Consider the following 288,358-nt stretch of genomic DNA (forward strand, 5'->3'; position numbering starts at 1 on the left):
GCAAGGGGATATGTGTGCATTTTTGACAAACAGATTTATTATTAATTTGATTTCATCCTATTTAAAGCAAATCCTATTTATTTCAATCCCACTTCTCCCTCGACCCCCTTTTCCAACTCCGTAGCATTCTGAAATGCTCTGTGTGTTGGCATTATAAATGTCCTGGGCAGTCAGTGTTTATGTTTGTATGTGTGAGCTAGCAAGATGGGCTTTCATGTCTCTGGAGAGGCACCGGATGAAAATGACCAGGATCAGCACATCTGGCAGGGCTGCGGCTTTCCCTCCGTTTAATATGCGCAGGAATCTGCATGGATTGGGTGTAAAAACTGGAATGAATAATTGATGCCGCGTGGTGCCACAAAGCACTTTCTTTCAGCTAATTGGATTTAAAGAGACTGAGGGATGAAATATTATCATTCAGCCTGGCGTGCGCTGAAACGGTCGGTGAGGTAGAATAATAGCCCCCCCATCCCGGATCATTAATCCAGGTTGCCAACTTGTTAGATGCAGTGTTTGATGTTTGAAGGGGTACTGGCATGTTATATTTTAGGATAAATGCAGAACTGCGATGACTCTCACCGTTGACCTCTTTTACATCATGTGGCGTCTAATTTGTTGAAGCGTATGACTAACGCTTTATTCTTCACGATTTGCGTCACACTCCAAAAGGAATTGCGGCTTCTGTTAAGACCCCTACAAGCGATCGTCTAAGAAATAGGAAAGACAACAAAGCTCTCAGATGTAATGCCCGGGAATTAACTTTAAGAAAATCAGCCTGGAGACGACTCTACCCGCTACATCTCTGAAATGACGCAGTTTGTGTTGAGTGCTTTGGCTAAAGCAGTGCAGTCTGGGTAAAATAACGAGACAAACAAAGAGAGGGGTATAAGTGGGTGGAGCTGGATAGTTTCTCTACATGTTGAGAAGATAAACAGGAGAACATACATTCTGAGCTATGTTTGGATGTTAAAATAAAGGAAAGTCCTAGTGAATGGGATAAATACATTTGTTGCCATGTTCTTGTAAAATACTTCTTCAACATACGGGCTGGCAAGAGCATTCCATCTGTTGACTCATAAAACGCAGAGAGAGAAAGAATAATACTGTACAACAGTTCTAAGAGTTTTGACCCAACATGGTGGGTCTCATTCCAATCGCTAGTACAATGATGTGATTCTGTATACTGTATTCACGAATTAGGGCAAGCAAAGGCCCAAATGACTCTGTGGCAAGATTATCAGGTGGCAGATTAAAATGAAGTTTATATTATAACATGACGTTGTGCAACCTGCTTTAAGTGCTAAAAAGTACAGGGTGATTATGAAATGTGCGCTAGTCTTGCATTTTTATTAAGAAAAACAGATACTGTACATATATTATAACATTCAGAAATGAAATGTTATAGAAACTCGCAAAACAGACATATATTAACATACATACATATTAAGGAGGAGGGTTTTGATCTTATAGCAGCTCTAACTTTTGGTAAAACATAATTTTGTAACGTTATAGTATCCTTCTTTCATGCACATTACAAATCGAAGGTCATAAAGTGAATCTCTTTCGAAACAAGACAGAAAATAAGCCTTACACACGTGCTTGTGTTCTGACAACTTGAAAGACACGACCACATCACGGGAATTCCTGACTTGATTACAGTATAGCTATTTCATGTCAATTCGTACAAAAATGTATGATTCTTTTGAAAAAATACTGAAGCCCCTCCCCTAACCACACCCCTAAATCCAATCATCACTGGCGCAAGAGCAAATCATACTTAAACCAGCATATAAGAATAGTCAAATAGATACGAACTCCCGTGAGATTGTGTTGGGCTGACTAATTCTCATTCTTTTGTCTGGGAATTTTGAGGTGGTATACGCTATAGTGTGCATGATTGATTTTGACAATGAAACGCCCTAGAAATGTCTCCCTGGCCAGTGTCAAATACTGAAGGGAACGGATTGAGACATGCTTATTAAATATCTGCCATGAGCTTTAGCTTAATTCTGAGCCTGTTTTATATTTCAGTTGTAAAACTCTAGTAGTTTGCAGGTGGATTGTTGTCGAAAGAGATGTTACAGCTAAATAAAGGGCAGAAGCTACTAAAACAACAGATCACAAGTACAGCTGAAGTTTAATCTGTGTTTGACCTTTTTGAAACATGACTTAATAAAACGGGAAAAGTGGATAAAATAAAGGTGGGGGAAATGTCCATGACTTAAAATGTCGAGGGCCACACATTTCTAGTCACCTCAAGTTACCACAATGTGATTTTCAGGGTAACTATGTGGTGTGTTTAGGAGGATGCATTAGTATGGCTATATTGACCCATCTGTTTTTATTGGATTACAGAGCAGGCAGAAGTTTGTCTAACCAAACAACAATTATGAGCGAAATCATTCTCAGAAAGACCAATAGGCTCTATTCAGTGAAGGTTGTGAGAATCACAAAGGACTGAGAGCTTGTACTGCAGGTGTGGGTTTCTACTTAAATGAGAAAAAATAATATTTTTATATAAATATTTGTGAGTTGTGAGCGTCAGTAGCATTAAAAGTTAATTTAAAAAATAAGACCATAATTACTACCATGATTCGAATACCATTTAAATGTATAGATGGTTTCATCGGACGCACACGGTTATATTAGATATCATATATTAATGTTAATTTATATATATATTTTATTGCATATTAATTGTATTAAATCAAAATTACTCAACAGTTATTGATTCCTTGCGAAGGTCTACCGGAAATTAGGTTTGGGCCACATAGCATTTGTTGATGTTGTTTCCGGTGAAACCATCGAGATTTTAAAGCATTATTGGAATAATGTAATTCACGTAATAAAGGGTTCAATTATTTATTTATTTAACGTCACACTGCTGGGTTTTAAACTAGCCTATGTTCTTTATGCAAAATAAAACGTTACCTTTACATTGTGTTTTTGACCAGATTTAACATTCCACTGTTAAAACAACACACTGGATGAGAATATTTGACAGGTTATTCTCCTTTATAATCATCCAGATTATACCCAAGGAGAGGCCCGAAGTCTTTGAAAATGACAGCTGTCAACAAAACAAATTGTAATTATGGGTTGTTATAGATGTTCTTAGGTGTCCTTTAACTCCTGTCTGACTGAAATCTCTGACCCTTTGAGCATCTGTTTCTCTATGGACTTTTAATATCATTTCACACAGCAGCTGTTACGCTTAAAATCCCAAGACCTTTTCATTGCCTTATTAATGGAATATTATTAATATCCTCTGAACATCCGAGTGTCTCGCATCCCGTTTTATGATATTTATAGTCCTTGGCAGGAACAAGTATCACGCGCAGAAAAAGTGAGTCTGCTCCACTGAGATATACTGTATCACAGGTGTTTGGAGGCCCCGGGGTGATTATTTGTCAGGAGTGAAACACTGGGAGTATTTATCTATCAAAAGGTTCAATTATGTTTCTTCCACTGCGGGCTTGATAGAAAAATGGCCACAATAACCATGAGCTCGAGCTGTTGAAACTTTCTGCCTGTCCTTATCTTTTTATTAGCCATCTGTAAGGCAGGGAGATAAAATACCAGACTCGCAGGCGGTGTTTTTCCTCACACCGGGTTAAAACAAGAGGCATGCTTCATTGATTGAAATATAATTAAAACAAAAGGTGGGGGATCAATTCTGCCTCCATCTGCTTAAGGCAAGTAAGTCCACAGCAAATCAACAGGAGAGAATGCTGCAACGCTTCTTTCAGCTGGATTCCACCTCATTAAATGTGCCATTAGAAATCAGCTTTTTTGCACTTAGACCAATACCACAATTTAATGGGTTTCAGAGCAAATCAAAATAAAAGAAGCTCGTAGGATATCCACACTATATATACTGCGTAAAAAAAAGACAAGAAAGTGAGGCCTGAATGAGCATCCCAAAACAACGACAAAGACATTGAAAATATTTACAAAAGTGAACTTTCCAAACACATTTATTGGGCCGATAACATTAATCAAACACAGTGTATGACCATTGTAAACAATGAAACAAAAAAAGGCATCAGCTCTTCTCCGGAAATTCAAAGTGCGCCAAGCGTAAAATATCAACTTTTTTCATTTATTTTTCCCTCTGATATTATTTTTTTAAATGTTTATTTGTATCTTTACATATTCATTTTTAGCATGAATAATTCTATTTACAAGGCCAAGACACTCATTGTATCACAGACAGTATCACCCTACATTCTTCTCTATGATGGTGTCGGCGGTCTCTCCCCCACAGAAAGATTAAGAATGCAGTGATGCTTTGAGGATGTCGCTGTTTAGGGTTCAATGTCCTGACCCTTTGTTCCAGATTTGTAGCAAGTTGTCCATATGTACAAAGGCTAAAAACATCCAGTTCCATTTGTGGAGAGGCTATGAAATATATGTTGTTTTTTAATTGTTTTCTTCCCAAAAAAGGTATCAAAACATTTGAGTAGTTGTTATAACTGTATGTCACTAGTTGACTGGATGTATGAAATTGGATCTCTTTGCCAACGGTTCAAAGTCTCTCCTGGGGTTACTTTATTCTTTACAACGTCATGACTATCTGGCGGGATATATGTCAGTCTTGACTGCCCCATCAGCATTTCCCATCATTCTTTTTCTTGTGTTTAGTGTTCTTGGGCTGATCCGTATCCTGGCTTTATTTCAGCAGCCACTCATTCACTGTGAAGGGAAAAATAAGATGATTATGATCCTTGGTATGTATGAAACATATTCAGTGCATAAACCCTTGAAGGTAAAATGAACAAAAACATTACAAAATCTTTCATCATTTATTCACCCTCATGTCATTCCTGTACGAATTTCTTCTTCTGAACACAGAAGATATTTTGAAGAATATTGGTAACTGAACAACACTGGCCCCCATTGACCTCCATTGTATGTACACAAAACCACATTTCTCAAAATATCTTCTTTTGTGTCCCACATACGAGTCATACAAGTTTTCAATGAAATGAGGGTGAATACATGTTTTTTTGGGTACCCCTTTAACAGACTGTAGTGGAGTAGGCGGGGCGAGACCGTGGTTCGAGTCCGGTGAGTAATTGTGAATGAGCGCCAGCTGTGCGCACACCGGGCTCGAATCACGTAGGAGATAGGGAGCATATAAAAGGAACGAGCGACCAGAACGTCGAAGAGAGAGGACCGGGCCCGAACATATGTTAAGTTTATGTTTTGTTCGCCGGCGGTCGGCCGTGAGGGGCCGCCGGCTTTAATTATTTATATTAAATGTCTTCCGGTTCCCGACTCCTTCCTTCCTTCCATCTCTGAATCTTATTACACAGACTATTAGCACTAAACTGAAATCTGATTGGCTCAGGAGTGCACCTTTTATGACAGCAAACAGCCCATATGCTGTCTTTCTTTAGTGGAACACAAAAGCAACAAATAGCTCTAGATATACATCAGCAGTTTGTATCTTACGAGCTCCAAAATACCTAAAATACACAGTAAAACCACCATTTACATCCTCGACTGTGCTATAATCCAGTTCTTCTGAAGCAATACGTTAGGCGTGAAAGAAAGAGACCAAAATTGAAATTCTTCCCTGCAGAAATGTGCACCTAGACCACATTCACCTCCAGGGAAAAAAGCCCATTTCTTGCACAAAGCTATTGCGGTACATTGAAAAAAGCAGCGAAATTGTTGAAAACGTAAGGGGGAAAAAACAATGACAGCATTTTTATTTATGCATAAACTATCGCTTTAAATGCAGCGATGAACAATAGTTCATGTTGAAGTTTCAACAGTTTAAGTTTCATCCCCCCAAGCAACATTTTAACATTCAATTAGCATTCAATTAGCCTGCAGACACCTCACTGTGCTGGTTTTTACAAAGCATACATCGCTAGCTCAAGACACATGACCTCAGATGCCTAACTAACGCTTATTAAATGCTTCGTTCTGTTCCTTCACCCCCAAGATATTTATATATTTTAACAAGTTTATTATAATAAAGGAAGGAAATGGTTCGGAATCGCTCATTCACCTCCTGGGACGGAAAATTCAACCTCTTGAGCTAGTTCTGCAACGTGTTCGATCCGTCAGTTCAAGTAAAACCCCATAATGAAATTCTATGATAAGAGCAGGCTAGATAATATGAGTTCTTTTTGTCCATGATCCTGGAGTGCTACGGGGCTAACACAGTTTGCAAACAGGAGAAGCATAAACATATTGTGTGCATCTCAATCTGGTCCTGTCTACGAGAGTAGTAGTAGCCTTGTTCTAAAGGGATTGTCGCGCCATGTCCGGTGTGGACAAATATTAAAATTATAATGGGTTCTAATTCGTTCTATTGTCTCTATTCGCGTCACATCTGGTGTAGACCAGGCATCCTAACTGAATATGGTTTCTTCTTTAGTAATGCAGTTGGAGTTATAATACCACGTGTCATTTTACTTCCAAGCGGTATAAGGGACATTACGGGTGTTGATTTTTTGAAGCACCAAAAAGTGCATCCATCGATCAAAGAACTGCTCGACACGGCTCCGTGGTCTTAACAAAGGTCTTCTGAAGCGAGTCGATGCGCTTGTTTAAGAGAAATATCCATATTGACAATGGTATTATTGTTGATGTCTACCTTCCGTCATCTCTCGATTGTGTGTGAACCAAAGAGCTTAAAAAAGTCTACACCCATTCACTCCCATTCTTCCGCTCTACCATTTTCAGTCAGGATGCCTTAAGGGTGAGTAAAACATGGGGAAATTTTGATTGGCTAGTCAAGTATCCCCTTAAATGTGATTATTGAAAACCTAAACATATATTATCATGTACAGCTGTATTTCAAATAAATATGTGTAATACTTGAATATACTTGAATCTTCAGCTCCCTAATTCTTCCTCAATAACCTCAATGTTCATTGACCGACATAATACATTTATCCATTCTGCCTGGGCATCAATGTTGTCTTCGAGAATTTGAGCTAAATTCAAGTTTAATGCGCTGTCTTCCTCTCTAATTCAGAGCAGGCAGAGTAATGACAGAAACAGAGACTGACCTCGATACTGCAGTTTCTGTGCCCTGTTGTTGGGACAGTCCTTGCCCTGCATGCTGAAATTGATGTTGGTGCGGATGCAGCGGTTGTTCAGTGGCTGCACCGGGCGCACGTTGTCGCTCATGCTCAGGAATATCTGCGAGGGCTGGTTCTGACTCAGCAGCCGCATGGAGTGCATCTGCCGGAATAACACGGAAGGAGCAAAGATTTCAATCCTGTTCTCTGATGACAGGTCAGGCAATTATCACACAGTCAATCCAATCCTAACACACTCATCAAAACCAGTCAAGGGAGCAGATGTTTCCAAAACCTATTTATTACGCGACACCCACCAGCACACCTGTGGATGTTTTTGCTGCGTCAGTTGACACATTTCACTCTATAGAGTAGAGTCTTTATTCATCTACCTGCATCTTTGTGACGTATATGGGTTTGTTCATCAGAATCCAAGTTGCGGTCTCGTAACAGGGTGGGATTGTCATCGATCCTTCATAAGTGATAAAACTCGATGTCTCCGGATACACCTCCTCGATGTTTAGCCCCGAGAGAAGATATGCATCGTCTACACCAAACAAGAGAACGTAATGCATTCAATTATTTTTATCTTGAGAGTCATTTTATAGCAACAGATGTGTTCTTTGAGTAATCACAATAAATCCTTAACCCAACCTCGTACTTTGCAGGCACATTTTTTAAACGTAATAAGTCTTGAAATTACAGCAGCAACAGAACAACTATAAGAGATAAAAGATAATTTTCCAGTTTCTTGGCTCGCAGATGCTCCAACCTTTGTTCTGTTTATGCTTCGCCTTTGATTTGTAGAACGGCCAGTGACAGCTCGTGTTATTTTGACTTCACAATAGTGGTCTGCATTAGATAATGCAACGCTGAATTTATGAAGCGCAGGACATATTGAACTCACCTTCCGCTGACAACAGACCAGTAATGGCTTCCGACTCACGTCAGCCAGAGGAAATAGTTCATTATTCTGTCTCTATTCCATTGATTGCCACTTTATATGAGGCTTGGAAAAATCCTGAATGTTCGCAATTCAACCAGCATCAACGCACAGAACTTTGATGGCTTTGGTGGCATAAATAATTCCTTTTGGCTGTGGGGGAGGGCGATATGTTTGAAAAATACATGCGCTAGCTCCATAGCGCTGAAGTGAGGGCTGCTAGTGCGTTTCCAGAGATTCAACTGGGAACAGAGCGGGAGGCCGTGGAGACACGGTGGGGTGTTCTGACAGCTGTCAAAGCCCACGCTCCTCTGCCCTCCCACAGTAAGACTGTCGAGTCATCCCTGAGCTCCGCCGGCCTGTGTTCATGCACCGCTGAGGCCTCTGGGATATGCACCAACCACCAGGGGTCAGAACGTTTAATCTATTCATCAACACTTTCCTCACCCCTATTAATTCAATTATGAAGGGCCTTCTTACAAAAGTCCCTTTGGTGTGAAAAATGCCACGGAAGATTTCCACTACACTGCATTTCTAGTGTAGGCCATAAAATATTCCAAAACCAAGATGTGGTTCGACTGAAGAAGATGCGTTTTTCTCAACACCTTCGTCTCGCTCTCAAAGAAGTCTCAAGACGAGATTTTGATTTACAAAACAGTATATATAGAACAATGACGAAACATTGTGCAGTGCTTACACAATTAGCAAAAATGTTGTTTGCTTTATGTAAGTGCTGCACTAATAAAGATGACGTAACAATGAGTTTAAATAAAAAACAGGAGTTATTGATTTAGGTTTCATTTTGATGTTTGACATCTCGCTTCATTACATTTTTAAACAAGGCTGAACAAATGAGTGATTAAAACTTGAACCTGCGAGTTAAACCTTCACTTGTGATTCGTTTTAATATTCTGCCACAACTGAAACTAAATGACAACAATTTTACTTCATTTTAAACTATAACAAAAATGTAGTTTACTGCATGCATTAGGAATGTAAAGATTCACTCAGCTCACGATGAGATTTACGATTCTGATCTCGCGATGTTATTTAATCATGATTTTTTTACAGAATGAGTTGAGGAAATTTAAAAATGAACAAATGCCCTTTTATTATTTCTCTAACGCTGCACAATTCTTTGTAAAAGAAAAATATATTTTATGTCAAATAACAAAACTAAATTTCAGTTTTAAAACAAATCAAATAAAAAAATGAGTAATACAAACGTCTCTTCAATATAAACAAACTAAGACTTTGTCTATGCTTTTCCTAATTTTTTTTTTTAAGAAATATCAGCATATCCACGTTTACCAAGTCTGCAGAAAAACAGTGGCCCCTGTTGTTCAAAATATGTACTGCGATTTTTTTTAACGTCTCAACCGACTCCAATCGTCACATATTATAATAGTTTTTTAACCGGTTCACGGTTAAAACAACGCTGTTCCAGAAGAACTTTCTGGTTCAGTTTTTAACACTACTCAAACGTTTCAACAGAACAAAACTAACAGAACATTTATGACCGAGTCAAAATGTTAAACAAATATATTTTTATTAAATATGTACAATTAAAAAATAATATTAAATAAAAATCCATAAAAGTCTTTCTTGACCAGCGTTTACATCGCGCGAAGTAGTCTATTATATACATTTAACTCTTTCACCGCCATTGACGAGTTATCTCGTCATTTTTAAAAAAAACGCTTTCCCGCCAAAGACGAGTTTTTACGGCAATCAGTGTTTCTACTGTTGTACAGCAGGTGGCGCTATTACACACCTTTGGGAAAAAGTACAGAATCCCAGAACGTATATGTTTTAGCGGTTTTTAATGATTGTTCGGAGTGTAATCTGGGCAGAATCTTTGACAAAAAACTTTAATTATCTCATCTGTTTAATCAAAATGATGCATTTTTGAAGAAACCTACCCACATCTACGGAGTGATGAAAAACGAACAAATGAAGATAGAAGAATACGGTTTCTTTTGATTAAAATGTTAAGACTCTGTTCTTTCATTTGACATATTGTTTGTCGATATATTCTTTACAGAAAATATATAGTGAGCCATTAAAGTTAAATTAAATTAAAGTTAAAACATTAAAGAAAATGTTAAAAAACGCTGGCATAGGCTGGCAACTTTTTTTAAAAAGGCTGGCGTCGACTGAGTTAATAGACAAATACAAATGCGCATAGCATATCTTTCAGAAACTTCACCGCACATGTGAATTGGCTGTAGCAACCTTAAATAAACTGTTATTAGCGGTAACTTTATTGCCGTTGATACATGATTTAATTGCTGATTTAAAATAAGGGTCTCGCATTATACTGGTATTGACAGTAACCATGATTTTAATAATTGTAATAATTAATATCACATTTAAATTGAAAGACAAAACAGAGTTCATCAGAGACAGTAATTATTACGGTCAACAATATCATTCGTGTTTTACTTACTCTTATATGTTATTCTTGTAATGGTGTCTCTGTTCAACATTCGATTCAGAAATGAGTTTGAAGTCTCAGATATCTGAAACAGAACAGGTGTCAGGAAGGGTAGAGCGAAGAGAGAAGGACAGTGATAGATAGGAGAGAAGAGAAATGGAGGTGTAGACAGGGGAAAAGAGTTGAGAAAACAGAACAGATTATTACTGACAACTTGATTTCTGAAAGGAAGACAACACGACTGAAGAAATGAAACGGGAGAAACGAAACATCTCTTGAGAAGTGTAAGATATAATTATGTTTTCACAATCAAAGCTTTATTTACCTGGCAAGAATACAATATCTCAACTGAGGTGACGGCATTAAACTTTAACAGATGACTGAGCAGATGCACAAAATACCACAAATGAAACTAGAAAACAATCTATGTGTCGAAAACAGCAGTTTGTTAAACAATCACTTATGACACACTAAGGTAAAAAAGTTGTTCAAAAGTTGTGGCTGCATTTAACAATTTTAGTAAGACAGCGTTGACAGAACCAACAAGGACAAGTTATCAAGTCTAACTATTCTTCAATACTGCTCCTTTCATTGCTAATTTGAAGCACTTTCATTTTCAGCGATTAAAAGAAGTGTGCCTTGGGACTACAACTCAAATGTCTTCTCTTTTGACCTGTTCATCGAGTGAACGGTCTAAAAAGGTCTAAAAGTCTTGCTCGCATCTTTTCAAGACATTCTGCGAAAGAACCAGAGGCAGCAGCAAGCTATTATCTCTCTCTTTCAAGAAATAATTAGGGTCGACTGCACAGCGTGTGAAACGAATGTGGCTATGAAAAAGATTAGTTTTTACTATCCGTCACGATCAATGTTTTTGCCTTACCGGGAACATTTTTGCTTCTGCTAACAATTTATTCTTACACGTAGCTGTTTATGCCACAATGCGAACGTGTGGTTCAAACTCATCCTCCTCCATTTTGTTGCTTCCCCCTAAAATGATGGTGCACATTTTGGTATCCCTTCCATTCATACTATTAGACTCATATTGGAGCCTTTCCTGAACGTGTGACGCCATAAAAGTGAACACAGCGTGTGGTACCTTACCTTGGTACCTTAAGTGCTTCTGCTCTGTCACATCAATGACAGGTGAGGACAAACAGTGAGCCAATGAGAAATGATCCTGAACTCGAACATAAAGAAAGTCTCTTATGAAAAATACCCCAAAAGTCAATTCTTTATCTTTTTGCTGTAAATATCATATACAAATATCATAACCGCTCTTTAACATAGTCAGAACCGCTTGGCCAAAATGATGTAGTCTATGGGGATAAAATAAAATGTCCAACAATGCATGCAACAACGTTAGGAAAAAATACATCACATAATGTAAATATTTGTTCAGATTTGACTTCTTTTTTGAAGCTGCTTTTTTCTGTTTTACATTATAATCCAATCGAGTAAACCGTGTTTAAATAAAAGTCCTGATCGCTTTTTTAAATCCCAGTGGCGTCATCGTTTTCTTCAGCTCAGAGCGTCTTTTGAAGACTGTGGAAAAATTGCCCTAGTCAAGCACCTTTTTCACAGCTAACCAATGACAAGCGAGTAGTTAGTAGCGAGACCTTTTGCTTCCATAACAACATGCGAGGAAGCTGATTGGTCAAGCAGGATAAAGCTCGAAAAAATAAAATGGCGGATGCAACAGCGAAGCATAGTTTTGTTTAAATGTAAGAAACATTTTTTTACTTTCAATAACATTCGATTCCATTTCTTTCTAGCGAGAAGTTAGTATTGTAGTTTTATAATATGTGACTGGTTATTGCAAAGATGCTCTCTGTTTACTATAAAGCTGAGCGGCCTTCGTGCACAAACGCTGCCTCTGAAGTCATTGTCAGCTGCTATTTGTAACCACAACGCTGCAAGCTTTTTTTACTCTAATAAGCGCCATTGTCAACAAAATGTCAGAACCTTATAATTCCAATGTGACGATTTCATTGTTTCTGAGTATATCTGAATATTTCACAAGGGTCTTTATTATTATTGTTATTATAATTATTAACGATTATATTAGGTTTTAATGGCAAAGCCTCATAATTCTGGGTACTGAGTGATGGAGTGAGTGCATGAACTAGGCACAGTCCATATGGTCAGGCAGCAGAGGTGACTGCACCAGGCTCACATCCAGGGCAAAGATGTCTGCGCCTGCCACTGACGTTGAATGGGTTAATTAGCTTAGCTTGAACTCCAGGCCTGAGGGGGGAAATAAGGTAATGGGCTGTAACAGCTCTCCAGACGCGTCTCTTCACAGACATTTAACAAGGAGGAGAAAAGTTCTTTGGTAACCTTGTCCTTCCAGAGTGACAGGGAGTTTGCCAGCGGTCTGTTAATTGCATGGCTGATTGTGTCTGGAGTAGTTATTTATTTATTGAATCTATTGAGATTCTAATCAAGCTATAATTTGTATTCATCACAATAAGGTGATTTAGACATCCGTGTCAATCCGTATTCACCTTCCTGTGCAACAAATGTCCAATAAGACAACCTAAAATACTTTCTGTAATGTCACTATGAATAGGCATGTACTTACCTTCATAAATATTGACACTATCACCAATCCATTTGGACTTTTAGCAGCCTCTGTGTAGTTTGTGTACAGTTCATGGTTGTAATGTATAAGCTGCACCTGTGTGAACAAAATCAAAGGTGATTATTGTATTTTTAGTTCTTGTCAATCAACGTTTGTTTGTTCAAAGCATAAAACATAGATTTCCTGTAATCCAACACAACGGTCATGAATTTGATTTCCGGCAAATGCACATACTCATAAAATGTAAGTGCACTAAGGGATTCCTAAATGTAATTTGTACACCATCACAGAAGACTGTCAGCTTTAATACAGAATTATCAACGACTGTCTTAGCTCTTTTTTGCAGAAATGATGAGTTATTTATGTCGACTCAGTGTCAGCTATGCAGATGTTGTGAAATGAAATCCATACTTGAGGAATTTTGAAATACGAGCATAATTGGGAATAATTACAGATAAATTATAATTTGCTCTGTAATTACAGAAAATCCCGTTTGCGCCTCAAACAAATATGAAAAACCAACACGTCAGTTGAAATGAGTTGGTTTTGTGCCAAGCTAAGAGTCGATTTGGATAACAGCCGAAGTTTTTTGTCATTACAGATGGCTGCAAATCACAATCGCAGGTAAACAGCTGCCGCCTCCTTTGTTTGAAAACGTCGGTCAAACGTAAATGTGAATTCATTGTGAGGCGCTGGTAATCTTCCTCATGTGAACCGAGTCCTTAAGAAAGAGTTTAAAACGCATGAGGGTTTAGTTAGGTGAAAAGGTCTCTTCGCGCGTCTGATAAAAACAAGTGTGGAAACACAAAGATTACATTGTGCTGAGAACAATTGTTATAAAATAACAATGCAAATTTGCATTCAGTACATGTTTTTTAAATATATCTTATCCATCGACTGCATGTTGTAAACAAATGTTTTCAAGTCGACCCCCTTTTAGCCCGCTGTGTGGTTTTCATTTAAAAAAATTAAAAACTGTGTGGCTGATCGTAATTATGAAATATGCAAAAGCAGACTCCGGGAGTGACAGATCGTCTATAAACTTAATCGAGAAATGCGATTACGGCGCGAATGTTAATTTGATCAGATTTTGTGTGAAGCTGGTGTTTTCTCCTAACTTTCTAACCAGCAGTTTTCGGCTGGCTGAAGCTGTACACCTTCCACAGAGATTAGGAGTGCAGAAGATACATTTTGGTAAGCAGTATTAGATGTGAGCTTTCCACTCGAGAGCCGCCAAAATCCATGGATTTAAACCCACGGGTACAGACTGGACAAGGAGCAAACTGCTTTGGGGACAAATCTACAGTATTTGTTTACATCTACATTTCTTTATAACAGAAATAAGTCATTTTTTATCTGTCTGTCCGTCTGTCTACCAATCTAGCTTTCTATCTGCACACGCACGTACGTACACACGCAAACAGACACTTACACACATGTATAGAGTATATGCATATACACAATAAAGCCACAATGGGAAATATGCATCTAAACGCTATAACCGTGCCAATCTGTCAACAATCCATTCTAATGGTAGATGAACCTCAAATGCATTCACAGAATTCATTTAAAATGAAAAATAACCGAAAAAGTACTTATAAGTGTCTGTTTTTCTAAACATTAAAATCATTCCGTTTGTTCCTCACCCAGCGGGGAAACAAATGTGAGAGATGACAGCGAGCGGTCACCTGCAGGTGCCGTTGGTAATAAAACAGACTTAGATCCTTAATGACCTTCTTGTTCTTCAAAAATAAGTTTTTATAGACTTAATGCCTTCTCCAATATACTGCATATCCACAATGGCCTTTCATAACTAACGTTTGGTACTGTGTGTAATTCTGTAGGATGTATGGAATAAAATGCAATATAATATGTATAACTGTCTTAAGTGTATAAAGACATTACATAAGGAAGCGTAATGTTTTGATGGCCTTAGAATGAGCTACTTCCATTTACAAAAGGGTCCCCTTACATGGAATCCACCATGTTGTTTCTACAATAGCCCTAAACGCACAAACCGCTCTACAGAGGGCATTTCGTAAATACGTTATCTTCTTCGGCAAACAAAGTAAAAACATTGCAACATCTTACGTCTGTGTCAGCCGCCGTAGTGCTTCGAAAGTGAGGGGTGCAGTGAGTCCTTGATTGCAATTCACAACCTTACCACGAGATGCCACTAAATTTCATACACCGGACCTTTGAAGTCACTACTAGATTTTATGAAGTTGTTACTTTACTCACCAAGAATGTATTTTTTTTCATAAAGATGAGATAAAGAAACATTTGTTATGTTTTCTCTTTCACTGCAGTGATGACAGCAAATGTGCAAGGGCAATGCATCGTGATTCACATTAATCATACCTGTCTACGATTCTGAAATTGCAAAGGCTTCTTTAAAGGATTTTATGTCTTATGCACAGCTCTTCCATGAACTACGGCTCTTTGATCGATAGGAAATGCTGCTCGATCTAAAATCACTGCGAGATTTAACCGGTTTATAACGTGCATTTGAAAAAGCAACACTTTTCAAACATCATCATTATAAATGTAATATATTATCATAAAAATACGCAAAAAGGTGCGAAGAACAGCGATAAAATATGCCCTTTGGCATTTCCTGGAACTACAGCTTTGTCCCAAAATTTTGGCCCTGTGAAAGGCCGAATGTGTCATAAGAGCGCGACTGAAGGCTGGTAAGGCTGTCCCATTTGGAAGGCTGCTTCAAAGGCAGCCTCAAAATGAGACCTTGTTTCCTTGTTTTAAGGTTCCGTGTCTGTTTTTAAAAGTCAGAAATGTTTCTCATCACCACGTGACAGGAGCAGCAGGTGACGTAACTCGGCTAGACCCTCTTGTTTTGGTTCACTTTGTGGAGTTTGGGGGCTGCAAAGACAGAGACCCCTTTTTTTAAGTCTGCGACCTTAGAAAGTCACAGCCATCGAATTGGGACACAGTTTACATGTGAAAAGTGTACTTCTTCCGTGGGCCTGCGGCGCTTATTCGGAGTTTCTGCGCGAGAGCGCCCTCTTTCATTCAGATGTGGCGGCATTTAACTGTAATTCATTGAGAAACTGTGCAAAGGAATTGTACGGTAAATCGTCACAGCGCTATAATGTCGGGTTCTGGTTGTTTACGAAGATTTCAGATTAGACTTTATCGTAAACTTTCTGTTGCTTTTTCAAGCTTCCTGATAGGTACCATGATGGGTTGATTTATTTTGCCCATTCTACACATTTCTTGTTCCTCAAGTAAATTTTCTTTAAAACACCAGAATCTAAGTATATTAAAAGTGTTAAAAAGAGAAATGTGATCAACACAGTATTCAAGCATTTAAAAAGTACAGAAAGTCTTTTCATTCCCTTAAACAAAGTTAATTTGGACATCCAAGGTTTCAGAAGGACATCAACGATATATTGTTTTCACAAATAAGGGCATCTGAAATGTCCCTTATGAAAACCTGTACCACACTTCTCTTCTATCTCGGTACAAATTTGTTACAAAAAAATTGACGACCGGCAAAGATGCTTATCTTACCATATCCATTGGTTTTGTGTTATTTGTCGACAGAGGAGAGGTGTTAAACAGTAGCAGGAAATGTTTTTCAGGAGGCACGCACACACGCAGACGGATCTGTCAGACCGAGGAGAGGTGTCTCTGCTACAATAGGAGACAGCCTGTGCCTCTGGTGGGCCCTCTGACAAGCTCTTTATTGTGTGATAGCTGGCTTAGACCTACGATGGGCGAAATATGAAGACAGCAAGTCGATAGGAGAAAGAGAGGTGGACGGCGCTAAATGGACAAATGAAAAGCAGTCGCCTGGAACCGCCATCCGATAGCAGATGAATCAGAGCGTGCACTCATAAAGCAAATAAACGAAATGGCCGGGAGTACAAAGAGCCATCTGATTTGATTACGTGAGAGTTAAGCTACCCCGTAAAGGAGTATGTAGCTGGTGTGCGAGAGGGCCGGAGCATACGGCATGACTTCAATGGAAACGTCCAATTGCCCATTACCTAAGTGGAACACAGTCAGAATCTATTTGAAGAGGGGGATGTGGCGTTTTATTATTTTTTCTTTGTGCAATTTAGCCTGTGTGACATCATAAACCAAGGAGAATTTGTTACGGTGAAAGTTGATTTCTGTCTGACTTTTTGACGTGGTACTTTGCTATATTTAGCGTATGGGAAAATGGGATTTTAATGAGGAAATTTACTTGGGCTGTTGAGAAGTGAACAGTGACAGTAATGTGTTATTTTTCTACAATTGATAATTGGAAATTAATGAAAGGGTGAAAGAGGGGGTGATAAAACCAAAATGTGTGGGCTTCTGGACAATTCAACAAATGCATTATTTCAAAGAAACATTATCTATTTAATGTTTATGTATTCGATTGTACATCATTTTTCATAGGTCTAGCACCGTGGTTTAATTTACAACAACTGTTATGCAAAAATAGCGTATTGAAATGTTTTTCAAATGCGCATCATCATCACATAAAATGCATTTCTTATAATAAAACACTTTTAATTGTGGCAATCCAATTAAAAGTCCGAGCAGGAAAGCTGCTATAAAAGAATCCATAGATACATCGATGGACGGATGTATGGATTTTTTGTGCATCGTGATGTACACAAACTACTTAAAAGACTGTGCAATATTTTCAACAGAGCGCTGGCTCAGTCTGTAATAACACTAAACACATCTATTCACCCAATGTGATGAGTGACTTTATTGAGTGGTGCTGAAGCATGTGAGATGGAATGGGAAACATTAAACAGACTAATATCAAATCACAGTGGAAAGATTTTCAATCGTTTGTCCGCTCTTCCAAGATTAACTGAAATGTAGTGCAGTTTTAATGTGCTGTTACATTTTGTTCCTACATTCTTTTATTCAAGGTAACGGGGGAATAAAGAGCTGAAACCACTTCTGCAGGATTTTTAAAGAGACATTGCTCAAGGTAAAAATAAATCTTAAAATAAATCTACTGTATCTTGAAACAAGTACATAAAAATGATGTGTTCAAAATTCAGTAAAAATAACAATAATGGGCTTTCAAATTGATTAATCACAATTAATCTATTCCAAAACAAACGTTTGTGTTTATATAAAATATATATGTGTGTGTGTGTATTGTATTTATTTATATTTATAAATACACAAACATACATATTTAAAAAATGTAATATATATTTATACTCTTTGATTTAAAAACAGTTTTAATCGTTGTGATTAATCGATTTAACAGTACTAGTAACAATATGCCGAGCCGTCGGGTCTGATTTGGCTTGGGATTTCAGGTTTACTTTATTTGATCTTTAATGTTTATGTCTTGTTTAGAAGTTCCAGTGTGTGACTTCTTTTGGGATACTGATGAAAACAGTTGAGCTCTCAAACGATTAAACGCGATTAATCGCATCCAGAATAAAAGTGTGTGTATTGTATTTATTTATATTAAACAATAATTTAAATGATAAATATTTATATATATTTTTATTTTTCTTAAGTATATACATGTATGTGTTTATAAAAACATATTATATGTCTGTGTACTTTGCATATTACTTTAGTAAACACAAACATTTATTCTGGAAACGATTAATTGTGATGAATAGTTTGACAGCCCCAGCAAACAGCATCATTTTCTTTTTAGTGTCAGTGGGTGTTGATGAAACTATACAGCTGCAGAGACACAAATCACAGAAGGGATATTCTGGAAATACTCTGTTTCCCATTCGCTTAAGCATAGTTTTCAATAATAAATAGGTTTTCCAGAAGAAAATACTAACTTGTTCTAAAAATTCAAAATTAAAAGTTTAATTTTGCATAGCATTGCTGTAAAATTTAGTTTGCTAAATTGGGGTTTGTGCGTCACACTTTTTATTTAATATGTATTAAACATGAATGTTTATCAAGGCCATTTATTCTTCCAGTCAAAGCAACTAGCAATTTTATGTCTCAACCACAGATGGCGACGGCGAAGGCAAAGTAAAAATGCAAGCTTTAGGAGAAAATTCTAAGAAACACCTTGCATATTTTAGCACTCATTTCATCATTGGTGTTTCATTTGCAGTTTGTGAATGAGTCCGGCCTCATGGATCAGGGAGAATGAGGCATGAATTAACTCCGAGGTGTTGCAATGCATCTACAGCAAGGCAACTTTCCCCTGGGTGCCATAAGCACGAGTCAAACGTAATCTTCAGAAGAGCTACTTCAGAGGAGCTAGGTGGAGATGTGTTGAATGTTACAGAGACAGACAGCCAAATAAAGCTTAAAAGCTTGCTTGCTTTTGAATGCAAAACAGCCAGCGGTCGGGAGATATTGCGAATGTGTTGGCCGTTTTAAGTTTTAATATTCTTTCTCTCTGTTCTCATTTCAAGGACAGGCACGGTCCCAACCCATTTGGTTCAATTTACATTCTCAGAGCTTTGTAAGCGTGTATGGAAAACAGTTCTTAAAAACACAGACCCAACTGTGACCATCACAAAAAGTTGGATTTCGTTCGAGTTTAAGCACTGGAGAAGTTCCTACATTGACACCACTCTTTTGTATATTTTATTTAATTTTACAAACTCGGATTGGAATTTCTCTAGCTTTCACTAAGACTGGGGTGTTTATTGTCTAACATTATAAATAAAAAATCAATTAAATGACTAAAGTGACTTTCCTTTTTTTGACAAATGGGATCCATACTCAAAAAAAAACTACAGTTCTCCAGACAGTTCACATTAAGGTGTACCAGGCAGCGCAATTATTATATTTTGCTTCAGTTACGATGTTTGCAATGGTTTAAATAATTTACACACATTCTTATCGTGTCTATAATTTAAGGTTAAGGAACAAGGCTTCCAATCATCAAGTACCTAAAACTATAGCGTACAAATACAACCGCATTAAAATAATTTTTGAATAAAACCAAAACAATCTGTCAAGAGAAGTAATGTTTTAAATACAGAGTTGGCCTTCTGGTGCCAGGGTTATGCCTCGGTTTGCCCTGACAGACCGTTGACACTTAAGTTTTATTATTGTTGGATTATCAGATGACTGCCGCAAGGGGGGAAAAGAAATTATAATCATTAATTACTGCGGATTTGCCTGTCAAGCTCATGCTTATTTTGTTGCCACACAAATCGTGGTTCTTATTACCTTCTGAAAGAAATGTCAAGGCTTTTCTGACTGGTGACTTTATCAAGTGATGAAGGCTGCAGTGCCGTGCCAGTTAAAATTATACCCAAAGCGTAATTGAGAAGCATTTTCCAGCCTCTTAGTGGGAGACTACTTAAATTAGAGAATAAGTCGAATAAGTCATTATACATTACTGATACAGTCAGAAATATTTCAGCCAAAATATTTGCCTTTTTCAGCGTGTTCATTGTTCAGAAATTGCAAACAGTTGCTGGCTAGTAGTCTCTTTTTGAATACTTTTTTACTTATAAATCTGATGCAAACCCGATAAATATTTCATGAAATTCATGCTCCTAGGCACAGTTTTAATGTTAACCAATGCATAAAAACACCAAAATGTATTTATTCTACAGCAATACTTTCTATTGCCTGCTAAGCATTGTTTTATGCCTACGGCTACCGGTGACCTCAGAGGCCAGTTTTCTTCACAGTCTCTATAGACGGTGACCTCAAAAAAAAAAAACATCAACCAGCGGCAACTTAAGGCCTCTATGATCTGGTCTGCAGCCCACTCATGATGCAGGACACACAAGTTTCAAAGCTCACCTCCCCAGAGAAGGCCTGGCCGTTGAGCAGATGCTCCGAGCCCTGTCCATCCTCACTGCCAAAATGTAACCTTATCTCCTCAAGGCGGTGGCTGTACGTCACCGGCCCACCAGAGATGTTGACTAGATGCTCTTTATCCAATCGGAGTGATACATGGCGGCCCGTGTTGTACATTGTCCCTCCCACCTTTAGAGGAAATAAAGAGAATGTTTAAGAGTAGAGTAGAAGAGTAGAATATATAAACAGTTTTGCAGAGACTCTGCATGTACATATATACAAATACAAAGATCATTTTACAGAAAAATAGACAGAGGGAGGAAATTAAATGCAATACAATACTACTGTAAAAAAAAGACTTGGCTTGACAAACGCAGAAACAAAACCAGAAGAACTTTGTCCTCGCTGCTTAAGAGCGCAAGAATCTGCCTGGAATCGATTACATCTGAGGCTTTGAAAAGAGAGGACAGAGATACAAGAACCCCGGATAGCAATCATTATCAGTGTATCCGCTTATTTATTTATATTCAGGGTTTGCTCCAAAGTGAGCTATTGATATTCTAAACACGATGTTGGAAATACTTCCATCACTCTTATCTATCTATCTTTCTTTCTGTCTGTCTCGCTTTTTTTCCTTTACGACTATGCCTTCAAAATGATTTTCTCTCTCCAAATTCCCAAAGAAAGAGGCCTGCCCACACATCGTAAATATTTTATGGAACCTCTGAAAAATCAATGATTTGTGTAGGGTAGAGGGACGAAGTGAATAAGAAAGAGAGAATGAAAGAGAGGGAATTGGGAGAAGGGGATGTGAACCCGAGAGGATGGGGTGTGCGGAGATTGTGACCCATTTAAAGGATTAGCAATCTGTAGGGTTACCTAGACTCCTCCAAGAAAAGGGCATAACATTTGAAAACCCAGAAGAGGACATTGAGCAACGATTATTCATGAACTACAGATGGCAAAAGTGAAAGAGACGAGGAAGAAAACGTCATTGTGTGGTTTCACAAAAGAAAAAGCCTATTGATGTCACATGACATTAGAGCCGATGTCAAAAACTGAGATGTTTCTGCTGCTGTCCAACAACAGCACTGGATAGACCTCTGTACCACAAAAGCTCAGTATTTATTCAGCTATAAGTTAATAACATTTGAGCATTCTTCCATTATTGATAGACAGTAGACGATGACCTTCTTTATGCCCCTGTATGTGTATAAACTTCAATATTGTGTGTTCTCTCAGACAGTCTTCCACAAATTATTTCCAGCATAAGACTACACACTATCAGGACCGGCTCCAGATATAAGAGTAAAGGTGGGCGGTGGGGGGTTGACTATGTGTTTATTTTTTTGCCCCAAACTATTTGCTATGAACAAACTACTTACGAAAGAACTGTTTAGCTTTTTGAATTATTCGTATGTCTAATATTGTATAACATTTTTATTTTTACATTCTTATGCATTTATTACACTTTTTTTCATTTTTATTATTTAAATTTTGATCCCACAACAGATCAATTTAGTAACTTTAGATTTGATAAAAACATAAAAAATAGCTATTCATATACAATTTAATCTCACAGCATTAACTTTCTGCTCATTTTAAAGAATTCTATCACAAACTCATCCATGTCTAGTCCATGTGTTATTGTTTTTTCATGACCTAGAAGGACAAGGTTTATTTTCCTCTAATGAAGGATTGTCGGCAGGATGGTGTCAAAATTCTTGCCAGAGTAGAGAATGAGCACCAAGGACAATTGCAGATACGTACAATTTATGAAGACTTGCATAGCATCTTTGTATTCCTGCAAGAGTTTGCAAACAGCAGAGGATTCATCATCAGTTGAAAGCTTTTTAGACAGCATTGGTCTGGAAACAAGAATTTCATTATGGAGTTCATATAGACTAATAAAGTATTGTAATAAAGTTTACAAATAGTTCTCAAAAAGTTCATTTTAACCGTCGTAATAATGCATCGTAATTTAGCACTCCGTTAACCTCAAAGATAGTGAAGTGAATGAAGACTGTCTCGCCAAAAAAAGAGGGAAACGGAAAAGAAAAATATCTGGAGCTGACATGAATATCGCATTCTTTTGTGATTGGCTGTTATGTGGTGTGGACGCAGAGTCCAATAAAGTCCAATCACTGTAATGGATCAGTTTATTCACAGTGATGGCGGATGCTCTTTCTCAACGGCTCTGGTTGGAGGCCGGGTGGCAAAGCTTCTTATAGGGTGGGCAGAGCCAACCCTGGCCCCCCGTGGAGCCGGGCCGCACACATTGCATATGGGCAATTCCAAGCAAATGACAACCCTGAGTTGAATAAAATTAAGTTTTTACCAAAGGTATTCCCCATACTAATTGGTCAGATGTCAATATTTGGTGGTTTAAATACCCATTTGAAGTCTCTCTTAAAGTTTTTAAGGAAGAGTCAGGTAATTGTCACATCCATAACTGTCCATATTCCTCATACATGGGCACATAAAATTTAAATATAGTATTTTATGTTCTATAATAAGTCATCCCTTCTCCATTTGTTCGGTATTACTTCTTCTGGTTTGCACATTTTAATTCACAGCAATCCTACAAAGTACAAGAATGAAAAGTGTGCGTCCATTTTGTCAAATCCGTAACCTATGAATTTTTAATTTAAAATAGAAATCTCATGCATAGACTGATAATTTTCTTATGTCTGAACTCTATAATCAGGGGTATATAAATATAAACAGATGATTCAAAATATAAAATGTAAATGTCACATCCATAACGCTGGAGAAATATATATTTTTTGTTTTAATATGTATACCACTGTTTTCAGATTGAAGCAAAAACCTGGCTGACATTTCATGTCAATAGAAACATTAACATTTAGGTGTTTAGCGCTCTACAACATTGAATTGTGTATATAGTCATAGCTTCCAAGTTCATTACTTCGAGAACATCCATTGAGAGTCTCATAGCTGTGGTCTGTGTATTGCGTCTTCCTGCATTTTCCCGAATGCATTGAGCTGTTTCACTTCCTCGATTCAATTCACAATTCATAATTCGTATTTTTGTGATTCAAAAATCATTTTTGATAATGCTCTGTTGCCCTTTAATTTTCGAATAACACGTCACATGGTTTTCAACGACAGTCGCAAAACACCTCCCAGCCCGACACTTTGGATTCAACTGTAGTCGATCTGCAGCTCTGCCTACATTATTATACAGACAGCTGACAGTAGCAGAAACAGAGGAATCATATAAATAACAAAACACACACGAGAAAGAATAAAAAATAACTACTGAACACAGCCTACAGGCGCTCCAGCTGGGCCGCTCTGTGGTATCGACTACGAGCAATAACTTTGAATCTTCTATCCCAAGCCTGTTACGTAAAGATAACATAAACACGGGTTTAATTTATGGAAATATTGTTTCTGCGAGTATCAAGCTAAGAGCTGAATGTAAGATGTATGTTATTCTCTCTGGTTAGGTAATCATGATTGCAGGGTTTGAAAGCAATATCATGAATGTTATTTTTATGCTCTAGTGAGACCGCAATGAAATAAAGAAATTAGAGATGCGCATGCTTTGTCAAGAGGATTTGCATTATGAGCTTCTGTAAGGCTTTGAAAGTCTCATATCTAGATGAAAAGGATGTAAACCGATTCACCCCACAGTCTCCAATGAGTAACACAGGTCGGACAGTGAAGGAGTTATGTGAGCCTCACAGAACATAATACTCCACACTCATAAGAAAACTAGGTTTTCAGAAACACTCTATAAAGTTTAGAGGAATAATGATACTTAAACAAACATGAAAATCTAATTTGAAATTAAACAAATAACTGTAAATCTGCTACCGGGATTTGACAGTAAAAATGTAACCAATGTTGGGGAAGATAATTTGGTAAATCTACTCATAACTTGTAGTAGTTAAATGGCAGGAAAGTACCTTTAAAGTACACCGCAGTTAGCACGGAAACTATCTAAGTAAAAGAACAAATGTAGATAAACAACGGTTCGGTATAATGAACCTGTCAATGGAACAGAATCACTGCAATGAATCAAACCTTTATATGAGTGTTGCACAGCTCACTGTGCTGAAGCCTGTGTGACAAAGGCAACAAAACAGCTCAGCAGCACAGCTACGTGCTACTATTTTTTATTTACAGTCATGCTGAAGTTGGTCACTTTATTTTTCTTTTGACTAAACAATCTAAACACAAAAAAAATCCACAGCCGCAATCATCTAACCAAGTCCAAATCATGCCAACTGTCATGATAAAATCTGCATGCCTTTTAGTATCTTTTATTACTTTTTGAGTCTATTAGTTTGTCAGCATCTAGCCCAACTGTCTAGCAACCACAGGTTGTACTCCTACTAATCTCAGACTATGCAGTCATTTATATTGTCTACATGGTATTGTTCATCTGTCATTTTTATAAATCCCCTTTTTTAACCATACTTATTAGATGCACTGATATTAGTGTACTAGAAGGGGAGTAACCTTTAGCAATGGACTTGTGTAGTTATAACACTTATGTCTTCCAATGTACTTAGAAAAACTAAATATTCGGCAGCTAGAATGGCAGAATATCATAAAATAACATGTTTAGAGTAAAATTACTTTCCTGTGGCTCAGTGGTTAATACACGGCACTAGCAAAGCCAAGGTCATGGGTTCGATCCCAGGCATAGTCAGAAACAAAAATATAAATAATACAATACAAATTAAATTGCTTAGGATAAAAGCTTTTGCAAAATACATAAATGTAAAATTGCGTGTTTTTATTTCTTGATTTTACATTTTCACAGCATTTCAATTTACATTTATGATTTGGCAGACGAAGCGACTTACATTTCATTATAATGGTGTTGCCTTAGAGTTTCAAAGTAAATGAAAAAGTCTTGAAGTAATCTTTGATGCTTCGTTGTCATTTGAGCCATTTGTTCACGATAGGGTTAAGACATCCTTTTTTCATCTCATAAACATAGAACGCTTACCTCCTATGCTGTCCTTCTGAACTGCTGTGAGGTCGATCAATTCTTTTGTATTCTCACATGTTGACTACTGTGATGGTCTTCTTGCTGGAGTATCAAAAACCTCCCTTAACAAACTTCAACACGTGCAAAATTCGGCTGCTAGGATTCTGTCTGGGGCCAGATCTAGTGATCATATTACTCCTTTCTTAGAGTCCTTGCATCGGCTTTCTATCAGGTACTGTATTGATTTTAAAATCCTTATGTTAACATTTAACATTGTGTTAACATTTAACATTGTGCATGACCTGGCTCCTCAGTATCTGATCTTTTATCACCTTACACACCATGTCACAATCTGCGTTCTTCTCAAAGTGGTCTCTTAGTTTTTCCCGAGACACGGCTTCACTCCATGGGTGATAGAGCTTTCTCTTCTTATGCTCCTAAGCTCTGGAATTTTCTCCCGGCAGACATAAGGGAAGCAAATTCACTAGCAACTTTTAAATCTTTTCTTTAAACATTATATTTTTTACGATAGCTTGATTATTTAAGTTATTTTATATAGTTTATTGTATCATTTTTTATTTACAAGGTGTTCTTATTTGTGTTTTACCTGATGTGATGTTTATTGTAAAGCGATTTGAGAAAGAAACTTACAACCGCTATGTCATTTTTTAAATTATTATTATTATTATTATACTATACATTTTTTTCTCGTATGTGCAATCCCTGGGATCAAACCCATGACCTTGGCGTTGCTAGTGCCATGCTCTTACCACTGAACTAACCACTGAACTACGGGACAGCTCATAGATTCAAAAAATATTTTCTCTTTGACGTCACACAGTCACTAGTTAAGAGCCTGCAACTGCCAATCAGCCAATCACAAAAGAGTGATGAGTCACAAGACATGTAAATTGTCTGGCTCAAAAGCATCTCTGCACAGAATTATGTGCCAGTATGCAAAATCTGTAGCTTTGTGTTTTTTCAAAGAGGTCTATGAGCTGAGGCAGCTGCCTTTGAAATGCTAATAGATAGCTGTCTACTGGTACAGTATGAAAGACCTGCTTGTTTTACACCAACACAAGGTCATTACCTGTACTGGATTGTGCTCTTTACAGATCTTCTGCATGGTTTCAACTGCAAAAAAAAGATTATAATACCGTTCTTTCGCCAGAAATGAATTAGGCTAAAGTCATGTGTCTAAAATAATACGATTTGTGGTTCTTTTATTAAGGGGAGAGGCGTACAAGTCTAACAGACCTCAAAGCTTTGGATTTGCCAGAGTAATAGTATCAAATATGTGGAAGACATGTCTAAACTGTCACCTGCAAAGGAGCCTGTTAGTCAAAGCAGCGGCATAATTTTGTTTGGTAACACCACACTGGAGCCTTTTAAACCAAGTTTAAAATGTCAAGATGAAAGATAACCAAAGGAAAAAGCAGAAAAGCAGGAAATAGCAAGACCTTGTCTGGTATGCAAGTGTCATGAATATGAGGAACTGTTTACTATCGGATCATTTTAATTATGGTAATATTTTTAATGGGCTTCACTTCAAACATGGTTTTAAATTAATCATTGTTAATGATTTGCAGACAAGACAAACAAATGAGCTTTCATGTAGCTCAGTGGTAATAGCATAGCGCAAAAACACCATGCTCATGGGTTCAATCCCAGGGGATTGCATTTACCTTCAAACAAATGTATAGGATAATGCAAAGTAAATCGCTTTGGATAAAAGAGTCATCCAAATGTAAATGTATATTTATCATAACTTGTATACGTGAACAGCAATTTTGCGGCTTATGCTGTAAGACAGTAAAGATGTATTTGGTCTCAGTTATTCCGAGAAAACTAGACGCAAAAACCTGACATCACAGTTTGGCAATTCCAAGAAAAACGCTGTAGTCTATTTTTACAATTAGTTAACCATGACAGTCATAATTGTACTGTAAATTATTTATTTTGAACAGCTTCAATGTATGATGAATGTGTAATACACAGTCACATACATATAGACAAACAAGCTTTTTGCTTTTCAGTCCTCAATTTATGTCCCTCTACGAGATACAGTATATGCCTTTAAATCTAAGTGAACTAAAAGGAGTTTACAGTATTCGCTCATGTTTCGTTACACATAAATGCAATTCTGATTTAATTGGACCATGTGTTGAATTTAGAATCGTTCCAGTTTCTCAAAATTGTCATTAATGCCAATGCTGGAAGTTTTAATTGCTTATACACAACTAAGCGGTAGCTCACACAGTGATCTCTCAGCATGTCTCAACATGCAGCACCATGACACTGAAATAATCCAGTTTACACAATTAAATGCTTCTTAAAAGGATTCACCATTTCTCACATTGTCAATACTATTTCAAATCAGGTGTATCTCATTCGCTCGTTTGATCTTTCTCTATGTTTAACTATTCCAGGATGATTTTGTTTGCAGGTTCTAGTCCCATTAGAATCCTTTCACATGTATTTTTCAACAGTACATGTGTATTTATATGATTATTATTATTGATGGGAACCATAAGAAAGGAGATTATCAGCAGCACCTCACCAAAAGGCATCTTTCACCCAGGATAATGGATGTGATGAAAGTGGGACACACAACTCATGAGATGTCTCTCTGATAATGGTAAGGAAATGTAAGTATGGTATGTATTTCTATAATCATTTATCTATCTATCTAATCACCTACCCGACGAACCCAGTCCTCCTTTCCTCTATTCATATTCTTGACTGCTTTCCCCTGTCATGCGTGAGGTGTGGGAAATGTCCAATTGGGCAGTTCAACTGTTCTGAAATAGTGGGATTACAACACCCAGTCCTATTAAGCGAATCTGAAATTAAGGCTTTAGGATTGTCTTCTAGTTTGTTATTTTACATTTATTACATTGGGCAAAGGCATACGCACAAAATTCCCCACTACCTTTGCATTAATGATGCTTTTGTTGCAGAGCCGGTTCAAAGAGTTTAATAATGAGACCCTTCAGAGGAGAAACAGAAGCATATAAGGGTTGTGAGGGTCTAGTGGCTGTTCTGAAGCTGCTGACTCAATAAATGACTCGAAGCCAGGTGTCCCAGATTCAAGGTTCAGTTTTCCGGACTATCATCATGCCGCTATGAGTCGCCATGGAAATACACAGGAATAGAAAAGTCTACATGCATGCAAACACAAGGACATTACATCCATTACATACAGACGAGGACGATGTGGTGGAGGAGGCAGATGAGATAATGTGGGAGGACTATGATAATGTCTTCTGGAATGATGATGTGCATGACAGGCGGTATATTGTGCAAGGGTACATGTACACTCGATTCCTTCACCCTAGGGTTTTATCCGATACTGTAGGATACATAATAACCCACCAGCATATCTCCGCCAGACATCCATGGAAGACTTCAGCACGGGTGATATCCAAACTGGACCTTTTTAGCACCAATGAGCGCAGACCGGGATAATCAGGAGGACGTCGGGGTTTTATGCGATGTAGGAAAGCAAACCAGCATCTCTAAGACAGACATTCACCTGAATAACGCAAGAAGATTTATATTCAACTCCAGCGAACAGTCCATAAGCTCACTAGAGCCACGGAACTGTGTCAGACAACAAAAGGTTTGATTTTAAATCAGGCTTTATCAAATTCTCTTCATCCTTTTGCCGTGCAGACGTTGGGGCCTTTAATATCAGGCGTGTAAAATTCAGGACGCAATCTCCTCAGACAAATATTTTCAGCAGAATAGGGGCATTTTCTACTCCCGCACGACAATGACCCCGTGGGCATAGCAAAGTCTATAAAGTTGTGATTTATTGAGTCTGGTGTAGAAGAACTTGAGCGGCCTGCACAAAATTTAGATGTAATCTTGGTGAACATCTTTGGGAAGAATTAGAGAACTGACCACGAGCAGGACACCATCACTCAACATCAGTGGCGGACCTCACTAAAGCTCTCGAGTCTGAAACTGAAGTTTTAGAAAATGTCTCCAAGGATTTTCTCAGAGTTCACTCTATTTTAATGCCCACAGGAACTCAATGTTTATTAAGCATGTATTGTTTGTACGTGGGTGTATAGTAGTGTGTATTCTTCTGATTATGTGGGCTCTGTATAGTGCATTTATTATGTAGTGTAACAAGCTTTGTTTGTGGCAGACGGGAGTAATTAGGCACATCACAAGGAACAGCCCTGAGGAAGAAATCTGAAGCTCTTAGATGTCGAGTTTATCTTGATTATGCTGACAAACTAGATTAAGACTTCCGTATTAAGTTCAAATGGAGAAATAAAAGCCTTTAAAGTTGGTTTTGGAACCGTAAACATTTCAGCGGAAAAAATCAAGTGTATCGAGTGAATATCTTAAAACCATGCTGGAAAATCACTGTAAGCTTATATAATGTGTCATGAGAGGTGGGTGGAGGCGTCGTGTAAACCGTCTCAGGGTCTGGTAATGACATTTAAACATGTGCTTGTTTTTGGTGATACAGAACACCATACACTCCAAGATAGAGAGAATCTGTTTCTTCAAAGACTATATTCTTGAAGCAGAGCAGACTGAAGATGAAAGGGAATATGTGGCGATGATTCAATAAAACAGCAGACCACGGGAGTGCTTCTACCATGGTAAAGGAAAGTGTAAATAGTTACAGATATTGGTATTATTAATAACGTGTCAATTTCAGCATTTACTTATACAATTTTAAAATAGAAGATTGTGAGATTAACAATATTTATTGCACTGTGAACTAACACAAACAACTGCATTGGGGCAATTCCATGTAAATGTCAACCTTAAGACGAAAAAAGTTTTTACCAAGAATTTCACCTCCATAACGGTCCATATTCCTCATAAATGGGGAGATTAAAATTAAAATAACATAACAATTTGACATTCTTTGAAGAGCCAGAGAACTAGCATTAATATAGATTAATAAATGCAGAAAATATGTTGCTCATTGTAAGCTAATGTTTTTACAAATTTCTACAAATACAGATGTATTGTAAATTGTTAACATAATATAAATTATAAGTGTACACTTATAACTGTCATGTTTATTTGTTTTGTTTATCATACAGTAAATATTTGTTTTGTTAAAATTGTAGCTTGCTGTTTTGCATTCAAACTAAACTTTTAAACTAAAGATTTCCGTAACGTTTGTACCAAAATAAAGAGTGTAAGAGACATCATATCTGTTCTGACAATGGGACTGACCTAAAACATCCCACACCTCCCGGACAGCGCACTGATAAAGCAACAAAATCTGTGGTCACAGGTGTGTGTTTATCGGCATCCTAACAAGGTCAATCCATAACAGGCAACAACTGTTTTGTCAAAATCATCAATGCGAAGCTAAACGCGAATGCACAATCCAAATTAGTCAAATGAAATACAACTTCAAGAGTTGTGGGAGCATTTATGCACAAGATTAAGAAGCCACCTCTGAAGTCCATCTGTTCCCGCTGGGTGCCTGCCGTGCATACGCCAACACAAGCAACCGGACGCCACCCTGCCGCAGTTGACAAATTAACACTTAAACACACCCTTGGCTCGCTCGCAGTCGGAGAGGGCCGGAGGGGGTGGAGAATTCAATTAAAGAGCAGAGGAGCACGTCGCGAGACTCTGGCAACCCGACGTGAGAATCTTGGCCCTGCCGCTGTCTGCGGAGCAGATTCATTGCTATGCAGGAGCAGGGGTGTGCTGTAAAACCGATGTCTTACCACATATCATGGTGAGCCGGGGAAGGCAGGAACACATTTTCACCGGGACGTTTACAGTTATAAGTTATTGTATGCGGCTGCGAGGGGAGAGCTGGGTGAGATGAGGATGTCGCCCGGAGCTTCCGCTGTTCCTGTAAACCAGCGTTCAGACTCCCCTTGTGAATTTGCTGTCATCCAATGAATAAACAACAAACAGGTAACACTTCAGGGGGCGCATTGAGTAAATAACCAATGCTAAGTGGCTTAGCCAAGCGAGATTTCATGTAGAGATACAGCAGATGCCATTACACAAGCTTATTCATGGGCATACAAAACAGTAGCTCTTCAAAAAGATCTTAGGATGTTAAACGGCCAGGTGTGCCCTGATTTAAAGTATGCTTACATAGCTTTGTTTCTGTAAAACGTCTTTGTGAAAAATCTGAGCGCGTTCTGAAACGCAAAATAATAACAGATGCCTGCAACAGATTCAGAAAGTCTTTATAAGCAAGTCAGAAAATCAGTGTTTATATTCTGCATAAAAAATGCTCAGCATCGTATCCCGCTATGAAATTAGTAACACGGTGGAGACGGTTTCTGCTGTGCCTGTAGACTTTGTCTGCATTTTTTAACATTTGATTTATTTATTTGCCTTGCTGTTCAGATGAGTTCATTCTTCAAGGAACTGCCATTCTTGGCCCGAGGGTTTTTGTGAGGCGGCACTATGTATTGTGGGCTGTTTTGAGTGGGAGAAAGTGGCGGTTCTAGAGGGAATTCAACAGAGGTACACAACATTCCTTTTTGACTCACTACCGTTTTCAATATTTTTCAAGCAACTCGGAGGGCTGAATCATCAGCAAGATTTCAGTTCATTAAAAAAAAATTTGATTAAATGATTGATGGTTAGTAATTACAGTTTATGTAAGTATTAATTTTCAATTATGCATGAGTAACTAAAGACAGCTGAGCTGAAAGAATATGCTTCATCGATTAAAGTCTTTAGCACATCTTTTTCATGCCAAACGTGTACTGTACATGCATTAAAAACTGTGCTTGTGTAATGTTTAATTAAAAAGAAAATCAATAAGAAACTGGTCCATAACAGCTTCCACTCTTCAAAGAAGGCTTTCCATTACATATCGAACATGACTATATGGATTTGCTTATACTGAGACACAAAAGCATTAGAATGAAACAGTGAGAGCATTAGAGAAGATAATGTCCGAACTGCTCCTCTTTTGGTTTTCTGGCATTAAAAAATGTAGGTTGGGTCCCTTGGTCTAATTTAAGGGTGTTACAATATACCAGTACGATTAATAACCGTGATATTAAAAACCATGATTATCGATATTGTAGTAATAACATGATAATACTATAAAATATTCAGAACCCGTTAAAAGTTTTGCCTTAAGAGCCACAGGGGTTACAAACTCTCTCATCCCTACACTCGTATTTTAATTCTGTCAGGACCACAGTCATCATATATTTAAACAATAGCAATATTTAAGGCTGGCCTTGCATGGACAGAGCTGGAGCGGAGCAATACATGTCCCGCCACCTGGGGAACCAGAACAGTTCATGACGCGTCACAGGATCAAATTAAAACAATCCACAGATACAGGCAGACATGGAGGATATGGATTTTAAATAGATTTTGGTGATATTGATAATATGACTTTAGCCACGGTCACACTTGACATTTCCCTTCATTGGCTTGAATTCATACGCATGCGACAGACCAGAAACGCAATTCCGTCCAACGGTATTTCACTGCATGGCAAAGTTCAAGTTTGGTGAACTCTGACCTGCGCATTCGCGTCACTTGAGTGCGTGAGACCATAGAAGATCAAAACATCAAAGCGTGACCTCTCGGTAAAGAAATATAAAAAATGGAAATATCGCACCCGCCCACTTTCCTACCACCATCCGAATGATCTTCGCATGCTCAAATCAAGTCTGACCGCGGCTTTATTTTGGTCAAGATATCCGTGAAGTGATATTATAACAGCGTAGTCAGAGAAAAATCTTAAGAAACAAATCACGGCCAGCTCATTGCGAAAAACAAAACCAAAAAACAGGTCCACTCGAGTTCACCGAACGTGAGTCATTATCTGATTCTTGGATGCTTAAGAGCTGCTTTTAACCAATGCACAAAGCTGCCGGCTAGATGAGGTGGAGATGCATGAGAAGACAGTGAACTCGGGGTCTAACTCTTTGTTGCAAGCGTGTGAGTCACAACCGTCCACATTATCTCCCAGATATAAAGCCTGTTTTAATGGCTAGGATGTGCGGCACTTGTACATTTGTGAATAATATAAGCCACAACCTGGAATGAATAAATGCAAAGGGAGGACGAGGGAAGATTTAATGTCCTAAAAGAGCCAAAACGGTCAATATCCTTTAAACCAAAATGCATATCTGCTGGTTTCATTATTGAAATTAATCACTAAATGTCTAATTGATGGGGTCTAATGGTAGCATTACCTGAGATCAATGGATGATCAATAAAGGGGAATTATGGGTGTAATCATGTTGGTGTGGTGCCCAGGGGTAGTCTGGTTCAATAGATGTTCTCGCGGACATATGATTTGGAATTTGGGCCCGGACTGATAAATGTTACACAGCTCATTCTGACAATGAATCTCCTATTGATCGATATTTTTGCAATGTGCTCCGTCATGGTTGAAAGCAACTGCAGTTATACTAGAAAGAGGAGAAAAACATATTCTTTGTTAGAGCTTATCTTCAATAATAGGTTAAAGTTTAAGAACTACATTTTATTTAGTAGATTTGCATTTCCAGAATAAAAAAAAAACGGTGATTTCAAGGCATCGCAACTATCACAATTCAGTATGCAAATATTTGAACTCCGAATTGTGAATATTTAGCCAAACATTTTCATAGCTATAACACATTTTACGGCTATAGACCACTTCAGAAAACGTAAGCAATGTTGCTCCAACGCTGGTCTAGAATTTTTTTTTTTTAACACCACACAAACATTTAAACAAAATAGAACCAACAGAACATTCATAACCAAATCAAAATGTTATATCTTTCAGAATTTATTAGTTAAGTAAGAGTTTTATGAATAATTTTAATGAATAAAAATGAAACCGAAAGTGATTCTGGACCAGTGTTTACGTCTTACAAAGAGTTTGGTTCCAAAATGAGATCATGTTTAAAATCATGTGTAAATTTTTGTAAATCAAACTGGAGTTGGTGTGTTTTGATTTAAGCCATTACAACAAAATACAGCTTAAACAAAACATAATAAAACATGAAAACATACTAAAAAACATGTTTTTTTAATAAAAACTGAGTTATCTAATTTTGGAAGCAAACTCTTCAAATGTGGGAGATTTTACAAGTACATAGCTCAATTTTCTTCTTAAATAAAATTAAAAGTCTGAACAAGCTGAATTAAATGCAGAACAAATCCCTAAATAGAACATTTGTGTAATATTATTACAGGGCTACACTACACGCATTGTAATAAAAAAGTATAGGAAGATGAATATCTTTACAATATTCTTTTCTCAAGTTCTAGAATGTTCTAAATCATTTTCACACTAACCTCTGAATTCACTTTGAACTCACTTTGAACTAAAATATCACTGCAAGAATCAATCCACCCACAACCACCATCTGCAACGATCCACCGATATATATCCATTGACCACAACATCACTAAACAAGTAAAGACTCGCTCAGTCACATTTATCAATTGGGAAAGAAACCGATAATCTGCACACAGGAGAAAGATGTTGACTCCAGAAACCTGCTTGTATTCCTCTCGATTGTTACCCAAGAATTTTTTTTTGGTGAAAGTGCGTCATTGAATGTCATGCCAGGGGCCCTCTGGGAAATCTTCCCCTCGACTCTTTCTGACATGTTGCTCCTTGGCAATGTTTCATCCCCCCTTTAACTCTCTCATACACAGCACAAAAGCAAGAGCGCTGGCTATCAGGTAGGTATATCAGTTTATGGGCGTCCATTCTTTTCTAGAGCAGGTTAAAGATGAACTATGTGCTTCTCTCTGTATCATGCTCCTGGGAGATAGTGACCTGCTGTTTTAGATGGATAAGCTACGCTTTATTCAATCTGAAATGCCAAGGGTAGAGCGAACCTTTGAACAACTGACTGAACTCGCTCGCCGGCATAGCGATGGGAGTTGGCCTCTGTGGGAGAGCGGGATATTTGAAAGAGGCCGGGAATGTCAAGAAACAGCCTCTTCATTCAAACAAACTGGAAGAAAGAAGTCAGGGTTCGAAGAAAAAAGCGTTAACAGATCTCACTTAATGATTGGCCTTACATTATGAATGATTCCTCTGTGTTCACATAAGGCACATTTCATGAATACACTTTGATGTCCTGTTATTTGTTTTTAAAGCATTTTTTGTGTTGTTGAAAGAACTAGTAGATGTGTTAGATATAGATCTATGTTATATAATGAAATCATAATAGATGACTGCATGATCAGCAGATTTGTATCACCCCCTCCGAAAACGTTAAAATAGAGTTTATTTAAAAGAACGTCACCTTGAGGTTCTATCTGCATTCGTAGTACTTTTTGGATATCGAGCTTCAAAAGGTTTTGCCTTCTACACTCTTCAAAATAAAGGTGCTTAAAAGGTTCCTCAAAGCGATGCCATAGAAGAACCACTTTTCCAAAGGTTCTTAAAGAACCATACCTTTCTTACTTTTTAAAATCTCAAGAACCTTTTTGGTTTTTTTTGAAGAACAGAAAGTAGTTCTGGTAACACTTTCCTTGAAGCATCTATGTATATTGCATTATAAAAGTAAATTTAAAGCATTGTAATGCACCTTTTAATGCATTGTAATGTCTTATAAATAATTATTATAACAGTTAATACATTATACCACTTAGCAATTCATTGTTACACTACACATTTTAAATTGATTATAATTCCAAGGTGATGAAAAGGCAAAAGAACCCCCACATATTTCAGTAAAAGATATAAAAATTGCCATCCTCATATAAAATGAATAGAAAACAAAGTTTGAGCTCCTAGGGTTGATTCAAATCTCAGAGTTAAGCACCTTGCACCGCTGACCATTTGTTTTTCAAGCCCTCTTTTGCACGCTACTCAAAGAAAGGACGATGAATGTGATCAGCCTAAAACATACGTGTCTCCATACGTCTCTGCAAATGTTTCAAGAGCCTAAAAACACAGTCCTGTACGTCTGAGTAGCTCTGATGCCACGTTGGCAGCTTGAAAAGCTGGCGATGGGCCATATTAAATGTACAGGCAGCTTTTGGCTCCTACTCGTAGAGATTTCCTGAGCCCAAGCCAGCTGTTCTTGTCTGCTCCTCGTCTTTTCCAGATGCAGACAGCCATACTGGCTTTCACATGGCTTTCACCAGGGACTCATTGCTGTCAGACACTGTGTATAGAGGGCCTTTGTGCCTGACACTGTTTAAACCCCCATTATAGAAACCAAATGCTCCCGAGATCTGCTCCCACTGTGACAGGAGGGATATTTGTCTCCAATATGGCGGGTTAAATAGTGATCGCCTGAGTTATAGGGCTACTCGGAAAACCCCACAACTTGCCTGATGATTTTGAGCATTTTAACATTCATAACAACAAATTATAAGACACTTGAAGGCATAAGAGAACTTTGGAAATTGCTAAACAAGTTCCATAAAAAAAATCCTAGCCATGTTTTTTGGAGTTCACGAGTTGATTTGGAACTTTAAATTTATTCAGCTTTATGCAGGTTGAAACTTGTATATGACTATTTCTTCCGTAGAACACAAAAGAAGACATTTTGAGAAATGTCATTTTGTGTTCCCACAATAGTTCTCATTGTTGTTTTATTTACCAACGTTCTTCAAAGATGGTTTGATAGACAGAGATAAACAAGCCCGTTTGAATTCACATCATTAGTTTCACCGTGAGGTACACAGATGATGTTACATAAGAAACATGCATCACATTAATAAACAAACTAAAAAACACTACTACCCAATCACTTTACTACATAACATCTTGCACTGCTTGACGCAACTTAGGCTTAAAATGTTTAATAAGACAGCCATAAACGGGACCATTTTCATTTTGAATGTTAAACAATTTTTGGTCTCTTTTGTAATGCTAGATGTTGTAAGAATAGCAAGAGTTAGAAATATAGGGGAAATGTAAGCATATTTCTATCCATGAATCTTAAAGTGATCATTTACTGATCCTCCATCATTTCAAACCTCTACGGATCATGATTTGCTGAAGAAAGAAAGACTTTCACGGTTTAAAATGACGAAAGGGGGAGAAAAGGATGACCATTTTTGTTTTTGTTTGAACTATGCCTTTAACATGTAAAATTACAGTAAGCATTTTTATACTTGATGAACTATATGCCAGGAAAGCATTCACATCACAAAAAAGGCAAAGCGTTTTAGTATCATCGTCAGGCTATTTTCTTGGCAATTGTGAATTTGAAGCAGTATTACTGTAAAACATCAAGATGACAATAGTAATTTTGGTCAGTAGATGAGCATTTATGATGGCAGACTGCTCGCCCCCTGAAGTGCAACCAGACATAACTACTGGAACAGAAGAATTAGCAGTTTTTGTGTTCAGTAGCAGCAGATGAGACTAGAAGACATCATCAGAGACTTCACAGTCGGAGCTGTCGTAAAAACTGAAACAGGAGTCACTGCCAACAATTAGCCCGACTCCGACTGAATTCGATTTTATAGCTTGATAACTTGCACCCACATTGTATTCCAAGCTGTGAGTATTTTTAGCCGGAACTGCAATTTCAGACAAGCCTGAAATTCTTGGCAGGTAGGAGCTCAGACATGCATTGTTTGAGCATACAAGTTTTCCAAAAGTGTGCATTGCTGTACGACAGATTTAGAGTACTTTCATTAGACAAACAATACAATTCAGATGTCAAAATACAGAAAATGTTAGATTCATTTCTTTGGTTCTTTGGTTTTACAGAAGATTCGGCAAGCAGAAGGGAGTTGCTGTTTTCCTGTAAACTCAAGAAGCATGTACAAATTGTACTCTTATTATAGCTTAAGCAGTACAAATTAGTTTTGATTCCACTGAACGGTGAATTATTGAGGATATTTCCATAAAACAAACTATGCTAATTCACTATGAAACCATGGCACCCAAATTCATTTGAGCAGCAATGTAAATCCTTCATTAATGTTATATAACGAAAAAAAATCCAATTCACAGTTTGTAGTAACTGTGTTAGTCAGGTTAGAGGTGCACACCCCAGTCCATGTGTAACACGATTTGCCAGTGGTTAGAAAACATGAGAGAGACTTTTACTTCTAAACAACTTGAAGTGAAAAATATTTTACCTGCATTATTTTCCCTTTCCTCTGCATTATTCTGCTCTTATCAAGTTAAGCATTACATAAGAGGCAGACGTGTTCTTATTATAGGGTTTCATAACAAAAACTTTTTGAAGTGGCATATTATTTTCAGATTCCACTGGCATCTCTGCTATCTGCAGTGCTGGATTCCATAAGATTTTTGCATTGCGGTAATGACTGAGCATTACCGGGGCTAAAGTTTAAGACCGGTGTTCAGTTCTCATATGTATTCTTGACCCTGTGTGCACTGTGATTGATTTTCGATGGAGTAGAAATGCCACAGGGACCTTCCTTTCCAGATGAACAGGAAAAGTGATAATCGTTGATTCTAAAAACGCATTACGTTCCAGCGCATCCTCGATTAATGTCAGGTTCATGTAGGAGTTTTAACACATAGGTGGATGTGGAGGAATAGAACAGGAAATGAAAACATCATCTATAATAAAATAAAAAAAATCTTAATTTGAAATGTAAGCCCTGGAGGTTTGTCAAATCGGCAATGAGTCTTATAAGAACATAATGAATGGAAAATTGGTAACGGAAACAGAGTGGAATTTAAAAAAAAATCCTGGAAGTATTTATATAATATGTGTCATATTTAGTCATTATTTACAAACACATGTAGGGCCTTTATAGGTACAGTTCACCTAAAACTGAAAATTCTGTTATAAATTGGGTCACCTGTGTCTGGTTTTCACTATACTGATAGGTCAGACGTCAATATTTGGTGGTTTAAATAAGTCACTGTTAACATTTTTAAAGCACTTTTGATGTTTTAACGCATTGTTTTTCAATAGTTTGGTAAGTGAACTGTCACCTCCACAACAGATTTGTCACTTCCATAACGGGCCATATTCCTCATAAATAAATAGGCACATGAAAATGAAAACTATTTTTGATCTATGAGGAGCCGTCCCTTATCCATATGTTTTGGATTTCTGCTTTCTGGTTTTTACATTTTAATTCACAAAAAACCAACAAGTATGTTGTCTCTCAGAAACGTATGAATTTTTCTCTTTTTTTAAATATAATACTAATATTATCCGATGCATCATTAGGGGTTTAGTCAAATATAAACAGATGGTTCAGTATATTGGTAATAAAAACATTCTCTGAGCATTTATTTATTTCAGGTTTTGAATGAAAATGTCACTTCCATGGAAGTCGCCCGTTTATCAAACACAAAACAAAAAATGCTGTTTGTGTGTAAAATGCAATTCACACACATTGCTATGATTCAGAATTCAATTCACTGGATTTCAATTGCAACATTAAATTTGATACATTATGATGTACGATCTTACAGTCTGACCCATGTATTCCTATGGCACTTTAAACCTGCTGTGACACTGTAGGCACAGTTCACTTTTCACTATTCACTTCATAACAACATGAGTGACTATTAATGACAGAAGTTCCATATTTTGGTGAACCGTTCCTCTATGATTTCCTCAATAGCTCTTTGTGTTTAAGGAAATAAACATCACAAGACGCTGCAGCACATTAACAGCACCAGCAAATTAATGAAAATGTGCCCTGAATGAAGGGTTGCATAACCAGTAATTGAGTTTGGTTCCATTCAACTAGAGAGGAAATAAGCCAGAAAGAAATGGCATTACAATTACATTGCGGTGTGAAGCAAAGTCACATTAAATCCCTGTTCTAATAAAACGCACAGAAAGATTTGTCACTTCTTTAAGGGCGTCGCAAGCAGGGCCCCAATGTTCTGACATTTCAGCAGCACGCTGGTCAATCTAGTTGCCAGCGCTGACATTGACTGGCGTCGGAAGTTAAATGTAAAGTGGGGTACGGTAACTCGGAGGACTGAGCTCTGAACAAATTAGCATATTCATGCGATGGGAATGAGCGGTCCGTGAGGTGGGCCATGATGATGGAGATGTGTGAACTGGCACAAAGCAGTTCTGCTGGCTTCTAATTAGCTATCTGGTGATTTTAGGTCCTCCATTGCTCTGCTTATCTATACACACTTTATTCTGTCATATAATAAAGCTTTGAAAAAATGTGAAATATGGACATTGGGGGATGCATCATTATGGGATGAGCAGATAGCTTCAATAAATAGAGCAAAATTAAATATTTAAGCTGGGCAACGTTGCACTCTTTTACACTTTTGTTTGTAAAGAGTCAATAATTATTATGCTACCTTTTTCTTAACAACAAAAGAATAGCTTTTTTAACATTCTACATTACAATTGTTACAATTACAACAAATTGACTCCGAAATGCAATGAATGGCTTAATTGCAGCAATGAAACCATCACATAACGTTTTTCGCAAATGGTACACAAATGAGTTAATTGTACATTTTCTTGTTGCATCTTCTCACCGCAAAGGAGCACAAGTAACAGAGTTCACTGGATGTTTCTGATTCCTCGTTCAGATTGGGTAACGATGCTGGCAGACTTCATTGTTGATTGAACTGAAGGGTACTCTGGACTGGGTGAGACATCAGAGCCAACAGAAGCTATTTCAAAACAGCCGAATCAGACAAGGAACTTAATGACACACTGTGACACTGGCAATGATGTGTGCCATGTCAAAAGAGAGTGGAGACACTTAATGCAGTTCTGTGTGAGCGCATTTGGAGGTGTTGGCAGGCAACTATAGAACTGAAATACACCAGTGGACCCACAGAGAATGGATTATAGTAGAAATGTTGCCCTGCCAACATATTCACTGGCCAGTTTGATTTGGTGGATTTGTAATAAAAGTATGTTACATTTAGTTCAATGTTAAGATTTCTAAAGTCTAGACAATTCTATCATCATTTAATCAACATCTTGTCATTTCGAACCTGTATGACTTACTTTCTTTTGCAGAATACAAAAGATATTTTGAAGAATGTTGGTTACCGAACAATGCCGGTACCCATGCCTCGCATTGGTTTTGTGTCTGTACAATAGAAGCGAATGGGTACCGTCATTGTTCAGTTACCAAATTCTTGGTAACACTTTACATTAAGGTTCTATTAGTTAACATAAGTAAATGTATTAGCTAACATTAGACAATGATGAACAATCTTTTTCAGCATTTATTAATCCATGTTAATGTTAGTACATGTCAATGCAGTTATTCATGTTAGTTCATGGTGCATTAACTAATGTTAACAGTGACAACCTTTTATTTTAATAATATATTAGAAAAGGCTGAAATCATCATGAACTACAATAAATAAATGCTGTATTAGTATTGTGAATTGTTAGGTCAATTTAGATAATGCATTAACATGTTAACAAATAGAACCTTACTGTAAAGTGTCGACAAAAACTATCCAAAAGTTCCCAAAAGTAATAAAGTTATGAAATTACCTAAAAAATTTGCAATGAAACAGGCCTTCAATAAGAATGACGTCATACTGTAAAGAGTCATATAGCTCTACGAGAATAAAGCGGTCGCATTATAAGATTACAGTCTAAATGTTTGGAAGAAACAGTCAAAGTAACATCAAAACACGCTTTAGTAAATGCTTACGAATATTTTGCCGCATCAAAACTGAAATATCATTTCTTTGTTGTTGATTCTTACCCTAAAGAATGATTCTACTAACTCTTCCACATGCACTAGGTGCAATAATGAAGCAGCTGGCTCCGTAATCTATTTATTGTGATAATCACGCTTTTCTCATAATTGTATCTTTCAAATATTCTAACTTTGACTTTATTCTCACAATAGGCCTATAAATACTGTACACCTGTGCATTATGTATGGAATATACAATAAGGCCATTTGGTCAAGAAACCTCTTTAATCTAACTGGCCCGGGTGATCCATACTGTAAAGCCATGTGTCCATCTTCAATGCCTCTTGTGAACACTGCAATTTTACACTGAACTGTAGTTTGTGGCATGTATTGTATTAGTCACACCCTTGGTCACATACAAAAAGCAGAAGCTTGAGCGATTCTGGGAAAAAAGTAAAGCGACCTACTTTTCAGATTGCTTGAAGTATGTAACCGATGCAGTTTATGGCTAGTGAAATTCAAGCACAGTCAATTTTAACACTCCAAAAACTTGAGAGTGTGAAAACATTTACATATTTTCTTTCCCCGTCATCAAAACCGCGCAGTGCCAAACTTTCTAAAGAAAACTATATGCGGGGGAGGCTGTTGTTGGGGTCATTAAAAAGTTAAAATGGAACAGATTTCCCAAAACATGCCTATAGTTGGTGGATCCAACTTACAGTCTTAACATATATGATATTTTCACAATGTTTTTTTCTTGCTTGTCTCATTATGTTATATCTATATTTAAAAATGCATGCATCGTCTCACAATTGAGTTATTTATGAAACATTGTGACATAAGTGTCTTCACATGAGTGTCATACCCAAAGCACTGCTATGTGAACACATAAACAGCTCTAAGGCGAGAAGTAAACAAGTAACAGAATCGACTGGGAATAAAGCCACGGTTCCTCGTGCAGTCTGTGGAACAATAAAAATCTCTCTATTTTAAATGGAGCAACAAAGGACCAAGGGTGAATAAGTAAGCCGTAGATATAGTAATTGCGTATGAATTGAAACTTCGAGCACCTGTCTGGATTCAGTTTCTCATTTGCATCTTTGCTTCCCTAAAAGTCCATTGATGAATGTGTGTGGAGAATAACTGAATCAGCAGTGATCATGCCAAGTGTCGACCGCTCCGAGGTAGCTCATGTATATCAGACGTCAACTTTCACTATTACATTTTTGCGATTTTGCTGAATGGCTGAACCTCATGACAGTAATGAGCGTATTTCTGACAATAATCTATCATTGTGATGAAATAGTACACGTAGTCTTCTAAATGCACTTTTAATTGCAGTTTTCCAGGGCTTTGGGCAGAAACCTTATGCCAACGCAGATTATTCAAATGGCCCGGAAGGGGGTGAATAGGCATGTGGCTGCAAGCTGTATGCTTTAACAACAAAACATATTGGAGCAAAGGGCACCTTCTGTTCTATATGTATCTTCTAGATCCTTTAAGGATGTAACATTGTCCCGATGCAAAATCAAACTACTGCGACATCTGAGAAATGGCTGTGTTAAAATACTGCATGATGGAGATTTTACTCTTCTAACCCCCACCCCTTTTGATTTAGATTTTAATTCTGCTTCTGATTCCCTGGAGGTTTCTTATTTTGCTGTGGTGGCAAAAGGATAAAAGAGTTCATACTGTAGCCTGAACTGAGAAAAGGAGAAAAATAGCCTGGAGTGGATCTTGGAGTGGGAATCTCAGGGGCAGCATTTGCTACGGAGTATGAAGGCGCATGATAAGGACATTGAGGGACTAATGAAAACCTGAGTTACTTTAATGCCACCGTGTGTATTTGCCACACATGGATCAGGAGGTCTTCCACTCATTTCAAAGTATAGATACAGGAACACAAGAGTAAAAATGGACACTACGAGAAAGACTTTTTCAATTTCAAAGTCACATTTCTTACAATCTATAACAATCCATTTAACAAAAACAAAGACTACAGAACAGGTTATACAAACCTAATACTGCTAGGACACAATCAAACTCTGCTTTTAGGGGCCTCACAAAGGCATTAATGAGACGAGAAAAAAAAGAACAACCATGACCTTGTACTATTCAACAAGGATATTCACAGAAACCAAACCAATTTTAAACTTTCGATTTAATCTACATCATTTACAGCCAGTATAATGGTGAACAATTTTTTTTTTGTAGTATTTCCTGAAAATTCAAATCGTGATTTATGTGCGTTTGTTGACTAGAGAAAATAGATCATTTCAGTATTTGGGACAAAATATCTCTTCCACAGGGTAAAAGGTTTGATATAAATAAACACAAAACCAAATTTAGAAAGTCCAAACATGTATGGCACGTTTAAACACTTTGAACGAGTTGTATAAAATGTATTACAATTCTATCTATTCTGCCTCAAAGTTGACCAAATTTGCATAAATGTCTGTGGAAAAATGCTAATAACCAGAAAAAATACATTTATAAAGATTTTAGGGGAAAATTCCTTTAACAAATCTCCCAAATAAGTGACACACATTTATTCTAAATTAGCGTCTTGTCTGTAGTCTGGTTGTCGTGTGAATGTGATGTTCTCACTAGCCACCTCCCTTGCCCGAAAAAAGGTTTTTCTCCTTTTCTAGAATTCTATCTTACACCTTCAATAGAAAAGAACATTGTCAGGTAGAGTAGTAGAAATCTCAAAGACAAATGTTCTTGGCCTTCCATCACCTCTTCCTTCTTCATTGATTTTCTACTTTCTAATTTGAACACCTTTCACATTGTTTAGATTCAAGAACAATAAATGTGCCTATTCTTATACATCCTGTGATTCAGACGGCTACACGTATGCCTGAGACTATCCAGCGTTCATATTTGTGTTAACTGCATTCAGATGCTACTTCAGGGCTTTAAGTATGATCCTAAGGCACTGTAAAGAATGGTAGACTATTCAACTTTTTTGTAAATGGCATTATGGCAAAGGAAATTTGTCCTTGGCAACTGATGAAAAAGCATAGCGTAAGGATAAAAAATGATTTCACTTATGATTATGTACCAACTGTGGAAAGAAAACATAAAAAGGCCACCCTGACTACAAGGATAACCAGAGACCTCTCACCTGAATGTTTAGCACCGTCACACTTTAAAAAGACTTGTGGCTATCCAAATTAATCTGATCTGTACTGAAGGGCTTTGCATTTCAAAGTAGAACATAACAGATTTCATTACGCTGGCACAGATGTGTCGCTTTTGTGTAAAAAATATCTGCCAAACAGACCCCCCAATCCCCCCCGATTTGGAGACTGAGCGGAGAGATGACATTTTTTGCTGTCATAATATCTGTGAAATCATGTCGCAGATAGGGCCTGCAGATTGATTTGTTTGTCCATTCTTCCCTCTCTGTCGCCCTGCAGCTGCATACGAATAACAGATGGGATAATTTAGCCTGGAAATTGACAGCCGGTCAGATTTCTGATAACAGGACACGGCCAGTACATTAAAAAACAGGATGAACGCTTCGGGATTGTTTCCAAATAAAATGACCATCCCCTTTGGCTGTACAAGTAAAAATCTCTGCTAGGGCTATATCACAGAAACTCTACAGATAAAATAATACAATATACAAATACAATAAAATAATTAAATGTTTAATTGAATTAAATATCCGAGCCTTGGTTAATCATAAACAGATCAATATTTAGGCACAAAACCTAAATTTGGATGTCTTTATATCTCCTGTTGTGTCCGAAAAAATAACTGTTGAACACAGTTTTAAAATAATAAATAAAAAACTGAGCCTTGGTTAATCATAAGCGGATCAATATTTTGACACAAAGATTTGGAGGTCTAGATATCTCCTGTTGTGCTTCAAAAAAGAACTGCTATGTGACATGTGTTGGAACAACATAAAACTGAGTAAATGAAGAGAAAATATTTTTTGTATAAACTGTTCCTCAAACATCCCATCTGTGCACATAACCCGCAACCTTTACCTGAGCTATGGGGATTGAGAAGAGCAACTCTGAATTTGGCAGATGCTTGCCCGTGCTGTAACTCACTTCTAACAGGAGCACAGCAGCTGCCATTGTCACATGATGTGTTGTGCATGATGACTGTTCTCACTAGTGGCTTTACATTGCCAGAGATGGGCCGCTCCATCAGGCACAGAGATGATAGAAGCTTGTAAAAGCTCTGCAGAAGAATTACTGCAGCTGTCTATAGTTGCCAGATTCGTGATAAGTAGGCGAGAATGTTCTAAAACAAGCAAAACTCCAAATGCATACACCCATGGGCGTAAATCCAGGGGGGGACAGAGGGGACATGTCCCCCTCTATCCGAGGGTTGTTCTCCCCCTCAATCAATTAAATTCGATATTGTCATAAATATATTTATTTTAATCTAATCTAATTGTGTAATTAGTAGAAAATACAAAAGCAAAAATGTTGTTGAACTCCAGTTAGAAGGATATTTTATTCACTTTAAATGAAGTGATTCTCTTTAATGTAGTTGATGCTGATTCATTAATAAATTAGTTGTTTAAAAAATGCTGATTACCGATGTACTTTTTCATGAATCTGCTTTGTTAGCGATTAAAACGTTACTAATCTAGTTAACGTTAGCTTGTTACATAGGACTTCACACACTGCAACTGACACACCGAAGCCGTTTCGCATTCATTGTTATATTTTAAGCGACCTGGCATGATGTGAACATTAACCGCCACAATTAGCCACCGATCCCGCCATTTAGGTCCCGTGTCACACACAGCCGCGAACATACCGGTTACAGTTTTGTGATGTTGGCACTATATCTAGCGTCCACAAAAGGTGCACAGCTTTCATTCAGTGGGAGAGGATCGTTTTCTCAGCATCTATTGTGTGCAGTATGTGCGCGGCGGATAAGCTAAACATTCAGTTTACTGAATCTCGGGCGATTCATCAACGAGTACAACACAGAATGTAAGTTTGTTTGGGTACACAAACATGAACAAAGTTTGTTGGCGGAGATTGGGTACTACAAGGGAAAATAACAACCACTCAATAATGTCGATGTACGGTGACTTTGTCAAACAATGTTGCAGTATAAACCAGGATAACATTTTAAAAGTGTTTAAAAAGTGACTCAATGTCAACATGTAGTATCATGGTTTATTTACTGTCTTCACAACAAAGACAAAACATATATATAAATGGAAAAAAGCTTTATTGTTTTCAGTTCAGTTATAATATGACTGCAAGTCTGCATGATAAACCTATAAACGCAATGCTTATTGTCGCTTAGTGTCGTAGCATGTACAATTTTAACTGTATTATTTGTGTCCCCTTCAAAAGTTGCTCTTGAGAAATTTTATATGTATCGTCCCCCCCTACTGATAAATGAGATTTACGCCCATGCATACACCATACTTTCAATAACAGAAAAACAAGATTAGAGAAATAGCCTAGTCAACGTGAGAACTTCAGCCTTATGAGAACCCAGTGTTGAGAGTATGTTGAGAAGGTTGGAAGGCTTTGCACGTTTCAGACCGTAATCCCCGCCTATGAGTTTCTCCCAGCAAATATCACTTCTGAATTCCAACACAGCTGGTGTTTAGTCTGTCCGGGGCCTATCGCGGTCCCCAGAGGGCCAGAGCCAAAATCCTAAACAAAAGCCTCCCCACTCACTATCTCGGTCTTGTTCTGACGAAAGACAGCCTACTCCTTGTTTTTTCCCAAGTCGATGACATTTACCCCTGTAAAGAGACTATCTGACAAGGACCCCATGTCAAGGACACACTAGGCGAGACTAAAGAGAAAAGTTTATCTACAACTCAGAGATTTTCCTCTTTTTTGTGATGTATTACATAATCTAATGCTACACCGAGTCAGTGGTCAGGGTGGAGACTTATTGGGAAATTGAGCGTGTTGGTCTAATAGCGCTGGGAGGGTTATTCCATCACTCTTAGCCCAGATAGCTGAAAGGCAAAGGACTACTGTCAAGAAACCGAGTGAGGAGCTGACAAACAACCGGTGAAACAACTAATAGGATCTAACCCAGCCTAGATGGTGGAGCAGTTCGTCTGAGCGTGACAGTTAGTGCAGGGCAATGACTATTTTGGCCGGATCCGCAACACTGTCACTAATGAGCTGCTGGCCGTGGTGCTGAAAAGCGCTGACCTACATTGAGTCAAGAAGGCGGCGCTCTCCAAGGTGCTGAACGCTGGCTGGGTAGATGACTGCGTTAACTCAATCATTAATCGGTTTTTAATTACCTGCATCATAGAACTGTACAGTTTCTAATTAATTTCATTCCGAGAGAAATTGTCTTTTTTGCAAGAGACAGGGTTGTTAGCATGGCTCGGGTGCGATGCGCTGCCATTTTGGCTCTAACTTATCTCTTAAATGCTAATACACAGGGACTGACAAGCAAATTAGACAATGGACGCTGGGACCAGAAAAAAAGCTTTCTCGTAGACACAGAAGCAGCTGCTTTGCCTCATTTAAGCTTTCTCTTGAACACGACCTCTCGGTATGTCTGAGTGCTCATCAATGCACTATCAGCATTTATCTACCTGCTGGGTAGCCCATATGTCTGCCTTTAAAGGTAGCTCAATGTGAGGCTCGCTATGATAAAGCAGGGAGAAGAATTAAAGTGAAAAGAAATCTTGGAAAAACAACTTGACGAGTGTGAAGGACTTTCAACTCATCATCCTCCTACATTTTTCAGATACCACCGGGGGAGGAAGTGCAGCTGCCTGTGAGCTCACGCCTGGGAACTTCAAAAAGACACCCAGATGCTTGTGTCTGCTTAGAGAAGGAATTCTGGAGCGGGCCTGTGATGACAGACTATCAGAGGAAATGCGAGACATCCGTACCTGATGTAGGGGCTGAAACATACAAACCTTCAACATAGTCAAATGAATTAGGTTTATCTATTTTCCTCTTAACTGAATTAGTCATTGCACTTTGATCGGGGATTTGATGTATGTGATTTTGGGTGGGGAGGTGATAAGAGATGAAGATAATATTTATTGCAATGCACAAGATGTTATATAAGTGGTCTGCTCCAACATCTAGTGCGTTGTCCTTGTAGTGTAGCCAGTATTATAAAGACAGGATAGGTATGGAATGCCAGGATGCCCAGTGTAAAGCATTTATATATTATAGTATAAATATTATGAATAAATTAAATAAAAGTGCAAATATTTTTTTTTATTTAAACTCATTATACAGCAGTGGAAATATATAAATGTAAATCTATAACAAATTTTCTCTCAGGTCACCTGTATTGAAATGAGGTGTGCCAAACACTTTGTTTCTAAATCAGTAACTCAAAAGGTTTTATGATGCCACCTATGTTGGCAGATAGCTAAGTTTACAAAAATTCTCTTTCAGTATCAGATTTACTGACTCTCAGCATGCACAGCCAGCACTTGACCCCTCATATTAATGACTCTATTACAGCCAGACCGAGAATCCACCATAACCCTGTTGGAAATGCTGATTCCCATATCATTACTGGCTCATTTGATGCCTCAACTTCAGCAGTCAGGCACAGGTTGTTTGCCTCTGGGACCCTCACACACACATTTGCTGAAGGAGGTTCCTCCTTCATCTCTCTTGCTTTATTTCTCCCCGAGCAGCCAGCAGAGGGAGCATGCAGACTAATAACTGAAGGTATGGTGACCTTCATCAGGCCTGTAGGAATAACAAAAACTGAACAACGAACATCAGAAAGGTACACAGAGTAAACAGGCGGGTCATATTTAAAGACTATGTTCTGTGAAACAATAGCAGCCCAGCTCTGAATTGTCATTTCATCGGGTGTCAACTCATCAAATCGACTACACTGGATCTATTCCCACCATGGAAGGTGTTTCTTTTTTTACGCTTCTCCCTTCTGCCATCTGGAGAAGCTGGCTGTTCTCACCAGGATTTGGCTCCTTATCGAAGCTCATGTCTTGCTGCGGCGTGGGAAGGGAGAACAATGAAGGAAAGGTGTGTCAAAGTGTTGCTGGCACCTGTCTTTCTCATGATGGTCACCTATTGTGATGAGGGCTGACAGGAAGGTTGGCAAAGAGAAGCTAAGGTTGACGGGAGCTATTGGGGGGGGGGCTTAGTTTGGCGGAGGCTGGTCGGAGCCCTGCAGAATTTTACATGAAGCTGTCGATACGAAACACCTCTTAGGCTATTTGGTGGCACCTCCTGGGAAACTATCCGTAGAGGATGAGACGGGGGAGGGTTAGGGGAAGAATCGTCTAATACTGGAACTACAGTATATAGATAAAAGTATAGAGACGTCCCCTTCTAAAGAACAGGTTTTCCTACCAAAGTCAATTCTGTGAGCACAAATCGTAATGCTACAGCATGTGATATTCTGGGGAATAGTGTTATTCTAATTCTATGGCAGTTTGGGAAGGAACATTTTCTATTCCAACAAGATAATAATCCTGTGCACAAAGCTAGATTCAAAAATAAATGATTGATTCAATCTGGTGTGGAAGAACTTGAGTGGTCCCAGACCTGAACCCTGCTGAACACCTTTGAGCCAAACACATCGATGACTTGTACACAGGGGTAAAGTAATAAAAAAAAACTGATATGGTTCACCAGGCGCACCAGCAAAAACAACACAAACCAGCAAAGAAATGCAGTGTTATACAGTTCAACATCTTCTGGTAGCTTCTCCAAGCTGTTTCAATCAAGTACAGCTTTGTTCAATAAATCCCTCTAATTAAGTCAGGCCTGAATTAAAAGTCCAAAACTGAGAATATGGAGCACTGAAAAACGGATGCGGTTGGAGTGTTTACGGCCCTCTTTAACAGGCAGTGCATCACGGGTTTAATCCCAGCGCCAGGCTCTAGTCCTGCCTTCAATCGACAGATTTGTGGTGTCTGCCTCCTATTGATTTCTCCCCTCTCTTTATCACTGGGTGTTTACAGTAAGTGAGTTGTGTAGCTCTTTGTGTCTCAAGCTTTGTTGCTCTGCGCTGGACATCTTAAACAGAAGAGCGAAAGAAGGGGGGGTGGCAATATGGCTCGGGTTACGGAACAAGTTAAAGGGAAAATATTTGAGGGAGGAAGGAGTGAACGTTATAAGCAAATTTTAAACTTTTAATGGCTTTTGCACTCGGTCTTAAATGGCACCCAGTTGGCAGCGTTGAGATATGTCTGTTTTAAGGGATTACTGTTATCGGCACTCAGAGGCAATTTGTCTGGAGAAACATCTTTCAGCAGGATAGAAATACACATTGGATGGCTCTGCTTTCCATAACTTTGACAAATGACCTCATTACCTCACCTAGCTATGGATGAAAGTACAGGAACTATAACGTTCATCAAGCTCTGCTACCGAGTCTCACGTCAGGCCGTTTTTAATACCTCAACAGTAACAATAGATGGCGACATGGAGCACTACATATCATCGCTGTCCTTCTGAAACCTTTTTTGTCGAAATTTGCTGTTTTGCAGCTAATGGAAAAAACACTGTACTTTTTAAATGATAAAATACTGTACTTTTTGATACTTTTTATTGGTTAAGTATCTGCTAAACTCATTGATAAACATAAATGGTAACTAATAATAATGACTTAAAATAAAAATCACTAAATATGGAGATACAAGGTTTCAGAAGGACAGTAGCAATATACTTCAGAATTTTATTTGAACGGTAACATATTTGTAGAAATATTCCTTAAAAATGAAATTAGAAAAGAATAATTCACCCCAAAAATATACTTTTTTACAATTTACACATAGGAAAATATTTTAAGTATGTTGGTAACCAAATAACATTTGACCCAATTGACTTCCATTGTATGGACACAGAACCACTCAAATATTTCTCAAAATATCTTCATATGTGTTCTACAAAAGAAATTAACTCATACAGGTTTGGAATGAAATGATGGTGAATAAATGATGAGATTCTGTAATCTTTAATTTTGGGTGAACTATCCCCACAATGATATGATCAGCCATTACTAATCCAGTTGTGAATCCAGCGTGTACAGCTACAGTATATTATATCCTTCAACATACTGTATATACACTGTATAATTCAATTTTTTGATACAATATATTTCATTACCACACAAGTTACACGGTAATGACTAGTGAATGACTAGTGTAGTTCTGTGTAGTTGTTCTGTGTGAGCCTTCTGATAACTAAGAATTTAAGAGTAGATGTCACGTGCTGTTATAGTTTGATAAACTGTTACTGCTGTTATTTCAATAAACATTCATCTTCGGCGAGCTCTTAAAATGGTTTGTCACAGACTAACGTGTGGCAAGTGATGCTGACTCTAAGTGAGACACATGTGTATACACCATCCCCATCAACACATGCATAGGATGACGCTTGAGTTCTGGTAGTTTAATCCAGATTTGTGTTTGCATGTTTGTTAAATGAATTAGCTGTACCCATTTGCAGCAAAGCAGAATTAGTGTAATTACCCTTGAAAATGGACAGATTAAAATTCCAAGACATTTAAAATGTAAATTTTTTCAGAGGCGGTGGCATACCGAACGGTGGGTGGCTAACCATACGAATGGGATTTTTACGGGCACCGTTTCACCTCTAATAGCAAGACATTTTCAAACATTTTCAAAATCCATTCTAGTTTTCACAACCCTCTTCGAACATTTCTTTATGTGGGCTCGTAGACTAATAGGATCCAAAGGGGACCAGAATTGTTCACCAGGCTTTAGCACACATCGAGCACCTCCATTAAAATCATTGTTTTATAATACTCCCATCTACCAGAGGTACAAACAATGCTATTCGTCTTAAACACTTTCAAGAAACCTTTGCTACTCAATCTAACCCTGCAACCTCTTAAGAACGGGATGGGGAGCGTTCATAAATCAAACACGGAATGGTGTTAACTCGGTTCAACCTGTCTTGCACATCAATTCTTCCTCGGTCTCAGGCTCTCCAGGGCCTCTCTAAATATTAGTTTGCTTTGACTCCTTGGTGTCTCCATCAATACTAAAATAATGCTGAGCTGCTTCAATCAGCTGTCACTCGGACAACAACACATTCCTAACAATGCCAGGAGAAGCGCAATAACACAAGGAAAGCAAGCAGACCGGTGAGAGGACGGCAAAAGCACCTCTGCAAAGCAAACACAGTGGAATGAGGTGACTTCACGACATCTCTGACACAACGGTTTCATCATTCGATCCCACGCGCTTCCTTTGATGTGAACGGTTATGTATATCGAAGAATGGAATGCACTAAGCTGCAATATTCTTTCAGTCAATACAGTCGAGCATCAAAGCAAGGCGACCTCACATCCATCAGCTAGCCGTTTGAAGTCAGGAGTCAACACATGAAAAAGCCATTTCAATGCTTGTGCCCATATGTGGAAAGCCAGTCAAATCAGAGCGCGTCCGACGGCCCAAATGGCAATAAACATGACGCTCTTCATTACAAGCTCACAAGCAGGATTCTTATTTCTGTAGCACAATGGCTGGGTTAATAGTCACTACTTCGAGTACACAGCCTTGGACTCGGGACTGCAGATAAAAGCCATGCGTGGGTTCTCTGAGGACGGCTGGGCTGGAGATCCACTCGATTCTCTATGAGGTTTATGAGAGTACTTGCCACATTAATAACTGTCTATTCAGGAAGCACGAGAAAGGCTTTTCACCTTCCAGAGGAGGAGGAATAAGAAAGGACATTGTTTTCTTCACAAATTATTGTGTAGGTACACACAAGTGAGAGGAAATGTATGGGTGATTTTTCAATTAAGGTTACTTTAGTGTCCTCTATATTGATTTATAAAAACATTTTATAGAAACTGTTTGAAAGGTCCAGTGTGTCTTTTTAGAGGTGGTATTGTCAGAAATGCAATATATTATAAATGTCTTCAGAGGTGTATAAAGACGTAACATAATGAAGTGTTATGTTTTGATGGTCTTACAATGAGCTTTTTTATCTAAATGCACCGCAGGTCCCCTTGCATGGAATTCAGCATGTTGTTTCTACATTAGCCCTGAACGGACAAACTGCTCTACAGAACGCATTTCATAAATAAGAAGCGAAAACGTGACGACATCTAAGTCCTCTGTCAGCCGCCGTAGTGTTTTGAAAGGGAGGGGGGAGGCTTTGGTTAGATGTTGCTAAATTTCATACACTGGAATTTTAACGTATAGAATATAATTGCTTTCCAGTTTTTTATTGTGTGTTTTCTTTTTATGAGTGTTTAAATGTGAAGGATGATTTCAGTCCTTAAATATTTTTTTAAAATACAATTTGTGAAATTTTACATGCTATGATTTCCATTATTACCATTATTAACTCATAAATGTATTTATTTTATCTACATTTTGAAACCGTTACAATATTGAGGTTTCAGCGGCAACAACATAAATAAAAGTTACGTGGCCCAAACTTAACTTCCAGTATACCTCTAAAAGTTAACAGGGATTAGATAAAGTAAGGACTTTTATAGAACTAGAACATTTAATATTAATCTTACCAGTGTTACAAAAATACTTCTTGTGTGCATTTTGAGACAAAACAATGGCACTGATGTATATTAAAGGACACATTCCCTGCAATCACATTTTTCAACCTTTAGTTAGTGTGTAATGTTGCTGTGAGAGAATAAACAATATCTTTAATTTGATAAAGCTTAATGTTCCGAGTTTTAAAGAACTACAGAGAACGGCCGGAATCGGACTATAGCCCTCTACTTCCCAGGTACATGATGTCACTATTCCGAGTGCTTTTAATGACCTCCGCCAAAAGGAATACGCCAAAAAGGGGGCGAGGTCTAACTTAGAGAAGAGGAAGAGCCGCTGGAGAAGTGTTTGACTGAGCTTCACGCTAAACTACTTTCACTTACATCACAGTCCTACAGCTGGTAATAAGAATTGAGCTAAACACATTCTAAGATAACCAACGGTCAAATAACAGCTTCCATGACTTTAACATCGGCTGTGAAAGCTGTTCTGTGTAATACACTGATATTGTAAGTGTATGTGTGTGTGCAAACCATACCTCTAAAACACTTCTATGAAATGTCCTTTGAAGTCCTGCTTGGTCAATCTGCTTGTTTTATTATCCAGCTCAGGTCCAATATAAAAAGGGAAAACTAATGCTTCTGTTATTAGTGTTAATTAATAAAACCGGTCTGACACCAATCAGTCCGGAGACATTTCCCTCACCATCGTACCGAAATAGATTGCGATCTCTAACAAAGATTGACGTATACACATGCACTAGCAGACCTCCGTTACAATTCGATCGAACCTCATGTGTTAAGCTGATGAAGTGAAGTTGACTCCATTGTTACTGTTTATTGCTAAAAGCCAAAGCTTATGAATACACGTGCACAAAGTAGGGGACCGGCCAATCAATGATATGGTGTGGGTGGGACATCTTCACACAAACGTTCTAAGCGGGGAACCAATCATGACAGACCTGGTCAGCATTACCAATCAGAGCGTTTCGGAAGGCGGGACTGTATACAGACCGGAAGAAATCCAGTTGTTTTGTGAGAAGAGGGACAGCATTGAACAATAGACTTGAAATATGTTAAATATAAAGTGTTTTTGAACTTAGACACATGAGCATTAAACACCCAAAAAACATAATAAAAGCCTCTAAAACAGCAAAAGACTTGGTCCTTTAAGATTAAGTCCAAGCTGTTTTCAGTTTAGACAGCTCTAACGTTTATTTAATTCCTGTATGGGAAACCGCTCCATAAATAACTTGAACATAAATTTATGCCATGATGTAGCAAAAAAGCTCAACACTGGCCAAAATGATAGATAAACATGTTCCATGACAAACCACCCTGTACTTGCCAAATAGAAAAATAAATAAAAGCGCTATGCTGCAGTTGTCTTCTGTACTTTCTTGCAAATTTAGGGTGCTGAAGCACATGATTTATGTGAGTAAAGTCTGCGTGACTGCTAAGATCACTGGTTTTATGTGCTGTAGTCTCTGCTTTAACAGCTGTCTTGAGGGAATTCACCACAGATAATAAACTTTGCGCCATAGGAATGCTGTTATAGCATGGGTAGGTCATCTATGGCACCAGTTACAACCTTTTCCCCGATTTAATGGACGGGAAGGGTCACAGCACACACATACAGTACAACAGCAGAGCTATTTCTGGAACTCTTCTGGTATGATTGCAACCTATCAGTGGTGTCAACAGATCATTCCGCCAATGAAGGCTCAAAGGTCAAAGCTTTTAGCAGAACAAAAGGGCAATTTACTACCAATTCAATCTCTCTCTCTCTTTCTCGATGCCCGTCTCTCATTCATCTATTCTCAATCTATCATCCTCAGTTTATCTATCCACTGCATGCATGTCAATCAGACTGAGGTGAAAACCTTATAAATGTGTTACAGAAGTTGAGAAATGATTATAAGTGGGGAAAAGGAACAATGGATCACGTATGTAAATTAAAGGCATATTTTGCGAAATATTAAATAAATCTATATGTTATTTACTCACACTCGTGTTGTTTAAAATATTTGCTGCCTTGCTTTTGGGAAACACAAAAAAGAGAAGATAGACAGAAGATTAGGGACTGCCCGACTCAGTCCCCATTCACTTTTACAAGTGCAGAGAAAACAAAATGAAAGCGAATAGTGACTGAGCCTGACAATCCTTAACATTCTGCCTCACTGTAAGCTATAAAAGATGAGTGAATGATCATAACGTTTCCTTTTCATGTGAAATACCCTTTTAAAGATAGCGTTGAAAAGTATAAACATATTTGGATTTTGCTCATTGTTGATTTGTTGACTTCTATTATAAACCGTACCAATTATTAAAAAAACACATTAAAGAAACAGTTCACGCAAAAAAATAAATTAGCCTATATTTAACTCACACTCAAGCCCTGGACATGTAACCTTGGAGCTTTGTGGATTACTTTATGATAGATATATATGTGCTTTTGGGAGTTGGTCACTGGGTCACTATTCACTTGTATTACAAAGCCAGGAACATCCAGGATTTGGATTATTATTACTCCAAATGTCTTCACCAGACGTCTTATACACCCAGGAGGGCATGAGGGCAAAGTACATAATGGCAAAAATGTCATTCCAGGGTGAACTTTTCCTTTAAATTAACATCAAGGCATGTCATTTGCATAGTATACTTCAGGAACAGTATAAAATAATCTGTTATGCAACAATATATTGTGGTTCACTTAATACTATATTTAAGCAAACTTTTATATAAAAGTAATATCGCACTTCCAGTCACGCTATACTGTATATTAGCACTTTAATATTGCTTAATAATTATAATCTAACAAATCACATCAAGAACAACAAAATCATTTAATTACTAGTTCAAGCCGCTTTGAGCAAATGAATAATTTCAAGACGAATTTCAGCACCCTTTACAGCATCAAGAAAATGAAAACTGAAATTATTCCATTTCACTTGTTATTCTGCCAGATATACCTTCTCTCGCATTAACATTTCCATGCTTGGCTTGATCGTTGAACGTGCACTTACTCCAAACTTGGATAAAAGCTATCAAGAAGCAGGGACGCAAGAAGCAGGATGCACTTTGCGTCTCGTATTGCTGTAATTCGTCATGCCACCGTGTTCGCACAAAGAGATCTCAAAAGGTTTGCATTACAGTTCTACGAGAGAACCACTTATAAGCCGAGATTTATAGCAAACAGCAGATTGAAACGCTTCCAGTATCGGCCATCACATCACATACTCTCGTTTCAGAGATTATCTGATGGAACGCGAGTGAGACGCGTAGCTTCACTTAGCAGATAAGAGGAGAAGAAACGCAAATCTATTATTCATATTGCAACCATAGGCAGCCGTTAAAGAATATAAGGACGGACTTCTGGTTTAATTTCTCTCTGTTTGACATCAAGGTCATGGGTACCTGAGGTTACAGGAGATAAAAGTATTCAAGTAATAGTACATGCACGGGCACACACATGGCTCAAGTAGCATGTATTAGAGACTCCATCAGGGGAAGGTGTAAGTGGTATGTTTCTTGGTAATGGGAGATGGCAATTTCATTTAGATGCTGGAGTGTTTATGTCTAAACTTAACCCTGTATTCTTTAGCATGTCAAATCTGATTTGGAATGAGAGAGACATGCAAGTTAACGCTATTACATCGTATATAATGCCTCTATGCGCACAGGAATACAAAGTGGTGAACGACAAAGATAACACAGACAAGATACAATTTTACGCTTTCAAACAAATAGCAACACTAACACAATTTCCCACTGAATAAAACACTCCTAATACAATCTGTCAATTTCAGACACTTTTTAAGAACCTTGTGTAATCCAGGGGCAACAAAAATTTGTGATGCACTGTGATCATTTTGCATATCAAATCATTTCCATATAAATTTGATAAAAAATTATGTCTGCGTATTGAAAAGCAAATGCAGAGCCAAACATCACAGATGCAGGTGAGTCAAGGGATGGGTACCGAAATATTAAATGGTCCCCGTGGCAAAATTATGAAAGACCGGAGCATCGATAAACTCTGCCCTTATCAGGTCTGCTATCGGTCCTCACGATTTTTTTAAATATTTTATTGCTACTAAAAAGTTATCTTGCACATTTTATTGATGTCATGATCATGATGTCTTTGGCGCAAGAATATTCGTTATTCCCAGCAAAGCACACGAGGTGGCACGTCACATCCCTCTCGTGCAGTTTGTGTCTACACAGCGCGCACACAAACGAACAGCCGCACGGAAGAAATATGCTCTCGATTTGTGACTATGGCGGAGAGAACTAAATGTTCAAAAGTGTGGTTACACTTCACCAAAGTTGATGCTAACAGTGACAGTGCTCGTTGCCACAAGTGCAACAAAACCTTTGCTTGTAAGGGTGGAAACACAGTCTGTCAAAGCACGTATCAAAAGTGCATCACGGACAGACAGAGAGATGCACTGTTTTTGACTCCTTAGCCCAATCAAGTTCATCTCTTGATGCCATATCTACATCAGGTATGTATGCTGAATGCTAACAGACGTTACGTGAACTCTGACATTATTTATATAATATATGCTAATGCCATTCACCATATTTAAAACAACTGTAAATTCGATCTAACTGGTTTTTATAACCTTAACACTATGCTAATTCAACATGGGTGAAAGGAAATTACACATTCAATCAATTTTCTATTAACTACTTAATAATAAGCCTATATGTATATCATTTATTATTACAATGAGGACTGAAATAATCCAGTGCAGAATACACAAAATAAACATGCACAAATAACTATTAAAGGGGTCAATGGCGGAAATTCGTGTTTTTCTGTGTCTTTGGTGTGTTTTAAGTTGCCCATGCATGTATTAGACATGTGAAATTGCAAAAATGTAAGTGTCGGAACAAAATATTATTTTTATCTAAAAGCGAATGTGAACCAAGACCTGCCTGAAACGCCCCGTGTAACCACGCCCCCACGAATGTACGTCACTTTGTGCTATGATTTGACTAAGACCGCCAAAATGTATACCCAAGTAAGGTGGGCGGTCTTGTATATATCATTGTAGCGTCGCCGCAGCCTGATGTTTCGAATATGATAAGATGCATTACATTTCTGTGCAGTTTTCGACCAATCAATACGCACTAGTGACCTGGCCAATCATAGCACACCTCGCTTTTCAGAGCGATGAGCTTTGTAAATATCAGCGCGTTTCATAGAGGCTGTGCAAAGAGGAGATACAAACATGCACGGTATGTGGAAAATACAGCGTTTTTTAACCTTAAATCGTATATACACATTGTATTAAATCTAAAGCAAACAATAATATTTGTTTTAAGCTGCATTAAACCAACCCACTCCTTCTGATTCTGCTGGTCCATCCCCGAGAAGACATATATTTACATCAAAAAGTACCGATAAGAATACCGTTACGGTACCGGACCGATAACCAGTATCAATAAGAGTAGTAATACCGTTAAAATCTTAACAATACCCATCCCTAGGTGAGTCTCATGCACCGCGCAAAAAAGCTAACCGACACAGAAGGTACAGTAGTGCCATGATAAGTTTCAGATAAATTCAAACAACATCATGAAAACAATCAAGAAACATTCTGCATCAAATTACACTTCCTCTCAAAATTTTATAATCACCATGATGCTTTTGTAAAAACTGAAACATTGTATCACAGATATAAGAATTGCATTCAAGATATTTATAATGTTACAAATTAATAAAGGCTGTTTTCTTTAAATGTTTTAAGAATCTTTCACTTATATGCGGGTACAAGTTTTGAATTCCATGCTTTCTGCACCACCTCCCACAGATCGTCCGTTAACTGTCAGTTTTAGAGAAAGTTTTAAACCGTCACTGTTGTCAAAACTGGTGTTTAGTGTGTTACTGTTCAATGCAGCTGCCAGTCTACCTGTTATGGGTCTGTTTCTCAAAGTAGAGACTGATGTATTTGTCCTTTTATTGCTGTGATTCACGGTCGTGCATTTTTCTGTCTGTCCTGGTTAGATCCAGTCTGCTCTCTTTTTTTAAGACAGGTCTCCGTACTCGCAATATTGTTTCTATCGTAGCCCTAAACGGACGAACTGCTCTGTAGACCGTGTTTTGTAAATACGTCATCTCCTCCGACAAAGAAGCTGAACTAAAGCACATTATCAACAAAACACAGACATCAGTTTCACTCACCACATGCGGTTCATGTCCAGCTTCTTTTAGCGCTGGGAAGGCTCCATATATCAGTTTTAAACGATCTCAAAATCCAGCGTTATATCCAAGTGGTAAGTCAAACTAAGTCATACGTCTGTGTTTTGTTGGCAATCGGTATTGCATAATGTACAAAACACGAAGAGATTATCGTGATGATGCATTGATTCCTCGTTCTGTAGTCCCATCCCACTCCCCTACTAGTCCCACCACTAGCAGCGCATGTTTTTCCAGAAATAATCGTAAAGCTGTATCTCTCTTTTATAAATTTGATCAAACAAAATACTCTTCAAAGACATAACGTATGCAATACTACTGTATAGGCACTCAAGATTAATATGAGATTGGCAGAAACTGCCTGTGATACGCGATCTTTAAGAATAGAAATATTGGTATGCTTTAAAATACAGAGAAAATTTGCAATTTGAAGCATTCAGCAAAGTCTTTCATGTGCACAAAAGCAAATTGTTCACAGGACTATTATGAGCTATATTTATCATTGTTTCTGAGATATTCTATATAGGGAGACATAGAAAACATTCTGGAAGGGGGGCCCGAGGAGCAGGGTTGGGAACCACTAACCTATTTGGTAAATTATACATTCCAGACAATTCCAGATTGACTTCCTTTCTGAAATCAAATCACAACAAACCTGAAGAATCCCCCTCCAGTTAGGATCTATCAGTTCCAATCATATGTTTTGAGGATTGAAATGTAGCCCAACTAAAGAAATATACTAAGATTACGGTTGTTTCTTTCTTGACACAGCGTACTGCTTTATGTCACAACTAGCTCATAAAAGATCTTCTCAAAGCAAAAGTATTTTTACCAGACATCATCATTATTATTGTCAGTAAGGACAACGTTTGGAGTGGAAGAAGATCAAAGCGTACACTAACAGTGGCCTGTGGCGTGTTCCATGCTGAAGAGGTGAAGGACACTTTCGCTACAAGACCCAGGCTTTGTTCAGTTGCGCTTTGATGCAAACTTCATGTCCTAATTTCACTTGCAACACTCGGTTTCTCGGACCACCGTTGTATTCCTACTCAGTCTGAGTCCAAGCGTGGGCACTGTGCATACGTGCGTGTGTGATATCTTCTATTCGCTCAGCATGTGAAGGACTTTTGTGAGAGCTCCATTCATATTTCCTCTCAAGGCACTCTCTATAAAAGCTGCATGGGAAACAGAACTTCAGCTGAGGCATGAAAACACTTGAACGTTCTCCTGCGGGTTGTGGCACATGCTGCTCATATTGCGTGTGCTTTGCAACGGTGAAATCGATGAAGGGAAGGAGGAGACGCCTCGCAACTGCAGCGTGCATCTCACCTTAACCAATTACAGCCGTGGGAGAAGCAGGAGAGAGATCAGGCATGATACAAATATAGTGATGAGTCGTTTTCATGTCACCTGTGAGCTAGAGGTCTTCTCGGAGGACCCGAGACCCAACCCTGGACCCTAAACATTACATAGAAATTAAATATAAAACAAAACAACATACATAACTACAAACATTGACATGCATTTAAAATAGGGAGCTAAGTAAAGGATAAAATAAATTATAGATTAAAAAGAAAAAGTGTGACATGATCTTTAAAAAACACTACGATCTGAAGGCGTATGGTTACTGTATAGCTTACCGTTTTTATGAGTCTGGTACAACTTTTTCACAAAACTAGTTAAAAAAACTTAAATGGATAACTTGTACTAAGTAACGAAGAAAAGCTATTCAATACACAATCAGAACAGAACACCTTCAATGCCATTTAAAACATATTTTTTAACAAATCATAGACAAAGGGCTACTGTGAGGATGCTAAATAATAATACTTTTTTTTCTCAGTTTAAAGGGATGCTTCAACCAAAAAAGAACATTCTGTCATCATTTACTCATCTTCGAGTTGTTCCAAATCTGTATACATTTCTGGAAACGCTTCAGTATGGGGGCAATTCTCACTTTTAACTAGTTGTTATTAGCATGCATATTATTGGCATATTGGCTGTTTATTAGTACTTATTAAACACATATTCTGCATGACCATATTTCAAATCCCTAATCCTACCCAAAACCTAAACCTAACAACAATTTGTTTTTACATTTATATAGCGCTCTTCTGAGTAATCAAAGCCCTTTACATGGAAGGGGGGAGTCTCCTCAAGCCCCACCGATGTGCAGCACAGACCTAGATGATTTGACGGCAGCCATATTGTGCCAGAACGCCAACCACACACCAGCTTATTTGTGGAGAGGAGACAGAGTTATGAAGCCAATTAGTACATATGGGGATGAAAGGGTGAGCACCCCTTGGTGGCCTCACTAACATCTCTTCCAGCAGCAACCTAGTTTCCACAGCAAGTCTCTCATTCAGGTACTGACCAGGCTCAGCGCTGCTTAGCTCCAGTGGGCAACCAGTCTTGGGCTACAGGGTAAAAAACTAACTTATTAACTATTAATAAGCATCAAATTAAGAGTTTATTGGGGAGAAAAGTTGTGGTTAATTGTTTTTAAATAGCGATAATTGTATTGAAGTGTGATCAAATTTCTTTGTTCTGATGAACATAGAGGAAGATATTTGGAAGAATGCTTATAACCAAACAGATCTTGCCCCACATTGATTCCCATAGTAGGAAAAAGAATTAAGAATGAAGACAGCAAACAGTTCTGGGGCACTTTTGACTACCATTGTATTTTTTCCTACTTTGGCCGTCAATGGGGGGCAATATCTGTCTGGACATTTTTCAACATATCTTTCTCTGTGTTCATCAGAACAAAGACATTTATACAGATTTGGAACAGCTCGAATGTGAGTAAATGATGACAGAATTTAATTTATGGGTAAATTATCCGTATTTCAATCTTCCGTAGTTTTGAATAATATTCAAAAATGAGGACAATTTGAATAAGAAAAAATAAAGAATGAGCTACACATACAGTAAAGGCGACATATGTATACTGAACGTATGTATGCACAGGGAGGGATATGGATTTTTTATAGTAAACAAAACGTGCATAAAAAATAATACATGACTACAATTTTACCTAGAATTAATTTTTGTATAATTATTATAACTTTTCTCCTGGTAATATTTTATAATCATTTTCCTGGGCCTTGAATCTTGTAGCCTTATGCAAGCGTTTACATTTTTTGCGCAGCCTCCTTCTCAAAGCTGAGCTTTAGTTTATACTCAAAGTACACAAATGCAACTTTTTTAATACAACCAAAATAATATATTTTAATAAAAGACATCAATTTCTCAAACTTTTACATCAATTTTGGCCCGTACTGTCTATATCCACAATGCGGAAGAATGCAAAAAAACAGCAATAGCATTGAGGATTGAACAAAGTTGCGATTCTCAATGAACAATGTGTCTCACAATTTCCATATAAGATGCCAATTAGGGAGCGAGAGACAAAGAAAGACAGTGAAAAGTGAGAGAGATAGACAATTGTTAAATAGAGAAAAGAGAATGCCACAGAGAGAAGTGGGATGAGACAAACATTTCTAAGAGGAGAAAAAGAGAAAGACAGGCAGAGTAAAGAGGCCTTTGCTGTCAATTTCTCAGTACAATCGATTCCTGACAGAGAGGCTTGTGGCAAGAAAGGGAATTAATAACCCTCAGCGGAGTCCAAACAGTGCTGGCTCACTGACTCCAGAGAGCTTTCTTCTGACCCTACACAGGGAGATTAGTGAGCTGTGACTAGCATTCCCTGATCCTGAATCAGTTTAAGCACATAGATAATCCAAAGTCTGAGGATTTGAGTCTCCCAACAATGCACAGGGGCCTTACTTGTTTGGGCTCCCAGGCTTCGGTTGCCATCATCTGGGACATTTAGAGGTCGACGGGACAATAAACCGGTATTTTAATGACAACACTAAAAAGCATTCACAACACGTTGTATGCTTTATGTAACATGACATTTTCCCCGTCTATATGGACTTGTGAGGAAAAATTGAGTAATCCGTCATATACTGATGATATAAAATCAGACACTGATCATTACAGGGATAGTTCACTCAAAAATAAAGATATCTGTCATGATTTACTCACCCTCAAGTTGTTACAAACCTGTATAAATTTGTTCTGTTGAAGACAAAGAAAGATATTTCTAAGAATTTTAGCAACTGAGATTTAGGGGGCACCATTGAAAATCATAGTATAAAAAAATATTGTATATTTGTTGTTCTGTTGAAAAAAAAAAAATGTTCTGGCACTTGTGACAACCATTTCAACCATTTCTCAGTTGCTTACATGCTTCCAAATATCTGTGTGCTCAACAGTACAAAGAAATGTACACAGGTTTGGAACATGAGGTTGATTAATTCATCAATATAACTTCTATCAAAAGCCAATAATAACTTTTACATAACAGAAAAGTTTTTTTATTATTTGTTGAAATAAATAATTAACCATCTGCAGAAAAGAAAAACTGCAGCAAAAGTCAAAATGCAAAGACACATGGGAGACTTAAAGATGAAACGCACCAGATTTCCTTACATTTTCAGAAGCATATGGGCGAAACCCATCTACTGTATTTCTGCTCTTTGTCAGATCTGAAAAACTCCTCAGATATTTCAGAGCAGGCAGCCATATGGAGCGAGAGACCGGGGATAAATGGAGCTCGGTCTTAAGTTTGTTTGATGTAACATGATTTGGCAGGCTGAGATGCTGCTTTATGAAGACTGCTGAAACATCCAGCGACTCTCCAAGACATTTGGGCTCCGCCTTTTACGTCTGTACAGCGAAAGAACAGCTGAAATGAAATATTAAAGTATCTACACGGCAGCATGATTTAGACTTTTCATTCATTTTGGGGATGCTGTCACGCCGGATGCAAGTAATATACACTAACAATGAAAAAAGACAACATTTGGGCTTCCTCAGAATGTCCCGCTAGTGCAGCACCTTTGAAAAGATGCCGGAAATACCCAATTGTATTCAGGGAACTTCAATATATCTTAAGTTTTTCCTTTTGATGGAGGTACTGTTTACAGTCTTTAGTTGCTGGAGAAATGTATTTCATTTATTTGTTTTCTTTAACAGTGTACAGGGTTTTAAACCTAGCATAAAAAAACTTGTTCTAGAAATAACAAGTGATGTATCCTTATGTGTTGATCGACCCCGCAGTCTGTTTCTCATTTAAAAAAACTAAAAACTACTAAAATTCACATTAAGTGAAAGCCATTTTATTGTTCAAAACCGAACGGCGGCTATAATCGTTCATAAATTCCCATCTAATCCCCCGCATGAACGTTTGCAACGGCACGAAAATCCTACAACGCAAACTGATGTCTGATTGCTCTTAACCTTGACCCACAAATATTAAATTCTTGATGGCCGACGGTCCACGACTGAGTCACAGTTTCATTGCTTTGTTGTAGAAATGTACTTCCTCCGGCTAAATGAGTCACATTCACTGGAGCGACAAAATAATTACCGTATTCAACGTTGCCGCAGGAGCGGCGGTTGATAAAGAACCTTCCCGAATTGTTCAAGATGTCAAATATGGCAGGTTCAGCAGGGACTGCGCTGCGTCGCACGTATGGTAGATTAGATTAATAGCAATATATCAGAATGAAGAGGCGTTATGATGTGAAGTGGCATCACACGTGTACACATTCTCCTTATATGGTACACGCTTCGCATAGAACATGTAATCTCCAGTGTCTGAAAACAGCGGAGCATGCCAGGAAATTATTTATGTGTGATTTCTCCTCTACAGAGCGCCATCAGGGCAAAATCTAACACCAGCGGAGAGTTTTGCATGCAGGTGGTGTTTGAAAGGGACTGAATATCCCATTTTGGGAAATTCTGGTCATGAATTCTGCTCCAGTGTTTTTGAGGAACGATATATAATAAACGAGAATGTGACAGAAATGACAAAATGTAGTGAAGTGCATCTGCGAAAGCCAGGATTCTGGAAGCTTCCCAACGTAAAAATGGGAAGCAGAGAGAGAGAGAGAGGGAGGGAGGGAGTGACATAATGAGATCGAGAAGAGCAAGGTGGAACGAGAAAGGAGGTGGAAAAAAAAAGAAACAGACCGAGAAAAAGCGAGCGAGAGAGAGAATCATGGTCATGCAGGAAAATGAGGAAGTGCCTCCAAACAGCAGAAACTTTGGGGAAGAATAAATGTCACTGTTCCAAAAAGACTGAAGTCATATTAATCTCTTGGATAGCCTTCAAGCCCACCGCACATTAAAGGAAATAGCCCAGCTAGGCTGCCGACCCATTCAATCTTACCCGCGTTCCTCTGAGAATCTTTTGTAAAGCCAAGGCCCGATGCAATAAAGAGTGATTGAACATCGCTCGAGAAAGCACCCATGGAAGAGCTGGTTTACATTTTAATTATATCAAACAATAAAGCGGGAGAAAATCGGTAGAAGCAGGTAAAGACCGCAATTTAATGCGAGCAGAACCATTTACCTCATCAGAACGCAATGACTTTTTATTGATGTTAAGAGCGCTGCTTTGGAGAAGAGCATTGTATAATTATGCGACGTCAATCTCAGCTGGACCACACCATGGTATTTGAAGTAATTGAAATTATGGAAATTGCTGTTTTATATTCCGTTTTTTTCTGCCGAAGCTATGAGGCTATTTCTTGAGAACTGAGATGATTTCTTTTTTATTTTGTTTCAAAAAAAAATATTTTTATACATGTCATTTGTAAACGTTATGTCTTTCATAAATTTTGGTCTTTATTTATTCATTTTATTTTATGGCCTCTGGGCGCCGTTCGCTTAGTACCTGTGATATATGGAAAGGGCACGCAAGATTCATCTGTCAACCTGACGTGTTGGACAACACTCTAACCCTTCAGCACAGAGCAAATGAAAATAATTGCAGTTCTCTTCTTAGGTCCAGATGCCGTATAAATCTTTTAATCTCCTCTGAAGTGCAGGGCAATAGATAGGCTGAGCTTGAACAATGCAACTTCCTTTCCAAGGATTTTGAATAAGTATGACAAATGAAGAGGTATGCACATTGAGAAATGCAGGGCTGAGGAAAGCGAGGACGTGAAATCCTTAGGTATGAAACAAAAAAAGATGTAAAACTTGACGAAAGTTACCTCCAGTTCTACATTTTTCACTACATTTTATGCTGACGCTAAACAGGCCCTTAGTGGTTTAATTATTTAGACAGACGTGAGGTTAAAAGTCGAGAATCAGGTTGAGACGAAATAATAAAGTGTGACTCGCCTCAACCCAAAACAATCTGTTTGAGTAGGAATATCATTACGCAATGCTCTGATTGGTTGACGGATTGACTGCTGGTGGGAGTCTTGTATGCCCTCTGCCCTTGTATATCTCTAAGACGTTTGAGTCTGACACATTAGCGATAAATCTTTTTCGTGATGCTAAACGGCACCATCCAAACATCACCGAATGGCATACAGAGAACTCTTCAGGGGTGCGGTCTTTCAGGCCTGTTTCCATCCCCCACGGTGCAAAACATCCCCAGCGGTGAGCCTCTAACCCCCAGAGGTAGTGGCGTCAGGCTTCATTCTGACACAAGGCTAACCGCAGCAGGCACGACAGACAAAGGTCACGGTGGATATACAATACAGACTCCCCTCGCTGCATCTCATAGCGGGACACGACATCCGCTGTAATATTCATTAGGGATACGGGGCTTCATGCAGTTGTGGTGTCATGTAAAATATACAGATTAAACCTTCCAGTTGACATAAATCTCTGAAAACTGAGGTAAAACAATCCACCGCTTGAGTGTTCGATGAGATCTGACAATAACTCTGACGGGAAGTTAAGCGAAACAAATATCCAATGATGACATGTGATTGTTGAGATAGAAAAACAGATGCTCGGTTATAGCAGAATAGCACATTATGAGCAAAGGAAGCACTGTGAATATGTGCACAATATATTAGATGGGATTGTCATGTAGTGTTGGATCAGTAGATATGCGGATGTTAAGCATGCGCAGAAATTAGTTATTTACGTAGTAAATTTTTTAAACAAGTTATTTTAAGATTTTTATTATCATAAAAAATGCTTTATACTGTTAAGCACTGTATATAAATATCAATGCTGACCCTCATTCTGTATTTCCGTCAATGGCGAGAAAGCATCTCACAAATGATGGAAAATTCTCATTGGCTGTGATTTTGCAGCAAGACACGTGATGTCACGTCTGGTTAGGACACAGTGTCAGGAAGCAGAGAATGGATATGAAAAGCTTATTTGTTACAGTTATGTAGACGGAGATTGTGTCAGCAGAAACATACCTCACTGAGGAACCGAGGGCCGTTCCGTTGTTCCTCTGTGTACACCTGGTGTTAGACGTAGTAATGGAGTCATTTACCTCAGCTGTCAGTGTGTACAAAATAACTGCCCTCCTTTGGATCCCCCGTGGTACCCCACCTAACAGATAGCATTGTGTTTGTCTTGCAATAAGCCTTTTGAAGTTGCATCCAAACAACTGCGGCACATGATGAATGTCCAGGTTTTTGCCACCTGGAGTTTTTCTCACTCTGTTGCAGTGTCATGTTTCCGCGAGTTTCATAAAAATAATGGTGTAATAGAATAGGAAATATTTTTTTCCTTAATATTATATCTCTGACTTCCAATTATAAAGCTTGTCATTTTTCAAAACTGAACGTGACAAGCATATCTAAACAAAATGGCCCAGCTTTGCTGTTGCTTTTAGCACGGGTAGAGTTTGTTTTGCAGTTCTACGATTACCAGCAGATTTTTCCACACCTGTCTCTCTAAATGTTTCTCTTTGTTGGCTTTTATTTAAAAACGATTTTCTGTCACTTTGCTAATACGAAATAATCCTTGAAAATATCAAGTGCAGGAGCACTTGTCACAAGCGGGCATTGGTTAGGCAATGCAAAGACATTTGAGGTAATCTGCCATAATTTGAAACTGTCCTTTACTTATGTTTTTATATATAAAAGGGGCAAAAGCGTTTGGAAACACGTTTTGTCAGCTTCTCTGAGGCCTTTAAAGGGCTTGACTGCACATCACTGAATTCAGAACACAAAACAGAGGACATCAGCCCAATTGTTAAGTTGACGGGAAGCTTGACGGAGGGGACTGCGTGGCCGGCGAGTCTTCAGTTGCAAGAGGAGCTGTTTGATAAATTGATAGCGCTGTGCATAGCAAGTGAAGCGTAAAGGGCAGAGTATGCCATCTCACGTCAGGTTAATGCTAACATCCCTGTAATCTTCTGCCCGGTGCACCCAGACTCAGCCCCTGGCACATGGCAGTAAAACATAAGTTACGACCTAAATTATACACTATAGTTGTGTCCCAAATGACATACTATACACTCAACCATGTAGTGTATGAATTTTAGAAGAGAAGTATCGTCCAAAATGGAATACTAAACTAAAGCGGAACATATTTTGGTTGAAAAAGTGCATCATCCATGTACTTAAAGAATTTTCAAAATGAACACACTACTCGTACTATTTATACTACAAAATGGCATTTAATAGTGCATAAGTACATCATTTGGGATGCACCTTATATACTGTACACACTATGCTATGTACTCAGCCATCTAGAATATACATTTAAAAAGGTTAGTCAGTTTTTTAAACAAATTCAATGTTCTCCATTTACGGATGCATATCATTTCTATACAGTATAAGCATGACCGACTACCATCATTAATGAAAGTTACAAAGCATTGTCGAATTCTTCGTCTCATTAATGAAATGCATCTGCGTAAAGACGCCACGACAGGCTATAAATAACTGGTATATAAACAGCCCATATAGTTGCACAAACTGTACCCTAGGCAACAGTACTTTAACGCCTTATGCATTTCAGACCATAATTCTTTCCCCATAAACTTTCTTCTTCTCATAAATTGACCTCTTATAAAGATCCTTAAAGGTTGATCTGAATTACTGTGGTCTTAAACTCCCAGCAGTTTATTCCCACGACCTGTCAAAACATCGATCAGCACAGCTGCATTTAATGCGGAAAGCAGACCGGTGCACAGTTAATTGCATTTCGGTTAAAAATCATTTATTCATCATTTAGAAGCCACTTTCAATCCGACGTGGCCAACCAAAGGTGCATAGTTCATACCTGGAGCAACCTGGGGTTATATGCCTCGCTCAGCAGGAGAAGAGGTCAAGCCGAAGTCAGCAGTTCCCTTGATATTTTTTAAGGATATTTCAGCCCTCCCGGGATTTCAACTACTGACCTTTGGATTACCAAACCAAAGCTTTAACCGCTACAATACCGTCGCCCAAAAGACCTGCAACAGAGCGGTCGACATAAAGGAGATTTAAAGAACCCAGCAGAAAAGCGTTTGTGATGGAGCACTGCTTCTTGAGGTTATATAAGTTCCGTGTGCAATAGAATCAATAGATCAGTCATTAGTATTCGTGTATCAAAATATTACACTTCATGTGAAGATATCAGGAAAGGCTCTGTGCTTTAGATATATTAGTTTGAGATGAGATTATTAACAGAAAACCGAATCTCTGCGATTCCTGAAAGACAGTGGAATATGAAGCCTCTGGGGAACACTTAACCGCCTGTTCACCCAGCAGCGTTTCCTTCAGAGAAGTAGTTGATTTTCTTCTTTTAGATTATATCTACGTTCTATTTGAGGCGTGAGGTGGACTTCTAAAACCAAACAGCAAAGCAGTTTCTTTTGTTATCCAGAATATATTGTGCTCTAGTTCCATTTGAAGTTTCTATAGTTTCTGGGTTAAAGAAATTGTCATTATTTGATCACAGTACACGTTTCTGTGTTTCTAAATGTTTTTGTTAGTTATTTATTTAAGTCTTTTATTATTTTAATTTACATTTGTTTTACAAATTATAGTACCAGCTATAAATAACACCTACAAGGCATAAACTTGCATTCATTATTTTAAAGGTACATGTTTGTGAAATTTAGCGAATTACAAACAACAGCTCACTCCTCCACTCACTCCTCCCTTTCAATGCACTATGGATTTCTGTCAATAGATCTTCCTTATTATTACACATTGCACCTTTTTTCAAAAAGACAGTGTGCTGAAGCTATGCATTTTATGAGCATGTACATTTCTTGTGGATCAAACCAATGACCTTAGCAAGCACAAAGGCTTAAAAGCTCCAGCTTTTAAATGCCAACAAAGACTGACAAAGGAAAAATGTACATTTAAAGAGACAGTTCACCTAAAAATAATATTACTTTATTCACCCTCACGTTGTTCAAAACCTATAGTAGACTCTTTCTTCTGTGAAACACAAAAGATGATATTTTGCTAAATGTCTCGGTGGTTTTGTGTCTATACAATTGAAGTCAATGGAAGCCAGTGTAATTTAGTTACCAACAATCTTCAAAATATCTCCTTTGTGTTCTGCAGAATAAAGAAAATCGTACTTATTCAAAGAAAGGTTTGGAATGACTAATGATAAATATTTGTTTATCTCTTCAATCAGGATTTTTTTGTGTTAATATTGTTTATAATGCAAGTAAGAAATGTGCCCATATTATGTGCATCTCATCATTAAACAGTAATACAGAATGTACTTTTCATCTTTGCCGTGTTCCTGGAAAGAAGGCACAGCCCCTCCGTCAGCTCTCTTAGAACATTAATTTGATAACTTGTGATACATTGTTTAACAAACGTCCTAAAGTTCACCTAAAGCAGAGACAATATTCCATTCGAATGGCTCTTTCCAGTGTGCGGTCCATGATAACGATGAGGAAGGCATAATAATCGTTCGATGTGGAACAAGAGGGAGATGATTTATATTCCCCTCTTCATCCATTTGCATTTTATTAAGTAACCGCCTGCCTGTAATGGCCAGACAGAAATTAAGGTACCAAAGATAAGAACTTTAGGTTAAGCATCATTACACCGAGAGAGATGAATTCTTTGATGAAGACGACAGCAGAGAAATCCATGGACGGACCTTCATCAAGGTCTGCATTGATCTTTTGGCACAGATGAACAGGGGATATGCATAAAAGTCTCACACGGTTATGGAACCTGGGAGCGGAGCTGTTTTATCAAACACACGAGTTAAAAGTTTACCTAAACATGTCATGGCAAGCCTGGCTTCAATACAAGGTCACGCATCTCAACTTCTTTTATTTTGACTCTTTAAGGCCGCCTGAATGGTGTCTACTAATTGTTTTTGGAAGATAATGCCCTCTTGATAGTTCTCGAGATCAATACGGCTCACAAACCCCACGCCGGCAAAAATATATGAGCGCCGTAGAGGGCAGAGAGAATGAAAGTGTGGGAAAACCATTAGAACAGGCTCTCCAGGCCTTAATGGCTGGATTTCGTATCCAAATCTCTGTCAGTGGAACGCTCTCTATTCTGCCTTATATCAGACCAAGCGCTGGGGCTGAATCAATAATTTATCCATTGCTTTGAAGTTTCTATTGTTTGAACAGGGAACGGATATTATGTTATAATACTTGTTTTTTGCTTCACATGCAAACGTTGCTCATAGGCAACAGAATGAATTTAAACAAAAGTTGTAAAAGAGAGTGCTTTGATGATTTTAAACGCACTGTCTGATCACACAAAGGATGAATGCGCAACTGGCAAGTTAAGAGACTACTGCAGACATTGATACATTGCTGTTGCGAAAGAATATCGGATAGAAAAGTGACAGGCGTAGAAACTACAGGGAGAGAAGAGAAGTTGGAGAGCCGAGCAGGAGGCTGAGAAGAATGAATGGTACGACTATATTTCCACGTGAGGATATTTCATAACGGATAAAAGGCTCCTCTTCCGTTACGGCTCTTCTTGGATGCTTCGTTCTTAGACATTAAGGTAAGAGAGATGGGCATCTAAAATAGAATTTTAGAGCCTCGGCAAGACATTTCAATCCTTTTTCAGAGACAACATTGTAAATGGATGGGAAAAAATGCAGCAATATTGAAAGATGGAGCACGTTAGCTAGCAATAAGAGAGGGGAAGTGAATACGATGAGATGAATGAAATGAATAACCTTGATGTGACTAAAATACACCCAATGCCATCCTAAAGAACCTCATTGAAACGTTTCATATTTACTTTTAATTAAAAGTGAATGACCGTATAGATAAAGGACAGTGACAACTGCGCAATGCGTCCTGAAACTCATTAAAATAAATCATTTGAATTCCCTCCTTGATCATTTTTGCCCCGTGGTCTGTCAGTATGACACTAAAATAGTAAAAAAAACAGATGTCTTCTTGTGAATTACCTGGCTGATATCATTTACTTACTGCATACAATGAAAATAAAAAGACAGTTCAGGGGGTTATCATAATATCTTCTCAATCACACAGTAAATGTCTCAAAAAAAGTGAACTAAACAAAAACAAACACATTTTTTCATAATTATATGATAAATGAATGATGAATCAACAATAATGAAACATTATTTTGAAAAGTGATATAAGTACGGCATAATGTACATTCAGATGGTTGTTATCGCAGAGTAAACACTCACAGGGTGATCAAGAACCTACACAAAGAGCTTGATTATTATTAAGTACATTTACCTCATAAGTAAATATAAAAATGGCTATGAAATAAATACTGTATTGCAATATTTTATTAGCTCATTTGTAACAAATTCAGACCTTCAGCGAGGAAGCCAGTTTTCTTTTTATTTTAAAGGGATACTCCATCGCAAAATGAAAATTGTCCCATGAATTACTACCAAGGTAGTCCACGTGTTTCTTAATGTGGTAGTCAATGTTGTCCCACATGTCAGTTGCTAACATTTTTCCAAATATCAGAAAAAAGAAATGTACTGATTTGAAACAACTCGAGGGGGAATTAGTGACAATAAATGTTTTGGTTGAATTATCCCTTTAGGGCAAGACACAAAGTACAAACAAGACGAACATACAATTTGGTTTGTTCATTTGTAAAATGTATAGTAAAATTACACAATGTAAAATTAACTTATATTCGTATAAAATTAACATTTTTGCGATATTCATTCATGAAGACTCTGTGTAATTCGTTTTGAGCGGGTCTTATGGGGGAATAACATACCTTACAACATCACAACAAGCCAATTAAAACCAGGTATTCCAGTGTGTATGAAATAATTGAACAATATTTAACAATTCAATGACATACTTTAGTTATTCATCAGTATATTCACATTCCTGTGATTCATCCCAACATCTCGGTTAGCAGTAGCAGTTATCTCACTTTGATTCATTGACGAAAAGTAGCAGTGTGGTCATTTCAAAACATGGTATAAACTATGAATAAATTGCACACTACATAAAACTATAATGATTTTGAAGTAATTTTTGATTTCCCCTATATGTGTAGTTTAAGCTGGCCCTTGATCTTGTTTTACTGTTGAAGTGGTCCGCCACTTGAAAAAAGATAATAATTTCCTTCTTGGATGAACATACTTCGGCTTTTGCACACTCCGATAGAAATAATGCATATTTGTAAGATTCTCATGAATAAAATTGAAAGTGCCACCTGGCAGAAAAGCAGATCATAGAGATGCAGGTTTAATCTTCCATTGAGGTAAAAAGTAGAAATATAACTTCAAACTGTTTGGATGTCTACACTTCCTAATCTAAAAGTTTGTATATTCGAAATCATTCACAGACATCTATTAACAAATAATGCACATTGAAACAAATAATAGAAGTATATACTGTACTGTACAAAGAGAATTCATCTTCTCTTTACATTTAGGGGCTCAACACGTTCTTAACCAATCAGTCTTTCTGACAGCTGGCCAGAGGGTTGTGGCTCATGTGTCAATCACGAGCCATTCTTCAGCAAGCTAATATTCAGAGTAGACATTTCACACCTAGTTCTGTTTTCCCTTGATATCCTCATCGTCTACTTTTGCTCGTGTGATTGGTTTATAATTGACTGTGTGTTTGGTAATACGGTCACAAAAGTGACCATAACCTCAGCAAACCTACAGCCGCATCATTTATATTTTCATTACCAGCGACTGCAGGTGAAGATTGCGCATTAAGGGATCGATAATACTTTGCTTTAAGCCACTAGCCGCACAGCATTGCTACTGATTATATATGCTCAGCCTCAGCAGTATGAAATATTTTGCGATTAAGGAATAGAAGACATTTTTGCATGAAGTTCTGCACTAAATATGATGCCTGCTGTTTTTACCTAAACAAACCAAACCAATCCAATCCTCCAAAAACTGGTTTTATTTTTATCGGGCTTCGAAATCAATGCAGCAGATTTCGACACTAACATGAATATGTTGACATAAACGGTCAATTTTCGCATTAAATATTCACACTTAAACTGCAGTGCTATGTGTTCTGCATTTGTGTTAACATTAATAAATATGTTTTGTGTGTGCTCGGTGATGTATTAAATAGTAATGTGTTCTAAATGTCTCATTAGCATATTTTTGTACATTTTAATTCTTAATATGCAGTTCTGATGAACCACTAACAACCCAGGGTGTACATATCATTTGCGGCAAGTGATTTTTCATTTAAAATATTGGCTCGACGTTATAAAAAACTGCTAATTTATTTCACAGAGAGGCCCAGAGCAAAGCTGGTACAGAGGAAAGCATCCGAACCCAATACACCCCTGCTCCATTGTTTGCTAATTTAGGCATGAGCTTCGCAAAACCATACATCTAGTAAAATTACACACGTATAATTATCGCAGTATGAAGTCACATAACGCACGCATGGTTCTAATATACAGTCATTACCAAAGCAAATACATTTAGCTGTTCTTACCCAACACATGAGAAGCGGAACCCGGTTACTATGCACATAACTGCAGCTTACTTCCCCAATCTGTTATCACTTTAAACTGCAATAGACTGTATGCCACTGGCTTTTTAAAACAACACAATGATCCGTCTTGCTATAATAAGACATTTCACAGGTTTGAAAGCTCTTGTTAAACAAACAGATCAAAGCAACTAAATAAAAATCTAATGAAAATGAATAGGGTCTCTTCAGATGCAAAGATTCTGATGCAAAACTCAGGTGATTCGTCCAATATTTAAATCAGGTTGTTCACTGACCTTATTAAAAGCCAACGTGAGGAAATGCTGGTTTATCCACTGAGTCAGAGCTTAACTCAGCCACCTCCTGTCACTACTGGTTAAGTATGTCATTCACTTCCATTGTCAGTCTGTTGGCAAACATAAACGCGCAAACATATGTTACATTTCCCTGCAGATCACATCTGATGGATAATCCATAGCTGCTACTGCGTCTGTTATAGATCGCCAATGCGCTACCCGAGAAATACAGCACAGATTGAGATCAGCTTGCAGGCCACCGAATGTAAAACTTGCCATTGCGGTTTTGTGTCAATCTGATGATATAAGAAGATGTAAAACAGACAAAAACAATCCATATCAATCAACATCACAAACTGTAATGTTTGTTCAGCTTTAGAAAGGAATACATTTCTCCCATTTATAAGAAATAGTTAACCCGGATATAAAACATTTCTTGCCATTTATTCACCCTCATGCCATACCAGGGTGTTAAATAAAAATCGCAATGGTGGTCAAAGGTGCCCTCAGAACTGCTTGCTTACACTCTAAAAGAAAAATGGTACAACAACGAAAAATGTTTCTTGTCTCCAAATCAAAGGGGAACCACTTTTAGTTCTATATAGTACAATGGTTGCGTTTCCCAAAACCTTTGTATCTTAAGAATATATTGCTACCACTGCCAAGGTATAAGAATGACGTAGCGTTGAGAAGGTTTCGGGAAAAGCAGCCTTTATCTTCAAAACCAGGGTCAAATGGTGCTGAGTAGAACCACAAGAGGTGCAATATAGCATTTTTCAGTAAAAATGGTGCTAAACAGCACCAACAGTGGTTCTTTGATTTGTAAAGAACATTTAAAGGAGTTTAACAGGTTCGGTGTACGGTAATGGTGCTATATAGCATCTTAAGCACCCCAAAGAACTGCTGAAGACTCGTGCAGGGGCTTAACGTACGGTTCTTTAATTGGAAGCAGAGCTATATAGCACCGCAGTCATCCTGCTAAAGAACCACTGAAGCACCAAGATATGGTGCTATACGGCAATTTAAGTAGCTCTCCTGTGATAAAGATCGATATTACCACTTTTAGTGCTATATACTATAGCACCATTTTTTTAAAGTGTACTGTTTCAACCGAACGAAGAAGTATTTTATGACTGAATTTTTTCAATTTGGGTGGAGAACCCCAATAACCCTTAACTCTTCCAACCCTACCATTACGGTTTAACAAACGAATAGAAAATAGTGTTTTTCTAAATCAAAACTGTGAGCTTAAGACAAAAGAAAATGTCAAATCAGATATCAGACTTGCATAAAATGCTAAAATGAGGTTATACTGACAAGATCTATGGCTTGTTAACATACTCCATTAGCAACTGCAATCCCAACGAAGAAGATTTGTCTTCAAAGATACTGAGATAAACTTTATGTTCATTTAGAGTTAATGTATTTCATCAATTACCATGGCAGATATTTGTATTATAAGCTGCCTCCATTTCAGTATGCCGCATCAGAGAGCACCAGACTAGGATTTGGAACAACGAAGAAAGATCTGAATGGAGAACTCATATTTGTAGGGGTTGGCTCTGAACCGCAGACATGAAGGCACACTTGTGGAGGAGTACTCTGGCTTTGATGTGAGAATAGAGGACAGGAAACTACTGCCCACATTTTCTCCCTCCATGACCCATTTTCCTTCGACTCATGCTACAGTGAAATTGCCTGCAACCCCTGGACCCTACGGAACACTCCTATTGCAGATGCAAGCGATCGAATGCAATTTTTTCCTAATCCTATTTTAGCTCCTAGTTTACGATACAGATTTATATACACGCAAAGACGGACACAGCGCGACCGCCGTCTTAGGCCGCGCAAAGGAGGGATTCATGCTCTCGTGATCCAGCTGTAATTAAATCCAAGCAAGATGCCGCGGCGAGACAGCCATAATTGCTGTCTTTGAGATATTCATGCTCAAACCTCTTTGTATACTGTGACAGCTTAGCAGGTTCAGCCAACACAAACTTGAGTCTAATTAATTCGAATCAGTAATTTGCATAACTAAATCAATTCTCAAAATCACGATGCATTTCACCCTCGGCAATAAACATCTGCGTCCTTTGTGGCTTATTAAATTCACCGTGAAAAACATAAGTCGTATTTTTGATCAATGTTGAAGCGATTTTAAGAATTTTCTCATAAATTAAAAAATTAATATGAAACAAACTTTATGTTGATTTTTCCCCAAGTGTGTGCCGAGACAAAACGGCTTGCTAAGGAAATGAAGCAGTCATGCCTGTAAGCCGCATGTTCTGCAGAGTTGCCACGTTAAAGCGGATAAAAATTTGTGTCTAAGAGCAACTTGGCATAACGTCTGTCCTGAAATATAAACCACTAGCAACAAGGGTACAGGAACTATTTAGTGCATGAGTGCAAACATTTGCAAGGAAATGAAAATCACGAACAGCGTAAAAACCCAAAGCATGTTGGTGCCTTGCCAAAATAAAGCAGAGAAGATACTTAAAATGTAATGTGTTTCCCTGCAGATGACTGCAGATGTCATCCTGTGGCTCCATGTTTGAGGTTCCAGCATGGTCTTTGTGTAATTATACAGATTCAGGGCTGTTTTCTCACTGTGGCAGAAGAACTCTCCATCTGGTAATACATGCTTCTTGCATGTTAAATGGTTTCAGTCGCCTTGTCCCGTTGGACCGCTTGCAGTTTAAAAGACATCGCTGTCCTGATTCTTTACTTTCGATTATATTTCAATTATATATAAGAGAATATTATATATGTCTGACAGTTGGTGCTCCAAATCAGATAATGAAAACAGGAACATTTGTCTTGACATAATAGATAAAACCAATAAAAACCTAACAAGCAATTTCTTGTTTTACCTATTTACGTCATAGCAAGTCTACTTGAATGGGGGAAGGCGATATCACTGGCAAAAATTACAATTAAATAGCATATTTCCCATCAATTATTAAACATGAATGAACATTATCATAACTGGTTTGGACATTTCCACGCCTCTCAACATGACGCGGCACAAAACGAACCGTGATTGGTTGCTGTACCTGTTGGTCATATGGCCTCTTGTGCCGGCCTTTCCAAAGAAACCTGCGATAAGTCCCAGACCTTCAGTATGAAGATCTGGCTACACGAGACTAGGCTCTTTACTATCAATTAAGGTTTTACAGTGAACCGGTGCTACGGTTGCATAGCGAAATGCTTCAAAATTCAAAACTGTTTTTTAAACGGTGGTATCATAGTGCTGTAATGTTGCATATGGACATAAGCGTTCATTTGAACACTTTCATCTGTCTTTTTGCAGTGTTTCTCTCCTAAATGAATCCATGTTTTGAACGACTCGGATGAGATAATGATTTAGTGAGTAATTCATCAACACACTTGTTTTGTTTTTGAATGAATCGGTGGTTTTGAACGAGTTTGTTGAATGATTCACTGACACAAAAAAATTGCCGCCACCTACTGGCCGTTTTAGTCACATTTAAAGTAAGTCAAACATTTTTCTTTTTAAGCATTGCTATAAATGCAATTTGTCACACATTGATTGAATTATTTCTAGTGGTGGGCCGTTAACGGCGTTAACGCAGTGAGACTATTATCGCGCGTTAAAAAAATTGTCGCCGTTAATCTATTCTCAAAGTTGTGTTGGGAGCTGGGTCTATACTACGCAAGCTATGATGACTTTCACCTTGATATTTTAGCGTGGATGTATACCAGCTTAACTGCACTGTACGGAGCGAGAACGAGATTTTTCAACTCGCGTGATTCGCGTCATTCGCGGAAGCGGAAGCAGAAGCCGCCTCATCATCTCATAACCAGGGCTTCATTCGCGCGATTCGCGCAGCAAGTAGGTCTATTGGCTCTTTGCATTAACATATAAATCACTCGCGCTTGACGCGCCATTCGCGTTTGGTCTGAACACAACATAACGTTACTGTGAAATTACCGCATCAAACGTGACGTGCTAACATGGATGCAGCTATGAAGCCGCCGGGTTTGCTTCAGGGAATATTAATTTTAAAAAAGCTTCCCAATGGAAACATCGACAAGACTAAGGTTGTTTGCACCTTGTGCAATGCGGAATTGGTTTAAAAAAAACACTTTCTCTCAACAGGTAGTGGTCTAGCTTTAGTTAAAATCAGTAACTTTGTATTGAGATCTAATGTATTATGGCTCCTGTATGACATATCGCTTGTTGCTCCCTCACTCTTTGTAAGTCGCTTTGGATAAAAGCGTCTGCTAAATGACTAAATGTAAATGTACTGTAGGAGCTCTTCCAGTCTCAAGTACCACCTAAACACAAAGAATCCCTTATCTTATGCGGAAGTAAACACAAGTTCATTTTCCATCCATCCATTTTCTACCGCTTATCCGAACTACCTCGGGTCACGGGGAGCCTGCGCCTATCTCAGGAGTCACAAGTTCATTTTATTGAACATAATTTAATTTTCATCACCAATTATCATAGTAGAACAGCTTTCTCAAGCAGTTTGTGATGCATTTTGGAAACAGGAGATGAGCCCCTGGTCTAATGCGCCACCTGGCTTTAGACACCCGTTCTCAAAGACTTACTTTTAGTCATTATTTGGGTAGCACACATTCTGAATGCCTTCGGCAGAATTCAAATGAGCCATTTTAATCTAGATTAATCTAGATTAATCTTGGAATTAATCTAGATTAATCTAGATTAAAAAAATTAATCTATGCCCACCACTAATTATTTCCAATGTTAATTTTAAAATGTTCTTTAGTAGTAAAGTTGCTAAAATTACAAGACACTATTTTTTTTAAATGTTACCACAGTAAATATTATAGAATTCTACAGTATTCGCTAAAACTTATCCAATTACTACAGTTAATACTACAAATATTGTAGTGTGCACAATAATACAGTAAATTTTATATTTAGAACTGTGTATAAAGGAATATTGGTCTACTTTGTGGATTTTAATTATGAAGAGATGACACAGCACCACAATAATGCCACATTGCTACTTTTCTCCAATGCTGTAGACCAGGCAAATCCTTGACATCGTTATTATCCTCAAGCTCTAAAAAGCGAGGTGTGCTATGATTGGCCAGTTAACCAGTGTGTAGTGATTGGTCGACAACTGTAAGCGTGTGACAGAATTGGAACATCAGGTTACAAAGCAATTGGACAGGTTCGCCCACCTTACTTCTGTGTACATTAGGGGGGGTCTTCATACCACAAACTGACTTAGATTAGTGGGGGTGTGGTTACACGAGGCGCAATTTTATGTGTCTAATACATGCATTGGCAACTTATAACACTCCAAAGACACAGTAAAACACTTATTTGCACCATATAAACTGTTAACAATGTTCAAGATGAATGATAACCTGATGCCATCTCATGCTGTCAACTACCCAAGCTAATGAAATCGCAATCACAAGGCTGATTTAGCAAATAATCTAATATTATATTCACGCAATGGAATTAAATCTATGAGTCATTGCTGGTCTATGGCCGTGGCTTCCTCCAATTCAAAGCCCGTAATCTTATGTACTACAACTCTATTATGCTAAATGGCATTTGGCTGATTCGTTATGGTTATTAGGGCCTTCTACAATATCTACACTACCCCAAAGCTAATGAGAGTGAAAGAGAAATATTTTCATGTGACAGATTCTCCGTCTAAGATTCTCCACTTTGCTGATTCGAGACATCAATAAGAGAAGATACTGTCATCTTCCACCCTTATCATTGCGATTAAATTCATTAAAGGCTCTTCAAGTAATTGCGGCTCATCTACAGCAGTGCAAATATTCAATTAATACAGACAATTTAATAGCTGTGATTCCCTCAATCCGAAGTGCATAACCTTGATGCATGTCTGCTCTTGATTAATTGGTTTTCTATTCTGAGGTCATTTAAATTTCCTTTAACTATTCATTAGTCTGTTTATCGCGTTGTGGAAGGGCTGATAATGTAAATCTCTATTTTGACAGAAACTCAAACGCATAGTTTGGTGGTGTGTGACATCAACAGTCTCCTCCATCAAGGACTACAGTACTTTGCTGCATGTGTTGAAATCAGCATACCTGTGTGAAATGAATCATTATAATACCAGAATATCAAAAAAAGAGAAAGAATACAAGATGCAGTCAAAACAAACTGTGACAATTGTGTGTGACTTCACTTTTATGCAGAAACATTGCTGATGATTTACTGTCAGCAATTGTAACAAGCAACAAGCAATGTTATAACAAGTATGCCACTGTGAAGCAGTCCATCAAAAAGGTTTTTATTAGAAATACTCAAAAGTAAATTTAAAGTGAATTGATTTATATTTCAAAGGATGAAATTCTCAGCTTGTTTTTTGTCAAGAGAGCGATGTAAAAATGAACATATTGTACAGTAAAATGAACTTAGTACAGTACAGTAAGTCTTGTTAGTATTATAAGCCCTAAAAATTGCTTTCAGCCAGTATTTATATTTTGCTGTAATTATTCATTCATTGTAATTATCCAGTGAGATTTTTGCATGCACAAGGAGTGTGACATCAACCGGTAAACTCCACAATGAGATCTGGATTATCATCACTGAGTTTATTATTACATGAAGAAAGAGAAAAAAATGACACAGACTAAACACTTGAAGAATTCTTCCCGCAAAGCTACCTGAAGAAATTGGAAAAAAAATGCAAAAGGTGATCAAACCAAAAATTTATTTGATTTAGTAAATAGTAGTTCAATAAATTAGGAAACAATCAGTTTATGAAATAATGTTTTAAAAAATACCCACTTTACAGTGCTTTAAATGTTTCACAGCACTATACGGTTCGTCTGTCTCAGTTTTTTCTCTTTCTTCATGTAATAATAGACAGACTCTATGATGATGGTGAGATAATAGACTGTAAAAAACATGGACGTAGTGTTTGTGATGTCACCAGTAGGTTTGTGAAGAGCAATTCTTAAGCCGAAAGTGGCAGAGGCTGCCGTCGCAATCTTGCAGCACGTCACTCCATGTTAATCGAAAATGGGCAAAAAAGCAGGATGTGGCTAGATCTGAGGTGCCTGGTTGGTGAAACCACATGTCACTCAAGTGTCCATGCCCTTAAATATGCAGAATTTTAAGGCTTAATATAATTTAAACGGATGAGTTATTAAAAAAATGACCCCTCACAGTTGTCATGAAGGGTGAAATTTAACAAATAATTGATTGTACCAGGCTGTAAACATGTTTTTTCAGCTATAAAGCTGGACATGTTAACATGGGCTGAAGGAGATTCTGCTATGTTTTGGAGCCAGCCTCTAGCGGCCAGTCAATGAATAATTTAAAAAACTTGAAGTCACTTCCTTGTTGGTTTCACGAGAGATAACGAAATGTTGCTGCTCGGGTGAGACCAGAACTCTGTTAGTGTAACCTTTATTGGGGGGATGAAACGTTACTCCTTAATGAAAAAATACAACGGAACCCTGCCCAAAACTAAATGTTTTGTATTTACTGCACTGCTGAAAGAAACAATAAAACCAAGCCAGTAATCAAACGGTTTTAATGGTTGAAACTTGTATTAAGTTTTATTGGAAACTATAATGGTGTCCACTGGTGTGTGATGGATTCGGTTGATAGGATGTTAAAAAAAAGGAATTTTGTAATGGTTGTTTTGGACAAGGCGAATGGTTCATAATGGTATTTTTAAGGAAAGCATTCGAATTTCTGTAACAGATTCTATGGGTTTCTTTTGTTTTTTAGCAGGGTGGTTATGCTGGGAATCATATTGGTTTTAATGACGTGATGAGATGATATCTGCCAGATAAATCCTATTGGAATAATACCCAAAACACAATACAAAAAGGAATATGTATTTAATGCTTTTTAATGGAAAAGATTAGATTTTCTTTGATGGTTTCAATTGGGTTTCTATTATTTTTGTTTTTTTAAATAGCTGTATAATCCCTTGTCATGGGGTCCTGCTGAAAAATTACACAACTCCACCTCTATTATTGCCAAATGAAGGACATTAGTTTGAAAAAAAAAACATTCAAAGCATCCCATGCTATCAAATACCTTAACACCATTCAAGAATGGTAGTACAACAAGCAGCTATGAGTTCTGAGTAATGGTTAGGGTTCTCAACATTTTAAAAAGAGACTGTTGATAAAATAACTATGTAGAAATGTTAATGGTAGCTATGGGCTACTTCAAAAACAGCACAATTCAAACTAAACATCATAATAAACTCTCCTTAGCCATTCTGTGTCTTACATAACCAACAACCCAGTGGAATCCATTTCACAGCAGATCATACATAGAACTTTGAGAGCAGAAACACTGTTTGCTCTCCCCGACAGCTTACCACACTGATACTCGCCATGCAGACATCAGATAAGACATCGCTTACCTTTCGTCCGCCAGTGTTGAGCCTCAGAGGTGTCAGAAAGGGATCAAATATCATATGGCTGGTCTCAATGTTGACTGGAGACTGTCTCTTCCCCACAGAACACAGATTCCATGCCGAATTTACAAGCCCCCAGAAAGATGGAACTGCAAGGTAAGGAAAATATATCCGATGATGATATGCAGCCATTAAACAGTCATATTTATTGGGAGAAAAATAAAGCTTGATGGCAAGAGAGAGTGATAACCAAAAAACATAGAATCCATCAATTCTTTCATCTTAATGGAGTAGAATAACAGTGAATTGTCAATGGCATAGTTTTAGTGAGTGAATTACTCGAAAAGCTATTTGAATAGTATAATATATTCTGGTAAATGTATTTTATGTATTTTAAGCCACTACGTCTTTTAATAGGAACATGTGTAATTCTTAAATCATGAAGAGAAACAATTATCTCTCTCTCTCTCATCCACACACACTCATGACAGTTAGAAAGTCCTATAGGGGAATATAAAAATAAATAAATAAAATGTCCCCCTTACGCATAATTACTCCAGACTCACAGAATTCTACATGAGAACATCACTGCCAAAGTAACCCTATACTGCTTTAGAGTTCAATATTCAACATCTGACTTCCAGCAGCCTGTGACATTTCAAGCAATTTAAACGATTTACACAAAGTGTTCTCTTTGGCATTTTCCTGTGGAGGCCGGGCTGGATCGCAGCGTTGTGCTACATGCACCTCCAGCTGACAAACCATTACACAAGATGATTGGCAGCTTGCAAAACAGGATTCTTTATCAATAATGTATGAGCAGTCAGCGTATGCTTAAGCCGGCACCTTCTATCAGGTCCATTTCCACGCTGGAAAATTATGGTCCAGTGACTAAAACCACACCATTAATAAGATTTTAAAAAGTCTGTTTCATCTTGTAACTAATAAAGTGTTGATATTAAAAATCGATTGTAAGAAAAGATGAAAAATAATAAAGACAGACACTAAAACCTTCCATCATTAGTTGGAATGCTAACAACAGAACTTTTAACATTGTAATATATAGCATGAAGGAGGGATTACTCTTCACTTTGATATTTGCTAAAGAAAAGTTTTTAAATGAAGTAAAATACTTTTAAGTAACCTGGCCCTGAGTAAAGTCAAGTTTTAAGTTGATCCAGATATCACAGTAATGTAAAAAAGTAAAACATCTACATAATAGTTTGTAAATATATTTTCAATTTTAAAAACGCAATTATGTCATTTTGGAACCAAACTCTTCATATATATATACATCAACCTTTATTTACTCTCATGTCTTTTAAAACCTGTTTATGACTCTCTCTTCTGTGAGAAACAAGATATTTTAAGAAATGTCTTAGTGTCTCCGTGTCCATCAGACGCGATTTCTTTATGACTGCAAGGGAAGCTCAGCTTCCCCTATAATTGTCAAAAAATGAATGTTCAAATATATGTACTATTATGTTAACATTGTATTGACTAAAAATGCATTAAAAACGTTCATCTTGAACGAAAACAATTTCGTTCAGAATCAGCTACTTAGGTCAGCTGACTCGATTTCCTTCTCATTCATTCCCGTAGCATACAGTGCATTACTCTGTTGAAGCCCAGCGTCCATTGACTTCAATGGTGTTGCTTTAAACAGTTTTTTTCAGTGCTTAGAAACAAGACGGTCATTGGATAATGCTGCGATTATGTCCCACCCACAGACGCTCAGCGTCTCTGGGATGAATGGAGGAGTGGGCTGGCCCGGACTCCGAGCGTCTGCATGATGATTGGAGGGTCCGTCATCTCTTTTTAATCCACTTTTATGTCCTAAAACACTCATTTTTTGGGGTCGACAGCTTATAAAAACGTATTTCTTGTTGTTTTTTTAGCTTGTTTGCTATACACATTGTCACATATCAGCTTTTAGACAGGAGGCAAATGACAAGGAGGCAGCAGCTTCTCGCAATGCAAAGAGACGGTTGGTGTGGGCGTGGTCTTCAGATTATGACGCGTATCACTCTGTGTCTCCATTTCCAACTTAGTCCCATCTCGGATTTTGCATGTGTAGTCGAAAGACAAACTGCTGCAACCTTCATCGTATATTTCACACAATTTCACACCACATTCATTGTTTCAGTTTAACATAATTCCCACATTTCTTCCCGTTGAGTTAAATATATATATATATATATTAGATCGTTTGTTCATTAATTAAAGTCACTGGAGAAGACGCCTAGTTGGTATGACAGGGTTACAGAGCATTTTCTTGAAAAGGAACGTAGGGCAAAATTTACATATAAATAAATGGACAATTTTTTATGATTTAGGCCGAAAATGAGCTTCCCCTCTTTAAAAGATCAGCAGCCGCCACTGGAGTCCATACAATGGAAGTAAATGGGGTCCAGTGTTGTTTGCTTACCACTTTTTTTCAAAATATCTTTTTTTGTGTTCTGCAGAAGAACGAAAGTCATACAGTTTTGGAATGACACAAGGGTAAATAAACGAGGGAAGAATTGTTAGCATTATCGTACCGCATATTGCATATCTTTAAGCATGTTAATCCATATCGCATTTTACTTTAATGTCTTGCAGCCCTACTTTACAGTATAGTTGTGTGCAAGGAAATGTGTAAAAGTCCTGCAGCATATAAAATAAGTAGAAATATGAGTGACCTGGGTATTGCACTTGATTATACTGCACAGCGGAGAGACCATAGAGTAAGTTTTATCTGTTCAAAAGATAGATGACTAAAGAAAAAAACTGTCGGGCTGGATCTGCTGCTGAGTGCTACTGTACGTAATGCCAGCTAGAGGGCAACAGTTCAAAGAGGTAGTGGCCTGGATATGTGGTCCCGAATATCCAAAACCTAAAAAATATATACAAAACATGACAAATCAACACGAATAAAGAAACATTTTGTAACATCAGCTGATAAACATCCAATATCAACTCACATCCTTAAATTGACAATGAAGTTCTTGATATACTGTGCATTCCCTACAAAATTCATAAATGTCGAATATGCCACTGCAACGGCATTAGGGCTTTTGCCCTTCATTCAGTCCTTCAAATACATAAGAACGTTGCATAAATTACGGCTCATGTCGTATCGATGCACCGGGAAGCAGGTGGCATCCACATCGTATTTTTCGTGTTTTGAATCGCCGTAATTTGAGGCTGCATTTTCCAGAACAAGCACCACCTGCTGTTTCCTGTCATGCGAGCGTTCAACAATTCTCCTTGAGAAACGAACTTGACAAAGTAGCAGCATGTACACACACCTTGATACACGGATAAACACCAGCTCAGACATACGCACACGGGAAGCATAATCTCCTCGACCCCCCGATGCTATGCTAAGAAGGCTCAAGTAGTTTTCAAAAACAATGCCCAACAAACAAAACCGGTGCTTAACCGGAACCCAAAGCCGAGGAACTTTTTTGATTAATAAAAGCACACCTGCGTGATGGTCTCCCATCATCTTCGTATCTCACTGCCGCTTCAAAATCAACAGCATGCATCTATTCTGTTCTCTTTTCCAGGCAAGAATACAATCCACGTGAAACAACGTCAGTCATCTCTTATTTAAAAAAGTGTTGTATTAAGAGACAACGCAGGAAGCATATGGCAAATAGTTTACATGCTTCTACATTACTCAACAAAACGACAGGAAATCTATAACCCGAATGGGAAGGCAGTGTATGAAATCGATCCACTAAACGTAGGTCACATGCCATAAATGGTGAAATGCTTATTACCCGTTGCTCTTAAAGAACAACCACGGCCGGCAACGTTTTTCACTTCCTGAGCATCGCCAGTAATCTACCGTAAATATTTCTTACATTAAATCCCAGATTTGAACCTGAATCTTTGCTTCAGCCTGTTCATGTTGTTGAAAAAAAAAGATTTTGGTTTTCACATTGATTAACAACACTTCCTTTTAACAATAAGTCAGGTGGTAAAAGCTTTGCCTGGACATCTGAGCATGTCTTTAAAACAGATAGAGATGGTTGTTCTGTTTAATGACCTGTAAAAGATCACATCTGAAAATTGAAGTATCCCCCTTTATTGCAGACGGTTTATCATTTAAGGTCTCAAGGCCCATTTAATGTTAAACAACAAATGAAACTGCTTAGATATCAATTGTCTGATTATTTATAAGCACAACATTTTATGTGAGTGTTTTATTTGTCAGTTAAAGGAAAAACAGATCAACTTGGACATGACATAATTAAAACGGCTCAATCTTGTTAAGTAAGAGTTCAGACCAACTCAGACAACAAATATTTAAAATACCCAATTTTGTTTATTACTTATTTTTTGTGTAGATGCAGAATAAGCAAACATAAATGATTTATGCATAGTAAAATGGTGAGACAAATCACATTATTTGCTGCTTTTCCTTCTCTATCTGGCTCAACTTAACAAAAAAAAACATAGTTTTGTAGTCATACATAGAGTAGGAAACATTTCTAGTTTTGTCCAACATGTTTGCTTTGATGTCAACAGAATTGTAAGAACAAAGTTTGACTGGTACTACTATAAAGATTTTTGTTTTATTGAGATGTTTTCATCAAGCGAAAAATGCTGCAAGTGACATGATGATCTGCTGTTTTCTCAAATAAGACAAAACAGCATATAACTCATTGACCATTCGCAAGGCCCGCCCCCTTGTACCATGTCCGACCTCAGCCAAGGCACTCCCACTGCACTAAAAATATTTATTATGAAATAATCATTGCTGGAAAAATACTTTCAGCCAAAAGCAATCAGAAAGCCTGCAATGTGAATTTGAAGTACACTGACCAAAATTATAAACGCAACACTTTTTTTTTTTTGCCATCATTTTTCATGAGCTGAACCCAAAGATCTAAGACTTTTGCTATCTACACAAAAGTCCTTTTTCTCTCAAATATTGTTCACATATATGTCTAAATCTGTGATAGTGAGCACTTCTCCTTTGCCGAGATAATCCATCCATCTCACAGGTGTGGTATATCAAGATCCTGATTAGACAGCATGATTATTGTACAGGTGTGCCTTAGGCTGGCCACAGTAAACGGCAACTCTAAAAACGAAAGTATTGCGTTTATAAATTTGGTGAGTGTATATACTCAGGATGTGAAAGTGACGAGGAATAAAGAAAACAAAATACAGATCGAAGCTCTAGCCTAACATACTGTGCTTGCTGTAGCGACATCATGTCTGGATAGCGCCATTGGTTTCTGACACGTTTAGGCAAAGGGTGGAACTGTGATTATGACCACAAAGATGAAAATTTACCTCCGATAAAATTTTGGCAGTGCTGATAAGATGCAGTCCTTCAGCACGGATCATATAACAGTCTATGAGGCAAAACTCCGGACAAGTCGAGTCTGTTAAGAAGAACTTTCCACAGTGGCATGACTTTTAAATGGGATTATGTTCGTGCAGTTTGACGGCCAGCAACAATCGCATTATTAAACTGGATAATGCACAGCCGATAAAACTTTGTCGGACCAATGGCAAATAGCAACGGGGTGCATATCGCCTGTCAATCAAACTCCACGAGAAGGTTTAATTCTGTCTATTTAAGATTTATTTTTAATACATGTGAACACAGAATATTTTTCTTCTCCTATATCTCTATTTTGACTTTTGCATTCTTAAAGTTATTAATGCCTACTGTATAGACTTGGTCTTGCAACCACTGAAAGGCTGGGTATACGCTACAAACTCAATAAAATTGTACTTGTTATTTACAATTACAATCTAAGCACAGTTTTGTCAATGACAACTAATTCATATGCCAAATATCATTTATAATGGTGTGCGATGACAGAGAACCACATTTATTCACAGAAACACGAGGTTTGGGTCTTGTTCTAGTTATCTGAAATCAAACCGAAAAAGAGCAGACTAAGGTTACTTCACGCTTACAGAATAATTATTACCTTCTCATTTGTAATAGCTAAGGCTTGTGTTTTGTCGGTCTCAAGGTTTATTAAACTTCAGGGTCGACTGAAGGCAGACACCAGGTCAAAAAAGACAACTCGCACCAATTAAGACACCCATTAATTATTTTATTTTTCAGATCTTGCCACAAATTCATAAAGCCTTGGTCACAAGACGTAATCGAAGGAAATAGAGCTATGCATTTATTATTCAGATTAAAGAGAAAAGGAGTTTTGAAAAGCAGCGATATCTGAAAGCACAGGGTTCGTAGCGTATGTTAAGTGTGTTTAGATGTGCTAACCTAAAGCGTATAATACTACAGTAAAGCAAACAGATTGCCAGTAAATTTACTAAAACAAGGATGGGAAATTAATTCAGTAACACCACTGATGATAAATATTCAGAAATTCCATTCGAATGTATAACTTGCACAACTAAGTCTAAAAATTGAGAGATAGCACTTTGCCTTTAAAACAAAACATTCATAAGGGACTATCTTTCCCCAGCAAATGTTGAAACAGGGAAATAAGAAAACCACTGCTGATTTGGACTTTAAAAGTCAAATTTCGGAGTCAGGGTTTTCTATACTGGGGTCCATGGTCCCCCAGGGGGCCACAAACATATGCTAGGGGGCTCTATGAAAGATTAGAGAAATTTTATCAGTGAGAAAAATGATTATGCTCTTAAATAGTTTGTGTACTGCATTCGTTTAGTTCACCACTACATTTTTTAGTTTGTGTGGTCAATAATATGTATCAATGCAACTTTCTTAAAGAAAAATCACTACATTCCCAGTGAAACGATTTTAAGCGCGCAGCATTATTTGATGTGTGGATGTAATCTCAACAGAAGACGTCAGAGAGCGCGAGACAAATCGAGCTGCCCCGCCCCCTTTTAAAATAACCAACAGCTTCTCATTTTACGCAACAGTTAGCCTGGCAAAGCTCTGATAAAGCTGCGTTATAGCCACAGAGGTGTAAAAGTCTATAGAAAAGAATGGTAAGATCAGTGATACCAGTGATGTGTCATTTGAAGTTTGTTATTTACAATGGTGAGTGACACTGGCGTTTGTCTTCTCTTTTATTTACCACGACTGCGATGTTTGATCTCTTCCATAGAGCCCTAATATACATCATTCTGTGAAAAGCGCCCTTCGGATAAGAAGTTAAACCGAGGTCCTAACTCTCTGTGGATGAATCACAGGATGTCCTTCGAATAAGAGTAGGGGTGTCACCCTGGCATCCTGGCCAAATTCGTCCATACGCATTTACACATCATGGCCTCCTTATCATCCCCATATGTACTAATGGCTTCGCAACTCTGTCTCCACTCCACCAATAAGCTGGTGTGTGGTGGGTGTTCTGGCACAATCCAAGTCCTAATTAAACATCTAAAATGATCTTCAGGCGTCAGTTTCTAAGTCTTTCCTAATACAAACTTAACGAGTGTCCATCGGAAGAAGTGAATTGATCGGTCTCTAAAATAATTATCAAATATCATCTGTAAACTACAGCTTCTGCGACTGAAACTTCAGACGAATATCAATCGCACCCAAGTGCCTCACTCACTTTGAACATAAAGATAAATCAGTAGCTAAACTTGTGAGAATGTAGATTGTTGAGATTTGTATGTACCTACATTGGTATAACTACAGTTTCAAATGCACATTAGCAAGCTGAGTGTTAACGGACCAGCACTCAGGTTACCAGATATGTTCAATGCAACAAGGTTCATTAAAAGGAAGGAAGGAGACGGCAAACATTTAATCAAAATAATAACAAAGTAAAAAGACAGCCGGCAGCCCCTCATGGACGACTGCCAGCGAATGAAACATAAATACAAACACAAACATGTTCGGCCCGGTCCTCTCTCGTCGACGGTCCGGTCGCTCTTATATGCTCCCGATCTTCTACGTGATTCGAGACCAGTGCGCGCACAGGTGGCGCTCATTAACAATTACTCACCGGTCTCGAACCACAGTCTGGCCCCGGCTCCTCCACTACATTCAACAAAATCAATCATCACCAGCGTAAAATCCACAGTCCAAATAACAGACCTTAACTTTCATAAATACAATAATCTTAAAATTGACAGCTTAATAAGAAAATCCTTCCACTCTGCGGGAAAGAAACAATCCGTAGGATTAATATGAAGGATTACCTATGTATAGTGGCCCATAGAAACAGCTGTCAATGCGACTTATACATATGGCCATAGCTATGCTTTATTGGGAATAAAAGAAAGCCATTGACCAATCAAAATCAAGGACTAAAACTAACCGTTTTTTAAAGTTCTATAATACACTATACAGACTGCGATTTAATTAAAAATGTGTCTGTAACAATCTATTAGTGGGCAGAAAATCTATTTTGTTAACAAAGTAGAAAAATTAATATTTCACAGATATTATTTTCCTCATTTGTTCTCGGTTTTGCACAATGACAAAAGGCCACAATTATTATAATGATGTAATGTTAACTGGATTTTATTTATGTTTTTCACACGCTGTATAAATGTTCTGCATACATGAAACATGTATTCCGGAAAGGGGGTCCCTTGCAAGAGAAAAGTAATTACATTTAAGGGGGTCCTTGAAATTAAAAAGTTAAAAAAGCCCTGGCCTGAGTAATTGAGCTCTCTCTCCACTAATTGGAGTAGTTCATCAAAGCGGCGCTTTATCAGGTGAAGCATTAGCGCAAACAGGAGTACCAGCCCCTCTCGTAATGATTAGCGGCCGAGACTGTGAGTCGTTTCAAAGCCATCATTGCTGAGGTAAACGGTTCCAAGAAATAAAGTGGCAGCCAGGACAGCCGAAAACGGCAGAGGACAGCCGAAGCTCTTTGGATGTGTCCTCTAACGCCAGTGTAATCTCTGCACACCCGGCTGATGGGTCTCATTAGGCCGGTCCATCTTGAGAACAATAAACATGTCAGTCAACTTAACTCCTCTTGTCATTTGTTAATGGGAAGGGATATCTGACCTGGCAACAAAGAGGACTTTTAACAGCCGAATACCAATGAGAACGAAAGGCAACGGTGGAATCGCACAGAGTAACTGTGTAAACTTCAGCAGCACGGTCGCCATGGGCTCCGTGGTCTTTTTTGGTTCTCCGCAGGCAGATCACGTCTGTCGGAGAAACAACAGCAGACCACTTAACAGGACCTTCTCCTCTTGCTTGCTAATTGCTGCATCCCTGTTTAGGAAGCTTTGCATCTCCGAGGAGCCCTTCAGCGCTGGTCTCCTCATGATACGCCGAAGAGTGGCTTTATCCTCGAGCACTTCTGAGTTGACAAAACCCCACAGAACCAAATGAAAAGCTATTTGAGTGGTTTCAAACCAATATTGAAACTTCATGAAGATGTTGGATTCATCCTGGGTTTGATTTTCGACTGTAATAAAACGATGAAATCGTCTGTATTCCGTTTCAACAGTTTGAAACGTTATGACCGTGTTTTCTTTACCGAGGCTTGCGATTTATCTGACTTGTGGATCATCCCAGCAGGTTAGAAACTCATCTTGGAGTATTGACACCTCTCTAATTAACTATAAATCCTATGTCAATATGGATAATAACTGAATAAGCATGTCGGCAGAACACAATTACTAGCAAGCTTCCTTTCATTCGTTCAATACGTAAATACACGACTATAGAGACAAAAGTCCAATGTCTCCTAGGGAGAACTGTTGCAGGCAATTGCAGAGATCTGTTTCTCCATCACTTAAGCTCTCATTTGCTGTCAGTTAAACATCTCAGGCAAGTCGGAGTGTAGATTTAATCTAAACCTCTCATTGAATCTGAAAATAATCCCCTAGTCACGCTGCTGTTTTCTTGTACATGCTTGACAGTTGAGAAGATTCTTAGTACGTCAAGGCAATTCGTTCACTGGGATGATGACACGATGTGAGTGATGCTGGCCTCACTATTTTTATTTATAGATCTATCTCTCGGTCTGACTATTAACTCAAACCTTTACATTTGTGTTACATTCTTTTGGCTTTAAATTAAAATACAGACTACACAACATCTGTGAGAATTTTCCTTATACTACATGACTGTATAAGCATACAACAGAGGGATGGTTCATCCAAAAAGGACTATTATTTCATCATTTACTAACACTAATGTCGTTCTTAACCTTGTATGACTTTCTTTCTTCTATTTTTTTAAGAATTTTGATAATTAAATAACATTGAGATTTTTGTATTGATACAAAACTACTGAGACACTTCTCAAAATAGCCTCTTTTGTGTCCCACAGAAGAAAGAAAGTCAGATTTTAAACAATGTGAGAGTGAATAAATAATGACAAAATTGTTATTTTTGAATCTCACATCAAGGCTAGATTTTGTCCATCAGGTCTTGTTAGAATTAAAAATGTGAGATTTTTATTGGTTATGTACTATGTATATAAAAAACAATGAATCATGCACAATACATCATCATACTGTTCTTAATAAGTTGTCATGTCTTTGAATAGTTCAGGCTCTGTACCTCCATGCAGTAACCTGAGCATAACCTGAAAAGCAGTCTCATGTTCTGGAATTGTCAGTCTGTTGTAAATTCACTTCCCCATAGTGTATAAAATGCCAAATGTCATCTCTACATAACTGTTCTTATGCTAGATGTGTCTGCTTTGTAATCCAACACGGTTCATTTTTACAGCAGTGAGTGGCATTTACAGCACTGTTGGGAAATTCTGCTGTGGGTGGACACCTTAGTGTACTTCAAGTGGTAATAAAACATGTAGTGGGTGAGAGGGGAGGCTACATTTCACTTCAAAACAGCACTAGACAAGGAAAGGCAGGTGCTGTAAAAGCGAATGGATATCGATACAGTTAATAAATATAATACAGTAAATACCTAAAAAAATATATTGCAAAACATGTCTTTTTTAGGGAGTATGACACAATGCCGGTGTAATACTGGAAGCCAATGCACGGTAGTTTGTAATAGGCCATGCACTATTGGAAACTTTCTTTGAAACCTGCAATTTCTTCAGAAAAACCACTAACAAAAAATGGAACAATCTGTTTTTAATAAAGAGAGGAAACCCCGACTGGCTTAACACCAGGCTCTGGTACTGGAAACATGGCACTGTTGAGTACTCTGCTGGAGCACAGAGAGGAAAATATTAATCAGGTCTTAACAGCAAGGACAATTTTGGGCTTCATGCCGTGACCCCGGGAGACAGATGTGCAGATTTGAGTTCTAAAGCAATGCCGACAGCAGCAGCAGTAAATGCATTGACTTTGTCTGATTGTCAGATTTATTAAAGCTTATCAGTTAAAGACAAAATGTTGGAATTTAGACAATGTACATTTAATAAAAATAGGTAGAAAATGACACACAACAGCTGATTCCTGAGCGTTTATTTATATAATCCTGTTCTGTGCACATGTGGTTGTTTAAAGCAGTGATTTTTTGTGGTGAGGCCCCCTTTGTGTAGAGTGCATTTCTTTGGGGCCCACCAAATAAAGACTGATAGGGCCCTATTTTCACAATCTAAGCGCATAGTCTAAGCAAAGGGTGCAAGTGCTCTCAGGGCGTGTCCATATACACTTTTGATATTTTAACGATGGGAAAACAGTCTGCGCGACTGGGCACATGGTCTAAGCGGGTTGTCCAGAATCTCTTAATGAGTTAGGGTGTTTTTTTCGGGGCGTTACGTGCAGTAAACCAATCAGAGTCTCATCTCTCATTCCCTTTAAGAGCCAGTTGCGCTAGCGGCGTTCGCTATTTAAACAGTGGAATTTGCAAGAGCAAAGACTGGACGCTTCTACAGAGAGGAAACCCATCTGCTCGTGTGCTACAACATCACGCACGAGCAGATGCGACAATCTACAGTACCAGCCGGATTTGTATCTTTATGTACACAGTAATAATCTTTTACATTGTAGGCCTACTCCATTTAATTTTTATATTTGGCATGTTTGTGTTCTGCTGCGCTTTCCTTTGTGTAATAAGTAAAGTGAAAGCGTGTTGTGAACCTGCCGGAGGCGCACTTTTCAACTAACGCGCTCTTTAAATAACACAAAAATATTGCGCCGTTGACTTTAGACCAGGTTTGAGTTGGTCTATTGCGCAATCTATTTTCAGTTCCTCAAAATAGCAACGCATCAACAATGCACCATTAAACACCTCTTGCTTAGACCAATTTTTACGCACAAATGAGCGCAAATACATTTTCTATTTAAACAACGCGGCGCAGGACGGGAAAGAGAGAACAACGTCGGGCGGAAACTAGCAAAAACACACGCCTTGCGCCGGGTGTACGATAGGGCACATAATCTTAAACTTAAATTTTTACTTAAACCAGAGACATATTCAGTTACACAATGCTGGAAAATCAATTATTTGGGTTGGTGGTCTTATTTTTCTGATGTTTGCTCGCACAAAATCAATGATAAATTTCTATATTTCATAAAATGAGACCAAATCCAATGGTTGAACTAACATTAAATGGGTTTGAGTATTGTAAAGAAGACATACATTTTTTGGCAACACTTCATAATAAGGTTGTACATGTTAACTTTAGTAAATTGATTAGCTATTATGCTAACAATGCTTTGCTAACAATGAGCAATCAACAATTATGAACCTCTATCAAATGTTAGCAAACAACAATACAACTGTTCATGTTAGTTCATTGCGCATTAACTAATTTTAACAGTTGCATCGTTTGCTTTTAAAAGCTTATTTATAAATGCTGAAATTAACATGAACTAAGATTAATAAATGCTACAGAAGTATTGTTCATTGTTAGCAAATACCAACAGGAAACGAATACAACCTTGTTGTAAACCATTGTCCATTGTTAGGTTAAAGTAATATGTTTACAAAAAATGTTTACCCAGCGAGGTTAGTTGTAACACAGTGTTAAGATTAATCTCAATGTGTGAAAATGTTAACAGAACAAAGAGATGAAAACATGTAAATTCCATTAATCAAAGTCATTACTGTAATGACAATATAAGTGAAACTATTGACAATTGGGATTTTTTTGTTATAATTTTGCAGCATTTTCTCATAAATGTATCCATGTTTTGATCAATTAAAGAAGGATGGTAAGATGAAGGATGGCTGGATGATAAATCTATAGATATCTGTCTATTACAGACAACAGACTTTAAGTGTTCATTTGTAGCAGAGAGTGTATGTTGCTTGTGTAAAAGTCTGATTAATCAAGCTTAAATATTTTTGAGTGATTGAGCCATAATCAAAAAGAGTTACTTTTAACTGTGTATTTTAACAGCTGAGAAAACACGATCTGTTTTGGTTTTGCTAGCGCACGCTTCATGTAATTTGTGACATTCAGCTCTCAATGAATGTCTGGACTGAAGGCTCTGCAACTTTTAATGGAAAAGTTATGTACTTGTCACCCGAACTATTGGCAAAGTGCTCTGATAAACAAAAGTGCGAAATGCAGCAGTACCTTTATGCTGTAAGCTATATGGAAATGGATTGTTGCCGTCTTATCAACACTGCCGGTACAAAAGTCACAGTGAGTGCAACCTCCCCAATGATAAAAAGCTGACTCCAAGCATCGAGACTAATGCTGCTATTATCATTTGCTACAAAGCATACGTAACATAAACGTTTAACTAACGTGTCGTGGTGAGGTCAATAATTCATCTTTTCAATGCAAAATGTTAATGTTATTGAAGTCTTAAAGGTCCAGTGTGTAAGTTTTGGGAGACAGAAATGCAATATAATTTACATAACTATATCATAAAGATCTTAACATAATGAAGTGTTATGATTTTATTACCGAAGAATGAGCTATTTCAATCTACATACACCGCTGGTCCCTTTGAATGGAATCCGCCATGTTGTTTCTACAGTAGCCCTAAACGGACAAACTACTCCAGAGTGCATTTCATAAACACAACATACATAATTAGTTACATAGTTTGCAGACTTCTTATCAGACCTATTGGTTAACGTTGATAAAGTACTGATTGTCGGAGATTTTAATTGCCGGTAGATAGTGCTAACTATGCATTAGCAATGGGGTTCAAACAGATATCACCTGACCTGGTTAATCCGCTGAACCTTGGTAGCAATGAATTCATGAAATTTTTTACAGAGAAGATTGAAAACATACGAGACAAAGTAGTAAAAACTCAACCTCCAATTCTTCCCTATTAGTGAAGTGACTTAGTCAGATATGGTGACCCATACCCGAAATGTGATCTCTGCTTTTAACCCATCCAGAGAGTAGTGAACACACATACACCCGGAGGAGTGGGCAGCTATCACTGCAGCGCCCGTGGAACAAGTAGGGGAAAGGTACCTTGCTAAAAGGCACCTCATTCGTTGCCCGCCAGCCCTGAGAATTGAACCAGCAACCTTCCGGTCACGATTCCAACTCTAACCATTAGGCCACAACTGTACCCTTACCTTTAAAAAAGAAAGATTTACTTAAACTTACTGCAACATCTTAACTCACAACATGCTTATTAGACCCCATAACAACTAAATTATTAAAATATCAACTACCTGTTGCAATTGAGCCCAGTTATAACATTTTCAACTTGTCAATTAATTTATGCCATGTCCCAGGACCTTTTAAACTGGCCGTCATATTGTATCCAGTCGTAATGGTGTAGCATTGTATTCTTTTACATTTTAACACCATCATAATGAATCAAAAGAAGAGAGGAATTACTTTTATATACAGTATTTGCTTTGCCTCTTACTAAGAAACCAAACTTTGACCCCAATGAACTAGGATACTATAGACCTATTTCAAATCTCCTGTACCTGTCTAAAATACTGGAAAAAGTAGGGAGACGGCGTGCTGAATTCATTCACCTTTAGTTCTTTGGAGCCTTCACACATGATCGACTTCGAGACTTCAAACTCTACTCCAAATTATTGCTGGATTCTTACAACGTCTAAAAGAGCAAATTTCTCCAGCGTGGCATGTTACGCTGTTTTAATTGGTGTAATACACTCATCGAGGAGTGGGGACGGACATGATGGCTGCCTCAAGTGTTGGGTTTCCAGCACGTGGGGCAGCCATTGTGGATACATTCTGCCCGCATTGCGGGCGGTTCAAGTTTTAGACATTGCGTCATGGGCATCTGTGTTCCCACGGGACACCACCTCGTATGCTTCCCGTTCCCCAATGTCAGTGGCTACGGCCCTGCCGTCCACTACGGCGAGCAGCGAGGGTGATATGAGGATTACTGTGAGCGTTAAATCCGTCAGCCACTGGCTCGCGGACCGTTCGCACCTCGTCTCATCTGACCGTTCCCCAAGAGACAGTTCCACCATCTTGTTTTCTTTAACCACGTATCTGAAACGGTGTGTGATGATGAAGAGATGTCCCTTGCAGCATCGGAGGGTGACTTACTGGCATACGATTCCTTGCAGCTCCTCTTCCAGTGCTAGCAGCCGGACACATGGTGCCTTGGGTTTGAGCGGAGCTTGGGTTTGAGCGGAGCTCAGAGCTTTTTCGGCACGTTGACGTCAAACTAGTTCCGACGCCCTTTCTTCCCTCGATGGTGGGGAAGCTAATCAAATCATCAAATCATCTTTTCAAAAAGCTCTGCGACCCCCTACCTACCTATCCACTGGAAGATTGCAATTTCGCGAAAGAGCTCACATCTGACACGCCCAGGCTAGTCACCGTTGCTTCTCTAGAGATAGTGATACGGCACAGCGCTGTGGCGTTTTCAATAGGAACCCCATCTGTCAGTTTGAAACACCTCCTGAAGGAGGGAACGAGGCGTTGTGTCCTTCTTGACACAAATGTGTGCCGCCCGCTGCAGCAGTCGCGAGTGGTTCTCAGGCTCTTCAGAATGAAAGGTGAATGAATGCAGCCGGATATCCGGGGCGAAGTCCGGCATGATTATTTAATTCGCCAATTTCATTGGCCTTTTCTTAGCTAGTCTAAGCTGATAGGTTTTTAAGAGCGAACCCCATCTGTTGGTTCGACACAACGTCTGGTTTTCTCATCAGGAACTGAGGTTAAATCCGTAAACAAGACGTTTTACTCGCATAAGATTGCTGCACCATTCCAATCAGATCCAATATTGAAGGTACAGCACTGGCTTTTTTTATTTTAGTCATTCCAATAATCCAGTGTCGATATCTGCCTTGTTCGCAAACGATTCCTTAGAGAAATGAAACGAGCAAATTCTCCATGTTTTTCCCACATGAAAAAAATAAACTTTAATCCTGCATTCATAATATCGGAATCCAAAGGAAGGTTGCGCAGTGACTGTATTCTTCCCCAACCAGAGATGGCACAATATTTGGCTATTTTTAACGGAATGTTTGTTTATTGATAGCTCGCTCGATCTGGTTCCGCGCGACCTGTGTTACTTCAGAATTGTCATGTGCGAACCAGTGGGCAGGTCTAGAGAAGTAGTTGTTGATGAGATTTTTATGTGGAGGCGATGTTCAACCTATCAATGTCGTAATAGATAGATACATTCCAGAACCTGCCGTTCGCTGGGTCTGGTGTCAATAACAGATGTAATGTTGGTAACAAGGGCGTTTTCAGTTCTGACACTTACATGATGTTCGTGTGAATACGATTCCCTCTTACAACAAAACCTCGGGTTAAAATTGTGATTTTAATTCATGCGTCCTTTAAGTATCGAGTTTTCCTATTTTCTCCTGTAAAGTGGCTTTGGAAAAATGCACATTGTGAAAAGCGCTATATAAATAACATTTAATTGAATTACCTCGTTCGGCAAGGCAGCGAAAACGTAACATCTTAGTTCTGTGCAGCAACCGTAGTGCTTCAAAAGGAGGGGGGGGTTGAAGCGATGAAGTGAGCTGTTGGTTGCAATTCACAGCCTCACCGCTAGATGCCGCCAAATTTCATACACTGGACTTTTAAAGTACAGGTCCTATTTTTCTTTATTTGTAAATTTAAAAAAGTATAATGTAAACTGAAAGAGAGCCTGCAGAATCTACGATGCTCTTATTCTCAAACTGCAAATTTTTCCGCTCACTTCAGTTTCTATGAGTTGGAATAAATGTATTAATACCAGAAGGCCTATTTTTAAAGTCAATCACTTTCCCTCATTTAAATGATGTAGAACCTGGACTGGTGATGTGGCTTTAACCGGCGCTGTGATAAACGTGCAGCTTTTGATGTGTTTTATGGGCATCGCTTGAATTATTCATCCCTTGCCATTCCCATTGAACCAGGAGATGTTGGAAAATTAGAAGAACTCGCTGTGATAAAAAGGGGGAGAGACATGGCTCAAGGTTGCTGTTTGTCTTTTGTGTGCGTGTCCAAGGTATCACTACTGAAGTCTTTCTGTATTTGTGCATGGCATTGGATGCTAGAGGGCTGCCTGAGGCTGCTCTTGGCAGCGCCTATGTGCCAGGAATACGCATCGGGCGAAAGTACAGTGGAGGCTGCAACGCATCAACGTGCCCAACCCGATTAATATTTGAGCACGTTCGACCTAGCAGCCGAATGAAGAGGCCATTTTATGAAAAGCAGTCTCTTGATGTCTCTTGATGTACCTCCAGTTCTGACAGTCGGCAGTGGTGGTTGTACGAAGAGTGTAACGTCTTTCAAAGGTGAACCACTCTGATAAATGACTCACTTCGGAACGGATTACGCTCATACGCGGCGCCTTTTATGGTTTGGTTTTATCTATCCGGACCAACTGCTAGGAGAAAACAAGAATCAAAAAGGCAGAAAAACACTGTGCAATCTACCGTATGATGCCAACGAATCAAAGAGCCTTCAAAGTCCACAATCACGCCGCAAAAGCTAAACATCTCTTTAAACGGCTCCTCTTATCACGTAGATCTAAATAAAACTAGAGCGAACGACCTCAAGGATGCTGAGAGCAAGGGTTTCAATCATCCGCACGACCTCCATGACACATGTCATGAGATTGAGACCATGTGAGGCCGAGCTCCGCTGTGTGTTTTGTCAGGAAAAAAACAGCCGCGTGTGAGAGAAACGCTGGTTTTAATGTCTTGATTGGAATACTGATTATGTGGCCCAGCTACGAATCCTTTAAGCTTAGGAGCAATAAACAAGCATGTGGTTTCAGAAAGGACTTTAAGGATCACCATCAAAACAGAGCTCTTTATGCTTATCACGGACACGTCACATGTTTTACATTGGCAAAAAAAGACAAAAAGATACTAATATGAGCCATTACTCATACTTCATTCATATGGCCTTATGAATTAAATAACGCATAAATGGGTAACTGGGCCTTGACGAGTCATCTGCGATACATCATTCGCTCTTAAGTCCTGAAACTCCATTAGCCGCAGCTACTTAATCAAATGATTCAATAGACCCCATTGCTTTGTTTTCTTTAGCTCTCATTAATTGCGGGAAAAGAGTGACACGGTGCCAAATGAGCGGGGCGTGATGGAGGGCACGGCAATGCGACTTCCATTCAGGGGGTATTAAGAGATAAAAGGGTGATGATAATGTTTAGATCTGTGGGAGAAGAAGCATTGCATAGATACCGCCCTGCTGCCAGGACTGGTCACTGGAACTCTACTTTGATTTAATCTGATGGTGGGCTATAGGATATGATGGATGTCCACATATGATCAAATAAAGAAAGTACTTTTTACACAACTTTGCAAGATTTCACCTTTTTGAATCAATCAGTTCAATTCTGTACCTTTATATACATACATACATTTACCCTTACACACTAGTTAGTGTTAAGAGATATAATTATGAAAAATAAAGGCATGTGTTTTTTTTGCCATTTTTCAAAATACGATGCACAGTGATGAAACTTAAATGACGATTTATAAGTTTTTAATTGGACAATTTTATTCATACTAGTAAGTGCACTGCATATTATTTTTAATAGGATGCTTATTAGTAGTCCTGTACCAATAATTGTTTAAATATTGTAATCGGTTTCAATGTAGAAAGATATCCGAGTTTGACAAAAACAAAATTAAATGTGGTTAAACTGGACGGCATCACAATTCATTCTATTCTTGGCTTGTACTTACATGTGTACTTTATAGAAGAAATGGTATACAATTGAGAGACTGAAACATTTGTTTATATATTTGTTTTCATTTTTTTTATGTCGCCCTGTTCTGTATCTATATTCTCTTCATAACACCAAATAAACAATAAATGGGCTAGTTGATCGAAGCCGCCACATTAGATTTTTGATCAGCGACTGTGGGCAGGCTTGTTTCCGGTCGTATAATGTTATTTTTAGATAAAAATAAAAACCTGGTATATCAGTGATATGACAGAACATCCTCTGTATGTTTCTGAGTACCTGGTTCAGCCAACACAACTTGATATCACAGAAAAAGTGTGAAAGAGTATTAATACAGTCATGATCAAGTGGCGTTTGTATTCCATTCATCGCGCAGTCAGGTGGTGATAGCTCCCGGTGTGGAGAGAGTGTGGTATCACATCGAAAGAGGAAATAAATGCTTTTTTTGCTTTTCTTAGTCTAACTGTCAAAACTAAATCATCTCTGTGGAAATGTACAACACACACGCTGGATTATGTATACACAAATTGTGTATACAGATTTTGGTTTACCACATAAGCATGGACTATAGGACTTTAGAATAAACAGGGAGAGAATGAAGTCTTTTTTCTTTTATATCGAGTTGTGTTGCCTCAACGAGGTACTCAGCAATTTAAAGACGTTCTGTTATATCACTAAAACGACCATATTTGGCGGTCAAAAATCCTACTTTTCCTATACAGTGTTATGCGACCGGAAAAAAGCCTGCCCACACTGGCAGATTGGAAATCTAAGATGGCGGCTTCGTGCAACTATCCCATAAACAACAACATAAACATCCAGGGCTGACTGAAAACACAGTATAGAAAATACATGGCCAATATATTTACATGCACTGATGAGCGATCTCTACAGTGAAACAGTATCGAGAGACAGAGGAGGTAGGATGAGAGCGAGAGAGAGAAAGAGGACATCTTAGAGAAATGACACATGCACAAAGAGGACAGCACTGAGGAAAAACTTCGTACAGATCTGTCTTCTGCATTAGGCCTCTCAGAATTTAAAAAGAATAATTAATATGAGGAAAGAATCTCAGGCAGAATTTCATAGGCCCTGGGGTCGATTTCAGAGTCATTTCATGAGAGGTTTTAACCGGGCCGGACACTGGAGACTGATACATTAATAAAAGCCACGGAATGCAAAGCTCTGACATAATAATCTTGGTCTCGCAGTGACGCCACACCAAAATCCAATTCGCCTGGTGTCTGACATCATCACACTTACTTTATTCCTACAGAGTATGTTTTACAGGGGCGCGCACTTGCAATTCACCAACACGCTATAAAAATCCCTGGTAGAAAGATTGAGATTAACCTAAACAATATTACTACTGCCAGAAAATGAAAGGTGTATATAAATATTAAATCAAATTTTGTATACCTTTTTCCGGGGAACAAGCAAGCTATCTGGTGTTCATTTCCTGTTTATGCCTTTCTCGAAGTACATTCTCTGTCTGATATATTCACAATCATGTTGAAAGCATTCGTACGAAATACGCTGCCGAAAGAAATTGAAGAAAATAGAAAGTAATATAAGTAGCAAGTGGTGGATGTTCTTCCCTGATGAATCCATGTTCTGGAAGGTTTTTTATACAGTATAATACTTAGGAGTACATTAATATATACAAACATAGATCTATATGCATCGGGATTTGATTGGATGAAATGAACCTGCATAATAGCAAATATCTAGAACCGCAATAATCACAAACATGTCTTCTTACAAATTTATTAACAAAGAGGACTTCACAGTATATACCCTGTGATGGTACAGCAGTATCAACTCATAGAAATTGTACTTCACTGTTTATATTGAGGTGTATCTACAGCAAGCTAAATACTATAGGCTAGTCTACGCTGCACCATGTCACAGCACGGCAGATAAATGAAAAAATCTAAACAGAGTACAACTTTAACACAAAGGGTCTACAGACCCTCCACTTGAGTGCAATGTACAAATAAACATAAATAACATAGAAGTATACAGCTGTGGAAAAATGCATTGCTTAAAATTGAATACGAACGTATTTTCTTTGCAGTATGTGGGGTCTTACAGATTTTTTTTTAATTTTCGGCAAATAAATACAAATAGAAACAATGATTTTATTTATACTTTGGGGTAAACATTATCAGTATTCGCAGATTTGTTTTTACCTAAACACATACCTATAAATATTGTAGTAAATTCAGAAAAACTGAAAACGGCCTTTGAAATGGTCTCTTAATTTTTTCCACAGTCTGAGAAATTCAAATTAACAATTCAAGACGCCGTCTGACGGTACTTGCTAAGCAGCATTAGACATATTTAGTCCGATGTGTCATCAAAATCCTAGAAAAACAACCAACCTGCATGCACATGCACATAAAGGGTCAAACACTTATACACGCTTCAGAAACAGCTGTAGGGTCATGCAGGTGTTTTGAGAGAAACGATGCCCACTGTCTTGACAAAAGCCATTTTTGTGTTCTCACGACGGTATTACCACAGTACAGTATAACCCCAGAGCAATTTGAATTATTGGACATCAAGCACAAATAAAATAATGTGTTAAAGACAAGTGCTTCCAGCTTAAAACGCCTCAATTTAGTTTTTACTAGGACTTTAATTGTGAAAGATTATAATTCTGATAACGCTGATTAGTTGAATCAAATAAATCACACATCGACATCAATGTGTGAATCAGGTCAACATCTACAAAACATGTCACAAAATCCTGCAAATAAAAGAGAATGAATTTTCTTTTATCTGCTTATTATACTTTTTATATGCTTAATTTCTTACATTATACTTTTTTAAAGTTACAAATAAAGAAAAATAGGACCTTTACATTAAAAGTCCAGTGTACGGAATTTTGTGGCATCTAGTGGTGAGGTTGCAAATTGCAACCAACAGCTCACTCCACCTCTCCCGCCTTCCTTTGAAACTAATACGATGGCTGACATAGCACTAAGATGTTGTCACGTTTACGCTTCTTTGCGAAATTATGTTATTTGCGAAACAGACTTTGTAGAGAAGTTTGTTTGTGTAGGGCTAGTGTAAAAACAACATGACGAATTCCATGGAAAGGGGTAGAAATAGTTCTTTCTTAGGTAATAAAAACATAATGTTTCATTATGTGAGGTCTTTTTACACCTCTGAAGACATATTGTATTATATTGTATTGCTGTCAATAAATCCTCCAAAAAAGGACACATTGGACCTTTAATTCAGTATAACATTATAAAAACGTACATAAAATATTCCAGGAAACAGAAATGCAGTATATAATAAGCACCACTACTATGATATAAAATCCCTTACACTGTGATAAGGAAAATCATAATTTAGAAGAATTATCAAATCAGGACTGGGGCCCTTGAGACTACTGTATAGTGATCCTACTCGGTATACAACAGATTTGGGGTTTTCCTGGGTTTTTCTTCCTTCTTCTTCAGCCCCAGGAGCTCTACTGACCTGATAAGGTATTTAGTGCTCTAGTTTTCACATCACAACACACTGCTGAAGTTAACAGCGGAGGTTTTGGCAGCTCAGCAGCACTTTTATCTAGAACATCCCAAGGATTCCACGCTGTCCCATCTGCCTTTCAGCATCCAGTCTGCAAATCTTCAGCCCAGTTTAAGTAGGTCTGTTAGCTGACCGACTTTATGAGAAACAGAAGCACTCGCTTTTGTGGATTTTCTGTTCACCGTGAAATTTAAAATAAAGGGGGCTTTCATCAGTCCAACTTAAAATGTCCCCATATTATACACTGTACTACAGACCAGTCAGCTTCAGTAAAATACTTATTCATATTAGAGGTTTGACAGTAAGATGACATTGCATTAAAGATTCAGAAAGATCTCTTTCAACTCCCCGATTATATTTCTTGAATAAATTCATTACGACTGTCAGAAGCCCCCATAAATATGTGATCAAGATATTATTTGATCTTTTCACTGGGAATATTAGAAAAGAGTTAAATACTGTGATGTCTGCAATGCTGAAAGCAAGACTATACTGTAATAAGACTACCAAGTATATTTGGAAAAATAATTAATGGCAGAACCAAAAAAGATAAAGATCATCAATAACTGTAGTGGCTGTATTAGAATTAAGTGGATGGAACAGCACAACATATTTCAAAAAACACAGAGACGTTGTGGGAAGGTAAGAAGTGAGCGATTGTTTGCATTGCCTGATAAAACACTGTCAATAATTCTTAAGCACAACTTCGAAACAGTCAAACCTAAACCCCAGCATGTTAGTAATCATCTTACCATGACAAAAAGTCTGCTATAAACACAAGGACGACAGGAAAGGAGAAAGGTAAGCACACGTCAAAAGTCCTCTCCATATGGCACACGTTTACAGTGTACAACATGTATAAAGTGACAACTAAACGATACGTGTGCTGATCTTATGTGCATTTCAATTTAAAGACACCTGGAATTTCAAAATATTTTTGGCAGTCTGATGCCAGGCTCTAGGACGTGACAGTCACAACAAGCCATTATACTAATACAAGCACTCATTAAAGCTATCATTCCCCTTAAAAATACAAGCTTATTCACCTTAACGCATTCACTAAATTTAAATTATGCAAAATTATTCATGTGCAGTGAGTTGCTTGGCTTTAACAGATTTTTTTTATAAGCAAATTACAATAAAAGATTATTTGTTGTTTGTTTGGTGCCAATGCAATACTAAAATACTTTTCAAAGCAGCTTAAAAGTACCATATACACACCAATCCTCTGATCACAGGCATATGAATAAGAATATTTCAAGTGGACAGAAAAACTAAAATTAGTCGCATAAGAAATGTTACTGGCCTTACTGTGAATATTTTATTCACACAAATATATATTTCACAGTTTACCCTTTTGCTCTTTAATCATAGTGTATACAAGTTGCATTTTCTCTGAAATGACATTCCTAGTGTTTGACATTTGACAGGCCGGTTGACACTTAGCCACGCCCCCCTAACCACCTGTCACATAAAAGCTACATCAAACTAGCCTAATGGCAAACCCAGAGATGGTGAGGAGGTGCGTTTTCGACAGTTGCCCTCCCTAAACCCTGTTCTCCATGCATAACCTACCCACAATGCATTTGCTGTCAGCCGAAGCTGTTGAGAGAACATTTAAAAAGCCTTATTACTCAACTGAACCGACAGCCACCAACAAGAGGATAAAAATACGTTCCGCCCTACATTTTTTGTTCTCGTTGGATAAGTCATATCACTCAGAAATACATCACAATAGAAAAGTAGACTTTATATATGTCTATGTGACATGGTTTGAACATCATCTGTAACTTTGTAAATACAGTGTAAAATAAACTTTGAAAATGGCGTTTTAAATGAGAGTTTTGTAGTAATCCCAATATAATATAATATATAATATAGTGTAACTTCCATTAAGGTGGGGGGGGGGGCTTCCATTATGGACATGCTATGAACAGCGGTTTACTCAGAACACTCTCAGGGATGAGTATGAGGGTGTGAACTCATAAAACACATAATGGCCTTTCACTGCCTCAGAACAAATGGAAAATGACTGAATTTCAAGACCCCAGAGATGCACTTTCACAATCAGTGAAAGGATTCACTCTTCATTGCAGTTGCCGTCACACAGGACGTCCCTTTCGATGTCATTTTAACCTTAGCCGTAATCATGGCGAGGCGATGAGAAACTGGTTCCAAATCAGTGGCTAAAGGTAACAGACGCTCAGCAACACAGGTCTGTGATAGGTCAGGGCTTGACCGAAGTAATCCTACGGTATCTATCTATGGTAGTAAATTTATTGCACTGCAGGGAAGGCTGGCCACCAGGACCACTCGCCTATCACCAGATCCAACTGACTGCACACCCAGAGCCTTGCAGAGCTTCATCAAATACTGCTGCTTATCACAAACTCCAGTTCTCAACTTTCTGTTTGCCTAAAATCACATCCAATGCTACGCATATACAGGGGCTCTAAAAAGTGTGTGGACACATAAGTCGCTCTTAAAAAGTCTGAATGATATACACTCGGGGTTCCAGACTGCGCCTAGAACTGTCCAATTTGCGACTAAGATTCATTTTGGAGTAATATTTTTGTGGAGATCGCCACTGGCGACCATGCTAATTTAAACGTGCATGTTTGTTCAACTGAAGAGGCAGACACAAAAAAAAATACGCCAGGCAAGAGAGAGAACTCTGCAGGTCTCAGGGAAGGTGCAATTCTCGACCTCAAGAGGTGATCTAGCGACAGACGCTCCAAGGCCGGACCAACGCGAGTGCTGCGAGTGACCGGTTACACCAGCAGCTGGGCTGTGCTCTCCATTTTTTCAGTGTACCAATGTTTGATGAGGCTGAACGGAATCAGTGGGCTTTAGCGCTATTGACAAGTAGACACAAACAACGTGAGTGTGTTACTAGTGACACTGTTAGCTGTGACGGATTTTGATGAGCCTGAGGACGAACAAAGTGATATTTGAGATGTTTAAAACGAAACTAACCGCAGAGAAGTTCAGGGAACGTATATGTTATAAGACACCGCTGGAATATTTCAAATCCTTTCACAGCAAGAATGAACGACTTGTTTAGTTTTATTTGAAGTTATCTGTACGTTGTGTTCAAAATCAACACAATAACGTAAGGAGCCCTTTCGTTTCGCTTTTAAACTCTATGAACTATAAAATATGTACTTTTTCTTACACTATAATATACAGATATGGTCTTGACCTGCTCCTTTTCTGTTGGTTCAAATGAATGAACCTGTGCTTTGTCACTTTTTTAACCTGTATGTGCACTGGAAGCTTCTGTCACTAAGACAAATTCCTTGGGTGTCAAGCCACACTTGACAATAAAGCTCTTTCTGATTGTGAATTCAGAGTAATTCAGTCTGGTGTATTCAGAGTTTAATCAGTCTTAGCATCAATCAATAACAACACATCTCTGCCTCCAGAACCAAATCTGCTGTTGTCTGCATAGACAGGCAGCATTTTAAGACTATTTAAACACTTCTAAAACCATTCTGTGGAATTCTGCAGGTTATTCCCAGATTTTAAGGCAGAAGGGTTAGGACAACTAAAAATGTGTGATTTAAAGATTTAAGTTCATGATATGTGAAAATTAAAAAAAGTATTTGGCACCTGCTTATTCCCCCTATAGGGGCCAATGGCTCTTTAACAAAAAAATTGTCTGGAGCCCTGATACTGTATATTTTAAATCATAATTTATTTTAAAGAAACACACCGGTTTAAGAAAATGAAGAGAGCATTCCAAAATTATTTCTGAGTTTACTATGTGTGTTTTTATATACCAATTCTCATAGGTAATTATTGAACTGATAATGTTTCCAGTGCCTGCCCTCAATTCTTTCCATTTCTTCCTTTAACAGGCCAACTTTTCCACCGCTCAATTTCCAGCCTCCACAACAACACATGCCTGACACTTGACGTGCGCATGAAAGATTTGTCTCGCGAAAACACAGAACAAACTGGTAAAGCCAGGTCCGGATTAGCATTATTCACGGGAGAGCAGGACAGATCGAGTGACCGTCTTTCTCCAGCTCAGCTCTCGAGTGGCCGACGAGTCTGTAGAACTAAGACATGTGGCGTAACACGGGGCAGTAATCCGTGCTGCGACTGGAGAAAGCGTATTCCTCATTACACGGCGCTCTTTGGTGGCAGGGCTATAAATGTATGTGTGGGAGGCAGCAGGTTGTCAGATGCCTAGAGGGTGGTATGCAACGACTGTCAAGAGTGCAGAGCTGTAATTGTGGAGGAGACTGGCAGGTTCACGGTGGCAAATGGATCGGTTTCGGGATCAGCGAGTCACACTCGGTAAGACCAAAACGGACAAAATAAAGTACATGCAACATGACTATGGAGGTGGTTGGACTAGCTTTGATTGGTCAAGCTTTAGTATATTCTTGGAAGACACAGCCTATAATCTTTGTAATCTCTTTAAAGTGTAGGTTGAACCAAGACATGCACACTGGCAGAACATGAAAGAAAAATCTAAAATGGTCCATTTTGGAACATAAAAGAAGATGCAAGAATAAAGTGGCTGGCATACAAAAAACAGCATTATTGCATAATAATACTTGTCTACAAACATTCTTGAGAAGAGAAAAGAAAAAACGCCTGGTGCTTTCCTCAATTTACTATTGTCATTCCCATTATTCACTTATAAAATGTAAAACTCTAATAGTCATCGCCTTGTAAGCTGAACTCCAATATATTGCACAAGTGAAACTCTGAACCATAATTCAAGTCAGTTCAAGATTCTTTTCTGAACTCATTCCCCTTTCTTCTCCCATGACACTTCCTGACTCCTCCTGATACAGGGCTCCAGACTAACTTTTTTTACTAGGGGCACTGTAGCCCCTGACTGAATTTTTAGGAGCCTGAGCAGAAAAATTAGGGGCACACCTTAAATCCCCCAAAATAGCTGCATAACTGACAAATACTTTGATGATAAATAGACTCAATGCACAGAAATTACCAGTGCAGTTTTATTTTCAATTCAGAGGGATATGACATATCCCTCAATACCAGGGACATACGGAATATGCGGACGTTTTTGTTAATTCTGTGCAATTGTTTTTGAAAAATCTGCAGAATTATATGAAAATTATTGTAAATATGAAATATTGTGTTCACATTTGTACAGAAAAGCAAATATGTGTATTTTGTATCAAAACGTATTTATTGTATTGTTTATAGTGCTAAAGCAAAACAAATGGCTTTATAACAAAAGGTCTTTATATGTTCTAATGATGATTTTATTGTTTATATCATCATGTTCACAACACATTGTGAAGATAACTTCAAATAAACTTAACAAGAGCATTTGCCTGTCGTTCAATCTTGTTGTGAATGGATTGGAAATGATTCAGCGCTGTCTCCAGTAATCAACAGATGAATGGCCTATTCTGAACTCCTCCGCGGTTAGTTTGGTTTTAAACGTCTCAAATATCTAATCATTCGCCCTCAAAACGTTTGGCTCAAAAATTCCGTCACAGCAAACAGCGAATCATAGTTATGCGCTCGCGTCGTGTCTGTAAAATTGTCACCCACCCAGTCACCCAGCCGCGCACGGCACGCAGCTCCGGACTCTCTCCCACGCATAGGCCTACACTGGTGGGCTTGCGATCTAATCATCTTTTCACATGACAAATAAGAAATTGGAAGGTCGCACATGCGCAAGTACTTGGAAAAAGATGCTTGCGCTGTTTCAAAAACTGGTTTCGACCATTTAGATGCAGTCTGGAGCCCTGTGATACAACTATTCCTATAATGTACAGTTCAAGCAAACTATGCAACAATGTAAATGGAAAAATTCATGTCTTGAATTTTGAACAATGATGGTAACCAAACAACGGCAGTACCCATTCACTTCTATTCACTTCATTGTTGGATTTCCAACATTCTTTAAAATATCTTCTTTTGTGTTCTGCGGAAGAAAGCAAACGATACAGGTTTGACACGACAAGAGGGTAAGTTAATGCTAACAACATTTTCTTTTTCAGGTGGACTATTCCTTTAAGCAGGCTTTGGCAAAAAAGGTTTTCCAGCGTTTTTCAAATTTGGTCAATTCACTTAAGCCAAGAATTGATCGAGTATTTCAGCATATTATATTACTTCTGAATAATTTGATTTTCTTTCCTAGATTTACCTTTATGCAACCAAACACCTGTAGATTATATATTTCAGTGCATTGTAAATGCAGGTGTATTAGCCTTGTTTTTTTATATTAAGCTTGATGCAAGGAAGCATTATGGACTGAGTACAGAGAACTATAGTACTTAAGTATGGACGAAAACACCACTGTGGAAGGAGACTGTTTTGAAACTAAAACAGCTTTTTGAATATTCCGGAAAACAAATCAAATGCACAAAACGTTTTTACAGCTCCTGAGCATGCTTTCAAATGGCTAGTTCTAAATACAATACACTGACTCTGAAACATACTGAGCTGGTTTTACTCCAATAATCATCTGCCGATTGAAGTCTTATAAGAATATATTGGAGATTTAGGGCACTTAAATGCATTAACATCTGGGTAAGGGCACAGAGCTTATTAGAATGTAGAGCGAGTATCCAAATCTGGAGCCAGAGGCAGATGTGTCTGGCCCTCTCTTGGGACTTCTGGTTGTTTGGCAGCAGTTAAAAGGAAAGATAAAGCCCAAAGTGAATCAAACGCTGCTGGTATGCAGTTAAAAGGCATGTTCTGATAGCATTCCATGTCTCTTTTAAATGGTAATACATGAGATATAGCACAGAGAATGGGCTAAAGCTAGAGCGTATTGAGCATATTTTCACCAGCGTTGTTACAGAGTGTGTTTAGACTTTCCTCCTATCCCATCAGGCCTTGCCGATTTCAATACAAGCGTTATTGTACTTATATTATGATAACGATGACCTTTTTGGCTGACTATCATATGGGGAATTTAAAATGTTATCTTAGCAGAAAAGCTGCATAGTGAAACAGATCAGCCATTTCAATCTGACACTGAGAAATAGCACACGGGGCAGAGCCTATGGTGGCGTATCTGAAAAAATGCTGTGCATGAGAAAAGTAAGAACTAGAGACAATAAACGGTAGTTGCTGACGCTAACCAAGTCGTCGAGCTTGTATAGGCTTTTTACTGAACGCAAATACCACCAGCTTTTTTAGGTGACCAGAACATTGACGAAGAACTTGGAAATGTGTTCTCAATATTATCAGCTACCTTTTGCAGTGACCCTCTTTCTGGTTTGAAAACTACACTTTGAAAAGCAATATTGAAACACTTGGCTACAGATCATTCCTTTTTATACTTATTTCTCTTTTTCCTTCATATTTGTCCATTCACTGATAATTGAATATATATCGCACACATAACTGGCAATTGCTAGCTGAAATAACCAGTTCAAATCTATTGCAAAATCTTTTACAGTAGGTTTGAGTTTGGTAAATGGAATTTAGAAGTAGGCTCCAGACAAAAAGTTGGTTAAGACTCCAAAATTGTGAAACATTCAGAAGTAGTAGGAATTTGTATTCATCGAAATAGTGAATCACTCTATATAAATGGCCCTTTAGAAGAAATGTAATCCATGCTCAGGTTCAGTCTCTTGTGGATGATTTTTCAAGATCTATTGCAGTGGTTAAAGATTTGCAAGAAAATGCATCAAACTCTGTAATTTCACGCTTGACTATGGCTTTAAGATTAGCATGTGGAACAGCTGCAGAAAACTGTAGCACCAGTGCAGACACAGGAATTGAATATGTTTGCTTCAGTTCATTGGATGCATAGCTTCCCAGTCTGGTACTTTTACTATAATGAGAAACCGGCAAAAGTGAGACATATACATGGGGGTGAGCTGTAAAGCTATGTGATCTATTAATAAAAAAGTAAGTATTGCATCAAGAATTTCTTCTTTTGCTTCCCACTGTCTAATAAATCAGAAAGGTGAACTGCTCTCTACTAAGATCCTACAAATCATTCCAAAAATAATATTTGGCGTATCTATTGACAGAAGACCATTATAATATACATAAATATGTCTTAAGAGGAGTAAAAAGACCTGACATTATGAAGCGTTAGGAATGTATTAGAATAAGCTATTTCGATCTACATACGCCGAAGGTCCGCTTACAAGAAATTCACCATGTTGTTTCTACAGCAGCCCTAAACGGACTAACTGTTCCACAGAGTGCGTTTCGTAACTATGTTGTCTCCTTCGGCAAAGAAGCGAAAGCGTGACAACAATTTTTTCCTGTGTCGGTTGTGTAGTACTTCGAAAGAGAGAGGTGGAGTGTGCCGTTGGTTGCAATTCGCAACCTCACCACTAGATGACGATAAAATCTCAACATTCGTCCTTTAAAAGCATGAGAAATCTCAAGCTGAATTTTAATTTGAACAAAGTTATATTTGACCTCATTCTATAAAGACTTTGCTGAATTCAGATTCCTCACCCACACAGTAAATGTTCTGTCCTCCACACTTTCTTAGAACAGTTTTCCATTTTGACACCTTTTACATTCTCTTGCTCTTCACAGTTTTAAAATATAAAATTTAAAATTCCTCCATTAAAATCACAAGAATCTATTTAATCTGTGCCACCATATTTGCCTTTTTGGTAAAACCAGCTCACAACTTTCTCACTGTTATACGACTGCACGGAGTGTTTACTTCATACTGTGTAAGATCATAAATAATGCCCTCGCCTTATATTTGAGAAACACAGAAAGCATGGTTCTGTTTGTTTATTTTTTGAAGTGTTCAGCCCTGTGGTTATTTCAAGCAAGCAAAATCCCTTTAAAGCTGTAAAACTATAGGGGCCTTAGGGAGCAGGAATCACAAACTGCAGCATCAACAGTAAATGTAGACTATGTTTCAACATGTTGTTCATTTACACTGAACAAGTAAATAACATGATTAAATCTTAAAGGTAGAAATAAATAAGTGGTTTTAATCATTGTTATATTTTCAAAATTGTTATTACCCAAACGTGTGTGTTTTTTTTTGTGTGGAATACACAGGGTCTTTTTCAATGAATGACCTAACATTGTTAAAAAACTGCTTGGACATTCTGCTAAATATTTTAGGTTATATGCAGGAAAAAGGGCATTTGGGTTTTGAACAACATGAGGGCGCGGAAAAGATTCAATGTTGGTCTAATATAGTGTTTTCTAAAGCCCCTTCAGAAAATAACCAAAGATTGAAAAACACAATGTACAACAAAACACTATCAAATACAATTAAGTGTTCAGACATGCTTTGACCACTCCATAAAAGTGAGAAGACCATAAAGTTTACAGATTTTGGTAATCTTTAAAATATTGATAAATTTTGCATGATCAACTTCAGTTGTTTTTGTTTGTTAAAAATTGAATACCAAAAGTCCTCAAGATGGATTAGTCAACTGTACAATTCACTCATGTAATTTAAAGTAAATGGTAATAACACCTGCTGAGAAATGCTATTGATTTGATTGCAGAGTCTTTGCGATAGTTTATTGTGTCTTGAATCTTTCTAAATATTGCTTTAGAAAGCACAGCGTAGCACAATGCACCAAGACAATTTGAGTAAAATGAAGATGAAATCGTTTGATCTTTCGCTCTAAAAATCCGATAGCTCTTTGGCCTTTGAAGCTCAAGTGACTGACTGGTATACAAATTAATAAACAGCTTGTTAAAAAAAACTATGTGTGAGGACTGCACCATATTTCTCATCCTGTAAAAAGATTGATTTTTCTTAAGATAGTATTGAAATGGTGTTATATCCACTTGGCCATGCTAAAACGAGAAAAGGTCAATGCAAAAGCTACATAAGAAAAAACATGTAGAATCAAGATAAAAGACAGACGTGTTGATGGTATTTCCTCAGCTCCCCAACCCATATATTCACATTTCCGATGTGTCCTATTTAAACACACCTTCACTTTGAGTCATCCCGTGTATTATACTGCAAGGCATGACCGTCACAGAGAACACAGGAGCTAAATTCAATTGGCATTATCGCCACAGCGATAACTTTATTCATCCAAAGCGATCATCTTATCCCGTTGAGATGTGCCAGCAAGATTTCCTGAGCAGTAGGGGTCATTTATTACAATAGGATTTAGAGATTATTAGTCATTTGGTTCATGAGGATGCCCACATGAAGAGAAAGTTCACCCTCTCTAAAGAGCAGCCAATGGAGAGCAAGCTTTATTGGCGCTGATAGCGCTTCAGTGGTCCCCCGTACTAAATATAATCATTCAGTTATACTTATCTCAGAATAATACTGAATGTTAGACAAGGGGGCTGCGGACAGGAAACGGTGGAGATGTTTCTAAAAGCCAGTTCAGAAATCAATGTGTAGTCTAGAAATAGACGTGTACCTTGGCTAGTCAAATGTTAAAGCCTGAGACTATTTTATTAATGTAAATGTAATTTTATACCTCCCACTCAAACAGCTGAGAAAGAAAATATAGTTATGTATTATAGACCCCTTTGTAATTCATAACAAGGCCCTACATCCTGTCACAGCTGTTTAAGTGGGAGGTATAAAGACATATACATTTATATTAATAAAAATGTCTAGTCATTTTTTACAATGTAATGCTTTTTTAGTAAACTTTAAAAGCATAACCATTTGAAATAGAGATGTACATATACAAAATATCTCTATCGATACCGATAGCTGATTATTCAGATTGATAGCTGCCTTTGCCTTAGGTTTGTGAAGATTTATATTTCTTAACTTTCAGAATGTTATTCATTCATATAATGACTATTAATATGAAACATCAAACTGCTGATGCTTCTTAAAGGGGCCATTCCCCGTGATGCCAATTTGCAAACTTTAGTTAGTGTGCAATGTTGCTGTTGGAGCATAAACAATATCTGAAAAATGACAAAGCTCGAAAATCAATGCCAAGCGAGTTATTGTCTTTAACATAATTCGCTTTTCAAGGACTACAGAGACCGGCTGGAAGCAGACTACAGCCCTTTGCTTCCCCGGTCTCTATGCCGAGCATTTGAATAACCTTCGCCCACAGGAATAAGCCAAAAAAGGGGCGAGGCCTTCCTTAGAGAAGAGGAAGAGCTGCTGGAGTAATGTTTGGATATCAGAGATTGTAAACATTTGACTGAGCTTCACGCTAAACTACTTTCACCGTCATCGCAGTCCTAGAGCTGGTAATAAGAATTCAGCTACACAGATAAGTTTAAGATAACCAACGGTCAAATAACGGCTGTTGTGATCTCTAAGAAAGATTGACGTTTGCACATGCACTAGCAGATCTCTGTTACTCTTCGATCGATCCGCATGTTTTTAACTGATGAAGTGAAGTTGACGCCATTGTTACTGTTTATTGCTAAAAGCCAAAGTTTATAAATACACATGCACTGAGAGGGAGACCGACCAATCACAACAGCCTGAGAAGCGAATGCTCGCTCATATGGTATAGGTGGGACATCTTCACACTCTAAGCAGGGAACCAATCACGACAGACCTGCAGCTTTACCAATCTGAGAATCTCAGAAGGAGTGATTTTATATAGACCAGAAGAAATCCAGTCGTTTTGTTAGAAGAGCGACGGCGTTGAGTAATAGACTTGAAATATAAAGCGTTTATTGAAATTAGAAACATGAATATCCACTGTTAAACACCCAAAACACAAAACCAATGCTTCAAAAACAGCAAAAGAATGGCCCCTTTAACACATTCTATCCAGAGCACAAACTCATTGCATTTTCCTGTCTTCTTTTGATCAACAGGATATATCGGCACTAATCATCGGCTGTTTTTATACTATCGGACATTGTGATATTTTTTTTATCGACCAATAATGATTTATGGCCGATATATCGGCGCATCTCTCGTTTGAAAAGTTGAATTAATTATATTTACATATTACAGTTCATTAGTTTTTAATATTTTCTCTTTTTTGACAGCAAGTTATTCTGCAAGTAAGTTTGTGCTAAGATTTTAGACATCGAACCATGAAGTAAAAAAAACAATGTCAGTTTACTTACATTTGATCCTATAACCGTGCAGAATTTTAAAAGTTTCTAATTCATTTTATGTCATGACGTTTTTAATCTTACATTTTTGTAAATCCTCAAACTTTAATTCTAGATTTGAATTTAAATCTTAGACAATTTATTGCAGCCAGATACTTTCAAGTCTGTTCAGTTTAAAGGTGCTTTAAGTCAGAGATATTAGGCGTTCTGCTAGTCTCAGACGCTGAATCTGACCACCCCCATCCCTTCAACAACATGCCGTCTTTCCTAAACCCTGTGTTCCAAAGACCTGTCAGAAAGTCATGAATGCGCACAATGACTGACAGGTAGACAGCGTTTCTGATAAAAAAGCATGGGCTGCTCCCCTGACACTGATTTTGCTGTTTACAGAGCCTAGAGCTGTCACAGAGACAGGTGTGATTTCTCAGGACACCTATCGCAGTGATATCCGTCAGTTTGTAGGGACAATTTATGCAGGTTAGCTGACAAAAACACATTTAAAAAGCTTTTTATGATGTGATATACTAAATTATGTTTCTGATTTCTTTAAGTAAAACAAATATGAATAAAAGCCTGCATGTATACACTAAACATGTGAAGACCTAGCAATGGAATTACAATTATAAAATCTTCCTTCATTTACATCTGGAGATCTATCTTTTGAAAAAGAATGCTTAAAGGATTTACATAAACAAATTGTAGAAGCCATCACATTATCATTCTATGGCTTTTAAGAGCATCTTCAAAGAGTCCTGTTTGAAACACGTGTAACAATATGAAACGGCAATATTTTGAAATAATTTCTGAAGCAAAGAAGTTTTCAACCTCCACACATACATTCTAAATGAGGATGCCATCGGAAATCGCTTCCATATTTTTTGCACCTCCTGGAGGGAAATTGGTTTGATCTTGAGCAGACTGTGCTGACGTACTTGCTGAATAGTAAACGTTCAATACTAATAGAGCAGAATCCAACACCTGTGAACCAGACATGAAAGTTCATCCAAAGAACTGAAATCAAGCGCAGATTTATCTTCAATAATGAGGGCTCATTCAAAGCCAATTCTTGTATGCAAATGTTTTGTGTTTGTTGTGGGTGTTTAGGGTGCCAGGTGCCGATCTACAATAAAATATAACAGAATATATCTGAATACATCTTAGATCAGGTGTTTTCAACAGGGGGTCCACTAGTTATTGTTTGATCTCAAGTAGATTTTTGCAGAAAAACAAAAATACAATATGAACTGCAATCTAAGCTCCAGATTTGTTGTTTCTTCAACATAAAAATGCATTAACAAGAACTCTCATCATTTACTCGCTTGCGTCACTCAAAAAACACATGACTTTTTCCAAAGAAAAAAAAATGATATTTTTTCCTTGCAATGAAATGCAACGTTAAGTCTTCCTAAATTTGTTTTCCAAGGAAAAAAGTAATTTAATTAAAGCGAGTAAATTTAAAATGTAACGTATGACTGCGTAAATCAATGCAATTATTTTAATGGCTTCACACTTTAAGCATCATAAAGTATGTCAAATCTATATAGTAACATGGTGCTAACATGTCACATGTTTTATAACCGAAAATCCCTACTCCTTCTCTATCTCTATCTCTCTCTCTCTATGTATATATATATATATAAATATCCATCAAGGGGTCCCTGTCCAAACAAAGGTTGAAGACCCTTGCCTTAGACATTTCATGCACGACTTCCAGACATCATTTAAAGCTTTCAGGTTTCCAGCTACAGCGTGAGCCCTTTAGCTTTGCTGCCACTGTTCTGATTGATGGATGATAACAGGTCATTCAGTCTTGAGTGACAGAACGGAGCAACTTAAGTTTCTCCCCCAAGACGTCCTGAGCAGTCTGGTGCACGTCACAGCCCATCCCGGTCCACCTATCGTCAGTCCGCCAGGCAAGCAGCGGTAAATAAAGAGCAGGTTATGAGAGTCTTCCTCACTGCACCCCCATCCATCAGTCGGTCTCTTAATACATACAGCTGTCACGCATCCCGAGAGGAACTGCTGTGTGATGTATTTCACCACCACAGAGAAAATTAGCTACTCTGGATACGTTTCTCTGCCTTAACTTACCATTCCTGCATGCCTTCAGGAAAAGTGGGTATGACTGTCAATGAGATGAATGACCATTCAGCTGCGGTGGGGATTTTTGTTGTCGGGGCTCTCGTACCCGGAGATTAAGGCTGCAGCATGATGCGTTTATTTACCTCGAAAACAATAGGAGCGCACCGCATGGCTTGTGTCTTTAATCACTGTACTGCGTTATGCTTGATGACCAGTAGAGATTCTGCTATACACCGCAGTACGATATGTGTGCTGTGGCTTTAAAATGATGTAAAGCTGCACTCACTTCATTTTGATGATGCTTCCGGTGCTGACAGGTTTGTTGTTTATAACAGAAGCAATTCAACTTTGATGTGTCCCTTGTTTGGTAACTCTTGGTTTCTCTCTTACTCTTGGGCAACCTCACAGCTAATATTTAAAGATTTTAAGATTTAAACAGAAGCACGGTTACACGTTTATAATAATAATATGATAATACGGGTCAAAAGTTTAAGATCACTTGACAAAAACGTTTCTCAATCTCAAGTCTTTGTATCTGTAGATGTATGTTTAAACATTTGGAATTTCGGCAATATATATGAAATTCCTTCATTACAAATTTTTTATAATTTTATTAATGTTTTACTTGGACCAAATAATGAATAAAAACAGCCAATAAGAGTCCAGAATAGATGACAATTCCTTCAAAAGTGTCTAAAAAGCTTTCCCGGTTTAAGACCTTAAACAAGCTGGGTGTGTTCCAAGTAAACATTTTTGCATTCTTTTAACAATTGTTTAACTTTGAAGACGTTAAAATATAATTATTATAAAATATAATTTTTCAAATATTGTTTATGATTCTTAATTGTTTTTAGTTAGAAGATCATTTAAAAGTTACAGTTGTTATTTCAAGGTTGTAATGCGTTTTCTTTCATTCAAAAATGTGGATAAATAAATAAAATTGAGTTAGTGATGCTTAACTTTTGACGATACATGAATCACTTGGATATGTTTAGCAAAAAATTAATGTACATATATGTATAAATACACACCCCAAATTCCTTTGCTCATAACCCACCCTTTCTAGAAGTAGAAATAAAGAGTTCTGTGTACATGTATTTTGGCACAGGCAGGCAATCTTTTGTAGGTTTAGTTCAATTCAAATACTGTTATGATTAATATTTGCTTCTATGGCTTCCTGGGAGAACATCTTATTTATATTCAAATGATCTTGCATTTTGATAAAACTGCTCTCAAACCTTCTTTATATTACATATGTAGCATTACACCTGGGATTGTACAAAAGAGGCAATAAGTGGTACACAATTTTAATATCCTGACTGCAGATCCACTATGGAGTAGACCCATCGGGCCATTTAGTGCCAAATGATGCGTGCACAGGGGAACGGCATAATATCTGGAAACTTCCTAATTGACATATTATATATATATATCCCTCATCATTACATCGAATGTCTGACTAATCTGTCATGAATTGCAATTGCTGAGACTCTAAAATAGGTATTTTGGCTTGAAATGATTTGGAAACATTTAGTTTAGCCCACAGGTTTATCTCTCAAACTTTCTTTCTGCCGTATCGCAGTGATTTTCCTTGACGTTCTCATCCACACGAAGCATTGCATCAGCTATACAATCTGTGTTGATCAGAACTGACTCAAACAGATTTATATGAGACTGTTCAGAGATTATTGTGTATCTCGCAGAGGGAGGGAAAGACGTTTAATGCCACGTCCTCCATCTGCGACCCATTTCTGGCATTGCAGAAAATTTGTTTTGGCTGTCTTGAAAGTTGTGACAGTTGCTGATTTTGCAGAAGCCATGTGCATGATATGCAAAGCTAGAGAGAATGCAACAAAGTGATCAGTAGAGCCTGAATGCACAGAGAATTTAAAATTATACACAAATTAAATGCCATCTAAACATGTGAGTAGAGGTGAAATTAGATTTCTATCCCGGTGGTCACTTTCTCCATTTAAGACACAGCTCATTTTGTGCTCCAATAGACAACTCTTCTCTGTCCTTAATTACATTTCGACCAGGAGCTGTCAATCCTTAAACCGCTTGTAACTACTAGACATGCGGGAGCTACCTGCCTATTAGCATCCTTTATTGATTTAGTGTAGCTTAACCACCACTTAAATGAATGCTTTAGGTGACTCTAGATATAGACAGCTATATGTGCGCAATGAACTGCATCAGGGTTCACAGCCCGTGTAACATGGCTGTCATTCAATGGCCAGATGTCAACAATGAAAATCATCGTAATCCTTCTAACAGTACAGATAAGGCCCTATGATTTCTGCGATGTGGAAAACACAAACACAACTGCAAAATCAGGAACAGAAAATGGAAATTACCGTGTAACGCAGAAATTTCGGCAAGACTGAATAAATTGAGTCACAGTAGAAAAAACATGCAACACACACACGCTAAAACTCAACGGTTTCTGTGACAACCCGGAAAAATGGTTTCCTCCTACGTTATTTCACGTTTCGGCCCTGACCCACCCGGAAAAGTCCCTATATGCCAGACAGAGTCGCCATCAGCTGAGCTCTGAAGAAGGGGCGATCACGTGACACATATAATCCCGGCTAGAAAATACATCCTGTATAGGATAGGTTCTTAAAATTATGTTTAATTGTAATCAAGTCATGTCCCTAGTAGAAACACAATAAAAGCTAGCAAGCAATTTACAGATGTCAAAGCGCTGAATAATCTTACTACAATATAAGATTATTACAACATTGTACAATACAATGATTATCACTTTTTTTTCGAAAAAATTGCATCACATACATTTTAGTCACACAATTGTGATTTGTAATTTGAAATACAGTACAAAATAAATATTTGAATGTAAATATTTACATTTTTGAGATCGTATATCTGTGTTGTTTTTTCTTAAAATGCAACTAATAATGTAATATTAACATGGTTTCACACATTTTCAAAGTGTCTGACTTACAAGTTAGACTGGGTTCGTTTTTACTAGTGTTATCTAACTATAGCCCTTGTCCGTTTGTAGAACTAACAAGGATTATTCACCATAAATGCTGTGAAAACTTTACATTTACGCAAAATTGAATGTTCAGAAAGTAGGTTTAGGTAACACCATTACTGTACGATTCAGCGAAAACATCATACCTGAGTCTGACATGAAATGGTTAGCACACATCCACGTTTCACGATTTCATTTGTTTCTGCGAATTGCAGCGATCCTTTTGCTTATTTTTATCATTCAGCAGTCTGTAAAAAGAAATCTCAGATTCTTGTGCACAATTAATCGCACAACTTTTGCATGTTTTAAATAGTGTACAGACAGCGGCAAGCGCTGCTGCATTCAGTCTTTCTGCCACTTGGTGGGCATGACTCCCTTGATGATCTCCGTGTGATACCTTCTAACCTAATGCCAACATAATGTTAGGGTGAAACGATAACAAAATGTGACTTTGCCATCCTAAATATTACTTTTGTCTTTTTAATGTGAATATTAAAATACAATTCATAAATCAAATTTCTAAATAAGATATCATTAAAATTTCTTAATCACATTAATTATGATCTGAGGGGGCGGGATAACCCCCCCTGCCGCCGTCCCTGATGCCAGATGGCCAGTCTGCCCCATATTACAGTAATAATACTAATAAATTCCTACAGCATATTCAATTATTCTGTAGTTTTAACGGGATTTTTCTTTCAAAGTTGAAAATTCTGTCATTATTTACTCGTACTCATGTTATGTCAGAACTTTATAAATTACTTTGTTCCGATGAACACAATGAAAGAAATTTGGAAGAATGTTAGTAATTTTCAGTTCCGGGACATCATTGACTACCATAGTACGAAGAATGAAATGGTAGTCAAAGGTGCCTAAGAACTCTTTGATTTCCTAAATCATTCAAAATATCTCATTGTGTGTTCAACAGAACAAAAAATGTAATAAATAGTTCTCCTACGGTAGGGGATGATGTCCCTGAACGGAAAATTGATAACATTCTTCCAAATATCTTTCTCTGTGTTCATTGAAACAAAGAAATCTGTACAGGTTTAAAACAACCCGAGGGTAAGTAAATGTTGACAGATTTTTCTTTTTCGATTAACTATCCTTTTAAGTATATTTATGTAGTATATTATAGTATATTTCAATGTTTAATATACTGTTTTTAGTATTGCATATTACAGTTTACGGTAACTGTTCCTGGATATTTCCCTGTGTTTACAAATTTTTCTCTGGTTGTAAATCTACCTGATACATGAAAAGTGCCATGTGGAGACGTGTCTGAATTATTTAATTAAATTTGTTTGTTGATTTATATAAAAAAAAAACACTAAAGCAGTCTACAATCAGAGATGCTACTGACATCTTTGAAGTTGAAATGATGTGTTAAAGCTCTCCTAAGTCACTAAACAAGGAAGGATCACAAAACTAATGGCACTCAACAGGAACATAATGGCAGATAAAAAGCACATTCAAATGACAACAATTGTCAGGATATCTACATTTACATTTACATTTAGTCATTTGGCAGACGCTTTTATCCAAAGCGACTTACAGTGCACTTATTACAGGGACAATCCCCCTGGAGCAACAAGGAGTAAAGTGTCTTGCTCAAGGACACACTGGAGGTGGCTGCTGGGATCGAACCAGCAACCTTTTGATTACCAGTTCAGTGGTTTAACCCACTAGACCACCATCTCCATATCTGCATCATTTTTATATTGGAAACATATTTGGGGCCTACCTGAAAGTACTCAACCATACTTTCATACTCCATTCAACACCTGCGATTGCGTTCTTTCAATAGAGCGATCATGTTTTGAAGAGCTGACTCAATCTACTCTTTCAGGATTCAGGATTTAAAAAAACCCACTCTAGGGTAGACTTTCTATTGTCCTGTCACAGACCTCCAAATTATCCCAATCACTCGCGCACACAACAAAAACAAGCTACTATGTGCAATATTAAAAGGCATGTTAAAACCACACTCTAGAGCTTGACATGTTCCAGCTCATGAGCCAGCGGCAGGTCAGGGGCACCATCCATTTCATCAGGCTCTCTCTCTTAGAACGCCGAGCCCTGCTGTAACATACAGTACAGGAACTACGGGGCTCTCAGATAACAGCCTCTTTGGATTTCAAGGCACAGAGTATTAAACAATCATCAAAATACAGCTGCCCCTTCCTCACCATGATGTCCATCCCACACCTCTGGTGAATAAACAGGAACCAGATTGCCAATCCAACACCCCTCTCGGCACCTCAAGATGGTGTGCATCTAAACCCAGCGTGATTTTCCACAAAATGATACTAGGATTTAGGGGAACTGGTTTAAACCCGTGATCTCTTTTAAAATCCTTCATTTTGGTCTACCTCATAATGTTGAATGGCGTAATCCGCAAAAACGATTAAAGAGCCCATAGAAACAACAAACGTAAATAAGATATCATAAATCATGAGACTGAACTTTTGCCTTGCTCTTGTTGATGCCCTTTTGTAGACCCCGAGAGTCCCCACCTAGGCTACAACTTCATAAAGAGTTTATATATATATAAACTCTCTCTGTTTATATAGTTTATAAACAGAGAGAGAACAACTTATTTTCTCTCCAGATATGAACTGTGTTCCAAAACCTACCAATGTGCCTCTCCTTAAGCGGCATATCAATCTCGAAACTCACAAAAAATAACTAAAAATCCATTTGTAATTAAACTGAACAATTTTAAATCATTTTTTCTCAACATGAAATATTTTTATTTATCTCACTGAGCTGGGCACAATGCATTATGGGATTACCAGCATTGCAGAGAATAATTATTAGAAATATAGCTGCAAGCAACAATTACAGGGTCAAACCCAACAAGGGCACAAAGGGAAGTACACATGGTCATGTCTGATCATGAGTTAATGAAAATCTGATTTCTAATCCTAGGTAAAAGTTTTAAAATTTTCATGATAGAAAATGACGTCATAGGGAATTTGAATTAGTGTGAGCTCGGGATCCATCCATCCATCCATTTTCTACCGCTTATCCGAACTACCTCGGGTCACGGGGAGCCTGCGCCTATCTCAGGATTCATCGGGCATCAAGGCAGGATACACCCTGGATGGAGTGCCAACCCATCGCAGGGCACACACACTCACTCATTCACTCACACACTCACACCCTACGGACATTTCTTCCAGAGATGCCAATCAACCTACCATGCATGTCTTTGGACCAGGGGAGGAAACCGGAGTACCCGGAGGAAACACCCGAGGCACGGGGAGAACATGCAAACTCCACACACACAAGTCGGAAGCGGGAATCGAACCCCCAACCTTGGAGGTGTGAGGCGAACGTGCTAACCACTAAGCCACCGTGCCCCCCTGAGCTCGGGATTCAGAGAAAAAAATAACTTTGTTTCTACACTTTATGGTTCAAGAGTGAAAATGTATGTGCAAATTTGGACTGTTGGTGGTGCTAGAGGGTTTGAGTTAGAGATTCTAAAATTGTTCTTGATAACGATGAGACGGTCCACTTTCCATGTACAAAATTTCATAACTTTCCTGCATATGGTTCTATGGGCAGCCATAGACTTCCACAGTGGAAGAAGAAGAATGAGAAGGAGGAGAAGGAAAAGGAGGAGAAGAAAAAGTAGGAGAAAACTAACGTATACAATGGAGAGGTTAAGAGATGACGTTATGTTTGTAGGCTAACCCGGAAGTAAGTGCCGCGCTGTTGCACATACTTCGAATGTTGCATTTATTTGTAAGCTTTAAATGTGCAATGACGTCCAACGTCCCCGCCAAAGGAAGTTGTCACTTTAAGCAACTTGTTAGCAACCGCTGTTTTAAAGACACAATAAGACTTTAAAAAAAGTTTTATGTAATAGAATAAAATGTGAAAATAATTAGCGGTTTTGTTTACCACAGACCTTATTTTGGGCGATTTACTAAAAACGCCCTTAAAAAACTTTGGAGCGATGGAATCGGAAGTTCTATAATGCTATCTTGCTTCCTGGTCATGCATACAAAAATACGTCATCTCTGAGCCTACCCTTCGTGAGCTTGACCCCTAAATATTAAGACGGTTACCTTCTGAGGCATGGTTCATGTATGTATCGCACCTTTAGTGCTTTAAAAAGCTGCTCCTGTAGGAGAGTTCTGGAGAACTCTTAATTACTTTTGTTCAAAATAAAGAACATGGTGTTCCTCATTTGTAAGTTGCTTTGGATAAAACTCATTATCCTGAGCTGCTGAACAAATGTAATACATTTCTGAAATTTTGATTAATTATTTGAAAAATTTAATACAGAAATTTAATTTAATTTAATTTAATACAGAATATAAATTTCCATAATGTCAAACATATTAAAATAAAGAAACATTATGATGTAAAATTAGTCCTTTTTTTAGTGTTTTTGGCCTAATTAAATAAAACACTTTATGATAGTGTCCATTTTTGGTCAAAGTGGTCTGATTTCCTTCCAATAAAGCAGGGGTTCCCAAATTTTTCAGACCACGACCCCCAATATTAGACTGCTGACGACCCGCGACCCCCCCCCCCTCCCCCTCCTTTCTCATCTTTGTGTTTTCCTCCGACAGCTTGTAAGGATTTGCGATTCGGTTACATACTGACAGAGCTAAAACAAAAAGGAACACAATCTCTAAACCAGGCTATTTTATTAACAAATTACGGACAAAAACAAATACATCCCATAACTGTGAAATAAAGACAGAATACGAACAAGCTGCCTGTAACACGCATACAACAATATCTTTGTATTCAGAAAAAAACGCCTAATGTGATGGATGGGCGCTGTGCGCGGAGCAAAGCAGATCGCCACCCGCAGATCATATTCCACCCGCAGATCATATTCCACCCGCAGATCATATTCCACGTTAAACCGTGAACTGTGTTTATTCTTAATGTCAGCGCGGAGAATGTCTTTTCGCATAAATACGTTAAGCCAAATTGCATGAGTCCATCCAACGCGGCTTTCGACGACTGTGGATATTCCAGCGCAACAGAAACCCAGAACTCGAACAGTTCTATCAGCGCATCTTCCATATCTGACGCCAGATTATTTTCCGTGGTTACATTAAATGGTGACCTTATCCATCATATCATGTCATATTGGTCGGGAAGTTTTATTTCCAGTTTATTTTAATTATCCTAAATTTATACTCGCATCATTACTACCTTTTTTAACATATACAATTTTTTTTTTTTTTTTTAATTAAGTTTCTGTAAATCATCTCGTGACCCCCCACCCCCCACTACGCGACCCCCCAGGGGGTCGCGAACCCCACTTTGGGAACCACTGCAATAAAGCACACGAGATGAAATCCTGCTGTGATCAGATTTTACATAGGATTAAAGAAGCATTCCAGTATGCTATCTTTAAAGCAAAACTGGAACATATTATGCAAAGAAATTCACTGATATTTTAATTTCACTCAAATTGACTCAAAAGTCACTCAAGTAGTTTGTATTTTTAAAAATGTATCGCATAAGAAAATCGTAATACTTTCAACAGCACTGTATAGTATAGCAAGCATATTTAATTTAAACAAGAATACAACCACCACAACACCAAATGATTGCATCAGAGTTATAAATTATTCTAACCATGTTTAACTAAAGAAGTAGACAGATACTAACTAGCCTTTAGCAGCCGTTACTTAACCTCTAAAGGGCAGGAGCTAAAGTTCTAGCTTCACTTTAACTGGAGTCAGAATAGTATCATTAGCAGGACATTGAGGTTTTACTCCTGCATTTGGAAGCCTATAGACCTTGACAGATTCTAAAGAAGATCCTGAGCTTGTGAATCTTTCAAAAGAAGCCATAATCTAAATGCTTTAAAGTAATTTCTGAAGCTCCGTCCATTGAAGAGCTTAGAAAAACGAAGTAAAATACTAATATGGTTATAAGACAGGATATATATATATATATACTTTATGTTAAGGCAGTGTAATTAAAACGGCTATGTTGTAATGAACTGGAAAATAAATTAAATTAAAATAAAGTTATTATGATGTATAAAATTAGTGAGTTAAATCAAGAATTATCCAAGTATTAGTCTCTAATTATTACTAATAAATCCATGCACAAGAATAGAAAGCTACACTGAAATACACTGATCATGACACTTAGTAAACAAATATTTAAAATGATTACCTGGAACAAAGCTCCCCTGAACAACTTCTTTGTAAGCCCACCATCCCTCGTGGATTTTGGGTGGATTTGGCTGAGCTGTGAGGATAGAAAAGGAAAATTGGTATGATATACCTTAATTGCAAGCACACATATTAACAAAGGTTTTATTGAATTTGCCCATAATTTTGTTTTCCCTGGCATTCTGCATTCTACATTTTGGTTTGGCAAACATTGGATACGTGTTCAAGGAGCAAATAACAAACCGAGCTGGAATTAAAAGACTCTTTTTGTTTCTCAAACATGAGGATGGAGATGCATTCTGGGTGGAGCAAGAAATCCAAGATTGAAGCAGGGCTGCAGTTTATAATTGAAGTGACCAAGTGGAGATCCTACTGCTAAAGGAGGTCATGGCCTTAAATTACACAGCAACGCTTTAGGATATTGCATTTTTACACCTAAACTTTCTTGTCCTTACTCTGCCACTGGAAAACATGGGGCCAGAGGTGGCAGGGCTGGCTTTTAATGGAACCGGAGGAGGGTTAATCCTTTTATCAAGGACAAGAACTAATGCAGGAGAGTAGTTCAATTTCACAAAAAGTGGGGGGAGGCTGTAGAGGTGGAAATACTTTATCCTCTGAGGGCTTCTACTGGTAAATCAAACACTACGCTATAGGTAATGATTTCAACGAAAACTACTTATCCAAATATAATGCTGTGGAAACTCAAATTCATGTTGGCTACGACTCTAAAACAGCTTGACTTAATAGCAGCTTGGAAGCTTGTCGATGTTTTTATGTATTTCACTAGTTTTAATTTGCCATCTCTGTTTGAAACCACAACAGAGACACAATTATTACACGCTTAAAGCTGTAAATCAGGATGAAAACATTGATACATGTTGATATATTTTCCATTGTAGGTCTACATCTAGACTCTCTCTCCAATCTTCTAAAGATAATAAAAATTCTGTTCCTGCTAATGCAATTTATTGGGTAAGTGAGAGTTACTATGACTGCATAAGCACTTTTTAAAACTTATGCATGAAATGAGTTCATTCAATTGGTTGAACCCACTTGTCCATATTGTCTCTGTCCTTTCCAAAAACTTGGATGTCCACATTCGCTCTCTTTCATGAAATTGAAAAAACACTGCACTATTTAAATGATTAAATACTGTGTTGTCAAAGTTCTGTTTTTTATTGGTTAGATATTTTTTCAGAACCCAGTGACAAACATAAATGGTGACTCATAATAATGAATTATGGTAAAAAATTAAATTCATGAAATATGAAGATACAAGGTTTCAGAAGGACAACAGTGATATTTACTTAACATATAGGTCAGCATAATCCCACCCTTCACAGGTCAGAAGGAAGAAACAACCAACAACGGCAGATAAAAACAAACCATTTTTTTGTAAAGTAAAACTATGTTATTTTATACTGAATTTGTTAATTTGCAGTCTATTTATGTAACTGGTTTCTGTAATCTGAGATTTTTCTAATTCATTTTAAAAATATATCAAATTTATGTAAAAAAAAAAATTTTACTGTGCATTGTATAAAGGAAGTACACATTAAATTCCAGCAATAAAATAAATTACTTATGGCAAGACATCTAAACCAGTCTATGCTAGTCCTAACATGGACAAAAGTTTTGTGTCTTTCACTGTGACACCCAATTGACTTTGTGACCCACTTAATCTCACTTTACAACCCACAAGTGGGTTCTGACCCCCAGTTTGAAAAGCAAAGTACTCAAAGACCATGATCAAATGGGCCACTGTAGAAAATGGGGTCAGGATAGCTCAGTCAGTAATTCCCAATTTTAAATCCCTGTATTTCAAATGATCATATACTTCAGGCCGAGGTTCTGAAATATTGCACAGAATTGTTTTGAAAGTATATTTATATATATATGTTCAAAAGGTTAGCACAAATCACATTTCAGATCTAAAGTAATATACCAACGTATACAAAAAGAAAAGGTTGGTTATAAATAAATAAATATGAGAAAAACACAGCTTCTTAAAATACCACATATACCTCAATTAGATTACTTTATTTTGGCATTTAGGAGTGCAATCCTTATAGCCAGCACACAAATATCGGAACAACTGCACTTTAAAAGGCTGTTTGAAATATAGTAAAACGCCCAAGCTTGGTTTTAGGTCAAACAGCCTTAAATTCCATAGCTAAGGTACAGTACGCAGTAAATACCATAGTAGTTTTTCTAAATGTGTTCCAGACTACAGAATTGTAAAAACGTTCATATCTCATCACAAAATGATGACCTTTACTAATCCCCGCGCTTTCTCTCTCAAGTGTTCTGTCAAGATGTATCACCTAGCAGAAGTTAGTAGGGAGCGAGAGGCAATAACAATTCATCAGCCATGTTCTCCTGAGGGACTTTGGAGTAATAATACAGGAGAGCTTTAGTGGAAGCTCCAGGACAAGCATCAGACACTGCTGAACACTGCATCAAACCAGCTCTCTCACCTTCTCAGTGGGAAAAACGAAGCTCTCATCCCCGCAGCTGCTGTCATTAGCAGAACTGAGTCTGGAGAAGACGATATAACTCCAATTGATAAATTCTGAAAGCATGAGACTCAAGCACTTCAGGTTTTATGGGACAAGAAAGCCTTCCATGGAGCATGCAAGAAAGCTTTTTAGGACTATTGCGATCAAAACAAGAGTTTTGATGAGTTTTAAGTAAACGTTTTTTGGGTGTAAGCAAATATTGAATGTAATGTGTCACACTCCAATCTTACGTGTGTCCTGTTGAATATGCGGGGTTGCATGAAAAAGAGACAAACTTTGTTACGACAGATTTAAAAAAAAGAAAATGTGACCGAATTATTTTCCAAACAGCTTGACTGAGACCAGATAACTTATTTACAGGTATCAGCAAGGAGGAATGCTTCGAAATCCATAAAAAAAAAAAGGGTGAGCGCAATAAATAAAATGTTTAATTCAACGCAATTTCACTGCAATTCGTAACTATTTTACGATGTGGGTAATTTGTATGAATTTGTACAATCTCATTTGTACTGTGTAATATGATTTGCTTTCACACCAGTGACGTAAGGTTCAGGGGTGGGGTTAGGGAAAGGGTTTCAGTATGGCGTATTTTTAATAATTGTATGTTTTTGTACGATTCTTATTGTACGAATTGATACGAATTAGGCACCTTGTGAAATAGTTTCAAATTCAGGCTGGTTTATTTCATCCCGTCTTATTGGAAACTGGACAGTGATTAATTCAATTTTGTCGTTTATGGATGACAAATCCATTAGGCGTATGGCGGCCAGAGACCACCCTTTATAATTTAAGGGCCCTATGGTCAATGAAGACAAAGCAGGTTTATAATAATGATACTTTTTAACTGCTTGAACTTCTCACAACTGGAAGGTGGAGTAAATTCAACGGAAAAGTAGACAATGGCCTCACGCTCTACAAGATAATACATAATCAACAGATGGAGTCGGGACTGCCTGCAAGGGACGGCATCAACTTAAATCCAAGAGGGATTTAAACTTTATGGTTTAATAATGGGATTCATATGATTGGTTTAACAATATCATTCCGATGATTGAATGCTGCTGGCATTGCCTTCTCAGCATTTTACAAATGATGCCGCTTCCCAGCAGCTGACTCGCTCATGCATTATTCAGAGTCGAGTAATCAAATGAATAGATGAGAGCTGTTGCAGCTCTAAGGTAACAAACCTATTGAATGTCTGCAGAGTAAGTGTCAATAGATCAAAAAGTAATTAACACTAATTTTCTGATCCCCGTTCCCGACGGGAGACCCCACTTTTCAAGATTTTCAAAGAGGCGCTCAGCAACAGTAACACGTAAACATAAAAGGCGCACGGAGACAAATCTGTCCACATCTACTAGTACCTTACCGAGAAGAGATAAATGTACAGTAACATTCTTCATCCACAGGGTACTTTGGCATCTCGGTGGTGCTCAAGAAATGTGTGTGTGTGAGGATGAGAAGCAATGTTCTTAATTAACAGCATCTTTCTTGCATGAGGGACCTGTAAATGTGTATATTAAAGACTGTAGGAACTACATATCTTATCCGCATAAAGTTCAGGAGAAACCTGTAAAACCTAAGAGGGGACATGCAATTGTGCCCCTGATAAAAATGAATTCTGGTCACAAGGTTTGCATTTTCCCAGCATTCATTTGCATTAGTTACCGCTAAAATTTACAGGAAATTAAGAAAAAGGACAAGCCAAATAGAGACATCGAAATCATAAAAAACTATTTATTATTACAATTTTAAGATTATAAATGGGACAATTATTAAAAGGCAACATACTGTAAAAATGCCCCTGAGTTTTAATAATAGTTGTATTTTCTTAAAGTTTAACTCATTTTAATGTCTCTTGACTTCACTCTGCCTATAAAAATGGATATACAGTATGATACTCCATATAGCAGATTGTAAGCAACTGTTATCCATGCCAGTGCATACATTTAGTCTTTAGCGTGCCTTTTTACTGTTTTGATTAAATATACTTTGATGATGTGACATAAATTTCCATTATCTTACACATTTTTTGTTATTATTTTTTAAACTTGATTTTAACACAAAGTGTGATATCAGGTTTTGTGAAAAGACTCTCACCTTTGTTTCTGCTTTTTCTGAAAGGTAAATTCTAGTCTTTTAATAAATGACATATACATTTTTACATAGTAGAATTAACAAAAAAATGCTTCAAAGTTGCAGACAATGGGATAATAAGGGATAGTTTAGCCAAAAATTACAATTCGGTCTTCATTAACTTTTCAAACCTATATGTCATACTAAACTTATTTGTCTTTCTTCTGCAGAACACAACAGAAGATACATTGTTTCCCCTACCATTACACTCTAAAAAATGCTGGGTTATTTGTTTAACCCAACAGCTGGGTTGAGCCTGTTGGGTCATTTTGTTGGGTTATTTTCTTAGTGTTGGGTCATTTTTTGAGTAACCCAAACGCTGGGTTAGCAGTCTGGTCCAATTGAGTGACAGTTGAGAGAGTAAACCCCTCCCACTCCTCTACGCATCAGACAAACTTTACCTTCGCGGGCATTTTGATCCACTTCATCTCGGAAAGCTGTTATTCGGAGAATAAAAGGTATGTTTTACGAGTTTGTAATGTATAAAACTATTACTGTAAAAAAAAATGCAAAAGTATGCAAAATTCGGCTGTTCGCATTAGGTTTGAAAGTAACGTTACAATCTAGCTTCGTTAGCTTTGGATAGCTAGTCTGTAACGTTATGCCCACGTTGTTCTAATTTACAGCTTTTTAATCATTTAAACTTCCTTTTTGGTGAACATTTCCTCTGAAATGTGTGACTTGTGTGAGGAATTTAGTTCAGTAACTTACGCAACTTGATATTAGTTTAAGGTCGACACGAGAGCGTCGTGTCAAAAGCAAACATCCAACTCATTTTTTTTTATAAATACCGCTAATGTTCGGTGACGGAACTTAGATTTAAGAGTCTTTTAGACGAGAATGTTATTGTTAAGAACTCAAATACGTGATTTATATATAAACATAACGCCTCTTTGAGATTTTGTTAAGACGCTGTCGGAGGTGTGAGCTTCAGGCTGTCAGCGGTCGTGTCTCCGTGGAGAGCAGCTCTATCTCGGCCATTGCTTCGGGAATAGCCGCTGGCTCTTATAACGTTAGTGGTTAACAATGCGATATAGTTAATTTTGGGTATATGAGACGAACAATTGTTGCTCTTTTTAGACTTCTACTTATTCCCGAGTGTGTCGAATTAGTGAAGGGTTGTTTTAACGTTTATAATATTATTTTTTAAGACTGTATTTCAGTTTCTGTACTAGATCCCACTCTTCTTTTTCCCCCCACTGACAGGTTGCAGAATAACAGCTAATATTAATGGATCATTCTATTCAAGAGAATGTCAACTGGAACGTGGATGTTTTCATAACAGGCTTAAAGGTAAACATTATTTAGGTAAAATGTTAATGTACTTCTTTATATGTTTATTATAATCCATTGTGCTCTGGGTAGGCCAGTTTCCTTACATTCTTCTCTTGTCTCTTTTCTTGTCTCTTTATAGATGAACAAATTGATAAAGAAACCCTCCTGCTGGACATCCACTTCCAAAAGTGCACACCACACTGTTGTCTACAACTCCTAGGAAAAGAATCCTCTTAAGTAAGACTGCTCCGTGGATATGTCAGGTTAAGCAGTGCTGAAACCGAAAGAACTAACACTATTTAAAATGTTTTGTGAGTTTATATGAAGAGGAAAGTTACGGTGTCCCTTTTTCACATCCATAACGCTTGTTTATTTCTTTTTTTATAGAAAACTTGTGCATAGACTTATATTTTAACATATAAATGCGGTTCTATTAACAAGGGTTTAGTAAAATACTTTTTATAGCGTTTTGAAGTGTTAAGTTGTCTAACTATTTATATTTACTTGTGCCACTTTAATAACCTTGTTAAATGTTTATGTTAAAATCTAAACTAATGTAATTTATTGAAATTAATGTTCTTTAAATATGTATAAACATACATTTCATCAAAGTGTTTTATATGCCATTTTATTGTTCATTGAGCATAACATATTGCATGTTTTTATGAATTCCTTTTGTCTTGCATTTTGATCCTTAATAAAACTTTTGATTCTTACTGATGCCTCGAGTATTTCTCTGTGATTTTGTTATTATTATTTTTAAACATTTCGGGTTTGTTTTAAACCATCAATGTAATTTTTAAGCAAAAGTTGATTTAAATAAAACAACCCAGCATGTTGGGTCAAAGATTTAACCCAACTGGCTGGGTTAAAATAACCCAACGCTGGGTTTGTCCATATTTGACCCAATGTTGGGTTACCAAAATAACCCAAATTGGGTTATTTTAACCCAGCCTTTTTTTAGAGTGTATATAAGGGGGGCGTCCTGCCCTCCAAACGGCCTGCCCCGCCACCCTTGAAGGTCAAGTAAATTTGATTTTCTTTATAGCGCCAGATTACAATTTGTTATTTCATTAAACAAACTAAATAGCCCTTAAGTAATATGTTATTTATCTTATTTCCACGATGGCATGTCTTTTCTGTCTGTGTTTGCGCGTTTACAATTATCCCAATGAGTGCGCACGCGCCCACTCTACTGCGAGTAGCAGCCGGAGTAGCTCTCCTGCTCCAAGTCTACTTGTTGCACATCCTGCCACTGACAAGCATCAAAAGTCCGTCATCACCGGATGACAGGTTTTGACCCAGTTTGGCTGTCAGAGGGGAAATACTCCCCTTGGCTGTACAAGACTGATCTTGGTAAGTAACTAAATACATACATAAATAATTGTGACAGCAGGGTTCTCATCTACCAATTACGTACGGCCTAACTTATTCATAATATATTGTGGTAATTACATGACAGGTAACTGAAACCTGTAATTTCATTAATAATAAAATGTATATTAATGAATTATATGCCGCTTACTATTTACATATGTTTGTTTAAAATGTTTTTAGTCAGGACATTGTAAATCTGCTGATTAAATAAGACAAGAGATATTTAATACGCTATGCAGGCCGCTCTGTGTTGTATGGGAATGTCCTGCACACGTGATGACGTTCAGAACAGCGCGCGTTCACAGCAGTGCTGCGTCTGACAGGATTATTCTCCAATAAATGCATCATAGAAAAAATACGTCCATTTAAAATTTGTTTATCATATAAATGTATTAACTAACATTAACAAACAATGAATGAGCAATATATTTGTTAGTATTTATAAATCTTTTTTTAGTTGTTAGTTAAAAAATTAAACTATTTAAGCTCTGGTCCATTAATATTAACAAATACTTCTATAAATTTAACAAAGGTTATTTCCAAAGGAAAAATTTAAAAAGATTTAAATAATTTTATTTTATTTTTTAAAGAGATATCTTATGTTAACATTTTTTAGCTTTTACAAAGCATTACCCTCCCAGACAACCAATGTATGTGACAGATAGATAGATAGATAGATAGATAGATAGATAGATAGATAGATAGATAGATAGATAGATAGATAGATAGATAGATAGATAGATAGATAGATAGATAGATAAATAGATAGATAAATAGATAGATAAATAGATAGATAGATTTCTTTTTGGTTTTTGGAATGTTCTGTCGAATATGTAGACAGCATAAACAAGCGGTTGTGAGAGGAAATCAGACCCGGCCATTTATAGAGTATCCCTGCCAGTCCTAAAGAAAGGAAAAACTTAACAAACATATGGCATCTGAGCATCACAGAACATCAGGACAGCGCCAGTCAAGTTTGATAGCAGATCATTTTATTTTATTATGATTTGATCAATAATATGTTTGATTCTTTATTAAGAATGATGCATGTTATTTCAGGCAACACTGTCCTTGCATCATTTGACCCCAAAGTTGTCCTGGAACATGAAGCTGTGGTGGGGGCGTTCTAGTGCTTGTACTGGCTAATAAAGCATGAAATAGCCCACCACACCAACTATCCAGCCTTGCTGCAACTAGCTAATCTTTTGGGCTGCACCTATTTTGACAAGCTCAATGTAAGCTTCTTTTGTAAATGTTTACCATATTTCTTATTTGTCTTATGTGATCCCTATATTGACAAGTAATTGGAAGTAATTTGCATAAAATTTGTTTTAGAAGAATTCATACTGCATTTACTCGTCATGCATTTTCTAAATTTTTTAGATTGCCGAAAGCACCAACTATAAGATCACATAGAATAATTGATGAAATGCTTGCAATTCTGGCAACTATCATTGAAAAGCCAATATTGAGGGATATTTCTCAGTCACGAGCCATAGGCTTGGAGATTGATGAGACCACAGATGTATCTGTGTGCAGACAGCTAGACATTCACGTGAGGTAGATCTACTCTAAGTGTAACATTTCATTGACCAATACAATTTAAATTACAGATCATTGAAAAGTATAAAATGTATCATTTGGACAAATTAGATACTTGTACAATGCCGGTAAGGCCTTCTGCCAATTCCTGGATCTGATTTGCCTTACTGACGAGAAAGCAGATTCAATAGTGGCAGCACTAAAAAATATTATCCACACGAAGGGCATACCGACACACCTAATCTTTGGGCTTTGGAAGTCAAAATGGAGTTGCAAAACAGCTATCAGAGGTATGGCCACGGCTCCTAAGTATCCACTGTGCTGCACATAGGCTAGCTCTAGCCTGTAAGGATGCATCTGAAGAGGTGCCTTACATGGCTACATTCAGAGACAGTTTGGAACAGTTGCACCTGTACTTCAGAAACAGTGCAAACCGCTTTGCTTCTATGAAAGCCGCTGCAGAGATTCTCGGTGTGTGTGAGCTGAAAGTGAAGGTAAATAAGTTATGCCTAAAGGAAAATGACATATATGAATACTTTACTTGCATTTATATTCATTTTTTAAACTGTTTTTTTTCTGTCATTGACTAGCAAGTAAAGGACACACGGTGGCTCTCCCAACAGGAAGCAGTAAAAAAACTCCTTAGGAACATAACTGCTGTACTGGGTGACTTGGCAGACGAAGTAGAGACCCGCAAATGTCCTACTGCCAAGGGACTTCATTCATTCCTTGCCACCTATCGCTTTATTGCCGCCCTTCATCTGCAAGCTGATGTGCTCCCTCACCTGGCACGCCTCTCTAAGCTCTTTCAAAAGGAGGATGTCATGTTCCTGGCAATCAAAGAGCAGGTAACTTAAAAACCTCAGCTCAACTGCTATTTTTTATCTTGTTTATTTATATTTTGTTTATATAGGTTTATATTAGTGGTGGGCCGTTAACGCCGTTAACGCAGTGAGACTATTATCGCGCGTTAAAAAAAATGTCGCCGTTAATCTATTCTCAAAGTTGGGTTGTGAGCTGGGTCTATACTACGCAAGCTATGATGACTTTCACCTTGATATTTTAGCGCGGATGTATACCAGCTTAACTGCACTGTACGGGGCGAGAACGAGATTTTTCAACTCTCGTGATTCGCGTCATTCGCGGAAGCAGAAGCAGCCTCATCATCTCATAACCAGGGCTTCATTCTCGCCGCCTCATCATCTCATAACCAGGGCTTCATTCGCGCGATTCGCGCAGCAAGTAGGTCTATTGGCTCTTTGCATTAACATATAAATCACTCGCCATTCGCGTTTGGTCTGAACACAACATAACGTTACTGTGAAATTACCGCATCAAACGTGAAGTGCTAACATGGATGCAGCTATGAAGCCGCCAGGTTTGCTTCAGGGAATATTAATTTTTAAGAAGCTTCCCAATCGGAACATCGACAAGACTAACGTTGTTTGCACCTTGTGCAATGCGGAATTGGTTTAAAAAAAAAAACTTTCTCTCAACATGTAGTGGTCTAACTTTAGTTGAAACCAGTAACTTTGTATTGAGATCTAATGTATTATGGCTCCTGTATGACATATCGCTTGTTGCTCCCTCACTCTTTGTAAATCGCTTTGGATAAAAGCGTCTGCTAAATGACTAAATGTAAATGTACTGTAGGAGCTCTTCCAGTCTCAAGTACCACCTAAACGGAAATCATCCCTTAGCTAATGCGGAAGTAAACACAAGTTCATCTTATTGAACATAATTTAATTTTCATCACCAATTATCATAGTAGAACAGCTTTCTCAAGCAGTTTGTGATGCATTTTGGAAACAGGAGATGAGCCCCTGGTCTAATGCGCATCCTGGCTTGAGAAACCCGTTCTCAAAGACTTACTTTTAGTCATTATTTGGGTAGCACACATATTCTGAATGCCTTCGGCAGAATTCAAATGAGCCATTTTAATCTAGATTAATCTAGATTAATTTTGGAATTAATCTAGATTAATCTAGATTAAAAAAATTAATCTATGCCCACCACTAGTTTATATATTGTTTATACCACAATTAATATTTTCTCATGAGTGAGTCAATATGCTTATTTTTTTCAGGTACCTGTCACCCTGGCCTTAATAAAGGGCATAAAAGATTCTGGTGGTCATCAACCTGGCTCACACATGAGTAAGTTGACCCAAAATTTGGAAGACCCTTGATGACTGGGGTGCATTCTGCATTTCTGCTGAACAGGAAAGAGGGAGAAGAGGGGGTAATGCAGGAGACAGACAGCAGTACTGGCAAAGATTTCAATCACATGTATAATTATGTGGCTTTTGTCTGACTTTATTGATCTAAATTAAATATAGCTGTTGCACAGTTTTATTTATACTAATAGTTTACTGACATTTTTCACATGTTTGATTAGGTGATGGATCCATAATTGGTTGGCCTCATTGCCTATCTCGAGAGACGTTTCTGTGAGGTTGGAGTAGTGGCTGCATTTGGAATACTCGGTCCACATGCAGCTACACTCCCTTTTGACACTGCAAACACAAAACGGAGGATACTGGTAGAGAAGTTTTGTTCCTGTGTCGATTTTGGAACAGTCCTTGAAGAATGGGCTTCTTTCAAGGAGCAAGTGGTCTCAGGTCCACTTAAGGTAACTTACAAATGTGACATTTTTACATGACATTATCATGAACACGTCACTGTGTTACTGATATCATTTTTAACCTTTTCAGAACAAGACACAGCTGGCAATATTGTCTGAACTGTCGTCAAAATATGAGGAGTTTGGTGTCCTGTACCGAACTATGAGCCTGCTGGCGTCTATTGCTCTGACGGTCCCAGTCAAGAGTGTAAACTGTGAAAGGGACTTCACAACCATGAGCAGGGCAATACAAACTTTTCACAATAGGATTTGATGCTTTTAGATATATGTTAAGCTATCACATTTAACAGTTAATGCATTTGTAGGTAAAGACAAAAATCCGCAATAGGCTGCAAGGAGTCCATCTTGCATCATGCATATGGATCTCAATAAATGAGCCAGACCTTTCTGACTTCCCATATAAAGAGGCTCTGGAAATGTTCTTCCAGAAGCCCAGAAAGATACACTGCAGTGACAAAAGCTGCACACTTTGTGGATAAATTACATAAAAATAAATGTTCCAATGTTTAGTTTAATATACAGTTCAAATAATTGTTCAGTTAATATATTCACTACTGCCATTAAAAGAAACAAATGAACACCATGACTCCTTTAAGTGTTTGTGTCTGTGTCAATTTTCCCCAAACCAACCAACCAACCAACCCCCCCCTCCAAAGCTGTAAACCTAGGGGAAACACTGAGATATATTGTAGAATGTTGAAGTGACTGAACAATGGTGGCACCAATTAACTTGCATTTGTTCTGTGTCTATATTATTGAATGGGTACCGCTATTGTTCGTTTACCAACATTCTTCAAAATATCTTCTTTTGTGTTCTGAAGAAGAAATACAGGTTAGAAATAACAAGAGGATGAGTAAATGATGACAGAATTTTCATTTTCGGGTGAACTATCACTTTACGTCTTCATTTATGAAGAACCTTGTGTAGGTTACTCTAAAGAAAAGGATGTAACGGCACACATTTGAGCCTTGTTTACTCCAAAAAGCGTTCCAAAAGTGATAAACAACCTACACTTAGCACTTCAAGAAGTCCCAGAGAAACTAGGTGATGCCGTAAATAAACACTTCATCGGAAACTAATTGTCAGAGGCGGCCATTAGTATTCATCGTGGCACCTGAGCAGTCCAGAGGCTCATCCATGCACGATGAAACGAGAAAGAGGCACAAATGCCGCCCATAAATGAAACTTGACCTTGCCAACAGCTGTGCTTACTGACTTATGAGATAATTGTCTTTCACCCAGCCCGTTTGTGGCACCACATTATGTATCCAGCTGCACCAGTATAATGTTTCAGGGCTCATCCCCTGTGGACTCTCTCAATCAAGCCCAAGCATCCTGAACCGTTTATCAATATAAAAAGGCCATGCAATATGCTGTATGTGTAATCATCCTTGATATGTTTCACCATTCCTCTAAGCTTCTGAACAGACCTGAGCTTGTTCTTCATAGCCTTGGGATCGTATTTTTACAAGTAATACACAGACTAGGGCTGCACAATATTGAAGAAAACGCAGAGTGTGATGACTAGCGCTGTGAGTTTCATTACAGGGAATACTACACGTAAAAAAGTAGCTTCGGAAAATAACGTCTGTCAAACTCATAACTACAAATATAAACGTATTTAATAATGCTGTATTTGGTTTGGTAAAATAATTCAGTCAGCATGTGGTCATTTCTTTCAAAGCCAACAAAAGCAATACAATTAAGTGCTTCTTTGTATTGGCACTAAATCGTCGACAGCTGCTGTCGATGGCTCGTGCTGACTCAACTTTTCAGACTACCAGTTCGTATAAGTCCTCCTCACCAGAGCATGCACACCTGCAGACATTATCATGGTTAGACTTAACAAAACCATTATCATTTAAACTTTTATAAAGTCCTTACAATTAGACTTGATTCAAATGATAATATCAAGCTAACAAACATGTCAATTTTCCAACATTTCGTGCAGCTCTAAATTTACCAGCAATGCCAAAACATTCATTAGGATTGTTGAATGGAATGTAGTACAATGCCAGTGTTATTGGGTAAAGGCTTCAGAACAGCAAAGCCAATGATCGGAATCCTCTGTGGTTAAACACTGGTTTAGATTTAATATTGGAGGGTTTTTTCATGGCCTTGCTATGACCCCAGAACCATAACCTTATTAAAGTTATTAATTCCACTGTATATATAAAATACATAACAGATGGTATGAAAATACTATTTCATGCATTCGTACGTAGCAAGCAAACCATTGCCTTTAGCAGGAAACAAAAAATTGTAGTAATAAAAATGTGGAGAATTAAGTTCCCTCGAGAAATGGACTGCTTGCATCATGGCTAAACAGGGTGAATGTGAGAATATGTGAAGTTTTAGTACCAGATTTTACATTATCAGTTGCAACGGAACAATCAATTGCAATGATTTCCCTTGGGAACAGACATACACTTTTATCAAAGGGAACACAAAATATGCATTACGCTTTCAGAGGACAATATTACGAGCAATTGCCGTAATACATAAACGCTTTTGAACTGTGACATAAGATCCTCATCCCAGAAAGGAAACGGATAAGCGACATCAGGATGCTGACAATCTTGCAACTCGTTCGATCCTCCTGTCTCTCTCTCTCAGCTTCTTTTAGTCTACATGCACGGATGCAAACTCACATACAGACACATCTGCATGGGATTATCAGATTAGTAGGCTGAGACAGTGTTGCCCAGTGTGGGCGGGCAGGATCACCCCGCCAGTGTAAGCCTCTGTACTACAGATATCAGTGCTCTCTCATGCGCTTAATGTTCTGGCCTTCAGTTGCAGCACCACCCGGGTATTAAAACACCCTTTCTCCGTCACATCGCTGCAGCGTGGCCTCCCTTGCAGATGGAGTGTAGATCGCTGTCAGGCTGCAGCGAGCGTCGCTTGTTGAGCTGAGAGTGGCCAGGTGCGCCGTGTGGTTGATGTGCCGGAGGGCACCTGAGAGCGAGTGCAAACACGTCACGGTGCCTCGCCACTGTTGGTTTGCAGCAAAAGATTCATGACCAGTATTTTACAAATGGCTATGCCCGTTGCATGTGACAGGTGGTAGTGTTATCTACATCCATCCATCATGTAGAATTTATAGCTAAACACAGCTGCCACACCTTTTATATATTTGACTTTTGTGGGGCTTTTGAAGCTTCAAGCATGTTACATTATAAATTTACTTGTGTGAATTTACACATAGGGTTATTATAAATTCACTCAGGATTCAGGGTCTGTAGGAGTAATTTTACAGAAGCATGACATTAGAAACATTATGTATATCAGTACTTTATCGTAAACATGAACTCATATTTTCTTTTCTTACCCCCTTTTTTTTTTTACATAGGGCCAAAAGAATAAGATGCATATTTAATAAGAATATTCAATATCCAGTCATGCATGCATAATGCATGGTTTTCGTACATCGCGTCTCACAGCTTCTCAACAAGTTAAAAACCTATGAATTCCAGAAACTGTGAATTGATATAGACTTACTCATTATTGGGAAAAGTGCATACATTGCAACCTTTTCGAATGCCACCATAAATCTCTGGATCTGTTCCACATTTGTCGAATGATCTGCCCACTGCTACAAAATCAGCAGATTCTGTAGCCATCTTTATGAATCGGCTGAACGATACTGACTTCAATATCTTTTCTATTCTTTATATCCTTAAATAAATTGTTTAGCTTTGTATAATGTGGTGGGCTGTATGAGACCTGTTTATAATGCACTTATGCTTTGTGTTGTCCTTATGTTCCAATGCTTCTATTGTTTACCTCACTGGTAAGTCGCTTTGGATAAAAGCGTCTGCTAAATGAATAAATGTAATTGTAAATCCCTTACTCTAACTCAATGCTCTTTTAAAGAGCTGAACAGATTAAGAATTTAGGATGTGTATAAATCTACACGGTTAAAAACAAAACTAACTAAATAAAGTGGGACAACAACTAAATTTACTTCATTACACATTTTTTCCAGTTACCTGGACCAATGCATTCCCTGATGTCATGTTCAAGGCAAACTGCAACAAATGCACATCTGGTGCATTTCAATTGAGTTTTTCTGTCCCATTCAAACAGACCTGAAAAATGTAATCAAGTCTGTTTGTCACCTGTGGCACAATGTTTTTGCCCACCAAACTGATTGAATGAGCCTTTAGCGAGTAATTTGACACAACAACACCATCTCCTTGCAGTTCTAATGTAGCAGTCTACAGGGTTAAATGAAGTAAGAGAGTTATTTCCTTCAAAGTTGTGCACTAAAATAGTTTAAAAGAACTTATTGGACTTTAATTAAGGAGGTTAATAAGATTTGCATACAGGATATACATAAAATATACTGTACCATAGGATTTACAACACCACTGTGTTTGGTATGTCTTCCATCTGCTTTAATAAAAGTCAGCATGGTCTCCACAAGTGTTGAAAACCTGATAAACCAGGATGATCCTATCATCTTGCATGTTTAAATGGAGATTTTTTTAACATATTAGTTAACATGGTCAACATCAGTGATATATTTTGATTTTTTTCCAAATTTTATTTCACAGTGTTGATTTGTTTTAAATGAGATTACAAATCTAAAATGCTGTTCACTGTTTACGTAAAATCCAAGATATGCAAGTGGTCCTTCTGGACCCTATTGTGTGCGCAGCATTGCTTTTATATTTGGATATTGACATGACATTTTTGGGGATTGTGGCTCATGAGGAGATCATTGCATTGCAGGATTCAGAGTGGCATCAAAGCAAACGTAAACTGCCATTACTAAACAAATGCACATTCTCTGCAAATGTCAGCTTAAATCTATGATGGTCCAGGAAGACTGCCCAGAAACCAAAAAGCTGAGGAAGGTGTTACTCTTACGCTCCAATTGTGGGGACAAAATGAAACCTTCGATCTTCTGGAACAAAGAATGTTGTCCTGACAAACAAACCACAGAAATTTCATTAAATGAAAAGCTTTGTTGGAACAGAGGGCTCCTTGTCTTACACTAGAGGTAAAAATGTGTTTAAATAGCAAAGACTATTTTCCATCTGTCATAAAACAATACAACTGCTGACAACACACACGTCATCAAGAAAACTGCTGGGGAAAATGTTGAAAATACACAAGAGGCCTTGGACAATTTTCTACGGCCATCTCTTTCCAAATAGCAATGCTGTGCTTGAAAATTAGAATGGTGATGCAGCTTGTAAGGTTTAGTAACAACAGGAAATAGCTTAAGAGGAAGAGCAATAGTGTCCTCTGAGAAAAAATAACATACAAACGTCATCAGATAGAAGAGCCCTACCAATAAATAGTCACAATGATTAAGATATAGGTAATCATTTGGTATCTTGTCATCATTTTTTAAGATTGTTTGTTCTTTAAAGTATTCTCTAATACTTGCAACCATTTTTAATTAACATCAGTCAAGACTATTCATCACTCACACATACTAAATTTGCCAATACTTTAGTGTCACTTTAGAAAAGATGCTTTATTCAAAATAAACCAATGAGCAAAAATGTATACAGTCAGTCTTTTCAAGTATTGTACAAATTCACCATGACACCAAGGCTCTCAGAGACCATAAACACTGATCAAGGACGTCTACGTTGCCTATCCCACGCGTCAGGTGAACAGACGAATGCGATGCGCGCTGCGTTGCCAACAATGTCCAGTTCTGGCGTGGGCGATGCTGCTGGACGCGCTCCATAAACATTTCAGGTGGACGCGTGAAAGTTAAACGAAAGAATAACGCACTTGATTTGTTTAGTCAGTTTTTAATAACCCTTAATCTTATTTGGATTTATTCTGGCAGCCTTTCAGACTTCAGCATACTGAATAAGTTATCTTGACGCAGCTCTCATTTTAACGTCTTAAATGACAATCTAGAATTGATTTGATTTGATCTCCGTATTTGCATGACTAAATGATAATAACTGCCAGTGACCCTAAGATACGTCAGTTTAAGCCTATGGGCTTTAAATCAGATTTATATTACCATGCTTTCATTCGAGTCCGCAGGAGTGACGGACTCTAAAATCATTATTTCAAATTACCACGGTGAAAACTCCTTGTCCATGACTAAATCTTTATATTGTTTTATTCAATCTACGCATAACTGGATCAGACCAAACAGCATATCCAAATGAGTCGGTATTTAATGGCAAACGGACCGTGACAAAATACAACAGCCGCACATATTAAAGTAGCCTGTATCCGTATAGAATAAGTAATCATAACTCTTTAAATATTAAAACACATCATATTATTTTCAAAATGTTCGATATGATAACATATGATGACATCTAAAAAAAGTATGTTTAACATAGCACACTTGAATTAGGTATGCATTGAATTCTGCGCCTTCGCATCCTCTCAATTTTATTTCACATTACAATATAAAACTGAATGTCTAGCATTGGGAATTTTCACTTATATTACACGGTTTACGCCGTTTTGACTTTCAGCACGCTCTATTATATCATAACACACATAAATTACTGTAAATGAAATCGTATCAAATCTTACCTGAGGAACAAACGATGAGACTGGCTTGAAGGATAATAAATATTTCCCAGATTATATCCATGCTTCGTCTTCATTCCAAGTCCATCGCGCTTAGAAAACGGGGATCAGTTGCAGATAAGTCCACCCAGTCTCTTTCCCACTGTACACCTTCCACGAGATACTCTCCCGATCAAGCACATAGCAAATAACGCCACATTTCAAACAGGCTAAAATCCAAGCAAGACTTCCGAATTAAAGGGGGTCTGGACTGATATCCTCACTTTAGGAACTGTTTCGTTGCGTCCCACGAGCCTCCATAAAACGACTTCTTTAAGGTCCCGTAATCGCGACTCTTACGCCACGAACATATTTGATCTAACCCTGTAAAAAAGAGAGAGTAGAAGTGTGAATGAGATTAGATGCGTCCTCGTGCCGGGCAAGGTCGGAGCTCTGCGAGCGTAACAGTTTTACTCAGCCTGGTTTTAACAGGCAAATCACAGGAGCGAGCGCTTGGCTGTAAGGGGGCGTGCTTCCCTCGTTCACGACATGCCAATACATTTAACAGCTCACGCAAGTCTTGACTTAAATGTCATGATTTATCTGCCTGCATTCGTCGTGTCGTCACATTAGTGAGAATGTAAATGGAGGTATAAACTAACATTCTGATTTGTTCAAAACACTGGCAGGGTGTTTGTGTCTCTTTGGATGTCTTACAAACAACTTTAAGGTGAATTAATTTACAAAATACCGCGGCGGAAGCAAACATGTCAGTAAACAATTCTGAAGTAAAATGGTGGAGGGGTGGTTTGCTTTGCTCTTACCTGTTACTTTTAGCAGTTCAAGATGAAGGTGAAAATCGCATTCCGGTGCTTTAAAGAACAAATAATTGAGATTTCTTCTGGTCCTCAAGGTGAACGCCCGTACATCAGTCTCCCCTGAGCCGCGGGTGCGTGGAGCACAAACCAAATGCGCACTCCCGCGAATAAATGCGTGGTCACGTTACCTAGGCACAGGTGGATAGAGCGTCGGCGCCCACCAGAAAGAGCAAAGGAGGGGCGGAGCAACAAGAGATAGGCGGATCGTCAATTGACATGGTTGAGCGATTAAAAGTCATTGCTTATGTATAAACACAGTTCTGATCGATATTAAGCACGCGTGATAATATGATGTATAATGAAGGCATACATTAAAATATTTTAAGCACCGAGTAAGGTTATTTATTTATTCTTCGTTTCCTTGAATACAGGATAGAACGGGATATGATGTGAGGATCTGCATAAAGATGATCTGCATAAAAAGCAAGACCTACATGACCTAACATTTTTGCCTGTCTGAAATGTCAAAAATTATAAATGGTTTTCTGAATGGACAATGCAGGGCATCTGAAAATAAAGCTTGAAGAATATGCAAATGAAGTTGATACTCACAAGTATTTAAAGTTTTCACAAATCATGCACTGTTTAAAACATTATCAGACTCTCAGGTGAGTCACAAATTTCCCCTTTTCTCAAGGGCAACGACTTAAATGACAAAAGAGCAGTGCGGAGGCTGTTATGTAGTCTGGACATTTTAAATCTTTTCTTAGATCTCTTTTCTTTGATTGATTCTTAAATATTATTTTCTCATAAACATAATTGATTTAAGAAAGAATGAATCGTTCGATTTTTGTTACAGTGTGTGTGCAGGTGTGGGTACAGGTTTCTATGTCTCCGTTCTATACATACAAATCTATACAATGTGTCCTTTATGATGGTTAAAGTCTTGCATTGTGTGGACTGGTCAGTGGTTACCACGATTCCGATTTATTATTAAACATACTCAATAATGCTTATTTGAAATTACTAAAAGATTTCTGTGCGAGTTGGAGATAGAATATGCTGTTTGTACAGTATTAGAAGTCCTTATGTCTATGAAAGTACCCAAATTGTATACATGTGTGTGTGCGCCTATAGCCAATGACCTAAAAAGTATCAGGAATGACACAGAAAAGGCAGAATATTGTTTAATAAATGTCCGTGTGGGGCATTGTGAGAAACGGAAAAAACTCATGAAATACCTAACAGGTTCATGCAACCATTTAAAGTTCAACAGCTGTTTGGCTGCAGGGGTTTACGGAGGTTATGATCCTATTGTGCCGGTATCTCCCCACACTGCAGGCCAGGCCAGGCAGCAGCCCTGATCGATCGAAAGTCGACCTTAATTCTCCCATCACCATCAAGGGCTCTAAACACACCACAGAGCCTCATGTTGGGAGGCTGATCCAAAGCTGGGACACATTAGCCCTGCAAATGGAAAGCGACATGCACAAGCAAGTTTAATGCACTAAGGGTTCAAAAACCAACCTTTGCTTTTAACAGAGATCAGTGTTGTGAAGTGTTGCAGGTATTGCCAATCAGCATGGGATCAATGCTCTACCAGTTCAATTGACTGCGATAATGCAAATGGAAGACACTAATTATGATGGTACCATCATGAACGGCAGAGCAGCCTGTCTGCTAATGGACAAATCAAAACACATTAGGACTGCCAGTGATTTGATTTCTACCTCAGCCTTTCTGATGCAAATGGACGTTGCATGCCAGCTGAAGGACATAGGTGCATATGAGGGCCAGCCAATGCACACAACCAAATCTTATCCATTATGGTTACTCCAAAATCTGTGGGTCCAAGCCCTTATATACACAATGGGCCTCTCTCATATCAAAGTGCCAGAAACAACATGTTTGTACAATTTCCAGATTCTTCTGGGTAACTCAGCTAGCCTGTGTGATGAATCAACTCCTAAGGTGACTCAGACAGATCCTTATCATTAAATAAAAAAGAGTTCCAAAGAAAACAAAGGAGCGTTTGCGTATAACCCTGCCAATCACAATGATATAGGGTATGTAGACAGCTGCTTACTATTCTTCTGGTACTCCTTCTCCAACCCATCTGCTCTTTTAGTTTTCCATACTCGTGTCAGGGGAACAAGCGAACCCGCGAAACACAATTAGCTTTGTGTGTTTATTTAAACCTACCGTAAGTCTCCAGGACGACTCTATCATGTTCCATTTTGTTTAATATTTTCCCAGCAAAAGCCAAGACCTTGCGTGTCACTCACTCTTAGCTTCCCATCTCCCATGCTACTCACAATAATGGGATGTATTTGCATTAATTTGACCATTTCTATTTGCTGGAGAGGAAGTTATAAACAAGATCTACGTGACTGGAATGGAAATCGAAAATATAGTACAGTGTTAGGATTTGTTATGCTTTTAATAATAAAAGTCCAGGTTGAATTTGTCGGGACACCTCTTGGGTTGACAGGTGTTAAGAATTAAATTATATAATGAAAGTAATTCTTTCTCCTCTAAGGAGAAAGTGGGAAAATTAATCTCAAGGTACAACAAATTTATGTTCTCCGTTGCACTCTTCGACCTCATTTGCTTGTACTGGGAAGTTTACTGTTGGCGAAATTATAAATATTTTTCCCACAAACTTTAAAGTATCGGCCGGACTGTTTGCTTGCCCTCTCTGATGTAGCTGTATTTGTAGCTTTCAATAAATTAAGACTCTTCATTCTTTCAATCAACAAATTGCAATGTGTTTAAAAATACCCCTAGTGGCCCAAATACCCATCAGATTAACAGCGCTAATGGGAATTGTTTCATCCATACAAACGGCTCATTTGTTTTATGTGCTTTTTGTTTTAGAGCTAGCTGATGCTAACCAGAGGTAGAGCATGTGGTACTCAATTATACGGCTGGATGATGTTCAGATGTTGATGATGTTCTTAATCGCATCTACGGTTATAGCTGTTTGCTTTTGATTAAACCTCCACCACCCAAACCTCACAAAACCATGCACTGCTTGATTTATTAATGATCTGGCTATGAATAAATTAAAATGTTAAATATACCCCATCACATACCACTTGATGATTTAAATTATATTATTTGATTTATATTTTGCTGCTGTGCCCTTAAGAAACACCTTCTTTAAGATGTGAAATGAGAATCAGCATGCACTGCGGCTTTCTGTGGTGTCCAGTACAGTTTTTAATTATTTATTCAGGCTTTACATTGTGAGAGCCTTTTCGATTTGCCAGTGTCTCAAGTCAGACCAAAATGACAAGGTACAAATAAAGTTCAACTTTTCATTTCAAACAATGGGTTCCTTCCAACACATTGACGTTAGGTTTAGGGGTGGGGTTTATAGGGGAGGGGGTTCCCTATAGCTTTTTTCTAATAATTGGGTATTTTTGTACGATTCATATTGCGCGAATAATACCAAATTAGCCACCTTCTTTCAATATACTTTATATACAGTACTTTTGAGTTCACGTCTGAAATTTACAGTATAGAGCTTCTGTTTTCCTTGTAAATTAAATGTACTGTCTGTGATATTTAGCGGAATCTAGCGGTGAGGTAACAAAATCCAACCAACGGCTCCCTCCCCTTCCATTTCAAAGCACTACGATGGCTGACACAGGACAAAGATGTCATTACGTTTTCTTTTGTATGCCGAAGAAGATAACGTATTAACAAAACATGCTCTGTCGAGTAGTTTGTCCTTTTGGGGCCACTGTAGAAACAATTCTACAACACCCGCGGTTAATGTAGATAGAAATAGCTCATTCAAAGGTAAAAACAAACATAACGCTTCATTATATAAGGTCTTTTAGTTATGTATATTATATTCAATGTAAACCCAAATGTTCATAATAATCAAACAGGTAAAGTAATATAAACTTAATTTTATAAAAAAAAGTTCCATTCCATTCCATTTTCTACCGCTTATCCGAACTACCTCGGGTCACGGGGAGCCTGTGCCTATCTCAGGAGTCATCGGGCATCAAGGCAGGATACACCCTGGATGGAGTGCCAACCCATCGCAGGGCACACACACTCACTCATTCACTCACGCACTCACACCCTACGGACAATTTCTTCCAGAGATGCCAATCAACCTACCATGCATGTCTTTGGACCAGGGGAGGAAACCGGAGTTAAAAAAAAAAAAAAAAAAAAGCTCTACTTACTTAATTATTTTAAGTTCCTGAAACACTATTTTACTTTTTAGTAAAGTATAATTATTATTTTTGATTAACTTTACAAAAAAAGGTTTCAGTAGTTCTGTTGTTTTATGGATTACTGAAAGGCAATAATTATGGAAACTGAAAGGTATTAATTCTTTTCTGAGTGGGATTTTGATTCACCAACAGTAAAATCACTCGTCTAAAAGCTTGGCACTTACATGCTATCGCTAAGAGACCTATAGGCACCATGGAAACAGTGTGCAATTTCTTGTACGAATAAGTTACTTAACTCTGTTGGACTCCCAATGCTCATGGCTTTTTAGAAAAATACAACACCTACAAATAAAAATGTGCTTCACCCACACACCATTTGGTCTCGGAAAAAAAAGAAGCACACTATTCTATGTATCAATTCTCCATTAAAGTGCGATGTACATCAGTCCACATTATTTAGGTTTTCTTGGCACTCTCAGTAACACACACCAACACAAACTGCTTAAGGAGTCTATCACTATGCAATAAATACTTTCCCATATGCATTTTATTTTTAACTGTTTTTAAATTATTTCAGACCATAACTTAACATAACATAACTTGTGAGGAATAGCAGTTTTTTCCATTTTTTCCAGTTGATAAATATAGAAATGGCTCACTAAATCCTTCATTCGGGTCATGTGGCTCTGATAATAATTCAGAGTAGTGATAAGCCGGGACACCTGTCATAATGCTAAACATTTTGACTAATTAAACAATAAATCCAGATTATCTTCCTCTTCAGTGTACACATTGGCCCGGAGGGGATTAGTGTTAACTACTGAACATGCACCAAATATTGAGCACTGAATCAAAAACTGCAAAGTCATAAACAGTTATTAAAAGAGCGAATGTCTCAAACGGATCTAAATGTTGTTATAGTTTACTGTAAAGATATAAAGATGATATGTATGATTTTTGGTTCTTTAAAAATCTTAATTCCAATTGGCCAACCCTTTTTTATTTTTATATCAAAATATATATCCTACACTTTTATAGATTTCTTATCATACAGTCGTGTAAAGTAGTCTTAAACCTCATCATCTTATGCTACAAAAAGATTACAACTGAAAGGTAAAACAACTTTCATAATTTATGTTGCTTACATGTGAAACACATGTCGACAAGCGCTGTTCTAGATTAGGGACGTCCTATCACAAGGATGTTAATATTTTAGACCTTTCAGAGTGTCTGGTGAGTAAGTAGTCAATTTAGCAGATGCTTTTATCCAAAGTGACATAATGAACATATAAATCCCGCTGGAAGAGCCTCGGGTTAAGTGCCTTGCTTACAGGCACAGCTAGAAAAAAGCTCAAAACATGCTTCGAACCAGCAACCTTCTGGATACTTATAACGAAGTTGTAATTTTCTTAAAGGTTCAGTGTATGTAATTAACCGGCATATAGTTGTGAGGTTGGGAATTGCAGCCAATGGCTCGCTCCAACCCCTTCCTTTCGGAACACTACAGCGGCTGACACAGGCAAACCGCTTTAAGACGACCTCATAGTTCTGTTAAGGGCTACTGTAGAAACCACATAACTGTAAAGTTCCTGTTTGCCCCTGTTTGCCTCTTATGGCTAGAAGGGATACAGCTACCTCCACTGGGCGTGTGCACTTCAACAATGCAGAATTTTTGTCACGTTGACAACAGTTAATTCCTGTTTTATATATTGTAAGGTTAGGTTAAGGGTTGGGGTGGCGAGAATTTGCATCACTTCCGGCCATAGCTGTATCCCTTCTAGCCACAACCGTGTCTGCCTCCTAGTGTTCCCCAAGCCTGTTTCTCCTGTTTTCCTCAAGGACTTTCTTCATTTCCCATGATCCTTCACGGTCCCTGACCAGTCTCTCATCACACCTGCCAGTAATCCCCTCCTCACAATGGACTATACGAACTCACTCTGTTTGCCCCATTGTTGTAACAGTCTTGGCGATTTTGCATCTTTTTTAGAGCGTCTGTGTGAGCCGGTTATTGTGCTCCTGCTTATATGTTTTGTGAAGTTTATTAAATATTACTTATTTTGGATATTCTTTGTATCTGTGATCTGTGGCAGACTGACAATGACGAAATTTCATGCAAGGGGACAGGCGGTGTGTGCAGATAGAAATTATTAATTCTAAAATAAACAATTCTACGGGGATTTAAGGTGTAACAATTTACACCAAAAAAGGGACGAATATTTCTAATGGGATTCACCAAAAATGTAATTGTCAATTAAAAATGTAAAAGTTATGCTTTTAAATACATCAATAATATTTTCTTTAAAATAACTTAACACATACTCATTTTAGAGAAATTAACTTTTGGATTGTTTTATGTCCCATTGAAAAAAATCTGTTAAAGGCTTTTTAAGTATTTTAATAATTTGATATAACTGTTTATTTTTGTGATATTAACTAAACCAGATTAATTATTTTTTAGAGTGTAATAAAATCAGAAGACTTCATCATGTTAGGTCTTTATACACATCTGAATACATAGTTATGTATATTATGTTGCATTGCTGTCAATAGATTCTCCAAAAAATGACACACAAAATGTTTAAGATTTTGCTTAAGATCAATTTAAATGAACAAAAAAGAACTGCCGCAAAAGCTTCTTAAAGATTTCAAAAGTTAAGATGTTTATTACATTTGTTCGGTGAGACAACCATGTCACAGCATTTTTGAACAGTTTCATAATAAATATTGTAATTTAAGTAAGAATTAGAATTGCACCAGTACCAGTTACCTTGAGCTTTAACCACTACACCACACCACCTATCTAAAAGCACTTTACCAGTGATTTCTCTTCATTCGTGCATCACATTCTAAGGCCTGTACCTGGTCATCAAACTAAAGAGTCATATATTTTGTGTGTTTGCAAACCGTAAACACCATTTCCCTTCTGCATCAAAATAAGATCTTATTAATTGAAGCGACTGGTGAAAATCAGTCAACAACTTATCAACAAATCTGAAGAGCTGCAATAGTGAGACGTGTTTTATCACAACAAGGCTTTTAACTGGAATCTTGTTATCCTTCATAATTATCTCAACGCTAGCACTCCGCCCGACGCTCTTTTCTTTTCCATTTCATCGACGAACATTTCAGCTCAGCCTTTCTGCCAGAAAAGCTTATGAGGCACGTCTGCCTGAAAAGCCTGTGGCAGGTCTATTTGTATTGATTAAAGCTGGCACAATCTGGGCTCCAGTACTAGGTGAAGGCTGCCTAATGTAGCCTTTTAGTCCATGGTAGTGTCAAAAATAACAGGGAGACTGATAGCGTTAGATGGATACTTCCTCTCATCTCTGCATTAGCTCCCTCTCTCCGTAGATGCTGTTAGGCTGCAGTCTACACATCTAAAAACTTTTGTATCAGCACTACATTGATTCGGCTGCTGTAAAGGTTTCAGAGTCGTCGTGCGGGATAATGTGACTATGACGATCTCACTGGCACTTCTTCCGTTTCTTACAGTTCGGTGTGATTTGTTGTCACTGTTGATTAACTTTTCTCTATGCTGCCGGAGATGCAAGGTTACACAATCCAGCGTCAGTCAATGCCATCTACAATAAAATGAGACTGAGATGCTCCGAATAAAGCATCGTCCATTAACAAGTCTTTCATGCCCACTAATGGATATGGTTGGTTCACTGCAAGATGAATCGGAGCATCTCTAATCCATGAATGTGGTAATGGAAATCGCTCACGATGGAGTAGATGCGTGTATTTATTGGGTAGCATTCAACACCCTCCAGGTTCCTCCTATGTCTCCATCTTAATTATTTCACAAACCAATATAAAGACGCAAGCTCCAAACATTTCTCAACAAGATAAATTGAAGATGAGGTAAATGAAGGATTTGATTCCTTACCGCTGATTGAGATCATTTTCTCTGAGTTATATTTTAATCCTGTTAATTATCAAAATGAGATCTTGGTGCATAATGCCTTTTACCCCATAGTGCAGGTCCACAGATCTTCACGGGTTGGGTGCTTGATTAACATTGGAAACATTTACTAGCTGAGTAGGATATGGGTGTGATCTGTAAAATACATGAATTCCATGAAATGGAACCGATCGCAAGAATAGACAAGAGGTAAGTTCAGGAACAAAGTTCTGAAATGATAAAAAAGAGGGCTGTCCTATGCAAACTAAGTTTTCCCTCAGTCCATTTCCCTGATCGTTTTTGCACTGGCAATAGGAACTACGTAGTGACATCATTAAAGCACGTCCGTCGAACATCTACTAACATCGAGGATGCTGTGATCAGTGCTGTGTTCGGTGAATCAGTGCTTGCTTAAGTCATTGGTCGTTCCTCTCCTTCCGGTTTAGATCCTGCCTAGGAAAAGTAGCAAAATTGATGCTACAAATAGGTTCTCCTGAATTTAAATTCTGTCAAATTCCTGCGGTGCGAACACAACAAAAAGCAGATACTTCCGGCAAATTGTCCTGGAAATATAAAATCGTTCCTGCATGTGGTGCGAAAGCCCCTATGTACACTTTTAAACTGGTGCAGCACTATTTAATGGATAGTTTACACAAAAATGAAAATTCAAAAGAAGATATTTTGGTAACCGAACGATGGAGGGTTTTGGTAACCCTTCATTTCTATTATGGACACAAAACCAATGCAAGGCAATGGGTAGAGCTGTTGTTCTTCTTCTTGTTTGTTCCATACAGATGTGAAATGACAAGCGGGTGAAAAAAATAATGACAGAATTTTCATTTTTTGGTGAACTATCACTTATTGATATTATGAACTGAGATTAAGAGTTTAGATGAGTTTTGTACCGTTTGATCAGGTCAGACTCTATGTGATGATTACATCCTGTCTACAAAAAAAGTGTTGGCATGGCGACCTTGGCGTTATTATGACACCTTACAAGGAAAAGAGTGAGTTCAAACTGTGGTGATAATTACTTTGCAGTATTTATACAGTCTGATAAATAGGTGGTAATGGCGCCAAGGTTATTAGCCATGGAGATCCTATAAAGATGTTTTACTTAACAGCCACATAATATTTTCATGCTTGAAGGCTTCTTGGAAAACAAACAAACAAATAAATAAATAATCAGGTGCCATTTCTGAACTTCAAACAAGGATACTTTACCACCCCAGAGTCATTGTTTCCTAAAACGTTGTAACCTCATCAGACAGACTCATTATTTAGCAGTCATTTCCTGCTTTAGTCTCTATACAACGAACACAGGGAATTTAGTCGCTACGTTTTTTTTAAACTGAAACACTCAACATTTTTGCAGACGTCTGGGATTAGCAATGCCTTTTAGTAGGATACTGTTAGTGAAGATCACAAATAACAGAAGTATATTCTCACCCACAGGATATACAAATTAAGCTTAATTTGTGTTAGTTGTAAATTAACAACAACATCAACAGTTTCTTGATTTACTTGGAGCTGCAGATTATTTTCAAAACCTTACGGCAAAAGCATTACATGGTGACTTGGACTTTTTGTACAGCTGTCAGCATATTTCCAAACATTTTCAAAAGCACAGGAGAGAGATTATTTTAAGAATAGGCACAATGCGAACCAGGCAGTTTACACGACCAGCTGAAGCAGTCTCTTGAGTCAGACTGCCTTGCATGGCTGACAAAGGCCCCAAAAGGGATAATGCAGCTCTTTAATCTAAACCCTGGTGTTAAGTGTTTAAAAGTATAAGAAGATCAGCTCTGGTCTGGAAAAATTCAAGACAGCAACAATGTAGCAGAAGTGATTTTGCAGAGTAAAGGGCGAGTTATGGTCGTGCGTAGGACTAACGCCATAGGCAACGCGCCAGGTTTCCTTTAAACTTGTGCGTCATTCCACGTCGACAGGCAATGACCACTAGGCATCAGCATCCACGTGCATATTTTGCTTGTGTTACCAAGACAAAAGAATCTCATTTAAGAAGCCTTAGCAGTGATAGCGCATGTTCAACAGTCACTTTTGTTGCAGCTTGAGATGTTAAACACAGAAAAACAAAAACTTTTCTTAGGTAATTCCTTCAGAAATGCACTTGAGCAAACATGAAGCTATCGCAGAGCTTTTAACCTGAGGGGGGAGTTCAAACAGACCAATCACAGCGATTGCGGTCCGCCTTGAGTTGACGTGTTGTAACATTATTGGAGAGGTGCGTGTCTGGCTACGCAGAGCAACACACAGCCTACAGTGTAGCTCAAAAATCACAAAAAAAGTCAGCTTTTGTTGACTGCATAAGTCATCGAGTTTGTTTCATTTTAATTAAAGAAAACATTTAACATTTAATTCTCTTTAGACGTAATCATTGTAGTATCGATTCTACCTTGAAATGTAATAATGTTCGAAATAAAACCTGAAATAATAAACCTCTATGAATTTAGCGACAAATGCAACCTCTGGAAAATGCAGACTTTAAATTGAAGAGCAGGTAACGTTTTTATATTTTGTGTACAAAATACACTTCAGACATGTATGCTTTCAAATTAAGTTTGTAAGGTCAAGATAAAGATTGCATTTCATGCAAATCTCTGATATAATGGAACTTTAAAATTACAAATAATTTTGCTAATACACTACAATTGTCTTTAAACATAAAAACTAATAACAATAACATAATATTGTATAAACATAATAGATAAAACATAATATTATATCAAACTTATGATTAACAACATTAAAACATAAATTTTAACCCACACTTTTGTTATATTAGAGGGAATCGTATTCAAGCGAGCATCCTGTAAGTGTCAGAACTGAAAACAGCCTTGTTACTGAAATTACAATTGTTATTGACTGGATTTGCGGAGGGACTAAAATTAAAAAGCAGTGCTGTGCCGTCAATATTGGATCTGATAGGAATGGTGCAGCTATCTTATTTGAGTAAAATATTGTACTATGCATCACTATTACTTTGTTAGAAAGCCCTATTCGCACAGGATTAGTTTTCCTTTGGGACCTCTAGTCATTTGTACAGTATTCATTGCAGAGGTTGTGTATGATCTAATTCCGTGCGAATCGGCCATGCCTGTAATTTGTAGAGTAAAAATTCCCCCACAAATTATCTACCATATTTTGACGAACACCGAGGTCCTGTGATAATATTAGTTGAATATCTGTGATTTGGTGGGCTCATATAAAATTTTTCAAGGTCTTATCCACCGTTTGCGACTAAAGGAGGCTGATTTGAATTGTTTGATATTATTTTGGGGTCTGGGTCAAAGTGTCGTCTTGGCCGGGAGTCTCATGTTTGTTTATTTATCATGGAAACTCTCGTAATATTTGAGACCGCGGTGATCTTCTGTCCGGTTCACATTCATGGGTCTCAAACGCTGTTAGGTACGGTCATATATCATTAAACACCATACAACAATCGGCTATAAAAACTATACGCAAGCCTTGCCATCACATCCGGGAAATAAGTCAGTAAATTTGAGTGAAATCACAGGCTTCGTTTATGCGAATGTGTGCCACATAAAATACAGATGTGGGGAGGTCATTTCTAAATCACACGATGTCCCCAGATAACAATACCCTGTGTGAATAGGGATAATGTGTAACCTAACGTTTCATGTCTAACCAAATTCACAGAAGGCTCCAACTAAGTTTACTGAGGAAGCTGCGATCAAATCATTGCAGTGGACCAATTCTTGACACCTCAACAAGATAAAAGTATTTTTTATTAACAGCAAAATCTAAACAACAGGCATTTCATTGTTTAATGGAACAAAAAACAACCATTCTGTAAAAGTTTTTTTTTGAAGAGTGCAGATATTCAAATGACGGACTAAAGTGTGTCTTTATAAGGGTTTTCTCTTGCAATTAAACTTTCTTCAACCCAGTCGTACATCCTCATTATTGTTTATTTGTACAATTGCAAGTGTCTGAGAACTGCTTTTCTCAAAGTGTGAATTGTCCTAACACTTCTCGTATAAAAATAGATTGTGTTTCACCCACCGCTCAGCTGAAACACTCCCTGAACAGAATCTCACTCTGTATGAAATTCAGAACAAAACCATTACACTGAATACAGATGACTGTGATATGAGACCCTTCCACTCCCAGATAGCAAGAACCCTCGAGATAATAATACACACAATTATTTTGATAACAAACAAGTGAAGTGTCTCAGATACCCCTGGCGATGTCAACGAAACCTGTTAATCATATCCAGAACGTTAAGCTCATTTAAAATGTTGTTTCTATTCACTTTGACTGATCCTCGTGTCAGCGGAAGAGCGACCTCCATTGCTCATCAAACTTTCTGCATTAGTGAGACGACTATTCATTTGTCTATATACTGAGAGAAATATTAACACCTGCTGTGATTTGACTTGTCAATTCATTGTGTACATTCTAATATCATGTGTCATTTTATCACCGTGTGCTTCAGTTGTAATTAAATATTGTCTCATTTATTATGCAAAAACATCTTTGTTTTACAATGAGCAATGGGGCAGTTTAACCTTCAGGTAGCTGTGAGTCTCAAATCACACACTTCAGCAACTCATTAAAGGCATGGATATGTTAATATCAACTCAAGGATAAAAACCAAGGTTTGTGCTTTCAAAATATCGGCACCATGATGAAATTTAAAGATGATGAGTTTGGAATGAGGAAGTTTTTTCCTTTCCCAGTTTAACAGACAGAGACAACTATATGTACCGTGATCACAGGTCGACTCCCTGGAAGAGTGTAAACACTGTGGTGCTATCGAAACATTACTCTGTTTGTTTGAGTAAACAAGCGCATAATATCTGGAAAGAGCTATCTGTTAGTATTCCAATCATGTCTGCTTACCATAAAAAACAGAAGAAAAATGACATCATTCCAAAGCTCACAGGTTGCCTTGTCTTTCGCCACTTTCATTGCCCATGGCAATGTTGATTGATATGACGGGTAAAGCAACCAATCACGTTGCGTTTTGTGCTGTGTCATAGAGGGGTAGAAATATCTCGCAGTGACAGACCGGTGGACATTCACGAACGTGTCAAATGTTAACAGCAACAACAATATTCAGGGGTGCCGCCAGAAATTCTGGGCCCTATGGAAACCAAAATTTCTGGGCCCCCTACATTTTTTACAGATAAAATTTAACCCAATAAACATGCCCTGTATACTTAAAAAAAAGATAATTAGCACATTGCATAGTTAAAATGTTTAACGATGAGTACAAAGCCTACAAAAACAAGAAAAAAATATAGAAATATGTACTTGTTTACATAAAAGGGAGAACATTTATTATCTCAATTGCATTTGCAAGCACAACAGAACATTATGTACACATATTGACATATACTTTACATGAACAAGCTTCAGCTGGGTCAAACTGCTCAATCAGGAAACATCAGCTACAGTAGAGACACGTTTTATTCAATTTTATATAATTTTTTTCTGGGGCATTTTATTCATATTAAGAACGTCAAGTTTGACAGCATCGATCGTAGCAGCAGCACTGTCACTTCACAGAACACACGACACGGCAAACTGATTTTGTCGTTTTAGAAGCGTGTAGATTACTTTTTGTTTTGCAAAGTTATCATCATGTGGCGAACACAGTAGATAAGACGTGTTTAGAGGCTAAAATTTTCGCGAAGTTTCGCGCTCAGGCTCACCTTGTTCGGCTGATTAAGACGGGGACGTGGGACGTGGGGGAAGGAGGACGTGGGTGTGCAGCAGCCGCTGATTCTGTGTTCATAATTCAGTAATTATTTTACTAAGATAGCTAGATAAAAGCAGGTCATGTAGCAACAAAAATAAGTTTTGGAATACAGGATTAGGTCAAGCTACCTTTCTTTTTGAAAAACTGTGTGACATACTGTCGACTTTGGCGTTCTCTGTCTTCTCTTTCCTTCTTTTCTTAACGTTTTTGATGCCCTGACTTTTCATGTGACATGTCTGCGTGTGTCACTGTCTGCGCTGCATCATAACAAGTCCAATTAACAAAAGACGCTACACTATTGATCGTAGCTCGGACAGCGCAGGTGGAATGAACCATTGTGAGGGAGCAGGGAGGGGTGTGACTGAAACAGTAAATACATTATTTGTTTTTTAAATATTAAATCTATCGTCAAAACGGACAAAATACACATTTAGTGCACGAGGGCCCCTAGCACATTTAATGTATGTATAAAAAAGAAAAGAAATAGGAAAATAAAAAGGGGGTCTGCTCTTCTGGGCCCTAAATCAGGCTGGGCCCTTAGAATCGTCCTAACCTTCCACCCCTTTACGGCGCCCATGACAATATTTATGAGTTTATGACGTCAAGCGTTTAGTCGATCGTGATGAATTCTTATTGCAACCAACACCGACACCTTACTTCTTCAATCAGACGTCTTCTAGTTGTTTCTAGGTGTACCGGTTAAGAATGTGACACGCACCTCTTCCAGAAATCTTGTAAAATTCAACCAACCAGATGACGACTTTGAACAGGAAGAAGTGTTTCCAAAATCATTATGATTGCAAAACAATCTAAAAATCTTCAGAAAGTCTGGAGTTTGGTTTTCATATAGACAATGTCAGAGACAGCTAAATGAATCCTGGTCACTTGGTCAGCAGTCAGAAAAAACGATCTTACGCTTTATCCAACTCTCTTCTGAAATGATTTTTACACCTCCGCTTCAGATGTGATTTCACAGAAAGAGTGTTATAATACCAGTGAAACAGTAATTCAACAGAGTCATGTTAGAGGGAAGCCAAAGCTATTGCTCCCTTCTAGCTCGGCACCACACAGCGGATACATCAGAATTCAGATCAGACCGCTGAGATATTAAAAAGCAGGAAAAATGTTGATCAGACCCAAGAGATTTGGCAAAGATATGTATTTCAGGACATCAATCTATGTTCTCCACTAAGAATGAAACAAGAGAACACATCATTTTTTCAAGCTAATTTCTAAGTAGGCAGAGTACATTATAGACTGTTTTATTTATATCTGCATTGCTCGTTGACCAAGCCAAGATTGCCATCTGCCCAATGCATGATGATGGGCTTTAATGGTTTCCCTGGAGAAATAACATTACACATTTATTATCACACGCTCTCAGATGGACTGGGTCAATTAACTTTTCTGAGCAACCTTCTCTAGGTCACAAAAGCACATATCAAAAGTCACAGAAACACACATTTATAAGATTACAGTACTACCTGTTTAGTATATTATGGCAGATTTGAAAGTGATGTATCACATGCGTTTTAAAAGCCCAGCATGTGAAATTTAGCTGAGGTATGAATCTAGGTGAGGTTGTGAATTGCAACCAATGGCTCACTCCACCCCTCCCTTTCGAAGCACTATGGAGCCTAAACAGGACTGAGATGTAGTTATGTTTTCGCTTCTTTCTCGAAGGAGATAACGTATTTACGAAATGCATTCTGTAGAGAAGTTTGTCCGTTAAGGGCTACTGTAGCAATTTGGTGAATTCCATGTAAGGGGACAGGCAGTGTAGGTATATAGAAATAACATATTCTAAACTAATAGAACATAACGCTTCAATATGTATTAAAATCTGAAGACATTGGTATGTTATATTGCATTTCTGTCAATAAAAAAGACAAAAATTACACACTGGACCTTTAATGCATTATGATGTGTTGCCATAAATTCAGATAGAAGTCCACTGCAAGTGGAGAGTAGTTTACAGTGTTGAGACTGAAAGGTTTGGTTAAAAAAAAGTGTTCAACAAGGTCTACTCAATGCTCATTTCCATTTCTCTTTCAGTTTTTTTTTTATTGTAAAGTCCAAAATATGCCCATGAATTGAGCGACTGGGGTGAGAAGTCCTGCCGCTGCTTTCAGATTTTAATGAGATTATTAAACGTAATCCCCATCTACTGTTTCCAAAAAAATGAATTTAATATGTGTAATACAATGTCTGTTATGTAATCAAAATTAATTATAGCACCCCTTCGCACGCGATTAGTGCATCTCATGGGAAACGAATCGCAAAGACTACAAAAAAGACAAATCCCTTGTCTAGGCAGGTGTAAAGAGACATTATGTTGAAATTTATTTACACTCTAATCTAGTGTAAGAAGTAAAAAGCTTCAACCACATGCAAAGCAGGCATTTTCAAACTCAGTCTTTGTGATTGCACAATGTAAAGTACGCACTTCTTAATTCAAGGAACAAACACCAACCATCCATCACAAGAATAACAGGAAACCACTAGCTTGGCATGATTGTGCTGAAAACAGCATTGTTAATACAATAGGCTCTCACCGCAGCTGAAGAGATGCTATGACAGGCGGTGCATGTCTAATTTATTATCTGTACTCTAAAATAAACAGACCTACGTCTTTTCTGAATGCCTGCTTCTGAAGTCTTTATCAAAAACGCTGTGTTGTCTAGACAGGCTTTCAAATGTTAGAAACAGAACAGAGAGTATATTACAGTCTATCAGTCCCTACAACTCAAAACCAGGCAGAATAAACATTCTAGGAAGAGGTTCTTAGTACAAAATCCATGTTATTCGCTCTGCCGTTACAATTAAGTGTCCAAACTGCTGAACCTTTTCTATGCTATTAAACAATGTCATCTTAATTAATCAGCAGATGGATGGCGGCAGTGCACTGGCCTACATTTGGATAATGTACCTCAGTCCCGTGTTCCTATCCTGCACCGACCAAATGTATGTTTGATTGCCTTTTAGAGAATCGTGTAAATATTTCGGATACGTACATTTTAGAAATACCTTTTTGTGAAAATCAAGCCACCTGGCGCTCACCCGTGGAAATTAAGAAAATGATGGAGCATATTTCTATTCTTGTTGCCTTAAATGTTACACTGATGTATAATATTGCCTTGATCGATTTCTGTCCCAGACAAATAATTGTAAAGGAATGAAAAAATGTAAGACAAAATGAAAAAATTGAGAGGAAAATGCCTGTAGTCTACTAATGTTAAAGGTAAAATTTGTTTTTTTATGTAGAAGTGTGCAATTTGGTCTTGCAACTTGGCAAATGTTGGTCACATGATCTGAATAAAACTGAAAAGAAAATAGTTTTTGATTTTTTTTTATGTATTATGCTACAGGGTTTGTTTATTTATTTAAATTAGGGTGACCATACGTGGCATTTTTCCCGGACAGGATTTCAGCTGCTTTCTGAGGTCGCATTTGTCCAATGCATACGTCATCGAGGTTTATTATTTAAAGTTTTAAGGTAAGAATGAAGCTAGAATGATTTTACGTCTTAAAAGAATAAATGTTGATTTTATAATGTTTGTTAAACTGAAATGCGAAAACCTCGAAGACGTAAAAGGTCAACAAATGCGACCTCCAGAGGACGTACCTGAAATCCTGGCCAGGATGTGTCTGGAAAAAAATGGCACCCTAATATAAATACAATTATATTTTGCTTAATGTTTCGGTATAAAACCAGTCAAATTCATCAGCTCACCGCATACAGTCCTTCTTTCTAAAATAGATGCAAATCCACGTGTATAATTTTATCACAAACTCCGTTTTGAAACAAGAATCACCAAAGACGCCCAATTTTGACCCACTTACGGTGCAAATGAGAACATTTATCAGATCTCACATAAGAAGATGAATCACAGTTCAGCCCTGCCTTCGGTTTATTCACCAGTCACGTGTGAAAAACAGATGGACCCTCCATACTGATGCCCGGCACATTGAGGATGCAACCGGCGTCCATCTCAACCTCTCAGTTTCCTCCAGGTCTGCATCTCCATCAGAGTCACAGTGACATTTCATTAGTCAGTATCGCCGAGCTCTGTCAGCCGCCTGATTAACGGCGAGGAAATGAGAGGGTGTGAAAGGGAGAGGTGTGATTCTCAAAAATGTGCGACTCCCACACTGTCAGGTTAACCAAGAGCTCTGCTAGGCCATTAGATCTGGTGTCTGACCTCAGCGAGTGTATGATGTGAATGCAGCATTCCGGATTGAGCTGTGAGACTCAGAAAATCAGAATGAATACACTATAGATGTATTATACATAGTAGTGTACCTTATCTAAGGGGTAAGGGCAGAATAATGGATTTTGCAGGACTCTGACTCAGAATTATATTGAGACGTTATCCATTTATGCACAAGAAAAATGAAGCAATGACTTCAGGGTATGGAAAGGAAAATACAACAAACAAAAGGATACAGAAAAAACCTCAGATACAATATTCGTTGTGTAATACTACAAAAAAACCCATAAATGAACAGAGGCATTAAATAACAGCTTGATAAACCAAATTCTGTGAAATAAAACTTCACAAGAAACACAATTTTAGACATCAGGCAACGTATTCTTTAGGCTGTTCACTTGCTCTGAAATCCATGGTTAGAGGCATGCACAGTAAAACTCAAACACACCTACATTAAATACACTGATGCAGACAGAGTACAGAACAAGACACCACAAACAAGAAACAGAATAAGAGGGTTTAACATTGTTATTGAGAACATACAGTAATTGAGCTAACAGTGTTTTTTTGAATTTATGGCAACACTTTTCTTGAAGCATGTATGTATAATGCATTAGTTTTAAAGCATTGTAATGCACCTTTTAATGCATTGTAATGTCTAATAAATAATTGTTATTACAGTTAATACATTATAACATTTAGCAATTCATTGTTACACTGCACATTTTAAATTGGTTATACATCTTTATAACTATACATAATGCATTACAACACACATCATGAAGTATTACAATGCATTTTACCCTTTGATAACTCTTTATAATTCATTATACATACATGCTTCAAGGAAAGTCTTACCGAATTTATTGGCCAAATGCAAATTCAAAAAGACAAAATAAAAATATAATAAGGTGTACAGAAGTTTAGCACCGCTAGTTCTTCCTGGAGTGTTCATGAAAGTTCATGAGAGAATTAGCAATGCATGATTCATGAATGAACAATCAGTTTAAATTGATCAGTTCACAAAAAAAGATCTGAATGATTCATTCTCGACTCAGAGTGATTGCAGTTCTAAAGTTCATGCAACTGTGGTGTGTTCCTCACACAAAGATATGACTTTAGAAGACTTAGATGTGGAGATGTTTTTGTGATTCACTACCATTATGGAATAGTGGCCAAGACCTTCTTTAAAAAAAAAATCTTTTTGGTTCTTTAGGCAGTGTCATCAGACGCATACACCTGGCCCAAAGTTACCTTACGGTCTATGTTTAGTTATCGGTCTGGCTAGTGGCTAAACAATTTATTTTATACATTATTGATATTAATTTTTATTGTGTATTAATTGTATTAAATTAAAACTACCTAGCAGATATTGATTCTTTGCAGTGGTCTAACAGAAGGGCCACAAAACGTTTGTTTTATGTTTGTTTAAAAAAAGAAATGCAGACATACTGTACAAGTTTGGGAGAACATAGGGTTAATGACAGAATTTGAATGTGAACTGCTACTATAAATTTGTGTGAAAACTTAAGATTGTCTTATACTGAATTGGGTGTAACACAAGGATACAGATTAGGAACAGGTCATATATTCCATTAATTAGCCAAAATGGTAAAATTTTACAATAAGGTTTGATTTGTTAGTAAATGCATTATCTAACGCAAACTATCAATAAGCAATACCGCTTTTCAGGATTTATTAATATTTATTATTATAGTTATTATATAATAATATATAGTTAAAACCTCTTACCTGGTGCGGCCCTTTTTGAGCCCACACATGAAAAGGCATTGTTGGGACTAAAATGGCTATAACTCATGAATTCTTTGAAATACAGACCTACGGTTAAAGAAGAGAGTTAGCAGATTATTGCTAATTACTGAAAAAACAAAATAATTTAGGTTAAGGTTTATTTTATTCTTTATAAAAATTACATTAAGAAAATTACTAATCGGACCCAAAATTTAATGAGTAAAAGTCCCAAGCGTCACCAAGCGTTGAAACAAGTTTGGTCTTGATACACCAAATTATTTATGTTTCTGTGAGTTTTTTAGCTGCTCTACCACCATAATCCACTAGGCGGCCTTCCATTCATTTTAAAGGTGTGATGAATAAAAATCTAAATTTTAACCCGAGCTTTCGTTATATAAGAGGGAATCGTATTCACGCGAACATCACATAGGTGTCAGAACTGAAAATGCCCTTGTTCCTGAGATAACATCTGTTATTGACACAATGCCCATAGAACGGCAGGTTATGGAATGCACCTATCTATGACGACATTGAAAGGTTGAACTCCACCTCCATAGAAAAATATCAACCAATACTTCTCTAAACCCGCCCACTGGTTCGCACATTACAGAACCAGTGGTGCGGAACCAGATAGAGCGAGCAAGCAATAAACAAACATGCTGTTAAAGATAGCTAAATATTGTGCCATCCCTGGTTGTGGAAGAATACAGTCACTGCGCAACCTTCCTTCTAAAACAGATATTAGGAATGCGGGGCTAAAGTTTATTTTTAAAGAAGCTCCAGCTCATGCAGGAAAAACCCGTATGCTCGTTTCATCTCTCTTTTGTGAACAAGGCACAGGTAGACACTGAATTTGTGGAGAGTTTAAAATAAAAAAAGGGTTGTGCCTCAATTGGATCCGATAGGAATGTTGCAACAATCTTATGTGAGTCAATTTTTTTGTACTATGCCTCACTATGCTTTGTTAGAGATCGCTTGATGTGCCCTGAGCAACATTCGGAACTCTAGTCATTTGTAGTAATTGCAGACGTAGTCTGTGATCTTAAGACCGTGCTAATCGGCATCTCTGTGATTTGGTGGGCTCAAATAGAATTCTTCTAGGTTTTATACACCGTTTGTGAATAGTGGTGGCTACTTTGAAGTATTTTGGTATTATTTTGGGTGCTGGGTGATATCCATAATTTACCGGGAGTCTCCTGTTTGATTATTTATCATGGAGATGGAGATTTATCATGGAGATGGTGGTCTAGTGGGTTAAACCACTGAACTGGTAAATCAAAAGGTTGCTGGTTCGATCCCAGCAGCCACCACCAGTGTGTCCTTGAGCGAGACACTTTACTCCATGTTGCTCCAGGGGGATTGTCCCTGTAATAAGTGCACTGTGAGTCGCTTTGGATAAAAGCGTCTGCCAAATGACTAAAATGTAAATGGAAATGGAAACTCTTGTAACTTGTAACATCGTTTGTCCGGTTCGGGATCACGGGTCTCAAATGCTGACAGGTATTGTCATATATCATTAAACGCAATACAAGTATAGCCTATACAAACTATACGAAAATTATATCCGCGAAATAAGTCAGTAAATTCGAGTAAATGCATGCCGTGCGAATGCGTCACATGAAATACTGATGTGGGGCATAGTGACGCATATCACTTGAAAGTAAAAGGATACGTGCTATTATAACTCAGACTGCATTATTCTTCAAGAAAGTCATATTCAGTTAGGATGCCTTGAAGGGGGAGTAAAACATGGGGAAATTTAGTTTCTTGGCTGAAATATCCCTTTAAAGCGGCCCTAACACAAGCGGTTTCTGGCTATCTCATATTAATCCTATAGAGTAGTATTGTATATTTCGTATCTTCGAAGAGTATTTAGTTTGATCACATTCATAAAAGATAGATACAGCTGTAAGATTTTTTCCGAAATCATACGGCGCATCCAGGGGGGAGGGGTAGGCTGAACAAAAGCACATTGCCAGCAAAACACAGACATCAGTTTTACTCACCGCATGGGGTTCATGGCCGGCATATTTTAGCGCTGGGACAGCTCCATATATCAGTTTCAAATGATCTCCAAATCCAGCATCATATCAACTGTTTGTATAACATTCATCACCCAAATGCGGTGAACAAACAAACAGCCGAACTTCGCAAACGTATGCTCTCTCTCTCCTACACACAAGTGAAAGAGACGACTGCGCATGCTCCTTTCCCTGCTTTCCTTGCTGCTGCGTGCTTTTCTGGGAGAATTGTTGATTACGGGACTAAGAAAAATTGTTACGAAGCAGTTTTATATGTTCAAAAAAAACTTTCCGAAACCTCTACGCTGGGGGAGTTTTTCGAGCACAGAAATACTACGTAATACACCGAACTCGTTTTTTGACAGGTTGACCATGTTAAGCATGAGAAGACTGCATGTTTAACATTGTAAATAAGAATGCATGCGACACTGTTGAAGCAACCCTTTAACTATTTGAACAAATACAGCGTGATCAAATAAAACTAACAACTAAACCAAAGCATCAGTGTGGCTTTGGTGCCGATTAAAAAAAATATATATTTTGACCACCAAAGATTCAGCTTCCAGCTAAAGCTCAATAATTGATTTCTCTCAATCTACCCTGTTGACTCTGTTCCACCTTACAAGACTTTAACAACAGAAAATCTCATTACTGTAATTATTTGCTGGCAGCATAACGGAAATTGAACATATTTCAATCCTTAGGTTGCTATTATTATTTCCAGACTAATCGTGTCCTGCCTTCGGCATAATCAGTTAATTGTTTCCCTTCATTTATACCACAGACGTCAATGCATCTTTACAACAGAAGAATCTGGATGAATCAAACAAATGACCTTCTTGTGCTATAAACTCCTGATGATTGTTCGAGTCATCAAAGCTCAGACAGCCATGTTTCAAATTTATTTCGTTCATTTTGACACACATTGCTAATTTGTTTTCAGTGAACTGGGAAATGAAATCATGTTTTGTTTTGGTTGCAGGAAATAAAACAAATGTTTTCAGGCAAACCAGTCTTCTTCTAGTTCAGACAGAGTACTTGCTGAAAATGTAGGGATCATTATGTGATTCGAACAGCTAAACTACATCTTTGCTGTCATAAATCTGAAATGAATCAACAAATGGATAAAAAAACGTTATAACTTTGAATCTTGTATTCAGACATTCGTCAACTAAATATCCTTTAGTTTTTTTGTAACTCCATACAAATGTTTGAACAAAATACAACCAACATTTAAAATTGAACAAATTTAACACATGATTAAATATAAGAAATTTGTAAATATACTAAAACCTGAAACAGGAAGTTCTTCTGGACCAGTGTCTTGCAAAATGGACTTTAGATATAAAAGGGTTTGAATGAATATAAGCTCATATGATGTCATTAACAGTACATTTTCAGTTTTCATACACACTTTAAAATGCCTTCCACCATTTGTTTTCATGAGAAGCGTGGTGGTACACTTCCCGTTCAGATTTTCTGTTTCGCACACATCAGACGATTTGCTTTAGAATACCATCCTTTAATTATTCATGTGGACTGTCCTTACTTTTAATATTTTAAAACCTCTGCATGAACAAGGCTTGACTTGATGACTGCAATACGTACAATCTAAGAGTGGGTGTCTGGCCAAGAGAGATATACTGTAACAATGCAACATTTACATTGAACACATTGTTGAAACATCCTTGAATTTCATTAGAATTTTAATTGACTAATTCTTCAAAATGGAAATCTAGCCTGTCTATTTAAATACAGCAAACCACAGCAGTTTTAAATTAAAACGTTGAGCGATCACACCAGGGTCTAAACAAGGAAGATGCTGTTCTGGGCTGGTACAAGACCATGACTCACCCATTCAAACTGCCTGCCTTTCAAAAGTTTACCGCCAGGGGTCTATGTTTATTTACCCCATAACCAAAACCCAAATCTAGCCATCAGTGTTCAGCTCTTGTGAATTAAAGATACAGTTTTGTAAAATCAATTTTTATATCCCTAACTATGTGTACACCATTTTGATGGCGAGCCCCCAGGCACCATCCGATGAAACATTCTCATGTATGTCTGATCCCAGAGCCAAAATATTTTAATTACTCAGATGAAGTGTGAAACAAACAAATCGATACTCATTTACAAGCAAACCTGAGCAGCAGAGTCCTGCGAGAGGTAAAGAAGCCGAGATGATTATACAATTATAAGCTTTACACCAAGAGCTTATCAGTTATCACGCCGGAGAATCGAAATACTTTATTCAATGACTTTTTCTCTATTCATTTCTCAACCCTTAGGTCAGGCCTCTGCTGGCAACGTTTTATCATCTCAACCGTCATTAATTAGATCCCAGTACAGTCGAGAAAAATTTTATGATTTGGTCTGACTTTATTTTACGTTATTCTATTTGCATGAACTGATAGTTTCAGGGAAGGGGAGTGCTCGTACTCCCCCCTTGTCGTTTTATTAGTTAAATGGAGAAATCTGAGATTAAGTCTGGAGAGTAATTGCCGTTCAGAAACAATATATGTAGTGCAAAATTTTCAGAGCGTGAAATCCAAGCTTACAATTGAGTCCTTGGCAATCCTTTCCGTTATCCTGACAGGATTGAGTAGTTAGAAAGAATGCTGGATGAAATCTGGATCAAATGTAAAACTTTCTGTGTGTGAACGGACAATGTGCAAATCACTCCGCAGCTTTTAAAACTGTGAAATCAAGCCTGTTCAAAAATAGATTTGCTATACAGAAGTGGTCTTCCGTTGACAATATGACTTGACTCTTGAAATGTGCATTAGTGCAGCTATTTTTACAAGTCAACTAAATTGGCTACAATCCTCTCAATTTGACCAAAACTCTGGTTTCCTTCAGGGATTATTATTTGGGATTTTGTGTTCACATCATAGGTACAGGATTATAAAAAAATCTTCTGTATTTGAAATGGCTGTCATAGCTCATCCAATTCTCTTCATTAGATCACTTTGAATTCAGCTGTCGCTCTCCAAAATATATCCGTGTCTCCTGAGAGTATTAATCCTAGTGATATTTAATCCATTACAAGAATATGTGAATCTATTTTATAATGTAATATTCAGATATGGATTAGCATTTGAAATTTGTATAGAGAATGATATCATTTTAGACATTGGAACGGAATGACACGTCCACCCCTGACCACCTCACCCATGAGGTCAGATGAAATTTGAGGACACCGGGCAACTGGTGAGAGAAATGGATGTTACACCTTAGGGACCCTCTCCAGTGCACTTCCCAGTCATCCCTCATTTGCAATATTCATGAATGAACGTTGTGAGTAGATGAACTGTGACAGGTTAAAAGACTGTTGTGCTCCTACAGCCGAGATGTTTGGGGACCTCGCTGTGTTTCTCAAATTTTCAATCTGCTCACATCTGACGAACAGCGCCTATCATTCACACTCTCTCTCACACACGCAGACATCTTTAAACAATACCTCACGCAGATTATCATATCTATTTTTAAATACATCACTGTGTCTTTTGAGAAGCTCAGTTTCTCAGGGGCAATTGAAGAAGTTGCTGCATGTTGTTTGTTTTATTTGGGATAATTTTTTTGCCCTCCTGACCTCCGAATAATGCAGACTATTCTTAAACTCCTGCGCTTGGAAATCAGGAGGCAGTTTGTATTTCTCCTAATGATAGAAACGGGGCTTTCAAGCAATCTTCAGTCCTTCAAAGGCGTGTCTTAGAAAGCTGTTTTGTTGACAAGGATCACACGTGCAGCTTTTATTGAGCTGTAATCTTGAGTGGCAGCCGGTCGTGTCACTCCAAACCACGGGGCCTGCGCTCGCGACATCTCCCCTGTGTGATAATGCTGGAAAACAAGGCTCGCTGTCACCGAAGAGTTACAATGTAAAGAGAGCGAATGGGGAGGGGAGATAACCACAGCGTGTTTGTTTTCTGATGCCGAATGCTACGATCTTCTGAAAACATGAGTAATCTAAATTCAGAGCCGCATATGTTATGTTTTGCTGTCAGTTTTGTTTTTATGTGGCAATTCACAAATCATATGTAATCATATGTAGTTTCAGGTATGGGAGGGAATTACTGTATATATGGTGGTTCCCTTTCTGTCGGTCTCTCGACGTTGTGTCGAGAACGACAGATGGGGTTCGCCCTTGAGAACCAATCAACTCTGACTACTATAGAAAAGGCCAATGAAATTTGGCGAATGCAATTTGCATGCCGGGCTCCGCCCCCGGAAATCCGGTATAAAAGGAGGCCGGCGTGCAGCATTCACTTACCTTTTGTTCTTCAGAGCCATCGCTCATGAGTACAACTCAGGATTCAATCCTCTACAACTACACGCTGGTGCTACGACGTGTTACAGCGGATCGTCCCTTCCTGCAGCGACCTTCCCCTGGGCGTCTCGGCGGTTCCGGAGGTGTTAGAGATTTTTTCTAAAAGTCCTTTTCAGGACTGACTGAGCATTCTCCAGCGCGGCATGTCCCGCTGTTCTCTTGGGTGCGGCACCCTCATCGAGGAGGGGGATGGACACGATCGCTGCATTAGGTGTCTGGGCGTCCAGCACACTGAAGCAGCGTTCGTTGACACATCTGCCTGCACTGCGGGCAGATTGTCATTCAGAAGTTGCGGTCACGGGTGGCTGTCTTCCTACGGGAACCAGCCACCATTTCGTCTGCTACCCGGGCTGTGACATCTGTGGCTACGGCCCCGATGACCACCCACGTTAGCAGCGTTAGTGATACGGGGAACTCTGCGAACGTAAACCCGCCAGCCAAGTGCTCACGGGCCGATCGCACCCCGATTCGCTCTTCTGAACGTTCCCCAACCGGCGGTGGCATACCGTCCGGATCCTCACGCACACACTCGGAAACGATGTGTGACGTAGATGAGATGTCGCTCGCAGCATCGGAGGGAGACTGGCATCCGACTCTGCCGAATCCAAACTCCACCCCCAGCGGTCGAGTTCAGGAGGAAGCAGAAGTGATGTCATCCGTGCTAACCCGGGGATACGTGGTTCCCGAGGTCGGTGCGCGGTGCAAACCGCGCCCACCCCGGGTGCCATGTTTTTCCCGGAGGTGCATGAGGAGCTGTGTAAAACTTGGAACGCTCCACTCACGGACCGTTCCAGTGAAACCAGCTCCGGCTCCCTTACTTCCCTCGATGGTGAGGCAGCCAAGGACTGCGTCGAGATCCCCCGGGTGGAACGTCCGCCTGCGGTGCACCTGTGCCGCGGACGGCTACCACCTGGGGGGGGATCGACCACTCCTACCGTCCAAAGCACGTAAGACTTCGGCATCACTGGTGTCGAAAGCTTGCGATGTTGCGGGCCAGGCTGCCTCCTCTCTCTATGCCTTGGCCATCCTGCAGGTCCGCCAGGCCAGGGCGTTGAGAGGGCTCCACGAGGGTAAGGCCGACCCGGGTATAATGCAGGATCTCCGTGCCACCGCTGACAGCGCTCTACGGGCGACTAAGGCGGCGGCACGGGCCCTGGGTCGGACGATGTCCACGGTAGTGGTCCAGGAGAGACACCCCCGGCTATACCTTGTGCAGAAGAGTGACAGCAAGGAAGTCCGCTTTCTTGATGCACTCATCTCGCAGGGTGGGTTGTTGGTAACACCGTCGAGGACTGCGCTCAGCAGTTTTTTGACGGCGAAGCAGACCGTGGCAATTAACCACATTTTTTTCACGCCGCGACTCGGCCGCCTACAGGCCTCCGAGATCTCACGTGACGTCTGCTTCCCTGCAACCCAGGACCCTTTCGACATCGGCTCCGGTTCCTGTGCCCCCACAGGCGGCACCCCGGAAGCAGAGGTCGAGGGGGAAACCTCCACCCCGTCAGCAACCTCCTCGCGAGAAGGGACACTGACGGGAAGACCCCAGGGAGAACAACATCGGGCCCGAACCTTCACAGCCACGGCTCTGATCGGTCGGTACGGGACGACTCCTGCCTCGTCACCAAAGCCGGGCCCTTGTTAGGGCTTGGCGCCCACTTACTCACTGAGTTTTCTGTTCTCCCCGGGTTTACTTGCAGCCGATCGCACACTCCACTGGACTGTGCTCGGCGAACCGACCTCACACCCTGGCGAGGCGTGAGGTCGTACACATATGACAGCTGTCACCACTCTCAAACCGACAGTGCGTGCCGTTGTCCCGCCAGGCAGGTAAGCAGGCGGAGCAAAAACCTTCCCTCCGGGGACTCCCCGTGACATGGTTAGCTCCGCCAGCCGACGAACCACCCCCCGTGGGAATGATGAAGCAGACCGTCCCCTTGGTCACCCTGTCACAGTCCCTGGGAGCTCGAGAGCTGCCCACACTGTCTCGCTGGCTAATGAGGGCGGTCCGTCTTGGTTACTCGATCCAGTTCGCCAGAGACTCACCCAAGTTTCGGGGCATCATCTCTCCCTCTGTCAGAGGCAGGGACGCCTCCGTACTTCGGGTAGAGGTCACCACCCTTCTGGCAAAACAGGCATCGAGTTCGTCCCTCAAAACCAAGATGTTCAGTGGGTCACCACCCGCACTTCATCGTTCCCAAGAAAGACGGCGGGTTGCCCCCAAAGGCTGCGTACCCTGAACAGAGCACCTTCACAAGCTGCCATTCAGGGTGCTCACACAGAGGCGCGTCCTGACATCTATGAGGTGTCAGGATTGGTTCGTGGCAATCGACCTGAAGGACGCTTACTTTCATGTCTCGATCCTCCTCGACACCGGCCGTTCCCACGGTTCGCGTGCGAGAGGCGGGCATATCAGTACAGAGTCCTCCCTTTCGGTCTGTCCCTGACCGCCCTTTCTCCCTGAGAGGAGGAAGGCGAGCGGGTACTAAACTATCTCAGCGACTGGCCTATCTTGGCACACTCGCGAGATCTGTTATGTACACAAAGGGACCTGGTGCTCCGGCACCTAGGTCGATTGGGACTCCAGGTCAACCAAGAGAGGGGCAAGCTCTCCCCAGTGCAGAGCATCCTCTTTCTCGGTATGGAACTCAGCTCTGTCACCATGTCAGCACACCTGTCCGCAGTTGTGCCCAACCAGTGTTGAACTGTCTGAAATGAACATTTTAGGCAGACAGCGGTCCCCCTGAAACAATTCAGAGGCTCCTGGGACACATGGCGTCCTCGCGGGTTAATACCCCTCGAGTTGATGCACATGACACCGCTCCAACACTGGTTTCAGAGTCGAGTTCCGAGGAGAGCGTGGCACACCGGCAGCAGGCGCATGGTGATGCCGCCCTGCTGCCGACGCACCATAACCCCTAGTCTTTATGACTTTTTCGACGGACTCAGGTCCCTTTGAGCAGGTTATGAGGCAGGTCGTGGTGACGACTGAAGTCTCCCTGCAGGGGTGCGGTGTAGTGTGCAACGGGCACGCAGGTGGGGTGTTGGACGAACCCCCGCCTGCGCTGGCATATCAATTGCCAAGAGTTGTGGGCTATGCTACTTGCACTGAGCAGGCTACGGCCTCTCGTGCGAGACATGCACGTGCTGTTCCGAGGACAGCACTATAGCTGTAGCGAATACAGATCGTCAGGGTGGCGTTCGCACACAGCAGCTAAACACAACTTGCTCGACGCCTCCTCCGGTGGAGTCAACAGGTGACTCGTTCCCTGCAGGCCACACACCCCGGGCAAACTGAACTAGACAGCCGACGTGCTTTCTCGCCAGTTTATGCCTCGTGGAGAGTGGCGACTCCACCCCCGTGCAGTCCAGCTCATTTGGAGGCTGTTCGGGTAGGCCCAGGTAAAACCTGTTCACCTCCCGTAACACCACCATTTGCCCGCTTGATAGTCCCTGCCCTCGGCACGGATATCCTTGCGCACAGCTGGCCGCGGGATGGGCGGAAGCACACCTTCCCCCCCCCAGGAGCCTTCTTGTACAGACTCTGTGCAAGGTCAGGGAGCAGGAGCACCAAGTGTTATTGGTTACACCACACCGGTCTAACCGCACTTGGCCTCAGAGCCGATGCTCTGGACAGCGACTCCCCCTGAACCATTCCCCTGACAGAGGACCTGCTCTCTCAGGGGAAGGACACGTTCTGGCATCCCAGATCAGACCTCTGGAACACCCATGTCTGGTCTCTAGACGGGACGAGAAGATCCTAAGATGGCTACTCCCCCTATACGGCTGAGACCATCACCCAGGCTAGGGCCCCATCTACTAGGCGGTTACACGCCTCTAGACGGTGCCTCTTCTCGTCCTGGTGTCTTTCTCAACGAGAAAGACCCACTGAGGTGCTTGATCAGGATTGTGTTCCCCTCCTCACGAGACTGGAGACTAACATCTCCCTTCCACACTGAAAGTGTATGTAGTCGCTATTGCCACTCATCACGACTCAGTCGGTGGAAAGTTTCTAGGGCAACACGACCTGGTCACCAGGTTCCTAAGCAGCGAGAGGGCGGAATCCGCCTCATCTCCGCTCCATACCCTCTTGGGACCCTAAGTGGTCCTGGGGAGCCTCAGGGCCCCCCAAAGAGCCCCTCGGAGGTTCCGATCTTCCTCATAGAGTAAGACGGCCCTCCTGACGGCGCTCACTTCCTTCAAGAGGGTAGGGGACCACCGAGCATCCTCCGTGTCCCTGGATTGCCTTAAACTCGGCCCTGGAAACTCTCACGTTATCTTGAGACCCAGGCCCGGATGCGTGCCCAAGAAGTTCCCATTACTCCCTCCGGGGCCAAGTGGTGAACTTGCAGGCGCTCCCCATGGGGGAGGAAGACCCAACCCGATTAGTGTTGTGTCCAGTACGTACTGGACCGCACGCAGAGCTCTGAAGCTCTGACCAGCTCCGTGTCTGTTGGAGGACAGCAGAAGGGGAAGGCTGTCTCCAAACAGAGGCTGGCGCACTGGGTCGTGGACGCCGTTACGACGGCATCCCGATCTCAGAATCTCCCATGCCCATTGGCAGTGAGGGCTCACTCCACACGGAGTTTAGCCACCTCCTGGACACTGGCAGAAGCGCCTCTCTAGCAGACATCTGTAGAGCTGCGGGTTGGGCTATGCCCAAACACCTTCGCAAGGGTTAACAACCTTCGCGTAAACCCGGTGTCAGCCCACGTCCTGCGTGGCGACATGTAGGACTGGCATCCGGGGGGGCGTATGCCTGCGAAAGCACCTTTCCACCCTCTAACAGGTTGGGTCAGTGTGCTATTTACCTTTTCTTCTTACCCGAACACATCGCTAAGAAACTGGTACCTCACCAGCCTCCCTTCTTACCCAGACACTGGTTAAGAATAGGCATTCCATCCATCACCAAACAAGCACCCCCTGGGGGCTGGCTGGGCAGAGCAGCCTTCCCCCTTAGGCCGGGATACCATGTGAGCTATCACAGATAGCTCTAACCGGACCTAGTGCTACCGGACGTCTGTAACACCCCCTCCGTGGGCTGTTCCGTCTGATGTATCCTCATGAGAATGGTTCCCACTCCTGGTAACCCATGAGCTTCCCCAGGTGGGCCTCCACCTCGCGGTTAACTACTCAGTCCGCACGTTCCATGCGTTCTCCTCCAAGGACGAGACCATACCTATATCCACCATATTCCTCCCCACGGGTAGGAGGTGGCCTCTGTAGCGCTTCTCTGATTAAGAGTCGCGCTTACCCGGTGTAAACTGATCTGGACGGCCTCTCGCCTATAGAGAGCTAAGGCCCCGTCCGTGAAAGTTACCGGTCAGGGCTGTACCCATCTTTCTCCAAGAAAGCTCTGGAACCCCCCGACCACCACACTGGAAGGTTACAGTCTCACGAAAGCTTCGAGATGACACGCCCAGGCTTGTTACCGTCGCTTCGCTAGAGATTGTGACGCGATACAGCGTTGTGGCGTTTTCCATAGGCAACCCCATCTGTCGTTCTCGACACAACGTCGAGAGACCGACAGAAAGGGAACGTCTTGGTTACGTATGTAACCTCAGTTCCCTGATGGAGGGAACGAGACGTTGTGTCCCTTATGCCACGAACACGTATCGTATTCTGCTGCAGTTTGAGAGGTCTCAGGCTCTTCAGAACAAAGGTAAGTGAATGCTGCACGCCGGCCTCCTTTTATACCGGATTTCCGGGGGCGGAGCCCGGCATGCAAATTGCATTCGCCAAATTTCATTGGCCTTTTCTATAGTAGTCAGAGTTGATTGGTTCTCAAGGGCGAACCCCATCTGTCGTTCTCGACACAACGTCTCGTTCCCTCCATCAGGGAACTGAGGTTACATACGTAACCAAGACGTTTTCTTGTTTTCTAAATGTATGAGAGAACAGTATATCAAAACAGAAAAAATGCATTTGTTTCCTTCCCGTTTCTGTCTTTTAGAGATTTAGATGTTATCATGCATATGTCATTCATGCTCTCTTTCTCTTTTCTTAGACTTCAGTTCATGCTGCATATCCGTGGTAGCATCCGTGCCCGACTCCCCATTAACATTAAGTACACACCACACTTCTCCGCCTCACACAGAGCTCTGTCAATTCCATCATTGCGTGTACGGCGTGTGTTTTACCCCAATTTTAAAATGCATTTATTCACAACAGCCTGTTTTGCATAGAGCCATGAGAAATGATTGAAAATGAGTCTGTTTACTGTGAGGCTCTGAGGTGAAGATTATGGAAATGTTTAGCGTTGTATCAGAGGAATATGTAATAAAATCTTCGCCTGCCTTACAGTCTCTGCTTTAGTAATGCGCGTCTGAAGTGCCAGCACTTGAAAATGATCTACATTTCCTCTGTTTAGGGCCAGAAAACCCCAGGCTTATCCTCGTGTGCATGTGCGAGAGAACTAGTGACATGATTAAATACCCAACTGTAATTATTAAGCAAAAAAAGTTACAAAGGCTATCAAACTGGTTCAAGGCAATAATATGTAACAGCATGGGCTGGATTCTAACAGCCGTTGTCCTCTAGGATTTGCCTGGAAAAGGAAAAATGAGACAGAAGTGGAATATAAGAGAGGAACGGGTAGAGCAGAACAAGATTTGTTCTTATTTCAGTTGTGAGGAAGATCTAAAGGATGTAAGCAAACAGTTTAATCTAATTAATCCTGGATTGTGTTTCATTAGCAGACAGATTCCTGATGCAGTGCACCTTCGACTGAGATCAAAGAAAATCTCTATTCCTTCTGCATTGACATAGCTGCTGCTTGTGATCCACTCTTTAAAATGCTTGCAAAACAAATGTGAACAAATGTTAAGAAAATTGTTGCATCAAATAAATAAATCTTTACACTATGAAAAACAAAAAAGTTTTATTTGTACAGGCATACTTACATGAATCACAAAAAAATGAGCAAAACCACTGTATTACACATGTCAGCCAGATGGCGATGTCAATTTGGAAAGAAACGCTACGTACCTGTGCATATACGCATTTTCAAAATTAAGCTAAAAGTGCTTTGTAGAATGTTAACTGTCACCCGTTTTGTATACTGGACACCTAAGTTTGCGTCAATTTTCTGCATGTAATTTCTAATCGAATCATGACAAACTAGATATCATTGGAAAGGTCTTAGACTCTAGAATACAGATTTCTTTAGTGTTTTTAAATTCATTAAATTCATTCAACTTTCCTAAGTTTCCTAGGTAGTTACCCATCCCGATGTAACTACAGATTACACCAGCTCCAGCAGGTCGACACGTGCCATCCGCCTGCGAGAGCCTGTGGATTTGACTGATCATCCCAGTTCCAGTTCAGGCAATCTTCATCAACAACCAAGAGGAAAGTCGGACCGCTTGTTATTTTAACAACTAATACTTGTTTTGACCTTCTTCCTGTAAAACTGATTTGAAACAACGCAACATTGTAAAAAGTGCAACATAAATAAAAGTGAATTGAATGTTATGCAAAGATGAATGTGCTCTTCCACAACCAAGACCACCACAAACATGCACAATTTACTGTGTTTAAAGGGGAACTCTGCCAAAAATTCCACCATGAATTACTCGCCCTCAGATTGTTCGACAAGCCTTGGACTTCGCCAGCTTTCTGACTCCCCCCATAGACAACAATGCAACTGAATTTTAACGCGAAGAATGTCTGTTGCGTTACGAAAATGAACGGATGTCCTAGGCTTAATTATTGGCAGAAATGTATTTTTTCGGTAGAGTTCAGGTCTTGCACACACTGTACATTCTGAAATTTCATATACGTTTTTTCGTATTTGTGATCCTAGTAATTCTTCACATGTACAATACAGCCTGACCCTGCGTTCGCTCTGCCTATCCCCTTATTTCTCCTTTCATCCCTTTCTTCTCTGCATTGACAGTGCCGGCTTGCTAGGTAGGCTGTCCTCACTCTCTATGCCTGCATTTTCCTGCATACCTGTCAACACTCCCGTTTTTCTCACCCATCTGCCGCCATCCATCCGTTTTGATATTTCTCCTGTGAAACAATATTTCAGTTTCGCAAACGGACTGATGGAGACCCCCAACAGCCCCAGGAACCCCAAAACCCCACTGGGCTCCCGGATTTTGGTAATGTTGCCCAAATGTTGAGGTATGGTCTTCTTGCATTTAGACACTGTGGCTGGAAAATCAGAACATACTGTTATCAAGCTGATCCGCAATCATCTGCTCATACTGTATGCCACACTCTCTCTTTATATTCTGTATTTGTAATCCGCACTTTGTTTCTTATACAGTTTACATCCACATTACGTAAGAAATCAACATTAATTCCAGTTGATTTCACAACTATGTGGGTCTGTCTGAAATGCTCAATTATATGATTAAACATTGTGTTTTCAATTAATTTTTTACAAATGGCTAATTGTACTTATCTACAGGCATAGATTTGAGAACTTTCTTTTTGTTAAATCAAATCTTTATTGACGTTTTAGTATTGGTAACATGTGCAGCATGACGCAGACAGTCTTAACAATCATCTATTAATATATAAATTATTATAAAATAATAATAAAAATTTTTTTAAACAAAATAATTTTATATAAATAATATAAAATATTTTTTTTCTAAAATATACTGTATATAAAACAAAGGTAAGAGAAAAAAGAAAACTCTGTACTTAAGATTTACAGAAGATTAATATACACAAAACAAACTTAATTTCATAAAAAACAATGGAACACTGCTGAAGGAAGTCTGCTACATTTGAAATGTCACTTATAAGCCACACAGGAAAACATTAACAGAACACTTCAACATAAAAAAGTTAAATAATATTTATAAAGAATAATAGGGAAACAAAGCAGAAAAAAGAACACCTCAGACCAGAGAATAAAAAGAAGGGGGAGGAAAGATTCTCCTTAATCCACAATATCAAATCTTTAAACATTTCCAGAGTTTAGTCCAAAGTCTAACAGCATAGATTTGAGGACTTTCATATTAATAGTGACCCAGTCTGTGACCAGCCTAAAGTCTTATAATCTAATTATGAGATACAAGCCACAAAGTTCAATTTGTTCCATTACATTTACTATGATTTCAGTTTTTGACATGGCCTTACTCCGTCAACATTAAATATGGATATATTGGTTATATTGTCACGGAATGTTCTTTACATTATGTAGGATGATTTAATGTACAAGAAAATCACTAAAAACCTTTGGTCGCACAATCAGCCACACAATTGCATAACTCTTTGTATCCTCCACTATGAAGGTGCTAAAATTTGAGGTTTGATGCCTACACTACACATAAAAGGTGCGACTGGTCAGATGTACTTCGCTTACATGAAAGAATTGCTAGATCATTCTGAATATGTAGGTGCTGCACTCTGTATACTGTTTTAATCATTTAAAATGAGCAATTCTGATATTACAGATAAAAGCTTACAATACTCACCAGTCGACAGTAAAGGGGGCAATGTACTTGGCCCTTCATTGTGAGGCACACTCTACACCCCTCCCCACACACACACAACACACAACACACACACTTTAATTTGCTAAAAAACATTTATTATATATTATTACAGCTCTGTTAGCTTTCCGCTAACCTCAAGGTTGCTCGCTGGCTTGTATGTTGCTATTGATTTTGGGCAACAATAGTCCATTTATTGAAGCTCTGGGCCATAGTCTGTATTTGTGCTTGGAGAATGATTGCATTTAAGATAAACACTGTAAGTGACTGTAGCGCAGGTACTCGTGGTGTAAGAGAGGTGCTGGGGTTAACACCTTGGAACATTGCAGATTGGTATCTTCACTGTGAATTTAAGTGGAAATGGGCTCTCAAGAGACTCAAAGACAACAAGTGCACAAAAGAGAGACCATCAGTGAGAGCCACCAGCATCAGGAGCGAAAATGGCCTTTGCCACTGACACAAGATGAAAGACAAGCACGCTGAGGTTAAACCAAATAGAATCCCCAAGGCTTTATGAACAATGGCAGCAGCTATCCTTTCCAAATTTTCCGGAAGTCCACTTTTGTGAAATCTCAGTAATTTTTTGGCAAAAATCTTGATGTTGATTATTCAATATCAGACAATGTGGTAGATGTCTATGGAGCCAAGAACACAAATTGAATATGGTTATCCGTTTCAAACAGAGGCACTTGTTAGGCGATACTGGGAAGCAGGGAGTACTTGAAATGATCTTTTCATTTGCTAAATCTGTCAAAACAGAATTAATTCACAAAAGTAGTCATCAAAACAAGTTTCATAAATGTGTCTCGATGACACTCATTAAAGTAAATAATACGCAGGATAATTTGAGCGTCCAGTGCAGTCTTTTCAGTCAGGTTTTGGTGTGAAGAGGTTGTTCTCACAGCTACGAGAAACAAAAGTCAAAAAAGTATGGGAACACTGTAATATTGAATATGTTATTAAATAATTCACCTGCCACACCGAGTTGTGGTCCTTTGTTCTTCACATCTATGTTTCTTTGGCCCCAAAGCAAGACACCGCTCTTTGGTTATTCAGGCTGTTCTCTGCCCTTATATTAAACTTATCCATTCAGACAGGACACCAAGTGCCCAGTACGACAGGCCTGGTACCCTGGCCAGACCAGTGTGATCATGCTAATGCGGCATCTGTCAAAAGCATGACTTGGAACACGTTGCTGTCTCACCACTGAGTCTAATATACAGCAACCCGAGCCTCAACTGATTTGCTTACTTCACACAAAAAGTGTCAAAAAACCATTTCGTCCTGCCATCTCGTCAGGCTGAAAGTGCGGGCTCAGAGGCATAACCAGAATTTCCCAGAGCACGGGAATCATAATAGTTACTTCATGCGTAAACATGGCTGTTTTGCTGCCTCTCCAAGCTGCTTGGAATTCTTCTCAGCCTGCGCCTCTCAGATTTGTCATTGTCAACACAATCTATGACAGATGCGAGTTAAAACTCATTACGGGCGGGTCGTCGAAAGGTTACGAAGTTTCTTGTTGATATGCTAGGCCGTCTTCCTCGGCCCGTGAGTTTTTCGAGATTAAACTCGGAGGTGGAGGGAAAGGCGTGAAGACATCTTATTTCCTGCTCTTGTCGGCGACGCAGACGTGCGGATAATGCGTCCCTCATGCATTAATGGATGCTTTACAGACAAGAGATGTAAATCAATGCATCAACGCTAAATCAGAGCCATCGCCAAGTGTTATCTTACCGCTCACGGAAAGGGGCTGATAGCCCCGATGGAAACCAGAGGGTGTATTTTCTATACTCGCTATGGGTGAAATCAAGCCCCCCTGTGCTGGTTGATGATGTCGCATGCCGAGCGGTCAATCCATCTGCTTAGACGAGGCATCAGTCTTGTCTAGCCACATCACTACTCTCAGGTGTTCAGAGGGCCCCTTGTGGGACCGCTAAGTGCTCGCCATCAATCAGATGTGACATCGGAGTCAAAGATGGAGATTCTGGCAAAGGAGGGAACTTATATTGAAATAGACCCACATTGGCAACCCTTTTGTTGTGCTGTACAAGTGATAAATATTTGATAAATATTATAAAAGCAAAAAGACAGCTTATGAGTCTTGATGTTGCATTGAAGAGGATCTGGCCATTACAAATGACAACATCACTACTCCTCTGGTTTATTTTGATGAACTGGTTGGTTGACAACGTATCTCCTAAGGATCGTGAGGGAATAAGGGATATGGTCGATAGTGCAAATTTTTTACAGTGCTTTTCACAATATATTGTTGCAAATCAGCTTCACATACATACAAAAAAGTAATACATTAATAAATACAATAAAGAGGTTTTTCTCTATGTAATGTACATTGATGAAACTTATCTGAAATAAATACTATGTAAGATTTGTATAAATTGTAACACGTTCAACTGAAGTATATTACAACTTTATTTAGTTGAAGTATGTTGTTAACTGTCAACATTATTGGAATTTTAAAATAACAATATACCAGAACAATCTGCAAAAATACCATAACACGCAAATAGAATGTATAGGTTAAAGTTAAAGTAAGGAGAAATATCGGCAATCTCCCAGTGAGATGAGTGGCAAGAAATCAAAACTATAAATTGCTTAGTGTTAAAAAAATGTAAGTGTCGAATGTTTAGTGTTGATTTCATCATTAGTCTGATTGACGGCAACATGAATTATCAGTATGTTGACACGAGCACACAAATCAAGGAAGACCACCCTCACTTGACACTGCCACATGTTCTCACTATCTACTACATCAATCCAGCATTTGATGTAGAACCATTTATTCAATGCCAAGACAAACACCAGCACAGCAGAAAAATGGGGAGATAGGAAGCATTCACGATTAAAGAATGAAATATCTGATCCGAATGCTCTGTGGTGGTTGGAGAACAAATATTTCGCAGTAAAACTGTAGTTTTATTGTGTATCTAGTCATGTACTGTACAAAAAGAAAATGAGGTCAATGCCACTGTGGTGTGATGAAATTTCCTTCCTTCCTCGCAGATACAGTGCAGAACTTTTGGGGTTGATCTTGACAGTTTAAATAATGAGAAGGTGGTTCACTTCCAGGTGTGCTAGGGTAGGATAAGACTTATAGCCCTGCTGACTTGAATTCAAGCGCGTGGCTCATCTGCTGATTCTCATGGTGCAGCCATGCAAGGAACAAATTTAACCCTCTCCGAGCCAGATAAGGGGAAATTCCCAGTCAAGTGCTACACACCGTGTACAGCCTGAGCATAGGATTATTAATAAATAGGGCTTTTTGCAGTTCGTATTGTTATTTTGCTGTACAAAACAATTGAATCGTACAAAATCCCAATTAGAAAGCCAAAGAGAAAACTCCCTATGACTTTGAGCAGATGAGGTAGAAATCTTGGAAGGAACCAAGACTCAGCTAGGAAAGTGGTCTTCCTAAATCAAAAGTGTACAAAAGTGCTGGGCCAAGCAAGAAAAGTTAAAATATCGGTTCTTACGCAGACCATCCCCAGGTGTTACTTGTATAACATCTAATGTGTTCTGTACATAAAAAAATATTCAATATTTTTTCCATGCGTTCTTATTCATATAAATTTTCTATTTGATATGTAAGAATCTGGCTCTACTGCATATTACTTTTATCAGCAATGCACGGCACGAATCAAATCAAATCACACTGATCATAGGGTGCACACCGCAGTTCAGCCTTCACATAAAAAAATACTGATGAGGGTGACAAAAAAGGTGCGATATTATTGTTTGCTCTAAAAGTCTATAAGCGGCTGTGATTTCCTGAGGGCATGCAGCTGTGAACTTAAGCACTCACCTGCTGTTTATTGTGCTGTTTATTCTGTACAGACACAAACACAATTTCTACCAAATATGGAGTATTTTAGGTCACATAAGGACTACAAAATTTGAATATTAACTTGTGGAATTACATAATCCTAAAGGCTAAAATACACTACACGCCTGTGCCAGTCTGCATATTTGATCACTCAGAGTGTTCCCATCTGAAACTTTGAAAAAGTCTGAAAGTGTGTGATGTCTAGTTTAAAAAAATGTCTTGTAGTGTATTCCAGATATAAATCTTGCATTTAAAGAGGGACAATTCATCAGACAATAATTACCCGAACTGTGTTTAGCTGATAAATGGATGTTCTGAAATTATCAAATAGTGTCAAGTCTGTTCACTTATCAAACGGAATGTATGAATTGGTGCTTTTCATGTTAATCATGAGAATTGGCTTTACTATGTACTTCTTCCTTTCTTGAAGTTTCTGATGCTTTGGAGTTTAGGTCATATTTTCAGGGTTTTATCTCAAAACGTGCTGGCTCACTTTTTTCAAATGTCAAGAAGTATTGTTGTCAAATAATATTTGTATAACTATATATCGTCTGTTAAAAGCGAAAAGAAAGTCCGTTTTATAAAAATTAGTGACGAAAAAATATCCGGATCATGAAAGAGGAAAAACTCGAACTGTGCATGCTTCGAGAAGAATATATTGGATTTTGTTTGTAATAAATTACACGGAAGGAGGCGTAGCTTTGGGCGGCGAATCGCTAAAAGCGTGGGATTATAATTTCAATGCTAGCAGGCTAAAGTTAGCACCTTTCCAAATGAACCACCCCACCTTTAAGTACAACATGAGCACAAAAAATACGTAGTACACACTAATATTATCAAAACGCTACGTGTTTACATTAAAGGAACAGTTCACCCAAAAATGAAAATAGTGTCTTCATTTACTCACCCTCAAATTGTTCCAAATCTGTATAAATGTCTTTGTTCTGATGAACACAAAGAAATATATTTGGACGAATGCCTGTAGCCAAACAGTTTTTGGCCACCGTTCTGTTGAACACACAAAAAATAAATTTTGAAGAATGCAGGACACCAAACAGTTCTGGTGCACTTTTGACTACCATTGTAATTTTTCATACTCTGGTAGTCAATGGTGGCCAAGAACTGTTTGATTTTTAAAAAATTGAGTAAATGATGATTTCATATTTTTGGGAGAACTGCCCGTTTAAACTACGATATTTCCAACATAAAACTCAAATAATAGAGAATGGCCAGAAACACTAGTAATATGGGCTCAATTCCTAAAGAACACATGAAATGAGCATGAAAGAAGAATGTGCAGGTGTTTAAACCAATTTTGGTTTGTAATTTTCTTGCATACTGTAAGTCACTTTGCATAAAAGCATGTGCTAAACATAGATGTGGTTAAAAAGAAATACTATTATATCTACAGAATAAAATACATAAATCCTTCGCTCTAGGCAGCACACAAGGTGTGAAAATTACACAGATATTATAATTCAAAGTCACCATGCTGATAGTCAGCCTCAGATGTCATGCCCACAGATTGTTGTTTTATGATGCATGTAACAAAAAACTGGAAACACATTTGAGGAGTTCTGATGTTGATTGGTTGAATTAACAAGATTTCAGGGAGATGTGCTATGGATCCCAGACTACAACAAGAAGAAATCATTGAGTGCGTTTACATGCACAAAAAAAACGGATATCTATGAAGAATCTGTTTTCACGCGTTTACCATCTACGCAGAAATCGTGTTTACATGGAAGTTTGAAACTTCCCGGGTTTCTCTTGTGCAGTGAAGTCAGTGGTGGCCAAGAACTGTTTAGTTCACTGTTATGTACTGTATTTCAGTATAACCAGAATAACTTTGCATGATGAATATATTTCACGTACATCAATTGCCCAAAATACTTTGTCAAAGTTCATCAGTATGTATAAACTGTACAAAATCTGAATAGACACATTACAAAGACATAAAATAGATAAAAGAGTTTCATCTATCACAGAAAATGACAACTATTTTTATAAAGAATGCTCATTGACATTTAAAAAGCGCATTAGATGGTTACAAAGATTTAACAGTTTTTGACAGCACAGGACTGCACAAAAATTCCAAAACACCTCTTGCTAAACCTTTAATTTCCAAAGTTTGATGCACAATGTCTGACAGCAAGGTATGCTTGCCAACATGCTGTTGCAACCTGACTCAATAGTGTCCAGGAGGAGTCCTCATTAGAGGATATTTGATCTGAGCTCTGGGCTTTGTTCTCTCCATTTGCTCATTTGTATTGCACTATACTGTACACTAGTCCTATTATCTTTACCAGGCCTGTGTATTTGTTTCAATCAGTAAAAACTCTTTAGCACATTAGGCATGTGCGTCTAAATGTGTCTCTATCTGTGTGTGTGTGTGTGTGTGTGTGTGTGTGTGTGTGCCTACTTAACCACCCATTCGGTATAAATGTGTTCCCAGAACTGTACCAAATTTGATGTGTGGAGACATATGGGATGTTGTGATTTGTCAATATATATATATACATATTTATATATATATATTGTATAGTCTTTTGTAAAATTCTCAAAATACTTACAATTTTAGGTAAGGGTGTGGGTACGAGTTATTGGGTTACATATATTACAATCAATTATAAAGACTTTAAAATGTCCCCATTTAGATAGCTGAGCAAAGTGTATCTTAGATTATGCCACAAGCTCACTGCATATACTGTACATTTCAGCATCAATATTTTGTCAGGACTTGAAGTGTGTGTAAACAGTCTTCATTCACTCATTGTGGCAGTACTGGGGGCAATGCCAGAGGCTGAGAACTAGACTAATGCATGATTCTTCATTGTCAACATGTGCACTGTTAAAAACTCACTCACTGATTTACATTAGCAAAAAAAGTTCACTAGGAGGTCACAAAAAAACCTCACAAATCTTCAGAACTTTCAAAGAGGCTATTTGAACATACACGTTTACGCATGAAAAGATCATCATGCGCTTAAAGGGACAGTTCATCCAAAAATACGAATTCTGTCATCATTTATTCACCCTTGAGTTATTCCACAATTGTGCAAATTTCTTTGTTATGATGAACACAGAGCAAGATATTTGGAAGAATAATGGCAACCAAACAGGTCTTGGTCACCGTTGACTTCCATATTAGAAAATAAGGAAGTCAAAATAGCCCCAGAACTGTTTGCTTTCCTACATTCTTCAAAATCGTGACTACTATGGTAGTCAATGGGACAGATTTGGAACAACTTTAGGGTGAGTCAATGAAGGGAGGATTTTCATTTTGGTTGAACTGTTCCTTTAACGCCTTGAGCAAACACATAGACCAGGACGACTACAATCGAACGGAAATGTCAATCCATGAAGTTAAATAACTGTCTGTAAAAAAAATTATCTGAAGTCGCGTCCACAGAGGCTGCGCTAGCGCTCATATCATCAAGAGTCCGACACTCTTATAAAAGCAGAAGATCAAGACGAATAATGAAAAAGTAGAAAGAGAAGAGAGAGAGAGAGAGAGAAACCGTGCTGCATAATATAATCCGAATCAAATCGAGCGACTGTGAATGGAGGCTGTCGACGTACCATATCAAAATTTATATCAGGCCAAATTAAAGATATTGGGGTCAGTGTGGGGAAGTTTTTAAAACAATGGGGCTATAAACCTTTACACCGTGTCTATACCAGCTGTGGCGCGACATGAATTGTTTTAATGGGATTGTCGCACCACGCCGCATCCAGTTTGCACCAAATTTAAAATTATGATGGGTGTACTTGTCTATTGTCACATAGACATAGTAAACATTCTGATGTGCTTTCACACTTGGTGTTGATGGGTTTGAACTGCTAACCTAGCAACAGTGGTAAACAGAGAATACTCACATTATTGAGACGTACAGTAACCTGTATAATCTAATTGTACAGTATAAAGTAAAAAACAGTTCAGGTAGGTAAGGGGAAACAATGAAGCGTGTAAAAAAAGCTTGGATTAAATGATCGAGGGGGGGTGGGGATGTGTTCGGGTAGCGTCATTATGAGATTAATTGAAATGCTCGCTCCATGGAAGTGTGCGAGTTCTCCGCCAGCGTGTTTTCTCTGTTTTTTCCAGATTAGGTGACACCTCAGCCGAGGCACTCGTGCTAAAGAAAAAAAATGACTCCTCCAGGGTTCTGCCACGCACCCTCAGTCGTTTTGCCACGAGCATGGCAGTGCAGGTGTGGAATTTTAATGAAGGTGTTTGAGGAATAAACAGACAGGCTTTTAGTCATCTACACAACTTCACATCATCCCCCAGTATCAAACTATACGTTACCGTGTCACACGGAGCAAGATCGACATGCTAAAAACGTATGGTCATAAAATCCCAAATATGGACCTCATGTAACTGAGACTCAAGTCTTTTCTGAATGTGTTTGGTGTTCATTCAGCAGAATTTAAAGAGCGTTGAAGGTGTCAATAATGGCAATGAGTGCAGTCTGGGGGGGTAGTTGTTGACATTTTTTATGGGTTGCTAGCCTTAAGGAGAGCAGCGGTACTTTTTATAGGTTTATATACAGAGGAACCTACACTAAACTGCACCGCCACACTTTGCCCCGTGCACTAAATGCATTTGTCATTAGGGATTGTTTAACCTTGACATTTCTCCCAGGAACAACCAAGAGCATCTCCGCTCCATAGATAAGTTTAGACGGACGCCCAGGGAGTTTTGATACGGAACAGAAACAGGGTGTCAAGGAGACCTCATCCTCGGGCTCCGAAACCTAATTTGATTATCAGACTAACAGTGCATTTTTAAAATAGAAGACGAGAGAAAACCTCTGGCTACTGATCGTGATTGTGTTACAAATGTGCACGTGCATCAAAAGAACTTGGAGAAACTCGTTTAAATGTTTGCATATTTGATGTCATCTAAGCTAATTTATCATTGTTGTTTGTTTGTTGTTTTCAGAAGTGAATTAAATATCTGACATATCGCATCCCTAAATCAAGGCTGTTTCTAAGCTTGTTGTTTGGATCTCATATTTACTGTAATTACAAAATGCTAAATAAATAAAGAGTGCGTTTACATGCACAAAATAAACGGATATCTATCAAAAATCATGCATTTTAATAAACCAGCTACGTGGAAAATGGAAGTTTGAGACTTGCCAGGTTTCTCACGTGCAGTGACTTCACCATCGATAGTATGTCTAGAAGTTCATTAAAATGCCGCGGGAAATCAGTCGGAAGCTATATTCCTTCTCATGCATATGCATCAATCGTTTTTTTATTTTGCTGTTTCTACATCAACTGCATGATTCGAGATCTGACTTTTACGCATTATTTTACTGTTACTTCCTTTTAAGACTTTTTCAATTGCACTGTCAGACACGCTCACGAAACAAAATTAGAAGAAAAACGGTAAATGCAACACGAAATCAACACGAAATCAGAGTAATGGACAAATAACTACGAACAGAGTATAGGAAAAATCAGGAAATCAGAGTGATGGGAAAAAACTACCTCTGACGAGCGGGTTTTGCTTATGTCGTTTATGACCTTTCCTCAATAAAATTTTTACATGTTCACATGACCTTAATTGTTATCATTTTATCAAGCATACTCAGAGTAAGACTGTGCATGTAAACGTACTCAAAGTGTACTGATCGTGTACTTATAAAATGTAGATTGGAAAGAAAAGCATGGATTAAAAAGTATTTATTTCAGGACATTAGAATATTTGATGAATTCACAAGTGTGATATAGGTGTTGGAAAAGCATAAATCCTTAAAATTTTGATATAAATAATAAACTAGTATACAGAGATTTACAGCAGATTTTAAATATATATGGGTAGTTTACAAATAAATATATGAATGTGTCCTGTTGTGTGTCCAAAGATGAAGATAAATCTTTCTTATGCCATTTTTATATTTTTAAACACCATAGGACACATGTATACTGTATTATACAGCTACGGAATAATTAAGAGACCGTTTCAAAATATTTGTTTCTTATTTTAAAATGTACTTTGTATAGATATGTTTTTAGGTTTTCTGTGAACTACTTACAATATTTTATGAAATTTCAAATACAAATATCGTTTCTAACGCATTTATTATAGAAAATTATGGAAAACTGCAGAAACACTTAAATATAACAGAAAATATGTTGTTTATTTATTCAGACCTCTAATTCTGCAAAGAAAACAAGTTCATATTCACTTTTTAAGCAATACAACAGTAATTTGTACATGTATTTAGGAAAGGTTCATGTGTCTTATCATGCTGTCAGTCATTCACATAGCAATAAAAATTTAAATACAATAAAACTAGATTTTTCTAACTTTTGAGAATTTAACCCTATGACATTGGCATTTCTAGTGCTGTTATCCACCAGTTAATCTACAGTAAACCCTATGTTGTTTCCTTAAAAGAGGCCCTTAAAATACTATGTTGAGATTTTGTTAAAATTCTAAATTATCAATAGTGCAAACTTTTGTAACTCGGTTGCACTTTCATCCATAAATGATCCAGCATACACAAAGTAATAACCGTAGGCAGGTTGCCAGCGATATGATGATACACATAGCACAGCTCTAAAAACGCAGCATGAATACTGAAATGATAAATCTGCTGATGTCTTCATTTTTTGTGCATGTGGCTCTTTTTGAAATCAGACAGAATAACAGGTTGACCATCTACAAAGAAAGTTATTATTTTATGTTTGCTTATAGAAAGTTTTTGATGGAGCTATATAAACCCATTGTATTTTGAGACATGGGACATATATGTGTGCAGTAACTTATACCGCAGAAATCTGTGTCTCTTAATTGACCTGGGGAAGGCAATATCTGTGGTACATGCCACTAGAGGTTAGAATATCACTGCAGACAGAAGGTATTGAGCAGGTACTCAACCATAAGACAAGATCCTTTGGTTTATTCATTATGGGGTTTCACAATCAGAGAACTTTTAATCAGAGTCTACAATGTACATGTCAGTATATGTAAATATACACACACTGCAACTTGTCCTAAGTATGTTCAATTATAAGTCTGTTCTATTGTTGGAGGGATTTGTTTATACCATACTCACGCTGCTCGAGCAAGTAATCTAACCATTACAATGATCAAGACAGGATGTCTACTGTCCCTATGAAAAAAAATCAATTATTGTAGGTAGAATAGAACTGCAGTGCCGGGAATAATGCGCCAAAGTTATTCAACCAGTGTAACTAAATAGACTTTCTGGCGAGTGAACTTCTTCCCCCAGTATATAATTCTTATTTTAAATGTTAAATATGTTAATCTCGCTCTGCTATGATCAAACATTTCATGAAGTACAAAGCATCAAAGTACTCAAGTTCACACAGAGACAAACATTGTTTGTGACAACAAATGTCCAGATGAGAAATGGTGGAGATCAAATTGTTCTGCTCTATTTCTCTCTGTCCAACGGCCAAAAATCGAAATACTGGATGGATGTATATAATGCATTAATATATATATATAATATATATATATGCATGCATTTTCTCCTTCAGAATTGTGAAAAATAAGTCACAGTCTGCGGTTTGATTCATGGTTACTGTGGGTCTGGATTTTCACACATCCTTTAGAAAAAAATGTTTGCTCTCCTATTCCTCTACACATTTTTCTAATTTTTCTTTTCACTGAGCAAGCCACACCACAACATATGTCACACTCCTCAAAGCATGCTGCATCACAGCATACAGAACACATGTAAATACGCAACCTGGGAAAAGGTACGTCTACATGCCTGAAAATATCGATTATCAAAGTGTTTGGCATTGATGAATGAGATATATGCCTTGGGTGCACAGCAGAATATATCCACCTGACAAGACTCTTCGTCACGCAACTAAAACACGGGTAAATTTCAATTTTACTCATTTCTTTTGTCTTTGTTTCAATAGCAACACAGTGATTGCTTATATGTGTGACAGAGATAACTGAAGCTTTTTTTTAGCATAGGATGAGTCTTTTCAAAATACAAACCTGAATCAAATTCACAACTGTTGAAAAACTATTATTCATATTTGAAGATTAAAAGCAAGGCAGCATTCTGAACTAAAGGTTAGTTGGACATCAATCTGTTTTAGAAACCCATAAATAAATATCAAAGCATCAAATAAACACAGACATACATTTTTGGGGAGATTTAAAGAGGTCTTTGTGTTTGTTTGTGTTGCATGTAACTGAAAACAATGTGAGCATTTTAATTTGAGAAAGACATTTTTATTCTCAGTTCTACATTAAGCTTGGTTTCCATCCAAATGTGATTAAAATGGGAATGAGGTAGCCTATAATCAACAGAAAATAAAATGTTTGCTACATCAGAATTTATTTAGCAAATCTGCGTCCATTTCGGGTTATTTGCATAAACTTTATTCAAAGTAAAAAAACACTTTAAGCGAGCATACAAACCTTTTTTAAATAAATTTGCCATTCCCTTCACTCGTTTCCGATCATGCGAAATGTACATTAAAAGGTGATGGAAACATAGCTATTGTCACAGGTTGTGAAACATTTCTAATACAGGTTGATTTAATGGTCTTTTAAATTTTTATAATAATTCCATGCGACAAAAAACTTTCTTAGCACCTTTGTCCTGTTTTCCAGTTCAAACATCTACAAATTTCTTAATGAAGATACATTTACTTGATAGGTGAAATGACCAAAGATATTAAATGTTGTCATTTCATAAAAATATTTTAAAGGACTAAATGCTTAAAGTTTATTAAAAGCTTCCACTTAATTAAACAAACCTAATTCAAGTTTATTTTTCTTACCTGATTGAGAGACGTTTTCTTGTTTTAAGCATACAGTTACTTCATTTAGATCTTCAAATATTCATTTTAATATTTCGGATCAGGAATTTGTGGATAAGTCTACTGGAAAACATCACATATATAGGCCTACTAAAAACAACTCAAAATGGTTAGGTTTAAATCTAGAAGAACATCTTGCAATTGATTTTTTACTGTTTCAGTTTTTTACGTCATGCTTCACAGAGTCTTACTTCTATTTCTGAGAACAAAGACAATTAATGGGTGTCATTTATAAGACATCTAATTATGGCGCTGTCTGGGGTTTGTATATTTATATATATAAGCCATATTGTTTTTTCTCACTCTTATTTCAGACTCATTCCACAGTAGAGGCTAATATGACCTTATAAGAGATTATGACTAAAACATTTCCAGTTGACTAATTTCGCAAATTGGTCATGTCACAAAACACTTTGTGAGCTGCAGAATCAGCAGCGTGTGGGGCGTGGCATGCCATATAGTTACTCTGTCCAATTACGGATGGCTGTCACCCACTTTCAGCTCTGAAGCAAAAGCATAAGGTTTGCAGCGATACACACATGGTTTGAGCTTGACAGAGTGGATGGATGGCTGAAGGGAGACTGTTTCCCTCGCCGCCTTCTAAATGTCCATATTTATTTCTATCCTATTTAATACGATGCAGACACGTTTTGAAAGGAAGAAAAATGGGTCCAGGCTGCAGAGTCTGCTCAATGGCATGTGTGGTTTTCTGCATTTCAAATGAGTTAGAAAAGTCATTTGAAATCTCAGCCATTCACCTCAATACCAGCAGCCCTTCATTATTGTAATTCCATCCCTTGATCCCAACCTTTGTGAAAACGGTGTGTTGTCTTATAATATGCATTTCCCAGGTCACTTCCTGCATCACTGCAGTCTATTCGAATAGCGATTGACATTTTGTATGTTTAATGAAATAACTAATTAATCTATACCATATTTATAGCCTATATCAACCACCTTTACATTAAAGAGGTAATGTCAAAGGTTAATTCAATGTTTTTATGTGTATTTACATCGAACAGCACTACTTAAATGTTGTTTTTCAGCAAAGATGGACAGCACTTAAGTATTTTTACATTTACTCAAGAACTTTTTTCAAATATCTGTACTTTTTGAGAGTGTTTTTACTTTGGAAAAAATACTTTGAGACATTATTAAGAATATCTCAACATTTTATTCTCATACATTGCATAAATACATTTTAAATGTTTTTTTATTTAATACAGTTTTCAAGTACATAAAAAAATCTAGTACTTTTCCTCTTTGAAAAGAAAATTTGAGATTGTACTTAAATATTATTAGGTAAAAAATAACCTTGATTTATGAAATGTAGTAGAGTAAAAAGTGTGATATGTGCTTTATGATGTAGTCAAGAATTTCATTTCCTAAGAAAACTATCATAATGTACAGATATTTATAACGTATATAAAAAAGTAAAAATATTCAAGTAACTGTCCACCTCTTTCCACTGTTAATAGTATTAGCTTATTCACATCATGGACTTTTAACATTAACAATAAAATATAAATATTATATAGTTAAACCATAAATATAATAATAGTACCATAAATAAATATATTCATATAATTGTTTCCTCATGCCAGTCCATATTTCTCAAAAAAGGGAACTTGAAAATCATGTCATCATGTAACACATAAACATTCAGCCAAACATACACAGTTTAATATAACACAAAACATGTCCTAGTGATTTGTAATCACTGGTCACATCACTCTTTCTGCATCTTCTTTCATCACTTTGAAATGAGTAATATTGTATAAATGTGTCAACTGTACCAAGCTGCTTATACGTTCTCCAATTTCCCGTTGATGTAGGGCCATGCATTCGCTGCACTTGAGTAGCTATGAAATTGAACCATGAAGTGTAAAATTGCTTTGGGTAAGAAGCAAAACTGTATAACGATCGCATGCGGCCCTGTGTATTATTGAGACGTGCAAGCGCATACTTTGAAATAAATGTGAGCAGAGTGTGTTGTTTACAAAGCTTTGTCAATTTGTTCAGCTTGACGGCAACAGTCGGCATGTTTTTGGAATTTCCTCGTGAAGCAATGGTATTAGGCTGGTTTGAAAGAACAGAGGCAATGTAGTCGAAACAGAACCGTTCGCCGAGCGGGGATAAACAGCAAAGAGGCTCAGCCAGCGATTTTTTTCTTCTCTTTCTCTCAGTATGGGCGTCCTTTCGCTTTTGAAACAGAGAGTGTACTGCCGTATGCGTAATGGCTCGTGCTTATCTTCTGACAGCCCTCTGATGGAACGAGCATTCCTAAATGTTTGAACAGTGATTTAAAGTTCTCCCCGAAATGAAACTAAAAACTCCTGTCATCATTTACACACCCTTGTGCTGTTCCAAACTTGAAGGACTTTCTTCCCTAGAGCAGAAAAGGAGATGTTAGTCAGAATGTTTGTAACTGAAATCATGCTGTCCTCACTTTGACTGTATAAAAAAAAGAAAAGCGTCAACATTCTTCTCCTTATGAAAATGTCATATGGGTTTGAAAGGACATGCAAAAATGATAACAGAATTTTCACTTTTGTATAAACCGTCCGTTTCACATGAAGAAGTAACCCTTAAAATCGTAGCAAACGTTTAATCCTCCTTGTAATAGTATGAAGATATTGAAGAAAGTGTTTATAGCAAAATGGTCTCCAGCTTACATGAGAACTGGCTGATTCCACAGCCTCTGGATTAGCTGACATGCACAACTGATCCTGTTTTGCTGCAGGTAACTCATATCCTTGAATATGTCTGATGCTGCAAGGTTCAACCGCAAAGGACAGAGTGCAGAAGCCTTGCCATTTGAGACGAACCACAGTGTCTTTACCACTTCTGTCAGGCACACATGGACAACAGACCACATTAAAATCCCGGCTAAGGCCAGGCGGTACGATTGTAATTGGGCAATATGTTCACGTGTCAACCATAAAATGAAAAAATGTCAAAGGTTTGATAGGTCAGGTGTCAATATTTAATGGCTTAAATACTTAAATAAAAGGTTTTGAACATTTTTGAGTGTGCTTTTGAAGCATATAGTCAGGTAAGTGGATTGTCCATAAAGGTGCATATTTCTTATAAATTGGCACATGAAAATTAAAAAAATAATAACTTTATTAATGTTATATAAAGAGCCATTCCTTCTTTATTTGTTGGCTATTACTATTATTGCTTCTGGTTTGCACATTTTAATTCACAGAAATCCTATAAAGTATGATAAACACGTGTACCCTTTTTTGTCCCATCAAAAACGCATTAATTTTTCTCTCTTTTAAAAATGAAAAGAGTGTTTAAACTGATACATTTACTCATATGTATAAGGTCTGGACTCCATCATTAGAGGTTTAATAAAATATAAACAGATGATTTAATATAGAGATAATAAATACATTCTCTGAGAATAAATTTTTCCGGTTTTGACAGCTGGGTTGGGGTTAAAAAGGCACAAACCCAACCTTTGCTGTTTCAACCCAAAATTCTAGGTTGTTTCAACACATTGATGGGTCAGATAGAAACATTGTAGGTGTCGCAGACCGGTGAAGGATTTCGTTTTTCGACATGGTGAGCTGAAAGCCACAAGATAAGGCAGGAAGTCTCACTGTCATACAGTAGATGTGCTTATATTCACTATTTTGCATGTTCCATCCAATCGTTTTCTTATCTAGTATTTGTAATGCATGTGTGGCTTTTGTTTTTTCACTGATACGATTTATTTGAGGCAGAATACTCTACCAAAAATATTTGGTAGTTTTTTCATGTAAATCACTAAATAAACATAGCTCCAATTACAAATTGCTGCATCTTTCGGTTGTAAGTTACGTCCATTAGAGGCGTGTGGTTTTTCTCCATTCTGATGTGATTTTATTCAAGTTACGAAGCAGACACGTGCACAAAGTAAAAAAGTTAGAGCACCTAACCCCACTCCTAACTGTAAAAAAAAACGTATTAACAGGTCACATTGCATTTCTAAAGTTTTATAAAGCCATACAATACAATTTTGTGAGCACAGTAGGTTTAAATCACCAATGATTGTGCTCCGGGAATGCACAAAGTCACATTTCATTCAAAAGTATACACTCAAGGTGAACGTGTGACACAATCGGAGCAGGACAGCAAATGCAATTTCATAACATACGAAATGACGCAATAAGTCACAAGATACCCGAGAGCCAATGCCATTTCACTGTTGAAGCTGACGAAAAAATACAAATGTACAGTATTTTGATCATTACATCATTTGGTCATGAGCCTGAGCCTGAACATACTGTTACTCATATAAACCTCCTAACACCATCAGATAAGATGTTATACAGTATAAGAAACGTCCTTAACCACACATAAAGAGTCTCCCTCCAAGTCCACTTCAGATCACATTTTGCATTATCTACTTTTCCATTAAAGTTTTCTCCTCCCCCTTAAGCCTCATTACTAAATGGTAGGCTTAGACAAAAAGCTTTACAAGAGTGAGCTGTGTTATAAATATAAACCTGCTCGTCCAGCCCTGATCAACACTATGAGGCGAGTCATTAATAAGGTAATGAAGCTTTTGAGAGAAATGGGCCAGGGCATTGATTCTGTGCAGGCTGAGAGACACAGCATATTCAATTCCATTTTACTATACTGCATACGAATATGTTTTCTCTGTAACTCATACCACATTATAGATTTTGTCATAAAAGAATGTCTTCCACGTATCACAGACCCCCATCCCTTTACATCCCCGAATACAGTATACACCACAGTCGGGCACCAAGAGGTGTGACTGAAATCTGAATGTTTCATGCTTCATGTTCGATTTCAAACTTTCGATTTGGGTGCTTTCAGCGTTGGGTTTCAGGAGAAGGACAAGAGATTGAATTTAAAAGACTGTGTGCATAGTTTATCTACCTAACTACTGCATTTCAGTCAATATGAGAATCATTTGCTTTCAAATGTCTCCTCTCAGATCGATGCCTTGTTCGCTTAATTTAGAAAAAATAGGGCGAATGGTTAAAATTAAGCACATTTGCAGCTTTGACACAACATGAATGATCAATATTCTGAGATGCAGTCAGGGAATATATATTAGTAAAGATCCAACCACACAGCAAAATTTCCGGTGTTGTTTTGAGTTGTTTTTTTTGTGTTACTTTACCAGAGTTAAAAAGTGTTGATTTAGGTGTTAATTTGAATGATAACAGCACTCACAGTGTAAATAAATGGTCAGATGCAGTGAAATTACAGTGAGTTGATGTTAAATTACACTTTAGCCGAGTACATCCAATTTCCGGTCATTGCGGATCACTTCCTTTTTGACTGATGGCGGACAACCACGAGGTGACGGCAGTGCAAAAATAGGTAGGCTATAATACATTTTTAATAACTTAATTCTTTGTTTTTGTATATTTCCTGTTCTCAACATTTCTTATGTACATTTTCAGCTCGCTATCGTTATTTTCAATCTGCAGACAACCGACCGAGAGCAGCGCTGCAAAGGTAAGAATAACGTTGTTTTAAAGAAAGTTTATCGTGATCAGTTTCCACATAACCTAGGGTTAGTAATATTTATACATTTTTAGTTGAAGATCATGCATTTATTTTTCTGTGATCAACGTAAACTTTTTAATGAAATGAGACGGAACCCGTTTTCGCCAGATCTCATGTGCGTTGCCATGGCCGAGAAAAGCATACGACTCATATTTTATAGTGTCGTGCAGTGTTTTCACAAATATCTATACTTATATATACCGAACTCCTTAAACACATGAGGCTTGTTTAAACGTCCACATAACGTGACTTTTATTGGTCCTAGTTAATGTTATTTACACGAATATCATCGGGTTGCCCGCCCCTTCCTCAACAGTGCTAATTTTAAAAGCTAATACAACAGGAAACAGCTTTGAAAAAGCGCACTGTAATTTTATATATTTCCTTGTTATGATATTTAACTCTTCGTGTGTTCTGACGAGCGCGCAGTTGATCTGCTAGCGCCAAGTTCTTCCGTTCACTTTAACGGTGTATCTGAGACCTTACATCTTAACAATTATGTGATCGTACAGGGTTGATACGACAGTGACCAACTTTTAAGGCATTTTTTGTGGTGCATTGGAGTAGACAGAACGCGTTTTTAAAAAAAAAACGATGGGCAGTATAATGTTCTTTATAAAGTTAACTCAGGCTTTTCCCTGCATAGGTAATTATATAATGACAAAACTTTGTGAGGGGTTTTATTATAAACGAACAAATGCTGTACTTTTATAAAGTATCATCTGTAACGTTAACTGCAGCTACTCAATTACGCCACTGCGGTGGCCCTCTTTCGTCATCATCACAGTGAGGCGCTGACAAAGCCGGAAGCTTTTTTGTCCCGTATTGTTTAAGACGGTGATTTAGTCTTGGAAATACATCTAAAAAATAGGGTAATCTTCGATGTCTTTTACGTTACGAAAATACAGCCGCAATAGCTGCCAAAAACGTGTAAAACAAGTTTACCCTTAACCTAAAACTAAAGCAACCATCCCGGTTAAAAATGATAAGCGTCTTTGCACTTCTCGTCTTTTGTTTTTCTCTCTTAGAAGTGGAATTTTATTTTAGTCTTGCTAACGTTTCCTTATGTTAATGAAATGTTGCTCAGCTACATGGTTTCCACATTGAGGTTAATAACATAATATTATTAAATTGTACATGTTTATTCTGTAAATGTAAGTGTTTTAAAAGCGATTGGTGGCGCCTTTTGCCAGTATTTACCATACTTTATTTACAATAAAAGTGAACTAACTTTATTAAACAGATTTGTTTTCTCTTTAACAGCTTTCGTCATGTTGGTCAAAGTTCAGTATCAAGGTGTGAAGAAATTTATAAAATTGCTTAATGATTTTACATTCCAAGATTTTCTCAGTGAAGGTAAGTTATTTGTAGGTTGTGCTTATGTTTAGAAATGTGCTTACTATAAACAGTCATATAGCAGCTTCATGATGTGATTAGCTGACATTAGATGTCCAGATTTGTCTCCTGCCATGATATTTTTTCATATTTATGTTCATGTGATAAAATTATGTTTCAGTTCAAATCAAATTTGGGCTTGCTACAACTGCAGTTCTTCAAGTCTTCGATGACACAGAGACCAGTGTGGAGGAGGACATCTTCCAAGAACTAATTGAAGCCAGTCCAAATTTATGCTTAACTATAAGATGTCTGGAAGAAATTTCTGCTGGCCTGCCTGAGGGTAAATATGACAATTCAGACAATATTTCAAGGACTTAAGTGTAGCAATAGTCATTTCTGAGTGAAATGTATTTGGGAAAGACAAACACATTTACTCTTGTTCATATAGTAGCTACTTATTGAAATTATCTTAAATAAGAAATGTAACATGATTAATCTTGAGGAAACAAGAAACAAAACTATAGAGACACAATGTAACATACGTGTGGTTTTCTTAATTATACCGTTGTTATTGTTTTTGGAAATTGGTTTAAACATGAAAATTGTTTTTTAATTTTTGTTTCAGTGATTTCGCCAACAAGATCCTCAACCCAAAGCACTTGCACTGATACTCTTTCAGTCTCTTCCACTGACTATGAGGAGAGAGAACCAACAGTGCACATTCAATCAGCAAGGGCCAGCAGTAAAGAAGCCTTGAATTCTGAAAAGGCAAAACAGGTATGTATTTCCAAATGGTAAATTTGCCATGTAATAATTGCTTTACTTGTCACTTAGTAGCGAACTTTACAGTGCTTAATATATGCTTAATCAGAATGTCCAAGATGCCCTAGAAAAACACTCTGGTGGTGAGGATGTGCTTACAGAATACCAGACAACAAAGACTTTAAAGCACAGTACCAGACGCCAACTTGTGAATATTGTTGTCAGTCACATGACTGAGACTTACGGGTAAGAATTCAGTGCACAGTTACACTACAAACAGCTGCCTATAAAGAAGCTGTCCATTCCATTTTTTCCAAAGAAGACTTTACATTTTGCTGTGCAATTTATATTTCTGTTTTTTAAATCAAATTTTAGGAGAATCCCCACCCGCAAACAGCATGAGACTTATGCCATGGGCATTGTTACTCTTTTTCCTGCCCTGAGAGATCCTTTTTCTGCAAAGGGATATGTAAGAACAATAGTTCTTAATTTGCATGTGCATGTATGCTATTTTATGTGCTATTGTATGCTATTGTATGTTATTAAATGAAACTGACTTCAGATCATATTTAGATGATTTCTCTTGTCTTTCTAACAGGAACATTTCTATGATCCAGTAAAGGGAACAGGGTTCATCTCCTGGCGCCTTAAAACTTTGTCAAGAAAGAACCCAAAACGTGTTTGCTCTGAGGTTTCTGAAACAGGAGGACCAAGTCGCAGAAGAAGGCTAGATATTGGACAACAGCTTGAAGGAGATGCATGCAGAGAGGCAATTTCCTTCCTTGTCCATACAGCTGATGAAGTTGAAGTTCTGCAAAAGATGAAGGAAACTTTCAAGCATAGACAAGAACTTGTACACAACCCTGGAAGATCAGCTGACATCCTTAAGATCTTTCCAAGATTTTCGGATGTGAAAGGATTGGTAAATATAGCATTACCAATATTAAAAATATAAGTTTGACTTAGATTTGCTGGTTTTATGTAATTTTTACAAAAGTAATGACTACTCAGATTTATCATTCTTACTTAACACATATATCTATCAGACATAGTCATAGAGAGTTAAAGTAATTTGTCTTGAATAATTAATGTCGCCAAATGTCCAATTGTGTTATTTGATTTCTTAATTTGTTAATTTCTTAAACTTCTCACATGCGAATACTTTTTTTTTTTGAGGTGAAGAATAATGTCTTGATCATATCATATATCTTGAAATGTCCTTCATCGATAGGTAAACCAGGACTTTTCTCTACTGTTCAATGCCGAAACATCCAACAAGCTGCTTGAGAGGTGGGAGACGGCATTCAAACATAAGGTCATCAATGAAGCCAAATCTCTTACTTCAACAGCAGAAATTCTGTGTCTTCTCAATGCAGCAGGGGGCCAAGGATCTGAAAATGGTTGGCATTATTTGTTAGAATGTTATTGTTTTTGATTTGATGATTTTTTTATGTATTAACATTATGCTATTTTATCCCCTCCCCTACAAACACTAAATCAGACTGGGACAGGGATATGTCATCTATCCTGCTACTGTTGCATCTCCTGCCACCTTCTCCAGGGAGGAAGAAGACTAAGATCAGTCCAACAGAGGCAGTTGATAGACTTGTGCATTTTCATAAGGTAAAATTTAAAATACTGTTGCAGCATCTTTGTGTGATCTCAGTGTGTAAGTCATCATGGTTGTAGATACTGCAGACCATTTAAATGTATGTTTTGGACATTCTGTTGGTCTACAGAGCTTGGATTGCTTGGATAGTTGTTTTCTGATGATGTAAGTCATATGTATCTTGGGTAGCCTTGGGTTGTCAGCACATTTTTGGGGTGAAATGTTGGGTGATCAAATGTTTACTTTTTACAATAAATTAAGGAGGTTTGAACTTTACACTGTTTTTTTATTAACAAAGTTTGTGAATCAGTGAGGTTTCTTTTTATTTTATTTAGTTAAAATACAATATTTGTCTTTTGTATTTTTCAGTCTTGCACCAGTATTGAAGGTCATCTCCGTGAAAGGGAGGGCTGCCAGCCATACCTACTTGGATTAGGAAGATTCAAGGGCAGAATCGAGAAATTCTACGTTGTTGTGGACAAGCAACTTATCCCTTGTGCTGGAACCAGCTCCTTGAGTGCTGTAGATGAACTTTTCAAAGTCCACTTTGTATTCAACTTGTCGTATGAGGAATCCCTTGTCAACATTTTTACCTTCTTGCAGACAACCATTTACAACATTGACGTTGGTGTTACAAGTGAGTCTCCCAGAGTAAAGGAACTACGTGCAAAGCTTTTAAACTAAATGTTAAAGTGTTTCTGTTGTCGAAGTTTGCATGCAAATAGCCATTCTTTGATATCTCATTTAAGAGTCACGCACAGTTTCTATCCTTCGTTAAAGTTTAAGCTGTTATGTGCACAAGATGGCTGTTGTAGACAGTTTTGTACTTATTCTGGTTTTCGAAAGCATCTTATCAGTGTTCATTTTGCTGATGCTAGTTCAGATTTTGAGTCATTCTCTGTTGAACAGACAGCTCAAAATGTTGGTATTAGCCAGTCAGGTTCTTTGGTTGTTAGAGAAAGTGATCCCCAAGTTGCTCCTATGGACTGTCTTGAGACAAATGTTACTCATTCAAGGAGAGACACTGAGAATATATGTGCCTCTGTTGTGGCCAAATTACAGTGCAGTGGAGTGGCCAGTAGCTTGGTATCATCTGTTGTTTCCGAGCTTGAGTAACTCACCACAGAACTGCATAACCAAATTCACCAAGAGCTAATGTCTGTCATTCCTCTCACTAATCCTGTTAGATCAGCAGTTGAAGATAGTTTAAGACAGTATGACAGCCCCTTTTGCTTGTTTAACACAGAAACTAAAAGAAATAAATATTTCATGGACAAATGGCATGTGGTTGAGCCAGTAGAAGTTATGCTTGGCATGAGGCATGACATTAGGAGAAACAAAATTACCGGATGTTATGATCAGGTCCCAGTAAAAGATACATTTGTGTATGTCCCAATATTGGAAACTTTAAAATTTATATGCCAAAATAAAGATGTATGTAGACTACTGACACAACATAGAGAAAGGCAGGAATCCCATTTTGAAGACTTTTGTGATGGAAGTTTCTTTAAGAATCATCCATTGTTTTCTAAATATCCCAGTGCTTTACAGATTCAAGTATATTTTGACGAGTTTGAAACGGCAAACCCTCTTGGCTCTAAACGTGGCATACACAAGGTTGGTGCTCTTTATTTTGTAGTGAGAAATCTACCTCCAAAATTTAATTCGGTGCTCATGAATATCCATTTAATAGCACTATTTCATGCTCAAGACCTAAAAAAGTATGGCTTTGATCCCATTTTGGACCCGTTGATTCATGACATAAAAGTTCTGGAGACAGATGGGATCGAACTACCCATATCCACAAGTAGAGTTTATGGGACAATATGTCAAATAGTTGGCGACAACTTGGGGATGCATTCGATCCTTGGTTTCACAGAATCGTTCAGTGGCAATTACTTCTGCCGTTTATGTTTGACAGAGAAAGTAGATGCCCAGTTTATTTACAATGAGGATGATGTAAGGGTAATTTTGCGTGATCGTACAACTTATGAACAGCACTACAGTGCGTTGGAAACTGACCCTCAACTCAAGTCAACACATGGCCTGAAAAGAGACTCAACACTTAATAGCCTGCAGTTTTTTCATGTCTGCCACAACTACTCTCTAGATGTGATGCATGATCTCCTAGAAGGAGTTGCTCAATTTGAAATGAAGTTACTGTTTGGATACCTTTCAGAAAAGTTTGTCACACAGTGTGAGCTGCTCTCTAGGATATATTCATATGACTATGGGTATTTAGAGAGAAAAAATCGTCCTACCAAAGTGAATTTGGAGCATAGTGGAAACAGCATAGGTCTTAACTCTATTCAAGCCCTCTGTCTTATCAAAAACATTCCATTACTGTTTGGCGATGTTGTACCACTTGGGGATAAGCATTGGCATTTGCTTTTGCTCTTACTTCAAATTCTCAATCTGGTTTTGTCTCCATCTATTTCTGAAGGCATGACTGTTCTCCTCAAGTACCTAATTATTGAGCACCATGAATTATTTAAAGAATTGTACCCACATAAGAACCTGCTGCCCAAACATCATTTTATGATCCATTATCCGGCCTGTATTCGAAAAATTGGTCCGTTACTGCACATGTGGTGCATGAGGTTTGAGGCAAAGCATAAGGTTTTCAAAAATACACTCAAGAACTTCAAAAATATCACTAAATCTTTGGCAAAAAGTCATCAGATGTCAATAGGCTATCTTTGGGAAACAACACCATTGACTCAAATTGAATGTGGGCCTATGAAAACATTCTGTTGGGATGATATTGTGGATGGCAAAAAGTTTGCAGAAGTGATACAAAATTCCACAGAGACAGTCATGCATTCCATGAACTGGGTTAAAATAGATGGGACAGAATACAGACAATACCTAATTGTATGCAACAAAATTAATGATGAAATTCCAGTTTTTTGTCAAATTCAGAAAATACTTTTCATTAACAGCACTGTATATTTTGTTGTTGACAAGCTTTTCACTGAACATTTCTCAGAGCATCATCATGCATTTAAAGTACAGAGAAACTATGGGTTGAGTGAACTTATTAAAGCGAATGCTCTGAGGTTCTACAGGCCTTTTGATCTACAGTGTCCATATGGGTCAAATGGTGAATATATTGTACCTTCATTTCTGTTAGTTTGAGATGTTATTTGTTAAAAATAAAAAAAGATCAAACTGAAACAATATGTTGGCTTTTCTTTTTGTACATGTATGTATCATATTTATAGATAAATTAGATCTAGATATAAATGACCTTAATCAGGACATGTTTAAACACTAAATTAGAGTACAATTACCTAACACCGTGTTAAACTATTGACACACAAGATTGAAATTTCAGCACTACTTTGGTGTAAAATGTGCTTTTTGAGAAAGTAAAAAATACACTAGTGGTGTTAAATATGAACACTCAGAGTGTTTTTTATAACACTGTGTAAGTGTTAAAAAAATAACACTTTTAAAAGTGTATATTTAACTCAATTTAGTGTGGACCTATATAAACCCCGTAAAAGTGTTAATTTTCACACTGCAGGTGAGAATTTGACACTCAGAAATTTGCTGTGCACCTAAGAACAGAAGGCACATGTCAATTTTTGGTGGATTTTGGGGGTGATAAATGAACTCTATAGAGTGTAATTTATAAATATTGTAGGATCTCAGTGGTTATGATGCCGTTTAGATTTAGATCTAAACAAAAAGAACACTTTCTATGTACACATCAGGTCAAAAAAACCCAAATCCTGAGACTTTTTGAAAGAAAGAAAGTGTTCACACAGACTTATTCACTTTAAGTTGTAAACTGTTGGTTTGTTATTTCTGTTCCCTGACTGCAATACTTCATCTTTGTGCGTTTGCATAAAGTTGAACTCTTTTTAATCGTGTTATATCCCCAATTATCTAAGTGCCCTTCCAATCACACACTTTCATTGAAAATTGATGTCTGGTTGCTTTGTCTTTGAGCCTATTTAGTACATTATTATTCTATTTTATTTATTTAAATGGATATTTCACCTCAAATGAAAATTCTGTCATCATATACTCACCCTTAATTTGTTCCAAACCTGTATACATTTCCTTGTTCTCATAAACACATAAAAAGATATTCGGGGAAATTGTTAGCAACTTACATTTCTGAGACATCATTGAAACCATGGTCAGATAAAAAAAATTTTTTGTCATCAGCACAAGATAAGATATTTTGAAGAATTTAGAAAAGCAAACAGATCTAGGGCACCTTTGACAACAATCATTTTCATTTCTTTCCTACTATAGTAGTCCATGATGTCCGTGATGTTGCTTACATTTCTCCAAATATCTCTCTTTTGTTTAGCAGAACAAAGAAATGTATAGGTTGGGAACAATTTGGGGGGGATTAATTCATTACAGAGTTTTCATTTTTGGGTGGACTGTCCCTTTAAGCTTTGGCAATTCCCTTTAAAGACATTGAGGACACTCAACAAATCATATTTAACAAATCATGTCTCATATGGCGTGGATTTACACAGAACAACGTAACGAATGTGATGTCAAACATGGCAAACAGAAGTTTGTTATACTCTCAGCAAGTCATAATCACAGACACAAGGCAAATCACAAATTTTGATGTATTGGGCCTCACAGGAGACAGCTCACAGCAAATAATCATTGCTTAAAATCTCATCAACAGAGCTTACCGTGGTGATTCACTTTAACTTTGAGTGAGTTCATAAAAATGTATCACTTATCACTACTTTAGCTTTTCTGAGTAGTTTCATTTAGCCTGCTTTAACAAATTATATCTTCTCATTAATAAAATAACCTGCTCCGGAGCAGGTTATGTACCAAGGTTAGATCATTTTAAGGAAATGTTACTAATCTTTAGGGGTTGTCTGCCCATGTGTGCGCTTTTGATGGTCGTCATATGGGCGTGGAAGCACAGATTACGTTTAATTTATTATAATTTTACTGCAATATTACAATAACATTTGTAATTAAATTGTTAGTATAACTTTAAATCCATTTATATAAAAACACATAAAAAACTTAAACTTAAGGTTTTTCATGACTGTTTTCCTTAAAAATGTCTTTCTGATCCCCAGCCTCCTCCTACAGTTAAGTATTGAAAGTCTTTTTTCTAAATTACAATGAACCTTTCTGGATAGGCTGTTTCCACCTCTTTTAACATTTGCCATGGCCTTTTAGCTTACGAAGTCAAACCAAAAATCTAAAATAGATATATTTGAAATACATTCCTTTAAAAAAGATAGGCGATATGACATGACATATTGGACATGTAACTGTGGGCCTAACATTACATTCTCTACCTCTGTCACAGCAGACATCAGCCAGCTGTAACATTTCAAAGTCAGTTTTCACAAAACCAAATGAAGTCGTTTTTTAAACGAACAAAATATAGGTTAGATATACAGCCTAAAAATTAGCGAAGTATTTAAACACATGTCAAATATACTGCTAGAAAACCATACACATGGTAAAATAATGGTTACAAACATCTCAACAAATCTAACAGAGATTGCCATGCCCATGAAGAATATATATCTTAGTATAAAAATACTCATATATAGTAGATAACACATATCTAAACAATCTTTATATTTTATAGCGTTTATAGTTTTAGAAATGTATAAATTCCATTACACAATATTTGTGTTTTATTAACTTAGCACTTTATACATATATGCAGATTTATATATTTTAAGCAAAAAACCCTGATTTATAACGTTGTTAAATGTTCAAAACAGTTCAAAAGTTCTTTGCGTTCCCCACCTTTCCCTCGTGACACCGTTTCCTAACCAAACGCGACGCGGCGCTGCGACGCGCGATAAGGTATCTTTACCATGTTAATCAGATGTTTTGTCCTAACCAACCGCGACAGGGCTGCGCGACGAGCAGCGGCCGGTTTCTTTTCCTGCGACGTCGGGGCTGACAGCTGCGCCCCACACAATTGTTTCATTTGATGAAAGTTATGTTCTGCACCTTATGAATATTAATCGCCACACATGTATGAGGACAGGCTACATAGGTTTGATTACATACGTTTAGATTAAACAAAAATTTGCTTAACGTCCGTTGAGGCATCACTGAACAGGACGCATCTCTCATTGTGCACCCATTGTGCTTGGACAAAGAATTACTGTTCTGATTGACTGTGTTTTGTGATTGATTGTCGTGCCCCGCCCCTTTTTCACGTTTTGTGTGGACAAACAGATTGCTTATCTCAGGAATCTCATCACTTTGTGTTTTGTTAGGATGCTGTGTAGCCTCCTGAGGATTGCGCCGTGATATGGCTGAAGCGTAAGCTGAATCCTAGAGCCCACATCTGGAGCCCACTTCTTCAGATCGTGCAGAGGACTTGGCTTTCCTTGCTTCTGCAGGGTTTGAGAGCACCTCCTCGGAGCGTCCCGCTTGCAATATCAAAGCGTACAAGGACGTACTGGGGGTGGCAACTCAGGTATTCGAGAGGTTAAATCTCGACTGGCCGCAGGAGCAAGAGGTCCCCAAGCGCTCGAAACTGGATGACAGATTTCCTTAAGGTGGTCACGGACATCAAGAACAGCACCCGTTGATTGCGTTGTCAGTAGATTCCGGTAGATCCATGAGGAGGCTTTCCTGAGGTTTCAGGCGTCAGGATTGCCGGCCATAAAATCATGACCTGGCCCCACTCAGACCTGTTCTGGTCCGGTCTACCTCAGACTTTCAGGACGCAGGACATCCAACGGCCCCCGCACCACCCCCCCGCCCCCCCAGACAAGACGTCAAAAATGAATTAAGTGTCATTATTAATATCCCTTTCAGAGAAATTGGCAGAGTGGAGACTTCAGGGGCAAAGCTTACTTGTATCGGGTTCTTCCATTCGGCCTAGACTTGTCAACCCGCACATACACAAAATGTATGTTGTGTAATGTCTTCTCCTGCGCAGAAGACAACATATGTGGGAGTTGTATGGGACTCGGTCACGAGGCGGGCACAGTTGTCCCTTGCACATATAGAATCCATTCAAAACACCCTGAGGAACATCAGGCTAGGCCACAAAGTTACAAATCATCACTTTTAAAGAGTTCAAGGTCTCATGTCGCGTACAAATAGGGGGTGACGCATGCGGTACCGCGTCGAGCTGTAAATAGTTCAACTTTTCGGAGACAGAACGAGGCGTGGCACGTGTTTCTGCAAGGTTTTAGACGCAAAATGTAAATCGGGCCTATTACAGGTCATCACCGCACGTACACAGCACACTGCTTTTGATCTGAGGTTCATAATGTCAAGCTTAACTGTTAATGGAAACGTGTGTAGTTTCATTTCAATAAACAAAGCATTTCAAAATCAAGAAATAGATATATTGAAAAAACGTGCTGCTTCTGCTAACAAATATATTTTGATACTCCTACTCTTTCAAAAGTTTGAGTGATTTTGTTTTCTGCTAAAGATAGATTAGAAATAATACTAGGAATAACTCATTTATTATCACTGGCTTTTATGTCACAAACACGGTGTTCGCGCGGTCTCTCACTCACACACACGCCACGTGGCTCAATTCCGAAATGAAATGCGGTCCAAAAAGTAGTAGAAAGTAGTCCTAGAATCAGCAGCATTTAATAGACGATAACATGACAAACATTGAAATTAAACATTTTAACAAGGTCCTGTGGCGTGGTAACCGTTGTATAATGGGAAAAATTGACTCCGGTCCGTTTAATAATTATAAAGTTAATGGACACCCTAGGTGTAACGGGAGGTTGATTAAACTTACCCTTCATCGTGTTCTGAAACCGACATACCCCCAAGTTATCAAGATTTGGGTTAATCAACCCAGAGTTCCTTGAGTTTTAGCTGACGGTAAATTAACCCGGCTTTCTGGAGTACATCCCGTAAATGTAATCCTTTTTTAAAAGCTGTGTTGACTGGGAAAGATGTAGCAACATTGGCTCGGCCAATGACATGCGTTCATGGCGGGACTTGCTAGACCAATGGGAGGAGGGGAAGTGTTAGCAACCTGTTTAAAAAAAGTTTAAATTTTTGCAGATTCGTTGGTGCCGTTATTGACAAAAAACTGTGAAAATCTCGTAGCCGAGTCAGCGGTCTATTTACGTTTTCATATTTAACACGGATGTCAGTCACGGATTTGTCTTGATGTGATAATTACAAGCCAGTGTATTTTTATGCTCTACACAATTTAAGGAAGGTTATACTTTGGTTGTTTTGCACAGATGAAACTGTAGGATTGAAACAATCAAGAGAGTCAACTGACTATGACTATCAATATGGTAGAGATTATTTAAAGTTTTCTTTAAATACCATCAAAAAAAGGGCATAAGATCGTTCTAGATTGCAAATCATTTCTAAAACCACTCTCACACAAGCGGTTTCTAACATTAGTAATGGCAGCAAATCAGACAGAAAATGTCAGATTTGGAAAGCGCGAGCATGCTGAGGTGCACGGCTTAAGAGTATATTGTGTCAAAGGCTGTCACGCCGTAACGCTCTGTACTGCGGCATTGTCATAGCTAATCTTGTCTTCTCACTTACCTTTACTCTCTGATCACACAAATGTAATCTGGAGCAGAAGACACGGTGAATGGCGATGTTTCAGGAGGATAATGTGAACTTTTTAAGCTCAGGCTACCCCTGTGAACGTCTGCCAACAGTAATGTGAGGTGGAACCCTTCAGGCTAGCAATATATCTGCCTAGACAGAGAAATACACTGACAGAGGTGACAATAATTAGTGTAGATACGTACACCTCGCAGTTCAATTACAAGATTATTAGCGTGAGGATACCGAGCTAACATCGACATGGACAGACTAGCATTGCAGGATATTTATTTGTATTTTGGGATTTATTTGGTTTTGGGTAGATATATGCACACTGATAAAAGCCCTGTGATAATCTCAGTAATTTCAACTGCTCTGTCTCTTAAATCATTAATGACCAGATGAACATTACAAAGGTGAGCCTAATGCATTGCCGACCGGTTTAGACTATGTAGCCATAATTCTGTTGTGTACAGTGCTCGTCCAGTTATCTCTTTGCTTCCAGTTGTAGGTTCTCCACGGCGTGTTTGAACTGCTATTTTTGTTCTGCTATTATCAGAGCGGATTGCAGGAGCAATCTCTCTGAATGTTTACTACACTAATTGAGTTGTCGACCCCCTTGTTAGAATTATTCACAGCCTTTATCAGTAATGTGACAAAGAATACAGATGTAGATGTTTAGCGGCTCTCAAATAACACTGCTTTTATTATTCCATCAAGCATATCAATACAACAGATACCTACGACTATCTCCGGCAGTGTCCGGTAGACGGCATATAACTTACTCTTATGGCCACAAAGGCCCTCACAGCTCATCTTATATTGCAGTAGTCTGTCTGCGATCTGTTACATTCTCTTTTTAATAATAGGTTAAACAATGCGCATGTTTAGCATAAATATCACATCTGTGACAGTTACATAGGAGCCTTCCGATGCGGTTGCTGCAAGCAGTCATTAACATGTTCTTCTCTTTTTCCCTTTTGTGAATACCCTTGTCAAAATAAGTAAATCTGTATTTTGCAAACTGGTATTTTATCCCATCACTGTCTGTGTCTCATGACTGCTATGTTGCTCGGAACTGCACCTAAGATTGTTACTCAGTAAAGGGATTTGAATAAAATGGTGTAGCAGGATTATTTTAAGATGAAATCAAGATCAAGATTCATAAATCATTATGAATGGTGAACTTGCAACATTCTGGTGATGGAGGTCCCGCCTTCCGGTATAAAGAGCCATTCATCAGTCATTAAAGACTGAGGGATGTGCTCAGAGTTGTGAGGTAATTTAAGTTTAACAAATGATATTTATGGTTCATTTAATGCTAGATTTAATTGCTTGTCAGAAATATTGTTGACCTTTGATCACAGCCATTGATTTAGGACAGTGGTTCCCAAACCTCGCCCTCAGGCCCCGGTCCCAGAATGTTTTGGATGTGTCCCTGTATAAAACAACTGATTCAACTCGTCAAACCTGCTCTGAATGTTGGTTAGTGTGTTAATTAATTTCCCTAATAACCACAAGCTGATAAATCAAGTTGTCTATATAGGGAGACATTCTTGGAAGGCGGCCACATTTTTATTCAATCTCCATTTCTAGATGTATTGCGGCCAGTCCAGAATCTGTTGAATTTCAACAAAATCGAACCTCAGGAGTGACAAAGTCAATGGCTGACAGCATGACAAGACACTGTCATAAAATCATAGTTATCACACAAAAATAGATTTCTGAACTTTACATAAATAGATACAGTACAAATATTGGTCAAACTTTAGAACAGGGACAAATTCTCACTATTTTCTAACTATTATCTATGACTTTTGCCTTAATAAACTCCTAGTTACTGCTTATAAGGTAGTTCCCTTTCTGTCGGTCTCTCGACGTTGTGTCGAGAACAACAGATGGGGTTCGCCCTTGAGAACCAATCAACTCTGACTACTATAGAAAAGGCCAATGAAATTTGGCGAATGCAATTTGCATGCCGGGCTCCGCCCCCGGAAATCCGGTATAAAAGGAGGCCGGCGTGCAGCATTCACTTACCTTTTTGTTCTTCAGAGCCATCGCTCATGAGTACAACTCAGGATTCAATCCTCTACAACTACACGCTGGTGCTACGACGTGTTACAGCGGATCGTCCCTTCCTGCAGCGACCTTCCCCTGGGCGTCTCGGCGGTTCCGGAGGTGTTAGAGATTTTTTCTAAAAGTCCTTTTCAGGACTGACTGAGCATTCTCCAGCGCGGCATGTCCCGCTGTTCTCTTGGGTGCGGCACCCTCATCGAGGAGGGGGATGGACACGATCGCTGCATTAGGTGTCTGGGCGTCCAGCACACTGAAGCAGCGTTCGTTGACACATCTGCCTGCACTGCGGGCAGATTGTCATTCAGAAGTTGCGGTCACGGGTGGCTGTCTTCCTACGGGAACCAGCCACCATTTCGTCTGCTACCCGGGCTGTGACATCTGTGGCTACGGCCCCGATGACCACCCACGTTAGCAGCGTTAGTGATACGGGGAACTCTGCGAACGTAAACCCGCCAGCCAAGTGCTCACGGGCCGATCGCACCCCGATTCGCTCTTCTGAACGTTCCCCAACCGGCGGTGGCATACCGTCCGGATCCTCACGCACACACTCGGAAACGATGTGTGACGTAGATGAGATGTCGCTCGCAGCATCGGAGGGAGACTGGCATCCGACTCTGCCGAATCCAAACTCCACCCCCAGCGGTCGAGTTCAGGAGGAAGCAGAAGTGATGTCATCCGTGCTAACCCGGGGATACGTGGTTCCCGAGGTCGGTGCGCGGTGCAAACCGCGCCCACCCCGGGTGCCATGTTTTTCCCGGAGGTGCATGAGGAGCTGTGTAAAACTTGGAACGCTCCACTCACGGACCGTTCCAGTGAAACCAGCTCCAGCTCCCTTACTTCCCTCGATGGTGAGGCAGCCAAGGACTGCGTCGAGATCCCCCGGGTGGAACGTCCGCCTGCGGTGCACCTGTGCCGCGGACGGCTACCACCTGGGGGGGGATCGACCACTCCTACCGTCCAAAGCACGTAAGACTTCGGCATCACTGGTGTCGAAGGCTTGCGATGTTGCGGGCCAGGCTGCCTCCTCTCTCTATGCCTTGGCCATCCTGCAGGTCCGCCAGGCCAGGGCGTTGAGAGGGCTCCACGAGGGTAAGGCCGACCCGGGTATAATGCAGGATCTCCGTGCCACCGCTGACAGGGCTCTACGGGCGACAAAGGCGGCGGCACGGGCCCTGGGTCGGACGATGTCCACGGTAGTGGTCCAGGAGAGACACCCCCGGCTATACCTTGTGCAGAAGAGTGACAGCAAGGAAGTCCGCTTTCTTGATGCACTCATCTCGCAGGGTGGGTTGTTGGTAACACCGTCGAGGACTGCGCTCAGCAGTTTTTTGACGGCGAAGCAGACAGTGGCAATTAACCACATTTTTTTTCACGCCGCGACTCGGCCGCCTACAGGCCTCCGAGATCTCACGTGACGTCTGCTTCCCTGCAACCCAGGACCCTTTCGACATCGGCTCCGGTTCCTGTGCCCCCACAGGCGGCACCCCGGAAGCAGAGGTCGAGGGGGAAACCTCCACCCCGTCAGCAACCTCCTCGCGAGAAGGGACACTGACGGGAAGACCCCAGGGAGAACAACATCGGGCCCGAACCTTCACAGCCACGGCTCTGATCGGTCGGTACGGGACGACTCCTGCCTCGTCACCAAAGCCGGGCCCTTGTTAGGGCTTGGCGCCCACTTACTCACTGAGTTTTCTGTTCTCCCCGGGTTTACTTGCAGCCGATCGCACACTCCACTGGACTGTGCTCGGCGAACCGACCTCACACCCTGGCGAGGCGTGAGGTCGTACACATACGACAGCCGTCACCACTCTCAAACCGACAGTGCGTGCCGTTGTCCCGCCAGGCAGGTAAGCAGGCGGAGCAAAAACCTTCCCTCCGGGGACTCCCCGCGACATGGTTAGCTCCGCCAGCCGACGAACCACCCCCCGTGGGAATGATGAAGCAGACCGTCCCCTTGGTCACCCTGTCACAGTCCCTGGGAGCTCGAGAGCTGCCCACACTGTCTCGCTGGCTAATGAGGGCGGTCCGTCTTGGTTACTCGATCCAGTTCGCCAGAGACTCACCCAAGTTTCGGGGCATCATCTCTCCCTCTGTCAGAGGCAGGGACGCCTCCGTACTTCGGGTAGAGGTCACCACCCTTCTGGCAAAACAGGCATCGAGTTCGTCCCTCAAAACCAAGATGTTCAGTGGGTCACCACCCGCACTTCATCATTCCCAAGAAAGACGGCGGGTTGCCCCCAAAGGCTGCGTACCCTGAACAGAGCACCTTCACAAGCTGCCATTCAGGGTGCTCACACAGAGGCGCGTCCTGACATCTATGAGGTGTCAGGATTGGTTCGTGGCAATCGACCTGAAGGACGCTTACTTTCATGTCTCGATCCTCCTCGACACCGGCCGTTCCCACGGTTCGCGTGCGAGAGGCGGGCATATCAGTACAGAGTCCTCCCTTTCGGTCTGTCCCTGACCGCCCTTTCTCCCTGAGAGAAGGAAGGCGAGCGGGTACTAAACTATCTCAGCGACTGGCCTATCTTGGCACACTCGCGAGATCTGTTATGTACACAAAGGGACCTGGTGCTCCGGCACCTAGGTCGATTGGGACTCCAGGTCAACCAAGAGAGGGGCAAGCTCTCCCCAGTGCAGAGCATCCTCTTTCTCGGTATGGAACTCAGCTCTGTCACCATGTCGGCACACCTGTCCGCAGTTGTGCCCAACCAGTGTTGAACTGTCTGAAATGAACATTTTAGGCAGACAGCGGTCCCCCTGAAACAATTCAGAGGCTCCTGGGACACATGGCGTCCTCGCGGGTTAATACCCCTCGAGTTGATGCACATGACACCGCTCCAACACTGGTTTCAGAGTCGAGTTCCGAGGAGAGCGTGGCACACCGGCAGCAGGCGCATGGTGATGCCGCCCTGCTGCCGACGCACCATAACCCCTAGTCTTTATGACTTTTTCGACGGACTCAGGTCCCTCTGAGCAGGTTATGAGGCAGGTCGTGGTGACGACTGAAGTCTCCCTGCAGGGGTGCGGTGTAGTGTGCAACGGGCACGCAGGTGGGGTGTTGGACGAACCCCCGCCTGCGCTGGCATATCAATTGCCAAGAGTTGTGGGCTATGCTACTTGCACTGAGCAGGCTACGGCCTCTCGTGCGAGACATGCACGTGCTGTTCCGAGGACAGCACTATAGCTGTAGCGAATACAGATCGTCAGGGTGGCGTTCGCACACAGCAGCTAAACACAACTTGCTCGACGCCTCCTCCGGTGGAGTCAACAGGTGACTCGTTCCCTGCAGGCCACACACCCCGGGCAAACTGAACTAGACAGCCGACGTGCTTTCTCGCCAGTTTATGCCTCGTGGAGAGTGGCGACTCCACCCCCGTGCAGTCCAGCTCATTTGGAGGCTGTTCGGGTAGGCCCAGGTAAAACCTGTTCACCTCCCGTAACACCACCATTTGCCCGCTTGATAGTCCCTGCCCTCGGCACGGATATCCTTGCGCACAGCTGGCCGCGGGATGGGCCGAAGCACACCTTCCCCCCCCCAGGAGCCTTCTTGTACAGACTCTGTGCAAGGTCAGGGAGCAGGAGCACCAAGTGTTATTGGTTACACCACACCGGTCTAACCGCACTTGGCCTCAGAGCCGATGCTCTGGACAGCGACTCCCCCTGAACCATTCCCCTGACAGAGGACCTGCTCTCTCAGGGGAAGGACACGTTCTGGCATCCCAGATCAGACCTCTGGAACACCCATGTCTGGTCTCTAGACGGGACGAGAAGATCCTAAGATGGCTACTCCCCCTATACGGCTGAGACCATCACCCAGGCTAGGGCCCCATCTACTAGGCGGTTACACGCCTCTAGACGGTGCCTCTTCTCGTCCTGGTGTCTTTCTCAACGAGAAAGACCCACTGAGGTGCTTGATCAGGATTGTGTTCCCCTCCTCACGAGACTGGAGACTAACATCTCCCTTCCACACTGAAAGTGTATGTAGTCGCTATTGCCACTCATCACGACTCAGTCGGTGGAAAGTTTCTAGGGCAACACGACCTGGTCACCAGGTTCCTAAGCAGCGAGAGGGCGGAATCCGCCTCATCTCCGCTCCATACCCTCTTGGGACCCTAAGTGGTCCTGGGGAGCCTCAGGGCCCCCCAAAGAGCTCCTCGGAGGTTCCGATCTTCCTCATAGAGTAAGACGGCCCTCCTGACGGCGCTCACTTCCTTCAAGAGGGTAGGGGACCACCGAGCATCCTCCGTGTCCCTGGATTGCCTTAAACTCGGCCCTGGAAACTCTCACGTTATCTTGAGACCCAGGCCCGGATGCGTGCCCAAGAAGTTCCCACTACTCCCTCCGGGGCCAAGTGGTGAACTTGCAGGCGCTCCCCATAGGGGAGGAAGACCCAACCCGATTAGTGTTGTGTCCAGTACGTACTGGACCGCACGCAGAGCTCTGAAGCTCTGACCAGCTCCGTGTCTGTTGGAGGACAGCAGAAGGGGAAGGCTGTCTCCAAACAGAGGCTGGCGCACTGGGTCGTGGACGCCGTTACGACGGCATTCCGATCTCAGAATCTCCCATGCCCATTGGCAGTGAGGGCTCACTCCACACGGAGTTTAGCCACCTCCTGGACACTGGCAGAAGCGCCTCTCTAGCAGACATCTGTAGAGCTGCGGGTTGGGCTATGCCCAAACACCTTCGCAAGGGTTAACAACCTTCGCGTAAACCCGGTGTCAGCCCACGTCCTGCGTGGCGACATGTAGGACTGGCATCCGGGGGGGCGTATGCCTGCGAAAGCACCTTTCCACCCTCTAACAGGTTGGGTCAGTGTGCTATTTACCTTTTCTTCTTACCCGAACACATCGCTAAGAAACTGGTACCTCACCAGCCTCCCTTCTTACCCAGACACTGGTTAAGAATAGGCATTCCATCCATCACCAAACAAGCACCCCCTGGGGGCTGGCTGGGCAGAGCAGCCTTCCCCCTTAGGCCGGGATACCATGTGAGCTATCACAGATAGCTCTAACCGGACCTAGTGCTACCGGACGTCTGTAACACCCCCTCCGTGGGCTGTTCCGTCTGATGTATCCTCATGAGAATGGTTCCCACTCCTGGTAACCCATGAGCTTCCCCAGGTGGGCCTCCACCTCGCGGTTAACTACTCAGTCCGCACGTTCCATGCGTTCTCCTCCAAGGACGAGACCATACCTATATCCACCATATTCCTCCCCACGGGTAGGAGGTGGCCTCTGTAGCGCTTCTCTGATTAAGAGTCGCGCTTACCCGGTGTAAACTGATCTGGACGGCCTCTCGCCTATAGAGAGCTAAGGCCCCGTCCGTGAAAGTTACCGGTCAGGGCTGTACCCATCTTTCTCCAAGAAAGCTCTGGAACCCCCCGACCACCACACTGGAAGGTTACAGTCTCACGAAAGCTTCGAGATGACACGCCCAGGCTTGTTACCGTCGCTTCGCTAGAGATTGTGACGCGATACAGCGTTGTGGCGTTTTCCATAAGCAACCCCATCTGTCGTTCTCGACACAACGTCGAGAGACCGACAGAAAGGGAACGTCTTGGTTACGTATGTAACCTCAGTTCCCTGATGGAGGGAACGAGACGTTGTGTCCCTTATGCCACGAACACGTATCGTATTCTGCTGCAGTTTGAGAGGTCTCAGGCTCTTCAGAACAAAGGTAAGTGAATGCTGCACGCCGGCCTCCTTTTATACCGGATTTCCGGGGGCGGAGCCCGGCATGCAAATTGCATTCGCCAAATTTCATTGGCCTTTTCTATAGTAGTCAGAGTTGATTGGTTCTCAAGGGCGAACCCCATCTGTCGTTCTCGACACAACGTCTCGTTCCCTCCATCAGGGAACTGAGGTTACATACGTAACCAAGACGTTTTTAGGTTTAGATATTGGGTAGGATTAAGGGACGTAGAATAAGGCAATACAGAATAAAGCCTTAATATGTGATGTATACATACTAATATACAACCAATATGCATGTTAATAAGCAAGTAGTTATTGATGAATTTGTGCACCTTAATATAAAGTAAGATATAAAATATTTTGTAACCCAAATATTACTGTTGTGTTGCTTGAAAGTGAATAGGAACTTGTTTTCTTTGCAGTATTTGAGGTATAGAAATACAGAGCATCTTCTCTGTTATTTTGACCTGTTTCTACAGTTAAAATTGTATGCAAATAAATGTAAATAGAAATAAAAATGTATTTGAAATGTTGGGAAAAATTTTGTTAGTAGTTCACAGAATTAGAAATTTTACAGAAGCACATACCTAAAAATAGTAAATTCAGTCAATGAAAATAATTTTGAAATGGTCGATTCATTTTTCAGCGGTTGTATCTGTCTTCCATGTTTATGTAAGATATGAATTTTCAGCAAAAAGCTGCCCAGAGGCATTACAAATCCCAAATGGGACTTCCCTAAAGGGACTTAGATTAAACCCAGCAATTATCACCCTTAAACAAAGATCATCATTGCTAGTTAAATTCCTCAAAGCTGGTTTTTGAGAACCAAATGTGGTTCAAATTGTTTTGGCGAGTAAATACATACAGCTTGTAAAACTAGGATTGCTTGTTTTATACTTTGTGTGAAGTGTTCCTCACAATAAGCCACAAAAATAAATATAATAGCACAAATGATAGTGTTTCTTTCATACTGTAGCTGTGTTTTATAACAGTTGCATTTTTATACTGAGGCAGAGCATAATCTTGTATGTCATGCTATACATGACAGAATTATCTGCATTGTTTCTTATATGCTAAGAACAACAGCTATATTGTCCAATGGCAAAGGGAGTGATGCAAGTACAGTTTCATCTGTTTAAAATATTTACAGATGTGGAGTTTTCTAAATTCTTCTCCATTAACAGGTTAAAAAGAAAAGGTAGACCATGGCTGGATATTCTAAATTGATTTCAGGCATGATATTAGGTTGAGAGTTTATGGGACCCCAAGTACACAAGGTTATTAAATATGGTCATACTGTATCACCAAAGCTAATAATATTACACCTGAAAAAGGGCGGTCCGGTTATATTATAATTCTAGTCCTCAATTACTATTAAAACCTTTAGGGCATAACAACAGTAAAATAAAATTACACAGTTGGCTGAATGGGGATGAAAATTATACTTAGACTTAAGTGTCAGACAGCCATAAAAGGAAGTCCATGAAAAGCCCACTATAATAGCTAAATAAGTATGGTATGTGAGGGATGCGCTGAAAACCTTTTACTGTTTAACCCAAAATGTGTGTTAACAATTTCTTATATACAGGAACAGTCCTACATCTACCTCCCTTAATTTCTTTAGACTCCTCACCATACTTGCTTTGTGATGTTTGTGTGTTTTCTGTGTGAACAGTCCACATTGTATTGCTGTAATGGAGCTTAACGCAAATAACAACTCAAGGGAAATATTTTATATATTATAAAGTGATTTTATCGATCATGGAGTATCTTAAATTCATTTGTGACCTCTTCATACTCACACACACAAAAGACTACATAAAGAGTGAGAGGTATGTCAAATCACACAATTTCTGTTGCAGAATCTGATAACTCTTATGGACTAAGACCCTTCTATCACAGCCGAAAAAACTGCTCTTATTCTTCACTTCAGCAGATAGCTTCAGTCGAATGACAGCGATGCTATTATCCTGCAAAGTTGTGGCTGATAGTCACTCTGTTTGATTGCACAGTCTCTAAATCTCTGAACAGAGTACCACTCTGACTTCATGTGTGTGACGCTTCTGTGGAGTCAGTCAGTCAGTCAAGTTACTCAATCATCTACAAAAAAATATAATATTTGAAAATCTGTGCAATATGCAATTGCCTATAATGTCTTTGTTGCAACAAACAGAAATCTCACAGTGATTATATAGAGACTTAAATAAAAATCAAATTATAGCAGGATACAGAGTTTATATGACATCATTCATCAAATTACATTCGCTCTAAACAAACACACTGGCATCATAACATACTAACTGCTTACTCAAGTCCCCTTTTGCACAGAGGTTAATGTAGCAGCCATTTATTTCCATAATTGGTGGGGCAGGGCTAAATTTCTCAAGGACAGGAGTCCTTGGCCGCAGTCTTACGCAGCCCCTCATTAAAGAGAAAGTGTTATCATATCATTGAGACATCATTTTCACTTTTACTTGCTAACCCTAGCTATTATTTATGAATATGGAATAATAATATACCTTGTTGCATTTAAATGAAATTAAAGAAAAACAATGTAATAAACAAGAGAATGCTCACTGACTGCATTAGACTATAAAATTAGAACAAAGTCAATTACTGTACAACAAGTTCATTAAAAAAGCACGCACACTTTGCCACATTTTCGTTGTATGCTCGCTAACCAGCCAATAGCAAATCTGTGAAACTCAGAATGCTTTCACAAAAAGGAAATATTGTTACCAAAATAAGAAGCAGAGGGAAACACATTGAGAGGTAAATGCAATACATTTGACGAATTGGATCCACTCGTAGATACAAACAGAAAATATTTAATTCAACCATTTTCAACAAGATATTACCAGTGGCAGCTTGGTTCAGCAAGAGATGCTGAACCTTCAAAATACATAAAAAGTAATGCTCAAGCAAAAAACAATTTATTTCAATCCCTTTCTGGCAAAGCCATAGGCCTACCTGTAATAATATATATTTTCTACCCTGCATCATACCAGGCGATAGCACTGATCACATTACATGCAATCTGTCAAGAGCTCTTCCAGGATATGAATTCAAATGTGCTTCCTTTTCTAAAAATGGCCATTTATGATTAAAAACATTGATCTTAAACTCCCAAAATCAATCAGCGTTTATTATCGCATTGAAGCAAATCTGCTATTGATTATAACTTGTCAATGTGCGTGAAAACATTCTGTGTAATGGCAAACATGTTGTTTCACTCCTTGTTTATGATTTTTTTGTAGGGCTTCAGAACAGAAAATATTTGTGCCAAAAAAAAAAAAATTAAAGTATGTTGTGAATAAATAATCATTAATCTACTCTTTTTTATTTTATTATTTACCGATAACACTGTGTAATTAATGGTTGCTTTGCCTGACCATTTTATAGTTGTGTGGTACTAATTATAGAGTCCATATTTATTTTCATGTAGCATCAATGTTTTAGTGTATATCTAGTTAAAGTAAGTTTTGATCTAGATCATTCATTAGGATACATCGGTATATTGCGAATAAACAAAAACTGTACAAATGTTCAAAAATGATTTCCAATTGTCACTGTCAGAAAATTCGAGAAATTTCTGTAGCACAGCGAAGGTGGGATGAATCAATGATGGGTCATGACGTCTGGAACTTGTGAGGACAGTATTAGTCATAAAAGACAAAATCTATCAAATGTCCAATTCTGAAGTTTTGGACGACTCATTTCGTTTGGTAGCCTGTTAACTGTCACCCGTTCCGTATACGGGACACCTAAGTTTGTGTCAATATTGTGCATGTAATTTCTAATCGAATCATGACAAACTATATATCATTGGAATGGTCTCTAGAATATAGATTTCTTAAGTGTTTTTTAAATAATTTATGTAGGGAGTGTAATTGATTCTGTTTTATAAAGAGTGTGCTTAGATTTTTTGTTCTCATTTCGCGACCCATATTTTTTAATGTATTTTTAATCAAAGAAAACCATACATTTTTTTATTTCTTTTTTACAATAAACCTAACAACATACCTTTAATTTTTATATTTTGTGTGTATGTGATTTATTTTGCAAATTCAGCTTTTCTGAATACAAAGACATTGTTGCGATCACAATGCAGTACTTCTAAATAACTGTAACCTTAATCTTTTCCATAGTCTTGACTGGTTCATGTATTTTAAAAAAGTCTTCTATATCATCTATTTGTTTGTATCTACAAGACTATGGAAAAGATTAAGGTTACATTTATTTAGAAGTACTGCATTGTGATCGCAACAATGTCTTTGTATTCAGAAAAGTTTTTTGTTATTGATGTTCTGTTGCTAGAAGATTTCCATTGCTTATCAATTTACATGCAGTGACTGTAACAGCATTGGCAGTAGATCATCCCACATGCGACCCTGTTGTTTCCTGCAGGGTTAGGTAACAGTCCTGCTTATGTGCATATGAACACTTGTCGTCATGACAACCTATAAGGAAACTTGCTATTAACTTTTCTCTGTTAATAACGGAAGCCCGGGGCTGAGCAAAATTATGAATCTGAAAGTATATTGACAATTCCCATTAGACATCTTGAAAGCGGTGAGTCACTGCCAAACCACACAGATCCAATACTGGTCTCCACTCATGAAAAAGCATTTGTTCTGAGAAGGACGATGAAGTATATTTCAAGGGAATTACGTGACACGGCCTCTTGGCTGACCCTTCAATTTAACTGCCAATTAATGTTATAGAATCAAACAGAGAGTTTATATTGACGATTCTTCCCTAATTGCAAAGTCAACATGACATTGAAAAGGACCCTATCTAGAACTTTATATTTTGGCTTCTCTCTCTGTTTTGAAAAGGACCATATTTAGAAATTAGTTTTTTGGCTTCTCTCTCTGTTTTTAAAGGCCAAGTCTGAAAAGCACCTCCAAACATTCTGCCATTTCATGATTAGAGCTAAGATGTGATCTGACGTAAACTTCTCCGCAACAAACAAGTTCATTGACCTCCTACACACTGATACTCCTGCTGCTCCGGCTCTCAACATCCACAATGCCAAGAGCTGCTCTCTTTAAAGTACCCGTGCCATGCTGACGTCTTCACTGATGTCATCAGTGACGCGGCATGTTTGGAACTCCATCAACTGAGCCTTTGAGAAAAGAGAGACAAAACCGTAAAAAGTTTCTAAATGGGAATGCGCTCCAATTAGCTCCAATATATAAAAAGTACTAGAAACTGCTTTTTGATCTTTTCTACAATGCTTATAAAATTTCAATTATATCATTTACACAAATACAGAGGATGAGAAATACAAAGAAACTGTAAAGACAAGGTTATAATGTGTGTTTCACAAAAGCATTGGCTGGAATTGAGCAACAGGATTGTCTTAAGAGTCTTAAGACTCGTCTAAAGACCATTTTTGAAGGTCTTGTCTTGGGCTCGAATGAATTGTCTTGCCTTTTATGAACAAAGGTTACTATTAGATGACTAACGTTTTAGCTCTATTTCAGTGTTGAAAGTAGTTACAAACAAATATATATCAGCTCTTTAGTATTTGTATTTGTTTGCTCAAACAAAGGGAAATTGTTAGACATTAAATTCAATTACATTTTATTATGACATTGACTTTTAAGGTAATGTGAATCTATTAGTTTAATTTGAGGAGTGCTGTGCTGGTCTGGTCTTGGTCTTGACTCGGTCTAACTCTGCCTTGGTCTTGTCTTGGTGTCAAAGTCTTGGTTTGGGGGTCTTGAGTCACTAACTCAAATAATCTTCCTCTGTTTCTGTGTCAACATGCATAGCACTAAAATCGATAACTGATTTTTCTTCTAAAAATAAATGATTACTTTCTACATAACGTACATATATTTATTAACCTCCATAGATGTTTGCGAATTAAGATCAAGGAAAGCACATGAGGTAGAGGGTCTCCAGTACAATTCAATGGAAAGTCAATTTATTTGTAAATCATATGTTACTGTTAAGGCAATCTCTTCGTACATGTCATCCTAAATATCAAGTTGGCACTTTTATGAAATATTTCCAACTCATAATTAGGAGTTCAACACGAATGCTTTTGGAAAAACTCAGAATTACTGTAATCCTGACACGTCGTTCAATAAGTTGCTGTCATATGAATCATATGCAGCACTAATGATTAAAATATTGAGAAGTTTTAGAAAACCTGGAATGAATCGTGACATTTCTTAAGTGTTCAAAATGTGAAGTCTCAAAGGAGTGACTGACTTGAACTGACTTTCTGACAGCTGAATGAAACGTACTTGGTCATTTTTTAAATCCTTTAATTATTAAACATGGCCTCTGGAAAGAAGATAACATCAGCTTTTACAAAAACAAGAAAGAAAAGCCTATTTCTTCGTTCTCCATAGGGATACAAAGAGAGAGATTAAAGGAAAGATCTCAGTGCATCTTAATTGCCCTGATTTACAGGCACAGGAAATTTATCTTAATAACTCTGTTCAACAGCGTTGAAACAAACGTATTACATTAAGGGACAAAATAGGAAATAATTCATGCCTGCTACCTTGTGCTTATGATTAAAATCATAACTTTATGCATGGTAATTTAGCACGCATTTTAAATGACAAACTGACATCACCTCCTACTCGCCTACACGCCATACTTCAAGTTATCTCTCTTCATAACAATGAATTTACATGCTGTGACAACAATAACCTTTGTTAAATACTGGAGCTGTGGGGTTCTTAAAGGCTCTGTCCTTACACACACACACACACACACAAGCCCATCTTTATAAATCAGCCATGTCTATTCAGGCCACAGAGTTCAAAGTGAATACTCAATTTTACCGGCAAGCCCTGGTTATGGGTAATGCTTGGCTGGTATGGTCATAACAGAACAAAAAATATTAAAAAGAGACTATCTCCAAAGCACAGATAACTGCAAACCTTGTTTTTAATGTTTTTCAGAAGCACAGTTTTATATGATCAGCGTTCGGTTTAAAGGCAAACCTTTTTTTATGAGATGTACTGATTTCACAAAAGGAAACATCTTTAGGCTAGTCCTGCCAAATAAAAAAATATATTTTTATTGAAGCATGTTGAATAAAAAATAATCAGAGATTTCTTATTTTTTCATGTGATGTTATTTAGATAATGAATATCAATATAAATGGCAATTAAAAATCTCAGCATGGTGATGAAACATAATCGTTTTATAACATGTAACTAATGGACTCGATTATCATATCATTATGTTGATCCTCTTAAATATTGTTCCACAAGACATCAGAACTGACGAAAATCTCATGTTGAGATTGAATTTGGTACAGCGCGGATTAATATGGTTTTATTAAACAGCGAATAAGCATTCAAGTTTTTTTTACCAACATATTATGATACCAATGCCCCTTTTAGTACACAGAATCAGTGTCTCTTTATTTTAAAACACTCACACAAAATGCGCACATTCTACATGCTTTTGTTAAAATATTAAATTATGGCCAAAATAAATCTACAGCTATGTTGATAAATCTGAAATAATAATTTGTATTTATATAAATATATATACAAAAGATAGATTTGTATGATGTCTTGTTCGTCTTTAATGTAAAAACTGTGTTGTTTATTGTTGGAATTTTAGAATTTATGTTTTCCCAAGAGACATCATCAGAAACCAATCACCATATCTTAACTACAGATCAAGCATCCTTACTTCGAGAGCCATATGAAAGAACACACCCACGCGTCAACCAAGGAGAGCGGGGGTAGGACACTTCTTGCGATTCTATACTGTAGTATTCAAGATTAACATGAGAAATGCAGAAACTGTCTGAGCCACTTCCATACACCAAAGCAGCATCACTACCAATTCATTAAATCAAGTGGGCATGCCTTAAGGTTGATATGAGCATAACAGTCCAGGTATGGTTAGTTCAATGAACTCAATAAATGACATATTCATTTGAATAGGTCCAATGAGAGGAATTCCTACTCCAAATGTTGCTGCTGCAGCACTTTAAATGCACTAAACAAATATGCAGTGTAGAGCCGACATTTGTTATTGTGTCATATGTTGTTGGGTTGATGCAGCTCATGATGTATAAATATTTTGACCCATTCTCCAGTATGAAACTATACACAGCATTTATAAACATTGGTTAAACAAATCTGCCATTGATATTTTAGAATAATGATTTTTCCTCTGTTTTCTTCTTGTTGGATTCGTTCAGGCTTATCATGTACTAGAATGGTTTGCAATTATTTACACTGAGTGACAAAACATAGAGCAACTGTAAGAAAACGAATTAAAAGTCTGATATTAAAACTAGCTTATAGGCCAAAATGCATTTATTACAGTACATGGATGTTAAAACAGTGTGACTGCTCCGAGGAAGGCTGAGCTTCCTATAATAGGCACAAAAAATGCATGTAACAACAAACGTTTAATTTAGTTCAAACTGCAGCCCCCCCTCACAGCGGTCCGACTGTACAGCAGAAAAGTCTGTTTTATATTTATTCTATAGCCCAAAAAGAAAACTATGTCGAACAATCATTCAACTAATCGCAGGCAACTCTTGCCAAGCTGTTAATGGCATGTTGCCCAACCAGCTGAAAGAAGCCTGTAGCGAAATGTCGATTTTGGAAAGCAGAGAAGTTACCGTGATTTTTCTTCACACATTCCTGAGGAAATAAAGGAAGCAGTCCTTACAAAACATAACACCTCTATTTGGGCAGCACTGGAGGATCATGTTTCCTTATATTTCAGAACGTTCTCCACCAGAGTAAATTTGGCTTCTGAAACTAGCCGTTTTAGTGCCTAAAGTAGAGGATGCAACTGGAGGTGGAGGTTACAGAATGGGCACCCCTGTCATCTTCAAACCCCTAGAATTTCCAACAGCCTCTTTAGCTCATGAAGACTGAGAAGAAAACAACAGAATGTTATCTACTACAGATAAACTGTAGAAAATTGTGTACATAAACTGTAAATTAGGATTGTCCTTGACTATAGAAAATAAATGAAAGATTGTATTGAGTAGGCCTATAGATTGAATAAAAAATCTTTCTGAGTGCAGGATAAATTTCACATTTACATTCATATTTATGCATTTAGCAATGTTTAAACATAAAGCTAAAGTAGTCTCTTTTCATTCCCACTGCCCTCTAAAAGTTGATGGAAATAGGTTAGCTGGCTCCCGGTGTTTCTTCTAATCTGTGAGCATCTCTGTGGTCTTGCTAGAAAAGTTGTTTTCCCGGTACCACACTGCCAGGGTCTTGACCTTCTCTCTGTATGCTGCACAGCCAACTTACCCTTCATGATCAGACCTATACGGTTGTTGTGTTATCTAAAGAAATAATGGCAGAGTTCGAGTTATACCTAGCGACTAAACCCTGAGTGAATAAGGCAAAACAAACACAAAAGCAGAATTTCACCATCGCCTTGATTAAATATTTAGTAGTACATAAATTACCTCATTTTCTCTGTACCATCTTACTAGCCGTATGTGCGGTTTAACTTAACAGCATGAGCGTTAATGGCTAAAGGGCAACTGAAGAGGACTCTAATCTACAAAAGCACCATTTAACAAGACAGTATTGCAGTTGATGTGTAATATTGTGGAACTACACTAGCACTTTTTTCGTTTGTCATGTTTGTTGAAATGCACAATATAGTCACAGCATCTATAGTTTGGTCATGTAGCACAAACAGTACAGAAGTATAACAAATATATATCACTGTAATCCAAATAAAACAATCTGTTAATCTGTAAAGAATCTTCAAATGGCAACTGATTCATTTTTATTAATACAATAGGTGAACAATACCAGAGAGACCTGCTGCATCTGCTGAGAATCTGAAGTGTGTACCCAGCGGTCACTTTGCTATGCCACAAAGCCAAGTTCAAGGCACTGCACGATATGTGCTTACAGAACAGTCTCTGGATCCACAAACCTCCTTTCTACACTCCATTCTGCAAATCCACATTCGCTACAGAAGACTTAAGGCGAACAGAGCAAAATAAACCGCCACAAAATCGCTTTCCCGTACTTTCACATTCACTAAACATCAATGGTGGAATGACCTTCCCGGCTCTACAGAACAGCCAAATGTCTTTATGCCTTTAAAAACGCACCTCTCCTGTTTTTGGCTTCCTAGGATGAGTCACTTTTGTTTCAGTATTTCTCATTTGTAAGTCACTTTGGATAAAAGCATCTGCCAAATGATTAAATGGAAATGTATTTTCATGGCTTCAATTATTGTGCCGATTTTATTCTGAGTGTTTTGTGAGCATTAAGTATGAATCGGAAAAGCATAAACATGAATAAATGTTTAATAATAAATAAAAGTCAAATACAAATGACCTGTTTTTTTGTCACAATGTTGCATTGTGTTGCTTTGTTGTCTTCACAAAAGGGCACAAAATTAGTTTCCAGCTTATTCTTCTTCACTACTCTTTAATGATGGAATGATCTCCCAATTTTGGTCCGGGCAACCACATCTCTAACAATATTTAAAAAACAATGTATTTCCAACAATACTGGAACGGATTATGCTGACTGCTTTTATACTTACAGTATCTATAAAAATAATAGAAACAATTACCCCTTTACAGTATCTCTCAACATGACTTGTTCCAGCATTGTGAAAACTTTCTATTATTACTTCTTGTATTATTGCCTCACTACACTGTCAGACATATGGGTTAAAAATTCTACCTTTTTTGACGCAGAGATGGTACCCTTAAAGGTACATTTTTAGTACCTTTAAAAGTATACAACACATTATGTTGTTTTTTGACTACATTATTGTACCCTAAGGACCTATTATGAATCTTAAAAACCTATTGTGTAGCAGGTAAATATTAGGGGTACAAAACATCTAACTGTACCTTTGAAGGTACAGAGTTACATTTATGCATTTGGCAAACGCTTTTATCCAAAGCGACTAACATTGCATAATACTATACATTTGTTTCTGAGAATGTACACAATAGGTTCAACAATATATTATGTTTTGTAAAACTGTAAAGGTACATAAAAGTACCTTAAGGTATTAATTACAAGTCTCACTTTTATAACAACGCTTTATAAAAAACATTACTGGTGTGTATCTTATAGTGGGCGTAACACAATGGGGTTCTGCCAATCTAATGATAATCTTGAGTACCTATAGAGTAGTATTGAATGCTTCGTATCTTCGAAGAGGATTTAGTTTGATCACATTTATAAAAGATAGATACAGCTTTATGATTGTTTCTGAAAACATACGGCACATGCTGGGGGGAGGGGTAGACTGAACCAAAGCATGTGTGCACCCATTGTCAACAAAACACAGACATCAGTTTCATTAAATGTAATATTAGTTACATATAATATTAATATTAATATGAATTGAATATAAAAATAAATAGTTATATTATAACCAAACACAAGCAAACTGCTTCAGCTATGTGCTCATTCAGAAATAAAGTCACTAGACCTGTTTACAGCAAGATTTACAAAGAGCTTGTGGGAGTGAAAATTTCTCAACTACTATCAGTATTTAATAAAGATACGCAATGAATATTAGCGCTGAAAGGCATAGACACAGCTGTTTTTGTGACTGACCTTATTGCATGTGCATTTGTAGGAGTTTCCTCTTCAGATGCAAACTTTGTGGGAGGAGAGTAAAATAATCATGCATCGTGATTTACAAATGTTTGGTGATGCATTTATTGCCCGAAAAAAGCATGTCTTAAACCCTGCACTAAATTGCGCTGCTCTTGGTAGATTGTGTTGATCAATATGGGAATGAGATATTAAGTCTGTGTGTTTTAATGCATGTCTTGTTCGTAAATCACCCTCTGAAATTTCCACTCCTATTGCCGCATTTTTAAAAAGATGCACTATTGCGCTATTTTGCCCTGTTCAGTAAATCCTGCCCATAGTCTTTACTGGTGTATAACTGTTATGTGATCATGTGTGAACATGCACCTGTAAAACAGTACTGGCAAATTTCCGTTATAAGAAGTTGTCACATTACCAGTAAATTACTGTTATGATGGTATATGTGAAAAATTAATAGGATTACTGCACATACAAGGTCAGAAGTAGTTTCTGGAAAGAATCACCTACTCTGCCTTTAAGTCGTCTAATATGATGTTGTTGGCTGAAGAACAAATGCATGAATGTAATAATTTGCCAGAAAAATGAAAACATCAACAAAAATACAAAGCATGTACCTTCAAATATAAAATTATGTTTTTGAACACAATGACAGTCGAAATGGTACCCATTGTTCGTGTGAACAGTGCATTTGTGCACAAAAAATTGAATGTTATGATCATTTTTCCCAAGATTACTGTATGAAAAAGTGCTATTCGTTAATTTTGCTCCATTGTACAATATAATCTACTCTGTAATAGAGTCATGCTACCAGTTTAACAACCAGAGATGCCTTATTATCATTTACATGTACACACCATATTCGGTTCAAAGTCATATGAGCTTTGATGACCTTTTTTTAAAAACACTAATTGTCAACACTGGCTTTTGGATTTGTCTTTGGGTTTTGTCCTTCCACCAAAATACTGCGTGGTTGTAAAAAGAACCTGATTAATTACTGTGTTTTTAACGCCAACAATTTCCTTGTGAATGCAGAACAGAAGTTTACAGCGCCTGCAGTTCTGTCTACTTACCCGATCAGACACACAGAGAGAGAAAGCAGAACTGGAGACAAGTCAAGAAAAGCTTTGATCTCAGAGTCCAGACTGCTCTGTGGTCTCTTTCCTCCCGAGCTCTCAACTGTCTTTCTCACAAAATGTAACATTCAGTTCCTCACGGTGCCCCAATTTAAAATCCATTATGCAAACCACGGCAACTTCGTTCACTCAAAGCTAAGGGTCAAAAAACGTTTGATTCCAGTAAGAATCAGCGGGAAGGCAGGTACAAATGGCATCATTTTAATGGAGCTGTAATTTAGTCAAACAGGAAGCTGCCCACAAAGAATGATCGTCTTTGCGACATAAACAGATGTTGAGCAACCGAACAGAAAGGAGAGGGGTGTATCTGCTTAAAACGTTTTTGCCTTAAAACGTTGCTTTCCATTGCATCACTGCTTCTGCTTGGTGTAATAACGTTGAATTAATTTCAAGACTGCACCTACGGTGAATGCTGGATCTTGCCGGAGAATGAACTGAAATGGTTTTCATATAACATACACTCTCCAGTAAGATTCATATTTGTTGCCAAGAAGTCAATCATACGTGCCCAGGAGAGTTCTTATCGTATGCAAGTCTCATAAAGGTGCGGGACGAAACAACATGAAAAGAAATGGGTAGCTACGTAACCAAACCACATCTGTAGAGCATGATGTCATACGCTGTAAAATTCAAGGGTCAAGTTTGACTACAGTTGCATGTGTCTGCTCAAGTCTTCCAAACTAACTTTACCTGCAATTCAAAAAGCAAATATATGAGCATGTGCCTGATTTACAGTGCGTGTCTTAAATCACGTCGCTTACACTTGACTGTATTTTGTTCTCTTTTACATTTTCATATCCTCACCAGCTGTTCCCAATAAAATTCTTCTCCAACCACATCTCACATCATTTTAAATTAGATGATAGATGTGTTTGGCTGTGATAACTGCGAGTATCGTTCAATTGTGCGAGTGATTTTTCAAGTTGGAGGGCAAGTTGTTAAAACCCTCTCTGCTGCCTATTTTCAAGTAGAAAAGACGGGAAACCCGTAACGCCCCATTTTAACAGTATAGCACTTATCCTTAATTTGTCAATTAATCTGTTTCCTCTTTTCGTGTTGGGAGGTTGTGAGATTTTCATCACTAACTAGCCTGTAATGCTTATCCAATTAGCAGCAAAGATGTCTTGATAAAAAAAGCCATTGGCTAATCAAAGCTCTGGAACATCGTGGAGGGCTATCACGCGCTCAGAGAAGGATGTTTCTTATTAAACTCTCTTCAGCAGTGCAACAACATTGTTTACTAGGCTATTCATACTGACACTTCAAAGTGTCTTCTAATTTGTATTTGAACGGAATAAACACAAGGGCCACGTTGATATCGGGCATGTTCACGTGCATCTGTTCCTTCCTCATCCATATTTAGCTTCACAAGACAAATTTCGTTCTGTCATTCTGTTGCCATTATCTAGATATTGCACTTCCTAATGCTTTTTTGACAGGTTACTATGGTAACAGCGCTGATTACATATTCCTTGATTACCTCATGATGCCTGCTGGTTTTTCGCTCTTCAAAATCCAGGCTAAAACAATGATGTTTCCCTGTAATATCAAACAGAGAAGAATCTTCAATCCTCAAGCAGAAATATGAAAACTGGCACAGCCTGGTACTGTACATTCAGGTGTTATTCTGTTTTGTAATCTGCCTCCATCAGGTAAAATGTATCACAAGATCATGTTTTTACCTTAAATGTGCTGTGTGTGGTATATATAATATACGTAACTTTGTGTTCAGAAGTGTATTAAGACCTTACATAATGAAGCGTTATGTTTTTATTACCTTAGAATGGGATATTTCTGTCTATATACACCGCCGGTCCCCTTACACGGAATTCACAATGTTGTTTCTACAGTAGCACTTATAGGACAAACTGTTCTGCAGGGCAAGTTTTGCAATTACGTTATCTCCTTCGACAAAGAAGCGAAAACTGAACGACATCTTCAGTGATTTAAAAGGGAGAGTTGAGCGCTGGAGTGAGCCGCTGGTGGCAATTCCCAACTTCACCACTAGATGCCACTAAAATATCCACATTGCATCTTTTAACTATTTTAAATGTAACATATAGCAAATATCATAATAAACAATTTATTATGCATTTAGCAGTGCAAGTTTAAAACCTTGTAGAACAGAGGAGAATTACAGTATAGGTATGTGAGTAGATGAATACTTCTATACAGCAAAACTACAAGAGCTGTAATGTTTTTCTTTTATAAGCTTTAAACCTCTTTTACTTCCCCATTAAATGCAAAACACATAAAACAGTATATGAATGGACACACAACATGGCAAAACCTAAACATACGTTGTAGGCTCCTTCTGAGAACCTTCACAATTGCTGTGCACTTGAGGCATTATTCAAAGCATTTCATGGAATGTGTTTATTTCAATATAAATAGTAAATTCCAAAGGCAAGTCAATTTTTATGTACAGTATATCAGACAATGTTTTTCTTGTAATACTGTGCATGCCATGCATTGCATTAGAAATTTTTCATACAACAGCTTGACTTCACTTTTTGAATGCATATGGTCATCAACAAAACTCCATCATAGCAGAATTTCACATTGTTTGGGATAGATTTTATAGTAGTTTAATGGAGAGTCAGTCGCTACATGTTTTTGATTCTCACACATCCTCCTGGATAAACTCAAGAGACCGGTCCAAGGAGATCAAAAAAATACCATCCTGTCTGGCACATGAAACCATTAAAGTCACTTAGATCATATTCCTTCTGCATTCTGATGGCTGGTTAAACATCAGCCAAACCTCTTGACCACGGCTGCATGGTGTTTTAAGGGTCTGCCACATGACTAGTTGATTACATATTTGCATTAACAAGTACTGAGTGCATATATTCCCAAAATATAAATATGTATGCTTAGGATCAGCATTTTGTCAATTTTTATATCAGCCACAGCTGCAATTGAATATCTGTATCCGTGTCTAACAGTGTAAAACGTGTCTTCAGGCTCAGTTTCAAAAGATGAAGTAAAGAAAAATATCTGTCCTTTTCGTCTTGACAGAGCACCTTAAATCTAATAGCTATATATGGAATTACATTAAATTGAAGTAGTCTATATTTACCATTCAAGTAAATGTAACAGGACAAAATTAGCTTAAGTTGAGGCTCTGAGGTTTGATGTGAATAAAAAAAGCTACAATTTGGCTTTCTAAAGAATGTAAACATTGCATTGTTTGTTTGAGTGATCCAACATTCCCACTTTAGACATAATTGTTGACCAATATTTGTAAACCAGTTTAGTTAATATTCCCTGTTATGTTATAGTGTTAAGTCCCAGTGAAATAAAAAAATACAATGCCGATTTTTGCACGAAATATTGCAGCGTTTATTGTTAATAGTTTATCAATGTGGGCCATTCTCTTTTTAAAATTTCTGTGCCCTAATAATCTTTAGCTAAAATCTGAAAATGCACTTCCTTCCTGAAATGACTATCCATCTTATATGATGTATGTTAGACGGCTTGGGCGGAGCATCAGTTAACTCCTCCCCTTCAACCGTCAGTCTGCTGCCAGTTCCATTTCAAAATGCAACGGTTGTTTTTATACATCCAACCAAATCGCAGAGAAAGACAAAAGCCACGCCCACTATATTTCTCATTAGTAATTCCATTTCACTCAGAAATGCATCAAAATACAGAAGTATTGGTTCATGTGAAATTTTTACAAATAGCCTTAGCGCTCTGCATTAAACTTTGGCAAAATAAATATATAAGCGAGCACTAATTCATCAAATGAACGCTGAATTTATACAAACACAGTCTGTGCATGTATACACAATAATATTTAAATTGCAGTGCATTGTAAATGCCACAGAATTGTCTATAACACAAACAAACAACAGCCATTCTGGAGATTATTGAAGTTTTCTGAAGGATGTTTATTTGGAAGTTTGCTATTTCCCTTTTGTTTCTCTTCATAATGAATGGCAACAGAGCCAATCAACTTTATTCTCATTGAATAGTTTTTCAATTGTTATTCATTCTGACTCTTTCTAGTATTTGTTTGTGCAGCCATAGAGAAAAAGTGGTCTAAAATGCTCGACCACTCAGCCGAATCATTACAGTTATTTATGTGGTAATGCTATCAGTATTGGTTGCATGTAATGGAAACTATTTTGCTAATTGTGCCTTTTGGAAAGGTAATTTACAAGGTTTAAGATTCCACATTTGTTGTTTTCAATGAAAAGACAAATACTGTATAATTGCATCAGAATATAAAAGTCGTAGTGTAGTTGTTTCCCTTTAAAGTCTTGTTTTGCATTCTCTGCACAAAATCGAAGATATTTTTGTACATTAAGAAAGAATAAAACACACTAGACAAATGTTCACCTTCAACCAAAAATTAAATCAACAAATTAGATATATATACAAATAAGACTTTACAAATAAGACTGTCCTTTTTCCTTTTTCCTTTTACTTATTGAATTTTATTACATAAAAATTAAAAAACAAAATGACTGTGATTCACAGACTTGGTTACATTTACTTACATTATATGGAAAATAACAGCATTACCATTCATAAAAATATCAAATTCAAAGACGAATGTCAGAATGAATTAAAAATGATGATAAATTGACATTTTTGGGCGAATGCACATCTTTAAAACCAGTATCAGATAAGGTTTGCTCAGAACTAAGTAACCAGATCCGTTATAGCTTTGTCCGATTTTTTATCTCAAACATGACAAACAGTTTATGTCACATATGGTGCTTTGTACATTTTAGTTCACATCGAGAGTTAACGTTTAACATGCTTCAAGCAACAAAGTTCATTGGGGGTTCATTTTTTGGGTACGATGGCATTATGTTTAACATCCATCTACAGTATAAGATTCCACAAGAGCACTCGCAAATTTCCCTAAAGCTTCCCATGATTGTATCGTAAAATACGATGTAACAGAGTTAATGCTCATACATATGTATAAGGTCATTTTGGCCGGTCCTTTCCATGTAGGGTGTCTGTAATGGCATGGTGGGCTGAATCTGAACAGACTCGCTGACAGTGTGAACTTATGGCATTTCATTCATCTGGCAGACCGCTGTGCGTTTCATGTAAATAGAGTTACAAGAGCGCGCTGGAGCCCTACTGTGGTTTTATTCACAAATGAGTGCAGAGATACTCAAATTCTTTCAATATTTATCAACAGAACAACATTTCAGGTGCACTCAGAGGCCAGGACTAAAGTAGAGTGATGCCAAATATTGTAAAAACCCTGAATGAAAACATAGGAAGAGTCATGTGGTGACATGAGTGGACAACTACAGAACACTAACAGAACAAACACAATTTTACTACAATTGATTGTGCTACAGGCTGGCGTTTTTAAAATCCTTTCAGACTGAAAAAAACAAAACCTGTACACAGGAATATCTACACTGCAATTTAGATCTAAAAACTGTAGATGGTAAAAAGCCATTATTTGTCAAAACAAACCTGCCTCATGAGAGGAACAACATACAAAATATCACGCCCCCCACCAGCACCCCCCAGACATAGCAGACATTACTGTGTTACATACTGCGACATTCAGACATTCCTCATAAAGTAATTTAACTATGTAATGGATGATGACAGTTTTCACTGAGTATTTTTCCAGCACTGATAGCACTAATGATGATTTATGATGCTAGACCTTTAATGAACGCAAAATGATTTATTATTACAAGAAAGCTGCAAGCTAGTACTTACAGATTGTGAGACTCATATTTCAATTCATAAAATAGCATATTAGTTTTTGTTTTGTTTTTGCAAAATATGTGTGCACATACTGTATGATTAAGTTTCCAAGCACACGGTTTTATTTATTAATTTATTTATAAATCATCTTGCTTTTTCTTTACATTTTCCAAGTTTCTTAAAGAAATAGTTCACCAAAAATACAATTCTGTCATCATTTACTCACCCTCAGATTGGTCCAAACCTGTATTAATGTCTTTGTTCTTCTAAACACAAGGGAAGATATTTGGAAGAATGTCAGTATCCAAACAGATCTCATCCTCCATTGACTCCCATGTTGTTTATTTTCCCTACTATGGCAGTAAATGGGGGATGAGATCTGTTTCTTTACTAACTTATTCCAAATATCTTCCTTTATGTTTAGCACAAAAACAGAAAAGAATACAGGTTTGAAACAATATGAGGGTGAGAAAATGTTGACCGAATTTTCGTTTGGAGGGCAACTATGCCTTGGAGAAGATTAAAATAGGTCTATGCATTATCAGAAATTATGCTTATCCTAGATATTGACACATTTATTTTTCTGAAAACCTGGCAAAAAATAACATGAATTTATAGTTTATCATATTGATTTCCCATCATTGCGTCTCTGAAGTGCCAACACAGCACATGGAGATAAGTAAGCACCTTGCATATCTCCAACCGTATTGTCAATTTTAATTTACTTAACATTTCACATGATGCATGTGTCGATAATGCTCATGTGCTATTAAAAATAGCTCTGAAGCACAAATGCCTTCTCAAGTTATAATTGACAAAAAACACTTCTTGTATGTCAACAACCTTGTTATGTTTGCTTAAAGTGTCTAAACAGTTTTTCCTCAAGAAATATGCAAGTACAAATCTGGCAACGCCCTGCATGTTTCCTATTTTCCTGAACAATAAACATCTTGAAAGAGACATTCTCTAAATTTTTACTTAAGAAGTGAGAAGATAATTCCGATAACAGATGAAAGGAATAACCTTTGTTGAATCTTGAATACTAGAGCATCTGTCTTTGAACACTTCACATGTGTTCAATATGATTTAAAACAATAGCATAGAGTCGCACATCTCTATGATGATGACATAAGAAAACATCATAATTAAACACTAAACAAAACATGTCAATCCTACAAATTATTAACAAAAACTATTTACAGCCCCCCGAGCTTTATGTTATGAAATACAAAGTCCTGATAAGCACAATGCACATGAGGGCAGGAACTCAACTGAAACAGCTCAGATTGATGTGATGAAGCCTGAAACAGGCTGATGAGTTCAGTAGGTTCTCTTTTACCTTTCGGTCTCTGTTTTCATGGACTTGTTACGAGAGCCCTTGGGGGTGAAGCTCCCATGCTTCAGTGGCAGCAGAGAGAGAGAGAGAGAGAGATATCTGTGCTTGATGTAGCTTTGATTAAAGCATTTTACCCCACCTAACTGGTGAAGAAATATAACCTTTTTGTCCTTGGGTTGTAAAACGTAACAAACATGTCTAATGTACGCACCCACCAACACACAAATGTCCATTTTCCATAAATTTTGCTGAGCGACTTGACAGTCCCAAAGAAGAGGTAAAGTGAAACTATCCAAGTCCATTCCTGTCTGTGATGGAAACGTCCTCTCTCTTCAAAGGAACCTGCTGTGTATCTGTCAGAAAGGAGGGAGTAGAACTGGCAGGAGCCTCTGTTCTCAGCCTGAGCCCATGTTACACAGGAATGTCAAGAAATTCACATTAAAACATTGTTGAAATTTTTTATCTTTGCTTTATCGGTTTCCCGGTGTCTTTTTTAAATAGTGTTGCCTGTTTATCCCCATAGCATTTTTAAATTGGTTGAACAGCTCGCTCAATAAATGAGGCCTGCATTTGTTCGTGTTTATGTAAGAACACAAAATATTTTTTTCCAAAATTATAGACACGAAGATAGAGGCACGGCATGGTTGACCTGTTTTGTCTTATTATGTTAGAGACATTTACAGACTATTAATATACACTTTACCTAGTTTAAACATCTAAAGTCTAAAAGTACATTCTTAGCATTTCATCTCAAAGACCATAAGGCTAAAATCTATCAGCTCTGGCACTGTAGGTCAAATGATCACATCACTAAAGAACAATGTATTTCTGTATATCATCACTGTCCTTCCGAAAACTTGGATGTCCAAATTCACTGTTTTTAAGGAAATAAAAGTACTTTGTAAACCATGTTGAACAAGCTATTTTTATACTTTTTAATAGTTGGATATTTGCAAAACCCATTGAACAGGATTACTAATAATAAGATCTATGGGGAAAATTATGTTTTAACAACATTTGTTTTAAAAGTTCTTTAGTTTTCAATTGTTTCAGTGACAGATCAATTCAGTTTTTAATCTTTTAAATAAGAGGGTTTAATTAAACATCAAATGCTGTCAATGTTCAAATTATTGGTTGTCAAGTTCCTTTGCTTTTGCAAAGTTATAGTGTGCAAAACTCCCCACTTGACAGGGCAGCTAATTTTCAGGAAGACTTTACAGGATTCCACTCATCACACTTTTGCTTTCTTTTCTTTATTGGGAAGATTGATGCAATATGAATATCCAGGTGAAAAACCTTTAAACATGAATAAATACCATTTTAAACAATGAAACAAAATAAATACATTCTATGAAACACATGAGTATTAAATTCTCAATACCCAGAAATAATTTAAATATGGCAAACATCTGCAATACTTTCACAGTGTGGAATTTGGCTCAACCTCGTGATTTACTATGCAATAAATTAGCAGCTTTTAAGACACATCTAAATACATAACATTTGCATTTCAATCAGCTCACATGATTTTAAAAGACATTAGTTTTAACTGCATTTACCTACAATGACTTGCAACCAATGGACAACAACAATAATGCCCAGTTACATCCAAGAATAGCAAGGAGCTCACCGGCTGCGTCTTCCTTGAAAGCTTTGTTTTGCACAAACAGTCTTAGGTTTTCAGTCTAAACGTCCAGATCTCCTTCACCTCTCATGCTGCTTGCTCCCACTACTGCTTTGTAGAGAGTTTGTGTGTGCGTGACTCCAACCCCAAAATGATTAGTAAATCACCTTCACCTGGTGCACTCAGCCTAGTGTATCAAGGCTGGAGGGGCGTGGCCCACAGTTCAGCTCAACATTGGTAATCAATAATGTTTTGAAATTGTAATAATTATTTGAATTTCGGTTGTATTTTTTAAATTTTGTTCAAAATACTGTAAAACAGCCATAATCACCGACACAATATTATGTTTGTATCGAATGGTGAGTAAAGACAATGTCCACACTAATACGATTTCTTTAATAAATATATATTTTTCTCTATGTAGTGACGTTTTGTCCGCACCGAGACGTTTAAACAAAATTTCAAAATGGATCAATTTAAAAATGCCATGTTTGCGTTGTGGTGTAGACTCGCTGATCTATATAAATGACCAGATTGCGCAAAGAATGCTAAACCAACGGCAGGAGGTTTAGACACTGGAAGTGAAAGCAATGGGTATTGACATTGGACAGATGGCGTCATTGAATTCAGTATAATGACGTCATGAGCAATCCAGTCATTGATATAGATCACAGTGTGGACTGCGAAAACGAAAGAACAATGATGTATATTCTGTCACGTGATGCAGTTGTTTTGACTCCTCTCCAGTGTATTAGTTATAATATTTCAGACTGCATTTCTTTAAAGTAGACGAAAAGTTCAACTTTATAGGCTATGGCAGTGGTTCTCAAACTTGTTGTACTCGAGAGACCATGTTATACATAATTGATAAATAGGGAACATATCTCATATAGCCTATGTGCAATTTTAATATAGTTGAATGAATTATTGTTTGTTTATCATTGGTCGATGCACCAGACGCTTATGAGTCCCCACCTCTCTCTCTTCCGATGAGCGTTGTGCAGATAAAGCTACTTATGTATTTCTGAACTTGAACCGCCGTTTAAAGCTGTTGTCACCTTATAATTTGATCTTTAGATATCTGTTTGCTATATACAGCTGTTCTCTGGATGTTTGTGCATAAATTTATACATATCTTCTGTGTTAAATATTCTTTATAGTCTTTAATATAGGTTTGTAGTCTTTCTGCAGGCCCCCACAAAGTTAATTAATCCCCCATAGGAATCATTTACAGAGCCCTGTTTACAGAAAAGTGATTTGCGTCCACTATTACTGCTGACTAACTTGAAAAAAAGTGATTTCGTTTGAAAACGGCTGATAAATAAAAAGGTGTATCTAATCGTAAGGCGAGTGAAGATTCTCAGCTCTACTATTAATTTGAGAATTTCATGTATTTTCTATGGTGGTGATTACGTGGTACTTTAAACAACTCATTTTATCAAATGTACTTGATGTGAAAAGTCTGGGCTATAGTGTTATCCACTGCACAACTCTACCTCATTGTCCGTCCATTTAAAAACTGTGTGCCTTCCAACACAAAGCCACATCATGTCAAAGAGACAGAAAGTAAGCAAACGACCGACAGAAATGACTCGTTTTAGCATGTAATAATTTACTCATGTGCAGTATGTGGATTTAGGTGTCGTTTAGTGTGAAAAAAGAGTTGCTTCCGCTAAATGCTTGAAAACGCTGTTGTATAAGATTTAAAGAAAAATAAAATTCAAAAGTATCCAGATTAGTGTAGACGTAGCATAATTGTAATGTTACAGCCACTAGAAACAAAGTCTTGTCATCTGTAGGGAAGTCATTCATGACAATGCATGATGGTGTCGTGCCCATGTTCAAATGCTAAAAAAAGTCCACCTGTGAAATGATCCAAGGTTAAAGTGCATTCAGATAGGGTAATTTATTTCACCCACAACGACATTCTCACATAAACGCTGCATGCTGAACTTAAAACAAATGTCAAACTAATGCTGGCAACTCACATTGTGGTGATTCATTATGTCCTCACTTATAATGATAAGTGCACGGAAAGTGTCATGAGGTCGAGACGGTCATAATTCTTAGGTATAGATTTAACAGTTCCATGGCTACGACTAAGAACTTAATGACCATGTTAATCGGGGGTTAAAGGTAATTTTCTTGTCAGAGAAGTGCAATAAAGGTTGTGGATGTTTTTCCGGCCATTGAGCTCGGCAGATGTCCGTGAGGTACACATAAATATGTTACCGTAAACACCTCTCGCAAAGATTGGCCAAGTGTATGGAACGCTATGACCGTTCAACTTCGCAGCATCAAAAGAGTTGTGAAGATTTTACAAACATAAATAAATTACAATATTTTGAAAAGACAAGTTACAGAAAGACCCATTTCTAGACCAGTGAGGGCTTAACTCTCATAAATAGGACATCTACCAAAGACACTGAGTGACACCACCACAGGCCGTGAGACACACACACATCATAACTACACCATTTGACTATTTGAGACTAAAACAAAGCAGTCCTTTATCTGATGGGTACTTTCAATCTCTCAGTGGATCATAATGTTCTTTCAATGACATCTCGGTAAGACCACCTCATGAAGAGCATTTGCTCTGCCGTACTGAATTATTCATGACAGTGCATTCACTCCTTCCTCCCATGACAGTGATCATGTCCATCTGAAAAGAGCTGTAATGTCAGACGGGAGCTCCGCAGTGTCTTCATAAATCCAGAGAATAGACTTCTTACAGAACCAGTCAATACTACATTAGAATCTTATAAAAAAAACATGGACTTTCCCTATAGTAAAGCAAGTAATTAGATGATTTAATTGTACATCTAGCGTACGTTGTATTTGAGTGCTGTACACAGATCTTGTATTTGGATACTTAAAGCAACACTATGGAACATTTGCTCACAGGTTCCCCCATGTGGTTGTTAAGTGCAATTGTCTGTTACTAGTTTCGTAAACACTGTCGCTGTATAAGCTTCCAAGTAAAATACGTGAATTTGTTTACGAAGCTGATTGAACCGGCAAATGCAGAAACTACATTTGGAAACCATGTTGCCCTCTTACGCAGGCGGGGGATGGGCGGGGATGTCAGTACAGACCTGAACGCAGAACTTACAGAGTTTGGTTATAGCCGCTTTGACGGCCATTTAATAGCGCATGCGTAAGCAGCGCGTGTGCGGAGCGGGAGTAGCATGTAGGGGAGGGTTTGCAGCGCGTGTATATTGTCCTTTCAACACCGTACAACAATGCAATTTCGCATAACGTTATTGTAAATACATCAATGAGCTAAATATCTCTCAGAACTTCATCAAAAACCTTATTTTACGTAGATTGTATAACTTTGATCTGTTTTATCCGCCTGATTCATGCTCTTTTAGATCCACAAAGCCATCTTGCTTTGAAGGAAATGTTTTATGTCACTAAAGGGTTTACTCACCACAGGAGAGACTGATTCACTTGTGATGCGATCGTTTTTCTCTCACATACACACAATATATAAGAATATAACATTATGTCTATTTAGTTTTATCTGTTTTTTCTTAAGGGAATGATGAAAGTGGGTTTAAGAGAGTACACTGACGCAATGCTCTTACCACTGAGCTACAGGAAAGCTATAAGTGTACATAAACTACTAAGTGTTGCTTTAAGACGCAAATTAAAGTTATTCTTGCCTACAGAGCGCCACATTATAATGTAACATTAAATAATCTAAGTTACTGTAAATGGAAATTATACTATTACCCCAGTCCTTATTTATTTACACAGACACTCATGATACACATTTGTATTGATTTAAAGGCACCCCATTGTATTGTACTGATTAAGTGGTCCAAATTATTTAAAACCTGTATGTTATTTAACATCAATGAAATGTGACAGCACTGAATGTGTTTTAAATGTCATTCACACTAATAAACAAACGCCCTGCACTGCTGTTGGTAAAAGTTCTTTTTTCTGGGCCATTAGCATTGCAAATCTGCCAACGGGTTCATGCACCGCCACTGTTGTGGCTTCTAATGGTACAGTATTGAATCACTGTAGCTCTTGGGATGCACAGAGCACTTACCATCAGCAGCTTTATTTCCAGAAATTGGGTACTTCGAATTCCAGCTCAGGGGAACTTAATGTCAATGGACAAGTGCAATCTGTGATTAGAGCTTCGGAGAAGATCTGTGTTTGGACTGTCATTGCAATGATGTTACTCAATGCAATAACATTAAGTTACTGTTCGCTAACAGTTTTGCGTAATGTTGTGGTGTGAAAGGTATTATCCTTAACACTTTCTATGTTGCTGAACACAGTATGTTAGTCATGAAGACTAATTATTGAAATTAATTGCAAAGACCTGGAGGCAGTTTAAACAGGTCATGCATTAATTATTGGGTGGAAATGTTAAACATTATTCAAACTGCATAACCTAGGGAAGGGGCTTCGGGGCAGAGGGGGGATTTCTCTGGAATATCAGAGATCACGTTACCCACCTGGGTATGTACTTTCTTAGCTTTGGCTTGCAAATTAATTCCTTTAATCACTATTTTATGCGGTATGAATTGTATGGAAACTATATCTTATCAATTTGGATGGCAAAATTGGCATATGCTGTAAAAATATGTTAAAGGGATAGTTCACCCAAAAACTCTTTACTCACCCTCTTGTAGTTTCAAACCTGTATAAATGTCTTTCTTCTGCAGAACACAAAAGAAGATATTTTGAAGAATGCCGTGACTGAGTAAAGGCTTTACCCATTCACTTCCATTGATTTTGTGTCCACATAAAAGAAGTCATTGAGGGGACCAGCGTAGTTTGGTTACCAACATTCTTCAAAATTTCTTCTGTGTTCTGCAGACTAACTCATACAGGTTTGAAATGACAATAGGGTGAGTAAATGATGAACTAACTTTTTAAAAACTCATGATGCGTTTAAACATTTGGGCATTGAAAGATTCAAAGGACAACAAAAGCACAATGTGACAGTCCAACTGCAAAGTGAAAGTCGGAAGAAATTTGCATGAAAAATCTTCTCTAATGACAAATTAACTACATAACTGCTCACATAACAATGTGCAAACATAAATCATGTATATTGTTGGATTTAAATAACATGCTGATTGTGTTGGAAAAATGGAGGATCATAAGCAACAAATCAATATAAAGCGAACTGCTGGAGATTATGAGAAACTGATATGAGGCATGGAAATGTCTGAGACATAATTTTATGCTCTGAAGCTCAGTGCTTATTCAAAACAAATATTTTCCCATGAAGCCTGCAAATGTGGTTTTGATTCATGCTGTGGATTTGCAGGCAGAGGCCGGCGTGCGCACACAGGCACAAACACACGGATGTACATGCATTAAAGTTATGGGATGTGTTTTTTTTGCCAGGTCAGCAAACATTTCGCCTTCACAGCCTGCTGATAAACGGCCATCCATCTAACCAATATGAAAGAAAAACAGACAAACTGCTCTGCAGAGTGCGTTTCGTAAATACGTTATCTCCTTCGGCAAAGAAGTGTAGTGCCTGGACAGATCAGACATGCAATAACTAGTTATATTTCCTAAATGTATCTACAACACTCTTACCCAACCAGTAAGCAAGTCACCAGGGGATCGACCCCAAAACTGCAAACTCCCAGATGTAGAACCAGACCTGAGGTCACCATAGCATCCTATACCAAACCACTGGTTTAGACTCTTTACAGCCCAAAGGAATGTAGGGATTAGGGATGTAACGATTACAGGTTTTACGGTAAACCACAATAATAACGCCCAGTGGTTAGTAATATAATGTCATATTTTAGTTATCTATACACCTTACCAATTTACCGTTACTAATGGTAAAACCTTTCCAGAGTCAGCCAAAGTTAGCAAGAGTAGAACAGGAGGCGCATTATTAATTATGTTCGAGTTTTGTTCATTTAAGTCAGGAGTGCAAAATAAACAAGCAAAATGATATAATATTGATACAAATCATCCTCGTCTGCTCCTGTTTATTATGATCACAGGGCTTTAAGTCCAAAAATAAGTATTGGGGGAAATATAGATATACTGAAACATGTTTACTTCATATTTCTTTAGATAGATTGAAGTTTTTATAAAAGCTCTGTTAAACTCTGTCTGTTTCTTTGGCGTTGGCTCTTATGACTGCAGATGTCTCCTGGGTCTTAAAGTACACACGGTTATTCACGACACATGCATGTCTAATTTACGTACTTAAGGTTTTGTTCAACCTGAACAAGAGAAACTTTTACCTAATGGCCCAATTGTGCCAGGATTAATATTAATGTTTTTTATTTAATGTTTATGATAACAAAAAGTGCTTTTAACAAGTCACATCAATATAAGACTTGATATCAGTAGGCCACCTTTTTGGACATACACAGCACCTGGTTAACAAAACCGCGATAATACTAATGACCGAGGTAATTCTGTTCACTATAACTGCGTCACGAACTGCTCCAAGACTCAAGGGTCGAAGATCCAAATGCAGCTTTAATCCACAAAACAGTACAGGCAATGAAACAGGCAGAAACTATATAACAGGCAGTGGTCGGGGCAGGCAGCAGGTTCAGAAATGATAATCAAATCCAATGTAAACAACTCAGAAATGCAATGTGACATAAACAAGACTTCGCAAGGATTGAATGAACAGACCAGGCTCATGTAGACAGAAGCAGTGTTGCCAACTATTTTCAATGGAAGCCTGCCTGTAAAAGTCACTAAATGTCCGGCAGATGACGTTGCGCACTAATTTGCATTTCATTGATGTCATCATATAGTATCTCACAAGCTAAGCGCTTCAGGTTTGCTTCATATCTCTACTCTCGGAGTGGTCCTGTGCAGAATTATACTAAACAATACACCCAAATGCACAATAAATAAGTTCTTAATTACTTATTTATATGTTTCTGTTGGCAGACAACAAAAACTACGTAATAGAGAGTGAACTCCAACACTAAAATCTACACACCAGCAGTCACTTTCGTTCAACAGCTAAATTCTGTCTTTGTTCATGTTTGCGTCCATGCAGTCATCGCATTTTAAATAATAAATGCTCAAACAAGGTCAATAAGTGATTAGTTCTTGGAAACATTGTGTTTGTGCATGCGTATCTCGTTCACGCGCAGTGCGGTTTGAACTGAATATCCTGCTTCTCAGCTGCCGCCCACTGAACAGAGTTAGACACGGAGAGAGGCAGTGCTGCACTGGGAAAGCAAAACTAGTGATGGGCACTTTCAAAACAGGCTTCATGAAGCTTCGAAAGCCGTGTCGAATCTTTTGTATCGAAGATTTGTAGCGAATAAGAGCTTCGAAGCCACATGATTTTTAGCAAACAAGGCTTTGTTGTGTCATTACTATATCAAAACGTTTCAAAACTCAACGTTTCTTAACTTTTCAAAAAACTATTTCAGAAAACTTTGAAATGCCTCGACACGATACGGCACATTTGATTCAACTGTTTCACAAAGCATCGCTCTGCCCATCACTAGGCTGTAGAAGTGAAGCAGAAAGTATCTCTAAGCCGCCAAAGCTTATTCAGAAAGTAGCTAGGTTTGTCGACAGTTGCTTTTTGAAAAATAAGTCGCTTAGGTGGTCTGAAAAGTTGCTAAATCTAGTGACAAAGTTGCCAAGTTGGCAACACTGGACATACATGACAAGGTTAACTACAAACAAGTGAGTGTGATCGACATATTGAGTCCAGCAATGGGTTATGGGAAATGCAGTGTGCAGTGGATTTCGAGTGATGAGAGTAGTGCCCTCCAGTGGATTGGAGTGACTGTGACAAACCGTTATGTGAAATTTCCATACCGTTACATCTCTAATAGGGAGATGCACTCTCTTTAGTGATTTTGGGGACAGACGGACATACTGTACAATAAATTTATATAGAAATTTACATATATTCATATATGACCTTTCCATATATTGATGTTCTTGTTGTGTTATGTAATGTTTGTCTTAAACATTAATCCAAAATAGTTTGAATGAATGCGTGTCTAACTATTAGAATGAATAGATTTGTAGTAAATCATTTAACAAGATGATATGTACAGTAGATCATGGCTGGTGTCGATGAGCTGCATTTGTGATTTTCTTAATGTTAATGTTCATTGTGTTTGGACATTCTTTTCTATATTAGTATTATTAAACTATTTGAAGTTAAACATCTAATCAGCTTCCACAAGCAAATAGACATGTTGGAGGACAAAGAAAATTAACTTTGCCTCAAAGTGGCATCTTTTGTGAAGCCTGGCAGTTTGTGCCAGGCTCGTCTTTCCAAATACCGATCCACTGCATCAAACTGGTTTTCTAGGATCAATTAGAGCCAAGATCAACTGGAGAATCAACAAACTGTATCAGAACACTTTCCTTCGATGGGCAAGACATTCAAGTATCATACTTAGTCTTATTAACGGATACATAGAGAGTTCTAAATTGTCTTAGAATTCAGAAACTGATTTGTTGTTCAGGTTATTGATCTGCTGAATTTCAAATGCTGCCCAAAATCCATGCTCTGTGTTTCTCTCTGCTTCAACCACTTCTAACGCCAAACTGTATGTGTGTGTACGTTAGATTAGTCTAGTCAATAAAGTGTTGATTTTTACAAGTGACGTTCTTTGTAGTTTATCCTCATAATCCGGAGTCCCTAATCATGCTGATTCTAGCGACCTGCTTGTAATGCCTTATTTCCCCAAATCATGAATTTGACCACTGTAGTGCTTCGAAAGGAGGGGTGGGGTGAGCCGTTGATTGCAATTCACAACCTCACCACTAGATGTCAAAACACACCTCCTACTTGGTATAAACCAAGTGTGATAAACCCACCATGATACACACTATATACTGTCTCATGACAGAGATGTCACAAAGAGTCTCTAGGGAGTAAATCTCATAGACTGTGGCCCCAGGTTGCCCCACACTTTGTCTCTACAACCCATATCAACCTCTGACAAATAGCCTCCAGGCATAAGCAGACCCAGGAAAGCTGCAGGCAGTGGGAATTAACAAATAAAGGTCTACATGGACTTCACTAAAGTGACTGTTCACAGAATGCAAATAGTAATGCCGAATGCCACCAGGAGATTCAGACTATGGGAGTTAATTGCTTCCATTTCCATCCTCTCTCTTAATGACTTTTAATTTGAACATTTGATTTGTTCATTAATCTTCCTGTTTTTCATGCCGCTAAGATGGAGGCCATTAGGAAACAATGATGTGCGATGCCCTCGGGAACGTCTGTCAAACGTCTCCGCTCACACCGCGCATATTAAAGCTCAACGTTTCTGATGGCGTGTCCGGTTGGAGGCAGCGGATGATGGAAGACATTTTGAAGTGAAGTCATTTTCAGCTAAAAGGTGCTACCACTGTGTTTTAAGTAGCCTTTAGAAAGAGGAGTGAGGTTTGACATAGCGAGGAACGGAATGGAGATGTTTTAATACAGAGCCCTGACCCAGGTGTGCTTATATTTATACGGGCTTATATAACAGGCTGTCTAATAAAATATTTTATAACTCATACACATGCACTCATGTCATTTGAAAGATGCTAAAATTTTGAAACAGAAGGGTCTGTTATGGTCACCTTACATCAGAATATTATATCATGGTATAACACCTGAAGTTGAACGTGAACAATTGGCTAGAGCTAGGCCTACATGAAATTCCAGACAGAATTGTAAAATCTGTCAAAAATCTATTTAATAAAGCCCTAATGTGGGCTTTGTTATAGGACCTATAAAAATGTGGCCACTGTTATCTTTACATAAGAGGGATGCATGAATTGTGCAGTTACAATACTATTAGCGGTTATTTCTGAAAGCACTTTTAACCAAATGCAGTGTGTAATTTTAAGAGAATTCAGTTATGTATTTGCTATTTAACATACATATCTTGAAGTGATGGTATACTTAAGGTTAGCATGGCAATGGTGCTCTTAATGCATTGCTTTTCAAGGGCTATTGCTACCCTTGCAGGTTTCAAAGATTTGTTCCATTACCATTATTTTTCATTATGATTGTTGTCATAGGGCTGTCATTATATGCGATTACTAGACTTAGTATATTTGAGTAAGCCTACACTATAAAACACGACAGATTGTACAGTGAGTTCAATTTCAGGCCTGTTCATTCAAAGCTAGATTTTGGGAATATCACTAAACCTTTACCTTACAGTACATTATTACTTTTTACACTTCCGGTCAATGTTTGGTTATAATACAACAATTAATTTTATATTTAATTTCTATTAATATTTGATCGTATATAAATTGAATTAAATTAAATTAAATTAAAACTACTCAACAGTTATTGATTCTTTCAACCGGAAGTTACGCTTTGGCCACATAACATTTGTTTTTTGCTGTTTCCTATAAAACAGTCTGTAGAAAACATCTTGACTCCAAACATTATGAACACATTGGGAACATTCATCACTATGGTGATGGGGAAGGTTGCTATGAGTTACTACACTTTCCTCTAGCTCAGTGGTTAGAGCATGGAGCTAGCAACGCCAAGCTCATGGGATCCCAGGGATTGCACATACTTAGAAGATAAATGTATAGTATAATGCAATGTAAGTCGCTTTGGATAAAAGTGTCTGCCAAATGCATAAATGTGAATGGAATTTCATTGCAAGATACAAGAATATGGTATTCAAGTATAAGAAGAATATGCTGTAAAAATACAATCTTGATATCTTTAATACTGACTGAGTAGGGAAATGTCAAATATTAAAATCATTATAAAATAAGGGGTGATATGACACAACTGAAATGAATGCTAATGTTTATTTAAGATGTAATGTAATGTGTATACACTATTTAAGGCTCAAAAACGCTGCATTTTCCACATTCCGTGAATGTTTGTACCTCCTCTTTACCCCGCCTCTCTGAAAAGCGCAGATTTTTTACAATTACAAAGCTCATCGCTCTGAAAAACGAGGTGTGCTATGATTGGCCAGTTAACCAATGAGTAGTGATTGGTTGAATACTGAAAGCGTGAATTAGAGAAATGTAACGCATCATACCATATTATGAACATCAGGTTGCCAAGCAATTGTAATGACATGAACGCCCACCTTATTTGCTTATACATTAGCGTATACCCTGTAATGGGGAATTCAACTTTAATGTTTGTTGTCTCAGATTAATATTTTCCGATGTTAGCCTCGCTTTCACAGTCAGTACAAAAAGTACAAACATTTTAAAAGTACAATAAATGCATTCACAATGTCAGAATCACCATAATTGTGACTTCAAGTCATTCAAGTGCACGAATAACGGTTTCAACATTTTCTGAGACCAGACTTGCACCATGACGGCACAAAATCATATGAGATTAAGAGTTTGTGAATGCAGCGTTGACCTTGAGTTCATGATTTGTGGAAGTATTGAAAAGTATTCTATGCAGTGTATGATTTATATTTTGAGACCTGTGCAAAATTTTGTATGCAATATGTGCTGTGGTATTAAGGGCAGTAAAGAAAGATCTTATGTCTTTCTGAGGAAATACTTTAACTATTCATTTAAAACAGGATCATGTAGGAATCTCCTTAACCCTGTTTGAATGTTTTCTGGATTATATCTTGAATCTTATTATGCGATAATGACCCTTCTGTTTCATAATCCTAGGTATTTAGATTTTAGGATTTCAGAGGGCATTTCTGCAAAACCTGGGCTACCTTCCTTATTTTTTAATTCAACAAAACGTCATAGTTACGTCTGTAACCTCAGTTCCCTGATGGAGGGAACGAGACGTTGTGTCAAGAACGACAGATGGGGTTCGCCCTTTAGAACCAATCAACTCTGACTACTATAGAAAAGGCCATTGAAATTTGGCGAATGAAATTTGCATGCCGGTCTCCGCCCCCGGATGTCCGGTATAAAACGAAGCCGGCGTGCAGCATTCATTTACCTCTTGTTCTGAAGAGCCTGAGAGCCTCTCACGACTGCAGCAGAATACGATACGTGTTTGTGGGATAAGGGACACAACGTCTCGTTCCCTCCATCAGGGAACTGAGGCTGCAGCCGTAACCAAGACGTTCCCTTTCTGTCGGTCTATCGACTTTGTGTCGAGAACGACAGATGGGGTTCCCATGGAAAATGCCATAACGCTGTTTCACGTCACAATATTTAGTGAAGCGACAGTAACAGGCCTGGGCATGTCAGCTCGAGGCTTTTGCGAAAATGTAACCTTCCAGTGTATTGGTCGGGGGTTCCAGAGCTTTCTTGGAGAAAGATGGGTACAGCCCTGACCGGTAACCTTTCATGGATGGAGGCCTTAGCTCTCTACTGGCGGGAGGCCATCCGGCGCTGGTTTACACTGGGTAAGCGCAACTTACTTAATTAGGGATGCGCTGCAGAGGCCACCTCCTACCCGTGGGGATGAATATGGTGGATATAGGTATGGTCTCATCCTTGGAGGAGAACGCATGGAACGTGCGGGCTGAGTAGTTAACCTAGGTGGAGGTCTAAGGGGGAAGGCTGCTCTGCCCAGCCAACCCCCAGAGGGTGCTTGCTTAGTGATGGATGCAATACCTGTTCTTAACCAGTGTTTGGGTAAGAAGGAAGGTTGGTGAGATACCTGTTCTTAACCATGTGTTTGGGTAAGAAGAGAGGCAGATAGCACACTGACCTAACCTGCTGGAGGGTGGGAAAGTGCTTTCGCAGGCATACGCCCCTCCGGATGCCAGTCCTACATGTGGCCACGCAGGACGTGGGCTGACACCGGGTTTATGCAAAGGTTGTTAAACCTTGTGAAGGTGTTGGGCGTAGCCCAACCCGCAGCTCTACAGATGTCTGCTAGAGGCGCCTCTGGCCAGTGCCCAGGAGGTGGCTATACCCCGTGTGGAGTGAGCCCTCACGGCATCCACAATCCACTGCACCAGTCTCTGCTTGGAGACAGCCTTCCCCTTCTGCTGTCCTCCAAAACTCCAAGAGCTGTCCTCCAAGAGCTGGTCAGAGCTCCTGAAGCTCTGTGTGTGGTCCAAGTAGAGGCGCAGTGCGCGTTCTGGACACAACACGGATGGGGTTGGGTCTTCCTCCCCGATGGGGAGTGCCTGCAAGTCCAACCCTTGGTCCCGGAAGGGATTAGTGGGAACTTTGGGCAGGCATCCGGGCCTGGGTCTGAAGATAACGTGAGAGCTGCCAGGGATGAATTCAATACAGTTGTGTTCAAAATTATTCAACCCCCAATACTGTAAATGGTTTTAGGGAATTTAGTCTACATTTGTAATTGTATTCAGAATGAAATCCTACAAGGACTTCTTAAAGAACCATATGCAACTAAAATGACATCAATTAGTTTTGTAATACAGTAGTAAATGTTTCTTTTGTGAATTCTTCATTGACATAATTATTCAACCCCTTAAAGACTACCACTCTGAAGAACAGAGGTTCAATGAAGTATTTTCAATCAGGTATTGAAAACACCTGTGGATATCAGGGAGCAGCAATAAAGCCTAACAAGCACCAATTCGGCAGCTTTAAAATGACTGTGATACTCAGCTCCTTCTAGACATTTACTGGTGTTTTTACAAACATGGTGAGGTCAAGAGAATGGTCCAGGAAGACAAGAGAACAGGTGATTACTCTTCACAGGAAGGGCAATGGCTATAAGAAGATTGCAAAGATGTTAAACATACCAAGAGACACCATAGGAAGCATCATTCGCAAATTCAAGGCAAAGGGCACTGTTGAAACGCTACCTGGTCGTGGCAGAAAGAAGATGCTGACTTCGACTGCTGTGCGCTACCTGAAGCGTAGAGTGGAGAAAAGTCCCCGTGTGACTGCTGAGGAACTGAGAAAAGATTTGTCAGATGTGGGTACTGAAGTTTCTGCTCAGACAATACGGCGCACCCAGCGTAATGAAGGCCTCCATGCCAGAACTCCCAGGCGCACCCCCTTGCTGTCCCCAAAGAATAAGAAGAGTCGACTGCAGTATGCCAAAAGTCATGTGGACAACCACAGAAGTTTTGGGATAGTGTTCTGTGGAGTGATGAAACAAAATTAGAACTGTTTGGGCCCATGGATCAACGCTATGTATGAACAAGGCCTATGAAGAAAAGATCACCTTGCCTACTGTGAAGCATGGCAGGGGGTCAATCATGCTTTGGGGCTGTTTTTCTTCTGCAGGTACTGGGAAGCTTCAGCGTGTGCAAGGTACCATGAATTCTCTTCAGTACCAGGAGATATTGAATGACAATGTGATGCAGTCCGTCACAAACCTGAGGCTTGGAAGACGTTGGACCTTTCAACAGGACAATGATCCCAAGCATACCTCCAAGTCCACTAGAGCATGGTTGCAGATTAAAGGCTGGAACATTTTGAAGTGGCCATCGCAGTCACCAGACTTAAATCCGATTGAGAACCTCTGGTGGGACTTATAGAAAGCAGTTGCAGTGCGCAAGCCTAAGAATGTGACTGAACTGGAGGCTTTTGCCCATGATGAATGGGCGAAGATACCCGTAGATCGCTGCAAGACACTTGTGTCAAGCTATGCTTCACGTTTAAAAGCTGTTGTAACTGTAAAAGGATGTTGTACTAAGTACTAAGGTTGAATGTCACTTGGGGGTTGAATAAAACTGATAATGATGTGAGCTCAGAAAAGACATTTGTGGTTATTTCATTATAAATGTTATGTTATATTTGTCTGACCTACACGTGCCTCTTTGATTTAATTGTAAGCAAGATGACTGAATGATCATAATCAATGTCAAACCGACCAAAACAATCAATTTCAGTGGGGGTTGAATAATTTTGAACACAACTGTATACTCTACAAACTGTATGTATGTATATGTTGTTCTATCTATGTTTTTGTCTTCTTCATTTAATTTGTATATATGAACCAGACATTAAGGTGATTTTTATTGCAGTTAGTGTATGGTTTTGATGGGGACAAGGCTTAACAGTAACTGCGCTTTCCACCATATTGCTTGTCTTGATGTCATCCAAAGTATATGTCTACCTCATATTTCGCATACGCAAAGGGAGCAGAAGCTAATTTGCATTTAAAGAGACACACACAAAAATGGCGCATTTTCCATTTCAGACACAAATGGCCATGTTCAACATATTGTAATGAAAGATATGTAGTGTATTTTGAGCTGAAACTTTACGCAGACATTATGGGGATACCACTTACTATTTTTACATTCCAGAACACCCCTGGATTAGCGGCCCTTTAAATCATTATAGATATCTTTAAAAAGATAAAAGAAAAACATTATTAATTGTAATCCGGACTACATAATTGTAGTCCGGATTACAATTAAAGCAACAAGTCAAAACATGAAAAAAACCTATATTAATAAAAGAAGCTCATTAAACAAATATGTCGGTATTTTCAGAAAACAAACTGCTTTGTGAAACCGTTTATTTTTAACTACATTGAGACTAGACAAAGAATAGTGATGTCCAAAACATCACAGAATCTCAATATCTGTTATCATGGTCTGATTTGAAAGGATTTAAACATCTTGTGTGCATCAATAAGGCAAGCAAATCTGACCTTTAGCACAATGACGCTTTAATCATCAATTTATGCAAATTATACTTGCTAAATTATTTAGTTATTTAACTGTGGTCTCACATTTAAAGGCCACTGTCTAATATACATAGACAGTGCATACATAGACCCCTAAGTATGTTCAGCAAGAAGCCATTACATTTGTTTTCCTGGTTTATTGTACCAGTAGTTGTTTGCCAAGGATAGATAATGTAATAATATTAACATGGTGTGAGGGTCATACTGACAGAGTGGAAGGGATCAACGAAACAGATAAATGACACCACAGTGACCTCTGGATATGAAACCATTAAATATGACTGATTATTATCCATTACCTTATTCTCAAAGTCAGAACAAAATCACACAGAACTACATTTCTTATGATGATCTGTTTTATTCAGGTTCTGAGGGGTTGGTGTCATATATATTGGGGCAGGACTGTGTTGTATATCTTTTAGGAGAGCATGCTGTGTAGACCATAATCCTGTGAAAGTATGACTTATAAATTAGTCAAACATGCATTTTTGGGGCAAATTATGAGAAACCACAACAGCATTTTTAATGACATGAACCTTTTAAACTAAATCTAGAACAAAGGAAATACTTACTGTAGTGAGATTTTGACTAAAAGAGATTTAAAACAAGATACACATTTATTAAAACGATGAAAACTATTTTATACATAAATCAATAACTTCAGCTTTCATGTTTTATTTGTATTTACAGTATAACTTTGGCTGTACTCTGATATTGGCCTCAATTTGATAACTAGGACTTAAAATGTAAAGTTTACACTGTATGAGTCTCCCCAAAGTTGATCAATCTAATTACAAAGTTTCACTGGTATTCAAAGGCTCTTGGTCTCATTTTCAGTATCATCAATCAATGTATAGCCAGAAATGTATAAATATCAAATTCTTATACCGAGGCTCATAAAGTGCAGAATCAACTTAGTGATTAATAAAATACACTATTAAAATGAATCAGGCTAAAATCTAGACAAATTTTAAATCGCCAATGTTTCCCTGTTCATGGGGTTTCGTTTAAATTATTTTCTTTAATTATACTGTGTGATATTTAAATAAAAGTATCCAACAGTCTTAAATTCATTTCCTACACTAGTGTAATGTAATGCAGTGTCCATACTAATGTATGAAAACTAAAGGTGGGTTCAAACACTCTGACACTCTTCAATGTTGCCCCTGTCATGTGACTCCAATTATAAACACCATAATGACTACAGTGTGCGACATGTCACAGACATACATATCTTTGCTTCGTGCCAACAACAAAAACACCCTGTAAATATAATCAAGGGAGGTAAATGGGGCACAAATTAAACTGCAAGGACCGGTGAAACAAACTGAGATAAAGTCTTGAGAAATTTTCCAGGTCATTAAATTACCTAACCTTAAAAATTAATGACACTAGCAGAACGAATTGAAGCCGTGTTCAAGCGTCAGAAAGGTAATGATTTATTAATATGTATATCCCTGTTCCTTCTCAAATGTAAACATGTAATTACAGATTAGTGATATCTGTGGCATGCTTGCATTAATCGTAGACTTTCCAATGTCATTACACAACTTTGTCATGAAATATGAGTTATAACAACAGAAGGTGATAAGTTCTGTGATATAAATGTAAATTCTGTCATTGTTTTTTTAATAGTTTAGTGAAACTATAATCAAATATCTAAATCAAATATCTGCCTAAATATGAGAATAACATTACTAGTAAAAATAAGAAATATTGCCTCATCAATTAACAAAAATATGTTAACTCTGAGGCAATACAATTATTAACTAAAAATAAATAAAATAAAAAATAAAACAAATGAAATAAATTAAACTTTTGTATCAAAAAAAGCAATAAAGGCAAAACTAAAACTAAATAAAATTAATAAAAATAAAATAAAAAATAAAAAAACTATATATATATATATATATATATATATATATATATATATTAATATATATATTAGGATAAGGACAATAGAACTGAAAAAAAAAGCTATAATAACAGATTACATACATATAATAAATATTATTGTATTATACTGAATTCAAATGAAATAAATATTTTGGGCACTTGCTTATAATATTTAAAAGCAGCAAAATAAATATTCAACAACAAGTCTCTTTTGTGTCTTACTAAGTAAAAAATTTGAAGCATTTGCCACTATTTTATTCAATCAAAACAGTATAATTTTATTTTTAGTATCAATAGTTAAAAAAGGGTCATCTCCCAAATGTCATTTATCTTTAACTCTCAGATTCCTCACAGCGGCCTGTATGAACAGTACAGCCGGCCTGCTTCATTGGCCAACCATGATCAAGACCCCAGAGAGGCATCGCTTTTCAGTTCATTCACTGTTCTGATGAGTAAATAGGCAATTATTCCTTATCTTGCTCTCTCACGGGCCTGTGATGGAAAAGGGATTGTATTTAACACCGTTTCTCTCTACAAAAACACTGTGGCTTTGCTTTGACTCATTGCCTCAGAACAAAGTAAAAGTCCGGATTACAAATCTCTTTGACCCATCCACTTTCTGGAAATGGAGGGCATTTTGTTATTTGGACAATTAACATCTGAAATTTACGAAGCATGCAATAGCCTGTAGTGTGCAACCTTAACAGATCGTGCCACTTCAAAGACAGAGCAATCGCCCTGCAGAGGTGTCTAAAGACACATGCTTTTCTTTTCCCACAACGGCCATTAGGACATGGCAGGTTTAGTGGATTGCCGGACAGCCGATGCTGAGCTCGCAGTTTACTTCCTGCCTTTTATTAAAAAAATACCCGGGCAGTCAGCTCAGACGTCAGAATAATCAGTCTTCATTTCTTTCAAGACCTTGAGCTGCAGTGACACACACAAGATACTCACAACACAACAAAGAGTCAGTTTGACAGACCAGGGTGAGCGTGCAGAGTACGCACCGCATTGGCAGCCGGAAATAAATCACATAGTGAGCATTAAAACCAACTATGATCAACCCTCCTGTCTGTTTAACATGAGCCAGACAGTGCTCTGTTTTCCAGCAGGGATTTTCATGTGACAGAGTTGGCTGATATGTTAAAGCTATCAATTCAAGCGAAATAACAATGTGCTACAGAGGAGATAAGGTCAATGTAGGTTAAAAGATGGGAAATAGCCACACAAATGCATTATACATCACACCTTATTCTTCATGATTCACTCTCAAAGTGGCCATACAGCCTTAAAGGCGGGGTGTCCGATTTCCGTATTAGACAAAGTCGGGCTGAGTACCAAAACAACCTTGTGGCCAATCAGCAGTAGGGTGCACAGTGCACAGGACGGACAGAGCGCTGACGAAAGCGAAATATGGGGGTTGGGGTGTGTCTGTTTTGGTGACTTGAACACCAACAACGGCTATGAGACTTCGGAAACCCCGCCTTTAAGGAAAAGTTGGTGCCATATGAAAAATCTGAAAAGCTGCAAGGGAACACAAAACAAACTTATCAACTCATGAATATTAATTAGGTGATGTCACTTTCTTCCAGTCCTAATTGATTTGCTGAGACACAGGTACTGAATATATCAATGAAGACTATAGCATTAATCTGTACATTTCACTCAATCCACTGCAAATAAGATTTCTGCTTGGTTTTTAAGTTGTTTTACATGCTAGTTTAATAAATTAAACTCATAAAATAGAAAAAAAAAAGAATACAATGGTAATCCTAAGTGCCCTAGAACTGTTTGCTGTCCTTCATTCTTCAAAATGTCTTCTTTTGTGTTCAACAAAGTAATTTTTCCTACTATGGGAGTCAATGGGGGGCCAGATCTGTTTGGTCATAAGCATTCTTTGAATATCTTTCTCTGTGTTCACCAAAGGAAAGAAATTTACAGATTTGGAACAACTCAAAGGTTTATAAATGATGACAGAATATTCATTTTTGGGTTAAGTATCACTTTAAATGCACTACACCTAAACAATTAAAAGAGTAAAAAAAAAAGCTCTAGAGACCTTACAAAATCTCAAGATGAATTTGTCAACCTTCCTTTACATTTCCTTTCTGTAATGTGTTTTGCCATTCCACTTTCAAGTAAAGGAATTACATTTCAGAGAAAAATAAAATGGATGTCAGCTAAATGAAGAACAACAAATGCTGTCAACACAAGTGTTCTCCTTTATCTCAAGGTACCCCCACCGCATACCTGTTTATTCATAAAAGGGCCTCCAATTGTGCCAAAAAACATGTTTACATTTATCCAGACCACCCTACAGTACATTGTATCCATTTGTTTTGTCCATTTCCTGACAATCAAACCTGTAATCTTACCGTTGTTAACACCACAATGTGACAGGTGAACTACAGGAAAACACCAACCGACTCCAACAAACTTGGAAGTGTTGAGCTGCAGAGGACCTTACCTCTGCTGTCCTGAGGGCATGGTTGCCGTGGGAAACCTGGAGGCAAGCAACCCCTGAGGTAGAAGAACAGAGACGTCCCCCAGCGCAGCTATCGGCTGATGAATGGCAGAATCATTACAGTTCAATTAAACTTCATTTGATTCTTCCACCAGGACAAGCACAGCTATCATTACACAGTCAATTGCACAGATGATGGCAGTAATATGAAATAAGTGCCAATGAAGAAGATGAGCCCAGAGTGTGCTGTTCCCCTGAAAGCGTTCTGACTGAGGTCTCTTCCAAAAGCTATTTCTTTTATTCGCACTTTTAATCCATCTGTGCTTGCGTTTACAAACAGCACAACCTGTGTATGTTTCATGCTCGGTGCTGCACGTGAATATCATCACAGAGATGTTTAATCTTCTCCGGCGGAATTGTGAATGAGTGTGAAAGAGAGACACGTTCTTTACCTGAGGAAAACCTGTAAAGGTGTTTCCCTAGGGATCTGTTTTATAAATTCACTAAAAAATATAATTATTTCACATACCTTCTGCCCTCTTAGAAAACAAATGTATCACAAACATTATAAATCAATAATATTAATTTGAATAGTGCAATAAAAATTCATTTTAGCCCCAATACATGATCGCATGTACTTTAAAAGATTAGTAAATAAAGATCTGAATACAATAATAATGGTCATTCATTGCATCACTGAATAATTCTACAGCGTAAAATATAGCATGCAGTGTATTGTAGCTTAGCTAATGCATTTAGTTTATTATAATGTTTCAGGCAATATACTGTACACAGTGTTGTCAACTGACTAGGCAAAAGCTTTTCATCAATATTGAAACAAAGGTGATGCCAACAAAGATTAAAACCCCTTCAAGGTATAAATACAGCCTTGTTTAATAATGCAGCGAATGAATAATTAAAATGGACCAAACATGTCAAAAACCAGGTTGCGTGTGCAAAAACAATAGTCTTTTTCTGAGTCTACAAACAGAGAGTATTTATCCTCGAGGGGTGTTTTGAAGCACTTTGGTTTTTGTTGTTTTTCTTTAATATTCTTTAAATGTGTTTTCATTATAAAGGTGATTCACATTTAATCCAGTGTTCCCGGACTGGCGCATAAACTCACATTTTCATTTCTGAGACAAGATCCCGATAAGAAATTGTATTCAAAAAGTTAGACAAACACAGAGTCCCACAGCATTCGATAAAGTCGTAACCAATTTGTGCAGTGATTGTGTGCGTGTTTTATAATGAACATCTATAATAACCTGCTTGGCAATGAATGAATTGGTTGCCATGGCAATTGGCATCTTTGTTGAGCTAATCCATGTCCTCTGCTGCAAAGCTTTGGTTTGTGTATTCGAAGCCTTTACCATAAATAATCATTAACACATACGGGAGGGTTGTAGATTAGAAAATCGGAACATATTTTTTATCCGAGTTTGAAATGCTTAATGTGTGCGTAATACGTTCAAAACTATATTTGCTTTACAGACGTAATGACCCACACTACACATTAGAAACAAGAGTTTAGTTGTGTAAGTGTACTGCTATCCATGAAGCAAGGCCGGTGTGATAAAGAGTGTAGTGAGGAAAAATTATCTTTAGATCAGCATCTCAGCAGGGTGCTGGGATGACCACAAATCTCTTTATAAGACTCAAGTGCTTTATCTTTATCTGTACAACTCCACTTTGCACAACTGAAAATGCTTTCTGCAGGGTGAGCTCAAGGACGTCAGCTCTGTTGTAAAACATCACAAGAAGCGTTATATAAAATTACATTAAATTTACTGCGGTTTAAATATACACTATTTACTATCACTATCAAATATACTATCTTGGAAAGGATCAATTGAACACATTATCCAGGTAAGGGGAGCTACCAAAGTGAAGTGAAGACAAAGTGAAGTTTTCTTTACGTAAAGTGTGAAAGAAATGCCCAGGTGTGTCAATACACTTCCTAGCTCTGAAATCAGCCATGTATGGTGGTGTCTTATTCTCATAATAGTTTTAATGCACTCATTTGTTTACTGCTGTTTTATAAAAATGCTACGTCAAGAGACAATGAGCGCAAGTGTAAATAAAGACATATATAAGTCTTGTAATAAAATCCTTTTTATTGCTCATAGTGGCTGAAAGTGACGTTCGATGGGCATATCTGTACAATATTTTATTTTAATGGCCCCTCAGGTAAGATAAACCATCAAAATAAAAGATGCATGATGTTCAAAATGGACAAAAAACGTTAAAGGTATTTATTGGGAAAAGGCAAGCGTATTTAAATAGACAAAAAATAGAGAAACAAAAATGTCCCGGTAAAGCACAAAAAAAACCTGTGAAGCATGCACTGCCTATAATTTTGTTAAATCAATTTGATCAATTAATATTTGCTGATCCTCTTTTGAGGTAATATTTATTTAGTTATTCTTCAGGCCTTGTCTTCATAAACTTTGCACGTGTCAAGCCTTTTTATATTTTTCTCAAAGCTGAACATCCCAAGTGCAACCATGCAACATACGTACACATTTTTTATGCATATTTAATTAGCATATTTGAATCAAAAGGATTGTTCACCCAAAAATGAAAATTCTGTCATAGTTTACTCGCCCTTGAGTTGTTCCAAACCTGTGTAAATTTCTTTGTTATGCTGAACACAAAGAAAGATCTTTTAAAGAATGGTTACAGCCAAATAGTTCTGGGATACTATTGACTTCCATTGTAGGGAAAAAAACTACGACGGTTGTTAATGGTGCCCCAGAACTGTTATGTTTTTTAAATTCTTCAAAATATATGCCTTCATTTTCAATAGAAAGAATTTTATGCAGTTTTGGAACAATTTTAGGGTGAATAAATTATGACAAAATTTTCCTTTTTGGGTGAGCTATGCCTTTGAAGCGGAGCTATCATGCTTTGTCTGTCAGGAATCGTGTGAATGAACCCTAGTGCAGGAAGTTTAAAAAAAAAAAGAACTTTAATAATAAAACAAAACACCCACAATGGGGAAAACTATAACAAAAACTTCTCACGAGGGGGCAAGATAACAAGGTCCAAGAATAATATGAATAATATAAATAATAAGTTCACTAACTTCACAGGTCAAAGAAAACAGGAACAAGGCAAGAGACAAGCCGATATAGCAAAATAGCAAAACAAACTATCATAGGACAGCAAACGCAAGAGCATTAAATATGGGAACTAACAAAGGATAATTAACAATGGACAGGTGTCGGGAATTAAACACTAATGGAAAGCTGAACAAGGAAATGAGAGGGGTGGGGCCAAAGACGAGACCCGAGAGAAAGCATGTTATGTCATAATCAACAATAACGTGCCTATCTCCACACAGAACATGAGGCACTGTCATGATCCTGCAACTAGACCAAGAAAGACAGGACATTTCAGTGATGGATGTCATTTAAGTGGTGGATACAACGCTGGATTTGGGGCTCGTTTGAAACGGATAGATGGCAATTCCCAATTTTTAACCTTTAGTTAGTGTGTAATGTTGCTGTTAGAGCACAAACAATACCTGCAAAATGATAAAGCTCAAAGCTCAGTGCCAAGCGAGATACTGTCTTTAACAGAATTCACTTTTCAAGGACTTCAGAGAACGGCTGGAATCGGACTACAGCCCTCTACTTCTCGGGTACATGATGTCACTATTATGAGTGATTTTAATAACCTTCACCCAAAGGAATACACCAAAAAAGGGGAGAGGCCTTCCTTAGAGAAGAGCTGCTGTTCGGTTATCAGAGATTGTTAACACTTAACTGAGCTACATGCTAAACTAATTTCACTGTCCTCACAGTCCTACAGCTGTTAATAAGAATTCAGCAACACACATTCTAAAGGTCAAATAACAGCTTCCATGACTTTAACATCGGCTGTGAAAGCTGTTCTGTGTAATACAGTGATAGTGTGTGTGCGCATACCTCTATCTAAAACTCTTCTATGAAACTTCCTTTGAAGTCCTGCTTGCAAATGTCTGCTTGTTTTATTATCCGACTCTGGTCCAATATAAAAAGGCAAAACTAACAGTTCTGTTATTAGTGTATATTAATATAGCCGCTCTGATGCCATTCTGTCAGGTGTCATTTCACTCGCCAAGAGTAGGAAAGAAATGTGCGATCTCTAACAAAGATTGACGTTTGCACAAGCACTAGCAGACCTCCGTTATACTTCGATTAGATCTGCATTTGTTTAACTGATGAAGTGAAGTTGACGTTGTTTCTGTTTATTGCGAAAAATGTATGAATGCATGTGCACTGAGAGGGGCACCGACCAATCACAACATCTCGCTGACATGGTATGGGTGGGACATCTTCACACTCTAAGCAGGGAACCAATCACGACAGACCTGCAGCTTTACCAATCAGAGCGGGACTTTATATAGACCGAAAGAAATCCAGTCATTTTGTTAGAAGAGGGAGAGCAGTGAACAATAGACTTGAAATTTGTGAAATATTTAATAAATAAATAAATTATAAACATGAACATCCGTTGTAAAACACCCCAAAAAACATGATCAAATCCTCAGAAACAGCAAAATAATGGCTCCAATAATTCTAAAGACGTCAACTGTCCAAGGTTGGACGCCACATTTGGCCACTACTCTATTCTCACATTTATAAATGTATGTTGTGTGAATTTGTACTATGAGTCGCTAATGTTTTCCCAGCATTGTGCTTTATTCTTATTTATTTTACATTGATTTCTGAATGCTTTTACAGTATATGTGTTCATTATCTTTAAAAAGCTAAACAAGCACATATTTCATAATGGCACTATACTTCTTAACAGCTCTGATAATGATGCACCACTGTGTGCTGTACAGTGATGTTGTTGATAATTACAGCTACATTTTATTGCGAAACCCCATAGCCGTACAGTGTGGCAGGTAATTGACTCGTCAAATCCCAGCGTTTAGTGGATCACGATTAATTCCCCAATGTTTTAACATTACACCGATTCACGTCATAGGAGCCAAATGAGACGCAACACAAAATACCCTCCAGAAACTGTTCAACATGGTAAACATCCATTGATGTTTCCTGCAGAGATAACTGTCTGTTGCCTAAATAAACATCTCATTACCTCAGCTGCCGCAATCTGAAAGCTTTACTTCGTTTAATTCTTGATTATCTAAACCGCATGTGTAAGTTGATGTAACATGCCGCGTAAGTACTCTCATCACAACATCTATCAACAGTGGTGATTTATCAGCCTGTAAACATGTTGTTGTTCTGCAGTTTGGGCTTTTAATGTCAAGAGTCATGAAATGTTTGACAGGTTGGTTCAAAGCTTATGCCCAAAACTTGCTAACAGCAAGCCTGAGGCCACATTGGCACACACAAACAAATATATTCTTCATTAGAGGAGTGCAAGTAAGATTCTGAAGCTTCTGAAATTTTGATAAATTATTGAAATGGTGAAATTTACAAAACACTTTGTTGTACATTTACAATGATCATACAATTGACAAGCTGAGCATGGGAGAAGTTTATAATACATATATATTTACATTCAGTCATTTAGCAGACGCTTTTATCCAAAGATATTTACAGAGAGTTCAGGGAGCAATAAATGAAATTCAGGAGTAATAATACAATAGATGCTAGTACAAAGTTACTAGTTTACTACTTTAGTTCTTCTATTTGATATAAATCAATAACATCATTTAGTAAAGAGTCACAACCTTGAAACAGCAGATGGATGATGTTGGTCATTACTGGTCAATTAAATTGAGTTCAACCAATGAATTCTTTTTTGAGAGTAATAAACATAAAAACAAAGTTTGTTGATTTTGCTCATCTGTTATAGTTTATACATGACAAAAATGTGAATCTGTCACTGTCAACCATTTTATGTACAATTTCATAGTTTGTTGGTGCTCAAACTAAATTCTTCTCCAATGAGCAATACCAAAACAGTTATTTAGACGTATACCTGTGTCCCTTTGTGATCTGATGTTCCATCCTCTTAAACACACGAATAGAAATCATGAAGCTACAATAATCTTGTTTTGCATCAAGACTCTTTGTTGTGGAATTACACAGTAAACTAGACGAGTGCCCCTCAGGATTATTTCAAGCCAAATCCCGACTCATTCAACAGCTGAAAAATTAAATCAAAAAATTCGCAAATCTTTTCTTACTCACATCAGCTCAAAAAGGAATACAAATCTCAGCTCTAATCATCCTAAGCAAGAAAAAATCTCATGATTTTTTTCCTTTCCAGCCCTCCCATCACATACAAAGAAATATGCTTTTTTGTTAATAACTGCCTTCAGTAGGCAATAGGTCCCTGAATCCCACACTGTTTTTTACAACAGGGACGCACATCTAATGCCAAACATTATATTAATTACAGCTCGTTTCAAAACTTTTGTGCAAATTCTCCTGAGCCGAAAAAGTCAACCAAGTAAACATAAACAAATCCATCCTTAGTTTGGCGTGCCAGGAAAGTTATAAAAACTTAGATCATGTTTCAATTACGCACTAGTATGTAAAACATTTTTGGCAACTAAAACCAGCTAAAAACTATTCGAGGTGATAAAAGGAGATTGATTAATTGAGTCTGGAGTTCAGACTGTGGAGAAATTTCGGTTGTTTGTGGGGGCTGTACGATTAAATGATCAACTCACTCAGAGCATGAGTCTGTGCTATTAAACTGTGGGATTACTGATGGGTTGATTGGTCCCTTTGCGATTTTCCATTGAGAAGTGCTAAGTAGGTTCTATTCCTTCCCTAATATCGCTAAAGTATGGGGACTAGCCTCAAGCAGGATGATGAGGCGGCGGGGAGAGTTGGGGTTTAAGAGTTCCGGCTTACTCAGCCTTTCTCTATATTCTACTTTCTTCAGTTTTCGTCTCTTTTCTGCACTAATATGTGGGAGAATTACAGCATTACGGTATTTTTAACACATTTAACGTACCTCTTTAAAACTGAATTAGGCATTTGACATATGAAATTCGAAGCTTCTGAGTAAAACTAAAGATTCAGTATGAAATATCGCAGTCGTTTTTCTCCACCTGGATTTGATTGGTTTACTATAGTGGTGTTATGTTGGTCTATTTTGTTGGATGGGCTTTGTTTATGGGAGAGAATTTGTCATTTGAGAGGGATATGTTTTCTTATCTCTGAAGCAAAAAGGACAGAGTTACAGTGATGAATCATGTGCAATAACACCAAGGACATTTATTATGAAAGTAAACAGAGTCGAAATTTGATGTCATGTTGTGGGGTAGAATGTTACACTGTCTTACTTCTCGGCTTTATATGCAGTACAAGCCTTTCTTTTCTTGATTCTATAGAAAATATATTTTTTATTATACTTTATAATAATCCTTTTATGGGTGATGACAATGCAAGAGAAATTAAACTACGATGATGAAGCACTGTTTTTTTCCATTAGATTACACATGTTTGCTTATTCCAATGTAAATTCAAAGGGGCCTGTATAATTACATATCAGTCACACTTCAGCCACGTCTTATATTTTTACTATTAAAGGCAAAGTTCACAGAAGATAGTAAAATCCTGTCATAAATTATTCACCCCCATGTTGTTTCACACCTGTAGGACCTTGGTTCATCTTTGGAACACAAATTAAAATATTTTTGATAAAGGACGAGAACTTTCTGACCACCCCATAGACAGCAATACAACTACCACTCACCGTCCATGTGACTACAGTGGTTCAATCAGAATTTTATGAAGCGAAGGGAATATTTTATTCAACAATTTTCTCTCTTCCTTGTCAGTCCTCAACCCACATTCACGAGAGTACCACAATGCATCTGGAACGACATAGTAGTTAGATTTAGGTTTTAAAGGAATAGTTCACTTTAGAATTTAAATTTTATGCGGATTTCTGAAGAAACTAATCTAAGGTTAATGAGGAAAACATTTCCGGATCATCCTCCATATAATGGATTTAATGGGGGGAACCTGATTTAAAGGTAGGGTGGTTGATTTGGAAAGGTGCTAACTTTAGCCTGCTAGCACTGAAATTATAATCCTACCCTCTAGGCGATTCACCGTCCAAAGCCACGCCTCCTCCACACATGAAAATAATTTCGTAAATCAAAAAAAATATATTCCATTAAATTCTTCTCAAAGCATGTACAAACCTGTTCAAAAGAAAGAGAGCAAACATCTATCTTTAATCGTGTTAAAGCTGAAAGTTTTTCACCACTGCTTTTTCAAAAACTGACGTTGACGGTTCCGCAGGAATGTTTAATTGTTGCTGATTGTCCGCGATTCTCCCTACATTGAAACAGCGGACGTGATCGCGCTGATGACATATGATGTCTGCGTGAACAGGGGGCGCAAGGGTATGCAGGGAATGCAAAATATCTGGCTGAAAATGTACATATGACCAGTCACAGGGTTCAGCCAGAACATTTTGATTGGGCGAAGCCTTTCACAGACGATATATAATTATAAAAAATTTACTTGAACACAATACTTTTTGGTTGCAATACTGTAATACTTCTTGTTCAGGATGTTAAAGATGTAACACCAACATGACAAAAAAATTTTAGTACAGGATCACCCACCCTGCCTTTAAGATCCAAATATCAGTTTCTTTGCAGCTTTAAATTGGCTAAAAGCAACACCAACCGATGAATTAGGTTGTTTTCTAGTGAAATGATTAGTAATTTTCTAAGAAAAATTCTACTTCTACACAACAAATACAAGGCTTGCACCCAATCGTTTTGCGGATTCCCATAATACATCCCATAATACGTAATCACGTTGGAAAGCGGATGTACCGACTCAATGTTTACGAGTGGTGAGAAGGAAGACCGTTCAGTTGTTGCTGGATGTTTTGCAAAACATATGTTTTTGAGTTAGATAATTGTTTAAAATAGTCCCTTCCTGTGCTTACCCGGGATGTATAAACCTCAGACCCTTGAACTTGTGATTACGGGAAGTAGTGAAAAATTTTGGGTGCAAGCCATGTATTTGTGGTTAAAAAGTATAATTTTTCATAGAAAATTAGTAATCGTTTCGCTAGAAAACACCCTAATTTACTGGCTGGTGTCGCGTTTAGCCATTTAAAGCTGTGAAGGAACTCATATTTGGACCCGAAATCAGGTTTCCACCTGTTAGATCCATTATATGGAGGAAGATCCGGAAATGTTTTGCTCAACAACCTTGGATTTCTACAGAAGAATAAAGACATGGACGTCTTGGATGACATGAGGGTGAGTAAATAAGTATCAAATTTTAATTCTAAAGTGAACTATTCCTTAAGGGATGCAAGATCAGGTCGTGCAGAATGCACGCAGAATGCCAATAACTATGCTAATACGCAACCAGATAATAGCGAGAATTGGACTATAAACTAAAGTGTTACTTGCATATCATCTGCATGGGTAGATAGCAGGTACAAGACTGATAGCAGGTCTAAACCAAGCTGTCAAGAGCCTTCCTTTTAAAGCTGTAAAAAATATGAGACGTGTTTAAATGAAACTTTCCTCCCCAGTGCCTCACCCACAGTAACACCTAAATGTAATGACACCAAACACTTATCTGGCAAATTAAGAGCTACAAAACTCGAGCAAAATCAACTTTAACAGTCTCAGTGCGGGATTGCCGGCAAATTATTATGCCAGCCGTTATCTACTGATGGCTGTCAGAATGGTGATGGATGCGTTTTATTTACATTTGAGGGATGAAGAAAAAAAGCATCACGGTTTATTTCGGGGTTGTGATTGAATGCTCCAGCAACTGTAACCTTGTCGTTCGCTTATGGGATGAATGTCTATATTTCCTCCTCTTGATGAATTTGTAAGAACCTAAATGTCTCATCTGAAACATGATGACTTGCTCGATGTAAAATTCAACCTATTTGGTGGAAATTTAGAAGTGGCAGCATTATTTGACACTATAATCAGATTTTGGTAAGGAGTGGGGAGATATCGTTTGCATTCAAAGTCAATGTAGTTTTATTAATGGTATAATGAAGCAAAATCACATGAGCAGAAGTGTTTCTTCGAGTAACAAGGTTGCAAGTCGTGTGAGAGGGAGGAGGGTGCGACTGCATCACTTGTGACTTGTATGATGAGAAGATCAATAACATCATGGTATCGTTTCAACACTTATTGCGGCAAAGTGTAAAAGCAAAGCTATTATGGTCCTAGATCAGCACTCTTGGAGCGCCGCTCAACCAATCAGATTCAAACACTAGAAATAGATGTAAAAATAGATCAAATCATATGAAAACATATCTTCACTGTTACCCCGCTGATTTGCAAAATCCACTGCACACTGGCATGAAGAAAGATATCCAGAGCCAGTTTATTAGGAATGATGGGAAGCAAATCTCTATTATGGAAGTGAATATAATAAATGGTGTTTGAATGAGGCTACTGGCTGATCATAGCCAGATTGTCAATGTGTGTTTAGAGGAAGTTCAGTCCCCCGCTGAAACTAATTCAGATGTTATTGAGAAGAATGCCTCACACAGAGAGGGCCGGCTATGCTCTGCTCTGATTTCTTTCATCTCTTTGTACATTGGGAGAGTTGGAGCAATGCCTCACATCTCAATGAGGACCTGTTTTGTTTTATGTACCCCCACAGCCCCATCAGCAAGACTCAAGCATCCCGTTATTGACACCAAACCAGAAATGTGTCTCTTTTAATTCAAATTATTCTGGACATTGTTTTCATTTATATAACAAAAGTGGCCATCGGTAAAAGTGGGTGAAAATCAGACTTGCCAAATAACGAGACATAATGTGTTCTATACGTTTAACAAAGAAAAATCTACCAATTTACCGCATATGGGACAACACAGATGAACAGCACTTGAAAATGTGGGACATGGAGCCACAAAAGGCACACGCCAAAGCCACCTTTGTCCGGAGAGCTTTGAGGTGATTTCCAACAAAGCCGAAAACAGCAAAAGGAATTGTTTTTGGGCCGGGCGGTTACCATGAACGCTGCACAATAAAAGCTCACCCGCATGTTCTATTGATTTTTTTCACAAGTACTATCTGTAGTTTAAGCCTGGATTAACTCTTTGAAATCCTAACATTCACTGCGGTCCAAAAACATGCTTTCTTAACTCATAACTTCTCATTTCAGTGTGGAAAGCTGCTGTAGATATGGAGCCAGACTGCGGGGAATGATTTAAAGCTGAGGCTGCTTTCTGACCGGACTGAGGCATTCTTCAATGTCACTGTGAAACAAACCAGATTGTTTTGAAACTGGATTACATTGAGGGTCCAGAAATGATACATTTTCTTTTGTAATAGCTTTTCCAAATCCTTCAAGTTAAGGCGGTAGTAGGGCTGATCGTTTTGGACGTAACTTCCCAGAGAGCCAAAGGCAGATACTTACTGAACTTTGTAACTCTTAGTCATACCTTACAAAAAAACAAGGTCTGTTTTCAAGCTTGAACCCTCACACTGTTTTAAAAGCTTTTAACGTTGGGTTTATCCAGTTTAAATAGCACCTAATGGGAGAGGAAAATAACTTTAATGCACATGTTTGCTGTGTGCTCGACTAAATAAACTGGAAGAAAGGAAAATGGAAGCTATGATAATCATTGCATGGCGGTCAGAAAACAGAGCCGTTATGATAAGAGCGCACAAAAACTATGTGCAGAAGAGATGGAAGCATCTAATGCATTTTTTAAAGGGCCATATTAAACGTACATTCTTGGATTGTTTTGTATACCAAAAATATCCACAATGTCTATTAGTCCCACAAAGACTATTGAGTTCTTCTTCCAGAGGAATTTTTGCAGAAGATGCTGAGGGATTCAACACACGAGGTGATGCATCACGTTCATTTATTAAACCGAAAAAAACTTACTGTAGGATTCCGTGTCACGCACCAGTCCACTTCCTATGCCGTACGTACGCCAGCGTGAAAAACAGACAGGGAAGAAGTTGTTTAAGAAGGAGTGATCTGAAGCTTGGGTGAAGCCAGATGGCAGTAGGGCATGAGTTATTCAAACAAAGACCCCCGGTCACACTGCTTAAGGCACCGGTGCTCTCAGCAGGAGGGCCAGTTGGGTTACCTGAGGCGCTCTTTATTATTCAGCACCAGCGAGGCTGGCCTGGCCTACACAATTCATCTTTCCACCCTGTCGAGAAAGGAAAACTTATATTGAGTCCCTGGTTACTTGATAAATGGCAGATGATCAGTTTCAATGTCACGCCCCCCCACTCTACCTTCCACCACTGCACAATGCTCTCTCTCTCCAACATATTCAGCAGTCATTCTGTCCCATCTTCACTCATCCAAACTTATTTTGATTGGTTGATTTAACAAATCCCTCAGGGCTGTTATTGACCACATAATCAGGTCTGGCAATATTTCTCCAGCTTCACATGGGAAGACAAGGAAAGAGGATTTGTATGGGAAACCTCAATCGTGTTTTAGCATCTGCTCGCTTTCTCAAGTGATCTACTGTTGCGTTTATCATTTCAAAACATTGGTGAAATAAAAACGTTCTGTTTCAATATTCCACATGCTTAAACAAACAAAGTGTGAATTGAGGTCAAGGTATGACATGGATCTACAATTTTCAATACGAGTTTTGTATGATTTTATGAATATTATATATTTTAATGTTCTATTGTGTTTTAAAAGACAGTGAACACAAATCATGTTTGTTTAAAAAGAAATGAACCTAATTGGACTTACTTTAATTCTAGAAAAGTAGCCATGAGGATACTTTATATATTTGCATCTTTCTCTTCAAATTGAAACCATGTCCAGCTTGTATAATTAATAATCAAAATCATGAAATAATGATATAATATGAAATTTCCAAATAATACATTTTTTATTTATAATGAATAATTAGTAATTTTTTATTTATAGTAAAAAAACGTGCTATCATATGATTTCTTCCCATTTAAGTTTGATTTAAACTAAATCTTCAAGCCTGTTTTTTACAACTGCTGCTAATGTTTATTAAAGCAATAAGCCCTGTGAGGCTGTGGTTAACAGATATATACTGCATACAGTGGCGCAGTGATACTTACACCATGTCTACACCGGACGCGTCGCATCCAGTGTTCTAATGTGTTCTATTGTCTTTTGTCACGTCGCTCCACGTCCGGTGTAGACACGGTGTAACTGTAGGTAATGTGGTCATATATATGTTTTTAGGGATTTTACAACATCTTAAGAGCACTGCACAACCAATCAGAACCAAGGACCAGAACTAATCGTTTTATATCAGTTAAGAAGCACATTTAACTACTTAGATGTTGTACATTTTGGTAACCGGTGGTAAGAAAAAACATATTCTTGTAGCTCGAGATTAGTTCTCCTTACATTTCTACGTTTTTTATTGAAAAATTATTTCAGAGATACACATTACAAAGACCTAATCTGAAAATTCACCAATGCTGATATATTTTTACCGAAATATACAAGCGATCAGACCGGAAATAGCATTTAGTAAAGTAGGTCTGTGCTATCAACACTAACATATTGCACATCAGTGCTCAGTGCTAGCTTAAGATTAGGAGCCTAATCCTCAGCAAAAACATTCATTCTTAACCAGCTTCCATAATGCTACGTCAGCAAAGCAGTTTTCCCACTGGTTTATTACATGGGTCATGCTGGGAATAAATGAATAAATGTGGTTTTAAATGCTTTTCAGCAAAGTTGTCCAAGATTTTGACCTAAAAATATTATGATTTTATCAATTTAGATTCTCTTTAAGTGGGTTTCAATCATGAATACTTCCATCATGACCTGGCGACACAATTAGCTTCTGATGTTTTTAGACTATATGTGAAATGAGAAAGCATAAAACATGCAAGATGCAAGGAAAGGATTGCTGGTGCAGTTTTATTTTGGCAGAAACATACATGCATGAGGGTTTGGATAGACTCTTTTATCTGTGACTGCAGGCAGATGATTTGGTATGTGAGACACATAGCAGACAGCCCTGCCTCTGTTCAGCTTTCCCTTCACATCACATCACAATGCCGGTTTGAGCGAGACCTTCACATTCAAGAAACTACAGAAGGCAACAATACACCTCAACAAACAACAGTTCAATTAACGACATACGCTTTGTAAAACACACACCCACGAAGCACGTAAGTGTGCGGCTTTATTTTCAAAAAACACTGCGATAATGGAAGGTTCTTATGTAATAAGAGAAGAACCAGATGGAGCTTCTGTGGAAGTCCGCGGGGAATGAATAGATAAAAAAATAAAGCAATAGAAGGTGATAACATGCCAGAAGCAGACTGCTTTCAAGATACACTAAAGCACAATGTGGTGTAGAAAACAAATAAATCCTTTCCATACTTTGCCTGTACACAGCAAAAACATGCTCAAAAGTTGAGGGTGAAAACCTCAATGACTAAGATGAAAACTTGTGTACTTTAAAGTCCCCGTGAATCGAAAGTTGCCAACGATTTTACTTCCTTATTCAGACATATTTCCGAGTGAAAAGGAATTTCAAAGTAGAAAATTAATGGCCGTGGCTTGCATTTTTCAATGCAAATTGTTTGAATGTGTAATAACAGCTGATTGCATTGGTTTTTTAATGAAACGTGCAGCAAACTGACAGTTGAAGGGGAGGAGTTAACGCATGCTCATTTACAAACCATTCCCGAGCGTGGTGTCCTTAAACATAACTACACTGTGACACAAGCCATGTAAAAAAAATGTACCTTCTTTTTTACTATTCTACAGCAATAGGAACATTGATGTCAGTTTGTGAAGGTTTTGTCTGTTCTGCTTGACACAATTGCTCAAGCATGTTGGATTGGGATTTTTTTGGTCATTCCAGAGATGTTCAATTGGATTGAGGTCAGGTCTTCCACCAGGCCACAGCGTGACATTGATTTTACTTTGGATTTAAGCCTTTCAACTGTGACATTTGGCTCAGTGAGATGTTTTGCTTTCCTGTTTGGAAGATGAATCCTCTTCTTAGCCAACAAGGCTCTAATTAAATACACCTTTTTTGGCTAGAGGTATAAAAATAAAAAAGATTCACCATTTGGTGTTCCACACTGGCAGAACCCTTCATAGAACTTTTAAAAAAGCCTCAAGTATTGCAATAAAATACTCTTCAATGTCGGAAGCTTTCAGATATCTGAGAAAAGTTATTGCAAGAACCTTCAATGGTTTCTCCTGTAACCCCATTATACGACTATGAGGCTCTCAAAATCGATTTTAAAGTTGGTACATCAAAAGGATATTTAAAAATTTCTAAAAGTAGAGATAGAGGGTTCCTACAGTTTGGCGACTCGGGAACACCAAACAGTATTTACAGTCTTAAATAGTTTCACAAGACGTCACCTCTGGTCTCAGCATACCATAGAATTGTTGAATGAATCTCTCAGATGCCATTACCTGTGATATGAATTTCACCGAACAAAGGCTTTGTTCTCACCACCATTTCGCACAAGCCTGATTTATGGAGTGTGTGAGCTATTGTTGTCACATGAACAGTTTCTCCCATCTCCGTTATGGAGAACTGTAACGTTTTTACAGCCGCCTCAGGCCTCTTGGTGGTCACTGGTATTCCTTACTTGGACACTTATATTTGATGAATGAACACATTTTCTCGATTTTAATATTCAACGTCTTCAAAAAGTTTTCTTTTGCCCTCTTGCTGACTCGTATTTTTCAAAGGACCTTTTTCAAGATTCGAGTGGAATGTTCTTCATGGAGCTCAGTATCCTTGAAATGAATTGGGAACAGTACGCTCCAGGCAATGCTGTGTTAATCCTTAAACATGTATGACAGCTAGTGAAAACAAGCTATGTAGATGAATTGCAAAATTCCTTGTTGAAAAAACTAAGGGGTGTTAAGTTACTTTTTATTAAAATCATGTTTTTTATTATGTTATCATGTTTTTATTGAGTTTAATTGTGTTAGTTAGCTGTATTTTTCTAGTTATAATAGTTTAAATCAAAACAGACCATCTGCAGTTTGATTGATATAAATTGGAATACACAATAAAAAAACATGACTTTTGATAAATCTCATTTTGGAACCAAACTCTTCAAATGTTCTTTACTCATATTAAAGTTATTCTGCGGTCACACTAGACTAAGTATGCAAAATTTGTTCAGATGGTGCTCCAAATTGCTCACAATTGCTCGTCACGTTGTGACGTTTTAATCATCCATAGGTGTCACGCATTCATATGACGCGAAATGCAGGTCAGAGTTCACCAAACTTGAACTTTGCTATGCAGCGAAATGCGAAAAATCTTCGTATGGGCCTTATGTTTCCGGTCTGACGCATTCGCATGCGTATGAATGGAAGTCAATGGAACAAAAAGTATGGCTAAGAACGGCTTTACATGACAGATCCTTGAAATCTTATATGACTGCGGTGCTTGTCTTCCTGTATTTAACAAGTTTATTTTGATTCATATTGTGTGGAATCTGTAAAAATTCAATCCATCATAATAAGTTGAGCAATTTAAACTCAATTTAAGGGAGTAACAGCAGTTTACTTGTGAAATCTGATCAAAGCTTTAAATAGTATAATGACTTGTGAAGCCAGTCTGATGAAATTTAGCACATCCTTTTTCAGCCTGGGATTTCACTCAAATTTACTGACTTATTTCCCGGATGTGATGGCAAGGCTTTGCATATAGCTTTTTTAGCCTATTGTTGTATGGTGTTTAATGATACATGACCGTACTTGTCAGCATTTGAGACCCGCGAACGCGGAGATCGGTTTGTCCGGTTCGCGATCACAGGTCCCAAATGCTGACAATGTTACAAGCGTTTCCATGTTTAATAAATAAACAGGAGACTCCCGGTCAAAACAACAGTTTTGTCAATGTATGGAAATGACTCTGCAAACAAATTATTATCAAAGCATTTCAAAACAGCCTCCATTATTCGCAAATGGTGGATAAACCTTGACTAATATTATTACCGGACCTCGGTGTTCGTCAAAATATGGTAGATAATTTGTGGGTGAATTTTAACTTCGCAATTTACACACATGACCGATTCACACGGAATTAAGATCACAGACAGCCAATGCAATTATTACAAATGACCAGACGTCCCCAGGTAATACTAATCCCTTGCGAATAGGGCTTAAGACATACCAGTGATCAAAGAAACACTCTCTCTAACAAAAAATTACTTTAAAGTGATAGTTCACCACAAAATGAAAAGGATGTCATTTTATATTCACCCTCCTGTCATTTCAAACCTGTATTGACTTTCTTACTCTAGCAGAACACAAAAGAAGATATTTTGAAGAATGTTGGGTAACCGAACAATGGCGGCACCCATACACTTCAATTGTATGCACGAAAAAACAATGAAAGTCGATGGGTCCCACTTCCTATTCATGTAACACAATAAAGTTTATTTGTCATTTAACCTAAAACTTTATTTACTTCCATCCATTTCCAATTTAGATTTTCAATCCCAGATGTTTGAAGTGGCCACAGACTTTGAAACCCCTGCTGTATGTCTGTGTGTTGTCACCTGAGGCTTAGACGGTGGCAAATCTCAACTGGACAAAGGATTGAGCCTAGAGACAGATTACATGACTGGCATACAATCCATTCACTTTGAGCCATGTCTATCATGCCTTGGGCTGCCACACAGCCTCCCCCTGTCCCTTCTAAAAGTGTGATGTATCGCTCGAGCACAGCGGCTCTGTGTCTCTAAGCATGAGCTCCAAATTCAGCTTGATGCCAAATTTTGGACTGCACTGAAAACTGGTGAGAAGGCTTAGCAAGTCATTTAACTCGCCCCATGTAGTGTGTCTTGCGAAATAAAGCGCGATCGACCAAGATAAAGACGAATAAAGGAGTGAGGAAATAGGACACGATTCACAGCGTTCTGCCTATTGTGCTCCATCGGAAGAGTTTTAATAGCACAAGATACATGTGTAGGAGTGCCAGAAAACTACAGGTAGGGTAGAAAAAGGCTATGACAAGAATGGTGAAACTGAAGAGGCCGGTTGAGACTTGATCATCTCCAGTATTCTCATTATATGCCAAGGCATGTCCGGTTAGCAACACTTCAGTGACTTTTGCCCACGCCTTACACAAACTCTGCGATCCATAGGATGTTCCAATTGATTCTGATTAGCTGTGGAAAATGCAGAAATGTGTGGATCACAGAGAGAAATCCAGTCATATTTCCTGTTCTCCTGTGGTTTTCACAACTCTCATTCATAGGAAAGGTTTCAAACGTGTAACAAGTACAGTGTCATGTGCACGGGGTAATGATGTGTATATAATAACCTTTGTATGTCTCAGAATGAAGTCAAACACAGGGTTGATATGACATTGTCTTGCTCATTAGCCATGTGTGTGATGAGTGACAGAATTATTCTGTCAGCCTGATTTTTGTTTCCTGTCCACTTACAGAACCTACACATTATTCAGAACCACTATTCTCCTTTTTTCTCACCAGGGGGGCTATAACATTGCATCCTGTTCAGCTTTGAAGGGATAGTTCATCATAAAATAACAATTATATCATTGTTAATTCACGTCTTTCAAAACATGTAGAGTATATGACCATTTCTTCTGTGGAACAAATATTTTGTGTCTATACAATGGAAGTCAATGGGGAAGTCAACGTTGTTTGTTTACTAACAATGTTCAAAATATGTTTTTGTTCTCAGTCATACAGGTTTGGAACGATAGGAGGGTAAAAAAAGGATGAAAGCAGATGGAAGCAAGAAAACAAGATAAATCATACCTGTGTTCAAAGAAACAGTAACACAGTACCAAAAAACTGCTTAAAAGAATTTCTGTCATCATTTACTTCACCCTCTTGTCATTTCTATATGTCTTTCTTTCTTTTGAAAGACACAAAAGAAGATATTTTGAAGAAAGTTGGTAACCAATGCAAGTCAATGGGTATTAAAACGCCAACCAACTCGCTTATTTGTTTTTTATTTGTAAGTGTTCATCACAATAGCATTATTTTCTCAGTGATGCCATGAAAAGAGCATTTTTTGGTTCTCCAAAGCACCCTTCAGAGAACCTACTGTACTATAATAGCATGAAGACATTACAATTTCTCATTAAAAAGATTTACAAAGCACTACCAAAGCAATATTTTGTCAGTCAAATGTATCATTTGTCATTGTTGTTTGATTCCTCAGAAACACACCAGCAGAACATGACTTTAACAACCTATTGTAAGATTAATGTGAATTCACTTTATGTGAATATACAACGGTTTCAGAAGCCACAGAGACACGGGCTGACGAAAAGCTTGTAGGAGGTCTGTGCTGCGAATCTTTTTGAAATAGGTTTGTACACAGTTGCCATATGTGGAGGATGCTTGAAAAAAGTCAGTTCCTCTGAATTGCTCTAATCATTGACTGCCAGCGCTACAGAAGGGCAGGAGAGCAACCAGGAGAGAGACGAAAGGTTTGTTTGTTTTTGTGTTACTCTGCAATCGAACACAAATAGCAAAACTCACATTTTGTCTTATTATGACCTCCAATTGAACCTTAATGAATTATGCTCTCGAAGAATAAGGAACTACATCAGTGACTCTGTACTATTAAAAGAGAATGGATATCTAAATACATTATTGAAAATATTAGAATTTTACTTGGAGCCCAAAGATAAATACAACATTCAGAGAAGCATAATAATGACTTTGAAGTGAATAATGAATGGGCTTTAAAATAACAGAAAACATAATTGTTATACTGATGATCTAACCCTAGTGCAATGTTTTTATCCTGATATGTGGATCTAAACACTATGATTTATGTCTGTTAAGTGAATAATATTCAAGTCTTTCCCCATAAATAATAACCGTCTAATAAAAGAAATTGTAAGGAGCAACATAAAAGCTAAAAATACTGTAGTACTGTATATCATACAAGTTATAATCACAGTATTATATACTCCTGCCAGTACTACACAGAGCAAAATATATCAAATATAATTTTATAATTACATTTTATGTTTAAATATATATAATACAGTTTATATTATATATAATATAATAAAGTCCCACTGTCCATCTTAAAGTGATCCAATAGCACTACTTCTTTCATCAAAAATATCAGTGGCATTATCGTCAGCATGCTTGTCTATATAAACGCAGTTTATTTTTCGTAAATAAAACAGAATCAGGATTTGATTTAGTGGTTGTTTTTAGCTTTGGTAGAGAGAGCCCAATCCAACATAAATCACAAAATATTCTTTACTTCACCCACACACGGGGACCATGTATATCTGTCCCAATAATTATTTTATCAAAGACAGAAAAATGAGTCAGCCTCTTTTCCACACGTCATCGCATTTCTCTGGATTAATTCTGGTGTCACGCTGTGTAACGGATATCTGAGTGCAAAATGTGATTTTGGTGGCAGCACACGCGCCTTTTCCTGTGATCATGGGACTTCAGTCCTCCTCAAAACCTGTCACAGCCACAAAAGAGCTGACAGCACCAGTGCAAAATAGTCAAATAGATTTCTCATGTCAAAATGGCCATCTCGGATTCTTCAAGTCTGTGACATGACTTCCTCTCATGTTTCTCATGAGACTTTATGTATTAAATCCATCAGACAGCATATTTGGTAAAGTGACATACATTCCGATGCAGGCAAAACAGTCAACTTGTCTTCTTTTAAACCAGTCCATAAGTCTGAATCTGTTTTAAATCTATAATAAACTATTTTTTAAGAAGCGCACAAAACAAATAATGTCCTGCAGAACTCCAACTAATTCACTGTTCCAAGTAGACATGAGATTAAACAGCTTAAACATCTGTTTTACTGAATGGGACTTGTCCGGCTGTAATGTAACGTTGTTCTTCATTAACAGTGAGAATGTCGTGCATGCCAGAATTCAAACCTCCAAATCAAGAGATAAAAATAACTATTTTTTAGGAACATTACAATTAAACATATTTCCTCTAAAACATAATCATTCCAGTTGTGTATACAGTTTTTACGGATTGACCCCAATCCTCAATTTGCCTCCTTATTGTGTTTTTGATTATTGAGGGGATTTGCTTGCCTTGTAGCCAAATGAATCTAATAAACCTAAATGTGCGAAAAATTTAATTTCACAAAAAAACTCTGTTTATAATTTACAACCTCATAAAACAAGAACTGTTTTGAAAGCAAACCACACAATTAAAAATATTACAGATTTAAAAGGACAGAGAAAACTATTTTAAAACAATGAGTTGCCGCATGAATGTGCTGGAAAATGTACTGTTCTAAACTATGTTTGATACTGTCGACACAACACTTAACATGACCAAATAAAACATTTTTGGTTACTTAATAAACAACTGATGACATAGATCTAGATTTCCTGTAGCTCAGAGCATTGTGCTAGCAACATCAATGTCATGGGTTCTTGTCCAAGGGATTGCACATACTCAAATACAAATGTACAGTATCATGCAATGCAAGTAGCTTTGGATAAAAGCGTCTGCCAAATGCGCAAAAGTAGTTTGCATAGATCTAGTTGTAAACTCTAACATGGCACCGTAACTTCAGAAACAGTTTTTGGACATTTCTTGAATATAAATAACTGGATAAATTAAGCAACATCCTCATTAAATCATTAAAGAACACTGTTTAATGATGACAGTTTCATACAGTATAATCGCTGCAGTCCTTCTGATACATTGTATCTCCATATTGCGTGATTTTTTTTCTTTACAGAAATCATTATTATTAGTCACCTTTCATGTTTGTCAATTGGGTTTGCAGATATCTTACCAATAAGATTAAAAAGTGCTAGCCAACTTTGACAACACTGTATGCAATCATTAAAAAAGCTCTATAGTTTCCATTTCCTGAAAAACACATATTTGGACATACAAGGTTTCTGAAGGACAGCAATGATGCTTCACTTGGCATTATGAGTCGTAAAAACATTATGGAAATATTTGAAAAACACAGTCTGAATCATGCCTGTGACATATTATGTTTCTACTCAATTATTATAAAAGAACGTTATTGTACAATATGCTTATATATTTACGTTTTTATAACTCCCAAAAATTGCAGTGCATGATTGAGTTACACTGTTATCCTTCACATCTAAGGACGAGTCTTTTCAGATACATCTGACGCAATGGCAGTATAATATCACATCTTCTGGGGTAATTTGTCTTTGTTAACTGCTTTCCATACAGTATAATATGACATGGGGCAATACAAAACCTTTTCAGATATGAAGTGAAAAGAAAAACACATCTAAAAGCTAAAATGGTTGAAATTTAAGGCAGTACTTGAGATCAATTCAGGTGTTGCTATCATAGCTGAAATCGTCTGAACATGAGGAGATGATCAATACGGCACATTTGTGGGACAGTGTCGGAGGGAAACGGCTCGGCCGTGGGTGAGCGATGGAGGTTTTAAATGTATAGTTATACAGAAATGAGCACTTCTTTACTTGAAAATTCATGAGGAACCATCTAGCGCAGACGTATTAAGTTTTCAGTCAATCAGAAATCAATGGCTGTACAACCATTAAAAACAGCAAATATCCTTTCAAATCCCTTTCTAATTTTAATGGTTTTCCGGGAGATGTTGTACTCAGCTCTCTAGATCATCTTAATATACATTGTATGCTATATAACACCTTTCTCACAACCTGCTTCGTTTGTAGGATTTAAATGCTTTACATGTGCATAATCAGGTCAAACATATTCTAGATGGAGTTGAACACAATAAAATAGTGAAAATCATCCGTCTTCAAGAAATACATCATTATGCTGTAATCCACACGAAAATAATGCTTTATAAACCCTCATGTTATTCAAAACCTGACTCTTTCTTTTTAGTAACACAAAAGAATATATTTTGAGAAATGTCTCCGTGATTTGAACACCATTTGTGTTCAATGTTCAAAACAGCACAATAGAGGTCAGTGAGATGTTGTTTGGCCACAAAAATTATTTAAAATATAATGTGTTCTGCAAAAACTCAGAAGAAGACTAAATCATAATGGATTAAATTGTCCGTGCTTATTTCTGCTTTGGAATGCCTGGATAGAGGTCAAACACCAGGGGTATTTAATGTGTCTGCATGCGTTAGATATTTTGCATAAAATTGTCATGCACACATTTTAAATGACACCAGAATGGAAGAGTAAAATAAACCGTTTATCTAACAACAACCAAAAATCTTGAAAGCTTCTGGAAGATTTTGGGTCAATTTCCTCTTAACTGACAGCCAATCCTGCTGTGTTCTTCCATCCATTGCTCTGCAAGCAAATAGATTTTTTTTAAAGCAGAAGACATATGCACCACACACTCCTTTAACGCCATACATCTCACAAAAACCAAACACTAAATGTAAACCAAAATAATCACCAGGCTGGATTAAAACTGTTTCACTGATAAATTTTTTGTATGAGGAACTAGACCTCTGATACCTTTATGTCATACGTCAAATGGTCAGCACATAACAGCATGGACTCAAACACAAATATTGTGCAGATTTCCAGATTAAAGTAGAAAAATCTATCTTAAAATATATTAGGGATGTAATGATAACCGGTTTAAAGGTTTACCATGATGATAACGTCCAACGGTTCGTATAACCGAGTCACATTTTACTAA

At 38.3% G+C, this 288,358-nt stretch overlaps 1 protein-coding gene, 1 long non-coding RNA gene and 1 pseudogene across 3 annotated transcripts; 2 read left to right on the top strand and 1 right to left on the bottom strand.

Moving 5' to 3' along the window:
• Window positions 1-3,959: 3,959 nt before the first annotated feature.
• Window positions 3,960-149,924, bottom strand: ca10a (carbonic anhydrase Xa). Of its 2 annotated transcripts, XM_056770519.1 has the most exons (10): window positions 149,738-149,919; window positions 148,938-149,297; window positions 130,918-130,992; window positions 85,261-85,403; window positions 20,733-20,918; window positions 13,005-13,100; window positions 10,436-10,508; window positions 7,436-7,590; window positions 7,032-7,206; window positions 3,960-4,695 (listed from the first exon to the last, which is right to left on the bottom strand). In XM_056770519.1, exons 2-10 carry the CDS (start codon window positions 148,996-148,998, stop codon window positions 4,673-4,675), a joined length of 987 nt encoding a protein of 328 aa, XP_056626497.1. In that variant the 5' UTR covers window positions 148,999-149,297; window positions 149,738-149,919; the 3' UTR covers window positions 3,960-4,672. The 2 variants fall into 2 exon arrangements, with proteins under 2 accessions (XP_056626497.1, XP_056626498.1); XM_056770520.1 differs by lacking the exons at window positions 3,960-4,695; window positions 7,032-7,206; window positions 7,436-7,590; window positions 10,436-10,508 and adding an exon at window positions 10,536-11,600 and having other exon boundaries at window positions 149,738-149,924.
• On the top strand, window positions 135,886-137,779 carry LOC130438577 (uncharacterized). Its single transcript, XR_008909349.1, has 3 exons — window positions 135,886-136,029; window positions 136,778-136,864; window positions 136,986-137,779. It is a non-coding gene; the product is annotated as an uncharacterized LOC130438577 (long non-coding RNA).
• Window positions 149,925-203,272: 53,348 nt separating the features above from the next.
• On the top strand, window positions 203,273-207,798 carry LOC130439209 (uncharacterized; annotated as a pseudogene).
• Window positions 207,799-288,358: the final 80,560 nt, after the last annotated feature.

Source organism: Triplophysa dalaica, chromosome 17 (genome assembly GCF_015846415.1).
Source record: "Triplophysa dalaica isolate WHDGS20190420 chromosome 17, ASM1584641v1, whole genome shotgun sequence".
In the NCBI taxonomy this organism is placed as follows: domain Eukaryota; kingdom Metazoa; phylum Chordata; class Actinopteri; order Cypriniformes; family Nemacheilidae; genus Triplophysa; species Triplophysa dalaica.

Bases quoted from the DNA above. Each gene is read 5' to 3' on its own strand.
- ca10a (XM_056770519.1), bottom strand. From the start codon at position 148,998: ATGGATATAATCTGGGAAATATTTATTATCCTTCAAGCCAGTCTCATC. The intron at 10,509-13,004 runs GTAAGTACATGC...GTTCTGTTTCAG, and splicing joins TAGTGTCAATATTTATGAAG to ATATCTGAGACTTCAAACTC. The intron at 4,696-7,031 runs GTCAGTCTCTGT...TTCCCTTCACAG, and splicing joins ACAGAAACTGCAGTATCGAG to TGAATGAGTGGCTGCTGAAA.